Source organism: Capricornis sumatraensis, chromosome 3 (genome assembly GCF_032405125.1).
Source record: "Capricornis sumatraensis isolate serow.1 chromosome 3, serow.2, whole genome shotgun sequence".
Classification (NCBI taxonomy): Eukaryota; Metazoa; Chordata; class Mammalia; order Artiodactyla; family Bovidae; genus Capricornis; species Capricornis sumatraensis.
In genome coordinates this window covers 78970513-79258870 of record NC_091071.1, presented here as the reverse complement: position 1 = coordinate 79258870, position 288358 = coordinate 78970513, and the positions used below count along the sequence as shown (strand labels likewise).

At 36.9% G+C, this 288358-nt stretch overlaps 1 protein-coding gene and 1 pseudogene across 3 annotated transcripts; one reads left to right on the top strand and one right to left on the bottom strand.

Moving 5' to 3' along the window:
- Window positions 1-47302: 47302 nt before the first annotated feature.
- Window positions 47303-287647, top strand: SLC4A10 (solute carrier family 4 member 10). Of its 3 annotated transcripts, XM_068969332.1 has the most exons (26): window positions 47303-47383; window positions 76721-76802; window positions 110760-110906; window positions 125635-125773; window positions 137907-138067; window positions 148653-148841; window positions 158078-158169; window positions 159133-159222; window positions 167277-167434; window positions 171464-171551; window positions 174845-174991; window positions 182400-182500; window positions 185746-185920; window positions 186477-186610; window positions 187014-187259; window positions 241011-241116; window positions 248126-248287; window positions 249770-249883; window positions 250884-251045; window positions 261271-261522; window positions 262427-262495; window positions 268518-268691; window positions 269406-269528; window positions 279218-279285; window positions 281853-281969; window positions 287581-287647. In XM_068969332.1, exons 1-26 carry the CDS (start codon window positions 47303-47305, stop codon window positions 287645-287647), a joined length of 3444 nt encoding a protein of 1147 aa, XP_068825433.1. The 3 variants fall into 3 exon arrangements, with proteins under 3 accessions (XP_068825433.1, XP_068825434.1, XP_068825435.1); XM_068969333.1 differs by lacking the exon at window positions 159133-159222; XM_068969334.1 differs by lacking the exon at window positions 47303-47383 and having other exon boundaries at window positions 76727-76802; window positions 158081-158169.
- On the bottom strand, window positions 206538-207003 carry LOC138076982 (ribulose-phosphate 3-epimerase pseudogene; annotated as a pseudogene).
- Window positions 287648-288358: the final 711 nt, after the last annotated feature.

Here is a 288358-nt window from a genome sequence, read left to right as displayed (position 1 = left end):
TGAGGTAGCTAGATAAAAAGTAGGAAGAGCCCACAGACCATCTTTTCATACAGTTTATGTGTTGATATGTCATGACCATTCGTATATATTCTCTTTGTTTGTTCAAAATTAAGTCTTTCTTTGGAGAACTCTGTATATATATAACCCTTAAAATGCTATCATTCGATAGGAAATTATTTTATTAAAGTGACACTGTGATTTTTTTGTCCTTATATATAAATAAACACACAGACTTTCAGATATTTTAAATTTCAGTGTAAGAAAAAAAACAAAATAGTAAAACAAGGACAGGCATCATATACTTGTGTTATTGGCAGAACCAAGTTGAGATAAAAAGCTGTGTTAGTCAAAAAGTAATTGCTAACAATGAAATATTTTTGAGAATATAAAAATTAACAGATAGTTTTGTCATGACAAATATTGAACCAAAGAAAATTTTAGAAGCTTGAAATGATACTCTCTTTGTTAGAATGCCAGTTCCTTGGGTATGTGTTTCCTTTTGTCACCTGGGGCAATTTTTCCAACACGTAACACATGTGATGTTTTTCCTGCATTTGGAATAATCAGCTTTTCCCTGTGCTCATTAAGGGGGAAAAAACTGCAGCCAAGGTATTAACACAAAGCAAGGTATTAACAGTGCCCAATCTCTACCAAATACCAAGTTCCTTTGTCTATTACCTAATTAACATACTTTAATGAGTTCACCAAGTTTAATGAATACTTCATGTAAAACTCAGCTCTTTCTACCTCCTAGATTAATCTGACACCTGATGTAACAGATCTGGCTAGATATTATGAATAATTCATGAGCAAGTATTTCTCAAATAACAAATAATAAAGAATATGAAACATTTAATATGGAAGGAGTTCTTAAAGATTTGCTATATACTTACTTGAATATACTATAATTCTTTCCAGCATCTATTGAAATTCATGTTCTAGTTAATAATAGCTTGAAAGAAACAGTGTAATTTATGTAAATATATTTCTGTTCATGCTAATGATTTTTAAAATGCAATGAACCATTTAATAGTAAAACTCACTGCTTATAAGTTATAGTCTATAAATAGACTTGGTTACTTTGACACTGTTGGGTTGGTTTGCAAAGTCTTTAGTTTTATGAAGTGAATAATAAACATACCTTTTATTAAAAATAGGCTTTTTGAACTATTGAAACTGGAAAGAGTATTTATCATAATTTTTATTGATTTGTATTGACATATAGTTTATGGGTTCATATGTATGTGCAACATTTCATTTACCTTATTTGGGGATATAATAGGCCTGAAAATTTTAAGCACCCTGTCCCAAGGTAGCATGTGGATGGTAGGATCTGTTTTCCTCCCATTTTTCCAACCTACTGAAAAAAAGAGGGGTGAAATATATGGATAAGTTATCTAATTTTACAATTTTTGAAAATATTAAGAATATTAGCAAGTGTTATTATTGTGTTCCAGGTTCTGTTTAAGAAGCTGGTGAAACAGTGATGAAAATTAATACTTCTCCCCTCAGGGAGCTTGTATTCTAATGGGAAAGACAAGTTAGCAAATAATTGCAGTACCCACTATGTAATATATTATGTACAGACACTTAGCCATTTATAACTCAGCAGTAAAAAGAAATGTCTAATTTGACATTGCACAAAGTCAGAACAGAAGAAATTGTGACATCACTATTTCCTATTTCAGCGTATGTTAAATATAATCTATGCAAAGTCGCTTTAGTCATGTCGGGCTCTTTGCGACCCCATGGGCAGTAGGCCACCACGCTTCTCTGTCCATGAGATTCTCCAGGCAAAAATACTGGAGTGAATTGCCATTCCCTTCTCCAGGGGATCTTTCTAAAAGGGATCAAACCTGTGTCTCTTACTTACATCTTCTGCAATGGCAGGTGGGTTCTTTATCACTGAAGTGAAGTGAAGTCGCTCACTCGTATCCGACTCTTTGCGACCCGATGGACTGTAGCCTGCCAGGCTCCTCTGTCCATGGGATTTTCCAGGCAAGAAAGCTGGAGTGGGTTGCCATTTCCTTCTCCAGGGAATCTTCCCGACCCAGGGATTGAACCCGGGTCTCCTGCATTGCAGGCAGATGCTTTAACCTCTGAGCCGCCACTAGTGCCACTAATATAATCTATAACCATAAGCTAATATGGAGTTTTTAACATATCAAAATCTAACTATTACAATAACCTGATGTCAGTTACTTTGAGAAAAAAATACATTCAAATAATACTGCCTTGATTCAAACTATGTTTGCTGTTCTTTTTCTTTTTGACTTGTTTTCAGAGCCTAGAGCAAATTGCTTTGACTTAGAGTAGCAGATTTTCATGCTTTGAGGGTAGATTTGGTTTTCCAAAAGATCCAGAAATTATCCAGAACAAAAGATATCAAATCCAATAGTTAAATAAGAGTGCAAAGTTATTTTTGTTGTTTAAAAATTATAATAAAATAACAGATACAGCAATCAAACAAGAGTGTGACTATGAGGCAACGAGTTTCATTTTCTTCTGTAATTGTACACTGACTGTAAAGTAAAGGCAGTTTCAAAAAAGTGAAAGTGAAGTCTCTGTCGTGTCCGACTCTTTGCGACCCGTGGACTGTAGCCCACCAAGCTCCTCCGTCCATGGGATTCTCCAGGCAAGAATACTGGAGTGGATTGGGTGTTATCAAAACATGCTACATTGGAGCAGCAATGCTAATATATGTTGCTTCAGTAACAGCAACTTTATAGTTGTAGTGTGTATGTATTATTTGAGTAATAAATGACTTATTGTTCAGTTCAGTTCGGTTCAGTCGCTCAGTCCTGTCCGACTCTTTGCAACCCCATGAATCGCAGCAAGCCAGGCCTCCCTGTTCATCACCAACTCCCAGAGTTCACTCAGACTCATGTCCATCGAGTCCGTGATGCCATCCAGCCATCTCATCCTCTGTCGTCCCCTGCTCCTCTTGCCCCCAATCCCTCCCAGCATCAAAGTCTTTTCCAATGAGTCAACTCTTCGCATGATGTGGCCAAAGTACTGGAGTTTCAGCTCTAGCATCATTCCTTCCAAAGAAATTCCAGGGTTGATCTCCTTCAGGATGGACTGGTTGGATCTCCTTGCAGTCCAAGGGACTCTCAAGAGTCTTCTCCAACACCACAGTTCAAAAGCATCAATTCTTCGGCACTCAGCCTTCTTCACAGTCCAACTCTCACATCCATACATGACTACTGGAAAAACCATAGCCTTGACTAGATGGACCTTAGTCGGCAAAGTAATGTCTCTGCTTTCGAATATACTATCTAGGTTGGTCATAACTTTTCTTCCAAGGAGTAAGCGTCTTTTAATTTCATGGCAGCAATCACCATCTGCAGTGATTTTGGAGCCCCCCAAAATAAAGTCTGACACTGTTTCCACTGTTTCCCCATCTATTTCCCATGAAGTGATGGGACCGGATGCCGTGATCTTAGTTTTCTGAATGTTGAGCTTTAAGCCAACTTTTTCTATTATTATTTGAGTAATAAATGACTTATTGGGTGCAGATGGTAAAGAATCTTCCTGCAATGCAGGAGACCCGGGTTTGATCCCTGGGTTGGGAAGATCCCCTGGAGAAGGGCATAGCAACCCACTCCAGTATTCTTGCCTGGAGAATTCCATGGACAGAGGAGTCTGGTGGGCTACAATCCATGGGGTCACAAAGAGTTGGACATGACTAAGTGACTAACACACTAAATGACATTGCATACTTTTAAATATTCTACTAGAATAAGGAATATCAGATTTTCATAAGCCCTTTTCTAGGGATTCCCTGATAGCTCAGTTAGTAAAGAATCCTCCTGCTATGCAGGAGACCCTGCTTCCATTCCTGGGTTAGGAGGATCTGCTGGAGAAGGGATAGGCTACCTACTCCAGTATTCTTGGGCTTCCCTTGTGCCTCAGCTGGTAAAGAATCCATCTGCAATATGGGAGTCCTGGGTTCAATCCCTGGGTTGGGAAGATCCCCTGGAGAAGGGAAAGGCAATCCATTCCAGTATTCTTGCCTAGAGAATTCCATGGACTATATAGTCCATGGGGTCACTAAGAGTTGGACGTGACTAAATGACTTTCACTTCACTCACTTCTAGTCTATGTACTTAGAGGTTTTGATTGAAGAGGAAAGCAGCTGGGGTTGAAGAAGAGGAGAAGAAACTTGATATGCCGCCAAGGAATGGGTGAAGGTGTCAAGAAAATCTGGCCTAGATGGGAGAGAATTCAGAGAAGATATGGTAATTGTTTGAAATTATCTGAAGGGCTTTCATGTAGAAGAATTAGGATTATTCTGTGTGTTCTAGAGAACAAAGCTAGGGCCAGTGAACATGTGATACAGAGATACAGTTATCTTCATTGGAAAAGGCCCCTTCAGAAGCAGTAAGCTCCTCCTCACTAGAGGTATTCAGGTAGAGAACACGTGATCAGTTGATTATATTGAGGGGGAATTGAAATATTAGATGATAGTGTTTTGTCAACCTGTGATTCTGTCTGTGACAGCTGAAGATTTTCTTTTCCAAAATAGACTTCACTGGTGCAGGGAATCCAAAACATTCTTTACATACATTTCAATTCTCATATCTTGGAATATAGTCAGGTTATAATATAGTCTCTTGGAATGCATTACTTGGTTTTATTTTTTTTATCCCCGGAGAATATGGATATGCATAATCTTCCCCCTTTTAGAGGAGTCTTTTATAGAAGATTTCTAACATTAATTTATCCTTATTCTTGGTTCTCTGTCTTAAATTTGTGCACAGAAATAAGGCTGCATTTTCACCTTTCAATTTGTTTCACTTTGAATGTTCTTCAAGATGCCATATTTCATTAAATTAAAGCATTGTGTCATGCTATCAAGTTCTAGTTTCTCATGATTTATGCTAGGAATTTTGTGTGGAAGTTTTCCTCCCTTTTGAGTGAATCAGTTTGTTTCTGTTTCATGCTGAAGTTTGCTTTCTGTCAGTATTTGTGATAAACTAGCGTCTGAATGGATCTAACAGAAGCAGAAGATATTAAGAAGAGGTGACAAGAATATACAGAAGAACTGTACAAACAAGATCTTCACGACCCAGATAATCAAGATGGTGTGATCACTCACCTAGAGCCAGACATCCTGGAATGTGAAGTCAGGTGGGCCTTAGGAAGCATCACTATGAACAAAGCTAGTGGTGATGGAATTCCAGTTGAGCTGTTTCAAATCCTAAAAGATGATGCTGTGAAAGTGCTTCACTCAGTATGCCAGCAAATTTGGAAAACTCAGCAGTGGCCACAGGACTGGAAAAGGTCAGTTTTCATTTGGTGATGGACAGGGAGGCCTGGCGTGCTGCAGTCCATGGGGTCACAAAGTCGGACACGACCGAGAAGCTAAACTGAACTGAGCATCTGAATATAATTTGAAATGCTAGATACAAGCTATATGACTATAAAACAGTTCCCACTATAGCAGATGAAACAGTTGTTTTTGGCCCACTGCTACTGCTGCTAAGTCACTTCAGTCGTGTCCGACTCTTTGCGACCCCCTAGACGGCAGCCCACCAGGCTCCCCCGTCCCTGGGATTCTCCAAGCAAGAACACTGGAGTGGGCTGCCATTTCCTTCTCCAGTGTATGAAAGTGAAAAGTGAAAGTGAAGTCGCTCAGTCGTGCCCGACTCTTGGCGACCCCATGGACTGCAGCCTACCAGGCTCCTCCGTCCATGGGATTTTTCCAGGCAAGAGTACTGGAGTGGGGTGCCATTGCCTTCTCCTTTTGGCCCACTACTATGACTTTTCCCCCCATTTTTTTTGTGGAGAAGCAAGGCAATTCAGTGTCTTTGTTACCAAATTGGGATTGTGGGACTGGGTAGGATTTGTGGCCCTTGTAGACAAACATTTCCTATCCAGAAACACTGAAAGATATCTCTAAGTAAAAAGGCACTTGATTTGTTTCCCTTATTTGAGATTATATATTTTAAAAAATACAGATTAGTGGTTTTTGGACTTCCCCTTTTCACATCTAAGCAGATTAATTTGGCAGTTAAATGTGCCATGGTTACTTTTGGTGCAATTAATTTGCTACACAGGTACTGTTATACACAATGCTAATACGAAGGCTTCCCTGGTGGCTTATTGGTAAGGAATCTGCCTTCCAATGCAGGAGACACAGGTTTGATCGATCTCTGGGTTCGGAAATCGCCTGGAGAGGAAAATGGCAACCCACTCTAGCATTCTTTCCTGGGTAATCCCATGGGCAGAGGAGGCTGGCGGGCTATAGTTCATGGGGTCACAAAAGAGTCGTGCATGACTTAATGACTAAACAACAGGTACACAACAATAATGTGAATAACACATTTGGATTTAGGGCTCATTTTATATGATAGGTACCTTTTATAGTATTAAATTGGTAATATCACGTGATATATAAATGTAAAGCCCAGTTGATACTTTAAAATGTGATTAACCCTCACTATTCATCCAGAGTAGGCAGAGGAAAGTATGTTACTCTTTATTTTTATTTTAAGGATGAGGCAACAGACGCTCATTGTTGCTGTCATTCTGTAAAATAGTATCGTGAGTCATAATTTGATTTCCCATCCAGGTCTTCAACTGGGTGACTCAGTGAAACTGACTAGACACATTCTGAAGCTGTGGTTTGATACATTCTCCAAAGGCTGAGGAAAACGACCTCCTTTTCAGGGTTATAAGTGCAGGGCCTGGAGTCAAATGGTCTGTGTTACAATTCTGGTTGCACTGCTTACTGTTTGTATGCATTTTGTTGTCATTTTGATCCTCAGTTCTTGTATCCATGAATTTGTTATAATAATTGTACCTACTTTTTTGAGTTGTGGTAAGGATTACATGAATTGTTACATATAAAACGTTTATAACTATGCCTGGCACAGAGTGATAAATATTATTATTTCAGACTCTAGGGTTACAGTATCTGTCTTTCTGAAAACAACCTTTTAAGTTGCTGTTTCCAGTTTTCCCTTCCTCCCTTTTTTCTTTCACAGGCGCTTATTGAGCATTTCCTTTGCTGTAGGCATTGTATATGAAGGGGAGAGTATTTCCTTTCCCCTGCCTGTTTAGAGTGAACAATCTGCTGGTCTAGAAGGCCTCTTGTTTTGAATTGTTCTGCTGTCCAGAGTGAAGGAGGCAAGGGTACTAGACTCTGATCCCCTCATTTCTTCTTGTCTTTCAAATTTTGAGTCCTTTCTGCTCTTGGCTAAATTTTATCCTACATCCGCCTAATTTACTCCCCTGTTAACTTTGCTTTCAGATCATAATCAGGTCAGAAAATTAACTCTGTCTGCAAGTTTTTTTTTTTTTTTTTAAGTCTGGCCCAACCTAATTTTCTTAGTTTTTCAAAAATTATGATTATTTCTCTTGAGCATGTTTATCTCTACACCTTTGCTTACATAGTTAATTCTTCTTGAATATAGTGTTTCCTGTGGTCAGGTAATTACATTCCAGATCCCAGATCAAACCTCATTCTTCAATAAAGCCTTCTTAGATCACTCTAAGTGCAATTTATCTCCCTTCTTTGAGAGCCTGTTGCTGAACATTCTTTGAATGTGGGAGCCATTTTAATATTTCTTTGTATCCTTCCTTCTGACATTTGGTGCTGAACAGGTAAAATAATAATACTCTTCAGTAAATATCAGTTGATTTCGTTTATTGACACATGAGGCAGTTTCTTTATATTACACATCATAGTGTTAAATATAATGTAAATTCCATGTCTGAATATAATTGAACTATGTTAAATCTTTTTCATAGCAATTCAGAGTTTAGGGAATTTTTAGCTTTTATATTATAATCATAATGCTAGGTATTGTGGGGGTATGTAGAAGGTTAATATGATCTTTGATCTCAAGGTACTTACAACTCAGAAAGGGAGGGAAAGCATAAATCAAGGCTGAAAGGAAAAGATTCTTAAGAACTGGTATTGCTGGTGTGGGGAAAAGACTATTTAATTTTGATTAGGAGGATGTTTTATTAAGAAAGTTGAGCTGAGCTTTAACTCCCAAAAGGAATTTGTTAGAAGGAGAATGGGGATGTTGGCAAACTGTCATGATAGGAAGGTAGGTTCTTGATGGGATGTGCTGAGGTGAGGCTGGTGATGTAGTTGGGAATCAGTTCATTAAAGATTTGATGGCTTTTGAGAAGTGAAATAACATGGACCAAACTGGTTAAGCATGACAGCCCTGCTGGACTCTTTATTTAATGATAAATAAGATTTGAATGGTTTGAAAAGGGAATTTCAATTTTATTGTAAGAAATTTTTCTGCTTTATGCATTTTTAGAAACTTGAAAAATATCTAAGGAGCGTCTTTCAAAATTTAATGTTGTGAAAAAAGCCCAGCATTTCTAATGAGAAATTAAGTAACAAATATCTCCCTCCCCTCTCTGTTTTGAATTAGAGGCAGCAGTCTTTCTGATTAACTGAGTTGTTCCTTTGCCTTATTGATCTTCTGTATTGTCTTTTACTTTGAGGGGTGTTAGAAATATGAAAACATTTTATGTCGTACTACTTACTTAACTTTTTGTGTATCGAGTTTTGTTCTTTCACGATAAACAAGCAGTTCACAATTTAGCAGAATTAATTGTGGCATTAACAACTGAGGTCATCAGGCTTTAACCTACGATACAAATTATGATCTAATTCTTAATCATTATTAAATTCCAGTGCTAAATGATACCAAAGTGACTGTCTAATTTTATACTTGTTTAGGTATAAAGAATGCTATGAAGGATTTTTTTGACTTTTTTCACTTAGCTGTAATTATTATGGTTATTTTAGAAATTTCTGTTCAGAGATACAAGGTAAAAGAAAAACATCTTGGAATGGTGCAGCTCTAGAAATAAGGACAGTTATTTTAGGTCATCAAAAAAAAAAAAAAAAAAAAACTCAAACCACTCTGGAGTTTCCTGAGACTCAGACCAATGCTTATATTGTCTGGGTATGTTAATATACTGTTATCTCATTGGGAAACTGCCTCAGGCAGGGAGCTGAGAAATGGATTGTACAATAACTGATACACTAAACTATAGAGCTAACACTCTTGAAGCGGTGGAATAACTAAGAATGGAATTAGCAACATTGAATTAGCTACAGCATTCCTGGATGGATGTTGAAAATGTCCGAGTTTATATTTGGCCTCTTTCCCTAATTCACTGTGTGACCCGGAGATTTCAGTTTCCTCACTTTAGAACATAGCATTCATTGCCTGGATTTCACTTGGTAATGGTTTTGTCTTGAGGGTTAGTTTCATCAGATCAAGGTGTTCTTTGAAATATTTGATAGAAATAACAGTGAAATAATAATTACTGTTTCCAATGATGGTAGTTAAAAAAAAAGAGAAATTAGCATTAATTCTGAGTAAATTGCTGGGGTTGGAAATGGGGAGGGGATGGATAACCATTTTATCAAAACTGTCTAAAAGATGCAATCTGGTAAGATTTTCCCTGAGAGCAATGAGTATGGTTTACTTTGGCAAACAAACAAGTAAACACAGCCTCTACTTCTATATTTCATTAAAATGCCACATAATATTTTTTTAAAGTTGCCTTGAAATTGGGTATATTAGATAACAGTGCATTTTTTTCTTAAATGAAGACTGCTGCTGCTGCTGCTCCTGCTAAGTTGCTTCAGTCGTGTCCGACTCTGTGCGACCCCATAGATGACAGCCCACCAGGCTCTGCCGTCCCTGGGATTCTCCAGGCAAGAATGCTGGAGTGGGTTGCCATTTCCTTCTCCAATGCATGAAAGTGAAATTGAAGTCGCTCAGTCATGTCTGACTCGTAGGGACTCCATGGACTGCAGCCTACCAGGCTCCTCCGTCCATGGGATTTTCCAGGCAAGAGTACTGGAGCGGGTTGCCATTGCCTTCTCCGAATGAAGACTTGAAGTTCATTATTTGAAAAAAATCTATTTCCAATCAGACATATTAAAAAAAATAGAATCTATTAATATATTTAAAAATAGATACACTTCAACAAAATGTTCGCATTTATTATCAGGTGAAATGGTTAAACATCATTTAATGGATAAATATTTATTAAATATTTTCCTAAGAAGGCAATGGGGTGTACTGAAATGATGTGGAATGTGGCATTAAGCAGGTTTGAATTTGAAATCCGGATCTAATATTTCTCTATGTGAGACTTTAGGAAGTATCTTGACCTCTATAAACCTTAGTGTTCTTTTAATTTTTTTTTAAATTAAAGGATACTTAATTTACAATGTTGTGTTAATTTCTGCTGTACAGCAAAGAGATTTAATTATATATGTATACATTCTTTTTAAAATATACTTTTTCATTATGGTTTATCACAGGATACTGAATATAGTTCCTGGTGCTATACAGTAGGATCTTGTTGTTTATCCATTCCATATATAGGAATTTTTATCTTCTAACCCCAAATTCCCACCCCATCCCTCCCCCATCATCCTCCCCTCTTGGCAACCATGATTCCTGTTCTATTTGTGAATCTGTTTCTGTTTTGTAGATAAGTTCATTTGTGTCTTATTTTAGATTCCACATATAAGTGATATCTATTGTATTTCTTTTTCTTCTTCACTTAGTATGATAATCTCTAGGTCCACCCATGCTGTTGTAAGTGGCATTATTTCATTCTTTTCTACGGCTGAGTAGCATTCCATTGTATATATGTAACCACATCTGTTGATGGGCATTTAGGCTACTGCTGTGTCTTGACCGTGGTATAAACAGTGCCGCAGCACACATTGTAGTGCGTCTTTTCGACTTATGGTTTTGTTTGGATATATGCCCAGGAGGGAGATTGCTGGATCATAAGGCAATTCTATTTTCAGTTTCTTGAGGAACATCCATGCTGTTTTCCATAGTGGCTGCACCAACTTGCATTCTCACCGACAGTGTAGGAGGGTTCCATATAAACATGATAATATCAGGTATTTGTTTTTCTCTTTCTGGCTTACTTCACTCTGTATAACTCTAGGCTCTAGGTTCATCCACCTCGCTAGAACTGACTCAACTTCACCCTTTTCTATAGTTGAGTAACATCCCATTGCATATATGTGCCAAATCTTCTTTATCCATTCCTCTGTGGATGGACCTCTAGGCTGCTTCCGCATACTGGCTGTTGTAAATAGTGCTGCAGTGAACACTAGGGTTCGTGTGTCTTCTAGAATTGTAATTTTCTCAGGGTATATGCCCAGTAGTGGAATTACTGGATCATACGGTAGATTTATTTCTAGTTACTTTTGTTTTTTTAAGGAATCTCCATAATGTTCTCCATAATGGAGAACACCAACGTGTAGGAGGGTTCCCTTTTCTTCACAAAATTTGCTAGAATTTTGTTGAGGATTTTTGCATCTATGTTCATCAGTGCTATTAGCCTGTAATTTTCTTATCTGGTAGTATCTTCATCTTATTTTGGTATTGGGGTGATGGTTCCATTGATTCTGAAGCCTATTTTTGTGCCAGCATCATGCTGTTTTGATTATTGCAGCTTTGTAGTATTGTGTGCAGTCTGGGAAGGTTATGCCTCCTGCTTTTGAACCTTAGTATTCTTAACTGTAAAATGGAATAAAATTCTTCCTTCACAAAATTGTGAAAGTTAGGAATAGCACATTTAAAGTACCTAGTACCTGGTAGGTACTAAGTGAGTGATGTATTATAGCAGATATTTAATAGATAGTAACTATAAATATTTCTTCTATAAATATGTAAATAGTTTTGTTGAGCGTGTGCTTGACACAAACTACTGTATTATCTCCTAGGGATATATCAGTGAATAGGATAGAAATGACTCTTGCTATTAACAGGTCTGCATTCTACTGAGACAGACATAAAGAGCTAAGGTTTTTTGTTAAGCTAACTCAAACATTAAAAAAGAAACCAAACATCTTCATTTACAAGCATCTATCTTTCAAGCATAACATTTCTCAAAATGTGCAAGCATCTAGTACCTGTTTCTCCTTTCAGATTATAGCAGCTTAATGGGACTTTTGATAAAAAGTTCTTAACACTGCAGACCTATCCCATTTCAATAATCTTAAGAAAATAGAATCTATTTCAAGATTAGAATTGTGAAGTTGCAATCGAACCAGCTCACTGTAGGTGTAATTAACTTTGTGTGACAGTGTCCTGTAAGGCCAGAGCCTGTATTATGTGATGAGGGATAACTTCCACTTGGCCACTGACTTAATTGTGCCCTTGAGGCCTTCTTTAAACCTCATGAGTTTCCTCTCATGCTATTTTTGTATTTGATTGCCCTTACCGTATACTAAAGACGACCTTAATCATGGTGAATATCTTTCTGACAGAGAGAGGATAGACCTGAAGCCTTCCTGCACAGTGTCTGTCCAGCTTAGAGGGCTCAGAATATCAGTTGCTCTGTTAGCTTTTTTCAAATAATAATCTTTTCAAAACTAAAAAAAGGCTTTGTTGCATTTTTTTATTTTGAAAGATAGTTATATGATTAAAAAAATTAAGGTGTAAAAGTAAAGAAAGCATAATATATGCTACACTTGTTAGCTATGTATGTGACTTTAGGCAAGGCTTTTCACTTTTTTGGCTTTCCCTTCATCTATCCGATACAAGGATTCTAATATTTTCTAAGTACTTTTCTAACTCCCTAAGAATTCTATACTTTTGTAGTTCTTGGACTCTTTTTCTTATATATTATTTTACATTTCTACATTTTGTCTGTTTAAATATAAAATAGTTATATTTTGCTCCAATTCACTTTTACCAAAAAAAAAAAAAAAAACCCGTGAGAAATGTGTAAAGCATAAGCTCTTAATTTAGCATTTTTATTTCAAAATAAATACCGTATATCTTGGCTTTGCTTTTCTATGCCTATTTTTAAAATTCGCTGTCACAAGTGTTTGAATCCCTCAATGAAATAATGTATCTTTTCTTTGGATTTTTATTCAAAATTAGATTACCATTTTTGAATTAAGCAGGCTGGGAAAGCACCATTTATACTAAACCTCTAGAGTAGAACCTGAGGGCCAGAGGGCATGGACACGTTTCAAGGTTCCATGAATCACTTGACATTGTAGGCACAACACTTTGTGGATGTGTCTTAAGTGTATATGATAAGAGAGCTGTTGTCAGATTACAAAAAGCTGTTGTCAGGTTATGTTGCTGTTCAGTCACTCAGTTGTCTCTGACTCTTTGTGACCGTATGGACTGTAGCCTGCCAGGTGCCTCTACCCATGGGATTTTCCAGGCAAAAATACTGGAGTGAATGCCCATATCCTCCTCCAGGGGATCTTCCTGACCCAGGGATCAAACCAGCGTTTCCTGTGTCTCCTGCATTGCAGGCATATTCTTTACCTGCTGAGCCATCAGAGAGGCCCCCAAAGAGGTCATAATCCCCCCACATTTAAGAGCTACTTACTGCTTCAGGTAGATTAGCAAAAAGGTGTTATTTTGAAAGAGGGAGGCCTTTTTTCTCTTCACCAATCTCATTTTCTTCTTTTCTCTCTTTTGCTGTGTATTTTAAAATGTTGACTTTAGACAGATTCATTTTTCTCATAACCTGAATTCCTCCAGCTGAATTTCTTTGAGGACCAAGTTTGGATGCTTAATTTAGATAATGAATCTGGGGGAGTTAGGAAGTGATTGAGTATGAAATGGGAATACAGCATTGCATTCAAGCTCTGGATACCTCCAAAGAGATGAAGAAAGTGCATTACCTACATGAAAAGTAGTTCATTTCTGCTGTTTATAGAGAGGAAATATTATACATATGAAGCTAGATGATCATATTTTCCCTCAAAATGCAAGTTTGTTTTTATTAATGCCAAAATGAGGGATGATATAAATATTTAAAATTTGTATTGAATTATAATATGCACATGATAAAATGCATATATATATCTTAATTGTGCAGCAAGTGGATGTTTGCATATGCATACACCTGTGTAACTACCATTCTAGTGAATAGATACAATTTTTTTCATCACCTAAGAATCATCTCTCTTGCCCCCTTTCAATTTTCTCTCTTATACAGAAGTAACCATTTTTCCAGTGTCTATCACCATAGATTAATTTTTCCTTTTCTTGAGCTTCCTATACATGGAAATCATACGGTATGAATTCTTTTTCCTTATAGCACTTTAAAAAAGATTTGTTTGCTTATTTACGGCTTTGCTGGGTCTTCGTTACTGCATGTGGGCCTTCATTTGTGGCAAGTAGGGGCTGCTCTCTAGTTGTGGTATGTGGACTTCTCATTGCAGTGGCTTCTCTTGTTGTGGAGCACGGACTCTAGGCACTCAGGCTTCAGTAGCTGTGGCTCTTGGCTCTAGAGCCACAACTCAATAGCTCACGGCTCAATAGTTGTGGCCCACAGGCTTTGTTGTCCCCTGGCATGTAGGCTCTTCCCGGGCCAGGGATGGGACATGTGTCCCTTGTGTTGGCAGGCAGATTCTTTACCACTGAGCCACTAGGGAAGCCTCCTGAATTCTACTTTTGATTATCATTATATCTATGAGATCCATCCATGAGCTTTCATATGGTAATATTTCACTCTTCTGTCTGTACAGTATTCTATTACATTAATATACACACTATTTTTTACCCATTTTACTTTTGATCAATATTGGATTATTTCAATTTTTAGCTATCATGAATAAAATTGACAAGAACATTCTTGCATATTTCTTTTGTAAAAAATATTTATTTATTTATTTGGCTACTCTGGGGCTTGTTGGTGGGATATTTAGTTGTGGCATGTGGGATGTAGTTCCCTGATCAGGGATTGAACCTGGGCCCCCTGTATTGGGAGCTTGGAACCTTAGCCACTGGACCACCAGGGCAGTCCCCATATTTCTTTTTTATAGACATATAAACTTCTTCCTCCTGGACATATAACTAGGGCAAAAATTATCGGGTCATAGTGCTTTAGTACCTGTTGCCCAGCAGTTTTCCAAAGTGGTTTTCACATTTCCACCAGTTACATATGAGAATTCTATTTGTTCCACATACTTGCTAATCCTTGGTATTGGTAGCCATATTTTAGCCATTCTGGTGATTGTTTGGGTGACATAGATAGTTTGTTCATGCACGGGGAGGAATTTAAGACTTGTGTATCTTTAATTTGTTTTTCTGTTCAACAAATATCAATATTTATTTCAAGCTTCTTGTGTTCAAGGTGCTCAAACGTATTTAGACCAAACTCATAAAGTCACATTTTGGTTAATGGAGCATAAAATAATTTATTAATTAGACATTTACTCATGGCATCTGGTCCCATCACTTCATTGGAAATAGATGGGGGAAGAGTGGAAACAGTGTCAGACTTTATATTTTGGGGCTCCAAAATCATTGCAGATGGTGATTGCAGCCATGAAATTAAAAGACACTTACTCCTTGGAAGGAAAGTTGTGACCAACCTAGACAGCATATTCAAAAGCAGAGATATTACTTTGCCAACAAAGGTCCATCTAGTCAAGGCTATGGTTTTTCCAGTAGTCATGCATGGATATGAGAGTTGGACTGTGAAGAAAGCTGAGCGCCGAAGAATTGATGCTTCTGAACTGTGGTATTGAAGACTCTTGCGAGTCCCTTGGACTGCAAGGAGATTCAACCAGTCCATTCTAAAGGAGATCAGTCCTGGATGTTCTTTGGAAGGAATGATGCTAAAGCTGAAGCTCCAGTACTTTGGCCACCTCATGCGAAGAGCTGACTCACTGGAAAAGACTTTGATGCTGGGAGGGATTGGGGGCAGGAGGAGAAGGGGACGACAGAGGATGAGATGGCTGGATGGCATCACCGACTTGATGGACGTGAGTTTGAGTGAACTCCGGGAGTTGGTGATGGACAGGGAGGCCTGGCGTGCTGCGATTCATGGGGTCACAAAGAGTTGGACACGACTGAGTGACTGAACGGAACTAAACTGAATACTTGTTAAGTACTTAGTGTGTTTAGTGGTGAGAAGGATACAAAAAATAAAAGTAGAATCATAGTGCTTGCTCTTAATGATTGTACAGTCTGTGTAGGGAGATAAAAACAGTACATACAAAATGCAAAGTCCAAAATGACATGATGGGATGTAAACGCTGAGTTGTATGTGATAGACTGAGTAGTATGGAAAAAAGGAATTGACATTGGTGTTTTTTAAGATAAACTTTACAAGCACTTTTCTTCCTCAGTTTCCCATATTGAATCAATTACTAAATGCTATCAATTCTGCTTTCTGAATATCTGAAATTTCTTTGCTTCTTTTACTGTAACTTCAGGTCAACATTTTTGACTTGCTGGTTTGTGTGTCTTATATTGAAATTGCCTTGGGAGTGGTATTTCTCCCTTCATTTCAAGTCCCTTTTGTCTATTTTCCCATTAGAATGTTCTCTTTAAAAGCTAGGTCTCATCATTTGTAGTCACTCTCCTACTTAATATTCTTCAATTGTTTCCTATTATTTTGGGGGCAAAATCAAACTCTTTACCAAATTACTTAAAATTTTTATCGTATTCTAGCTCTGGACAATATTTCTTGCCTCATATGTTGCTACCTCTCACAGGTATACAAATAATTTTCTGTATACCCTGAATTACTTCCATGTTTTGGAATCTGCTATCATATTTCATACTTTTGCATATGATAGTTTCCTTTGTGTTTCTATTCCTTTAAAACTTGAATGAAAGTTTACTTCTAGGAAACCAGTTTTGATTGACCATATCTGGTTTAAATGTTCCTTCTCTGTGATCCATGTATTCAGAACTCCATGTATTCTGCTCACAGAGTATTGTAATTGTTGGTTCATTTATTCATTTTCTCTAGTTGACTGTGACCTTCTTGAGGGCAAGGCTGCTGTAATTTATAATTAATAGGCAGTCAATAAATATGTAGACTGGCTTGAATTTTAATCACTTACTATATAGAATTTTTAGAAATGAACAGGATGGGGTAAAGTATTTTTGAGAAGTGGAACATATACGAAAAGAATGAAGGTGGGAATTAACATTATGTGTATGGACAACAGGAGAATTAAATGGAGAGGTGTCTGGAAGAGTGGCCTCTACTGGACTGAATGTATAGTTTATGTTGAGGAACAGAGGAATAGAGACTGAAGAGGTGGGATGAAGTCAGATTATGGAGGCCTGTAAGAGTTTTATTAAGATGTTTAGGCTTGATACGGATAGCAAGAGGAAGTCATCAGAGGTCTTTGAATAGGGGAATAAAGTAATGAAAGAAAGTTTTAAGGAATATTATTTTAATAGAAATCTGCAGAATGAGTATTAGAGGAGATATTAGAGCCAACGAGATCAAATATAAGTTTTTCAAGGTAATCAAGATGAGATGATGAGAATGTAGTAACAATAATGACCCTGTGGATACAGAGGAAGAGATAGATCAAGTAATATTTTAAAGAACATATTGATATGACCAAACAATAGACTGGGACATAAATTCATTTCTCTTCAACTCTTTTCTGTTCAGTAAGAAACTGGGGATATTGGCTTACTCAGTTTTACATGAATATCAAATTGTACACCTTTCTTTCCTTCATCTTGGATGAAGTTGATACCCCTTACTTAAGATCCTTATTATCATTTACTGTCCACCCAATCCATTTATAACACTCATAGGGAACATAATGAACTGACAATCTTCCTTTCCCTGCAGTTTGCTGTGAACATCATGCTCATGACTCACATACTTCCTCACTGTCAGCACTTCAAGTCAACCATGCAGTGTTGAAGACTTAATCATCGTGTGGCAGGAATCCACCTTGAATCAGAGGCTCATAGAAGTTTGAAAACAGAAAGAATTTTCTACTATATATATATATATATATATATATATATAGTATATAACTATACAGTTAATATTCATTTTTGAGGTGAGAATCTGAGGCTAGAAATATTCCCTGATTTATCTAGTGTAATACAGCTAGTTACTTCTTATTCTTCTGAATTTTAGTCCAATAAGCTTTTAATTATATCATAATGTATTTTCTAACCCTAATATTCTTTATTCCAAAACATGATTAGATCTTTCTTCAACCAAAATTTTAAAAGATTTACTCCTTTATTCCTGTACTAACTGAACAAGCTCCTAATCTTTACCAGGGTCCGTGTCTTCAGGAGCTACTTACCAATTACACACCTTCTATTAATACCTCCCTACACATGACTGCCTGTTTGGTCTATAGGACATATATAGCTGTTATAATACACTCCTTACTAATGTACTAAGCTTTCCTCGTATTTTAAATCTTTTAACATGATTCAGTTCAGTTCAGTTCAGTTGCTCAGTCGTGTCCGACTCTTTGCGACCCCATTGACTGCAGCATGCCAGGCTCCTCTGTCCTTGGGGGATTCTCCAGGCAAGATACTAGAGTGGCTTGCTGTGCCCTCCTCCAGGGGATCTTCCCAACCCAGGGATTGAATCCAGGTCTCCCACATCATTGCAGGTGGATTTTTTACCAAGTGAGCCACCAGGGAAGCCCTGTGTTAGTTGCTCAGCTGTGTCCAACTCTTTGCGAACCTATGGACTATAGCCTACCATGCTCTTCTGTCCATGGGATTCTCCAGCCAAGAGCCATCCCTTCTCCAGAGGACCTTCCCCACCAGGGATTGAACCTGGATCTTCCACATTGCCACCCACCTGGAAACTGTTTCTTGATCTTAGTATGTCACTTTATCTTTACTTTGTCCATTTTCCTAAAGTGTGTTTAAAAAGCTAGTCCCACCAAATACTTTGTGGAAAACAGAATTCCAAATCAAATATATTTGGAAAATACTCATTTTATATTTCTTTCTTAAATTCAGTGAACTCGATAGCAAAGATTCTAAGAAATCTAATAGTAAAAACAATTTCATAATTTCATATAATCCATTGTTTTTCAAGTTTACTTGTTTGTGGAATTATTTTTGTTCTAACATTAATTAATAGCCATTAATACTAATGCACTTTAAAAGGAGTAAATACAGATGATGTTTTTAGACTTCTATACTTGTAAGAATGGTAAGTGCTACAGGGAAAAGAAAGCTGTCCAGATTAAACTCGAATGGGAAGATAGATGAATTCAGTTTATAGTTTCTAAGATTGAGAAGTTAATGTGTATTTGAAAGTTTACAGGATTTAAGTATGGTGAGATGCTGTTTTGTTTATCTAATTCTGCACAACAAACAACCCCCAAATTTAAATACCAGTCATTTTATTTGCTCATGATTCTGCAGTCTGGACTGGGCACATATTGATGCCTGTTTGGCTGTTCTTGAGAGTTCTCATCTAGGGTTGGCTAGGAGCTGGGCTTGGCTAAGACTTGGGGTGGCTGGGTTTTTTGCCTCACTCCATATAGTCGTGGAACCTCTCCTAATTGTATCTCCTGTAGGGTAGACAGACTTTTTACATGGCAGCTCATGGTTTTCAACAATGCAAAAGTGGAAGCTGCCAGGCTTTCTGCAGACATTGACTCAGAATTGGCACAACATAAATTTATTCTGCATTTTTCTGTTTAAAGCAAGTCACAGGCCTAGCTCAGCTTCAAGTTGAGATGACTACATAAGGATGTAAATACAGAGTAGCATCGTTGACGGGGCCACCAAACAACAGATTACTACTGATACCATGCAGCAAAGGGAATAGAAAGTGGGTCCATTTGAGAAAAAGTTTTAAATTTCCTGTATAGTTGAGTTTTCCCACACTAGAACTTTGAGTCAAGGGTTGTATTTGGTTTTCTATTACATTCCTGGGCTTCCTAGGTGGTGCTTCCCTGATAGGGCTTCCCTGATAGCTCAGTTGATAAAGAATCCGCCTGCAGAGCAGGAGACACCGGTTCGATTTGTGGGTTGGGAAGATTCACTGGCGAAGGGATAGGCTACCCACTACAATATTCTTGGGCTTCCCTTGTGGCTCATCTGGTAAAGAATCTGAATGCAACGTGGGAGACCTGGGTTTGATCCTTGGGTTGGGAAGAACCCCTGGAGTAGGAAATGGCAACCTACTCCAGTATTCTTGCTTAGAGAATCCCACGGACAGAGGAACCTGACAGGCTACAGGTCACAGGATCACAAAAAGAGTTGTAGATGACTGAAGTGATTTAGCACACATTATATTCCTAGCTATTTGCACAGTGCTAAGTACTTAGGAGGAATTCAATAAACTTTTGTTTAATAAATGAATATATCTAAAGAGAAGAGCAGAGGGTTAAGTACTGAAAACATAGAAAATGATTCACAGATTGGGATGTGTAGAAGACAGAGAATTAGCCAAAGGGACAATTTCAATGGAAAGGATGGTGGATGATAGTATTCACTGTAAAAGTCAAGGAGAATTAAGGTAGAGAAAAGCCTTTAAGATTTTATTAGCATTCCTTAAAGGAGCAAGTATCATTCCTATTCTGTTTTACTTTATTGGTTGGTTGAAGAGATTTCTCAAATTTGTAAATCTCTAATCTAACTAAATTTCTTGCCTTTGGCACTTTAAAGTGTAATGACCGCAGTGAATTCATATTATGATAATTAGACTTAAAAGGGAATAATGCTTTTTAAGTAACTGAAACATTTTTTTGTAAAATGTTATAATTTTTTAAAATCTTTAATAATATGTATAAAAACTCATAGGATCAGGAAATACAATAAACTCTAGAGTCACAATCAGCAGTGGAAATCATATCTAGGTTTTTTAAAATTGTGATAAAATTTACCATTTTAACCCTTTTGAATGTACAGTTCAGAGGCATTAAACACATTCACATTGTTGTGTAATCATTATCACTGTCTATCTCCAGAACTTTTTCATCACCTAATTCTGAAATTCTGTAGCCATTAAACATGAACTCCCCATTTTCCCCTCTGCTCCTTATGCTGCTAAGTCACTTCAGTTGTGTCAGACTCTGTGCGACCCTGTAGACGGCAGCCCACCAGGCTCTCCCATCTCTGGGATTCTCCAAGCAAGAACACTGGAGTGGGTTGCCATTTCCTTCTCCAGTGCATGAAAGAGAAGTGAAAGTGAAGTCACTCAGTCATGTCCGACTCTTAGCGACCTCATGGACTGCAGCCTACCAGGCTCCTCCGTCCATGGGATTTTCCAGGCAAGAGTACTGGAGTGGGGTGCCATTGCCTTCTCCCTGCTCCTTATAATTCCTGGTAATACTACTTTACTTTCTTTCTCTATAAATGTAATTACTCTACATTCCTATATAAGTGGAATCATACAACAATTTTCCCTTTGCATTTGGCTATTTGACTTAGCATGATGTTTTCAAGCATGATTCAGAATTCCATTCCTTTATAATGCTGAATGATATTCCATTGCATGTATACACCACAGTATGTTTATCCATTATCCATTCACCTGTCAATAGATTGTTTCTACCTTTTACTTTTTGTCACTTTTTTCTTTTTTTTTTTTTTGCATGAGAATCGTAATTTTGTATTTTTCTTAGCTTGAAGTCTATTTGAATTCTCCATATTTCCTTTCCTAGTTCTGCTTATTCAGGAAATTTTCTGGAAAGATGCTCTTGAGAGAACAGTGAAAGACATATTACAGCTATAGATAGAAAGCAGGGCCATGCTTTTCTCATGGTTGGAGAAGGGCTTGAATAAGATGGTGATGTTTGTGTGGAAATAGAGTTTTTATAAAAATAAAGGGACATAATTTTGCCACTTAGGTAGCTGTGTGATCTTGGATAACATACCAGATCTATCTGAACTTTGGTTTCTTCAACTGTAAAATGTAGAAATAATATCTATCTCACAGGTTTGTTGCAGGAATTAAATGAAAGTACTTAGCTCATTAGAGGTTAATAAATTGAATGAAGTTTCTGCATGTTTTCCCTCGGCATCATGGATTTTGGATTTCACCAATATTAGATCAAATTCCTGGGATGATATAACTTAAAATGTGAATTTGTTGCATAATCTTTCAGGGGCTAGAGAAAGTGTAGTGAAAAATGGGTAATCATCTTCTTCCAGAGCTATTGATGCTGAAGTCCAAAAAGAGACCAGCTAAGAAGTCACATGGTTCACATATTAAGACGCTGTGGGAGGAGAAGATAAGCAACAGGTTCACATATGGACCCCATAGAGAAGCATAAGGCAGACAGCCTGGTTGCAGGTACTGAGTTGCAACTGAGCAGCTTTATCACCTGGGAAACTCAATTTTGCTAGACTCAGGGTGATTCCCAGCAGAAATTTATTTATTCAGGTGTGGTTAATGATTCTTTTACGCAACACTAGGTAGATCAGTTAAAAACTGATAATAGCTACCACTTATTGAATGTTTACTATGTTCCAGACCTTGTGTTAAGTGCATTACCTGTGTCATCTCATATAATCCTCACAGTCATTCTGTGATGTATGTACCATCATGAATCCCATCTTACAGATGAAGAACTTGAGGTTTAAGTAATTTGTCTAAAAAGAGGCAAAGTTGAAATTTGAGCTCAAGCACTTTGTCTTAACTGAGCTTTTAACTACTACACAAAAATGATTTTTCCCCTTTTTATATCCTGATAACTATCATCCAAAGTTATTTGACTTAATACCAATTACATTTGCCCAGAATTTATCTCAAAGATTCTCAGTTACTAAGTTATAAAAGGAATAATTATTGAGGTTAAAATGAGAAAAGAATCAGTATTTTGCTTAATGTTAATTTTTAACTCTCTACATTTCTACAGAGAGAAGTACTATACATCAAAATAATTCAGGTGCAAAGATGTTGCATTTAAGCTTGAAGAGGATGCTATGAAATCACTGAATATTGTCTTTTTTCAAGTAATATTTATATTCTTAAATTTCCTTCTCTGGAACTTAAACCAGAGAAAAGGAATGTTCTTTCATTACATTCATCTGATAAATATTTATTAAACATCTCCTGGAGATTATGTATTCTCCATATTTTTTTAATTATAAAGGTTTCAATTTACAATATTAAGAAAGGAGTCTTGACTTCATGGAGGTGATAGTCTGGTGGTGGGGATGGACAGACAAGTACTATAATGAAGGATGAGGTCCTGGGGGCAGAAGAGTTAGCCCTCAACATGGAGGTGGAGAAAAAAGATAGAGGAAAGATAATCCAGTTGAAGCTGAGTTGCCTGAAAGATAAGGAGAAACAATTGAAAAGAAACAATAAAACTAAAAACCAAGTGACAAACTTGGAAAAAGATGTACAGTATATGTGATACAAAATATGTGATATTTTTAGTATGTATACCATTTTTATAAACAATATAAAAATCAGACTTCTTAGACTAGGTTTGGAGAGAGGAAAGTAACAAAGCACATTGTTAATATCTTTGTGGAAGAATAAAAAGAACAAGCAATTCTCAAAAGAATTACAAATAACCCTAAAATAATAGAAATGACAAAAATGATATCTATTTTTCAAATATCAACTTATTAAAAATGAAAAGCTTGATAATAACCAGTGTTGATGAGGCAAGGGTAAGAGAAAGGGGCACTATCATTCTCTTATAGACACAGATCAAATAGTCTCATGTTTCTTAGAGGATCCTTTGCCAACATGTACTGGGAGCATTCATTTCTTCTGTAAGAAAATTTACTACCAGTACTTCATTTGAAGGGAATACGTAATCAGAAGTCTGAGCAAAATTGTATGGAAGTTATATTGCAGCATCATTTACATCGGTAAAATGATGGAAATCATGTTGGTTGATTGATGAGGTTTGTGTTTGTGACAGATTGGTATCCTGCCATTAGCAATGGGTTGTAGAAGACTTTTTGTGTGAGTGTAAGACTTTTCAAGAAAGTAACAAAAAACATCCATAATGAATTCCTAAGTTAAAAATGGTGTGTGTGTGTATACATTCCTAATATATACACATATATACACATACCTATATTCCACATATATACACATATATATGTATGTGTGTGTGTATATACATTCCTAATATATACTTTTTTCAGAATATGTATATATATATATTCTTTTCTCAGAATACATATATATACTCAAACACATATACGTACTCTGATTCTGTGGGTGCCTTTAAATATTGGAGGGACATACATCAAAATGTTTGCAGTGGTTCTCTCATTGTGTTAAAACTGCAGGTTAATTTTTCTTCTCTGTGCTCTGTTTTCCATAATAAACAGGTATATTTTAGCAATTAAGAAAAAATAAATGGACATAGTTTAAAATAATATCTTGGATTTATAAGTTAAAATGATCATATAAGTTAATTTAGTGTCAGTTCAGTTATGAAATTAAGTGAATAATAATAATTTAAAAGTTTAATATAGCCTTTCCTAACTTCACTGATTTTTTTCTCCCTAATCTATACTTTTTTCCAAACAAAATGTCTTATAGACATTTATTAAGCAATGACTTCATGTTAAGAGACATGGTCAACTATGATCATCTTTTTCTCAATACAGTTGTTCTTTATTGCTCATTAAAAAATAACAGTATAATTGTAGTTTATTCAGTTATCAAAGTGAAAGGTCTTAATTATAGTAAGAAAACCACTTATAAACAAAGTTTTTTTTAAATTTTGTTTTTAAAGTAAACACTAAACAGTATTATCAAGGATAAGCTCTCCATTCTAAAAATTATGTCTAAAAATAGGATAGAAAAGCCATCTGCTTTAGAAGGCTTAGGTGTTAATCCTTACTGAGGCAGAATCACTTGACTTAATGACCTCTTGCTATTGCTTATAATTTTTAATTTTATAGTCTTTAAGAAAGAATATTTTCTCCATTTTTGTATTTAGAATAATGAAAAGTATATCCTAGAATAATGATTATAAAGTTACTGACTCAAATAGAGCCTCTAAATGTATCTTCTGTGTAGCATCTGAAATGCATTAGTACTCACTGAGATTGGACAGTTAAGATGACAACTATTACCTTGTTTTACCCGTTAGTTCTATAAAATTATTAGGTAAAAACTTTTACCATCAAAACTATGGTTTGAAAATTATTCTTTGAAACTATTGCTTTCATGTTAAGGGATGATGTTTTCATTGGGTAGGAACTGACTAAAGTATCTCTTTTGGCATTTTTATCTCCTTTCTTTAGTCTTCCACTCACAACTAAGTGATAACATATATTCACAATTTGTTGATGTAATTTAGTGGTTGCTTTCACTATTCAGGAAGGAATAAACAGAAAATTACGAAAGCAAGCAGAGTGCTATCAGACATTATTGATTTTCTAGTACTTAAGATTTAGAGATCATTGTCTTTTAAAAGCAAGATCTTTACAGATGTTATAATGAATTTTTAATTTATGCTTCTGGGCACCAAAGCTTTTTGCTATTTAAATCAACACTTTAGTGGGCAAATCAACTCTGCAGTAAGAATGGCAGGCTCTTGGCAAAACTGTGAAGTAAAACAAACACATTTCTGGACCTTTCACCTTTTCTTTTGGGACATTTCTATTCAGATTCTTTATCTAGATTCTACTTGGCATGCTCTGCCCTGAGTACCCCCATTTTCCCAGACTACTTAAAACTTTCTCAATTTCAAAGAAAGTAGTGGATTCATGACACATACTTCATCTTCAAAATGAATTAAAAGTTCCATTTAAGTATCATAATTTCTTAATCCAGTAAAATATGGAATGACAGCTGGTGCTGAGAATTTCAGGCACTGTTCGGATTTTTCCTGTGTCTTAAATCCCACTGTGTGAGCCTGCCCAGTCCATCTTGGTCTGTTTCCAAATCTACTCATACAGAACCTTGCTTACTTGGTTTCCTTTTATACTATGGCAGGTGCTGTTTGTGTAATAAAAAGATCTGGAGTCAACAACATAGAATCAATTTTCTTAAACTGGAATTTTAAAGAGGTGAGGGTCCCATTAATATAGATATTAATAGATATTAATTTTATTTCTGTGTGAATATACACTATATATACATGTGTGTGCTTAGAGTCTGTATAAAATATCTTTCACATTGTGTTTTATTGTCTGCAATCAGATATTATACAGAGAGATGAGAATATAAACTTTTATTGTACATCAAGAGAATAAAAAGCACATTTATGCAAATTTAGCCCAATAGTTTATTCCCTTAAAAAGAGAAAGTTTAGAATTTAATTTTAGAAACTAGAGACTGTATTCCTACAGATATATAATTAATATTTTCATCAATAAAATATTACTGAGCACTTATTATCCACTCCATTCTGTGATTTTAAATAATTGTAAAATGTTTCATGCCATAACTAAGTTTATAATCTAATTGAAGTATCAGATAGCCTTTTATTCTTTGGTTCAGCAGATATTTATTGAATGTTTATATAGGTACAGATAAACCTATTTGCAAAGCAGAAATAGAGACACAGATATAGAAAATAAACATATGCATACCAATGAGGGAAAGAAGAGATGGGATGAATGGGAGATTGAGGTTGATATACACACACTCGGAGAAGGCAACGGCAACCCACTCCAGTACTCTTGCCTGAAAAATCCCATGGATGGAGGAGCCTGGTAGGCTGCAGTCCATGGGCTCGCTAAGAGTCGGGCACAACTGAGTGACTTCACTTTCACTTTTCACTTTCATGCATTGGAGAAGGAAATGTCAACCCACTCCAGTGTTCTTGCCTGGAGAATCCCAGGGACAGAGGAGCCTGGTGGGCTGCCGTCTATTGGGTCGCACAGAGTCGGACACGACTGAGCGACTTAGCAGCAGCAGCAGCAGCAGCAGCAGCATATACACACTACTATGTATAAAATAGATAACAAGAACCTACTGTATAGCACAGGAACTCTGCTCTGCTCTGTGGTGACCTAAATGGGAAGGAATTCCAAAAGACAGGGAATATGTATGTGTGTATAGCTGATTCACTCTGCTATACAGAAGAAACTGTCACAACACTGTAAAGTACTATATGCCAATAAAAATTCTTAATAAAGAGTCTTAACAGGTAAGGATGGACTGTTCAAAATATTATTTTTATTTAGACCTTGTTGCAGCTGTGCCTTTTCTCTGACGTGTTCAGCTACACCATCGAACAGTTACATATGAACTGCCTAAAGAGTTTTAACCATATTTGAAGTCATTTATTACAACATCTTCTTTCTCACCTACCAAAGAGCCAGCCTTCTGCTGCAGTGTACAGAGCATGGTCTGAAACACACTGTGCATCCTTGGGTTCCATATGCATCAAGACATAGGCAGTTAAAAGACTCCCATTCTTTTGCAAGTGCCTTGTAACAAATTTTATTTGTTAGAAGAATCTTTGAATTTTATCAATAAAAAAACTGAATAAAATTTTTAAGATAAAAAAATCCTTTATCTGAGGAGTTTACAGGCTAAGGAGGAGATAAAACACACACATGAATATTATGAAACAAGCCTGTGAATGGTAAACTACATTAAATAGACTTTCAAATTAAATGTTATGTATTTGGGAGCTCATGTGCATAAAAAGAAAGATGTCAATGGAGTGTAATATAGGCTAAATGCCAAGTAAGTGAGGTTCATAACACAGAGCTTTAAGGAAAGAGGAAAGAATAGTCACTTAGATATGGGTAATCGAAGAAAATTCCACTTATGAGGTAAGACTTAAATTCTCCTTAAAAAAGCAAAAAATACTAAGTAGAGCCTGTTGGTAGAACACTCTAGAATAAGTACTTAAAAACATATTGTTCCACTCACTGAAATTTGCCTTTTCATAAATCAGCATTTTTCAAAGATTTTTAAAAGATTTTTGTTGATACATAGAAATATAAAATCAAATTATTCAAATAAAATGTGTAAGAATAGTGAAATATTATACATTTTCCTATGGGATGCAATTTTATTTATTTTTATTTTTTAATATAAATTTATTTATTTTAATTGGAGGCTAATTACTTTACAATATTGTATTGGTTTTGCCATACATCAACATGAATCCGCCACGGGTGTACACGTGTTCCCCATCCTGAACCCCCCTCCCAACTCCCTCCCCATCCCATCCCTCTGGGTCATCCCAGTGTACCAGCCCCAAGCATCCTGTATCATGCATGGAACCTGGACTGGCAATTCATTTCATATATGATATTATACATGTTTCAATGCCATTCTCCCAAATCATCCCACCCTCTTCCTCTCCCACAGAGTCCAAAAGACTGTTCTATACATCTTGTCTCTTTTGCTGTCTCGCATACAGGGTCATCATTACCATCTTTCTAAATTCTGTATATATGCATTAGTATACTGTATTGGTGTTTTTCTTTCTGGCTTACCTCATTCTGTATAATAGGCTCCAGTTTCATCCACCTCATTAGAACTGATTCAAATGTATTCTTTTTAATGGCTGAGTAATAATCCATTGTGTATATGTACCACAGCTTTCTTATCCATTCATCTGCTGATGGACATCTAGGTTGCTTCTATGTCCTGGCTACTATAAACAGTTCTGCGATGAACATTGGGGTACATGTGTCTCTTTCAATTCTGGTTTCCTCGGTGTGTATGCCCAAGAGTGGGATTGCTGGGTCATATGGCAGTTCTATTTCCAGTTTTTTAAGGCATCTCCACACTGTTCTCCATAGTGGCTGTGCTAGTTTGCATTCCCACCAACAGTGTAAGAGGGTTCCCTTTTCTTCACACCCTCTCCAGCATTTATTGCTTGTAGAGTTTTGGATAGTAGCCATTCTGACTGGTGTGAAACGGTACCACATTGTGGTCTTGATTTGCATTTCTCTGATAATGAGTGATGTTGAACATCTTTTCATGTGTTTGTTAGCCATCTGTATGTCTTCTTTGGAGAAATGTCTGTTTAGTTCTTTGGCCCATGTTTTGATTGGGTCGTTTATTTTTCTGGAATTGAGCTGCAGGAGTTGCTTGTATCTTTTTGAGATTAGTTGTTTGTCAGTTGCTTCATTTCCTATTATTTTCTCCCATTCTGAAGGCTGTCTTTTCACCTTGCTTAGAGTTTCCTTTGTTATGCAGAAGCTTTTAATTTTAATTAGGTCCCATTTGTTTATTTTTGCTTTTATTTCCAATATCATGGGAGGTGGGTCATAGAGGATCCTGCTGTGATTTATGTCGGAGAGTGTTTTGCCTATGTTCTCCTCTAGGAGTTTTATAGTTTCTGGTCTTACGTTTAGATTTTTAATCCATTTTGAGTTTATTTTTGTGAATGGTGTTAGAAAGTGTTCAAGTTTCATTCTTTTACAAGTGGTTGACCAGTTTTCCCAGCATCATTTGTTAAAGAGATTGTCTTTTTCTCCATTGTATATTCTTGCCTCCTTTGTCAAAGATAAGGTGTCCATAGGTGCATGGATTTATCTCTGGGCTTTCTATTTTGTTCCATTGATCTATATTTCTGTCTTTGTGCCAGTACCATACTGTCTTAATGACTGTGGCTTTGTAGTAGAGCCTGAAGTCAGGCAAGTTGATGCCTCCAGTTCCATTCTTCTTTCTCAAGATTGCTGTGGCTATTTAAGGTTGTTTTGTATTTCCATACAAATTGTGAAATTATTTGTTCCAGCTCTGTGAAAAATACCATTGGTAGCTTGATAGGGATTGCATTGAATCTATAGGTTGCCTTGGGTAGTATACTCATTTTCACTATATTGATTCTTCTGATCGATGAACACGGTATATTTCTCCATCTATTAGTGTCCTCTTTGATTTCTTTCATCAGTGTTTTATAGTTTTCTATATATAGGTCTTTAGTTTCTTTAGGTAGATATATTCCTCAGTATTTTATTGTTTTTGTTGCAATGGTGAATGGAATTGTTTCCTTAATTTCTCTTTCTATTTTCTTATTATTAGTGTATAGGAATGCAAGGGATTTCTGTGTATTGATTTTATATCCTGCAACTTTACTATATTCATTGATTAGCTCTAGTAATTTTCTGGTGGAGTCTTTAGGGTTTTCCATGTAGAGGATCATGTCATCTGCAAACAGTGAGAGTTTTACTTCTTATTTTCCAATTTGGATTCCTTTTATTTCTTTCTCTGCTCTTATTGCTGTGGCCAGAACTTCCAAAACTGTGTTGAATAGTAGTTGTGAAAGTGGGCATTCTTGTCTTGTTCCTGACTTTAGGGGAAATGCTTTCAATTTTTCACCATTGAGAATAATGTTTCTTTGGGTTTGTCATATATAGCTTTCATTATGTTGAAGTATGTTCCTTCTATTCCTGCTTTCTGGAGAGTTTTTTTTTTATTATAAATGGATGTTAAATTTTGTCAAAGGCCTTCTCTGCATCTATTGAGATAATCATATGGCTTTTATTTTTCAATTTGTTAATGTGGTGTATTACATTGATTGATTCTCGAATAGTGAAGAATCCTTGCATCCCTGGGATAAAGCCCACTTGATCATGGTGTATGATCTTTTTAATGTGTTGTTGGATTCTGATTGCTAGAATTTTGCTAAGGATTTTTGCATCTATGTTCATCAGTGATATTGGCCTGTAGTTTTCTTTTTTTGTGGCATCTTTGTCAGGTTTTGGTATTAGGGTGATGGTGACCTCATAGAATGAGTTTGGAAGTTTACTTTTCTCAGCAATTTTCTGGAAGAGTTTGAGTAGGATAGGTGTTAGCTCTTTAAATTTTTGGTAGAATTCAGCTGTGAAGCCGTCTGGACCTGGGCTTTTGTTTGCTGGAAGATTTCTGATTACAGTTTCAATTTCCATGCTTGTGATGGGTCTGTTAAGATTTTCTATTTCTTCCTGGTTCAGTTATGGAAAGTTGTGCTTTTTTAAGAATTTGTCCATTTCTTCCACGTTGTCCATTTTATTGGCATATAATTGCTGATAGTAGTCTTTTATGATCCTTTGTATTTCTGTGTTGTCTGTTGTGATCTCTCCATTTTCATTTCTAATTTTATTGATTTGATTTTTCTCCCTTTGTTTCTTGATTAGTCTGGCTAATGGTTTGTCAATTTTATTTATCCTCTCAAAGAACCAGCTTTTGGCTTTGTTGATTTTTGCTATGGTCTCTTTTGCTTCTTTTGCATTTATTTCTGCCCTAATTTTTAAGATTTCTTTCCTTCTACTAACCCTGAGGTTCTTCATTTCTTCCTTTTCTAGTTGCTTTAGGTGTAGAGTTAGGTTATTTATTTGACTTTTTTCTTGTTTCTTGAGGTATCCCTGTATTGCTATGAACCTTCCCCTTAGCACTCCTTTTACATTGTGGGATGCAATTTTAAATGTTGAACATCTTTGACCCATTTCATTGTGGGAAAATATTCCTTGTCTGCATTATGGTAGAATTTTCTTTCAGCATGTTGCACCCAAATTATTTAAATACAAGGTAATAAGTACCTTATGAGAGTTAAACCTTAGAGCCAACATATAATACATAGAGATATGAAATACTGATTTAAAGGGACCAAATGACTCTCAAATCTAAGAAAGTTTATTCAACTATTAACATTGGTAAAGACTATCCAGTCAGAAGGAGGAATAGTCAGCAGCTAAACATGGACAACAGAAGGGGACTAGGGCAAATTCTGATAGTACCCATAAAATCCAGTGTAGGGAACTGTGTCCTTGACCTGTCAAACACCTCAAATGACTGATGGATATAGATGGGATGTCTTGAAACAATCAAACATTGTACTTTATAACGTAATCATCTAGGGTTCATGCTATCCTCACTAAAACAGGACTTCCCTGGTGGCTCAGATGATAAAGAATCTACCTGCAGTGCAGGAGACCCTGGTTTGATCCCTGGGTTGGGAAGATTCCCTGGAGAAGGGAATGGCTACCCACTCCAGTATTCTTACCTGGAGAATTCCATGGACAGAGGAGCCTGGCGGGCTATAGTCCACAGGGTCCCAAAGAGTCAGACATGATTGAGCAATAGTACTTTCATTTGGGCTTCCTTTGTGGCTCAGCTGGTAAAGAATCCGCCAGCAATGTGGGAGACCTGGGTTTGATCCCTGGGTTGGGAAAGTCCCTGGAGAAGAGAAAGGCTACCCACTCCAGTATTCTGGACTAGAGAATTCCACGGACTATATAGGTCGTGGGGTCACAGAGTCAGACATGACCAAGCAACTTTCACTCACTCACTCACTAAAATACTTTCTAATTACAATTTTTCTTTCTATGGTGATGTATTGGAGAGAGTTACTCCAGAGTCATATACTTTTAAACTAATAAATCTTGGTAAACAAACAGAATTGTATTCCATAGGGTGGAAGTGCCAGTACTATGCTCTTTTGATTACTGTAGCTTTATAGTATAAAGTCAGGGAATGTGATTCCTCCAGCTCTGTTAGTCTTTCTCAAGATTGTTTTGGCTATTTGGGTCTTTTGTTTGGCTATTTGGGTCTTTTGTGTTTCCATACAAACATTAAGATTATTTTTTCTCATTCTGTGAAAAATACCTTGAATATTTTGTTAGGGAATGCCTTGAATCTGTAAACTGCCTTGGGTATGACCATTTTAATAATATTAATTCTTCCTATCTAAGAATATGGTATATCTTTCCATGTGTTATTTCTTTTTCAATTTCTTTCATTAGTGTCTTTTAGTTTTTTGAATACAAGTCTTTTACTCCTTATGTAGGTTTATTCCTGGTTATCTTATTCTTTTTGATACAATGGTAAATGGAGTTGTTTCCTTAACTTCTCTTTCGAATAGTTCATTGTTAGTGTATTGAAATGCAACAGATTTTGGTATATTAATTCTGTATCCTTCAACTTTACTGAATTAATTGATGAGCTGTAGAGCTTCTTAATGGACTAATTCTTGCATTCTACAACTATAGAACTAAAGAGAATAAAAATTCAACAGAACAAACATTTTGTGACATTTACTGACATTTATCATACTTACCTTATTGAATCTTCTTTGAAACTGCTCCTCTATTTGCCATTAGAGTATCAGTTTTGAAACAACTATCCCAGAAAGGAAGATATGGATTTCATTCTTTCACTAATTCCATTGATATTTTCAAGTACATTTTAAGTTCAGGAAACTATATTAAGCGCAATATAAAAATGATAAAATATAGATTTTTATCTTAAAGAACTTAATAATTAAGAGAGATTAGATAAGGGCATGTATAACTCTGAAAGAAAGCACAAATATTTCAGAGAAGTCAGAAAGGATGATTGAGGATTTGTTAAAGAGCTGTGAGAGAGCTAGGTAAGACTGAAAGTTTGTGGTAAGAGGAATCATGGAAGATGTGTTTTATTAAATTTTGATGAATTTATATGTGTGTGTGGAGAAACAAGCTAAATTCAGTGTCTAATAAATTTAGACCTATGGAGATGAGGGGAAGAAGGCATGCATTCTAACAATAACAATAATACTTCTAAAGCATTTATTATGTTCTAGGTAGTTACTGTGTGCATTAAGCATTTTATATTTTTCTATCATCTAATCCTCCAGGAACACTATATAGATAGGTGCTGTTATTTTCTCCACTTTACTAATAGGGAACCTGAGGCCTGTGGAAGTTTTATAACTTTTAAAATGGTCTTCAGTAATAAATAGCAGCACCAGGATCTGAACCAAGATCAAAATGTAATAGCATGAACAAAGCTAGAGGCCTCAAGCACAGTATGATTACTGGGAATGGTGAGCTATTGAGTTTAGGTGCAATATCAGACAACTTAAGGAGGATCCTGTTAATAACATTGGAAAGTTATTTCAGGGTCAGACCATGGAGGTCGTCAAGTGCTAAACTAGAATATTTGTAGAGGGTTCTTGACTAGGTAATGACACAATAGTTTGAGATAGGTTGTAAATAACAAAGATAAAAAATGGTTGCTGGATTTGGTGACTCAGTTCAATTCAGTTGGGTAAGGAAATAGAGAATGTGTATAAGGCTACATGCACAAAGGTGTTATTATACTATTATTTATAATATTGAAAAATGGAAAAAAAATAAATGTCTAAGAATAGGGGATTGAATGAAGTGTGGTACATCTATTTGATAGAGTAACATTCAGTTCAGTTCAGTCGCTCAGTCGTGTCCGACTCTTTGCGATCGTATGAATCGCAGCACGCCATGCCTCCTTGTCCATCACCAACTCCCGGAGTTCACTCAGATTCACGTCCATCGAGTCAGTGATGCCATCCAGCCATCTCATCCTGGGTCGTCCCCTTCTCCTCCTGCCCCCAATCCCTCCCAGCATCAGAGTCTTTTCCAATGAGTCAACTCTTCACATGAGGTGGCCAAAGTACTGGAGCTTCAGCTTTAGCATCATTCCTTCCAAAGAAATCCCAGGGCTGATCTCCTTCAGAATGGACTGGTTGGATCTCCTTGCAGTCCAAGGGACTCTCAAGAGTCTTCTCCAACACCACAGTTCAAAAGCATCAATTCTTCGGCACTCAGCCTTCTTCACAGTCCAACTCTCACATCCATACATGACCACTGGAAAAACCATAGCCTTGATCAGATGGACCTTAGTTGGCAAAGTAATGTCTGCTTTTGAATATGCTATCTAGGTTGGTCATAACTTTTCTTCCAAGGAGTAAGCGTCTTTTAATTTCATGGCTGCAGTCACCATTTGCAGTGATTTTGGAGCCCCCCAAAATAAATTCTGACACTGTTTCCACTGTTTCCCCATCCATTTCCCATGAAGTGATGGGACCGGATGCCATGATCTTCGTTTTATGAATGTTGAGCTTTAAGCCAACTTTTTCACTCTCCTCTTTCACTTTCATCAAGAGGCTTTTTAGTTCCTCTTCACTTTCTGCCATAAGGGAGGTGTCATCTGCATATCTGAGGTTATTGATAATTCTCCTGGCAATCTTGATTCCAGCTTGTGTTTCTTCCAGCCCAGCATTTCTCATGATGTACTCTGCATAGAAGTTAAAGAAGCAGGGTGACAATATACAGCCTTGACACACTCCTTTCCTATTTGGAACCAGTCTGTTGTTCCATGTCCAGTTCTAACTGCTGCTTCCTGACCTGCATACAGAGTTCTCAAGAGGCAGGTCAGGTGGTCTGGTATTCCCGTCTCTTTCAGAATTTTCCACAGTTGATTGTGATCCACACAGTCAAAGGCTTTGGCATAGTCAATAAAGCAGAAATAGATGTTTTTCTGGAACTCTCTTGCTTTGTCCATGATCCAGCAGATGTTGGCAATTTGATCTCTGGTTCCTCTGCCTTTTCTAAAACCAGCTTGAACATCAGGAAGTTCACGGTTCACATATTGTTGAAGCCTGGCTTGGAGAATTTTGAGCATTACTTTACTAGCATGTGAGATGAGTGCAATTGTGCGGTAGTTTGAACATTCTTTGGCATTGCCTTTCTTTGGGGTTAGAATGAAAACTGACCTTTTCCAGTCCTGTGGCCACTGCTGAGTTTTCCAAATTTGCTGTCATATTGAGTGCAGCACTTTCACAGCATCATCTTTCAGGATTTGAAATAGCTCAACTGGAATTCCATCACCTCCACTAGCTTTGTTCGTAGTGATGCTTTCTAAGGCCCAGTTGACTTCACATTCAGGATGTCTGGCTCTAGATGAGAGATCACACCATCATGATTATCTGGGTCATGAAGATCTTTTTTGTATAGTTCTTCTGTGTATTCTTGCCACCTCTTCTTAAAATCTTCTGCTTCTGTTAGGTCCATACCATTTCTGTCCTTTATCGAGCCCATCTTTGCATGAAGTGTTCCCTTGGTATCTCTAATTTTCTTGAAGAGATCTCTAGTCTTTCCCATTCTATTGTTTTCCTCTATTTCTTTGCATTGATCACTGAAGAAGACTTTCTTATCTCTTCTTGCTATTCTTCAGAACTCTGCATTCAGATGCTTATATCTTTCCTTTTCTCCTTTGCTTTTCGCCTCTCTTCTTTTCACATTAGGGGCCATCTTTTAAAATTTAAAACTTTATCTGTTTTTCCAGTGTATATTTTCCATAGCTGAGATCGTTCAGTTCAGTTCAGTTCAGTCTCTCAGTCGTGTCTGACTCTGTGATCCTTTGGAATGCAGCACACCAGGCTTCCCTGTCCATCGCCAACTCCTGGAGCTTGCTCAAACTCATGTCCATTGAGTTGGTGATGCCATCCAACCATCCCATCCTCTCTTGTCCCCTTCTCCTCCTGTGTTCAATCTTTCCCAGCATAAGGGTCTTTTCCACTGAGCCAATTCCTCGCATCAGGTGTCCAAAGTATTGGAGCTTCAGAATCAGTCCTTCCAAAGAATATTCAGGATTGATTTCCTTTAGGATTGACTGGTTTCATCTTGCGGTCCAGGGGACTCTCAAGAGTCTTCTCCAGCACCATAGTTTGAAAGCATCAATTCTTTGGCATTCAGCTTTCTTTATGGTCCAACTCTCACATGCATACATAACTACTGGAAAAACCACAGTTTTGACTATATGGACCTTTGTCAGCAAAGTAATGTCTCTGCTTTTTAATATGCTGTCTAGGTTGGTCATAACTTTACTTCCAAGGAGCAAGCGTCTTTTAATTTCATGGCTGCAGTCACCATCTGCAGTGATTTTGTAGTCGAAGAAAATAAAGTTGTCACATTTTCCACTGTTTCCCCATCTATTTGCCATGAAGTGATGGGACCAGATGCCATGATCTTAATTTTCTGAATGTTGAGTTTTAAGCCAACTTTTCCACTCTCCTCTTCCATCTTCTTCAAGAGGCAGTTTAGTTCTTTGCTTTCTGCCATAAGGGTGCTATCATCTGCATATTGAGGTTGTTGATATTTCTCCTGGCAATCTTGATTCCAGTTTGTGCTTCATCCAGGCTGGCATTTCCCATGATGTACTCTACATGTAAATTAAATAAGCAGGGTGATAATATACAGCCTTCATGTACTCCTTTCCTGATTTGAAACCAGTCTGTTGTTCCATGTCCAGTTCTATTTCTTCTTGACCTGCCTACAGGTTTATCAGGAAGCAGGTAAGGTGGTCTGGTTATTCCCATCTCTTTAAGAATTTTCCACAGTTTGTTGTGACCCACACAGTCAAAGGCTTTAGTGTAGTCAGTGAAGCAGAAACAGATGTTTTTCTGGACTTCTTTTGCTTTTTCTATGATCCAACAGATGTTGGCAATTTGATCTCTGGTTCCTCTGCCTTTTCTAAAACCAGCTTGAACATCTGGAAGTTATGGTTCACGTACTGCTGAAGCCTAACTTGGAGATGTGTTACTTTGCTAGCATGTGAGATGAGTGCAGTTGTGCAGTCATTTGAACATTCTTTGGCATTACCTTTCTTTGGGGTTAGAATGAAAACTGACCTTTTCCAGTCCTGTGGCCACTGCTGAGTTTTCCAAATTAGCTGGCGTATTGAGTGAAGCACTTTCACAAAATCAATTTTCAGTATTTGAAATAGCTCAACTGGAATTCCATCACCTCCACTAGCTTTGTTCATAATGGGGCTTCCTAAGGCCCACTTGACTTCACATTCCAGGATGTCTGACTCTAGGTGAGTGATCCCACCATCGTGGTTGTCTTGGTCATTAAGATATTTTTTGTATAGTTCTTCCATTTATTCTTGCCATCTTTTCTTAATATCTTCTGCTTCTGTTAGGTCCATACCATTTCTGTCCTTTATTATGCCCATCTTTACATGAATGTTGCCTTGGCATCTCTACTTTTCTTGAAGATACCTCTAGTCTTTCCCGTTCTGTTGTTTTTCTCTATTTCTTTGCATTGATTTGAGATTGTACTACATAAATATATTGGGATTTTGTTTTTCATTCAATATTCTATTACAGTACACGTTTTCCTTGTCATTAACATCTTTATTGGTTACCAGTGCGTTCCATTTTGTTGTCTCATAATTTAGTTAACCTTTCTCTTATTATTTCTATTTTTTCTCTTCTTATAATGTAGCACCAAACATCTTTGTACAGAAACCTTCATCTGCCAATTTTTTTGTAAATTCTCCAAATAAAATACTAGGAAGAACTCAATGTTTTTAAGAATTGTAATATATTTTGCCAAATTACTTTGAAAAGTGAACTAATTTATACTTCAAAAAGCAAATAAGTAAAAACCAGTATTACATAAAACAAAATAGATTACTTAGGTTTTCAGAGATATTTTCTGGAATAAGCTGTTTTGGGGGGAAGAGGGTCAGCTTCGAGCAACAGGAGCAGCCCCAGCATGCCACCCAGCCACACCTTGGGTGGCTCCAGAGTCTCATACATTTGCTTCATGCTAAATATTTTATTGTAGAGGATGCTACCCTCCCATTAGTAGTTGTCACCCACCATGGCTTGTGGGGTCAGTAGCCTGGTTGTATCTGAAGTGAGTTTTTTAGATTATATAAGTTTCTTGGGTATAACATTATAATTTGGCATCTGTGGACAAAGTGATCACCACCACAAATACAGTTGCCATCCATCACCATGCACCTCCTTCATCTATTTTGCCCACCCTCCAAGCCCTTTCCCCCAGTAACGACTGATCTGTTCTCTGTATCTGTGAGGTTGTTTTTTATTTTATTTTGCCTGTTTTGTCCTTTTAGATTTCACATATGGGTGAAATCATATAATGTTAGCATAATACCCCTTAGGTCCATCCATGTTGTCACAGATTATAGGATTTCATCCTTTTTATGGTTGAGTAGTATTCCATTGTGTATATGTACCACCTCTTCATTGACAATTCACCCACTGATGGACACTTATGTTGCTTCGAGATCTTGGCTATTGTAAATAATGCTGCAATGAACGCAGGAGTTTCAAATTAGCATTTTCATGTTTTTCACTTAAATACTCAGAAGTGTAATAGCTGAGTCATGTAATTGCTCTATTCTTGATTTTTTTTTTTTTTTTTAAGGAATCTCCATGCTTTTTCCATTCTGGCTATACCAATTTGCAGTCCCACTAACAGTTTAGAATTTCCATTTCTTTACATTCTTCCTAACATTTTTCACATCTTGTCTTTTTGATGATAGCCATTCTAACACATGTGAGGTAATAGCTCATTGTTGTTTTTGTATTTTCCTAATAATGACATGATATTGGACATAGTTTCATGTGCTTGTTGGCCAGCTGTATGTCTTTTTTGGAAAGAATGTCTGCTCAGCTACTGGGTCCATTTTCAAATCAGGTTGTTTGTTGTTGTTGTTGTTGTTGAGTTGTATGAGTTGTTTATATATTTTTGGGTATTAACTTCTTATCAGATATATGATTTGCAAATATCTTCCCTCATTCAGTATGTTGCCTTTCATTGTGATGATGGTTTCCTTCATTGTGCAGAAGATTTTCAGTTTGATGTAGTCCCATTTGTTTGGGGCTTCCCAGGTGGCGCTAGTGGTAAAGAACCCATCTGCCAATGCCAGTAGATGCCAGATAACGGTTTGATCCCTGGGTCAGGAAGGTCCCATGGAGGAAGGCATGGCAAGCCACTCCAGTGTTATTCCCTGAAGAATCCCATGGATGGTGAAGGCAGGTTATGATCCATAGCGTCTCAAAGAGTCGGACACAACTGAAGTAACTTAGCATGCACAATCCCAGTTGTTTATGTTTGCTTTTAATCCCTTGCATTTGGAGTCAAATCCTCAAAACCATTGCTAAGACTTCTGTGCATTAGGTTACAGCTTGTGTTTTCCTTAAGGAATTTTATGGTTTTAGTTCTTACATTCAAACATTTAATTCATTTTGAGTTAATTTTTGTGTATGCTGTCAGATAGTGGCCTAGCTTCACTCTTTTGAACTGAACTTAACTGATCCAGTTTTCCCAATACCATTTATTAAAGGGTCTATTGTTTCTCTATTGTATGTTTTTTTGCTTCTTTATCATAAATTCATTGTACGTATACATGTGAGATTTCTATTCTGTTCCATTAATCTGTGTTTCTTTTTTTGTGCCAGTACTCATAGTGTTTTGAACACCATAAGATTCGTAGTATAGTTTGAAATCAGGGGGCATGATACCTCCAACTTTTTTCTTTCTCAAGGTTGTTTTAGCTATTTGAGATATTTTGTGGTTCCACACCTACTTTATTTTTTAAAAGTTATTATTTTAAATATTTATTTATTTGGCCATGCCATGCAGCATGCAGGATCTTAGTTCCCTGACCAGGAGTGGAACCCATGACTCCTGGAGTGGAAGCACAGTCTTAACCACTGGACCGCTAAGGAAGTCTCTTCATACACATCTTAGAATTATTTTTCTAGTTTTGTGAAACAGACCATTGGATTTTTGATAGGAATTGCATTGGACCTGTAGATATCTTTGGGTAGTGTGGGGTAGTATGGATCTTTAAACAATGTTAATTCCTGCATTTCATGAACACGGGATATATTTCTATTTATTTGTGTATTTTTCATTTTTTTCATCAGTCTTATAGTTATTGGTGTACAGCTCTTTCACCTTCTTGAAATATTCCTGGATATTTTATTTTTTTGATACTAATGGTGATGCAGATATAGAGAACAGACTTGTGGACACAGTGGGGAAAGAAGAGAGTGGGATGAGTTGAGAGAGTAGCATTGAAACATATACATCTCAATATGTAAAACAGATAGCCAGTGGGAATTTGCTGTAGGACACAGGGAGCTCAAACCTGGTACTGTGTGGCAACCAAGAGGGGTGGTTGATTCACGTTGATGCATTGCAGAAACCAGCACAATTTTGTAAAGCAATTATCCTCCAATTAAAAAGAAAATTTAAAAAAGAGAATGTCACATCAATTTGTCTTTCTGATAGTTCACTATGAGTAAATAGAAATGCCAAAGATTTCTGTATCTTGATGTATCCTCTGGCTTTACTGAATTTATTTATTATTTCTAACAGATTTTGGAGGGTTCCATCTTTAGGGTTTTCTATATATAATACCATGTCAGTTGCAAATAGTGACTGTTTTACTTCTTTCTTTCCAGTTTGGTTGCCCACTACTTCTTTTTCTTGCTGAATCGCTATGGCTAGGAATTCCAATTCTTTGTTGAAGAGAAGTGGCAAGAGTTGTTTCCTGATCTTAGAGGAAAAGATTTCAAATTTTCACCACTGAGAATAACATTAACTGTTCGTTTGTCATATATGTTTTTATTTTTATTATGTTGAGGTACATTCCCTCTATGGGCTTCCCAGGTGGTTCAGTGGTAAAGAATCTGCCTGCTAATGCAGGACACATGGGAGATGTGGGTTTAATCCCTAGGTCAAGAAGATCCCCTGGAAAAGGAGATGGCAACCAACTCCAGTTTTCTTGCCTGGAAAATTCTATGGACAGAGAAGCCTAGTGGGCTACAGTCTATGGGGTCGCAGAGAGTCAGAGATGACTTTTCTGCATTTGAAGTGACTATATGATTTTTATCCTCAATTTTGTTAATATGATGTATCACATTGATTTGTAGGTGTCTGAGCTCCCCTTGTGCCCCTGGAATAAATTTGACTTGGTCATCATGGTGTATGATTCTTTTAAAGTATGGTTTTATTTGGCCTACTAGTATTTTGTTTAGGGTTTTTGCATCTGTGTTCATCAAGAATACTGGACTTTAGTCCCCCCCCTTTTTTTTTTGGTGTTCTTATCTGGTTTTGGTTTCAGGGTAATGCTGGTTTCACAAAATGTGTCTGTAAAGTTTCTCTCCAGTGTTTTAGAAGAGCTTGGGAAAGATAGGTATTAAATCTTCGAATGTTTTGTAGAATTTCAGTGAACCCATCTGTCCTGGATTTCTGTTTTAGGGAGATTTTTGAGTACCATTTTAATCTTCTTATTAGTGATCAGTCTATTCAGACTTCTGTTTCTTGATGATTCAGCCTTGGAAGATTGTATGTTTCTAGAAATTTATTCATTTCTTCTAAGGCATCCAATTCATTGGTGTATAATTTTCCATAGAAGTTTCTCATGATTCTTTGTATTTCTATAGCGTCAGTTATAACTTCTCTTATTTTATTTCTGATTTTACTTATGAGAATCCTCTACTTTTTTCTTAGTTAGCTAAAGGTTTGTTGATTTTGTTTATATTTTCAAATAAACAGTAGTTAGGTTCATTTATTCTTTAAAAAAATGTAACTAAAGTTGATGTATAATATTATGCTAGTTTCTGATGTACAATTCCACATTCTTTTTTCTTTGATCTTTTCCATTTTTTTAGTCTCCATTTCACTCATTTACCCTCTGGTCTTTGTGTATGTGCCTTTTAAAAAATGATTTCTTTATTTACATTATTTAATTTTTTATACAACTTTAAATACACAGAAGAACTGTACAAAAAAGATCTTCACGACCCGGATAATCACAATGTTGTGATCACTCATCTAGAGCCAGACATCCTGCAATGTGAAGTCAAGTGGGCCTTAGAAAGCATCACTAAGAACAAAGCTAGTGGAGGTGATGGAATTCCAGTAGAGCTATTTCAAATCCTGAAAGATGATGCTGTGAAAGTGCTGCACTCAATATGCCAGCAAATTTGGAAAACTCAGCAGTGGCCACAGGACTGGAAAAGGTCCGTTTTCATTCCAATCCCAAAGAAAGGCAATGCCAAAGAATATTCAAACTACCGCACAATTGCACTCATCTCACATGCTAGTAAAGTAATGCTCAATATTCTCCAAGCCAGGCTTCAACAATATGTGAACCGTGAACTTCCTGATGTTCAAGCTGGTTTTAGAAAAGGCAGAGGAACTAGAGATCAAATTGCCAACATCTGCTGGATCATGGACAAAGCAAGAGAGTTCCAGAAAAACATCTATTTCTGCTTTATTGACTATGCCAAAGCCTTTGACTGTGTGGATCACAATCAACTGTGGAAAATTCTGAAAGAGATGGGAATACCAGACCACCTGACCTGCCTCTTGAGAACTCTGTATGCAGGTCAGGAAGCAATAGTTAGAACTGGACATGGAACAACAGACTGGTTCCAAATAGGAAAAGGAGTGCATCAAGGCTGTATATTGTCACCCTGCTTCTTTAACTTCTATGCAGAGTACATCATGAGAAATGCTGGGCTGGAAGAAACACAAGCTGGAATCAAGATTGCCAGGAGAATTATCAATAACCTCAGATATGCAGATGACACCACCCTTATGGCAGAAAGTGAAGAGGAACTAAAAAGCCTCTTGATGAAAGTGAAAGAGGAGAGTGAAAAAGTTGGCTTAAAGCTCAACATTCATAAAACGAAGATCATGGCATCCGGTCCCATCACTTCATGGGAAATGGATGGGGAAACAGTAGAAACAGTGTCAGACTTTATTTTGGGGGGCTCCAAAATCACTGCAAATGGTGACTGCAGCCATGAAATTAAAAGCCGCTTACTCCTTGGAAGAAAAGTTATGAGCAACCTAGATAGCATATTCAAAAGCAGAGACATTACTTTGCCGGCTAAGGTCCTTCTAGTCAAGGCTATGGTTTTTCCAGTGGTCATGTATGGATGTGAGAGTTGGACTGTGAAGAAGGCTGAGAGCTGAAGAATTGATGCTTTTGAACTGTGGTGTTGGAGAAGACTCTTGAGAGTCCCTTGGACTGCAAGGAGATCCAACCAGTCCATTCTAAAGGAGATCAGTCCTGGGTGTTCTTTGGAAGGAATGATGCTAAAGCTGAAGCTCCAGTACTTTGGCCACCTCATGCGAAGAGTTGACTCATTGGAAAAGACTCTGATGCTGGGAGGGATTGAGGGCAGAAGGAGAAGGGGACGACCCAGGATGAGATGGCTGGATGGCATCACTGACTCGATGGATGTGAGTCTGAGTGAACTCCAGGAGTTGGTGATGGACAGGGAAACCTGACGTGCTGTGATTCATGGGGTCGCAAAGAGTCGGACACGACTGAGCGACTGAACTGACCTGAATTGAAAGATTACTTTCCATTTACCAAATATTGGCTATGTTCCCTGTGTTGTACAATACATCCTTGAGCCTGTCTTGCACTCAGTAGTTTTATCTCCCTCTCTTCCGCTGCTCCATTGCCCCTGCCTCTGGTAATGACTAGTTTGTTCTCTGTATCTGTGAGTCTGCTTCTTTATTGTTAAAGTTTGTATGGAAACACAGAAGACCTTGGATAGCCAAAACAATCTTGAGCAAAAAAGAACACAGCTGGAGGAATCATGATCCCTGACTTCAGACTACTACAAAGCTATAGTAATCAAAACAATATGATTCTGGCATAAACCAGATACATAGATCAATGAAACAGGATAGAGAGCCTGGAAACAAACCCATGCACTTATGGTCATTTAATCTACAACAAAGGAGGCAGTAGTATACAATGGAGAAAAGACAGTCTCTTCAATATATGTTGCTAGGAAAGCTGATCAGATACAAGTAAAAGAAGGAAATTAGAACATTCTCTAACACCATATATAAAAGTAAACATGAAATGGATTAAAGACCAAAATCTAAGACTGGATATTAAAAAACTCCTGGAGGAAAACATAGGCAGAACACAGCATAAGTCACAGCAATAATTTTTGGATCTACCTCCTAAAGTAAAAGAAATAAAAGCAAAACTAAACAGCTGGGGCCTAAATAAAAGCTGTGAAAAGCTTTTATTTAGGAAACCATGAAAAAATGAAAATGCAACCTGCTGCTGGTGAATGGATAAATAAGATGTTGTATATACACACAATGGAATACTACTCAGCCATATAAAAAATAATTAAATTTTGCCATTTGTAGCAACATGGATGGACTTGGAGGGCATTATGCTAAGTGAAAAAAGTCAGACAAAAAAGACAAACAAACACTGTATGACATCACTTATATGTAGAATCTAAAAAATACAACAGAGTGGTGACTATAACAAAAAAAGCATACTTTGGCCTGATCATCAGTGTTGTGACAAAACATATGAAAGAAAAGTACAATTTTCAGTTTATTTTTTGTTTATTCATTTATAATAATTTTGCTCAAATTTAAGCACATTTTGAGAAGTCACAGAATGGATGTCAGATGAGCTTTCCTTCTCAACACTTTCTGGCTATTTTATAAAAACTAAACACATACATGTGAAATAAATTAATGACAGTACATTGGAGCATGTGATGAAAGTATATGAACTGTCAAAATGAAATCTATAATAATTTAGGAGGTTATGAATAAACCTTGACACTTCTCTCTACCTCATTTCTCACATTTAGTCTCCCATCACATCTTTCTAACTAAAAAGTGTATCTGTAATCTTATCAATTTCTCTCCATCCCTACTGCCACCACTTTGGTTCAGGCCATCATTATCCCCTGCCCCAAATTATATATCTTGTCTTTTTCCAGTTTTATTTTACTCAATTGATTCTCTCCCATAGCCAGAATAATATTAAACTGCAAAAATGATTGTGTTTAAGGATTCTCATTCCCCTGAAGTTTAAGTCCGTCCTCTTTAAATGGTTTCTGAAGAGTCCTGTGATTAGACCTTGGTTTATCTTTTAGCCTTATCTCTTCTCTCTGTCCTACTAATGGTTCATGGTCTCACCATGCTGTATTCAGCATCCCTCAGATATCATCTACTCAAGATCTTCTCAGCTTTAACAGTAATTCCTTAGGAAGACCTTTTCTGATCCTTAGGTTAGGGATCTGTCCTACTAATCAGTCTCATATCCCTTGATCTTCTGTCATGGTATACTTGTTTAATTATCTGCTTTTGTGATGGCATATCTTATATTGTCATGAATTCTGTAGCACAGCATCTGACACAAAGAAGATGTTTATTATTTTCCACATGAAGAAATAAATATAGAAAGGGAGATAGATGTTAAGATATCTCTTAAAGAAAACTTACCTATTTTGATTACAATAAGAGAGTAAATACTGTATGTATAAATCATAATACATATGATTTTCCATTCAGGTATGTCGTTGGGTACATACAGCCAAAACTACCAAACGTTTTATCTGAACATGTGCAGTGAGAGGCAGTAATTTCTCTAAGGGCATAATGTGGATCAGACTATTAAAACTAATTTCTTTCTTTTTACAAATAAAAGTTAGATCTATTTAAGGTATAATCATTTACCTTAGATTTATTGAGATATAATTGACATATAACATTGTATAAGTTTAATTTGATATACTTACATATTGCAAAAATTACCACCATATGTAACTTTCAAGTATATAATACAATATGATTAACTGTAATCACTATCCTATGCATTTGATCCCTAGAACTTATTCATCTCATTAATTGGAAGTTTGGACTTTTGACCAACATCTCCCCTGTGCCTCTACCCATCAGCCTTTTAAAGAAGCCCAATTTCTAAGACTCATTAGTCTCCATGATAGTACAAATTATGCTCAGATGTTCATCAGATGCTGTGAATGGGAGAAGGGAAGTTATACTGGTTTGTAATTAGTTTACACTTAAAAAACAGTTTCTGTATAGTTCTTTTAGCTATCATTAAATTTCATTTAGTTTATATCACATGTATACACATAAAGCATTCATAGGTATATAAGGAAAGTGTCCATTAATTCAGGCTATATACTCTTTTAGGGCAATATGTTATATTTGGTGTCCTAATTTTGCATTCAATTAAATATAAGTTTAGTCTTTGTTTTATTTCTAAAACATTATTTTTTATCACATGGTAAAGAGAAAGTATTTCAATTTATAATCTTGGAGGATATCAGTTTTCTATCATCAGACTATTTTATTAATCTGAAAATTCCTTAATTCTACTCTGTTGTGGTAAAAGAGAGCATTATAAGAATCTCAATGAACACAAATAAGATGCATGAAAAATCACAATAAAAATGCCGATAACATACGTTTAATTTCCTAGATTTAGATTTAACCATGCAGTTTTGGAATTTGATAATAGCATTTTGTGTTTTGCATATTAAGTTCTATAGGAGATTTTGTGCCTTTTATTAATAGTATAAAAATTATTTTGATTTGAAGTGTGTTGGTCTGAAAGATATGAAATATGAAAAATAGTTCCTGAGAATTAAAAAGTGAATATGCACTTACTTATTCTTAGCTATCTTCTATTATACACAATTATCAAAGATTGCCAGAAGAAAAATTCATCATTTTTAGGGACTTCTAATTTTAATGGGTTTGGATAAGTGATGATGCACATGGTTTGGAAGAAAGAGTCCTTTAAGAGAGAGTACAATGTTGCTTCTTAAATCTTTAAAGCTTAGTCATACATGGAGAAAATGCACAATAATTAAGAACTAATGTTTTAACATGGCAACAGATGCATTGGACAGGTAATTAAATAGAACGTTGGTTATTTGTAAAGAAATGACAAAAAATTCAAACTTTCCCAGGCATGTGAAATCTTTATAGTATCAGAAGTGGGAAACCTGAAAGACGTGACTCATTCTCTGTTTGGATGATGCAGAATTGCTCTAAGCAGTAAGCTTACTGTTTTCAGACAGCATTAGCAGCTTCAGCACATACAACTGTGTCATCCTCCCTAATACGCAGTGTTTATAACTGCAAAGGGGAGATGATAAACAGCATATGAGATCTGATATTTTCATGATGACTTAAACAGATACTGATGGACAGATCTGCTGTTTGATGTTTTCTTCACTAGCCCTGAAGATGCTGAGACATAGAGGTGGCTGTGATTATCTTTTGTAAGACAGGAAATGCAATCTTTAGGGATGTCTGGAAATAGAAAGGTCATGCAGTCTGGAACCTGTGAGTCTTTTCAATCTCTAAGTCATCAGGTATGACCTCATGAATTATAATGATGCTGTTAGACCGTAGAGTTATTGCTTTTTCTAGCTCATTTAGAATAATCAATGTAATTGTTTATTATTAGATTCTCCCTAGGATATTTGAACAAGTAATATTTATAGTAATAGATGCCAGATAAACAATATGAATTTTAGAAATATGTGTGTGTTTAAGTTTGTGTTTACTTTAGCTTTTTATGGGGATGTGGGAAGTAAAGAAAGAGATCCTTTGTATGTAATTAAGGGCAAGGTTTTGGGCTCTACAGATTTTTCCAGATTAAACCTGAATACAGTCAAATTGCAGCTTTTATTTTGAATGATAAAAATAGCATAAATCTTTCATACTGATAAGTATACACCATAGCTAGCTGCTTATATATAGTGACATATTAAATTTTTTTATCTGGTATTTCTTAAGCAGAGAAATAGGTGTTACTGCCACTGTACTGTGCAACCACACAGCAACCCAACTGTGATGAGGAGAATTATGTTTATCAGCATCTGAGCTATTTTCTTGAAATTATCTTTCAGTATCTAAATTGTTTTACAAGGCATAGCTTTTTAATTATTTTTCAGATCTATTGACATAATGATGCTTTGGTTCTCTTAATGCAGAGATCTGCTAAGGCACTGCTTATAGATTAAAGCAGATAATAAATCTGTTTTATTCTTTTTTTTTTTTTTTTACAAAGAAATCCGGTGCCGTATAAGCTTGTTTAAGATTTTTGACCCAGAGATATTCTACTTTTGATTGCTTTCATTTTCAAAATGAAAGACTGAATTAGATTAAACATGTTAACTACAAAGAATAGAAAATCATCACATCAAAGAATGTGGATTTATATATCCATTTTATTCTGAAACTCTGCTATTTATTTTAAACCATTTTCACCTATCATGTTATAATGCATTTAACTTTGGTTTTTTATAGCATATCCTCAGGGTTACATGCTTGGATAAGAAGCCTTGACTCTGTTTGACATTCAAGTTTTGAAGGAATTTTTTTTTTTTTGTATTACACATACTTCTGCCTCAGGATTAGGGGACCTGGCAGATACTTGCCAAGGCATCCCATATTAAATGAACAAAAACAGAGAAAATGTTGCAGCATTTCTCAGAAGATAGTTTTGTCTTCATGATTCCATAGCTTGATTAGGATTTAATGCCCCATCAAGGTAAAATGTTGTATTAAATATGAATATACTTATCAAAGACTAAAAGTGATTTGATTCAGTTAAGGGGTCAGTTTCTCCTTTTTAATTAAAAGCACACTAAAATTTATACCTACTGATATTGACTGTTATTTTTTATATGTTATTCAGACTACTTAGCCTGCTTAGATTCTTATTAGCAGGGAAGTTTGCCATATTCTTAAGCTTGATTAGTTTTGGAATGATTTGAATATACCTTTTAGTTGCTACAAAACCTGTTTAATCTGTTAGAATTTATTTCCAGTATTTGCATGTATTAGTCACTATGAGTACATTCTGTTTCTTGGCATTGCTTTGGGATTCCTCTAAGTATTGGTTTCACAACATTCTGCTAGATTTTTCACTGTGTTTGTGACCTTTCAAAAGAACCAAACCATAAAGATTTTTAGTTACTTTCTTCAGTGACACTTAAATGAAGATATCTTAATAATTCTATAAGGTGAAAAAATTACAGTCAGTCTCATTTCTTTTACAAGGTGGAGAAAAGTGTTTCTCTGTTGGTATGTCAGAATATATAACATTAAAAAGTAAATATTGGTTAGAATGTCAGAGACATTTAATATAATGTCAATCTTTTTCCTGTGCAGCAAGATGATCTTGGCCTTTTGAATGGTGAAATTGATTGTAAATCGGCTCAGTAACAATTGGTCATCTTCTTTTTGTAATGGTTGCCTTTATTGGTACCATTTTATACATGCATTTCATTATACATTGTAAAGATTTCTAAAGGTAAGCTGTCTATAAACAACTATTTGGGTAATTGTTCAATTCAGTGAGCATTATGTGAAAGCTGATCATTTGTACAACATTGTATTTGGTGTTGAGAGGAATACAGAAAAGAAAGAGTTGTTTCCTGCTTCCAAGATTATGAGAAAATGTACATAATGAATTATGCTCACATTTTGAATTGACTTTTCAAAAGTGGTATTCTACTATCAGTTCTAATTTATTAATTGGTGAACCTTAGGATGAGTTACATATAATTCTTTTTTCCTCATGTAAATCTCTTGATGTTAGAGACATTAAAGATTGGATCAAACTATAAAATCAAGCATTATATAATTTTGATAACTGCATTAACTTCTTTTATGATACATAAAATTATTTTTATTAGGGCATTATAAACTGTTAATAAAATTCAGTTCAGTTCAGTTCAGTCACTCAGTCGTGTCCGACTCTTTGCGACCCCATGAATCGCAGCACGCCAGGCCTCTCTGTCCATCATCAACTCCCGGAGTTCGCCCAAAGTCATGTGCATCGAGTCAGTGATGCCATCCAGCCATCTCATCCTCTGTCATCTCCTTCTCCTCCTGCCCCCAATCCCTCCCAGCATCAGGGTCTTTTCCAATGAGTCAACCCTTCGCATGAGGTGGCCAAAGTATTGGAGTTTCAGCCTTGTATGTTTTATAAGCCATAGTTTTCAATTTGAGAGCAAAAATAATGGCAGCATGCAGAAGCAGGGGCCCCAACAATCATTTCAAAACAGGGATGTGACCAATTTTCTATAATTCCGCTTTGGGGATGGTTTAGTCACTTAAGTTGTGTCTGACTCTTGCGACCCCATGTACTGTAGCCTGACAGGCTCTTCTGTCCATGGGGATTCTCTAGGCAAGAATACTGGAGTTGGTTGCCATTTCCTTCTCCAGGGGATCTTCCTGACCCAGGAATTGAACTCAGGTCTCCTGCATTGCAGGCAGATTCTTTACCAACTGAGGTATATAGGTTATTATGGAAGGGGATTTTGATTTCATAGGGATTAAGTTTTGGAAGTAAGGAGTAGCAAGTTTTGGACTGTTTGATGCTAGGTAACCCACTCTTGCCTCGAAAATCCCATGGATGGAGGAGCCTGGTAGGCTGCAGTCCATGGGGTCCCTGAGTCAGACACGATTGAGCAACTTCACTTTCACTTTTCACTTTCTGGCATTGGAGAAGGAAATGGCAACCCACTCCAGTGTTCTTGCCTGGAGAATCCCAGGGACGGGGGAGCCTCGTGGGCTGCCATCTATGGGGTCGCACAGAGTCGGACACGACCGAAGCGACTTAGCAGCAGCGGCAGCAGGTCAGGGTCATTTAGGGAGTCTGTTGAATAAATTGGGGAGGATAGGATTTATCTTAGGCTCTGCCAACAAAGGTCTGTCTAGTCAAGGCTATGGTTTTTCCAGTGATCATGTATGGATGTGAGAGTTGAGCTATAAAGAAAGCTGAGTGCCAAAGGATTGATGCTTTTGAACTATGGTGTTGGAGAAGACTCTTGAGAGTCCCTTGGACTGCAAGGATATCCAACCAGTCCATCCTAAAGGAGATCAGCCCTGGGTGTTCTTTGGAAGGACTGATGCTAAAGCTGAAACTCCAATATTTTGGCCACCTGATGTGAAGAGTTGACTCACTGGAAAAGACTCTGATGCTGGGAAGGATTGGGGGCAGGAGGAGAAGGGGACGACAGAGGATGAGATGGTTGGAAGACATCACTGACTCGATGAACAAGAGTTTGAGTGATCTCTGGCAGTTGGTGATGGTTAGGGAGGCCTGGCGTGCTGCAATCATGGGGTTGCAAGGAGTCAGACATGACTGAGTGACTGAACTGAACTGACTGAGGAAGGGCACTGGTAGGAACTAGTAGGGAAGTAGACCTTAACCATCTCGCTGTTGGACATACATGCACAACTCTGTTCTCTTTCATACCAGTGTGCTGGCTGAAAGCAGCATGGAGGTGGGTTGTTGTTCAGTTGCTCAGTCGTGTCTGACTCTTTGCATCCCCATGGGCTGCAGCATGCCAGGCTTCCCTGTCCTTCACCATCTCCTGGAGCTTGCTCATGTCCATCAGGTTGGTGATGCCATCCAACCATCTCATCCTCTGTCGTCCCCTTCTCCTCCTGCCCTCAATCTTTCCCAGCATCAGGGTCTTTTCCAATGAGTCAGTTCTCATCAGGTGGCCAAAGTATTGGAGTTTTAGCATCAGTCTTTCCAATGAATATTCAGGACTGATCTCTTTTAGGATGGACTGGTTGGATCTCCTTGCCATCCAAGGGACTCTCAAGAGTCTTCTCCAACACCACAGTTCAAACGTATCAGTTCTTCGGTGCTCAGTCTTCTTTATGGTCTAGATCTCACATCTATGCATGACTATTGGAAAAACCATACCTTTGACTATACGGACCTTTGTTGGCAAAGTAACGTCTCTGCTTTTTAATATGCTCTCTAGGCTTGTTTTAGCTTTTCTTCCAGGGAGCAGGCATCTTTTAATTTCATGGCTACAGTCACCATCTGCAGTGATTTTGGGGCTCAAGAAAATAAAATATCTCACTGATTCCATTGTTTCCCCATCTATTTGCCATGAAGGGAGGTGGGTAGAGAAGATCCAAAAACCTTATTTCTCTGGAATCCCAGGCTGTTGCATGCTGCCCAGTAATGCTTATTTTCTTGAATTAAAGCAATAGAAAATTATTTACAAGTTCTCCTGGTTTGTATGGTATGGTAGTTAAGCATCCAGACTGCCATCCATGATCACTAGATTCAAGTCTTAGCTATACCACTTACCAGCTGTATGATTGTGGGCAAGTTACTTAACCTTTCTGGCTTTCTGTTTCCTCAGTGTGATACAGACGTAGTAATGGTTTCTGTGTCAAAGAATTGTGAAGGTCAAATGAGTTAAGGCATGTAAAGCACCTTAAGAGTTCTGAAATATACTAAGCACACTACTGCCAATGTTACTTAGTGGCAGACATTGTTATATACATTCTTAGAGCTTGGATGAGCTATTGGTAATGGTCATTGTGAGTTTAATTTTGACTTCTCACCCTCATTCTTCTTATCAAGTAAGAAATTCAGCTAAAAACACTTCATAACAGTAGATTACTGAGTCTTTGGGAAAGCTTAACAGCAATATCAGGTCTTTTTTAAAGTACTAGTTAGAGATTAAAATTAAGGAGTAAAAATCAAGGTTTAAATAATAGAGAAGTTATAGAGCTTAGGTTTAATGACCTGAGTTATTTTTTAAATTGTAAAAAATATCCTTGATGAAGACTCTTCACTCAAATTTATACACAGCTTGTTTTAGTAATTTTATTTGTTAATGAAAATTTATATTCTAGATGAAAGACTAAATTGAAATATAAATACAATACTATATATGAATACAGCAGTTCAAGTTCCTGTTTGATAGAGTATAATATTTTGAATTACTGATGCTTATTTAATGTAAAGACATCAATGTGCTTAAAAATTGTCAAACTCCTAAGTACAAATGTGTAATTTGGTGCTTAGATGAAACCTAAATCTAAATCTTAAGTAATCTTGTGTTACATTTTGTGACATTTTTGCATTTTACTTCTGTTCTCTTGAGCAATTTTCTTAGTGTGCAGCTATTTCCCTCGAATTGGCACAAGGTCGATCAAATTGCCGATCAAATTTCAGCACAATGCAATTTGTTAAAGCAAACAATAAGCCAAACATGCAAAACCCTGTAGTATTGCAGTAAGCGCAGTACAGGGCAAGGATATAAAGACCAGTAGGTCCTTGCCTTCAGGAAATCATAGATAGTGAATTGTAAACACTAAGTACAAATGACTATAACAGAATGTGAAAAGTAGTGAGTGCCGTAGAGGCTCAAAAATGAGATGAAAGAGGCATAAATCATTCTGCTGAGTTCAGCTGGCAGAATATTTCAAGCTAAGTGAGGAGAGAGAAAGAAAAGCTAGATGAGAAGTTGGGGAAGTATGTCAAGGGGCATATGAGGTAGACCTTGAAGACTGGCCAAGACAGGAAAAAGGCCATTTTGGGTAGAGGAAATGACATGAGCAAAAGTTGGGAGACAGAAAGCAAATAATATGTTTGAGTAGTATGCAATGGTTCATTTTGGTCTATATAGCCCAGTCGGGTAACTCAGATTATCAAAGGAAAGATTTGTTGGGACCAGATAATGTAGAATCTTGAATGTTATATTATGAATTTCTAAACTGAAAACATTTGTGTGCTGAACGAATTATTTTGGGGAGAAAATAAAATAAAAGATAAAAAAACACCACTATATTTTGCAGTCATATTCAGAGCTCTAACCCTCCTGAGACTTTGAAAATGAAAATTAAATTCCTGAGTAGATTTAGTAGTTAGTAGACAAGGTAGGGGGTAGAAGCAAAATGAAGGATTTTAATCAAATTCTCTATCAGAGTTGCACGTGAGAGCATTTCTCGGTCTGTCCACAACCACTCAGGAGTCCTAGATTTCAGACCCTAAGAGACCTCCTGCTTGTCCCTGATGTAAACTCCATTTTATTGTTAAGTAATCAGCTTTAGCTTTGGCTTTATTTTAGACATTTCCTAGACCAAGGACAATCTAGAAGGATCATTTTAATACAATGAATATGCATGTCACTATGGTGACTATTTGGCTAATAAAGACTTTGTCTTAGGAAAAATTGGAAGGAGAAATTGCTACTGATAATCATGGAAGTTACAGGGATATTTAAGCTCTGCTTATTGCTAATATAGCAATGATAAAGTAAGTGTCATTGCTAATACATTTAATATCATCTATAAATTTTCTATTCCATACACCAGAACTTATTTAGTATTGTGTGAGGTTAGTAGCAGATCTCCCTTAGGTGTGACATCTGAGATGTGACTTTTGTTATCAGGAGAATAACATTTGTGCATGGGAATTGAAAAAATTGGAATTGAATACTCTTATTTAGTACATCATCCATATAAACGATGTCAGAAGTAAACATGGAATTCCACAGTGTAAGTAAAAATGAAACCAGACACTGTTGCTTTTCTGGCCCTTTATTTAGAGCAATAGCAGACCCATGTAATTGAGAATACTCAGTTTCTTTCTGTAGAATACTGCATTATTTGAAAAACCTAATTTTCTAGACGTTTCTATGAAGTTGTTCTTATTAATCCTGTGACTTCATGTTGCCTTGGGAAATAGCTATACATATGGTAGTGGTATTGGCCCAGCAAATTTTCAATACTTATTTTAGAACCATAGGTCCATTTGTGGGAGAAACTTTGGAGAATATTGGATTTTAGGTTTTTTAAAAAAACTTTTAAACATTCAAACACTTTTTACCTTGCTTGCATGCTCAGTCATTCAGTTGTGTGCAACTCTGCGACTCCATGGACTATATAGCCTGCCAAGCTCCTCTGTCCATGGGATTTTCCAGGCAAGAATACTGGAGTGGTTTGCCATTTCCTCCTCCAGAGGATCTTCTTGATCCAGGGATCAAACTCATGTCTCCTGCATCTCCTGCATTGGCAGGTGGATTCTTTACCATTGAACCGCCGGAAAGCCCTCCTTAAAAAACAGATAAAAGACATTGACTGAAATGATCCTTTCCTTATCCCAAGTCTTTTAGAAAATGATAATACAGGAATATAAATAAGTTAAAAAGACAATTGAATAATCTTTGATTAAATTTCTCTTTATAAAAGGCAACAGAACTTGGTTCATGAAATATTGCAATGCAAAATATGCTGCATATAAATATATATTATCTATTTCTCGCCAATCCTTTTTTTTGGTCAAAATTTTATTCAAACTCGTAATAATTTGTTGAGTCTATTGTATAGTGTGGAGGGAGGCAGTGTAGCACAGTAGTTAAGAGCCAGAGCTATGGAGCTGGATCTGTTTGTTTAGATCTTATATTCTCCATTTACAGACATAGTTTACTTTAGTAAGGTTATCTAATCTCTCTCTTCCTCAGTACTGTCATCCGTAAAATGAGGATACTAATGTGCTAATCTCTAGGCTTGTAATGAAAATCAATCAAATTAATGAATTAGTATAAGTAAATTACTTGAAACAGTGCCTAGCTTAATAAATATTGCTTATTAAAATTAGTCCCCACTGAACTAGGTAAAGTTGAGGAGAAAGCTACAAAAGATAAACAAGATATAAAATAAATCATCACCTGAAGGAATTTGGGTGTGTGTGTGCTCAGTTGTGTCCAACTGTTTGCAACCTCAGGGACTGTAGCCCGCCAGGCTCCTCTGTCCATGGAATTTTCCAGGCAAGAATACTGGAGCGGGTTGCCATTCCCTCCTCCAGGATCTTCCTGATCCAGCGAGTGAACCCCTATCTCTTGCGTCTCCTGCATTGGCAGGCAGAGTCTTTACCACTAGATTCACCTGGGAAGGAATTTACATTTTTGTACGTGTAAAGTATCATATATAATGTTATATATATAATATGCATACATAAATACACATATTTAGTATATATGTATGTATAGTGTTAGTTGCTCAGTCATGTCCGACCTTTGCGACCCCATGAACTGTAGCCTGCCAGACTCCCCTGTCCATGGAATTCTCCAGGAAAGAATACTGGAGTGGGTTGCCATTCCCTTCTCCAGGGATCTTCCCAACTCGCGGATTGAACCTGGGTCTCCTGCATTGCAAGCAGATGCTTTTACCATCTGAGCCACCCAATAACACCCATATATACATACATACACACATATTATATATAATAGCTTGTCTAAGATCAAAATTGCCTACAAAAGATAGGATGATGTGGGGTTCAAACCAGGAGGTCTAACTGAGCTCTTGTTCTTAACTACTGTGTTATATATATGGCTTAGAGCTATATACATTCAAATTATATTTTAAATAGCCATGTACAAGTTCATATGTTGTAAATGCCAAATTGAGACGAGAGACATCAAGGTAAACTGAAAGTGCTGTGGAAGACTTCATGGAAGAAGGGTGATAAGTTTCATATGACCCACTCTTTGATCTCTTTTTTACTGCAAATAACGTGTGTAAAGTCTTTAGCACAGTTTCTACCATAGGTACTCAATAAATTATAGTTATTATTATCATAATCTTTCTGATAATTTCTTCTAGATCTCCCCTAATTGGACAATGTGTGTTTGAAATCCTTAATTCTAATCTGTACTCATGACTTAAATTACCCACCAGTGATTCTTAATTGTCATTATGCATCAAAATAAAATGTCTAGCTTTTAAAAAATATTGATACTCTAGGCTTATTTCAGAAGTATTAAATAATATGGATTTATAACCCATGTTTTTATATTTGCAATAAACTTTCCAAGTGAATCTGATGGGCAGCCAAAATTGAGAACTGCTGCTTTACATGGTGATGAATTGCAATTCTGTACCTTAAATTTGCACCTTAACCTCTGTCTAGTGTTCCAGACATAGCATCTCTGCTCATTTATCTTATCAATATCTCAAACTTGGTATATCCTAAGCAAAACTTACTATTTAATCTTCAAGACCTCTTTGTTTTTCCTAGCATAATGACCTAATAATAATTCTCAACTTTTTAATCCCAACCATAGGTCCAATTACTCACCAAGTAATGTAGAGGGTTTCTCCTAAGGAGTCTAAAATTTACCTTTTCTTTCCATTCCCCATTGTCTTGACCTCAGTGGAAATTCACATTCATTTCTCACCTGGACTGTTGTAGTCATTTCTTAATTGATATTTCTTTTTCATCCCATTGCTCATCTCCAAAGCAGCCTACTCACCAATCAGCTGCCAGAGTATTCTAAGATGGAAACCAGAAACAGATATTTCCCTACTTAAATTCATTCTAAGGCTCCCCATTACTTTCATAATTTTTGGAGTTTAGATAAGTGAGAACATGCAATACTTATCTTGCCCTCTGTGACTTATTTCACTTCGCATAGTGCCCTCAAGCTTTATCCATTTCACTGCAAATGGCAAGCTTGCCTTCTTTCTCATGGCTAAATGATATTCCGTTGCATTTACTCCATTCATTCATTTATTGATATACACTTAGATTGTTCCCATATTTTGGATATTGTCAATAGTGTGGCAGTGAACAAGGAAGTGCAGATACCTCTTTGAGACAGTTATTTCATTACCTTCAAATACATACCCAGAAGTGGTACTGCTAGATCATATGGTAGTTCTATTTTTAATTTTTCGAGGAATGAGGAAGTGACATTTAAACTTAGCCATTTTTAGTTAAACTCACTTTAAATTCTACAAGTTAGAGACAGGCTCTCTCAAACATTTTAAAATGCTGTTCTCTTTGCCTATAATGTCTTTAGTCCCTCATTGCACTTGTTTTTACCTGGTTAATTATTTCTTATGTCTCAAGATTTATTTATATTAAGCACTGCCTCCTTTTGAAACATTCCTTCATCTCTTCAGAGTGAATTAGATGTTTTTTACGTGGGTTCTTATGGATTGTTTAGCTATTTACCTTAAATGAAGCCCAATACATGGTGTATTGAAGCCGTTGATTTTCCTGTCTTGACTGTGAGCTGTTTCAAAAGCCAGATGTGTTTTACTTTTTCACACCAGCACTAATGTTGTTCCTGGCACACCATAACTACTTAATAAATTTTTGTTGAATATCCAAATGGGTAATTAGTATGAAATGTTTGTGTAAACATATAGTCTAGGTCACTTTGGACACCATTAGGAATTTATATTCACTGAGGTGTGTAAGTCTTTCCCATTTTCTGTTTCCTATCTCTGCATTGATCACTGAGGAAGGCTTTCTTATCTCTCCTTGCTGTTCTTTGTAACTCTGCATTCAAATGGGTATATCTTTCCTTTTCTCCTTTGTGTTTCGCTTCTCTTCTTTTCTCAGCTATTTGTAAGGCCTCCTCAGACAGCCATTTCTCCTTTTTGCATTTCTTTTTCTTGGGGATGGTCTTGATACTGCCTCCTATACAATGTCACGAACCTCCACCCATAGTTCTTGAGGCACTCTATCAGATCTAATCCCTTGAATCTATTTGTCACTTCCCTTGTATAATCATAAGGGATTTGATTTAGGTCATACCTGAATGGTCTGGTGGTTTTCCCTACTTTCTTCAATTTAAGTCTGAATTTGGCAATAAGGAGTTCATGATCTGAGCCACAGTCAGCTCCCAGTCTTGTTTTTTGCTGACTGTATAAAGCTTCTCCATCTTTGGCTGCAAATAATATAATCAGTCTGACTTTGGTATTGACCATCTGGTGATGTCCATGTGTAGAGTCTTCTCTTGTGTTGTTGGAAGAGGGTGTTTGCTATGACCAGTGCGTTCTCTTGGCAAAACTCTATTGGCCTTTGCCCTGCTGCATTCTGTACTCCAAGACCAAATTTGCCTGTTACTTCTGGTGTTTCTTGACTTCCTACTTTTGCATTCCAGTCCCCTCTAATGAAGAGGACACCTTTTTTGGTGTTAGTTCTAGATAGTGTTATAGGTCTTCATAGAACGTTCAACTTCAGCTTCTTCAGCATTACTGGTCGGGGCATAGATTTGGATTACTGTTATATTGAATGGCTTGCTTTGGAAATGAACAGAGATCACTCTCTCATTTTTGAGGTTGCATGCATGTACTGCATTTTGGACTCTTTTGTTGACTATGATGGCTACTCCATTTCTTCTAAGGGATTCTTTACCACAGTAGTAGGCATAATGGTCATCTGCGTTAAATTCACCCATTTAAGTCAATTTTAGTTCGCTAATTCCTAAAATGTTGATTTTCACTCTTGCCATCTCCTGTTTGACCACTTCCAATTTGCCTTGATTCCTGGACCTAACATTCCAGGTTCCTATGTAATATTGCTCTTTACAGCATCGAACCTTGCTTCTATCACCAGTCACATCCACAAATGGGTGTTGTTTTCACTTTGGCTCCATCTCTTCTTTCTGGAGTTATTTCTCCACTGATCTCCAGTAGCATATTGGGCACCTACCGACCTGGTGAGTTCATTTTTCAGTGTCCTATCTTTTTGTCTTTTCATACTGTTCATGGGGTTCTCAAGGCAAGAATACTGAAGTGGTTTGCCATTCCCTTCTCCAGTGGACCACGTTTTGTTAGAACTCTCCATCATGACCTGTCAATCTTGGGTGGCCCTACACACAATGGATCATAGTTTCACTGAGTTAGACAAGGCTGTGATCAGATTGGTTAGATTTCGATGATTGTGGTTTTCAGTCTGTCTGCCCTTGGATGGAGAAGGATAAGAGGCTTATGGAAGCTTCCTTATGGGAGAGACTGACTGAGGGGGAAACTGGATCTTGTTCTGATGAGCGGGGCCATGCTCAGTTCAGTTCAGTTCAGTTCAGTCACTCAGTCATGTTCGACTCTTTGTGACCCCATGTACTACAGTACCCCAGGCCTCCCTATCCATCACCAACTCCCGCAGTTTACTCAAACTCATGTCCATTGAGTCGGTGATGCCATCCAACCATCTCATCCTCTGTTGTCCCCTTCTCTTCCTGCCTTCAATCTTTCCCAGCATCAGGGTTTTTTCAAATGTCAGTCCTTCCCATCAGGTGGCCGAAGTATTGGAGTTACAGCTTCAACATCAGTCCTTCCAATGAATATTCAGGACTGATTTCCTTTAGGATGGACTGGTTGGATTTCTTTGCAGTCCAAGGGACTCTCAAGAGTCTTCTCCAATACCACAGTTCAAAAGCATCAATTCTTTGGTGCTCAGCTTTCTTTATAGTCCAACCCTCACATCCATACATGACTACTGGAAAAACCATAGCCTTGACTAGACGGACCTTTGTTGGCAAAGTAATGTCTCTGCTTTTGAATATGCTATCTAGGTTGGTCATAACTTTTCTTCAAAGTGTAAGCATCTTTTAATTTCATGGCTGCAGTCACCATTTGCAGTGATTTTGGAATCCCCCAAAATAAAGTCTGACACTGTTTCTGCTGTTTCCTTATCTATTTCCCATGAAGTGATGGGACCAGATGCCATGATCTTAGTTTTCTCAATTTACTGGGCCATACTCAGTAAATCTTTAATCCAATTTTCTGTTGATGGGCGGGGCTGTGTTCCCTCCCTTTTATGTGACCTGAAGCCAAATTATGGTGGAGGTAATGAAGATAATGGCACCTCCTTCAAAAGGTCCCATGCATGCACTGCTACACTCAGTGCCCCCAACCCTGCAGCAGGCCAGCCCTGACCCTTGCCTCCACCAGAGACTCCCGGACCCTCATGGGCTAGTCTGGGTCAGTCTCTTGTGGGGTCACAGCTCCTTTCTCATGGGTCCTGGTGCACACAATGTTTTGTTTGTGCTCCCCACGAGTTTGTTTCCCCAGTCCTGTGTAAGTTCTCACAGCTCTGAGTGAGTGAGTGAGTGAGTGAGTGAGTGAGTGAAGTCGTGCAGTCATGTCCAACTCTTTGCAACCCCATGGACTGTAGCCTACCAGGCTCCTCGGTCCATGGAATTCTCTAGGCAAGAACACTGAACTGGGTTGCCATTTCCTTCTCCAGGGGATATTCCTGACCGAGGGATCGAACCCAGGTCTCCTGCACTGTAGGCAGATGCTTTACCATCTGAGCTACCAGGGAAGCTCACAGCTCTATGGTGGGATTAATGGCAACCTCCTTCAAGAGGGCTTATACCATATCCAGATTTATTGCACCCAGAGCTGCTGCCCCTGCAGCAGTCCACTGCTGACCCATACCTCCTCAGGAAACACTCAAACACTGTTCTGTCTCAGTCTCTGTGGGGTCTCTGGGTCCTGGTGTATACAAGGTATGTTTGAGCCCTCTGAGCGTCTCTTGGGGGTATGGGGTTTGATTCTAAATGTCATTTCACCTCTCCTACCATCTTGCTGGGGCTTCAAAGACTAGAGATCTCTTCAAAAAAATTAGAGATACCAAGAGAATATTTTTCATGCAAAGATGGGCTCAATAAAGAACAGAAATGATACAGACCTAACAGAAGCAGAAAATATTAATAAGAGGTGGCAAGAATACACAGAAGAACTATACAAAAAAGATCTTCACTACCCAGATAATCATGGTGGTGTGATTACTCACCTAGAGCCACAGATCCTGGAATGTGAAGTCAAGTGGGCCTTAGGAAGCATCACTATGAACAAAGCTAGTGGAGGTGATGGAATTCCAGTTGAGCTATTTCAAATCCTGAAAGATGATGCTGTGAAAGTGCTTCAATCAATATGCTAGCAAATTTGGAAAACTGAGCAGTGGCCCCAGGACTGAAAAAGGTCAGTTTTCATTCCAATCACAAAGAAAGGCAATGCCAAAGAATGCTCAGACTACCACACAAATGTGCTCGTCTTACATGCTAGCAAAATAATCCTCAAAATTCTCCAAACCAGGCTTCAACAATATGTGAACCGTGAACTTCCAGATGTTCAAGCTGGATTTAGAAAAGGTAGAGGAACCAGAGATCAAATTGCTAACATCCGCTGGATCATGGAAAAAGCAAGAGAGTTCCAGAAAAACATCTACTTTTGCTTTATTGACTATGCAAAAGCCTTTGACTGTGTGGATCACAACAAACTGGAAAATTCTTCAAGAGATGGGAATACCAGACCACCTGACCTGCATCCTGTGAAATCTGTATGCAGGTCAAGAAGCAGCAGTTAGATGGAGATGGAACAATGGACTGGTTCCAAATCGGGAAAGGAGTACATCAAGGCTGTATATTGTCACCCTGCTTATATGCAGAGTACATCATGAGAAATGCTGGGCTGGATGAGCACAAGTTGGAATCAAGATTGAAGGAATAAACATCAATAACCTCAGATACGCAGATGACACCACCCTTATGGCAGAAAGCGAAGAACTAAACAGTCTCTTGATGAAGATGAAAAAAGAGAGTGAAAAAGTTGGCTTAAAACTCAGCATTCAGAAAACTACGATCATGGCATCTGGTCTCATCACTTTGTGGCAAATAGATGGGGAAACAGTGACAGACTCTATTTTGGAGGGGGGGGCTCCAAAATCACTGCAAATGGTGACTGAAGCCATAAAATTAAAAGATGCTTGCTCCTTGGAAGAAAATTTATGAACAACCTAGACAGCATATTAAAAAGCCAGCGAATGTCTGTTTAGTCAAGACTATGGTTTTTCCAGTAGTCATGTATGAATGTGAGAGTTGGACTATAAAGAAAGGTGAGTGCGGAAGTATTAACTCAATGGGCATGAGTTTGATTAAACTGGGCGAGTTGGTAATGAACAGGGAGGTCTGTCGTACAGTAATCCATGGGGGTCGCAAATAGTTGGACATAACTGAGTGACTGAACTGAACTGAGCTGAACTGATTCCCACTGCTTGTATGATAACTGGCATATGTTAAATTATTAGTAAATATTAACTTAATAGGTGGATTATGTGATGTAAGTTTAAGAATAGTGAGTATAAATTTATTGAGGGGTTTTTGTGCTGTGAATTAGAGATTAGAAAATTTGATAATAGTTACAATGAACTATAATAGTAGCTTAATAAACATTAATAATAGAATAATTTTTAGAAGATAATATTACCCTGGTAAATATTTTCTGAAAGGATAGCAAAGATAAAGGAAAATCAGGAGACTTTTTGTAAAACTACGAAGTAGAATACCCACAGCTAGTTTTCCTTTCTCCCAAAATCCCATGAAGAAAAGAAGTAATGGTATTTTTAACCTTTTTTCTAGGCTAAAACTATATTAAGGTGTGGAGAATGGGAGAGGAAAAAGAAAACAGTGGCATATTTTGTCAGTCGAAAAACAGGAGGAAAATGCCAAATGATGTGGCTAACAGAGAAAACAGAATTGTTAACTGGCAGTGGCAAAAGCTGAGAAACAGCCCAGTATCTATTGAAATATCCTGAACAGGACCAGATACCTCTGAAAGAGAATCAAGCTGCTAGTGTAGTGCATTGAAATTCAGTTATATTTCTGGATCATCTTCCTCCTTCACTTCAATCAACCGGCAAATATTCCAATGCCACTCCATCAATCAACTGAAGTTTTATTCTATGGAGGGGGTAAAATAGAATCTCTTTGGACTGAAAAGCCCAGGAACAGATCAATTCGTAAAACACATATTAAAAACAACTTCAGTAAGAATACTGTGATCCCAACTCTCCTCCATTTTGCTCCTAGAAAGTTGACAGCCAGGCCTTCATCTGCCAGGCAGGATAATAAACGATACAAGTGGACTCAACAAGCTCAGGACGAATGTCCCAGACATATTGACATCAGGTTCCCCCAAGAAACAACCAAAGCAAATCACTGTACAATATGCTCAAAGCTGACAAGTCCTATCCAAATACACAGGGCTTCCAAATTCACTTTTCTATTTCATCCTTGTACGTATGAGCAAAGAAAGCAAGACCTCTGAGGAGAACTTCTAACATAAAAGATAGAGACCAGTGAATTTTTTTTTAATTTGATATGAAAAACAAAGGTAACTAAAGAAAAAGTAAACAAGTAGAACTACATCAAATTAAAAAGCTGTAAAGGAAGCTATCAACAAAAAAATCAGGCAACCTACTGAATGCAAATCATATATCTGATAAGGGATAAATATGTAGAGAACTCACACAACTCAGTAGCAAAAAGGATTGGATTAAAAAGTGGGCAGAGCACTGGAATAGACATTTTTTTTTTCCACAGAAAATGTGTGGACACCCAACAGGTACATAAAAAGTTGCTCACTAATTATCAGGGAAATGCAAATGAAAACCAGGTAAGATATCACTTCATACCTGTTAAAATGGCTGTTATCAAAAAGCCAACAAATGGCAAGTGTTGGAGAGGATGTGGAGAAAGGGAATCCCTATGTACTGTTGGTGGAAATGTAAATTGGGGAAACCACTATGGAGACTCTTCAAAATTAGAACTACCAAATGTCCCAGCAATTCCACATCTGGGTATTTATCCAAAGAAAATGAAAGCACTAACTCAAAAGATATATATGTATGTCCTAACATTCCTGAAAGTAATGTTTATCTTATTTTAATTTTTTTTCTTTATATCCTTCATTTTCTTGGCTCAGGGTTCTTTCTTGCATCTCAGACATTCTTTCTGGGGCAGTTTTATTTCCTCCTGATGTATGTACTTAAGTTCCTTTAGAAAGGGTGCCTTAGTGATAAATTCTCTTAATTTCTATCTGTCTAAAGTATGTTTCTTGAATGTTAGCTTAACTAAATATTTACTTCTAGAGTAATGATTTTTTTCTTAGTATCCTGAATATATTATTTTACTGTCTTCTGGCTTCTATTTTTATTAGTTTGTTATTCCTTTGTAGGTAATCTTTTTTTTTCCTTGCTACTTTACAAATGTGTCATTCTGCAGTTCCACGTGATATGTGTATGTGTGAATTGTCTTTTAATTATTCTGTTTGTAATTCATTGTGATTCCTGAATCTGAGGATTCATGTCTTCTATCAATTTTGGAAGATTTTGACCTATTTTCAAACAGTTGGAGGAGGAAATGGCAACCCGCTCCAGTATTCTTGCCTGGAGAATCCCATGGATGGAGGAGCCTGGTGGGCTACAGTCCACAGGGTTGCAAAGAGTCGGACATGACCGAGCAACTTCACTTTCAGTTTACAAACAGTACTTCATTTTCTCTATTCTCATTTTCTAGAACTCCAAGTGTATGTTAGACTTTATCATATTATCCCTCATTTAAAAAATATCTACTTCTTATTTTTCACAATGTTTTTCTGTGATACATTCTGTATAATTTTTTCAGATATTTCCCCCAATTTCTTAATTGTCTCTCCAGCCCACTGTTTTACCCATTCATGGAATTTTAAATTTCAAGAATATTATATATGTGTGTGTGTGTGTATATATATATATAAAAGACCTACAAGACAGATGGAGGCTTGTAAGGCATTTTATATGCAAGTAATAAACTGTGGAAAATTCTGAAAGAGATAGGAATACCAGACCACTTGACCTGCCTCTTGAGAAACCTATATGCAGGTCAGGAAGCAGCAGTTAGAACTGGACATGGAACAACAGACTGGTTCCAAATAGGAAAAGGAGTGTGTCAAGGCTGTATATTGTCACCCTGCTTATTTAACTTCTATGCAGAGTACATCATGAGAAACGCTGGGCTGGAAGAAGCACAAGCTGGAATCAAGATTGCTGGGAGAAATATCAATAACCTCAGATATGCAGATGACACCACCCTTATGGCAGAAAGTGAAGAGGAACTAAAAAGCCTCTTGATGAAAGTGAAAGAGGAGAGTGAAAAAGTTGGCTTAAAGCTCAACATTCAGAAAACGAAGATCATGGCATCCGGTCCCATCACTTCATGGGAAATAGATGGGGAAACAGTGTCAAAATTTATTTTTCTGGGCTCCAAAATCACTGCAGATGGTGATTTCAGCCATGAAATTAAAAGATGCTTACTCCTTGGAAGAAAAGTTATGACCAACCTAGATAGCATACTGAAAAGCAGAGATATTACTTTGCCGACTAAGGTCCGTCTAGTCAAGGCTATGGTTTTTCCAGCAGTCTTGTATGGATGTGAGAGTTGGACTGTGAAGAAAGCTGAGCGCCGAAGAATTGATGCTTTTGAGCTGTGGTGTTGGAGAAGACTCTTGAGAGTCCCTTGGACTGCAACGAGATCCAACCAGTCCATTCTGAAGGAGAACAGCCCTGGGATTTCTTTGGAAGGAATGATGCTAAAGCTGAAACTCCAGTACTTTGGCCACCTCATGTGAAGAGTTGACTCATTGGAAAGGACTCTGATGCTGGATGGGACTGGGGGCAAGAGGAGAAGGCGACGACAGAGGATGAGATGGCTGGATGGCATCACCGACTCGATTGATGGACGTGAGTTTGAGTGAACTCCGGGAGTTGGTGAGGGACGGGGAGGCCTGGTGTGCTGCGATTCATGGAGTCGCAAAGAGGCGGACACGACTGAGCGACTGAACTGAACTGAACTTAATAAGAAGAGAGTAAAGACAGCATGAAGCAGCAGCAGGAAATTTAGCAGCAGTTAGCATCGTTTTTCTGGGTACAAAGTTGGGTTAATCTGGAGAAATGAGGATGTAAGAGGACTCAGTGACAAGGCAGGTGTTGAGAATTCAAAACAAGCAAACAAATCTGGAGGATCACATGGGCAAACAAGACAGAATTATAAAGAATGATTGCCCATTAGAATATTTTTGACTAATTGAAATTGTTCTTAATGTCTCATACACTTTTTATCCTTAAACCATCAGATGTAAGGCCCCCTAGGAGGCCTAACAGGAGAGATAGTATTCTTTGAATCACAGTGATGGTAATAAATACAATATTATAGGTTGTGATGAAGGTAATCCTGAGCCAGAGATAGCTTAGCTTTGCAAGATTTTCATCACTAAGCTTCTCAACATTTTAACCTTTCAGTATTTCGAGCCTGACTCTGGACTACTTCATTTCCCTGTCATAACTCTACAGTCTCTAATAGGTCTTTAAAATTTGCATGGGTGAAGTTTTCCAAGTAAAAGAGAGAAAAATCTTAAATTTCTACATGATGATTGATTAGTTTATGCCTTCTTATCCCTATTCCTATGACAGAGGGTTTTACTCTCCAATACTTAGTCTCAGTTCTATTTTTTCTTGTATGTGTAAAGATGAAATAACACATTTACTTTGCATAAGCAAATGAAACCTAATTGCCACCTCCCCAATTAGACACTTTAGAAGTGGACTTATTGCCTTTTTATTAAAAAACACTGAGAGGAGAAAGATTTCTTGTGCTACTTTAGAATAAATAAATATATTTCATATAATTCAGGTGGTACAGTGTATAAATTAGATGGATTGAATTTATATTACCATGAAATGGTATAGTCTATATTTTAAAGTAGATACAAGATTTAAATACCTAATTTCAAAATAATATGCTAGTAAAAATATATGGTTTCATTTATTTTATTGAAATATAATATACTAAGTGAAACTCAAGCTTGGTATATGCTTAGATTTCAGTTCAGCTAGTATTTATTGAACTCTTATGAAATGTTAATCTCTGAGCTAATGCTTTCTCATATATTGCACTGTGTAATACAGCATAATATAATTAGAGGTTAAACAATTAACCTTTTTCAATTTGTATAATGCTTTAGCTCACATGGAAAAATGAAAAAAAAAAAAAAAAAAAAGGATCTCTCCAGAGTAAATATGGACACATATGGTGAATAGTAACATTGAATTCAGCGTTAATTTTCACTTTTTATATCTTCACAATTTAAAATAAAAAGTAATGAGATGGATAAGAAAAGCAAGAAATTAAAATTCTGCAGGTTTTCATTGAAACAGTAGCAACCATTATTAAAGCAAAGTATGATAATAATATAGTATGTGACACATTAAAGTTATAGAAAACATGTTTTAACATTTGTGAAGTGAAATGAGCTCTCAGGTCATGTTTATAAAATACATGTGTCTGTATGTTTCTGCTACTGCTGCTGCTGCTAAGTTGCTTCAGTCGTGTCCGACTCTGTGCGACGCCATAGATGGCAGCTCATCAGGCTCCACCGTCCCTGGGATTCTCCAGGCAAGAACACTGGAGCGGGTTGCCATTCTAATTCTTAAATCAATACTGGAAAATGTTTCGTTAATATTAACCAAGATATTAATCCATAGGTTGAAAGAAACCCTGTAAACTAAATTAAAAGATAATTTCTGTGTAGAGCCTCATGGCTAGAAATATGTACACATATTACTTCTTTGCAAGTGTTTAATACTTATATTTGATTAGTTACTCTTTTTATTCCCTTTTGCACATCCAGAAGTTCATTCTATCACTTATTTTTGATTTATTTAATAAATTAAGCATTCCTGAGTTATTTATGCTACTGACAGTTCTTTGATGATTCAGTCTCCTCCCTACTATTTTTTCCTGTAATCTTCATTAGATTAGGTTAATTGTTTAAAAGTATTTTTGTTAATCATAACATTTTTTGAATTGTATGCTATTGTTACAGATTGTTTGTATACAAAAAGATTGTATATTTGTAAAAATACAGATGTGATTATTTATTTAGGTGATATGTGTTTTTTATTCAAATATAGTTGCTTTACAATGTCATATTAGTTTCAGGTGTACAGAATAGTGATTCAATATTGTTACAGATTATACTTCTTTTAAAGTTATTACAAAATAGTGGCTACATTGTCCTGTGCTGTATAATATATCTTTGTTGCTTATCGATTTTATACATAGTTCAGTTCAGTTCAGTCACTCAGTCATGTCCGACTCTTTGTGACCCCATGAACCGCAGCAGGCCAGGCCTCGCTATCCATCACCAACTCCTGGAGTCCACCAAAACCCATGTCTATCGAGTCAGTGATGCCATCCAACCGGCTCATCCCCTGTCATCCCCTTCTCCTCCTGCCCTCAATCTTTCCCAGCATCAGGGTCTTTTCCAATGAGTCAGCTTTTTGCATCAGGTGGCCAAAGAATTGGAGTTTCAGCTTCAACATCAGTCCTCCCAATGAACACCCAGGACTGATCTCCTTTAGGATGGACTGGTTGGATCTCGTTGCAGTCCAAGGGACTCTCAAGAGTCTTCTCCAACACCACAGTTCAAAAGCATCAATTCTTCAGTGCTCAGCTTTCTTCATAGTCCAATTGTCGCATCCATACATAACCACTGGAAAAACCATAGCCTTGGCTAGACAGACCTTTGTTGGCAAAGTAATGTTTCTGCTTTTTAATATGCTGTCTAGGTTGGTCATAACTTTCCTTCCAAGGAGTAAGCATCTTTTAATATCATGGCTGCAATCACTATCTGCAGTGATTTTGGAGCCCAGAAAAATAAAGTCTGACACTGTTTCCACTGTTTCCCCATCTATTTCCCATGAAGTGATGGGACTGGATTCCATGATCTTAGTTTTTTGAATGTTGAGCTTTAAGCCAACTTTTTCACTCTCCTCTCACTTTCATCGAGAGGGTCTTTAGTTCTTCTTCACTTTCTTCCATAAAGGTGGTGTTATCTACATATCTGAGGTTATTGATATTTCTCCCAGCAATCTTGATTCAAGCTTGTGATTCCTCCAGCCCAGTGTTTCTCATGGTGTACTCTGCATATAATTTAAATAAATGGGGTGACGATATACAGCCTTGACGTACTCCTTTTCCTATTTGGAACCAGTCTGTTGTTCCGTGTTCAGTTCTAACTGTTGCTTCCTGACCTGCATACAGGTTTCTCAAGAGGCGGGTCCGATAGTCTGATAGTCCCATCTCTTTAAGAATTTTCCACAGTTTATTGTGATCCACACAGTAGTTTGCATCTTATTAATTCCATACCCCTATCTTGCCTCTCCTCCTTCCTTCTCCCAATGGTAACCATTACTTTGTTTTCTGTGTGTGTGAGTCTGTTTCTGTTTTGTACTATTTGTTCATTTGCTTTATTTTCTAGATTCCACATATAAGTGAAACGTAGTATTTGTACTTCTCTGATTTATTTCACTAAGTGTAGTATACTCTAGGTCTATGCGTGCTGTTACAACTGGCAGAATTTCATTTTTTTAATGGCTGAATAATATTTCATTGTATATACATACCCCATGATCTTTATCCATTCATCTGTTGATGGACACTTGAGTTGCTTCCATATCTTAGCTAGTGTAAATAATGCTGGTAAAGCAAACTTGAGAAAAAAGAATAAAACTGGAAATGTGCATCTTGACTTCAGGCTATGCCACAAAACTTCAGAAATAAAAGCAGCATGGTACTGACACAAAAACAAACACGAAGATCAATGGAACAGAATAGAAAGCTCAGAAATAAAGCCATTGACTGATCAATTATTAATAGACTATGACAAAGGAGGCAAAAAACAATTGGAGAAAAGACAATCTCTTCAATAGGAAATGCTGGGAACCCTGGACAGGTTCATATAAAAGAATGAGATTAGAACATTCCCACACAGCATATAGAAAAACAAACTTAAAATAGATAAGACCTAAATCTAGGATTTGAAACCATAAAACTCCTAGAAGAGAACATAGGCAGAACACTCTATAACATAAATGGTAGCAATATATATATATTTTTGGATCTGTCTCCAAAGACAAGAGGAAATAAAAGCAAAAATAAACAAATATACCTAGTTGAACATTAGACAGTGTTTCTGCCAGATATTTTATAGTCAAAGTTCTCTAGGTAGGTAGCCATTTTGATTATATGTTCATCTCTACAAAACTTCATGTCATAGTATTTAATCATTAAAACAAATGTGAAATGTGAATCAGAGTCATAGCAAGAGAGATTGTCACTCAAAAAGTGTGAGAAAAAAATTTAATGGATGGACTGATTTGGATGAAATATATATACTACTATATATAAAATAGATAATTATTAAAGACCTACTGTATAGCACAGGGAACTCTACTCAGTTCTCTGTAATGACCTATATGGGAAAAGCACTGGTCTTGGCAAACACCCTCTTCCAACAACACAAGAGAAGACTCTACACATGGACATCACCAGATGGTCGACACCGAAATCAGATTGATTATATTCTTTGCAGCCAAAGATGGAGAAAAAACAAGACTGGGATCTGACTGTGGCTCAGATCATGAACTGCTTGTTGCCAAATTCAGACTGAAATTGAAGAAAGTGGAGAAAACCACTAGACCATTCAGGTATGACCTAAATCAAATCCCTTCTGATTATACAGTGGAAGTGAGAAATAGATTTAGGGACTAGATCTGATAGATAGAGTGCCTGATGAACTATGAACAGAGGTTCGTGACATTGTACAGGAGACAGGGATCAAGACCATCCCCAAGGAAAAGAAATCCAAAAAAGCAAAATGGCTGTCTGAGGAGGCCTTACAAATAGCTGTGAAAAGAGAAGTGAAAAGCAAAGGAGAAAAGGAAAGATATAAGCATCTGAATGCAGAGTTCCAAAGAACAGCAAGAAGAGATAAGAAAGCCTTCCTCAATGCTCCATGCAAAGAAATAGAGGAAAACAACAGAATGGGAAAGACTAGAGATCTCTTCAAAAAAATTAGAGTTACCGAGGGAACATTTTATGCAAAGACGGGTTCAATAAAGGACAGAAATGGTATGGACCTAACAGAAGCAGAAGATATTAAGAAGAGGTGGCAAGAATACCCAGAAGAACTGTACAAAAAAGATCTTCATGACCCAGATAACCACAGTGGTGTGATCACTCACCTAGAGCCAGACATCTTGGAATGTGAAGTCAAGTGGGCCTTAGGAAGCATCACTATGAACAAAGCTAGTGGAGGTGATGGAATTCCAGTTGAGCTATTTCAAATCCTGAAAGATGATGCTGTGAAAGTGCTGCACTCAATATGCCAGCACATTTGGAAAACGCAGCAGTGGCCACAGGACTGAAAAAGGTCAGTTTTCATTCCAATCCCCAAAACAGGCAATGCCAAAGAATGCTCGAACTACCACACAATTGCACTCATCTCACACGCTAGTAAAGTGATGCTTAAAATTCTCTAAGCCAGGCTTCAGCAATACGTGAATCGTGGACTTCCAGATATTCAAGCTGGTTTTAGAAAAGGCAGAGGAACCAGAGATCAAATTACCAACATCCATTGGATCATCGAAAAAGCAAGAGAGCTCCAGAAAATCATCTATTTCTGCTTTATTGACTATGCCAAAGCCTTTGACTGTGTGGATCACAATAAACTGTGGAAAATTCTGAAACAGATGGGAATACCAGAGCGCCTGACCTGCCTCTTGAGAAATCTGTATGCAGGTCAGGAAGCAACAGTTAGAACTGAACATGGAACAACAGACTGGTTCCAAATAGGAAAAGGAGTGTGTCAAGGCTGTATATTGTCACCCTGCATATTTATCTTATATGCAGAGTACATCATGAGAAATGGTGGGCTGGATGAAATACAAGCTGGAATCAAGATTGCCGGGAGAAATATCAATAACCTCAGATATGCAGATGACACTACCTTTATGGCAGAAAGTGAGGAAGAACTAAAGAGCCTCTTGATGAAAGTGAAAGAGGAGAGTGAAAAAGTTGGCTTAAAGCTCAACATTCAGAAAACTAAGATCATGGCATCTCGTGCCATCACTTCATGGGAAATAGATGGGGAAACAGTGGAAACAGTGTCAGACTTTATTTTTCTGGGCTCCAAAATCACTGCAGATGGTGATTGCAGCCATGAAATTAAAAGATGCTTGCTCCTTGAAAGGAAAATTATGACCAACCTAGACAGCATATTAAAAAGCAGAGACATTACTTTGTCAACAAAGGTCCATCTAGTCAGACCTATAGTTTTTCCAGTGGTCAGGTATGGATGTGAGAGTTGGACTATAAAGAAAGCTGAGTGTGGTGTTGGAGAAGATTCTTGAGAGTCTCTTGGACTGCAAGGAGATCCAACCAGTCCATCCTAAGGTAGACCAGTCCTGGGTGTTCATTGGAAGGACTGATGTTGAAGCTGAAACTCCAATCCTTTGGCCACCTGATTCGAAGAGCTGATTCATTGGAAAAGACCCTGATGCTGGGAAAGATTGAGGGCAGGAGGAGAAGGGGACGATAGAGGATGAGATTGTTGGATGGCATCACCGACTAAATGGACATGGGTTTGGGTGGACTCCGGGAGGTGGTGATGGACAGGGAGGCCTGGCCTGCTGCGGTTCATGGGGTCACAAAGAGTCAGAGATGGATGAATGACTGAACTGAACTGATATAGGAAAAGAATCTAAAGAGACTGCATATATGTATAACTGATTCACTTTGCTGTATGCCCTAAACTAATACAGCATTGTAAACCAACTATACTCCAATAAAATTTTTTTTTAAAGTGTAGGCCGGATAAAGGGTAATCCTTAATCAAATTCTAGAAATGTGTAACATCTGAAACTGTTACTACTCCTAGGCATAAAGGAGCAATAAGTAGTTAATGCAAACCAGTGAGATCTATAGCTGTATAAGTCACATGACAAGAGCTTTTTTCTTTGATAAAGGATCACAGTCTTTGCCAAACTACGGTCCAACAGGGGCTATGTTTCTCTGATCCCACTCTATAGTGCTCTGTCATTATAGGAAGCTAAAAGTCAAAGGATCCTAGTAATGCAGTCTGTAAGGAAACAGAGCATGGTAAGATTGGAAAGTGGATCTGTAAGGTTTAGTGGAGAATACATAGGTCACCATAATATCCAAATGTCTGATATTTTTTTAAAAGGCAGAAAAAGTGGTTACTTTTTTAAAAATATGGTAAATAGTTATAAGGAAGAAAAAGTTCTGAACTGAAAATGAACTGCTTTCTCCTCTATTAATCCATTTTCAAGTGAGATGAGAATTATTAGAAGGACATGAAAAAGTTTCAATTTTCCTGCCCAGAAGATTGCTGTTAGATTTTGGCTTGTAAAGCCAGAAAGGTTTATTTCACTGATGACTGTGCTCAAGAGCCATGGTAAATCAGAAAAAGGTGTTTTTGGCATACTCTTAAAGCTGATGATATTTATAAACAATTTTAGAAGAAATTTCTGTGTGAATGAGTTAGTCTGTCCCAGGGTCATAGTCTATACCAATGGTTTTCAAATTGCAGGTCACAAGCCATTTTTCAGTCCTTACATAAATGTAATGGGTAGTGACTAGGACTTCTGAATGAAGTAGTATACCCTTGAACAGAAAATATCAGAGTGCATTGTTTGTAGTAAGAATAAATGCTAGTTTGTGAAACTTTTGATTACATGTATCTGAATATGTGACTGTGTTGGGATATGTATTTTTCGCTATGGACCATGTTCCCCCGCCCAATTAAAACTCTGTTTGCTGGACTCAACCATCTTAAAACTGTTTACCCAACAGTATAGCAAAGGTGAATTGTATTGAAAGGCAGTGTAATATATTTATGTGTTGTCTCTCTAACATAGTGCTAAAATTTGCTCCTAGATGAGTAAATATTCATACATATGGAAATTAGGGCACACTAATATATATCTGATTTTCACCAGTTCTAAAGATAATGACAGTTGAAGATGAAGTAAAATTTTTGCTTATTGCTCTGTTTGATTACCACATAGACTGGACCCAGTGCCATATGTTGCTCTGCATTTCCCTATATCACACCTCATGTTTGCCTGCTCCTGGTCATATGGGGGAAGGGCACTACTATGCTAAAAGTCTTGAATAATATCAAAGCAATCTTCTGAGCTATAGCCAAAGTTGAGGAATTTCAGTATATATATTAGCATTAATCTATATCTTCAGAATTTGGGGTTGCAAATATGGAGCAACTAGGGAGTATTTAAAGAGGATAATGTGAAACTACAAAATGAGTCACTTACATTGAGTTATATTCATATTCTAGCTTCTAGTTCTTTCTCTTTTAAAGAAAAATTAAAATTAGGTCACTTCTGTTAGTAACCTGCATAGTATTTAATCAATCAGCTATTTCCTATTTAGATTCCACTTCTACTTCTGATGCAGAATTTTATTTTATCTCAATATCTTAACATTAGCTATTCAAGAAAATTAACTTTTGTATACAGAGAGTATACATGCTTTATATAAATAATGGGAAAAAGCATTCTGTTTAAGTTGAAAATTGCTTCAGGTCTTTGAAATCAAAATCAAATGTTTATGTATGGGGAAAAAGATCTTTATATATTCTATATAAAGCTTTCCATTTTGCAGTTGTTTTCAGAGCCTGCCATTTTGAGTTATAGTGGAACAGTGCTCTTTCTGACCTTTGAACAAGTATGCATGACTTAGCTTTTGGCGTTCTTCCTAACAATACCCCAGAGGGCAGAGTTGTATTCCAATGTGACATGTATTTGAAAATGTCTTGCACAGAGGATAAATTTCATTTGTAAATGTATCAAGAGCAGATTCAAAATAGGCTGAAGCTTGCATTTATTTGGTTCAAGAAAATGATATGTCTCGACTTTGGCTATTGCTATTATTGCTTAAACCAACAGATTTTCTTAAACCTTGCCAAACAGAAGAGCAATGGGTTCTGAAATCTATCTTCATTTTAATTCTTTTTCTCATTATATTGTAAGTTTCTTTAATTCTAATTTCAAAGACTTTACCCTGCCTTGTGTCAGCACAAGTTGTCAGAAAGACAACAGGGTATAAAGCGTGTCCTTCTGCTACATATTTTGCTGCATTTGAAGCATATGAGAGCTGATCTTTTTGGATTGAAATATGTCTATAATCTGGGTTTCCCTGGTGGTTCAGATGGTAAAGAATCTTGCAGGAGACCTGGGTTCAGTTCCTGGTTCAGGAAGATCCCCTGGAGAAGGGAATGGCAACCCACCAGTATTCTTGCCTGGAGAATCCTATGGACAGAGGAGCCTGGTGGGCTATAGTCCAAGGGGTTGCAGAGTCAGACATGACTGACTGACTAACACTTTCACTTTTCCCATGTCTGTAATCCTACAACTGAAAGTACTGATTTGCTGAACGTGGAGGACAAATCTTTATTAAGATTATGATCAGGAATTAAAAGACTTTCAAAGAAGAAACAAAAATATTTTACTTTTCTAATAGTTATAAACTTGAATAAGCTTAGACATAGATCTTGAAACATTCATTCAAATTTATTCTACCTTTCATTTCTCCTTTTGTGCCCAGTGTTCACTTTTAAGGCAGTTTTTACATAGATGTTCACCACCAGATACAAGTTGTAAATAATCTGTATTTCTCCTCATTCAGTATTTTGTATTTTGTATTTTGTCCATCCTACATGGTCAAACTGGAATATACTCACACCTCCCCCATTATTTTACTGAATACCTAATCACTGAGTCTGCTGGTTTGAGTATGTGTACAGTGTTCAAAATACAGAACCTATGTCCAGTTCTTCTAAATAGGTAAGAAAATTTAGAGAAACTGAATGAAGGTTTAATGCATATGATTGTAATTTAGTTTAGTTTGAATAAAATGCATTATACTGAAGTAAAGTCACTAGAGTTGTAGTTTATGTAGTAATTACTACTAATTGCTTTCAAGAGGTTAGTTCTCCTCAGCCATGTTTATAATGGCAATGGAATTATTTGTCCCTGCCATAGCATTAGTGGTGTTAATATTAATGATTTTCATATTTCTTTTGTACAGTTCAAAATGTCATCTTGTTAACAAGAATTCTTTATCAGAGATAAAAATGCATGTTACTAAATTGACAGGATAACTATTTTCTATTTTTCATCTCACTAACAAATGATGCCAACTAGAAGGTTTGACTGCCCTCAGTTTCATGGAAAATCAAGCGACATTCCTTCTCTGAATGTGTGGTCAAATTAGTCTTTTCTTTTGTAAACTAACACTTGATAATCAAACAGAATAGTCATATGCAAGTAGGTTTATGTTAATGAATTAGACCTCTAAATTATCAGGTGACATTGAAATTTATTTTCTGAAATTAAGAGAATATATAGTGCTATCATTTAGTCTTCTTTCTCTCTCTTCCAGAGAAATGATGAAGAAGCAGTTGTGGATAGAGGTGGAACTCGTTCTATTCTCAAAACACACTTTGAGAAAGAAGATTTAGAAGGTAAGACTTTTGGGGGGAAGGGGATACTTGTTGGTATTTCAAAGAAATGTGAAGTTTTCGTAATGTGGAGAACGGCAAAAGTTGAACTCAGAGTAGTGGTGGTGGTGGAACATGGATATGACGGTTTTGGTGTAGTCTGGAGAGCCAATAGGCAGTCCTGCAAACAATGAGAGCATTAATTCATTCAACAGACCTTTATTGAACCTCTCCTGTATTCCTATACTATATTGTGTGCCAGTCTTTCAGTAACCCTTGCTTCAAGGAGTTAAAATTAATTGGGAAATGAAAAGAAAAAAATTATGACAGACTAGCCACTCCAGTGTTCTTGCCTGGAGAATCCCAGGGATGGGGGAGCCTGGTGGGCTGCCATCTATGGGCTTGCATAGAGTCGGACACAACTGAAGCGACTTAGCAGCAGCATCTTGGGTGGGGCTGCGTGACAGAGGAGGACAGGAGAAGCATCTCACTGTGTTGTCAGAGTAGACTGTCACTGGGAGATAAGGACAATTGGTGTTCTAGTTTTATTGTGATATCTGTGAGAGAGGGCTCAAGGTGTCATTTGTGTGACCAGATAATTCAACAGGGAGATTCTGAACCAGAATATCCTGGGTTTAAATATCAGCTCTGTTCCTTATATGCTACAGAACCTTTAGCTAGTTAATTAGTTAGCTTCTCTGTGGCTTCTCTAGTGGCTCAGATGGTAAAGCATCTACCCGCAATGCAGGAAACTCAAGTTCAATCTCTGAATCAGGAAGAGCCCCTGGAGAAGGAAAGGGCAACCCACTCCAGGACCTAGCCTAGAAAATTCAGTGGAGGGAGGAGACTGGCAAAGAGTCGGACATGACTGAGAGACTTCACTTTCACTTTCTCAGTTTTTTTCTCTGTTGTTAAAATAAAGATAACAATAGAATGTGTTTCCTAAAGTTCTTGTGAGGAAAAAGGGAAAAATACTTAGAATAGTACCTGGTGCAAGAGTTACATAAGTGTTGGCAATTTTTCAGTTCAGTTCAGTCACTCAGTCATGTCTGACTCTTTGCGATCCCATGGACTGCAGCACTCCAGGCTTCCCTGTCCATCACAAACTCCCAGAGCTTACTCAAACTCATATCCATTGAGTTGGTGATGCCATCCAGCCATCTCATTCTCTGTCGTCCTCTTCTCCTCCTGCCTTCAATTTTTCCCAGCATCAGGGTTTTCTCCAATGAGTCAGCTCTTTGCATCAGGTGGCCAAAGGACTGGAGTTTCAGATTCAGCATCAGTCCTTCCAGTGAAAATTCAGGGTTGATTTCCTTTAGGATGGACTGGTTGAATCTCCTTGCCATCCAAGGGACTTTCCAGTCTTTTCCAACACTACAGTTCAAAAGCATCAATTCTTTGTGCTCAGCTTTCTTTATAGTCCAATTCTCACATCCATACATGACTACTGGAAAAACCATAGCATTGACTAGACGGACCTTTGTTGGCAAAGTAACATCTCTGCTTTTGAGTATGCTATCTAGGTTGGTCATAACTTTCCTTCCAAGGAACAAACATCTTTTAATCTCATGGCTGCAATCACCATCTGCAGTGATTTTGGAGCCCCCCCCAAATAGTCTGTCACCGTTTCCACTGTTTCCCATCTATTTGCCATGAAGTGATGGGACCAGATGCCATGATCTTCGTTTTCTGAATGTTGAGCTTTAAGCCAACTTTTTCACTCTCCTCTTTCACTTTCAACAAGAGGCTTTTTAGTTCTTCTTCACTTTCTGCCATAAGGGTGGTGTCATCTGCATATCTGAGCTTATTGATATTTCTCCCAGCAATCTTGATTCCAGCTTGTGCTTCTTCCAGCCCAGCGTTTCTCATGATGTACTCTGCATAGAAGTTAAATAAGCAGGGTGACAATATACAGCCTTGACGTACTCCTTTTCCTATTTGGAACCAGACTGTTGTTCCATGTCCAGTTCTAACTGTTGCTTCCTGAACTGCATACAGGTTTCTCAAGAGGCAGATCAGGTGCTCTGGTATTCCCATCTCTTGAAGAATTTTCTGCAGTTTATTGTGATCCACACAGTCAAAGGCTTTGGCATAGTCAATAAAGCAGAAATAGATGTTTTTCTGGAACTCTCTCGCTTTTTCGATGATCCAGCAGATGTTGGCAATTTGATCTCTGGTTCCTCTGCCTTTTCTAAAACCAGCTTGAATATCTGTAAGTTCACGGTTTATGTACTTTGAAGCCTGGCTTGGAGAATTTTGAGCAGTACTTTACTAGTGTGTGAGATGAGTGCAACTGTGTGATTGTTTGAGCATTGTTTGGCAATTATTCAGTTCAGTTCAGTTCAGTTCAGTCACTCAGTTGTGTCCGACTCTTTGTGACCCCATGAATCGCAGCATGCCAGGCCTCCCTGTCCATCACCATCTCCCGGAGTTCACCCAGACTCACGCCCATCGAGTCCTTGATGCCATCCAGCCATCTCATCCTGGGTCGTCCCCTTCTCCTCCTGCCTCCAATCTCTCCCAGCATCAGAGTCTTTTCCAATGAGTCAACTCTTCGCATGAGGTGTCCAAAGTACTGGAGCTTCAGCTTTAGCATCATTCCTTCCAAAGAAAGCCCAGGGTTGACCTCATTCAGAATGGACTGGTTGGATCTCCTTGCAGTCCAAGAGACTCTCAAGAGTCTTCTCCAACACCACAGTTCAAACGCATCAATTCTATGGCACTCAGCCTTCTTCACAGTCCAACTCTCACATCCATACATGGCCACAGGAAAAACCATAGCCTTGACTAGGCAGACCTTAGTTGGCAAAGTAATGTTTCTGCTTTTGAATATGCTATCTAGGTTGCTCATAACTTTTCTTCCAAGGAGTAAGCGTCTTTTAATTTCATGGCTGCAATCACCATCTGCAGTGATTTTGGAGCCCCAAAAAATGAAGTCTGACACTGTTTCTACTGATTCCCCATCTCTTTCCCATGAAGTGATGGGACCGGATGCCATGATCTTTGTTTTCTGAATGTTGAGCTTTAAGCCAACTTTTTCACTCTCCTCTTTCACTTTCATCAAGAGGCTTTTTAGTTCTTCTTCACTTTCTGCCATAAGGGTGGTGTCATCTGCATATCTAAGGTTATTGATATTTCTCCCGGCAATCTTGATTCCAGCTTGTGCTTCTTCCAGTCCAGCGTTTCTCATGATGTACTCTGCATAGAAGTTAAATAAGCAGGGTGACAATATACAGTCTTGACACACTCCTTTTTCTATTTGGAACCAGTCTGTTGTTCCGTGTTCAGTTCTAACTGTTGCTTCCTGACCTGCATACAGATTTCTCAAGAGGCAGGTTAGGTGGTCTGGTATTCCCATCTCTTTCAGAATTTTCCACAGTTTATTGTGATCCACACAGTCAAAGGCTTTGGCATAGTCAATAATACCACAATTTATGTGTACACACCGTTAGTTGATTTTTTTTATATTAAGAACATTCAGTTAGAAAATTAGGGAAGAAAATAGGTTACTACAGTGCAATTTCTACAGACTTTCAAATACAGCTGTACTTCCAAAATCTTGGAATTAATAGCACTCAAAATTCCTTGGCCTTCTGTTTATCAAGCAGCAGGGTGTTTAGCAAACAGAGGGCTAGACGGAAACTCAAGAGACCTATATTTTAGCTTTGACCTTGTACTAAAGTGTATAGTTTTAGGCTGAGCCATTAAACCTACCAAACAATGAAGGGGGTGAAACAGACAATGATTATTACTAGTGGGATACAAGGTATATGATATTTTTCATCTCTTTGTTAAAAAGTGATACCCAAATCATCTGAAGTAAAATGAATTGGAGATAGCTCTTAATAATCTACTGCAGTCTAAAGTGTTTATTCCCCTTAAGAATTGTAATGTAGCCACTTAAATTACAATTAAATTCATTATTCTTGGGTCTTAACTTTAGCTACAACAATTAAATAAGACAAGAGGTAATATACTATCTAGAGACAACTTTCAAACTATACCTACTCTATGCCTGACATTTTGCTTGATTCACAGAAAACCCTCGAGGTCTAGAAAGTTTATACTTAATGGGTGGGCTCAGTAATTTGGATGCTATCCATATTTATTATATAAGTTGAAATGAGCAGAAACTTGAAAAATCTAACCCAGTAATGAGTAATATAAAGGTAATTTTTCTTTAGATTTGAAATGCTATTGCTTTTTTCTCAGCAGTGTATTTACTGTCCTGCTTAAGTTGTACCATGACTTAAACTATGCTTATAGTCACTAAACTCACATAAGAAAACCTAACAAAACAAGAATTTAGTGTAAGAATATACTCCATTCCAGGGAAAAATCATCTTGCGTTTAAAGATTATGGTTGATAATCCACATACAGATAAATGGAAGTTAACAGTTAGTAATTTATAAATGGGGCTTCCCTGGTAGCTCAGAAGGTAAAGCATCTGCCTGCAATGCAGGAGACCTGGGTTCGATCCCTGGGTCAGGAAGGATTCCCTGGAGAAGGAAATTTATTAATAGCTAAAGTAAAATGGTGAAGGGTCCCTTTGAATGGAAAATACATAATGCTAAAATAAGATTTACTAAGGTCATTTTAGTTATTGTGTTAACATATATTACATACATTTCCTTTTACTGGGAATGATTAGGAAATGCACATAATAGTGCACAATGCTTTAAAAGAGATTTCTGCTTGAAAAACCACAATTGGATTAAATCATATTTGTTTCATTTGCTGATGTCTATAGTGGGAATTTTAATACCAGAAGTGAATAATTGTGACCAAGTCACTGGTGATTGAAAATAACACCACAGAATGCAAACTTAATATTATATTACAGAATTTTAAAAAATGAAGAAAACCTTATTTATGTTGGTTTTATAAGTATTTGTTTTGCTCCCAGATCATAGTGAGTAGATAAATATTCCAGCATTTGAGGATGCTGTAGAGGATTCTGTTGTGATGCATGCAAAGAATAAACAAATCTGTTAGTGATTCCCAAGTTGATTACCCTGCATCAGAAAATAATGCAGGAGCAATGGTTCAGAAAAAATCATGGTTCAGAAAAAATCAACTGGCAGCATAATATATTGTAACATGGGTAAGGCAAGAGCACCAGACGGAAAGGTGGCATTACTGAGGATAATGGAGGGAGTATGGTAGTTTCTCCTTTTGTGTAATTAAAAGGAAAAGACGAGAGTGACAATTTCTAAGAGCTTCTTTAGTAACATAGATAAAATATACCAACAGATACTTACTTGAAATGAAATAGAAGTTCTTTGTGGTAAAAAAGCCTAACATAAAATTTATCATCATAACCAGTTCTAAGTGTACAGTTCAGTGTTGTTAAACCTATTCACAATGTTGTATAAGCCATCTCCAGAACTTTTTCATCCTCAAAACGGAAATTCTGTAAAACAACAGCTCCCCATTTCTTTCTCCCCTGGCAACCACCATTTTACCTTCTGTTTCTATGAATTTGGCTACCATTATACACCTCATGTAAGTGAGCTCATGCAGTATTTGTCTTTTTTGACTGATTTATTTCACTTAGCATAATGTCTTGAAGGCTTATCTATGTTGTAGCATGTGTTAGACTTACTTTCCTTCTGAAGACTGAGTAATATCCACTGTATGTATATACTACATTCTATTTATCCACTCATCTATTATGAACATAATTGCTTTCATCTCTTTGCTGTTGTGAGCAGTGCTGTTATGAGCATGAATATGCAGATATTTCTTTGGGACCCTGCTTTCAATTCTTTTGAGTATATACCCCTACGTGGACTTGCTGGATTCTAGGGTCAATCCTAAAGGAGTATCCATTGGAAAAATATCCATTGGAATATCCTGAATATTTAATCCTGAATATCCATTGGAAAATCTATGATACTTTGGCTACCTGATGCAAAGAGCTGACTCGTTGGAAAAGATCTTGATGCTGTGAAAGATTGAAGGCTAAAGGAGAAGTGGGTGGCAGAGAATGAGATGGTTAGATGGTATCACCAACTCAGTGGACACGAATCTGAGCAAACTCTGGAGAGAGTGGAGGACAGAGAAGCCTCCACTATGTACTGTGGTCCATGGGGCTGCAAAGAGTCGTATACAATTTAGAGACTGAACAACAACAAGGGTCATTCCGTTTTTAATTTTTAGAGGAATTGTCATTTTGTTTTTCATAGCTCATGCACAATTTTACATTCCCACCAAACTGCATTAGGGTTCCATTTTTTTAAAACCTCCTCACTAATACAGTTTTCCAAGTTTTCTTGATAGTAGCCATCCTAATGGATGTGAGGTGATTTCTCATTGTGGTTTTCATTTGCATTTTCCTAATGATCGGTGGTATTAAACATCTTCTCATATGCTTGTTGGCCATTTGTGTGTCATCTTTGGAGAAGTGTCTATTCAAGTCTTTTGTGCATTGTTTGAGTTTTTAATGTTGTTGTTGATACATGATTTGTAAATATTTTCTCTTGTTCAGTAGATTGCCCCTTCTCTCTGTTGACTGTGTCCTTTGGTACACATAAAATTTTAATGTTTTGATGTAGTCCAGTTTGTCTAGTTTTGCTTTTGTTGCCTATGTTTTTGGTGTTATTTTCAAGAAATACTTGCCAAATCCAATGTCATAAAGCTTTTTCCTATGTTTACTTCTAATTTATAGTTTTGGGTCTTACCTTTAGTTCTTTGATTCATTTTGAGTTAGTTTCTGTATATGGCATAGAATGCTTGCCCTTTTATCTTTCATGTTCCTTTGTTGCCTAACTTTATACTTGTTACAGCTTGCATTCTTCCTCACAGGTTAAACTTTACCCCAAATCATTGATATATATAAATAAATTCTTTAGTGAGTGAGATACAATTTGTTTTCTGTGTTTTTAGCACATATTTCTAAAATAATACCTGCTATTTTCTACAGCTTGAGAACATATAGGAGGCAGTAAAACCTTAAGAATATTATTAGCAACTTTGTGTTCAAAACATTTTAGTTGTTCCATACCAAATTGGGGGCTTCCCAGGTGGCTCAGTGGTAAAGAATCCACCTGCAGTGCAGGAGACCTAGGTTTGATACCTGGGTTGGGAAGATCACCTGGGGGAGGGCATGGAAACCCACTCCAGTATTCTTGCCTGGAAAATCCCCATGGACAGGGGAGCCTGGTGGGCCACAGTCCACAGGGTTGCAAAGAGTCATTCACGACTGAGCAACTAAGCACACGAATTGGGAACTTCCCAGGTGGCTCAGTGATAAAGAATCCACCTGCAATGCTGGAGATGCAGATTAGATCCTGGGTTGGGAAGAGCCCCTGGAGAGGGAAAAGGCAACCCACTTCAGTATTCTTGCCTAAACAGAAATCCCATGGACAGAGAAGCCTGGCGGACTACAGTCTGTGGAGTTGCAAAGAGTCAGACACGACTTCGTGACTAAACAACAACAATACCAAATTGGTGCCTTCTCATCTTCTCCACCAGAGAAGGCAATGGCACCCCACTCCAGTACTCCTGCCTGGAGAATTCCATGGATGGAGGAGCCTGGTGGGCTACAGTCCATGGGGTCACTAAGAGTCAGACACGACTGAGCGACTTAACTTTGACTTTTCACTTTAACGCATTGGAGAAGGAAATGGCAACCCACTCCAGTGTTCTTGCCTGGAGAAACCCAGGGATCAGGGAGCCTGGTGGGCTGCCGTCTATGGGGTTGCACAGAGCTGGACACAACAGAAGTGACTTAGCAGCAGCAGCAGCATCTTCTCCACAAAGAATAGAATGTTCATTCTGCCCACCCGTTAGTGTTACTTGATCCCTCCTGGCAGAATAATTATCTTCCTCCTTCAGATAACTCTTTCTGAATTTACATAATTTCATATATTATTATTACGTATATATTTCTTATCATTCTTATTTGATTGCAAGCTTGTTCAGGAACAAATCTTTGTCTTACCTGTTATTTGCATTATATCATGGTATCTATCCAGCACTTTTTCTTATACTCGATAGATACTAAAAAATGTGTTGCATTGAATCTCATTTATATGTAATTCAATAATATGTCACTAAACATGTAAGAAGTTAAGTTTATGTAATATAATTAGATGCATAATCAACACTCATCAAATATTTAATTACCTTTCAAACATTTAACGTGTAAATACAGGAGGTTCTGATTATGCACTGTACTAAGATAAATAAAACTAGTTACATCTTAATTGGATGTGCAGGAATTCATAAATTTTAGTTTAATGGAAAAGTTAAGCTAATATTTAAATCTTGGCCTACAAATTAAATTAAAAAGACATTTTGTTTATTTTATGTTGCTTTTAGCAGAGAGAAAAATACTTTTAAGTCATGGATTTAATAGAGAAAATTATACCTATATCTTGATATTCTTTTGCTCACTTTATTTTAGACAAAAAATTAGGTTTACTAGTTTATTTCTTTTAGGACCATTCGATATATTGTGGACCCAAAGTCCAGAGAAAATATAAGTAAAATACATAGTGCAAAGCTGTCATGCAACATAATTTTATCAGTGATAATACCTTCCCACTTTCTTCATTTCACCTAATGCATTCCTGTGCTCTTAAGATAACTAAAATGCTTTTCTGACCATAATTATTGTAATGTCAAAAGTATTTTTCACTAAAAAACAGAAGATAAGTTCTGATTCTATGATAATGATACGATATTTTTCAACCAAAGTAAAAAATAACTTAAAAAATAAAGAAAAATCCAAAATTTAGGCTTACATATTTTTCTTTCTGATTTTTTAATCTCCCAAAATTGCCGTCAGAAGGCAAAAATGAATTCTGGTGAGAGAAACAAAAGTTGGCTTCAGAGAGATTGAGATGGGCTTAGAAGGATGAATGAGAGTTCTGAGGACAAAGAAGGAAGGATTGATCATATTCTGGGAATGGCAAATATGGTGTGGCTAACACACTGGAATTGTGTACGTGGAGGTAAGGAGTGACTGGAAATGAAGTTTAAATATTTGCATAAGGTAAGTCAAATAATGAAGAATGAATTAAAATTTTAGTTACTCAGTGTGATAAGTGCTATTATCATCTCAATTTTATGGATAAAGAAACCAAAGCCCAAAAGATTGGGCTGCCCAAGTCCTGACTAGCAAGTGTAAGAGCAGGGATTCAGACACTCAGGGGTCTGGGCTTTTAACACCTAGATGTAAACATAATGTGGAGACTTGTTTTTTAGGTGACTGAATGGGGCAAGATGTGTATTAACTGGAAGACTGGGGCATATTTACTCAATCATAACTATTTTTAAAAAGTTGAGATTATCCAATGAAGCAATAAAGAATTTGTTAGTACCTGTATTGCAATAGCTTTCCAAATAATTTTGCCAAAATTTGAAAAATTTAAAACTAGTAAATTCCCATTAGACTGATTCATTTCCACAAAAGGAAGAGCTCTGTCCCATTGGAGACAATTTTTAATGTAACCTCATGTTCTCTTATTTTAAATTCTTGTCTCTGCTGTACCACAGAATGAATAATCTTATTGTTTCGTTATTTCAAATGTCTTTTATTTGAAAAAGAAAGAACCATTTTTCCTGCTATTTTTGTTTGCTAGCTTTTGTGCAATTTAATATTGTGATACAGGTTCAAAGTCACTTGATGGAGAAATTCTAACTGGTATTTGGTCCATTAGTAATAATTAATGGAGTTAATTAACTACATAGGATCCATTTAAAATTGTACATTCTGCCTGCCAAACACTTTAGATATTTGAGGATGGAAATTGGGCAGATAGTCTAATAGTTAAGATACCAGAAAAAAAAAAAGATAGCCAGTAGTAAATTTTATTTCCTAATTGACTATCTTGGCCACCTATGTGCATTTCACAATGAATTGTTTTATTTTTCTCCTGGATATCCTAAAAATAAAAACTAAATAAGACAATATTTATTTTTAAACAGTCTAATAGTGGAATTACTTTGATTCCTAAAATTAACTCCCAGGTGAGCTATACATCATGTTCCATGTTTCTTCATACTAATTGTTCCACATGAATTTTGTGTGACCCACATCTTTATTTTGATATATAAATTTATTTGTGATATTTTTTCTATTTGCAGTGGTAGCTTGATAGTTATTTATAGTCTATTTTTAGAGTATATTGTAAATTTTAAAGATCTATTTTTCTAAATTTGGTCATGGCTTATTAGATCATTCACAAATAGTTATATCATTTGCAAGTATGTCCTTGCATGAGGATAGTAATAGTAACAAATATTATAATGTGTATATGTGACTAAGAAATCCAGCAAACTTATGGTTTCATAATTTAGGAGTCCTTGTTGTATTTTTTCCATCCCTAGTTTACGATGTCAGTTTTTAGGGAGCTGATTTTAGAATAAGAGCATATATTCTTAATCTCCCTCATTATTCCTTATAAATCTGTCTCTGTTTACTACCTGTTCTCTACTTATCAAAGGCACAGTACAGACTTGAAGTATTTTCTATGTATTGTGACCTAAGACATATCCTTTGTGAATAAGGAGAACTGTATGTTTGTGTGTGTATATGTAAAATTTTCAGTCATTTGCTATTTTAGTGATATAATAGATGAAAAGAAATCCATTTTCATTACCTTAAATATAATCCTATAAATATTAAAATAGGGTATTTTGCAGCAACGAATTTATTGCTTTAATCCTTCTATATTTTTCTTCAGAAATATTTAATACTTTGAAGACAAACCACAAATGACTAAAGCTTCTTAATAGTTTATATTAACACTATACTTCTGAGTTTTCCAGACATCTGAGACTTAAATGAGTTGATTATTTAGTTATACGGTTTCATAATGTGGGAGTAGTATTCTGAAAGTGACATTGTGAAGGAATCAATTTAGTCTACTTGATTAAATTCTTCAATCTCTATTTCCACTAGCTTCCCTCTAGAGCTATCCTACTTTAAAACCCACTGGCTGCATGTGATTGGAACCTCCACAGGTTATCCCCTCACAATTGAAGCACAGGTGGGCTACCAATCAATTTGGACTTCCCTTGTGAAGTCATCATCATTCACCAATATTAATTGCGTGCTAATGGTATACAAGCAGTGAGCAAAACTTCTGCTTTATGCTCTTTATTTTCAAAGGTGGTTTACATACTGGTGCTATCAAAAGGGCACTTGACTTCTAAACTTCCTTGGGAAAAATTACAGTGGCCACCTTGCACATAAATGTTTACATTTAAAATATAAACTGCAATAAATATTGATGAGAGTAAGTGTTAAATAGTAATTGAAAGAGGTGATGTTCTTAAATTTCTGGATTTTTTTGTTGTTCAGTTGCTAAGTTGTGTACGACTCTTTATGACCTCATGGGGTCTTTATGACCCCAGCACTCCAGAATTCCCTGTGCTTCACTGTCTTCTGGGGTTTGTTCAGATTTATGTCCACTGGGTCTGTGATGCTATGTAACCATCTCATCCTCTTACTGCCCTCCTCTCCTTTTGCCCTCAATCTTTCTCAGCATCAGGGTCTTTTCCAATGAGCCGGCTATTTGCTTCAGGTGGCCAAAGAACTGGAGCTTCAGCTTCAGCATCAGTCCTTCCAATGAATATTCAGGGTTGGTTTCCTTTAGAATTGACTGGTTTGATCTTCTTGCAGTCCAAGGGACTCTCAAGAGTCTTCTCCAGCACCACAGTTTGAAAGCATCAGTTCTTCAGCATTCAGCTTTCTTTAGTCCAGCTCTCACATAGGTACAAGACTACTGGAAAAACCATACCTTTGACTATACGGACCTTTGTCAGCAAAGTGATGTCTTTGATTTTTAATATGCTGTCTAGGTTTATCTTAGCTTTCCTTCAAAGGAGCAAACATCTTTTAATTTCATGGCTGCAGTCACTATCTGCAGTGATTTAGGAGCCCAAGAAAATAAAATCGGTCATTGCTTCCACTTTTTCTTCATCCATTTGCCATGAAGCAATGGGACCTGATGCCATGATCTTCAATTTTTGAATGTTGAATTTTAAGCCAGTTTTTTCACTCTCCTCTTTCACTCTCATCAAGAGGCTCTTTAGTTCCTTTTTACTTTCTGCCATTAGAGGGGTATTATCTGCATACCCGAGGTTGTCGATATTCTCCCAGCAATCTTGAGTCCAGCTTGTGAACCATTGGAGCCCAGCAATGGATCCAGCCTGTCATTTTGCATGATGTACTCTGCATGTAACTTAAATAGAGTGACAATATACAACCTTGTTGTATTCCTTTCCCAAGTAACTTTAGTCATGTCCAACTCTTTGTGACCCTATGAACTTAAGCCTGCCAGGCTCCTTTGTCCATGGGATTCTCCAGGCAAGAGTACTGGAGTGGGTTGCCATGCCCTCTTCCAGGGGCTCTTCTGACTCAGTTTGAACCCGTATCTCTTATGTCTCCTGGATTGGCAGGTGGGTTCTTTACTGCTAGCACCACCTGGAAACCCCTTCCTGTATTATACACATCTATACTTTTATCACACATTTTATACTTTTATTTTATACCTTATTTTCTTGGGCTCCAAAATAACTGCAGATGGTGACTGCAGCCATGAAATTAAAAGATGCTTGCTCCTTGGAAGAACAGCTATGACACATTGAAACATGTATATTATCATATATGAAACAGATCGCCAGTTCAGGTTTGATGCATGAGACAGGGTGCTCAGCGCTGGTACACTGGAATGACTCTGAGGGATGGGTTGGGGAGGGAGGTGAGAGGGGGGTTCAGGATGGGGAAACACCTGTATACCCATGGCTGATTCATGTCAATGTATGACAAAAACCACTACAATATTGTAAAGTAATTAGCCTCCAATTAAAATAAACTAATTTTTAAAAAAGAAAGCTATGACAAACCTAGACAGCATATTAAAAAGCTGAAACCTTACTTTGCCAACAAAGGCCCATCTAGTCAAAGCTATGGTTTTTGCAGTAGTCATGTATAGATGCTAGAGTTGGTCTATGAAGAAAGCTGAATGTCAAAGAATTGATGCTTTTGAACTGCGGTGTTGGAGAAGACTCTTGAGAGTCCCTTGAACTGCAAAGAGATCCAACCAGTCCATCCTAAAGGAAATCAGTCCTGAATATTCATTGGAAGGACTGATGCTGAAGCTGAAACTCCAATACTTTGGCCACCTGATGTGAAGAATTGACTCATTGGAAAAGACCCTGATGCTGGGAAAGATTGAAGGCAGGAGGAGAAGAGGATAACAGAGGATGAGATGGTTGGATGGCATCACCTACTCGGTGGACATGAGTTTGAGCATGCTCTGGGAGCTGGTGATGGACAGGGAAGCCTGGAGTGTTGCAGTCCATGGGGTTGCAAAGAAACAGACATGACTGAGGGACTGAACTGAACTGATACTTTATCAGTGCTATTAATAGTATCACTGGAACCTTAATAGAATTAATTCCATTTTGTATACCAGTATTCTGAGGTTGCTTTTTGGAACGCTCTTTTATATTTTCTTCTGGTGACAATACCCCATTCTATCTTTCCTCTTTCCTAACCTACCTGCTGCTGCTGCTGCTGCTGCTAAGTTCTTTCAGTTGTGTCCAACTCTGTGCAACCCGATAGATGGCAGCCCACCAGGCTCCGCCGTCCCTGGGATTCTCCAGGCAAGAATGCTGGAGTGGGTTGTCATTTCCTTCTCCAATGCATTAAAGTGAAAAGTCCAAGTGAAGTCGCTCAGTCGTGTCCGACTCTTAGTGACCCCATGGACTGCAGCCTACCAGGCTCCTCCATCCATGGGATTCTGGAGTGGGTTGCCATTGCCTTCTTCACCTAACCTACCTAGTCATTCCTATTACTTTTAGTTTGTCAGGACTGCTGAAAGCATAATGAAAATGACTAATTGTTTCTTTCTTTCTCTATCATCTCTACCCCTCTATCATCTCTATCCCTCTATCATCTCTATCCCAACTGAGATCTTCAGTTGGGAAGATAATACACAAAATCAAAACAATTGAAAGTATGATTAAAAGAAAATAAAGATTTGATTTTCTGCTGATAAATTTAGCTTTTATCTTGTCTCTGCAGCAGGAATTTTATGAATATCCTTTTTATTGAAGTTAAGTTGATTTACAATATTGTATTTACTTCAGATGATAGCATAGTCAATATTTTTATAGATTATACTCCATTTAACATTATTACAAAATGGATGCTATAATTTCCTGTGCTGTACAATGTAGCCTTGTTTTTTATCTACTCTATACATAGCGGTTTGTATCTCTTAATCCTCTACCCCTCGCTTGCTGCTTCCCCTTCCCTCTCCCTGATGGTGACAACTACTTTATCCTCTGTATCTGTGAATCTGTTCGGTTTTGTTATATACATTCATCTTACTTTTTAGATTCCACATATAAATGCTAACAGAGTATTGTCTTTCTCTGACTTCTTTCACTAAGCATAATGCTTTCTAGGTTCATGAATCCGCGTTGCTATAAATGGCAAAACTTCATTCCTTTTTAAGGCTGAGTAATATTTCATTATGTATTATACATTGTATATTATATATAATGACTTTAAGATTATACACAATGTCCTAAACTATTAATATTCCTTTTGACTTTTCAAAGCTGCTTCTAAATTACCTTTGGAGCATTTGTGAATAACATATTAGTCTTATTACCAAAGGATTTATAATACCTAGCTAAATTATTTAGAATTATACCTGTTTTTTCCTTTGCATAACTCAATTTTTTCTTATAATAGTAAATTGCTATTATTTAATAGGGTGACAATATAGTGGGAAAGTATTTTTTGATAGTCTAATGCAAATGATAGTAGTACTGGTCATGAACATGGAAGTCATGTTTAGTAAGTTGAAATAGCGATCGCTTCTCTCATGCTACTCACTTTGATTTTCTCTTGAAGTTTATTAATATGCATTCTATCTATTAAAAAGGTGCTCTTGATTGCCAGCTACAGTGGTCCCCTGTTGTCAGTCCCTTTGAATTCTCAGATGCTTGTAAACCTTTTGACTATACCTTTGCTTTTAGATCTTCCTTCTCTTTTCTCATCTCCCTTCCTGTGGCTTCTCAGAGCAGTCTTCCTTAGTGTTTTTTGTTGTATCCACTGGCCGCTCTTAGTCTACTTGACATTTCTATGTTTATTCCCAAAATTAAAATAGTTTTTATTGTTTTAAAAGTTATTAAAACAATATTTTAAAACAAAAAATGGCTTGAGTTAGAAAAATCCAAGAAATATAAAAAAGTATAAAGGAGGCAAACAAAACAAAACAACAGCCCCCAAAACTCACCACTTAGAAGCAAAAATTATTACTTTTGAACAGAATTAATATTATAAACAGAATACACTTTAATTATGTACATAAACAGATAAGGGTTTAGTTCAGTTCAGTCGCTCAGTTGTGCCTGACTCTTTGCTACCCCATGTCCCAAAACCCATGTCCATCAAGTTGGTGATGCCATCCAACCATCTCATGCTCTGTCGTCCCCTTTTCCTCCTGCCCTCAATCTTTCCCAGCATCAGGGTCTTTTCCAATGAGTCAGCTCTTTGCATCAGGTGGCCAAAGGATTGGAGTTTCAGCTTCAACATCAGTCCTTCCAGTGAACACCCAGGACTGATTTCCTTTAGGATGGACTGATTGGATCTCCTTGCCATCCAAGGGACTCTCAAGAGTCTTCTCCAACACCATAGTTCAAAAGCATCAATTCTTTGGCACTCAGCTTTCTTCACAGTCCAGCTCTCACATCCATACGTGACTACTGGAAAAACCATAGCCTTGACTAGATGGACCTTTGTTGACAAAGTAATGTCTCTGCTTTTTAATGTGCTGTCTAGATTGGCCGTAACTTTCCTTCCGAGGAGTAAGCATCTTTTAATTTCAGTGATTTTGGAGCCCAGAAAAATAAGGTCTACCACTGTTTCCACTGTTTCCCCATCTATTTGCCATGAAGTGATGGGACCGGATGCCATGATCTTAGTTTTCTGAATGTTGAGCTTTAAACCAACTTTTTCACTCTCCTCTTTCACTTTCATCAAGAGGCTCTTTAGATAGCTAAATTACATGTAAGTGAATTATAGTATAATTCACAATCTTTTAAACTACTCTCTTCATTAAAAAAATCAGCATCATTCCATGTTAATATTGATATTGTCCATATTAATTGTACTTTGTATTTCATTGCATGATTTTATCATGCTTTATTTAACCAATCCCTTATCAATGGACGTTTTATTTCTCATTTATCTCTTTTAAACAAAGTTCCAATGAATTATTATTATATATATATTTTTTGTGCACTTGGGTTTCCTGATGTAATTCTCAGAAGGATCACTGACTCAAAAGGTTATAGAGTTTAAAATTTTTGATCTATGTTTTACCCTCCCACTGACATAATGTGAGAGGTTCCATCCATTTCATCAAAGTTTTGTCTATTCTCATCTGTCTTTCAAATGTTGGTTACTCTCTATATATCTGTCCTTGATTTTTTTCTTCTTATTCTTTGTTCTATCTGGGTATGATTCACTTCTGGGAATGTTATTCACTTCTTGGAATGTAATTTCCACCTATAAGAGCTACAGGAGTCTGTATGGATGCATCCAAAGCATTCCATGTGCATCATACAGACCTTCATACAGTGAACATGCCTAAAGTAGGCACTGAAAAAGGTGAACATTACCAGAGTAGCGGTCATCTTATACAAACATTAGTCGAGGGAAATGCTAAGGGAATACTTAGATCATAACTGCTAAATAACTGAGTATTTGAAAGACTGTTACATGAACGATGAACTGTATCATTTTTTTATGTTACATGGAAATAGTAGAGTTTTGCATGACGAAAGAAACAAGTTTTTAAAATTTCCCTATTGGATACAATTACTTAGAAATGTTTAGTTTTAGCAGTGTTGGGTTAAATTCTTCAACTTCTGTTTATTTCACATTTATTTCTATTTATTCCTCTCATGAAAATGAGAGAATCAGTCAGGTGCTCTCTAAAGAATTTTGCAGCTCTAAATTCTATGATCTTTAATTTCTAGAGTATGCTTTAAAATTTAAATTTCTTGTTAACTTTGCTTGATATTTGAATACTTTGAAGTTTTCAGTTCTCTTACTGACAAGAAAAGTTCATTGGTTTTGAATTTGAAAAGGACTGCTTGCTCTGTATAAGTGAGTGAAAGTGAAAGTCACTCAGTCATGTCCGACTTTTTGCGACACCATAGACTGTACAGTCCATAGAAGTCTCCAGGCCAGAATACTGGAGTGGGTAGCCTTTCCCTTCTCCAGGGCATCTTCCCAATCCAGGGATCAAACCCAAGTTTCCCTCATTGCAGGCAGATTCTTTACCAGCTGAGCCACAAGGGAAGCCCAGGAATACTGGAGTGCGTAGCTTATCCCTTCTCCAGCAGCTTTTCCCGACCCAGGATTCAAACTGGTGTCACCTGCATTGCAGGCAGATTCTTTACCAACTAAGCTATCAGGGAAGCCCTCTGTGTAAGTGAAGGGTTTAAAAAATGTCCTATTAATGATTCATGCTTCTTGAAAACATGAAAAATTATCCTTTACCTTTCTTGGGGAAGAAAGAAATTTGAAGTAGAAAAGATGTGCCAACATATCATCAAATATACATTTTTTATGGAAAGGGTATATCTGGCTTTGTTATTTTGAGATGTAAAATTAGGTCATATTTGGTTAGCATTGACAGAGGTACATCCTGTCTGGATATTCCAAAAGTATGGCATTTCTCCTCGGGTTCTCCTCCCAAGTTCCGTAGGGTTACTTAAACTAAATGGTTTAATCAGTCCTTAATATCTCTAACCAGTTGCCACCTTCAGTGAGAATTAATGGGACTTCAGATTCACTAATTTATTCTTTCCTCCAGTTCTACTTAATGCCTATTATTAACTGCTGGCTCAGTGGTAAAGAATCTGCCTGCCAACACAGGAGACGCAGGTTTGATCCCTCGGTCAGGAAGATCCTCTGGAGAAGGAAACAGCAACCCATTCTAGTATTCTTGCCTGGGAAATCCCACGGACAGAAGAGTCTGGTGGGCTACATTCCAGGCAGTTGCAAAGGAGTTAGACCTGACTTGGGAACTAAACAGCAACAACAAAGATACTACTCTAGGTACAAGTAATATAGCAGTGAAAAAAGAGATAAAATATGGACCTTATAAACTAGATATCTCCCTCATGGTTGATCTCAACAACTGTTTAACTCTAGAAAACTTAACATATTAGTCTCAGTATCTTCTACCACCAAGTAGAAATCTCTTGGCATCCAGGGAGTTGGGTGATGCAAGCTGCACTGGAGTTTGTGACTACTCACTATTATTTGGAGCAAGGCCCTGTCCACCAAGGTTTTTGATCCTTCCTGGTTTATCTGTACAGGTTAATCCAGTCAGCTACACAGCTTCCTTCTCTACATATATGCATACCAAAATCAGCCTTGAGACTTGAGTGTATACTTCAAGTTTTCCTCGCATAGAATAGGCTCTCTAGTACCTAAGTGACTGTCAGAAAGGTGTTTAGCGTCATTCACATGATGGACGTCAAACCATCAATACACACACACACTCGCACACACACACACACACACACACACACACACACACAGAGTAATCTGGTGGCTGCAGATGAGTCTGGAAAAGGGTCCAAACTCTCTTCCCATCTGTGGAGTTTCCTTTCAACAGAGAATGGAAGTGGGAAGCCTAATGCATTCCTGCTTGTCTTCATTTAGGGTACCATACGCCTTCAGAAATTATTTAATGACTTTACATCTCAAAGCAAAAGGATTTGGGTGCAGCTTCCCTTCTTCCTAAAATGCTCTCATGATCCTATATAAATGAGAGGATGAAAACAGATGCCCCCTAAAGTCACTTTTCACCATCATCTTGGCTCTATGGTTTTGTATTGCCCCAATAATTTTTTTATTCTCTTGACTTAGAATTGGGTACTTGTGCTCCACATAATTACAAAACCGCACAAGTGAACCTTTCTAGAAAATGAAGTCAACCTTATTAAGGTAAACTGATCAGGTCACATCTGGGTATAGAGAGTTGTCAACAAATTAAAAAAGGAAGTTCCATCTTTATGTTCCACTAGGTATCAGGCAGCGGTGTTCTGATAGCCCTCCTTCCTCCTCTTCTCTTGGTTGCCTCCATAGCCTCAGTTTATAGCATTTTCCATTTTTCATGGCTGCTTTCACATCATTGAAATGTTTTCACTGAATACAGAGTTAGGAAGAGACATGCCCAACTAGTTCTGGCAAATTGACATAAGCCCCAGTTTCAACACACCATTGCTGTCAGGTCATATGTGGTAAAGTCATGGGCTTCATCTAAAATATCCCATAAATTTTTTTTAAAATAAGAAGTTTGGTTTCTATATGTAGTATGCTGCTGCTGCTAAGTCACTTCAGTCGTGTCTGACTCTGTGCGACCCCATAGACGGCAGCCTACCAGGCTCCCCCATTCCTGGGATTCTTCAGGTAAGAACACTGGAATAGGTTTCCATTTCCTTCTCTAATGCATGAAAGTGAAAAGTGAAAGTGAAGTCGCTCAGTCATGTCCGACTCTTCGCGACCCCATGGAGTGCAGCCTCTGCCCATGGGATTTTCCAGGCAAGAGTACTGGAGTGGGGTGCCATTGCCTTCTCCGATATGTAGTGTATGTATATGTTTATTCATGAGCAATGAATAAAGCATTTAATGAATAAAGTGTTCATTAAGCAATGGATATTTAAAGAAATAAAAATTCTGTTTACTTCCTGATAAAAACAAGTTACATATGTCTCTGGACCCTCTCTGTGCTTGTGCCTCCCTTCACAAGACATGCTATGTATGTTTCACTTAGCAATACACATCCTATTTTCCTCAAAGTTCTCTCTCCTCTGAGCTAGTTTTTAAAATTTCTAGCCTACTTCAGCAAAAAACTCTTTAAAAATGAGTTTTAATTTGTTGTCATTTATTTATTCAGCACTTACTGAGCTTTTAATATGCCAGGTACTAGGAATGAGAACATGATTGTACAGACCTTATTACTGCCTCTAGAGCCTATCATAGGCATTATGTACCTGATTATACAATTAGTTATTTAACTGAATTTTTGAAAAATGTTATAAGGAAATATAAGGTGCTCATAGAATATATGGGCTTCCCCAGTGTCTCTGTGGTAAAGAGTACACCTGCAATGCAGGGGAGGCAGGGGATGCGAATTAGGTCCCTGGGTTGGAAAGATCCCCTAGAGGAGGGCATGGAAACCAACTCCAGTATTCTTGCCAGGAAAATCCCATGGACAGAGGAGCCTGGCGGGCTACAGTCCATGGGATCTCAAAGAGTCAGACACAACTGAAGTGACAGCACCCACACAGGCATGCATGCATAGAATGTGTACTGGTGATGGTATGTGATAAAATTAGACAGATTTGATACATATGATTACATGGTGGCATAAGAGGAAAAAACCCACAAACTTTCTTGTGGAAAGCAGAAGGGAAAAAAGCAAAAGCTTTCTCTAAGTCTTTTTTGTATCACATATGCCAGTGTCCCAAAAGTCAAAATAAGGTACATGGCCAAGCCAGGATTCAAGGATTAGAAGAACAGATTCTACTATTTGATGGGAGAATCTCCTAAAATACTGTGGCCATTAAAAAAAAAATCTGCAACACTATTTCCTATTTGTAAACTTCTGTGTAGAAATGTTAAAAGTGTTTTCCTCTTTGCTTTCAGATATTTTAATTTTTTCTTTCCTTCAGTTTCACAGTTTGAGTTCCATCACCTGTCTTCATGGAAATCTTTTTTTCTTCAAAAAGTCTTCAGTTTTTCCAGGCAACCCTTCTGTCTTTAATTACCACAATTCTCAGAATGAGCCACTTTCTACATATGTACATGTCTTTCAGATTAATACAAGACAAGTCTAAATCTGGAAAATTTTACAGTTTTACTTTTTTGCTCAGTTCAGTTCAGCTCAGTCGCTCACTCGTGTCTAACTCTTTGTGACCCCATGAATTGCAGCACGCCAGGCCTCCCTGTCCATCACCAATTCCCGGAGTTCACCCAAACTCATGTCCGTCGAGTCGGTGATACCATCCAGCCATCTCATCCTCGGTCATCCCCTTCTCCTCCTCCCCCAATCCCTCCCAGCATCAGAGTCTTTTCCAATGAGTCAACTCTTTGCATGAGGTGGCCAAAGTACTGGAGTTTCAGCTTTAGCATCATTCCTTCCAAAGAAATCCCAGGGCTGATCTCCTTCAGAATGGACTGGTTGGATCTCGTTGCAGTCCAAGGGACTCTCAAGAGTCTTCTCCAACACCACAGTTCAAAAGCATCAATTCTTTGGCACTCAGCTTTCTTCACAGTCCAACTCTCACATCCATACATGACTACTGGAAAAACCAAAGCCTTGACTAAACGGACCTTTGTTGGCAAAGTAATATCTCTGCTTTTCAATATGCTCTCTAGTTTGGTCATAACTTTTCTTCCAAGGAGTAAGCGTCTTTTAAAATCATGGCTGCAATCACCATCTGCAGTGATTTTAGAGCCCAGAAAAATAAATTCTGACACTGTTTCCACTGTTTCCCCATCTATATTCCATGAAGTGATGGGACTGGATGCCATGATCTTCGTTTTCTGAATGTTGAGCTTTAAGCCAACTTTTTCACTCTTCTCTTTCACTTTCATCAAGAGGCTCTTTAGTTCTTCACGTTCTGCCATAAGGGTGGTGTCATCTGCATATCTGAGGTTATTGATATTTCTCCCGGCAATCTTGATTCCAGCTTGTGCTTCTTCCAGCCCAGCATTTCTCATGATGTACTCTGCATATAAGTTAAATAAGCATGGTGACAATATACAGCCTTGACATACTCCTTTTCCTATTTGAAACCAGTCTGTGTTCCATGTCCAGTTCTAACTGTTGCTTCCTGACCTGCATACAGGTTTCTCAAGAGGCAGGTCGGGTGGTGTGGTATTCCCATCTCTTTCAGAATTTTCCACAGTTGATTGTGATCCACACAGTCAAAGGCTTTGGCATAGTCAATAAAGCAGAAATAGATGTTTTTCTGGAACTCTCTCTCTCTTTCCATAATCCAGTGGATGTTGGCAATTTGATCTCTGGTTCCTCTGCCTTTTCTAAAACCAGCTTGAACATCAGGAAGTTCGCGGTTCACATATTGCTGAAGCCTGACTTGGAGAATTTTGAGGATTACTTTCCTAGTGTGTGAGATGAGTGCAATTGTGCAGTAGTTTGAGCATTCTTTGGCATTGCCTTGCTTGGGGACTGGAATGAAAACGGACCTTTTCCAGTCCTGTGGCCACTGCTGAGTTTTCCAAATTTGCTGGCATATTGAGTGCAGCACTTTCACAGCATCACCTTTCAGGATTTGAAATAGCTCTACTGGAATTCCATCACCTCCACTAGCTTTGTTCGTAGTGATGCTTTCTAAGGCCCACTTGACTTCACATTCCAGGATGTCTGGCTCTAGATGAGTGATCACTCCATCGTGATTATCTGGGTCATGAAGATCTTTTTTGTACAGTTCTTCTGTGTATTCTTGCCATCTCTTCTTAATATCTTCTGCTTCTGTCAGGTCCATACCATTTCTGTCCTTTATTGAGCCCATCTTTGCATGAAATGTTCCCTTGGTATCTCTAATTTTCTTGAAGAGATGCCTAGTCTTTCCCATTCTGTTGTTTTCCTCTATTTCTTTGCATTGATCGCTGAGGAAGGCTTTCCTAACTCTCCTTCCTATTCTTTGGAACTCTGCATTCAGATGCTTATATCTTTCTTTCTTTCCTTTGCTTTTCGCTTCTCTTCTTTTCACAGCTATTTGTAAGGCCTCCTCAGACAGCCAGTTTGCTTTTTTGCATTTCTTTTCCATGGGGATGGTCTTGATCCCTATCTCCTGTGCAATGTCATGAACCTCCGTCCATAGTTCATCAGGCACTCTATCAGATCTAGTCCCTTAAATCTATTTCTCACTTCCACTGTATAATCATAAGGGGTTTTATTTAGATCATACCTGAATGGTCTAGTGGTTTTCCCCACTTTCTTCCATTTAAGTTTGAATTTGGCAATAAGGAGTTCATGATCTGAGCCATAGTCAGCCTATCTTGTTTTTGCTGACTCTGTAGAGTTTCTCCATCTTCAGCTACAAAGAATATAATCAATCTGATTTCAGTGTTGACCATCTGGTGATGTCCATGTGTAGAGTCTTCTCTTGTCTTGTTGGAAGAGGGTGTTTGCTATGAACAGTGTGTTCTCTTGGCAAAACTCTATTAGCCTTTGCCCACTTCATTCCGTGTTCCAAGGCCAAATTTGCCTGTTACTCCAGGTGTTTCTTGTCTTCCTACTTTTGCATTCCGGTCTCCTATAATGAAAAGGACATCTTTTTTGGGTGTTAGTTTTAAAAGGTCTTGTAGGTCTTCATAGAACCGTTCAGCTTCTTCAGCATTACTGGTTGGGGCATAGACTTGGATTACTGTGACAGCTCATATCCTACCAATTTCCCTGAAGCAAAGTGTCAAGGCTAATATTTAGTTAAAATGAGGTTAGGAGATCAGGAGCACAATCTTGTCTTTTGCATTCATTTTTTAAAGTATCCCAGAACATATGTTGATCTCTTTTCCTTGTAAAATAAAATAGCAAAACATGAATATTTGAAGATAATAGTAAAATTGCAAGCTTTTGTAATTACAAAAATGCATGCTTTATCTCACCTTACTTTTCTCCTGCTGTAACATGCACCTCACATTATTCCCCAAAAGTGTTCTTCTATGTTTGTGTGATTTATGTTGTTTTTCTGGATTTCCCACTCCTCCATTTCCCATTCTCTAGTTTAATACTCAAGTCCTTCTCCATGAAACTTTCCTTGATTGCTCAGGTTACCTTTGATTTCACTTTGCTATGAACTCCTACAGCATTTAATGCGTGATACAACACAAGAATATTAGCTTTAATACAGATTTTTTTTCTACTTTTTATTTGTTTGATTGCTTGCTATTTTCTTTTCTGGCATTTGATTTTTGAGCAATTGGATGACTATCTTTTTCTTTAAGTGCAGGGATCATATCCTATAAGCGTTTCTTATTATTCCTGTTTCTTCACTGATTTTGACTAGATTCCCTTTGAGCACCCTAAACATCCAACATCAAGCTCTCTTACAATCTATCAAAATGGGAAATTCTCTTTTTTTTTCCTTAGAAAATACATGTTATGAATCCTAATAGTGAGGCTTATTATCCTCCAAGATAAAAGCTAACATTGATATCTCAAGGTACAAAGTAATGTAGTTGTTATGTTTTGCTCAAGATAGTGTTATAAACGTATAAGAGATAGTATATTTTAAAATATCCCATAGTATCTTCTAAACTAGTAAACCTCAAACTGTGATTTCTTTGATGAACAACTTTAGCACATTCAAGATTTTTATTTTCTGTATAGCATAGTCACAGTCACGTGGTCTTTGGTTTTGTAATCATTACATATATGGTCTTAGTGTCAGGTGACTGTGACTAACATTGGTGTGGCTTATTAATTCTTTCAGCAAAATAGCACAAGAAACAACAGTGCAGTAGTGGTAAGTAGCCTAATAGTATCTCTTTGCAATGTACACATATACACACTCACTTAACACCCTCTTGGTTTCTTTTCTTGCTCTCTATAGCTCTAATCTCAGAAGAGAATTTCTGTTGGACTTACAGCTCTTTGATGTGCTATGATAAATGATGCCTTGTTGTGTTTTCTGATTCTTTTAGAGTATCCATGGAATTAAAGATCACATGCTTATTCAGCTTAACGTACTTGACCTTTCCCCATGATTGACACATCTAAATAAATGGTTGTAGCAACTCAGTAATTATGCACCAGCTGTGTTATATTCGTTTCACAGAAAAAACACACAGTTCTCTTCAAGAGTAGATAGCTTGACCCCTTTCCTGCCAGCTAAATAAAGCAGAGTAGTTAATTAGTATTATTATGAATCATAGTAGGATTCCTTTCCATCCCCAAATGCATCTCTTTTCTGAAAGCATTTTGTAAACACTCAGTATACTATGACCACGGACGCATAAAGTGTTGTTTCAGTACTGGTATTTTTTACATAATGAAAATATTTACAATAATTCTGGACCTGCTCAATATTCCACACAATATAAGGGTCAGAAATCCAGGATTCGTTAACAAGATTTGTGTTCAGAAAGCAGTATTACCTTTAATGAACCCTTTGTTTTTCTAATGGGGAAACTATTTTCCCTCAACTGACATACAAGTAAATTTCAAATAAATTCTTGTGTTCAGTGCTTATTTCTTTTAATAGCAGTGTTGCATTCTCACTTCTTTAAAATATATTCATATCTAAATTTTTATTGGGTTTTTTAACATTATGTAAAATTAATTCTTATTGACCATTTTGATGAATTTAAGAAATGCTCATTGGAAACAATTCCTTTTTAAAATAAAATTCTGGACTTTATCATAAAATAAAAATTGTTCTGTATCTAATCTTGAAAAATAATTCCAGTTATGTTTAATAAGTCATTTCAGAACCATGTCATTTATCACTAAGTTTCTTGAATTCTTTATCTTCTTAAGTGGTGTCTATTAAATTTTGAATATAATATTGTAGGAAATTTTTATGATAACATTAACCTGGAAATGTTACTTGTATATGTTTTTCTACAGAGTGTAAGGTGTTTCTCTAATTTCTTAGGCCAGGCTTTATATAGTTAGGATTAGAAAAGTTGGCAATATATCGAAAACCTGGAAGACAATGAAATAAGACAGAAAATTTGTCTTCCTCTTTCTTTAAGCCATTGAGAGTGAGTAGCATGAAGCGGGAAGGGAACTAACCCGTGTCTACCATGTGATACAACATGTTCAGTATTTTATACCAGTTATATTATCTCACATAATCTTTGTATAAAATCTCCTAAATCTATTGGTAAATTTTTAATGCATATAATATTTATTTCTTCCTAAAATCAAGCACAACATTTCTGTATCAAAGGAGGACTATTATTATTTATCAGCAGTAACCACATTTGTTCTTCACACCCCATTCTTCCCTTTCAGCATAATGAGATGAGAACCAGATGGTAATATGCATAGAAGGGGAGCCCCAAAATTATGAGTCTGGAAATTTATATAGGAACTACTATACAACAGTCTTTTTCCACCTTGAGAGGCAGATACATCTTTTCTACCTTATGTAAAAAAATCTCAGGGAAGATAAGGGTAAGATCCCCAGTTTAAACCCTTTGGAATACAAACCAGTAGCTCTTGGACTTTTATTATCTTTTGAAATGTAAACATATAAACCTGGGAGATAAGTGTCTATATCTCTTTGAAGGTCTCTATTTTTTAGGCAATTTCAAAATTTACCCTTTAACCTAGGTTTCACTTTATTTGGTATATAAGTCTCTAACCATACAGATAATATTTTCTCTATTTCATAGCCATGAACTATGGCAATTTCAGTATATCTGCACTGAAATACGTGGCCATTAACTTTGTTTCTATTCTTAAGTTTTTTAGTGTGTTTAGTAGCATAATGCATCATTTTGTCTGTTATCTATGCATTTTACTAAAAATGAAAAGATTTATATGTGCAATAAAAAATTTTTAAGCATTAGAAACTATTGAGCACCATTCTAGATACTTGGGATACATCAGTGAACAAATTAGAGATCCCTGCTCTTCTGAAATTTAAAAACTTTCAGAAGAAACTAGAAATTCAACACTAAACATTTATTATGCTTATGTAAATAACTTAGTATAGAAAGTTCCTGGGTGGTAGTGAGAATGCCAAGGAAGCCAGTGTGGCTGGAGTGGAGTGATGAGGGAATCAGCAGAGGAGGCGATGGAAGAGCTGGCAGGAATGGGGAAATCTCAGGGGATGTGCGGATCTCAGAGGGTCTCATAGAGCGTTAGAGAAACCTTGGCCTTTTCTCTGAGGGAAACAGGTTAGCAGAAGATTTAGCTGAGGAATGGCATAACTAACCTGCCTTTTAAGAGGGCTACATTAGCTGCTGCATTTAGAAGAGACTGTAGGGGTTAAAGGTAGACCCAAGAAGACCTGTCTGGAGGCTAATGCAGTAATTCTGGTTGGGTGTCATGTGGCCTGACCAGAGCAGTGAAATGAAATAATAAGCAGACAAATTTTGGATATATTTTGAAAGTTGTCCCAACAGATTTTCCAGTGGATTTGGTTGTAAGCTTAAGAAGAGAGGTAAAAAATGATTCCAAGGTTTTTGTCCTGAGCAACTTGACAAATGTTTTATCATCGACTGAGATAGACAAGATTCTGGGGGAACAGTTTGTTTGGGGAGTTAGGTTGGGATAGATTAGGAGTTTAGTCATGAACATGTTGATCTTGAGATGTCTTTTAGACATGCAGTGGAGGTATCAGGTAAGCAGTTGGATATGCTAGTTTGGAGTTTGGGAAAGAAGTTTGAGCTGGAGATAGAAAATTGGGAGCTGCTCACATAAGGTTGTATTAGCGGCAGATTGAGACTTTGTGTGTCCTGAAGCTTAAGCAATTTTGAGGATTCTCTAAGAGAAAGAATTCAAAATTTGAATTTAAATTACATACAAAGGTGAATATTTATAATGAGAAAAATCAAAACACTTATTTGGAAACTGATAAGTAGCGCAAAATCATAACATTTGGAGAAATGGCATAATATTTTTAATAACTGCCTGACATACCTCTGCTCAATGGACATGAGTTTGAGCAAACTCTGAGATAGAGTGATAGGAAAGCCTGGTGTGTTGTAGTTCATGGTGTTGCAAAGAGTCAGACATGGCTTAGTGACTGAACAATGGCAACAACGTATATCTGTAATACTTTTCTTCCAATATTCTTGAACTTTAATGTCAAATATTTTAAAACATTATTTTCTGTAGAGAATATGGAAAGTTAAATCAGTCTTTATCATGATTAATTAAAATTTAATTTTTACTAGTGATAGTCTAGAAAGATTTCTTTCATCTTTACAACTTATTTACAATTTTACGAAAATTTTCAGGGTTGTCTTAAAGTTTAAAACTTCTATGAAGCTTCTTGCATATATAACCTGAAATATTTGGAAGAATTTTCCAAAGACTAACTCTGACTCTATGCAGTTGAGACCATGCTTCTTTTCTATTGACCACATGCTTCCAATACTAGGCAGATTATGATACCTCTGCATATTATGACACCATTTCAGCCCCGAACATTTGTGTCACAATGTAGTACAATGAGTACTAAGCCACTGGAAACTATTCCTACTTTAGGATAGTTGGGATAGCTAACTAATAATTTACTCATATCTGGAAGTGATTGTGAATCACATAAATATGTTCATTTAAACCCAACCTAAATATATCTCCAACTCCATTTCCTCTTGTTATTGTTGTTTAGTTGCTAAGCCATGTCCAGCTCTTTTTGTAGTCCCATGGACGGTAGCCTGCCAGGCTCCTCTGTCTGTGGGATTTTCCAAGCAAGAATACTGGAGTGGGTTGCCATATCCTTCTTCTGGGCATCTTCCCTACTAGGGATTGAACCTGTGCCTTCTGCATTGGCATATGGATTCTTTACCACTGAGCCACCAGGGAAGCCCCTATTTCCTTTTAGTTTCCCCAAAATGTTTCCAGATACACAATGCCACCCCCCATTGTGAAGGTATTTTATATTTACAAATTTTCCTAAAATATATGACCGTGAGAACACAATTTGTTTTTAAATTAAAAGACTTCACTTTTCAGAGCAGTTTTAGGTCTGGGGAGGTTATACAGAAAATACAGAGTTCCCATCTGCTCTTTCTCTCCCCTGCACACAGTTTTCCTATTATTAACATTTTGCATTAGTGCAGTACATTTGTTACAAATGATAAACCAATATCAATAGATTATTATTAACTAAACCCCATAGTTGACATTTGGATTTACTCTTTGTTTTGTATATTTCTGTGGGTTTGAGGCAGTGTACAATATTACATATACATCATTACAGTATCATCCAGGATAGTATCACTTCTGTAAAAATGCCTGATACTCCACCTCTTCATCCCTAATCCCGCTCCCTGAACCCCTGGAATCTCTGACATTTTTAACTGTCTCTGTGGTTTTACCATTTCCAGAATGTCATATACAGGTTAACATCTTAGAGTATGTTGCTTTTTCACTGACGTCTTTCACTCAGCAATATGAATTTAAGTTTCCTCTGTGTCTTTGTTGTTGCTGATACTCCATTGCATGGATGTACCACAGTTTGTTTATTCACTCACCTAGTAAAGGACGGAGAAGGCAATGGCACCCGACTCCAGTACTCTTGCCTGGAAAATCCCATGGACAGAAGAGCCTGGTAGGCTGCAGTCCATAGGGTCGCTAGGAGTCGGACACAACTGAGCGACTTCACTTTCACTTTTCTCTTTCATGCACTGGAGAAGGAAATGGCAACCCACTCCAGTGTTCTTGCCTGTAGAATCCCAGGAACGGGGGAGGCTGGTGGGCTGCCGTCTATGGGGTCGCACAGAGTCAGACATGACTGAAGCAACTTAGCAGCAGCAGCAGCAGCAGTAAAGGACATCTTGGTTGTTTCCCGGTTTTTGATGATTATAAAAAAACCTGCTATAACAATTTGTGTGCACGCTTTTGCATGGGCATTAGTTTTCAACTCATAGTGTCAAATGGCTAGTGAGTAAATTAGCACTTAGATTAGGATCTAGACACAGACTTTACGCCTTTCACAAAAATTAACCCAAAATGGATCTTTTACCTAAATGTAAAACAAAATTATACAACTTCTAGAAGATAACAGAGGAGAAAATCCAGGCGACCTTGAGCTTGGAGGTGACTTCTTATATGCAACAACAAAAAGCACAATCCATGAAAAAATCTTGATAAATTAGACTTCTTTACAATGATAGTTTCTACTCTGTGAAAGACATTGTTACAGGATTGAAAAGACAAGCTGCAGACAGGAGAATCCACTTGCAGAAGGGAACTGATAAAGGACTGTGGCCCCAAGTATGCAAAAAACTCTTAAAATTCAACAATAAGAAAATAATCCAGTTACAAAATAGGGAAGGATCTGAAGAGAAATCTCAGCAGAGAAGATATATAGATGGTAAATACACATATAAAAAGAGGCTCAACATCATATGTCATTAGGGAATTGCAAGCTAAAGCAATTAGATACCATTACACATCTATCAGAATGGCTAAAATCCAGAACGTTGACATCAGCAAATGTTGGCGAGGATGTGGTGCAACAGGATCTCTCATCCTTTGCTCACTGGAAGGAAAAATGGTACAGCTACTTTGGAAGATAGTCTGGTAGTTTCTAATGAAGGTAAGCCTACGTTTACCATATAACCCATCAATTAAACTAATAGTGAAAAAATGAAATGAGTCTTTTCTTTTTAACCAACCCTGTAGGATTCTGTGTCAGGAAATTCCTTCAGAGTGTTCTTTCTTTTCTGAACTAAAATGTTAGGTCAGCTCTGTGTCTTGGCATCCTCTTCTTATCTGAATATATTTGGATATAGTTTCAGATTGTTTATTTCAGCCTTGACTTGGCGACTTCTTAGGATGTTACTTCTGGCAATTGCCCATGATATTCACATTCTACCAACAAAGGCAATATTCATTACCCTCAACCACGCCTCTGGACTGGCCGGTCAGATCCACGATTCTCCTTATCTTTGTCTTTCTGGTAATCAGTTCAGTTCAGTTCAGTTTCTCAGTTGTGTCCAACTCTTTGCGACCCCATGGACTGTCTGGTAATGGCTTTCTTGATTAACAATTGTTAGAAACCTTTTCAACCTTTAAGGCTTAGCTCTAGGAAATAGTCACTGTCTAAACTTACACAACTTTTATTCATTTCCCTATCCACTGAAACTGCTCTCAAGAAAGTTAAAGATAAACATTAATTCCCAAATGTAATAGCTAATTTTTAGTCAATTTTCTTTGACTCCTTTATAGCATATAAGCTGGTAACTCTCACCTTCTTAAAACTCTTTTTCTTTGGTTTCTTTTAAAATTTTTAAAATTGTGAGCTGAAGCATACATATGGAAAAGTGCACAAAGTTTAACAAATATTTTTAAAGCAAAAACTTGTATCATGAAACAGAACATTTTTAGCACCCAGAAGTTTTTCCTGTGGTAAGAAGCAAGCAAGTTTAATCTCCCATGTTTAATTTAATTGGAAATTCACTCTTCATTTTTTTAAATTGTTTCTTAAGTCTTTGATTTTTTTTCTGTAACTCTTTAGTGTTAGTTTTATGCAAGTCTCAATCTTTGTTGCTTTATACCCTCTCCATGATTACTAGCCTTCAACTTACTAGCATAGAGGATTACAATGTAGTGATGGCCAAGTAATTCAAAATTATTAATGTTAAATACCAATGTTTGTGACTTATTTTAAATATTTAACTTTGTGGTATGTCCTGTTATCTTGTAAGGTAAGTTCTCCTTCCTAGAGCTTCCTCAAAAGGTTTCTGTTATTTTCGTTTTAATTAATTCATTAAAATTTTATTTTTATATGTTTTAAAGCTACAGTCCATTTACAGTTATTACAAAATATTGGCTATATTCCCCGTGTTGTCCGATATATCTCTTAGCCTGTCTTATGTCCAGTAGTTTGTACCTTCCACTCCCTCTCTTCTATGTTCCCCGCACCATTGGTGACTGCTAGTTTGTTCTCTAATCTGTGAATCTGCTTCTTTTATCATTGTATTCACTAGTTTATTGTATGTTAGTTTCCACATATAAGAGATATCCTACAGTATTTGTCTTTCTCTGTCTGACTTATTTCACTTAGCACAACGCCTTCCAGATCCATCCATGTTGTTGCAAATGGCAAAATTTCATTCTTTTTTTAATGGCTAAGTAGTATTTCATTGTGTGTGTATATATATATACACACATACAGGGCTTTCCTGATGGCTCAGTGATAAGAAATTAACCTGTAATATAGGAGATGCATGAGAGGAGTCTTTGATCCCTTAGTCGGGAAGATCCCCTGGAAGAGGGCATGGAAACCCACTCCAGTATTCTTGGTTGGAGAATCCCATGGACAGAGGAGCCTAGCAGGCTACAGTCCATAGGGTTAGAAAGAATTAGATATGACTGAAGTGACTGAACACACACACACAGATATATATCACAACTTTATCCATTCATCTGCTGATGGATACAGGTTGCTTTCATATCTTGGCAATTGTAAATAATGCTGGTTATTTTTATTAAAAGTTTTTTGTGTATATTTTAGATTGTTCCAGTTCTGTTAAAATAATGATGTTGGTAATTTTCAGTTTTTTCAGTATATAGATCAAATCATGTTTTTTTGAGGGGGTGGGTTCACATCTTCTAATTGTTTCTAATATATACATTCAGAGCAATATACCACACTTGTGAATGTTAGTTTTTCTATAAACTGGAGAAGGCTGAAGCCAGCTGATTTGTAAGAATTAAATAATGTCTTATGTATATTTGCATCCCTGATACCCATCTCAATACCATTCAATAACTTGTTCCTTTCAGTAAACATTTGCCAGGCATCTGTTATATGCTAGGCACTGTGTCAGGTGACAAAGATACAAAATAACTGACACATGGACCTTCCCCAGAGAAGATTCATAAGAAAACTACTTATAAGTAAACAACTACATTCAAGTGCTTTGACTTATATGATTAAGCACCAGAAGATGCTAAGGGGAAAAACGGTCATATATATTTAGACTGAGGGAGTATGAAAAGTCTCATACATGGCATAATCCTTGAACTAAGACTTGGGAGATGAGTTAGGTATTCATCAGGAAAGACAAAGATATTTCATACAATTTGGAGAACAGTACCAACATTAAGTGAAAGAGAGACTTGAGAACACCTGGCAATTTAGGAATGAAAGGATACATGCTGCCTTATCCTGTGTGTGGCAGAGTGGAAGCCTAGAGAAATAGGCAGATGTCCGCTATTGTCTGGCTTTATAGATTCTAAAAGCTTTATCCTTTAGGCAACAGAAAGCAATCAATGAGTCTAAAACAGGGGAGTAATGTAGTCAGATTTGCATTTTGGGAAAAAATGGCATCAGTATTCAGAATGGGACAAGATTGGAATTAGAGAAGAACATGCTAGGGAGAATGCTCTAATAGTCCTGGTGAGAGATGAGGGTCCAAATTAAGACAGTGACACCAGTGATATTGAGGAGAGAATGAATTAATGAGATGTATAGAGGACCTGGTTACAAACTGGATGTGCTTTGAGATGACTAGACAGATCTTGCATTTACTGAGATAGATGTTGGATAGATGATACTTGGGGGGCAAAGTAAAGGATGAGTTCCATGGAATTTAACATGCTTATGGAAGGATATCTAATAGATGGTTATGTAAGTCTACAGTGTAAGAGAGAATTGGTGTCAAATCCTGGGGATCCCAATCTTGAATGAATAAATAGAAACAGAGCCAGAAAAGGAAACTAATTTGAGGAAAAAAAGAAAAATAAAGGAGTAGGATGACCTAGAGAAAGTTAAATCATAGAGAAGAGAATGGTCAATAGTATCAAGTGCCACAGATAGAAACAGTAGAGCCTAAAAATTCCACAGGATTTGACATTACTAGGATCTTGGTGAAATCTGTTTTAATTAGAGATAATGATCGTTTCACACACTTAACTGTGAAGGGAAGTGAACTGGTAAAATAACTGGTTAGTTAAGTGCAGGGAGAAAATAGAACAAAAAATTTTTAATGAAAAAAATATAAATTATGGGGAATAGCCACAGGGGATTATTGTGATAGTTAATAAAATAATGGTGGTTATAAAATACTGTATAACCAAATACTTAGTATTGTAGATGTTTGATGCACCAAAGTACACTGCTAAGCTGCAAGCTTATCACATCATAAATACTCAAGAACCATTTGATGGATTGAATTGTATTGGGTTTCCAATAACAAGTAAATAATCATCTTCTGTGCCTTGGAATAATTCAAAGTTTAATTTGTATATTTACTTCTGATAAAGGTCATCGGACACTATTTATTGGAGTTCATGTGCCCCTGGGAGGAAGAAAAAGCCATCGACGTCACAGGCATCGTGGTCATAAACACAGAAAGAGAGACAGAGAGAGAGATTCAGGACTAGAGGATGGAAGGGAGTCACCTTCCTTTGGTAAGAATCTTCCTCTTTGTTTTGATTAAATTTATCATTGTAATATTATACTTGTTTAGACAATCCATAATTAGCAGTAATGCTTCATACTCATAAAATTGTTTATACCTTTATAAAAGACGTTGGGCAGATTGGGGAAAAGTGGGAGAGAGAATGTTTAATCTTTTTCACTTGTGCATCTGTTTTGTAAAGGTGAGAATTAGCTTAGATTTGTGATTGAGGAAATACACTTAAGTAGTAGAATTTATTGTATTAATTCTTGATAATTTATACAAATAATAGTGCTTGCTCTAAGTAGTTTGAAAATCCAGACAGAAATGTCTTTATCAAGTTCCCATTTAAACTACTGCTGATGCTCTCCAAATTTCACTCTTAAGATGTGAAATTTCTACTATTTTAAATGTTATTCTTTTGAAAGTGTACAGTTGACCTTTGAACAATACAGATTTGAAGTTGCAGTGTCTACTTGTACATGAATTCTTTTTTTCAGTAGTAAATACCACACCACTACATTGTTCGTGGTTGGTTGAATCCATGGATATGGAATCAGATATGAGTGACCATAAATTATATATGAATTTTCAACTGGGAGGAAGGTCAGTTCCCCTAATTCTCACATAGTTCATGGGTCAACTGTATACAGAATATCAAAGCACAGTGATATGGAAGTTACTAACAATTCCTGAGTGCTATGAGAGTCTGTGTATATGACATAATTAAGAACCTGACTTTCAGTTGTCTGACCGTCCCACTTCCTATGACCTCCTTCACTGTGCCTTGTTCACTTACTACCTGTAGTCATGCCTCCTCTGAAGTCACTAAGGCATTCATTTTGCTCTCTGACCACAGCTTTTCTCATTTGCTTTTTCAACTACTTGGCCTCTCTCCTTTTTTTCTATCCATATTACGTTTATTTCCTTATCCTACTCTGATTTCATGGCCAATTTTAGTAGTGCTTTTGCTAATATTCTAAATTACCTTAGCTTCCCTGTTTTAGTTTTATCCATACCTTCACCTCTACCTTAAAAACCATATTTATGTTGGGGCTCCTCCATGTGCCTACTTCCCCTGGTAGGCATGCTCAGCAAGATATAGTCATTCAACAGGCAGATTGTAGCAATTTATATTCATTACTCAAGTGGGAATTCCCCAGTGGTCCAGTGGTTAGAACTCAGCACTTTCACTGTCAAGCTGGGTTTGATTCATGGTCAGCACAGGTGTGCCCCCCCCCAAAAAAAATTGTTAGTTATGTCAACTTTCAACACTTTCTCCCAATTCTATTGCATTTTTTCAATTTTTGTAATAATTATTTTTCAATCTCCTTCATCCTTCTCTAACATCTCTTTTGTCACAGTCACTTAGCAGCCACTTTCTACTTCAAAAGGAAAATATGTCACCAGAAAAAATTCATTCACCTTCCCTCTCATATAGACATAAACATATACCTATATCTGCAACTATGTTTTTCCACTTTAAAAATAACGAAGTTTTCTTTTCAATTATGTTTATTTCCTATTCCCTCCCACCTGGAAATTTATACATTTTATAATCTAGTTGATTTCTTCTTCTCAACTGGATTATTCTTGTCATCTGTCCTTCCAACTGCCTCAAACCCATGTTCCCCCATCAGATTGTATTCAAATTTGAGAGTAAGTTAGCATATGAAGTTTGGGGTACAGTTTTACTTTTAATACTCTATAGGCATTGCTTCAGAGAAAGCAATGGCACCCCACTCCAGTACTCTTGCCTGGAAATTCCCATGGACGGAGGAGCCTGGTAGGCTGCAGTCCATGGGGTCGCTAAGAGTCAGATACGACTGAGTGACTTCCCTTTCACTTTTCTCTTTCATGCACTGGAGAAGGAAATGGCAACCCACTCCAGTGTTCTTGCCTGGAGAATCCCAGGGATGGCAGAGCCCAATGGGCTGCCATCTGTGGGGTCACACAGAGTCGGACACAACTGAAGCAACTTAGCACCAGGCATTGCTTTATTCAATACCTGGTTTTGCTAAGTGTTGCAGAGAAGTTTTTGGTCTCTATATTTTTTCATTTTTAAAATCTATTTCTTTTAATCTTGAATGCTTATAGACAGTTTTGGGTTTTGTTTTTTTTTTTGCATTCTCTTATTTAAGAAAACTTGCTAAGATAGGCCTAATGGTGAATATATTAAAAAGCCTTTACAGTCTGCACACACTGATGTATTCCATTTAGAGAACATTTTCATGTCTTTTCTGATTTTGTTCCACTTGCTTTGGTCTCTTGTTTGTGAATTATTAATACATCTGCATCTCGGATTTATGATATCTGCTCTTTGTCCTTTTTTTGTAGCTTGAAGTTAGTTTCTCATTATTCATTTGATTATCTGCAGTATCAGTTCTGCATTTTACTACTTCTATTAGGGGTTTTGATTTTGTTGTTGTATTTTTAGTTTTCTTGAGTTAATTTCTTATCTCATCTGATTTTTCTTTACATTTCCTCATGTCCTTTCCTAGATTTTGGTTTTCCTGCTTGATGAGCTTCCCTGGTGGCTCAGATAGTAAAGAATCTGCTTGGAATGCAGGAAACCCAGGTTTGATCCTTGAATTGGGAAGATCCCCCTGGATAAGGGAATGGCAACCCACTGCAGTATTCTTTTTTTTTTTTTAATTATTTATTTTAGTTTTGGCTGCACTGAGTGAGTGAGGGCTACTCTTTGTTGTGGCTCACAGGCTTAATTGCTCTGCAGCATGTGGATTCTTCCTGGACCGGGGATCTAACCCGTGTCCCAGCAGGGTTGGCAGGCATATTCTTAACCACTGGACCATCAGGGAAGTCCCCACTCCAGTATTCTTGCCTGGAGAATCCCATGGACAGAGGAGCCTGACAGGCTACAGTCCATGGGATCACAAAACGTGAAACACCACTGAACGACTAACACTCTTCTTGCTTGAGAGCCTGTGTTTTTAGTCCTTTTATGGTCTCCATTATTTCTGGACTTTTTCTTTTGATTCTGAAGCAGATAATTTTCAGAGGTATGATCTTCTTTGGGGTCATCAAGATTATTTTGACTTTCCATTGATTTGTAGTATTTTTACAGGCTCCCAGATTTTTTTTCTTTTTACTCGGCAAAGATATCCATACTATATATGTCCAGCTTTATCCTAAGAGTGATTACGGAGACAGTGCCCTCAGTGTGCTGTTTGTCTCCATTGCTGTGTATAGTTATGGGCGTTAAAATTCCCCAGATATATTGTACTTATTCAGAGGTAGATTGATTGATAGTGGGGAGTATAAAGAAAAATACTCTGAGTCTCCTACACTAGCATGTTGGAAGGATGGTCATCTCTGAATCAGTGGGCAGAGTGGAGGTACGAAAGTGTCTCCCACATTTTTAGGGTTTTTTGTTTCATGAAGTGGGGTCTGGGAGTATGACAAAGACAAAGCTGGGTAGATTTCTCTTTCTCCAGCTCCATCTGTGTAGTTAGGAGAGGCTCCCTTGTAAACTCTAAGAATGGAATATCTGTTGGGATTAGCTTTCATGGTTACTTTGAGTTTTCGTTCTCTTCTAATATTGGAGAAAATATATTCACATTGTCTTAGAAGTGATTAGTAAACAAACAAAAATAAGCTTGTTTCCTGTAGTTGGATACATTATGTCAGTTTTTCTAGAACAGTGGCTCTCACCTTTAAAACCCAAGAATTTTAAAAACATTTTGATGGCCAAACCCCATACTGATCAGAATCTCTGTGGGTGGGGCATAGGTATTTTTAAAAGTACCTCAGGTGATTCAAAGCCAAGATTGAGATCCACTGTTCTAGATGCTTTGCTATTCAAAGTGTGGTTCACGAGCCAGCAGTATTAACATCACATTTGAGCTTAGAAATACAGAATCTGATACCCATTCCTAGACCTAGTGACTAGGAATCCATACATTAACAACAACCTTAGGTAATTTATATGCCAATTAAAATTAGACAGACTCTAGAATATTGCTTGTCAAATCTTGTTACATGTTAGAGTCACATGAAGAGCTCTTAAAAAATATTGATGCTCAAAGACTTTTATTTACTTCATTTTGGGTGTTTCTCTAGGCACTTGTATTTTTAAAAAAGTACCCAAGTGACTTAATATCCAGCAAGAGTCAAGAGTCATTGATCTTAAGAGAGTCCTGCCTCTTTATTTGGTGAAACTTGGCAATAAGTCAGGTGAGCCAGAGTCTCTCTGTTGTGTCAGCCACTGTTTTGGGATACCACCTATTCCTTCCTCCCCCAACCATCTGAGTATCTTTTTGATATTGAGACCTAAGATGCGTTTTATCAGGGACAAATGTTTGGCACTCTGGTGATCTCTAAGCAGTAGAACTTCCTGGATTTCACATTTTCTTCAGTTTCTTCAGGACTAATAATCTGCTTTTATTCCTATTCCACAGTCAGTTTAAATGCCTTGATAATTTAGTACTCAGCTACATGCTAAGACTGAAACCATGTTATGAACACCATTCGCTTGACTTGGGCTTTGATATTCAGCTTAGTGTGAATATACGTGATTACTATTCTGAAGGCTTCAAAGAAAATTTCTGACTACTTAAGAAATATTTATTTTACTTGGAAAGATTTCCAAGAAAATCTTTTGAATACATGCCTACAAGTGCTTTAAAATGATTAAAAGTTCAGCTTCCAAAGAGGTATGGGTTAGAGGAGAGTGTGAGGAAGAATCAGGTTCCTCTGGTGGGCTTCCCGAGGTTTTATATTGTAAATTGGAGTGTGTGTCTATGGAGACATGGAATAATTTGGACTCATATTTTTGGAGCAAGGATCAATTTAACAAAAAGATTTAGTGTAAATGTTTGAATTTTGGCACTCCTAAAAATTTTGTTTCTCCAGTGTCTGAGAAACATCCGGAATCCCATTTTATTATATGACCCTGTCACATAAAGCGATGCTGTTAGGAACCTGTTTGTGTTAGTGCTGCATCCAGGGATAACTGAGCAGGCCTTACTGAAGCCAAAGAGCCTGCTCAAGTCACAGGCCTGGGATAGCTGGGTCTAGTCCACCAGGGCCCATAGCTGTAATGTGATTTCTAGTTAAGTCCAAAGACAGATCCAGCTTTTGGGCTGTGCAGTAATGGTGATGGTGATACTTTGAATATACAGAAAACTTTTTTTTTCCATTTTTTCTTCTTTTTTATATTCTACTTTTATCTTAATTTTACAAATGCTTGTGTTGAGGGCTGACTTTCAGTAGATCACAGTGAGTGAGCTGCTCTGCTATGAACAAAACCCCGACCCAGAAGCAGGTCATCTATGAATGGTTTAGCACCAGGTTGCCCATGAACATGGGGTGCCTGACGGGCGAGGGGGCGATCACCTTTCTGGCCATGCCCTACAGAAAACTTTTGATTCTTGAAGTTAAATTCAACCTACTTTTGTTACTGCTCTTAAACACAATTGTTTGTATAAGAATGTGATGATTGATTAATTTTTCTTCAAACTGTAATCAATTTCCTGCTGACAGAAAACTGCTAAAACTTTCCATCTTGTTCTTTTTAATGTCATCTTTCATTCACCTAATATAATTTAAAATTGTATTTTCAACTGGTAGCATGGGTGAGTTGTTTAAAAATAAGTTTGAAGCATAAGCTTGAAGTCAGTGAAAATATAAAAGATACTGAGGGAAATTCAGAACACTTTAATGTTAATTTGCTCCTCAGCCTCCCAACAAAGAATATAACAGGAATATGTACATTATAATTAGTTAGTGTATAAGCACTAGAAATGAATACTAAAGATATACACTTTATTAAATGCTTATTTAAAATATGGTACTCAAAGGTACTGTGTGAATTAACACAACCCTGGAATTAGGCTTGGGATTTTTCTTTTCTTAGATGTTAAACTGTATACATGCTTTAGGAAAAATGAAGAAAATACAGAAAATATCTAAGTTCAAATCTGTTTATTGATGGCAATGGCTTTCTGTTCCTATTTAACTCGCAGCTGGCTGATAGATGAGAATATCAATTAGTTTTTTTTTAAAATATTTTTAATAAAGTATAACAGAAATATTTATAAATGTTAACACAGAAGTGCAAATGTACAACTCAGTGGTTTATCACAGAGAAACATCTGTGTAACCGTTAATTTGGCTAGTGCTCCAGAAACCCACTTTGTCCTCACTCCCAGTTACTACTCTCTCCCTTCTCCCCAAAAGGATCTCTAGTCTATCTTCTTACATTGATTGGGTGTCCTGCCTATTTTTTAATTTTTTATAAATTAAGTCATACAGGAGGTATATGTGTCTTGATCAGTTGCTCAACATTGTGTTAGTGGGATTCAAAATGTTTTTGACTGTAGCTTTGGTTTATTTGGGCTTCCCTGGTGGCTCAGAGGTTAAAGCATCTGCCTGGAATGTGGGAGACCTGGGTTTGATCCCTGGGTCGAGAAGATCCCCTGGAGAAGGAAATGGCAACCCACTCCAGTACTCTTTCCTGGAGAATCCCATGGAGGGAGGAGCCTGGTAGGCTACAGTTCTTGGGGTCAGGAAGAGTTGGACACAACTGAGCGACTTCACTTTCACTTTCACTTTGGTTTATTCATTTTTATTATGGCATAGTGTTCATTCATTTGTAAATACCATGCATTCTACTATTTATGGACATTTAGATCATGTAATTTTTGAAGATACTATGAAGAATGGTGCTGTGAACATATGTCTCTTGGCTCTTGGTGCATATATGCATTTCTCATACCTAAGAATGAAATTATTTATTACTGAGTCATAGGATATGTGTATTTCAATTTTAGGAGATGATATCAGTTTCCAAAGTAGGGTGCATGTCTATACTTTCACCAGTAAAGTGGGAGAGCGTTTGATGTTTACATTCTAATGAATACCTGACAGTTTCATTCTGTTAACATTAACCATCTGATCAGGAGCATAATGGTATGTCATTGTCTTAATTTGCATTTCTTGATTACCAGTGAGGTTATGTAACTTAGCATTTGCCTTTTGGCCATTTGGATAGTCTCTTCTATGAAGTGCCTATTCAAATATTATGCTTGTTTTTTTTTTAATTGCTTGTTTTTTCTTTTTGATTTGTGGAAGTTCTTTACATATTATGGATATAAGTCTTTTGTTTTCATATTTCAATTATCTTCCCACACTTGTGGCTTATACTTTCATTCTTTTAATGATACTGTCTTATGTATCTACATATTCCAGAAGAGGCTACTAAGAGGCTGAGACCCTTATTTACTAGTGTAGTTTTCTATATTTTGTAATTTATTTCCATTATAATTTTTCTAAATACAGAAACAAATTCTTATCTTAATCTATTAGAGCCTTAGCTACAGTTTGTATTACAGTGATCTATGGACAGAGGAGCCTGGCGGGCTATATAGTCCCTGAAGTTGCAAAGAGTCGGGCATGACTGAGCATGCAGGTCAGGATGTTTTCAGTGGCTATCTTAAAAATAAATAAAATCGCTATCAACATAAGAAAAATATTTATGCTTAAAATTTTTTTTCTGATATTGATATTACTATAATTTACATGATTTATGTCATATAATTTTAAGTTGAATAGACATTTAAAAGGTCATTGGATAACACATTTTGAACATTTGCTGTGTTGAAACATAATCTGAATCTCTTTTTAAGACATTATGGTGATAGGATGATCATAAAAAGATTTTTGTGAGCATAACCTAATATCAGAAAAATCATTTCTACTTTGAAGAATGAAAAGCCAGATACAAGAAGTTCTATTTATTTAAAACCCAAATAAAATATCTTTTGTCTAAGAATAAATTATCCTACTTTTAAAATTATTTCCTATGCTATTATCATTGTGTCTTTGAGAAGGCTTTTATATATATGATACCCTACCTCAGACTTTCAAAACCTCTTTATTCATAACTGTGAGGTTCTTATTTCTTCATATTATTTCATGGCTATGTTGCGATGAGTGATCCTCATGCTTTATTAGGGGAAACACTAAGGAGTCTTAAACATAAGGTTCCTGCACATAGTAGAGTTAGGGAGATTGGGTACATGGTAAATATTATAGATCCCCGTATTACTGATGCAGAATAAACTGAAATAAGTCACTGAAAACAGTGATGAGAGAAATTGTTTCAAAAGCATGAGAAACATAATGCCAGTGTTGAGGCATGGCTGCTCTGGAATGTGATAAGTGAGTTAGTAGTTAAAATAGGCTGTTGTGAGATATAAAACTGCTATGTCTTGTCACATGGGTAGGTCTAATAGAAAAATATAATTGATTTCTTAGTGTAACTATAAAATTGCAATTTTTTCTCTTTTTTTGTAGCTATTTGAAACTCTGATTTAAGGGTGGTTTGTTTTTTTTTTTTGGTCCAGAGCAACCAGTCATAAAGGTAACAGGCTGTCTTGACTCTAATATTGGGTTTAGTATTTATTATTATCACCCAGATATTATGCTTTTAGGAAAAATATAATATTAGCATCTTATCTCAGATAAACTAAATCATAAATGTATTTGCTACACTGTAATTTCCTTAAGGACATTCATGGGAATTCAGCAGCCTCATTTCAAAATCAGCATTCATATTACATCTAGGAAATTGGCATCTTCTTTTGAATTAGTTAAGCTGGAGACTTTTCTATTGACTTACTTCTTATTCATTTTGCTGTAAAATTTAGTTATCAAATTTCTTAAAATATTTGGTAATAAAACCAAATCTTACATATTAGCATTCTAAAAGAGAAATGTTTTGCCAATGCCTGAAGCAAATAAACTATGTAAATGTAGCTTCTTTTTCCTTTTTCTTATAATTTCTTGAATATATATCATTATATGTATGATACAGTGGTGCATATTGGTGGGAACAATTAAACAATTTGAAAACTGAGGAGCCCTACATTTTAAACCTTTATTTTTTAGAACAGTTTTAGGTTTATGTCAAAATTCACAGGAAGGTAGAAAGAATTCTCATATACTCATTGCTCCCATTCCCTGTGTCCCCTACTATTAATATTGCTCACCAGAATGGTACATTTTTACCAAGGATGAACCTGTGTGGACACATCATACGCATGTCCAAAGCCATAGTTTACCTTAGGGCTCACTTTGGTGTTGTGTATCTATGGGATTGAGCAAATGTATAATGGCATATGTCTGTCATTTTAATATCATACAGAATGCTTTAATGCCCTAAAAATCCTCTATATTCAGTCCTTTCATCCCACTCCCACTTCCAACAACCACTGACCTTTTTACTCTCACTGTGGTTTTCCAGAATGTCACATAGTTGAAATCATACAGAATGTAGCCTTTTCGGATTAGGTTCTTTCACCAATTAATACACGTGTAAGATTCCTCCATGTCTTTTCATAGCTTAGTATCTCATTTAACTTTAGCATTGAATTATATTTTGTTGTCTGGATGAGTCATAACATATTTATCCATTCACCTACTGAAGGACGTCTTGCTTTCTTTCAAGTTTTGGCAGTTATGAATAAAGCTGCTATAAACATCCATGTATAGAGTTTCTTTGGTAGGCATAAGTTTCAACTCCTTTGGGTAAATACCAAGTAGAGCAATTACTGGATCATGTACTAAAAGTATGGTTAGTTTTATAAGAAGCTAAGTCATCTTCCAAAGCGGCCGTAAGGTTTTACATTTCCAGCAGCAGTGAATGAGAGTTTCTATTGCTTCACATCCTTGCCGGGATTTGGTGTGGTTAGAATTCTGGATTGGGGGCATTTTAATATGTGTGTAATGTTATCTCGTTGTTATAAATTTCCCTGATAACATATAATGTGGAGCATCTTTTCATATATTTACTTCCCATCTGTATATCTTCTTTGGTGAGTTACCCATTTAAATTGTTGACCTGTTTTTTAAAAAGAAGTTGTTGGTTTTATTCAGTTCAGTCATGTCCAACTCTTTGCGACCCTATGAACTGCAGCATGTCAGGCCTCCCGGTCTATCACTGACTCCTGAAGTTTACTCAAACTCATGTCCATTGAATTGGTGATGCCATCCAACCATCTTATCCTCTGTCGTCCCCTTCTGCTCCTGCCTTCAATCTTTCCCAGCATCAGGATCTTTTCCAAGGAGTCAGTTCTTCGCATCAGGTGGCCAGAATATTGGAGTTTCAGCTTAAGCATCAGTCCTTCCGATGAATATTCAGGACTGATTTCCTTTAGGATGGACTGGTTGGATCTCCTTGCAGCCAAGGGACTCTCATATTGGTCTTATTAATGTTGAGTATTAAGATGTCTTTGTGTATTTTGGATACTAGTCCTTTATCAGACGTGCCTTTTTCAAGTCTGTAGTTGTCTTCCAATTTTTTTGACATTGTCTTTCATTCATGGATAGTTATCTTTGGTGCTGTATCTAAAAAGGCACCACCATACTCAGGGTCATCTAGGTTTTCTCCTATGTTATCTTCTGAGGGTTTTATGTGTTGTGTTTTACATGTAGATCTATGATCCATTTTGGGACTTCCAGGTGGTGCAGTGGTAAAGAATCCATCTGCCAATGCAGGAGGCTCAAGAGATGTGGGTTTGATCTTTGGGTGGGGAAGATCCCCTGGAGGAGGAAATGGCGACCCACTCCACTCTCACCTGGAAAATCCCATGCACAGAGGAGCCTGGTGGGCTACAGTCCCTGGGGTTGCAAAAGAGTCAGACATGACTGAGTGCACGTGTGTGCACGTGAGTGCACACACACACAAGACAATCCGTTTTGAGTTTATTTTGGAAAAGTGTTGTAAAGTCTGTGTATAGGTCTGTGTTTTTGCATGTGGATGTCCATTTGTTGAAGAAACTCTACTACCCTGGCTCCTTTGTCAAAAATCAGATGACTGTATTTACAGAATTCTATAGTTGGACTCTTTATTCTGTTCCATTGGTCTATTTGTCTGTTCTGCCATTATCACACTGTCCTGATTGTTGTAGCTCTATAGTAAGTCTTGAAGTTGTGGAATGTCAGTCTTCTAACTTTGTTCTGCTGCTGCTGCTAAGTCGCTTCAGTCGTGTCCAACTCTGTGCGACCCCATAGACTCCCACCAGACTCCCCCAGGCAAGAACACTGGAGTGGGTTGCCATTTCCTTCTCCAGTGTATGAAAATGAAAAGTGAAAGTAAAGTCGCTCAGTCGTATCCACTCCTTCAATATTTTGTTGGCTATTCTGGGTCTTCTGCCTTTACCTTTCCATATAAGCTTTAGAATCAGTTTGTTGGTGTCCATAAAATAACTTGACGGGATTTTGATTGGGATTGCATTAAATCTACAGATCAAGTTGGGAAGAACTGTCATCCTGTTAATATTGAGTCTTCTTATCCGTGACATAGATGTTCTAGCTCTTCCATTATGTTCATTGCATTTTCAGACTGAGTGATGTGTGTCCTTTTGAGTAGGTTATTGCTCAGACATAAAGAGATATTATATGAAAATGCCTGATCCATAGAAGATATTGATACTTTTAAAAATCAATTTTGGCTTTTCCCCTTGTCTTATAGTCTCACCATAGCCAACCACTTTATAATTAGCATGTGAGTAACTAAGTCAGTTTGAGTAACATAACTAGTAATGAAAAGATTAAAGTTTGCAAAGGAACTTGCTTATTTCCAATTATGATTCTATTAGTGGTTTTCTTCCCATAGTATAACTTTGTAAATTTGATTTTAAGTAATCATTTGTTGAAAATATGGTCTATATTCCAATAGATGTAGTTTATTTGTGATTGTAAAAGTAACATATGGTCTTTGGAATTCCAGTGCTATTGAATATTAAGCTATTAAAATTCTATTGCTCTTAGTTCTCATCAATGATTCTACAGCATCTGACATTATTGACTTGTTCTTTTCTACCTTGACCCTGTTATACTACTCTTTTCATCGAATGTAAGTTTTATAAGGGCAGAGGGTTTTTTTTTTCTTTCTGTTTATGTCTGTCTAATTCACCTGACAAATGGAGGGTGTTCATTATATATTTGTTCAGTGTACCAATCCTTTTACATATCTGTCTAATCCTTTTCTGATTTTTTAACTCCTCTTCCTCATCCTAAATATTAAGTCATATAATTCCCTTGATACTGAGCCTTCTCTTGTCTTTCATTTTTGAGTCCTCATTCGTTGTAATCATATTACTTCTCTAGTTAAGTGCAACCTGTGTCTTTACCTCTGACTTTGTCCTCTTTACTGAATCAAATATCCAGCAGTCCTGTGACCATCTTTATGTGTTTGAACTATAATCACCTCAAAGTCAGCATATCTAAAAGATGTCTCCTGTGCTCTCAGCCTACAATACTGGCTCCTCATTCTGACAACCCTTTTTTCCCAAGTTTTGTTGAAAAATAACTGACATACCTCATGGTATAAGTACATGATGGTTTGCTTTACATATGTTGTGAAATGACTGCCATGATAGGTTTAGTTAACATTCATCACAGATGAGAACTCATAGAATTTACTCAACAACTTACTTACATATCATAAAGCTGTATTAAGTATATTCATCATCTTGTCTATTACATCCCTAGTACTTAAAATTGGAAGTTTATACCTTTTGACCATTTTTATCCACTTTCTCCTCTTTCCACTCCATACTGCTGGTAAGCACAAGTCTGAAATCTTTTTCCATGAGTTTAGCTCAGATGGTAAAGAATCTGCCTGCAACACAGGAGATATGAGTTCAATCTCTGGGTCAGGAAGATCCCTTGGAGAAGGGAATGGCTATCTACACCAGTATTCTTGCCTGGAGAATTCCATGGACAGAGCAGCCTGGTGGGCTCTAGTCCATGGGGTCACAAAGACTGAGCAGCTAATGCTTTGGTTTTACTGTTTTGTCTTTTTATAGATTCCACATATAAGTAAGATCATATATTAATAGTATTTGTGTTTCTCTGTCTGACATTTCACTTAGCATCTTCAAGGCTCATCCATGTTATAAACCTCTTTCAATTAATGGCACTGGTATTTTCTCATTCTCCCTGCTTCAAATTCTAAACCTCTCTATTTTCACAGGGCTATATTTTCATTGTATCCATCCCCACTACCACTAGCATCAGCATCAGTCATCATTAATAATATTTGTATGATGCTTGATAATTTTTAGAGTATTTTTTGCATGCATTATTCTTCTTTAGGAACTTGATCCTGTCTTCTAGGAAACTAATTCTGGCAGCTGGAAATATTTTCTATTTAAAGTATTTAATTTGTTATTGAACAGTAAATTTTAAATTGCAATTAAGGAAAGTATAACAAGGAGAAATATAGAGTGCTGTGAATTAAGATAACAGGTGCCTGACTTAATTGTTGCATATGAGTGCTCGTGTGTGTGTTTCATGAGTCTGATTAGGTAGGCTTGCCAAAGTATATTATAGTGAAGTAGATGATGAAAGATACAGGAGAGCTAGAGGAGACAGTGTGTGCAGTGGCCCTGAAATGGGAAGGAACATGGTATTTTTAAAAATCTGAAAGAAAACTAAGGTACCCAGAGTGGAATTACAAGGCAGAAGGTAAGGCTATTAAGGTAGGCAGAAGCTAGGGCCCCACTGCAAACATTTATTGATACAAAAAGTATGAGACTATATAATATTTTATATTATATGTATCTTTTTCACTTTTGACTTCTAAAATCCTCCCAGTTGTGACTTAATTATAACATAATCCTTTAAGTTACTTATTAATTGGTTTATTTTCACAAAATATTTAATATTATAGATTTAAGTGGTCACTGTGGTTTGTTACTGATTTATTCATTTTCTTGTGTTTTAAAAAATAGTTGAAAATACCAGATATTTTATTGTAATAGCATTGAATTTATAACATGGTTTTCCACTATTGGGCTTTTCCATTAATATAAATATATTCATTTATTTAGGTCTACTTTTATATCATTCAGTAAAGTTTTATAATTTTCACTAATGTATTGATTGAACATATATTTACCAGGTAACCCAACAATTCTACTCCTAGGTATTTACCCCAGAGAATAAAAATTTACACTCACACAAAAATTTAGAATATTTATAGCAGTTCTATTCATAATTGAAAAAACTGTAAATTTAATATCCTTCAACAAATGAATAGATAAGCAAAACAAGGTACATTCATATAATGGACTATTACTTAGCAATAAAACGAATGAATTACTGATATATTCCGTGACACAGATAAATTTCAAAACCTTAAAGGCATATTGGTAAGTGAATAACAGTCTCTAAAAGCTATACACCATATGTTTCCACTTGTATGGCATTCTGTAAAAGGCAAAACTATAGCAGTAGGGACCAGATTAATGGTTGCAAGGGGTGAAGGGAAGGATAAGGGTGTAATTGTCAAGAAGCCTCGCAAAGGAGTTCTTTTTGGTGAGTTATATTCAGCACAGTTTTAATATAAGTGAATTTTATCATAGTCTGCTCTTCTGAATATGACCATAAAGTGTAGCAATGTGATGAGAGAAACAGTGCATGTGTTTATGAGAGATGTGGAAATATCTTCCATGATGCTTAAGTAATCCAAAATAATCATCACGTTTGATTTTATCTTTGATAATATAGTACATTATATACTTACATTTTATGTGTTTACGATCCCATATTTTACTGGACTTAATGTAATACTGAGTTCATCTTAATTTCTCAAGTCTATTCTGGGTGAGTGCTGCGGTCGGGGAGATGCGAGTGGTGTGAAGATGGTAACTGGGACATTCACAGCTCCAGGTCTTGTTGATGCGTGTTCTTGTCTCTGGCATCCATAGACACCCCGTCACAGCGAGTACAGTTTATTCTTGGGACTGAGGATGATGATGAGGAGCACATTCCTCATGACCTCTTCACAGAACTCGATGAGATTTGCTGGCGTGAAGGTGAGGATGCTGAGTGGCGAGAAACAGCCAGGTGAGGAATTTTTGGTTGAAGGGGGAAGTGATACTAAGGAATTTTAATACTATTAGAAAAAAGAGATTTCTGTTGCCACAACTTTGCAAACATCCATCAGTGCTGCTGATTTCTGATATTGCTCATCTGGCCTGGGCATAGCCTATAATGGCATATGGGTCAGAATGAAATCCGAATGCTGTAATTATAGTAAACAGTGATGCAGAATCAGCAGCAGCTGCAGTCTTAAAGACAAACAGTAGCATAATTTGTGTGTCATCAGGGAAACAATAGCTATCTAACAGTAATTTATTTGTGTCTTTTCAATTATTAACTTGTCCTCCAACTGGTAATATTATGTGGGACTTTTTAAAAAAAGGACAAAAATTTTAAGAGATTTTAGGTGGAGTCCTGGATTTATGTACTATTTGTTGAGGGTAAAAATATTTGTAATGTGTTTCTATGAAATGTATACATTTAAACATAGTGGTTTTTAAAAAATAATTCTTAAAGGATTACTTTTTCTGTCACTTACAATGAATATTTCTATATTGCCATTTGATGACTTGTGATAAAAGAGCAATAAATTTGCATTTATTTACTTATAAATACAATAAATTTATTTGCAAAATAAATAAATTTGCATTTATTTTTTCATTCTTCTTTTCTAACATTTATGTTCTATTGTGTGCTAAATGCAATAGGACAGCAACAACAACAAAAATCTTAGCGAATACCCTGGCTGTTCAGTGGTTAGGACTTCATGCTTTCACTGCAGAGGGCCCGAGTTCAGTCCCTGGTTGGGGAACAAAGATCATACAAGCTGCTCTGTGCAGCCAAACAAGGAAAACAAACAACTTAGATCTTTCTTTTAAGAACCTCACCTCTAATGCGGGATTTAGATAAGTAAACAAAGTAGTGAATACTGTATAATGAATGCTGTGATCCAGCTGTGCACAAGGAACTGCAGGCATACATAGGGTTAACAATAAAATGGGAAAGACTAGAGAGCACTCCAAGAAAGGTAGAGACACCAAGGAAACATCTCATACAAAGATGGGAAAAATAAAGGACAGATGGTATGGGCCTAAGGGAAGCAGAAGATATAAAGAGGTGGCAAAAATACACAGAAGAACTATACAAAAAAGATCTTCATGACCCAGATAACCACGATGGTGTGATCAGTCACCTAGAGCCAGACATCCTGGAATGCAAAGTCAAGTGAGCCTTAAAGGAAACATCATTACGAACAAGCTAGTGGAGGTGATGGAATTCCAGTTGAGCTATTTCAAATCTTAAAAGATGATGCTGTGAAAGTGCTGCACTCAATATGGCAGCAAATCTGGAAAACTCAGCAGTGGCCCCAACACTGGAAAAGGTCAGTTTTCATTCCAGTCCCAAAGAAAGGCAATACCAAAGAATGTTCAAGTTCAGTTCAGTTCAGTCGCTCAGTCATGTCTGACTCTTTGTGACCCCATGAATTGCAGCACACTACCAAAAATCATCAAACTTGTAAAAATTTTAGCTAACTTTATAGGTGCAAAATCAATTTCATTGTTTTAATCTTTGTTGTATTTTTAATTATTAGTGAGATTGAACATCTTTTCATATGTTTTTATGTTTTTCCAGAGAACTAGCTGTTTATTTCCTTTACTGGTTTTATTTCAAGTCATTCATTTTTGTTATTTGTGTTTTTTAATGCCTTAAAACTAGGGTATGTTATTCTGTGTGAATTACCCTTTTTAATGAAAAAATATATATAAATTAAATTCTTTCTAATGCTATTATAATATTTTAAATATAGAACTAAATTTGAAACAGTTTTTATTAATATATGACCTGGAAAATTTTAAGATTAAGAACCATCTGCCTAATTTTTTTCTTCCAACTGCATCAAAACCTAAGTACTATTTTCAAAGACATAATATGTGTGCTCATCTTTTTTGATGACAGAAAAACAATATATGATAGTATTCTCCACCAACTAGTTTTATAAATTTTGCTCTTTTATGATGAAAAGTTGTTGATAAGGAATTTAAAGTACAAACCTCCCTGTTTAAGGCTAGAATCATCCATCCTCAACTAGTTCTAAGAAACAAGCGTTCCTGGCTGACTTAAACGAAGAAGATTGATGGTTATGATGACTGTATAGCTCTGATTACAGTTTCTTTAATCAATTGCTGAGAATTACTTCTTGGCAGCATCTTTAAAAAAATGTATTTCTTCTTTCTCATCCCTCAGAATAGAGCAGAGAATTAAGATAGGAATATGTGTTCTGACATAAAAATCTAGAGTTTTTTTACCTTCTAGATCAAATGGTGATCTATTCCTTTTAAACACTAACTTCTTGTAACTTTCCCACTCTCTTCAAGCTAAGAGATAGCAGAGTAATACCAGAATCTAGCTCTCTGCCTATCACAGTTGAGCAGGTAAGGTTTTATCATGCTCTAATGGATTAACTTGAATAACATTTTATTCTAAGTCACCAAAAATGTTGCTACTTATTTATAAAGAATGTAAGAGATGATCTAGTTAATTATTAGTATGCTCTAGTATTATTAGGTAGGACCTGTGTTCTTAGCCCTGCTTCTGGTGCATATATTTGAGGTTCAAATAAACATCTGATAAGCAGTCAAAATAGTAACAGACATTGAAGAGAAGAGTAGTAAATTTTGGCTGAAGCACAGTACTTCAGGAAAGAACAGAACATATTTATTGAGGACTTAGAAATGAAGTAGGTTTTAAAGTGGTGAAAGTAATTTTGTTCTGGATAACCTAGTTCATCTAAAAAGACTAATTTTAGTTACTTCATGACTCCATCTGATTTTTCAAATGCAGTTTAATTCTAATAGATTATTAGCCTAACCATTTGAACTATTTCTTTCTTTTGATTAGTATTCCAAGGGTAATTAAAATTTTTCACCCTAATAGTAGAAATTAAAAAGGATATTTTATCAGCACATTGCACCTGCCATATATCACACCTAGAATTTTCATGCCCACTGTTGTTGCCAATTAAAGCTTAGGTAAAGTTTTAGATTTTGAAGCTAAGTTTTGAATCATAATTATTTAATAAATGTTTGTGAAAACCAGCTGTTCACTTTTAAAGACCCCAAAAGAAGCCATATGACTGGGCTCATGAAATCAGCACAATTACAATGTCCTACTTATAAATAACATGTAATGTTATTAATAGAAAAGTACGCAAAGGTACCACAGCTGTGCAATGGTGGAAACAACATGTTTGACTCACTGTGGTTGCCCTTTAAAAATGTTTCCCACAAATGAGCTTAGCAGAGGCAAACCAAGGGATTTGATGATACATAGATAGTAATGTGGAAAAGGATGATTAAATCAAACCAGTTTTATTCATGATGTGGAGGTATTCAATATTTAAAATTGGTAGAGGTTCAAGTCATCAAGATTTTTCAGTGGAGTGTAAGGTATGAAAATAATATGGTTAAGAACAGCTAATGTCAATAAACTCTAAGTTTGGATATATTTTATTTTCCCTTTCCCCTTGAAATAGGCACTTTATGATCACATATGTTATTCTCCAGCCCCTATCCTAACCATGTTCCCTTTTAACCCTCAATATCCTTAACTCTACCCCATAAAAAGATGTTTTCTCTTGAAAATTCATGACATTCCCCAAGGCTATGATTTTAGAGGATACAGGAACTCCCTATTTGGATAGAATCAGAGAATAAAATTATTAGAAAAGTTAAACTGAATTAGTGAGAATAAAATAAACAGAAAGAGTTAAATTCCATAGAAAAAGTCCATTTCTAATTTACAGAAGAATTTTATTTTGTAGATTTCTTATATGTGTATTGTAGAGGAGATTATCATCAACTTAATCCTCAAAGAATTCAGGAAACACCTATTTTATGTTGCTGTTGCTTAGTAGAAAGAGATTCCAATGTGTTAATTATGGATGAAAACAGACCCAGAGTTACTGACGGAAATGAAAATAAACTCGAAGAGTTTAAATCCACCCTTCCCCCATAGAAAATATCATGCAATTGGCCTACAATTTCAGTTTTTCTTATTGTCTTTCACATCTCATTCATGCTCATGAGACTCCTGTTTGTTTTGGTTTGCTAGTCAAACAAGTGTCAGCTGAGTTTATTGGAATAAACTGGAATAAATTACAGCAGTTTAGGTCATTAACTGCAGTCAGGCATTTTGCAACTGACAGTATATTCAGTGACTACAGATCTTGAAACAGGATTTGGTGTGTTCTCAGGCCTGCTAATTTCTATCTTTAGAGTATGAAATGGAATGAAAAACAGAAAAGAGAGATATACGTATATATCTTTAAAATATATTCATTTAAATATCTTTCAAAGCTTTTGGCATCATTCTGGAGTTGGCATAAAGCACTGAATCTTGAAGTGTTTAGTAACTTGATATTTGTAACTTGTGGGTTCCTTTTTATGGGAAGCATCTGATGTTTCCTCCTGAAATACTCATAATGGTTATATCAAACCATCCATGCATATAACTTATATTTGGTCATCCAAACTGCATGAAACTCCCAAGAGTCTCCATTCTTTTCTGAAAGACCAAACTCTAAATTTGAAGGACATTATTCTAAAGGAAGTAGTTTTGTTTTTAAAATGTCTTTTCAGAGACATGTAGATCAATGGAACAGAATAGAGAATTAAGATAGACTAACTCAAGTTCTACGGTGTTGGAGAAGACTCTTGAGAATCCCTTGGACTGCAAGGAGATCCAACCAGTCCATCCTAAAGGAAATCAGTCCTGAATATTCATTGGAAGGATTGATGTTGAAACTCAAACTGCAATACTTTGGCCACCTGATGCAAAGAGTTGACTCATTTGAAAAGAAAGATTGAAGGTGGGAGGAGAAGGGGACGAGAGTGGATGAGATGGTTGGATGGCATCACCGATTCAATGGACATGAGTTTGAGTGAACTCCGGGAGTTGGTGATGCCTGGGAGGCCAGGTGTGCTGCAATTCATGGGGTCGCAAAGAGTCGCACACGACTGAGCGAGTGAACTGAATCCAAGTTCAACTAAGCGATTTTTGACAAAGGTGAAGGAAGAATTGTCTTTTCAAAAAATGGTACTAGCACAATTAGAGTTCTATAAGTAAAAAAAAAAATTAATTTCAATATAAACTTAACAGTGTACACAATGTTAATTCAAAATAAATTGTAAATCTCAATGTAAAACATAAAGCTGTACAAACGTTAGAGAAATGTAGGAGAAGATCTTCAGGACCAAGGGCTAGAAGATGAGTTTTTAGACATGATATTGAAAGCACAATCTTTTAACTAAAAGAAAATATTTTTAAATTTGACTTCATTGGAATTAAAAACTTTTTGCTGTGTAAAAAACAACCTGTTAGAGGATGAAGACAAACTACTGACAGAGAGAAAATATTTGCAAACCACATATTTGACTAAAATATTATGTCCAGAATATGTAAAGAGCTACAAAGTTCAACAGTATAAAAACAAATCAATTAGGAAAATGTGCAAAAACAAGCAAACAAACAAAAAACCTTTCAGAGAAGAGATAACACGTCGCAAATAGAGATGTAAACAGTGTTCAAAATCATAAGTCATTAGAGAAATGTAAATTAAAACCACTGTGAGATACCACTGCACACCTAAGAGAATAACTAAGATTAAAAAATAGTCATAATAGCAAATGCTGGTGAGGATTCAAGAGACTGGATCTCTCCGCTATTACTGGCACAAATGTAAAATGGTAGCACTACTCTAGAAAACAGTTTGACAGTTTCTTATAAAACTAAGCATGTATTAGTAAATAGGACTCAGCAATCATAGTCTTGGGCATTTACCCTAGAGAGATGAAAACACATTCACACAAAAACCTCTACATGAATGTTCATGGCAGCTTCATTTGTGATAGCAAAAACCTATAAACAACTCATTCTTCATTGGGTGAGTGGTTAAATAAACTGATACATCCATACAGTGGAAATCTTCTCACCAATAAAAAGGAACAATCTACTGATATATACAACAGCTTCGACAGATCTCAAAGACATTGTGCTTTAGTGAAAGATGTCTATCTCCAAAAGTTGCAAACTGTATGATTACGCACTTTGCCAACAAAGGTCTGTCTAGTCAAGGCTATGGTTTTTCCACTGGTCACGTATGGATGTGAGACTTGGACTGTGACGAAAGCTGAGCGCCGAAGAATTGATGCTTTTGAGCTGTGGTGTTGGAGAAAACTCTTGAGAGTCCCTTGGACTGCAGGGAGGTCCAACCAGTCCATCCTAAAGGAGATCAGTCCTGGGTGTTCATTGGAAGGACTGATGCTGAAGCTGAAACCCCAGTACTTTGGCCACCTCATGCGAAGAGTTGACTCATTGGAAAAGACCCTGATGCTGGGAGGGAGGGATTGTGGGCAGGAGGAGAAGGGGGTGACAGAGGATGAGATGGCTGGATGGTATCACCGACTCGATGGACGTGAGTTTGAGTGAACTCCAGGAGTTGGTGATGGACAGGGAGGCTTGGCGTGCTGCGATTCATGGGGTTGCAAAGAGTCAGACATGACTGAGCGACTGAACTGAACTGAAGTGGACTGAATGTCCTCAAAATGACAAAACTATAGTGATGAAGAAAAGATTAATGATTACTAGGGGACAGAAACAGGGTGAAGACTAAGAATATAAGGGAAGCTCATTTGTGATGATGGAACAGTTACATATTTTGATTATGGGGGCAGTTACTGAATCTTTTGTTGTTCGGTTGCTAAGCTGTAGTTGATGAGCTGTATTAATGACTGTCACATGGTCTCTGATGCATAATGACCCCGAAAGGGGTAAAAATTGTGTAGGCAAAAATACATATATATGTTGTATATAGATGTATATATAAAATTGCTATAATATTGCCACCATTTGAAGAGATGCTGTCAGCCTTTTGTGCTCAAGTGTAAGTTTTTTCAACCTTCAAACATTCTATAAACTCATGATAGGCGTAGGCATACTCCCCTCTCTAAACTTGTGGCAGACATAGCCATTTTTCCCTATTAATTTCCTTTTTACTTCCTGACATTTTGGTCCTTGAACACTAAGAACAGATCCAGAGTTTCTTTATCTTTCTTGGAACTCTACACATTAATCTTTCTGACTAGCCCTTTTGGTTAGCTTTTTTAGCTGGCCAATATACTGATTCTTTACTAGACAACATACTTGTCCTCTGTTGGAGTTGGAGTGTTTGAATGTATAATTTTTTAATGTAAAACAGTAATAAAATATCATATAGAGAGGAAATTTAAGTGATATTGCATGGCAAGAGGAAGTTAGGGCAAAAGTGACAAGGAGAGGGAAAAAAATGAGGAAGATGGTATGGAGTGAAGGAAGGAGAGGCATTTAGGTGAGGGTTTGTTAGAAATGGTGGAATTAAATTGGTTATCTGCTGAGATTTTAAAGGAAGTACTTAAAAGAATAAGATATTTAGTATTTCTGCCAAGCAGTAAAGTCATCAGTTTCTCTTTATTCCTTCCATTTATCTTAGTTAGAAAAAAATCTCAGATATTACTGTTCATTTCACTCTGAGAAGGCAATGGTTTCCCATTTGGCACTGTATATCAAGAGTCTTCTATTCTTAGCCCTGGCAGGAACACTTAGGTAATGCAATCTGAGCTCAGTTCTCATAGATTTAGTCCCTAGAAGTGACTGCAATCACAAGATTTTATTCAAGCAGGCCTAAAAGTATTTTTCCTGCAGAATAATCCCCAAATATACTAGTTTCTCTAAAAATCGAAGGGCAAAATTTTCAAAAGATTCATATATTGTTTTTAGACCTTCCACTAAATAAAAATGACTACTCTTTCATTTCCTTTTGCATTTTATTATCATTCCATGAAGTATATTCTCTTTATTAGTTCTATTACAGTTTCCCTGTGACCACTGAATAAACATTTGTTGTTGTTTACTTGCTAAGTACTGTCTGACTCTTGCCACCCCATGGACTGTAGCCCACCAGGCTCCTCTGTCTGTGATATTTCCCAGGCAAGTATACTGCAGTGGATTGCCATTTTATTCTGGAGATCTTCCCAATTCAGGGATCAAACCCACATCTTCTGTACTAGCAGGCAGATTCTCTACCACTGAGCCACCAGGGAAGACCGATTAAACACTTATATTAATATAATTCTCAGTTCAGTTCAATTCAGTCACTCAGTCGTGTCCGGCTCTTTGCGACCACATGAACCGAGCACGCCAGGCCTCCCTGCCCATCACCAACTCACGGAGTTCATCCAAACTCATGTCCATTGAGTTGCAGAGCCATGCAACAACCTCATCCTCTGTCGTTCCCTTCTCCTCCTGCCCTCAATCTTTCCCAACATCAGGGTCTTTTCCAATGAGTCAGCTTTTCACAACAGGTGGCCAAAGTATTGGAGTTTCAGCTTCAACATCAGACCTTACAATGAACACCCATGACTGATCTCCTTTAGGATGGACTGGTTGGATCTCCTTGCAGTCCAAGGGACTCTCAAGAGTCTTCTCCAACATCACAGTTCAAAAGCGTAATTCTTTGGCACTCAGCTTTCTTTGTAGTCCAACTCTCACATCCATATGACTACTGAAAAAACCATGGACTAGATGGACCTTTGTTGGCAAAGTAATGTCTCTGCTTTTTAATATGCTGTCTAGGTTGGTCATAACTTTCATTCTAAGGAGTAAGCGTCTTTTAATTTCATGGCTGCAGTCACCATCTGCAGTGATTTTGGAGCCCAAAAAAATAAAGTCTGACACTGTTTCCACTGTTTCTCATCTATTTGCCATGAAGTGATGGGACCAGATGCCATGATCTTCGTTTTCTGAATGTTGAGCTTTAAGCCAACTTTTTCACTCTCCTCTTTCACTTTCCTCAATAGGCTCTTTAGTTCTTCTTAACTTTTTGCCATAAGGGTGGTATCATCTGCATATCTGAGGTTATTGATATATCTCCCAGAAATCTTGATTTCAGCTTGTGCTTCATCCAGCCCAGCATTTCCCATGATGTATTCTGCATATAATTTTAATAAGCAGGGTGACAATATACAGCCTTGATGTACTCCTTTTCCTATTTAGAACCAGTCTGTTGTTCCATGTCCAGTTCTAACTGTTGCTTCCTGACCTGCATATAGGTTTCTCAAGAGGCAGGTCAGGTGGTCTGGTATTCCCATCTCTTTCAGAGTTTTCCACAGTTTATTGTGATCCACACAGTCAAAGGCTTTGGCATAGTCAATAAAGCAGAAATAGATGTATTTCTGGAACTCTCTTGCTTTTTTGATGAACCAGCAGATGTTTGCAATTTGATCTCTGGTTCCTCTGCCTTTTCTAAAACCAGCTTGAATATCTGGAAGTTCACGGTTTCACGTATTGCTGAGCCTGGCTTGGAGAATTTTTAGCATTACTTTCCTAGCGTGTGAGATGAGTGCAATTGTGCGGTAGTTTGAACATTCTTATGGACTTCCCTGGTGGCTCAGATGGTAAAGCATCTGTCTACAATGCGGGAGACCTGGGTTCCATCCCTGGATCAGGAAGATCCACTGGAGAAGGAAATGGCAATCCACTCCAGTACTATTGCCTGGAAAATCCCATGGGCAGAGGAGCCTGGTAGGCTACAGTCCACGGGGTCGCAAAGAGTCCGACACAACTGAGCGACTTCACTTTCCTTTCACTTTGAATATTCTTTGGCATTGCTTTTCTTTGGGATTGAAATGAAAACTGACCTTTTCCAGTCCTGTGGCCACTGCTGACTTTTCCAAATTTGCTGACATACTGAGTGAAGCACTTTCACAGCATCATCTTTCAGGATTTGAAATAGCTCAACTGGAATTCCATCAGCTCCACTAGCTTTGTTTATAGTGATGCTTCCTAAGGCCCACTTAACTTCACATTCCAGGATGTCTGGCTCTAAGTGAGTGATCACACCATCGTGATTATCTTGGTCATGAAGATCTTTTTTGTACAGTTCTTCTGTGTATTCTTGCCACCTCTTCTTAATATCTTCTGCTTCTGTCAGGTCCATACCATTTCTGTCCTTTATTGAGCCCATCTTTGCATGAAGTGTTCCCTTGGTATCTCTAATTTTCTTGAAGAGATTCTAGTCTTTCCCATTCTGTTGTTTTCCTCTATTTCTTTGAATTGATCACTGAGAAAGGCTTTCTTATCTCTCCTTGCTATTCTTTGGAGCTCTGCATTCAATTGGTGTATCTTTCCTTTTCTCCATTGCTTTTTGCTTCTCTTCTTTTCACAGCTATTTATAAGGCCTCCTCAGACAGCCATTTTGCTTTTTTGCATTTCTTTTTCCTAGGGATGGTCTTGATCCCTGTCTCGATGGTGACTCGTGATAGAAGTCACCAGTACAATGTCACGAACCTTTGTCCATAGTTCATCAGGCACTCTGTCTATCAGATCTAGTCCCTTAAATCTATTTGTTACTTCCACTGTATAATCATAAGGGATTTGATTTAGGTCATACCTGAATGGTTTAGTGGTTTTCCCCATTTTTTTCAATTTGAGTCTGAATTTGGCAATAAGGCGTTCATGATCTGAGCCACAGTCAGCTCCTAGTCTTGTTTTTGTTGACTGTATAGAGCTTCTCTATCTTTGGCTGCAAAGAATATAATCTATCTGATATCGGTGTCAACCATCTGGTGATGTCCATGTGTAGAGTCTTCTCTTGTGTTGTTTTTATAGGGTGTTTGCTATGACCAGGATATTCTCTTAGCAAAACACTATTAGCCTTTGCCTTCTTCATTCTGTATTCCAATGCCAAATTTGCCTGTTACTCCAGGTGTTTCCTGACTTCCCTCTTTTTCATTCCAGTCCTCTATAATGAAAACCACATCTTTTTTGGATATTAGTTCTAAAAGGTCTTGTAGATCTTCACAGAACCATTCAACTTTAGCTTCTTCAGTGTTACTGGTCAAGGCATAGACTTGGATTACCGTGATGTTGAATGGTTTTCTTTGGAAACGAAGAGAGATCATTCTGTCGTTTTTGAGATTGCATCCAAGTACTGCATTTTGGACTCTTTTGTTGACTATGATAGCTGCTCCATTTCTTCTAAGGGATTCCTGCCCACAGTTCAGTTCAGTTCTGTTCAGTCACTCAGTTGTGTCTGACTCTTTGCGACCCCATGAATCGCAGCACACCAGGCTTCCGTATCCATCACCAACTCCCGGAGTTTACCCAAACTCATGTCTTAGTAGATAAAATAGTCATCTGAGTTAAAGTCACCCATTCCAGTCCATTTTAGTTCACTGATTCCTAGAATGTCAATGTTCACTCTTGCCATCTCCTGTTTAACCACTTCCAGTTTGCCTTGATTCATTGACCTAACATTCCAAGTTCCTATGCAATATTGCTCTTTACTTCATCGGACCTTGCTTCTATCACCAGTCACATCCACAACCGGATGTTGTTTTTGCTTTGGCTCTATCCCTTCATTCTTTCTGAAGTTACTTCTCCACTGATCTCCAGTATCATATTGGGCACCTACCGACCTGGGGAGTTCATCTTTCAGTGTCCTATCTTTTTGCCTTTTCATACTGTTCATGGGGTTCTCAAGGCAAGAATATTGAAGTGATTTGCCATTCCCTTCTCTAGTGGACTGCATTCTGTCAGGCCCATATGGCACGGACTAGCTTCATGAGTTAGACAAGGCTGTGGTCCGTGTGATCAGATTGGCTAGTTGTCTGTGATTGTGGTTTTGGTCTATCTGCCCTCTGACGCCCTATCTCAGTGCCTACCTGCTTACTTGGGTTTCTCTTACCTTGGACGTGGGGTATCCCTTCACGACTGCTCCAGCAAAGTGCAGCCGCTGCTCCTGACCTTGGACGTGGGGTATGTCCTCACGCCGCTTCCCATTCCTGCACCGCCCAACAGCTGCTAGCCACTCCTGTGCCAAAAAATTAATAAAAATAACAAAGTTTTTCTTTGTTTTCAATATATCTTTCAGTGACAGATACAATGTTAAATGTAATTGAAATGAAGTAAACCAGAGGTCTTGGGGTGGCTTTTACTTCTAAAACTCTTGAAACCAGGAAATAATGTCAATATCTTTATGTGTCTACCTTTTATTATTGAGATAAAGATTCATTTATCTACAGTGTAACTCTCAATGTGCTGATAATATTATTTATTTGTATAGGTGGTTGAAATTTGAAGAAGATGTGGAAGATGGAGGGGAAAGGTGGAGCAAGCCTTATGTGGCTACTCTTTCACTGCACAGCTTATTTGAGTTAAGAAGTTGTATTCTGAATGGAACTGTGTTGCTGGACATGCATGCCAATACTTTAGAAGAAATTGCAGGTATATCTTTTATTCTTAGTCTATTTCATCCTTATGGTGCAGCTGAATTTTTTTACTCTTTTTTTCCTTATAATTCTATATATGTATAATTTTTAGGAAATTAATTCTCATGATCAATGTATGAGACCTTAAAAATAACTTTGTTTTACCACCTCATTTAAGATAAAAGAAGTTAAATCTCAAAGATATATGGCCTAACTTTCAGTGGCAAGTAGAACAAGAACCTATATATCTTGGCTCCTATCTAGACTATACTGTTTTTGGTTTTCAACATAGTATGTAATTAGGCAGCCATGAGAAAATAGAAAAATCCATAAAACTAGAGATTGATTATTTTCATTATTCAGATACATGAAATAACCAAATGAAAAAATTTCAATAAATAGGAAAAATATTAGCTTAGAATAGAACAGAAAAGTATGGCAATTTATTTTAAATTATTTATTGATTTATGAGTGTGCTGGGTCTTTGTTTCTGTGCACCGGCTCTCTCTGCTTGTGGTGCACAGGCTTCTTATTCTGGCTTCTCTTGCTCTGGAGAACCAAGCTCTAAGTGCACAGGCTTCAGTAGTTTCAGCACATGGGCTCACTGATTGTGACTCACCAGCTCTGGAGCACAGGCTCAGTAGTTGTGGTATACCGACTTAGTTGCCCCAAGCGTATGGGATTTTTCCAGACCAGGGATGGAACCGGTGTCTCCTACATTGGCAGGAGATTCTTAGCCATTGGACCACTAGGGATGCCCTCGGCCATTTTTTTAAATTTATTTTTTATTGAAGGATAATTGCTTTACAGAATTTTGTTTTTTCTGTCAAACCTCAAGATGAATCAACCATCAGTTCAGTTCAGTTCAGTTGAGTCGCTCAGTTGTGTCCAACTCTTGCGACCCCATGAATCGCAGCACACCAGGCCTCCCTGTCCATCACCAACTCCCAGAGTTCACTCAAACTCATGCCCATCAAGTTGGTGGTGCCATCGAGCCATCTCATCCTCTGTCGTCCCCTTCTCCTCCTGCCCCCAATCCCTCCCAGTGCCAGGGTCTTTTCCAATGAGTCAACTCTTCGCATGTGGTGGCCAAAGTACTGGAGTTTCAGCTTTAGCATCATTCCTTCCAATGAACACCCAGGACTGATCTCCTTTAGAATGGACTGATTGGACCTCCTTGCAGTCCAAGGGACTCTCAAGAGTCTTCTCCAACACCACAGTTCAAAAGCATCAATTCTTCAGTGCTCAGCTTTCTTCACAGTCCAACTTTCACATCCATACATGACCACTGGAGAAACCATAGCCTTGACTACGCGGACTTTTGTTGGCAAAGTAATATCTCTGCTTTTGAATATGCTATCTAGGTTGGTCATAACCTTCCTTCCAAGGAGTAAGCGTCTTTTAATTTCATGGCTGCGATCACCATCTGCAGTGATTTTGGAGCCCAAAAAAATAAAGTCTGACACTGTTTCCACTGTTTCCACTGTTTCCCCATCTATTTGCCATGAAGTGATGGGACCAGATGCCATGATCTTCGTTTTCTGAATGTGGAGCTTTAGGCCAACTTTTTCACTCTCCTCTTTCACTTTCATCAAGAGGCTTTCTAGTTCTTCTTTACTTTCTGCCATAAATGTGGTGTCATCTGCCTATCTGAAGTTACTGATATTTCTCCCAGCAATCTTGATTCCAGCTTGTGCTTCTTCCAGGCCAGCGTTTCTCATGATGTACTCTGCATATAAGTTAAATAAGCAGGGTGACAATATACAGCCTTGACATACTCCTGTTCCTATTTGAACCCAGTCTGTTGTTCCATGTTCACTTCTAACTGTTGCTTCCTGACCTGCATATAGATTTCTAAAGAGGCAGGTTAGGTGGTCTGGTATTCCCATCTCTTTCAGAATTTTCCACAGTTGATTGTGATCCACACAGTCAAAGGCTTTGGCATAGTCAATAAAGCAGAAATAGATGTATTTCTGGAACTCTCTTGCTTTTTCGATGAACCAGCAGATGTTTGCAATTTGATCTCTGGTTCCTCTGCCTTTTCTAAAACCAGCTTGAACATCAGGAAGTTCACAGTTCACATATTGCTGAAGCCTGGCTTGGAGAATTTTGAGCATTACTTTCCTAGCATATGAGATGAGTGCAATTGTGCAGTAGTTTGAGCATTCTTTGGCATTGCATTTCTTTGGGATTGGAATGAAAACTGACCTTTTCCAGTCCTGTGGCCACTGCTGAGTTTTCCAAATTTGCTGGCATATTGCGTGCAGCACTTTCACAGCATCATCTTTCAGGATTTGAAATAGCTCAACGGAATTCCATCATCTCCATTAGAATCAGCCATAAGTATATATATATCCCCTCTGTTTTGAACCTCCCTCCCATCTCCCTCCTCATCCTACCCGTCTAGATTGATACAGAGCCCCTGTTTGAGTTTCCTGAGCCATACAGCAAATTCCTGTTGGCTATCTATTTTACACATGGTAATGTAAACTTTCGTTTTACTCTTTCTATGCAGCTCATTCTCTCCTCCCTTCACCCCATGTCCATAAGTCTATTCTCTATGTCTGTTTATCCATTGCTGCCCTGTAAATAAATTCTTCAGAACCATTTTGCTAGATTCCATATATGTGCTATAGAATATGATATTTTCCTTTTCTGACTCACTTCATTTGGTATAATAGGTTCTAGGTTCATCTGCCTCATCAGAACTGACTAAAATGCATTCCTTTTTATGGCTGAGTAATATTCCATTGTGTATATGTACCACAACTTCTTTATCCATTCATCTGTTGATGGGCATCTAGGTTGCCTCCATGTTCTAGCTATTGTAAATAGTGCTGCAGTGAACATTGGGATACATATGTATTTTTCAATGCTGGTTTCTTCAGGGTATATGCGTAGGAGTGGGGTTGCTGGGTCCTATGGTGGTTTTATTCCTAGTTTTTTTAAGGAATCTCCGTACCGTCTTCCATAGTGGTTGTATCAATTTACATTCCCACCAACAGTGTAAGAGCATTCCCTTTTCTCCACACCCTCTCCAGCATTTATTGTTTGTAGACTTTTTGATGGTGGCCATTGTGACTGGTGTGAGGTGATATCTCATTGTGGTTTTAATTTGCATTTCTCTTAATAATGAGCGATGTTGAGCATCTTTTCATGTATTTGTTAGCCATCTGTATGTCTTCTTTGGAGAAATGTCTGTTGAAGTATTTTTCCCACTTTTTGATTGGGTTGTTTGTTTTCCTAGTATTGAGTTGTATGAGCTGCTTATATATTTTGGAAATTAATCCTTTGTCAGTTGTTTCATTTGCTATTTCTCTCATTCCGAGGTTTGTCTTTTCACCTTGCTTATAGTTTCCTTTGCTGTGCAAAATCTTTTATGTTTAATCAGGTCCCAATTATTTACTTTTGTTTTTATATTCTACTTATTTTAAATTGAATTAAAAGTCTTGAATTCCAGAGGAAGCCAAGTGATATAGCTGAGATTAGTTTATAACTGAAAACTGTGACTTGCCTCTGGGACGGATGATTTGTACTAGAAGCCTATTGTCACACAAGCAGTTATATTTAGGAAGTTTCTTACTGTTACTCTGGAAATAAAAGAAAAGAACTCCTGTATCTTTTGATCTGGAAGCAAACACATTTTAGTAAAAACAAAATAATATGAAAGAAACCCCTACAGAAATGAGTTTTGAAAGGGTGTAAATAAAATGGTTAATGAAGGTTTTTTCAAAATAGAAACAAAGCTAGGACTCAAGCAGTTTTAAAACGATTTCTGGTTTGGAAAAAAATAAAAGCAGTTCCATGTGGAATTTATTTGTAGAATAGAAAGACTTCAGAGAGATTTCAATGTCTTAATTATATTGTAGGGATGGGGAAAAAACCCAAAACACTGTTTTCTGATCACATGAGAAAATATTGTATTAGAAAAATAATGTATGTAATTTAATCTTCAAATAGCCTCATAAAGTGTCACTCCCATATTCAATAAGAAAATAGAAATTCTGAAACTTTCACAGTGCAAGTTCCATTTAAGGTCCTCTGACTTTAACCTCCATGTTCTTTCTTTGGCATTACAACGACTGTCTGAAGAAAGAGATGGCTTGAAATGGATGTCGTTAATTCCTCTAAAATTATTTATTTGGTCGTTGGTGCTAGTAGGTATACATACATTGCAATATGTGGGGAAAAAAGTAAGCATGGAGAGATATTTTGTTTGTTAAATCACAAACAAAACACACACACACAGGGAAGATAAGCTTCCTTCCCCTCAGTCATACAACACTTAGAAGGAAGTTACATTTTAAAATACAGAACTAGAGCCTAAATGACTGTATAAAATATACACAGCATACTTTTTGGAAAAACACAGGGTACAGTAACAGGTCACATTAACCAAGACTTACTGTGGGGTTGCAAAGAGTTGGACGACTTAGCAAATGTAACAACAATGTGGAAATTAGCAAACTTCCTGAGAATGTTGGTATAGTAGCCCTCCAACTCCATCTCCTAGCTTTACATTATGGAGTATTGCTGATACCAATAAAAATTTTATTTTTTAATTAAAACTGAAATGGTAAGGCTTTCCCTAGCACTTCGCCATTTAGGAAGCTCTTTTTAGTAATTCTACAGCTATCTTTTTGATTCTCAGAACAGACTTGGAACCAAGTACTATTATTATTATCCTTCATAAATGAAGAGACTCAGAAGGTTAAAGGTCTTGTGAAAATAAGGAGTTTATTTCTGCTACTTAGTCAGTGATGGTATTACCTTTGAAAATGGATTAATTCAAATGAGTTTTATATTGGCTCTTTTTAATGAAGCTGTCAAATTCCTCAGCATGACAAAATTAGCCTCAGAAAGTAGTCCTCATAGTTTTACCAGGCTTTAAATTTCTTAAAACATGTAATTTCGAATGGCTTCTGTAGGAATTTATTTCCACCGGAGAATAGTCTGTTATAGTTTGACTAAAACACTTGTCATCTTAGCTTGGTTTTGTTGTCTAAATTTATGTTTCATTTCCCTAAACCTGCCCTCTTCCCCAGGCTCAGCTCTGTAGAATATGTAAAGGTCGTTAGCTGTGATGAATCTGGTCTTTTAAAGCAGATTACATTTTCTAAGTCTGTTCTTAAAAATGAAAGTAGTTCAATGGAAGTCTCTGTACCCCAAATATTAATAGCTTTTTAGTATTCTTTATTCTCTTCTAATTAGTCTGTATCTTTCTGGCTCTAAAGTAGACTAACTTTTTTAATGTCTCATTTTCAATGTACAACAGTCTGTAAATTGCCATTCGGAAAAGGTCAGTAGTTTAGAGCTAATACCATGTAGAAAAATATGATTACAAATACTTGTGTAGATGATTGTTACTTTAGGTTCCTTTTCAGTCATTAATGAGAAGAGATTCTCTCTCTTTGAGTAATTTTAATTTGGCTTATTTAATCCAAATGTATTTATGTCTGTCCTCAATAAAATCTGATTAAAACATTTTCTCCTGATAGCTTGTAATTATTTTCTTGTTGTTTATTTACTGCTATTTTTACTTTGTGACAATTTAGCTGTATTATTGAGTATGTAGTAAGTATGTTTTACATTTTGAAGACTTCTAACTTTGTATTTCACATTTGTTACTATATTTTATTATCAAAGACACCTTGTGAGGTAGAGAGGAAACTATTTCCTCCATTTTATAAACAGATTAATAGTGGTATATTACAGGTAACACCTGCAGGAAATGGGAAATAGCTTCTTCTAATTAACCTATAATCATAAATTTTGTTTTATTCTATTTCATGATAATTTTGGACTGTAGTGATTGTGATTAACTTTGAGATTTGGAAGGTTTTCTTCACCTCTTATTTATTATATTTTTCTGTACATTAGGCAGTTACTAACATATTAGTCATTAGTTTTTGTCTTGTGAGAGCTAGATATAATTGTTTATCTTTAAGAGTTCTAAGCCCTAGTACTTTGTAAATGAACAGACTCTACAGCTTAATGTTTTCTAGACATTTCCTAGTAGAGGAATATGGCTCAGATATTGTTTTAGAATGGTCAAGGATTTTTATATCAGTATTCTGATATGTTTTTAATTGACTCTTAAATAATTCCTTAAAGAGATTTTTGTAGACTTAGTAGGAGAAAATCCCATTTGTATCTGGCAGATCTGTCAAGAATTTCTGGTGTAATTAAAGTAGGATTTTCTTCTGGATAAAGTTAATTTAAAAATGTCTATTTCCCAATGTTTTAAGGAACTGAGAATAAATTTAATCTTATTCCTTCAAAATATTACTTAACCTTTTCAAATCCAAGATTCTACAGATATATTTTCTTATCATAATTTATTTTGATATAGAGATTAATTATATTAAAAATGCTGCTCAATTATATTCATATAAATTATAGGTAATCTATGTTAATCTCTTTTAAATTCAGCACTATAAAGATTGATAATGGAAATATTACCTCTGTGGTATTTATATTTTAACCTAATTCTTTCAATGAAGGTAAGATATTAAAACCAAACCAAGTTAGTATCATGGACAGATTAGCAATCATAGATCTCAGTTCGTTAAAACAGCTTTTGTTGTTTAAAATCTTTCATCCAAGGAAAATCCACAGTTTGCTCCACTGAATATACTCTGCAGATTTGGGAGTATGAGAATAGCCATATATATGTTTTGAATGCCTATACTTTTACCATTCTTGATGAGGAAATTAAGTAATTTTATAGTAGTTTATATCCCGTGAAGAAGGGCATGGCAACCCATTCCAGTACTCTTGCCTGGAGAATCCCAAGGACAGAGGATCCTGGCAGGCTACAGTCCATGGGATTGCAGAGTCAGACACAACAGAATCGACTTAGCACCAGCACCATGGTAGTTTCCATTTTTATTACACATACTGCTGTTGGTACTGTCAACCGAACTATACAATTTAGAAGCCTCTATCCTCCACTTCTCCTCCAGGATCTTTTAAGTTAAGACAACAGATTATTAAGACAAAACAATTATATGATCATCTTTAAAGAGGCAGAGATTTATATAGAGTCTGTAGAATCTCATGGTCTCTAGAGGCTTTCATTCAATAGTCAAAATGGACTAATCATGGTGACATTGTTGCCTTATTAGGACGAGAAGTATTTTTTCACTTCCTGAGGCCTTTTTACACAAATGCTGTTTTTCTGGAGCCCGTTTAGTGCTAGAAGATTGACCGATTTATCCTTTTTCTTCCTGCTCCTTCTGTTACCATCAGATCCTGGCATTGTACTCTGGCAGGCTAGACTGTGATATTTAGGCATCAGAGCCTGTGGAGATGGTCGGTCTTGACTCTGGGCTGAAAGCCATTATGACCCATTATCCTTTCCTATTCTTCAAGGTTAATACTAATGTATATTATAGTGGTGACGAGAACAATGTAAGTGATTAGTGAATCACACTCCCTTTAGTACTTAAATTCCACCTTTAGTATGAGTTATATTTTTAAGCAAGTAGATTAACTTTTATAGTTCATTAAGGCATTTCTAGATGCAGTTACTTCCGAGGAGTTTACTGTGTATTTATTTCTGTGTGACTAATGAGCAGATGAGGTGTTGTTTTTTTTTTTTTACTATTTATTTTCTCTTATACAACTGTTTTATATGAAGGCCTTATCTCTGAAAAACTTTTAAGCCAGGGACTTATTGTTTTTCATGGTGCTCAAGCCTGGAAAGCTGTGCTTTGGTAATAATGAAAAATTATAAGCATGTACATGTTTTATTATATGATTAATTTTTATTCTGATTAGAATATTAAACATGGGATACATATCATGACTTATAGATAAAACTGCTGTGTGATGGTATCTGAATAACCTACTTTACAACTCCTATTATGAAGTATATAATGCATATTTGGAGAAGATTACCTGGAGAAGGAAATGTCAACCCACTCCACTATTCTTGCCTGGAAAATGGACAGAGGATCCTGGCAGGTTACAATCCATGGTGTTGCAAGAGTTGGACATGACTTGGCGACTAAAACAACAACAATGATGCATGTTTTATATATGTTTTTCACTCTTGGCAGGCTTGCAGTGTGAAGTCATATATGTTGACAATTTACCATTTCCTTTATTTCAAATTAATCCAAGTGTATTATAACTACTAGTCTCCAAAAAATTGAGATATAAGTTTAAATATATCATCCTACATTTTCAGAAGAGGCTTTGAAGGTAATTATAGAGGATTTTATGGCTTATTCCCAGACATGCATTCTACCTCTTTCCACTGTAAACAGCCAAGTGATAGAGCAAAGGCTGGCAAATTATGCTGTCTGTGAAAATATGGCCACTGCCTGATCTTGTTAGGCATGTGTGCTAACAAAGAATATTACAGTTTATATTATTAAAAGCAATAAAAAGAAAATCAATATTTTGAAATGTGAAAATTTTGTGACATCCAAATTTAGTGTCCATAAAAATGTTTTATTGAAGCACAGTTATGGTAATTTGTACATGTTGTCTGTGGCTACTTTCATACTATGTAAATGGAGTTGAATAGTTGTGACAGAGATTGTATGGCTTGCAAAGGCTAAATATTTATTATCTGACCCAGTACATTGGGCTTCCCTGGTGGCTCAGAGGTTAAAGCGTCTGCCTTCAATGCGGGAGACCTGGGTTTGATCCCTGGGTCGGGAAGATCCCCTGGAGAAGGAAATGGCAATCCACTCCAGTATTCTTGGCTGGAGAATCCCATGACAGAGAAGCCTAGTAGGTTACAGTCCACGGGGTCGCAAAGAGTGAGACACGACTGAGCGACTTCACTTCACCTCACCTTACCTCTGAATTAGGGAAATGACTCCAGAGTAATGGGAAGTTGTTGATTAGCCTAAAGCAAGTGGGGATCCCATCTTCTTAGTCAGTGATTGGCTCAGCAAAGATAGACAGGACTATGTCAGTCAAGCTTAGAATTGTCTCTAGGAAGGGGGAAAAGGAATTCTCTTTTAAGAGAAAGTCACAAACAAGCAAAGAAACTCTGATATGAAAGAATATGTGTATTTCTTTGTTGCTGCTGGCAGCCACCTTATGATAATGAGAAAAACAGCCTGAGGCTGAACCTCACCCCTCCTCACCATGAGGAGGGGGAATCTGATAGAATCACTGAAAAAATGAAATGAATCCAACTTAACTTTGATTTTTCTGCTATGTGAGCCAATGAAATTTATTGTTTTAGATAGTTTGATTTGGATTTTCTGTTACTGATAAATCCAGCTTTGCCTCTGCTTGATATACTACTGTAAAATATAGATAAATGAATTGAAACTATCCAAAAATTTAAACCACAAACCCATAACCTACTTAAAGGAAATTGCAAAGAAAATCTTGTACCTGGAAATTACTGATGACCTCCATATTCCAATCATGCCTTATGCCTTGGCAACAGTGCTGGTATGAGATAGCTATTATCTCTGTCTTAGAAATAAGGACACTGCAATTATTCAACATCACAAGGCCACACAGCTGGAACGTGAGACAGGACCCAAGTCTATTTCCCCAGTCATTTGCCTTTCACATGGAAGGAAGACATTGTTTGGAAGGAGGATTCTGCTAGTTTTCAAATCTTCAGTATAATCAATGGGGCAGTAGAAGGCAATTCATTGTAATCTGCTTTATATAAGAAAATCAAACAGTTAATATTTGGTCATAGGAAAGCAGATTAAGTACACTGATGTTTAGTGAGGTGAACTTTGTATTACCAAGAAACCTAGAAATGCCTTTACTCATCTACTTATTTTATAGGTATTTCTGACACTTAGATATGATAAATATCAATCTGCCTAACTGTAGCCTTCTGAAAATCTCATCTTTTATTCTTTATTTTATGGATATAGAATGTTTTTTTTTCTTAAATATAAACACAGTATCAAGGAAGAGTTGAGAGGATTGATTTTATATTAATGTGAAAGAGTTGTTTACTTGACTTCCCAGGTGACTCAGTGGTAAAGAATCCACCTGCCAATCAGGGTTCGATCCCTGGGTCGGGAAGATCCCCTGGAGGAGGAAATGGCAACCGTCTCCAGTATTCTCACCTGGAAAATCCCATGGACAGAGGAGGCTGGCTGTCAATAGTCCATGGGGTTGCAAAGAGTCAGACATGACTAGCACACACACACAGATAGTTGCCTAAGCCACCTTGCATCAGACTTTTACAGGTGGACTTTTGTTCATTTAAAGAAAAAACATGGAAGTTATTCTCTACTAGAAAAGGAGAGGAAGATCATATTAAAATATAAGTATGAGGCTATTTTCCAATTTTAGACATCTATTTGTATTTATATTACCCCTACTACTATTCCCTCTCATCAGTGTAAATAAAGGAGACAATAAAACATTTTGTTCTCAATACAGCTGTTCATATTTGAAAAATAAAACTCCATATGGTACATGTTTTAAAATGTTTGATTTATAATGAAAAAATTCCCATGTCTTTCTTGTGTAACACTTCTACAAAGACAAACTTCTGTTTCTAAGATTACCTAGGGTATGCATATTTGGACTCAGTGGTTCACTAATGTCACTTCACAGGAAAGCTGTGCTTACATCTTCTTTCTGCCTTCACTCTACAGATATGGTCCTTGATCAACAAGTGAGCTCAGGTCAGCTCAATGAGGATGTACGCCACAGGGTCCACGAGGCTCTGATGAAACAGCATCACCACCAGAATCAGAAGAAGCTCACCAATCGGATTCCCATTGTTCGTTCCTTTGCTGATATTGGCAAGAAACAATCAGAACCAAATTCCATGGATAAAAATGGTAAATGTTTCTTTATTGTACTCATTGTTTATTATAGTTATCTGAAATATCAAAGTCCTTTAAAATATATCTTACTTGAAAATGATCTATTGAAATTCAAATAGTAGAAATTTTGACAAAGAATTTAAGTTTCCTGTAAGGCTCATGAAAGAATGCAAGGGAAACTTTTTTCTAATAGGAGGTTATAGACGCCAATGTAGCAAACATAAACTGTCAGTTGCATCCCAAATAAGATCGTAGTCTTTGTGTCATAGCTTAATGAGTATCTCATAGCTTAACAGTGCTTTGACTTAATGTCTTTTAGTTAACAAGAATAATCATCAACATTTAGTGATGGTGAGAGAAAAATATTGGCTTCATGTTGTTCATGGTCAACGAATCCCTTTTGAGATCACAATTGAAAAGAGCAGCTAGTACCTTGCTTGTGTCTCTACATATATTAAGCCTGATTTCTAGCTCACAGGCTCGTTGCTTTTTGCAGTACTGTTTCATTAGTGTCCAGCCACCACACTTACCATCTTGGCACACCAACATACATGATGCCCACCATTGTTATCTAGTACTCATTCATGACTTACTTCTTAGCAATCATGAAGCCAAAACAATGTTTCTGACTGTTTATGCTTTCTGTGTATTTTGTTCCCTCCTGGTAGCCATTTGACCCTTCATCTTTTACACTAAAGAAGTTGCTTAGAGATCTCTCACTCATCCTTTCCATCAGTCCTGTGAAGGAAAATGGAAGTTATCACGCAGAATTAGACTTCTACTAGCTAGAAAAGTTCCCAGTTTTAAAAAATACAAATTAGTGAAAAATAATTTCAGATGTTTTACTAGAGAGACTGATTTCCACAAATGGACTGAAGCATGTATATTGACAGCATAGACTTTATGTAATTTCTCTCTTGTTTTCAAAAGCTTCAAAGATGCCTTAAATACAAATGCATGAAAATGAGGTTTTTCCAGATTCTACTTTATATAGGTACTTTGGTAATTTCCATATTACCAAATCAAATACAGACAGATAGAAGAAATACTTTAATAAATCAATAAAGGTGGTTAGATGTACTATTGTTTCAGAACACAGAACCAGTTCTAAATGGCAAGATAATTTTTGAAATACTCATTTGATTTTTTTAAAGAGCCTTTAATGACTGAATGTAAATCATTGTTATATTGAAAACTCTATAGCTGTGCATATATTAAGTTCAATAAAAGTGTTATGAGTGCTTTGTAGAATATACCATATTGTATTTATCAATCCCACTGGATATTTTGAGTATTTGTAGCTTGCTTTGAATTGCATCATATATTTAAAATATATTTATATTCTAAATCACAATTTGTTTTAAAATATGTTATATATGAAAATGACAAAATGAAGTTTTTATATTCTGAAACTTATTATAAATATAGTGCTTTTATTATGCTCACAATACTAGCATTTATTTGATATTTTTTTAAGAAAACAGATGAAGAAACAAAAAACAGATTGAGATATTTGCTAATTTTGACTATTGACTTATATCTAGATGATTCTAAAGACCTTATTAAAATATTATCATGATGTAAATCTCTTTGAATGCAAGCAAATTTTATAAAAGTTAACTTCTGCCTTTTTTTCATTACCTTTATTGGAAATCAGACAACAAAATATATGTCTGTAAGAATAATATGTGTTTATTCAAAGATGTAAGGACCTTGTGAGCTAGCCATAATTTGTATCTCAGGTTTTCACTAGGGATAACATTTACTATAAAATGGTTTTATTACATTATACTTTTGGAGGGAAAGGGCACTGAATTCACTGGATGAATTATTTATTGTAATATCATATAGACCTAGACACATTATCTGTTACAGCTTTAAACCTTCATTAAACATAAGAAGAGGTGATAGAATTATAGCTTTAAATAAAAAAATCCACATATAGATACAGAGTTTTTCTGAGAGCCTGCTTTTTGTCTTATTGACACAATTGCTTAGTTTTTCTCAAAACTAGAATATGAATAGTTCTGAAGTGGTTCTGTCACCATCTGTATAATCAGTCTTTATCTGGACACATAAGATCTTTTTGAGGCATATATTAAGGTAATAAAAACTTGGAAACATTTCTAATAAAATTCATACACCCAATTAAGTATTGTCATAAAGTACACTGTCAGGAGTGGTTTTCTAAGCCTAGGCTTATAACACCTCCCTGTGACTCTGTTTTGCTTCCTCACATACTTTGCATAATTATGTGTGTTAAGAATTCTGAAAATGTGAATAGAAATCACCAATTTAGAAATAAATCTCCTATCCAGAAGTGAAAGAGGATGAAAAGTGAAAGTGAAAAAGAGGGTGAAAGACCTTTATTACTAAGGTTCTCAATCTACTTATGAACTCTAAAAACTGATTAACTCTAAATAAATAAGCAAATCAAAATTCATAACTATAAATATAGATTTGACATTCTGCTTCAAAATATGTAATAGAGATTACATTTTTTTGTGCAGTATACTACAGAGAGATATAAAAGGGTTTCAGTACATCCAAAATGGTAAAAATGATATTCTCATTATTTTAAAAAAATCTCTTTACTATTTTATGCAAAAAGAAACTTTTAAAAATTAAAACTATAGGAGTTAAATAGAGTGAGGATTTCCTAGAAACTTGAAAACATCAAACCTTTTCCTTGCCAACAACAGGGATGGAAACAAGCCCCCTCTTGTTTAAAGTATTATGTAATATATAAAATATTATATAATACCTTTATAGAAGTGAAACAGTTGATACTCCCTCACCAACAAACTGATGCTTGTATAGGGAACTCTATAAAAGAGTCATATCGAATAAAGTTTCTGCTTCCTTGGTTGACCCGTTCCTTGAACATGCTACCTTGGTAGTAGTCCCAAGGGTTAAACATTTAGACATTTTCAACCTGAAGATCAAGTGGGATTCTTCCCCAAGTTGTAGATTAGACTTACAAGGTAGTGATTTTGTTGCTTTTCTCCCCATCTGCTGTATCTTGTTCATAAAGTTTTTAGTAACTTGTGATCATTTATCAATCTTATCTCCAAGTATGCTAGCTTAACATTTTCGTATAATTTTTTTCTTGGTGTACTGCGCATTCTCCTAAGGGCTAAGACACAGGATGTTATGGATTCACCATGCATTTTTAATGCCACCATGCTGTGTTTAACTTTCACTTTTCATTAAGCATCAAAACTGTGAGAATTAAATGTCTGATTCTGATGTTTCAATAAAAAGTGACAGTTCTATCTGGCAAAACAAAAACAAAAAGATAATAGAAAACTCATATCTTCTTTAACATTAGAACTCGAAAGAATATTGTGGAAAGTACTCAATAATAAAGTACTTTATATAAAGAATATTTGAATAATTTCCTGAAACTGGAAGGACTTTCCAAAATAAAACAAAGGCTTTTGTATTTAATGATTTAGAAAGCAAGATATATCAGTATTTGTAGTAATCAATACATTCAATTGTATTTTTGAGACTCTGGATTACAAATCTATTCTAAAATATTATTACCCGTGTGGTAACTTTTACATTAAAAAAAAAAACTTAGACTTAATTTCCTTAAGTGTAGGGTGTCTTCATTCCACTGTTTCCTTTACTAATAATTCTAACTCTTATTTCTTTTCCTTCACTTATCTTTTCTCTCTCCTGTTCTGAACAATTTCCAGTTGTACCTTTTATTTAGGATCTTAAAAGGAATTGCAGAGCAGAAGGTCTCTGACTTACTTTCAAAACTGTAGGTTTCTGGAGAACATTTAGATTTGGAAAGATGAAATGACTTGACTCTTTAGGCCGGCACAGATTTCACCCCTTAAAGTGATGTACACGTCTGTATTGTGAATGATTCTTTTTATGGCTTTTAAAATCAGTATTATGTCTTTATAATTGGATCTTTTACAAAAGCTGTACTTTTTCCAGATATATAATGTTTTATGTGTTTACATATTTATGTGCTTTCTTATTTTTTAAATACCGTTATCTCGTAAGAGATATCAAGAGTTTAAAAAGTATCTGTTTATAATGTTTTACCTTGATGGAAAAAAAAGCTAGAATAATAATCCTTAGAATTACTTGAGAGAAGACATTTAAAAACTCATGTAGATGATACAATTAAACATTATAATAAAAGTATTTTCCATTTCTCAAAAAAAAATCAAGATGATGTTGACACAACTCGTTTGGTCTGTTGAGAAACTGTACTGTTGCTACTTAGTTTTGGAAACTCAAGAATATGTCTTAACAGCAAAAATATTTCTAGGATGATGTGTTTAAATTTATTTCTTATGTTACATAATTATTTTCAGACATACTAATTTTTCTCCAAGTTTTTATGTGCATATTTTCATGTTTTTGAAGTATAGCTCACCTAATCAACATTTTCTAAATATTTAGCCTTTCTTTCTTCATGTTTTCTATTCCCATGGATAAATGTATTGTTACACATGTATGTAACTTTGTCATTCATTTTTACATTTCTTTATTTTGCTCTGTCTTGTGTCTGTCTCTAACAGGCTCATCTCATCTCTGTACCTCCCTCATCTCCTACCCTTTGGGTACTCTAAATGCGTTGAAGGTTTCTGAGGTAGTGTAAACCAGCTCGGTCTATAGGTTAACAGCATTGTACCTCCATGTCTTCATCCCAGTTTCCTTCTATTACATGTGATTTTCAGTGGATTAAGCAATAGAAAATACTGGTTTACTTCAGTGATATATTTTTCTCCTATTGATTTGAATTTGGCCAAATAGAAATTTAAAGGCTGCTGTTTTATATACATAATTTATTTAAAGAGGAAGAAAACTATAAGTAAGGACTTAAATGAATTAATGTAATTTTAATAATCTTTTTGAGAACTTTTTTATGGTTGTGTTTCAGTATCGAGAGGCTTTAATGATGCTGACACTACTTAAAGTAAAAAAAAAAAACAAACTAACTAACTAATTCTTTTGAGATAATCTCATGTTCCTCCCCCACAACTTTATGGTGAGGGAAATGATTCTGCTAGTCTCACAACAGACTTGGTGAAAATTTTTGTGTAACAAGCAGAGCTTCTATTTTCTAGTTAGAGGTTGCTTGAATTGCTCTCAGTTTCCTCCTGTGCTTGCCCATATCTTTTATGATTTGCCTTGAAAAAGTACATGGCATATAATAACTTTTTATTTAACTTATATATAATCCCTACGTGGATGTCCAGAGGAAAAAAATGAATTCATGACTCAAAGGAAAATTAATTCAAGCAGTTGTTTATGTGAATACTATGTAATATATACTTTGATATAGATGCATAACAAATACTGGAATTTTGGATTTAAGATGATGAACTCTTTGAATTTGAAAGGTTGGAAAAATAAAAGTACTGGTTTCTTAAGTGTTTACATTTAAATAATCATGAATGGTAGCCATTCCCTTCTCCAAGGGATCTTTCTGACCTAGGGATTGAACCCAGGCCTCCTGCATGGCAGGCACATTATTTACCATCTGAGTCACCAGGGAAACCCAATCATGAACATGTCTCAGCTAATTTTTAGCTAATTCATCAGTTTCTGAATAATTTACCCTAAATATAATAAAGTTTTAAGTTAATAAATGTCTTTTTTTGGATAATCATCTTAATCTCTAAAAGTTATTTAGATATTATAATAATAAACTGATTAAATATTGCAATGACATTTACTTATAGAATATATTAATAAGGACAGTGATCAACGGTCCAAGTGAAGGTAATACAAAGAAACAGGCAAAAACATGTATGTTCAAAAACATTGTGGCATATTGATTGGAAAAATTATAATAAAAATAGCATTCATAGAACTTCTACATGTGTATGGGAGAAGGAAATAGCAACCCACTCCTATATTCTTGCCTGGAGAATCCTGTGGACAGGGGAGCCTGGTGGGCTGCTGTCCATAGGTTTGCACAGAGTCAGACATGACTGAAGCGACTTAGCATGCATGCATGCATGCATTGGAGAAGGAGATGGCAACCCACTCCAGTATTCTTGCCTGGAGAATCCCAAGGACAGGGGAGCCTGGTGGGCTGCCCGTCTATGGAGTCGCACAGAGTCGGCCACAACTGAAGTGGCTTAGCAGCAGCAGCAGCAGCTACGTGTATATGTGAATGCTAAATCCTAACTCTATACTCTTTCATCCTGGAGTGGGGAAAATCCTAGCAAGTTCTTTGTTATCCTTTTAGGAAACATATTCACTTCTGGCTGAGTATAAAATCCCGTACCTGAAAATTGTATTCTGTGAACTAATATTGCTTTAGATATGAATGAGAAAATAAGGGATGCTCTTTCAAAACCTAAATTTACTGATTCTTCTTATATATTTGAGTTAATGAGAGTCATTTTGAAGTCTAAGCCATCACCTTCTTCTGAAAGGCAGTGATAACTGGAATAAACTAAAGAAATCAGTGTTTAGACAGAAAAAGATAGTTGATAACAGAATTATAAAAATGATTTAATTTATAAAATTTTCAGTAGTTAAATAGACTGTAGTTCATGTGCACATTTTAGACAGGTGGTAGGTAGATACAACAAATAAAATTTTAAGCTTTATTTAAAGGCTTCAATTTTTTCAAAATAACCCAAACCAAACCTTGTGTTTAATTTTTCAATAATAATATTATACCTGTGCATTTTTCTGTATCCTGTTACTTTCAGATACTGCCTTAGAGTATATACATGTAATATGTGTTGTTTCATTTTAACAAATTAACATACACATTAGAAATAAGAATTGGAGTACTCTTTAAACTTTGATGAGATTAAATGTGTTTACTAATATTTGCTAATATTTATTATCTCTGACATATGAGTGATATCAAACTTTTGAGTTGTATTCATATGTCACACACTTATAGTTCTTTTGCTTTTGTCCCCTGCATTGGCATATGCATTGTATGCACATACTTAGAATCTGGAACTAGTAGGAAAATTATCATCTAATATGTCTCCTGCTAGTTAAATACTCTCTACTGGTTATTATCCATGTCACAAAAACAGTTATAGAAAACATTTTTCAAATCCCTTCCTGATATTCAACTTTATGAGGTAATATTTTATAAAAATTTTTAGAATAAGAATAGCATAGAACAGTAAATCTCAAAATATATTAATATATATGAGGAAATACAAGTGCCAGTTTTAAACATATCTCATGAGTTAAAGGTAATTTATGAAATAGTCTGCTTTTTGAGTATATATGTGAAAACATAGGCTGTGCAATTTCCTCAAATTTTAAGTTGCAGCATATTTTCTATCCCATGAAATCTCTTTAAAGTTGATGATTTTTTATTAGGTTGACTATTTTTGTGTCTGTTCATTGAGTAAAATAATTGTTCTTCCATGTGGTTTTCTATCACATGAAATAAGAAAGCAGATATATGTTTATTTAATTTATCCATGCCTTGAATTTCACCATTCAGTTTTATGGAGCATTCAGTAAATTTAGGTTTAAATATATCTAATGTTCTAACTCATATGGAGAAATGATGTGAAACTGGTGATTGAAGACATCTGTTAGTAGCACAAATGCATTATGTAAAAGGTTTTTTTTTTTAAGTATAGTTATTATTTTGAGAATGATAAATGAAATGTCTGCTAATGAACAGTTCACAGTCATAGCTGCACACTGCAGTTAGAAATGGGAGAATGAAAATAACTGATGAAGCTTAAGTCTGTCACCTCTCTAAAATATAATTTTTGGAATTTGCTGTAATCAGAATTGGTATACATGATTTAAGGTGAATTTTCTCTTAAACTCATTTAAAAAATCTTCATCAAATGTGTTGCTTTAGTTTGTTTAATGAAATCAGTGAAATATTTATAGAAGAACCTTAAGCCCATTACTCTCTGGCAAGATAATAATTTTAAACCATAAAAATTGTACCTATTAAAAAATGACCCCTGCCTGAGAGGCTTAATGTTCAAAAAGCAAAATGATAGTAATATTTGAAAGTAAATTATTAGTGTTTTACATCACACTTGGTAATTTCTAGGTATCAATGAATAAGTGGATTTCAAGAGAGAATTTAAAGAAGTATTGTTTGTATGTGCACTAGCAGTTTAGAGAACTTCAGTTAAGTGCAGACTGCAGTGATTAGAGATGAGTCTAAAAGTAAACTTTGAATAAAGTTGGGATTTAGGGAGGTAGAGAGAAGAATTAGGCAGAGAGAAATGAGAATATTACCATCTAAGACAGTGGAGAATAAGAGCAGTATTTTGGAGTAACTGAGTAATGGTCATAAAATATGATCAAGGCTTCAAAGCTGGGTTGTTATTACTCATATCACAGTAAAAGTAACAAGTGCGGGTAGGGAGAGGTTAGGGAAAAGAGAGATACATGTGAGATTAAGCAAACATTTATTTTTATAACTGAATTCCTAAATATGAACAGATTTCAGATAATGTGACTGAAATGAATGTTTCATCTTTAGTGAATAATGAAATGTAATTATACTTCATTAACCATTGTCACATTCTTAGGTGTACTGCCCACTTAACTAATGTCATAATCTTTCTTTTAATGGGAAAAAGACTACAAAGTAATTAAGTTGCTAGTTAGTATTAATGGAAAACAAATACAATTCAAATTTATTGATCTTTTGCAGACTAATATCAATATATTTACACAATTGAATAGTGAGAAGCATAATATATACACAGTATTTGTAATATATGAGGTGAAGTTATTTCTAACTGAATCTCTCATATAGAAATTTCCAAAAGCTGTTGTCAAAGAACTTTCTCTCTTTGGTTTGTTTTTCAGATGCAGTAGAAAACTAAATATGCTATGTACTTTTCAGATAAATGTTTGCTCTTTAAAAAAATTATCTATAAAATTATTCAGTCTGAGTTTAGATCATAAGAGATGTATATATATCATTAGTTTTGGATAAAATTTAAAAATCACTGATGTTTCAAGACTGTAATTAGATTAAAATCATTTTGTAGTTGTTCTTTCTTCTTACAGAGTAACTGTTTAGTTTTAATCTGAGAATGAATTTTCATTTCCTTGACTGAATTCTCCCATTTCTATCTAACTGATAAATAAGAATATTTGTATTTCTTGATATCTATTTATATTGACCCTTCATGCTTACCTCATAAATTCATTTAAAAAGCCTATGTTAGTTTAGTTTAATTCATATTGCATGCAGTATGTCTAGAATTATGTAAGTAATTATTTGTATTTTGTAATAACAATCTCTTTAGCAGGCCAGGTTGTTTCTCCTCAGTCTGCACCAGCCTGTGTTGAGAATAAAAATGATGTGAGCAGGGAAAACAGCACAGTTGACTTTAGCAAGGTAAGGTTTTCTCCCTCTCATTTAAGTAATCTGTTAAGTTATTACTAGATATTACCACCCATTTTAAGAGGTGTTGACACAATTTTTTGCATGCATATATGTTTTGTTTCTTAGCCAAAGCTTGATATTGTTATAATGTTAGCGTTTAAGTTCACATGTAATGTTTTGCCTATTCGTAAAATCAAATGTGTAGATTTTACACATAGTCTTCAGGTTTCAGCCACTTGGTATGATGCATCTCTTCCAGTAAAAAAGGATAACTGAACTTCACAGGGAATTTAACAGAAGTTTACTGTTTAAAACTTTCACTGGTTTCATTTTTCAAAATCATTTCCCCCTCTATTTGTGGAAAAGTAAATTGTATAACTTAAAGCTTCATTGTTGTGGTTAACAGAAAGGCATTAGTGTTAAGAAACACTAGAACATATTAAGACTGACAGAATTTTGAATAAAAACATAATAAAGACTGACTCTCTTGAGGGATCCATCTAACTGGAGACAATTCAAATGAAAAATCATTTATTTGAATGTATTCTGTGAAAATAATGTGATTTTGCTCAGGAAATTCCTGATATCCTATATGTGCTATTGTAGGCTGTGGCAAACTAAACAATCATGGAAGAATTTTAATATTGACCAGGGGGAGTCAACAGTTTGCTTTATTGAAGTGGCTGAAACAGCGGTACCTCAGAGTAATTTTTTTTTTCCCCCATAAAGTCCTTAGCACTGGCAATGTTTCTAACAGTGGGAGGAGATGGGAATGGGAGGCAGTGGATAGGAGGTTGCCTGCATCAAGCTTCTGAAAAGAGTAATAGCGACCAGCCCCTTGTTGCTGTTTCAGAACCCCTCTGCCAAGGCCCAGATTGTCTGGATCTAGTCACGTGCATGCTCGCCCTCTGGTGCCTGGCAGAGTCCCTGTGGGAGCATGGTGTACCAGCTTAAGTCTGTTACTTATGCGTGCAGGGGCTGGGAGGCCAACAAAAGGGGCATACTAGCCCATGTGGGATGAAACAAAGACATGAGAAAGGACCTCCACACCAGCAAGACAGAGAGGTGAGGGCATCCTTGGGCTCTGTTTCGACAGTGGTGCGAAGCTCATCTCACTGTATGGAGGCATGTGATTCAATATTAAGCCAGTTCAAGTGTATTCCATTTCTGCTCCAAAAAATATCTTTTTTAAAGCGTTACATCTTCATTCATCTGCAAGTTGGAATAAAATTGTCGCAAATTGCCATACATTTAATTTCTTGATGTTCTTCATTTGAAATAATATCTTAAAAGCAATGACATAAAAAGTTGCTTACTTATTTGTGCAAGCATTAACAGTATAACAAGGGCACAGTGAACATTCTCAAAAACAGTGAAATAAGTCACATATTTTCAAATAAATTACCTTTTCCCTTTTCTTAAGGGATATAACCCATTGACACTGAATTTTATATCTCTATATCATTTTGCTTTTAGTTGTCTAACCTATTTTTGCAGCCTTCAAAAATGCTTCAACACATTTGAAAGAAAATGAATATAGCCAATGGGAGACAGTAGTCTTATCTTCAGGTTCCCTAGAACAATTTGAACTATAAAAGAGTGAAAAATAGATTTTCTTTTCTTTAATCCTTTACTTTCTTATTACATTTCAAATCACTGGACCACTCCAGTTTTTAATGGGAAAGTTAAATTTCTAGAGCTCTCTCTGCAGTGCCAACCATCTGTATTTCTTGGTGTCTTGCCCATAGCATGGCACATTGAAAAGAACATGTTTTTTGAGAACAAGTATGGGATCTTAACTCTACAATTTACAAGATACCTGATACTGGAGAAGATCTCTGAACTTCACCTTTGTCACTTGTAAAATAAGAATAATACCTGTTTATAATTTTTTGTGAAGATTAAATGAGAAAATAGAGAGAGACTGTCAGGGTGCTAGGTTTATAGTGTTCCTACTGTCTAACTCTTTGCGACCCCCATGAACTGTAGCCCACCAGGCTCCTCTGTCCTCTACTATCTCCTGGAGTTTGCTCAGATTCATGTCTGTTGAGTCAGTGATACTATCTAACCATCTAATTCTCTGCCAACCCTTTGGGTGTTCAATAAAATGTGGCTGCTACTATTATTGTTGTGTTGTTGTTGATATTAGTGGAAACAGTAGTGCCAAAAGTAAACACTAGAGCAAAATTTAATATGATTTAGTCTCTACTGGATCTTTAGTGTCTTGAACAGTGTCTTGGATGTATGTGTACAATGAATCCTGTGAGGTTCAAGACAATTTAAACCTTAGGCTCTGTTTTTTTTTTTTTTCCAGCAAAGTAATACTTCTTACCTTATATTGTGGAAAGGTAGAGAAGTAGGATTTGGCAAGAACAAAAGTGGTACATCATTATGGAAAGAGACTTTAGTGCCAGATTTTGCAGATATATGAATTAAGGATTTTTAACCTAGGGATTTCAGATTGGTAGTAAATTTATCAAAGTGAATCAGTTAGTTTACATATTACCTTAAGTATTTTAAGTTTAATATGTAGATTCCAAACCCCGGTAGAATTTTGAAATATGAAGGTGAAAAAAAGTCTTTTTTCATTTCATGTTACTTGATCCTATGTTCTATCTACATTCAAACCATGTATCTTTTAACCCTTCCAGTGGTTAGGCCCATCAAACTTACTCATTTAGGAGTGTTTTTGAATATAATCTGAACTGTCCGTTTCTTTTTTTTTGATTCCTATAATGCTTTTAAAAAAGCAGATATGTTGTGTTTTTAAACTGACATAGAGACTATTTTATTATTTGACTATATATATATGACTATATGACTATTTTATTATTTCCCAAATGTTGATCAGTTCATTTCAGTTGCTCAGTTGTGTCTCTTTTCAACTCCATGGACTGCAGCACAACAACCTTCCCTGTCCATCACCAGCTCCAAAATCTTGCTCAAACTCATCTCCCTTGAGTTGGTGATGCCATCCTACCATCTCATCCTCTTGTCGTCCCCTTCTCCTCCTGCCTTCAGTCTTTCCCAGCATCAGGGTCTTTTCCAAGGAGTCAGCTCTTTGCATCAGGTGGCCAAAGTATTGGAGCTTCAACTTCAGCATCAGTCCTTCCAATGAATATTCAAGACTGATTTCCTTTAGGATGGACTGGTTGGATCTCCTTGCAGTCCAAGGGACTCTCAAGAGCCTTCTGCAGCACCACAGTTCAAAAGCATCAATTCTTCAGTGCTCAGCTTTCTTTATGGTCCAACTCTCACATCTATACATGACTACTGGAGAAACCATAGCTCTGACTAGATGGACCTTTGTTGGCAAAGTAATGTTTCTACTTTTTAATATGCTGTCTAGGTTGGTCATAGCTTTTCTTCCAAGGAACAAATATCTTTTAATTTCATGGACTGCAGTCACCATCTGCAGTGATTTTGGAGCCCCTAAAAATAGAGTCTCTCACTGTTTCCATTGTTTCCCCACCTATTTGTCATGAAGGGATGAGACCAGATGCCATGATCTTAGTTTTCTGAATGTTGAGTTTTAAGCCAACTTTTTCACTCTCCACTTTCACTTTCATCAGGGCTCTTTAGTTCTTCGCATTCTGCCATAAGGGTGTGTTCATCTGCTTATCTGAGGTTATTGGTATTTTTCCCGCAATCTTGATTTCAGCTTATGCTTCATCCAGCCCGACATTTCACATGATATACTCTGCGTATAAGTTAAATAAACAGGGTGACAGTATACAACCTTGACATACTTCTTTCCCAATTTGGAACCAGTCTGTTGTTCCATGTCCAGTTCTAACTGTTGCTTCTTGACCTGCATACAGATTTCTCAGGAAGCAGGTAAGGTGTTCTGGTATTCCAATCTCTTAAAGAATTATCCACAGTTTGCTGTGATCCACACAGTCAAAGGCTTTGGCATAGTCAATAAAGCCAAAGTGGATGTTTTTATGGCACTCTCTCGCTTTTTTGATGATCCAATAGATGTTGGCAATTTGATCTCTGGTTCCTCTGCCTTTTCTAAACCCAGATTGAACATCTAGAAGTTCACAGTTCATGTACTGTTGAAGCCTGGCTTGGAGAATTTTAAGTATTACTTTGCTAGCGTGTGAGATGAGTGCAATTGTGCAGTAGTTTGAGCATTCTTTGGCATTGCCTTTCTTTGGGATTGGAATGAAAACTGACCTTTTCCAGTCCTGTGACCACTGCTGAGTTTTTTGAATTTGCTGGCATATTGAGTGAAGTACTTTCACAGCATCAGTTTTCAGGATTTGAAATAGTTCAACTGGAATTCCATCACCTCCACTAGCTTTGTTCATAGTGATGCTTCCTAAGGCCCACTTGACTTCTCATTCCAGGATATCTGGCTCAAGGTGAGTGATCACATCATCATGGTTATCTGGGTCATGAAAATCTTTTTTTGTATAGTTCTTCTGTGTATTCTTGTCACCTCTTCTTAATATCTTCTGCTTCTGTTAGGTCCATACCATTTCCGTCCTTTATTGAACCCATCTTCGCATGAAATGTTCCCTTGGTATCTCTAATTTTCTTGAAGAGATCTCCAGTCTTTCCCATTTTATTGTTTTCCTCTATTTCTTTACATTGATCACTGAGGAAGGCTTTCTTATCTCTCCTTGCTGTTCTTTGGAACTCTGCATTCAAATGGGTATATCTTTCCTTTTCTCCTTTGCCTTTCTCTTCTCTTCCTTTCTCAGCTATTTCTAAGGCCTCCTCAGACAAGCATTTTGCCTTTCTGCATTTCTTTTTCTTGTGGATGGCCTTGATCACTACCTCCTATACAATGTCACGAACCTCTGTCCATAGTTATTCAGGCTCTGTTGTCTATCAGATATAATTCCTTGAATGTATTTGTCACTTCCACTGTGTAATCATAAAGGATTTGATTTAGGTCATCCCTGAATGGTCTAGTGGTTTTCCCTGCTTTCTTCAGTTTAAGTCTGAATTTGTTAATAGGTAGTTCATGATCTGACTGTGGCTCATATCAAATGTTGAGGGCTTCTTTTAATTTCAAGTGACTTAAAGGAACTGCCACATTATTTTCTATGTAGAAGGAACTCACTTCATCATCAGTCTTTAACGTAAGAAATATGAAGAGTTGTTGCATTATAAAATCCTAGAATTCTAGGAAGCCTTAAAAATCTCATTGAGAAGGGGAGAAAACTGAATCCCAGATTAAGAGAGCTAATAGAGATCACTCGCTGGTTATTGTTACAAGACCATGTCTCCCCAGGGAATTTCTGTTCATTTTCCTGTACATTCTACAATGGACTTGAGACTTAAACTTTCTCCCTAAAGACTCATGTGTATTTCCTTCACATCTTAGTGTGTAGCTTGTCCGGAAACTTCTGGTTCCACCATTATCTTCAGTCTAACCTTGTTCCCCAGAGATATAACTGTTTCTCATTCACAACTTAAGTGCCAAATAACCAGAATAAAGCATGTTTTCCTTCCTAGCATAAAGGTCTGGAGACCCCAGATGCATAAGCCCAGATCCATAAGAGTATATAGCTTGGTTTCTTCAAGATTCTCTTCAGAGGACTAGAAAATTCCAGGATTTCTTTATTCCATATTTGCCACTTCATGAGAAGAGTTGACTCATTGAGAAAGACTCTGATGCTGGGAGGGATTGGGGGCAGGAAGAGAAGGGGACGGCAGAGGATGAGATGGGTGGATGGCATCACTGACTCGATGGACGTGAGTCTGAGTGAATTCCAGGAGCTGGTGATGGACAGGGAGGCCTGGCGTGCTGCAATTCATGGGGTTGCAAAGAGTCGGACACGACTGAGCGACTGAACTGAACTGAACTGAACCAAGGACTGTCTTAGGGATGTAGGTCAACCTAATTCCTCAGAGCTATTTTTGATATTTGTAGTTTTATAAAAAGTCAAACTGTGTTCCTTAAATGTGACCTTTTGTTGTATTTAAAGTTAGATTGCCAAATAAGGTTCTTTATGAATTGTACGTTAACATAAAAATAAAAATATAGGGCTATCCCAAGAATAATGTATAATTGTATAATGTAATAAAATAAGTAGATAATATATATCCATTACCCCCAAATATATGATTAGTCCAAGAATAATAAGTACTATAATGTAGAGCGGGCTTCCCTAATAGGTCAGTTGGTAAAGAATCCACCTGCAATGCAGGAGATACCAGTTTGATTCCAAAGTTGGGAAGACTCGCTGGAGAAGGAATAGTCTACCCCCTCCAGTATTCTTGGGCTTCCCTTGTGGCTGGCTGGTAGAGAATCTGCAATGCATGAGACCTGGGTTTGATCCCTGGGTTGGGAAGATCCCCTGGGGAAAGGAAAAGCTACCCACTCCAGTATTCTGGCCTGGAGAATAGTATTATACTATATATATTAGTATATAGTATAGTATTATACTATATATAGCATACAGTATTACAATAATATAATGGGTCTTTTGATATATGTTATTTAACTATAATTTGTTACATTTTAAGTCAGAATAAATTTCTTAATCCTGAAATTAAATTCTAAATATTTTAGTGGATTTTCTAAGTAACAGGTATCAATCAGAGATATATCAAGTATTATATAATGCAAAAAAAAAAATTAAGGACCATGTATTTTCTTTCATAAAACTAAGCTACTTTAGCATACTAGGTTGGAGAAGGCAATGGCACCCCACTTCAGTACCCTAGCCTGGAAAATCCCATGGACGGAGGAGCCTGGTAGGCTGTAGTCCATGGGGTCACTAAGAGTTGGACACGACTGAGCGACTTCCCTTTCACTTTTAACTTTTCATGCATTGGAAAAGGAAATGGCAACCCACCCCAGTGTTCTTGCCTGGAGAGTCCCAGGGACAGAGGAGCCTGGTGGGCTGCCGCCTATGGGGTCACACAGAGTCGGACACGACTGAAGCGATTTAGCAGCAGCAGCAGCAGCATACTAGGTGGGCTTCCCAGGTGGCACTAGTGGTAAAGAACCCACCTGTAATACAGGAGACACAAGAGATGCACGTTGGATCCCTGGGTTGGGAAGATCCCCTGGAGGAGGGGGTGTCAACCCACTCCACTATTCTTGCCTGGAGAATCCCATGGGTGGAGGAGCCTAGCGGGCTTCAAGCCATAGGGTCACACAGAGTCAGACATGACTGAAGCAACTTAGCACACATGCACACAGCATACTAGGTAGTCCTTGATTTAATTAAAGTAAATCTTAAAGCAGTCATGTGTGTAGTTGTCTCGTGCCTGAGGCACAGACATCAATAGTTAAGGTTATGGTATATGTCAGGAAATATTGAATAAAGGAATTTACACAGTCTTCCAGGTTGAACTCAAACTTCTCACTAGAGTTATGACAGATATTACCAATATGACTCATATTTGCTTACCAGTTGTAGATTTTCTTAAAAAGCTATTTTCTCTTTGTTCCAGTGTATTAATATCATATTCCTATTGGGGGAAAAAGCTTAATAGTTTATTTTACTTTTTTAGGCTCTGAAAGACTTGTGAAGATTTAATATGTTTTTCTCACAGAGCTAATAGTGTATAGGTATTACAAGTTTACAAATTTATATTTGGAAATATATTTATAGGTTAAAATTTTTGAAGTTTATAATATTCATCAAATTTTATAGGCAGTTTTGCTTTGTTAAATCATTTTCTTTTTCTTTAAAATAGAACATTACTTCTATTTGATATTTTAGTGGCATACTAGATTATTTTTATATTTAATCCTTATGATAAAATAAATATTTCATATAATAGGTTTTATGTTTTGAGGCACCTTTATCTCACAGAAAATTAAGTAGTTATAAACCTTCTATACAAGTGTGCTGAGGTCTTGATTTCAGAAAGCAGCAAATTTAATATAGTCACTATAGTCTGGCTATGGACTTCCTAAGTTATTCCTCCTAAAAGTTTTAATTTTTTTTTCATTTTAAACTGCTTGAAAAAAATTCTAAAATCATTAAACGGAGGGAGTATCTGGCCCCCAAAAGTCTTGTTGACCTCAAGTATTTGTCAGAGGTCTTTTCTCTCTCCGTCTCTCTCTTCTTTCTCCTCTTATTTTCCCTCTCTTCGTTTCTGCTTCCTCCTCATCTTCTCATCTCCCTCCCTCTCCTTCTTTCTCCTTCTCTTTCTGTTCCTTCTCTCTGCCTCACTCTCTCCTATTCCCACTTTGGTCTTTAGTCTCCATTTCATTAGGAGCATAGAAAGAATTATTACAGCAATCATTATTACCTACCAATAGGTTTCCATTGAAAGCAACTCAATGAATTAGAAATAAGAAATAGGCTTTGTAAAAGTGACTTTAAAAATCACTACTTCATTTTCACTGAGGCTCTCTATATGAGAATTGATAGTTATTCTTTGAATATTTTACATTCATTTTCAGATTTCACCCTTTAAGCATTTGTTTTTATTAATGATGGATTTGTTTTGTGTGCATTCATTTCAGTCATAGACATCTCATATCAGAAATTCAACTGTGGCTCTTCACCAACTCCAAATGTTAATGTTTTTATTCTTGTTTCCTCTACTCTACCATATCTAAATACGCTGATGAAAAATTAGATTTGAAAATTAATCAGGACAAGTATAAAATGTGAAGGATATAGAACAATTAAGATAAAGTTGAATACTAAAGTCATAATTTATATTATAAGGAAAATTTTGATTATGTTTCTTTTGAAATAGGCATATTTTACATATTAATTGAAATGTGTTATGTACAAAATTAAGATAATGTAGTATACAAATATTTAAATATATTGGCAAATACTAATTAAATTATGATTAGACTATATGCATTTAATTATTGAACACATAATCTTTTCACCCTGAAAATTTCAAGATTACTGATGCTGAAAAGCATCTTTGAAAAGTATTGAGCAGAAAACTAGAGTATTCAGTGTATTATTAACAAATTCCAAAAAATACAGAAGTAAAAGAAAAAAAGTATTTTTAAAGGGCAAGAAAGATGTTTATTTTAAATTTGATTTAAATAATACTTATATAAGCTATATTTGTTTAAACTATATTTAATGATGGGTTACCATGTGTGAAGTACTCTGCTAGGAATGATTTAACAAATCTTTCCAGTTTTGATGTATTTTACTTTGTGATGCTCCCAGGTCGATCTGCATTTTATGAAGAAGATTCCTCCAGGTGCTGAAGCTTCAAACATCTTAGTTGGGGAATTAGAGTTTCTGGATCGAACTGTAGTTGCGTTTGTCAGGTTGTCCCCAGCTGTGCTGCTTCAAGGATTAGCTGAGGTCCCCATCCCAACCAGGTAAAAGTATAAGAGCATCTTTTGCACTTTCTTAAGCCATTTTTTTGTGTGTGTGGGGGAAAGGTATAAATATAATTTCCTCTGAGAGTTTTTTTCTTGAAACTAAAGTATAATCCACAAAACTGTTGTTTCTTCTTTATGGAGGAGGGCAAAAAGTGCTTTAAAAATTGTTCTGTTCTTTGTTTCTTCTTCTCAAATTTCTATGTTTTCTTTTAGGCACGCTCCTTATCTCTGAATACCCTGGTCTATATCATCATGAAGTGAAGTGAAAGTCTCTCACTCATGTGCAACTCTTTGCGACCCCATGGACTGTACCGTCCATGGAATTCTCCAGGCCAGAATACTGGAGTGGGTAGCCTTTCCCTTCTCCAGGGGATCTTCACAACGCAGGGATGGATCGAACCGAGGTTTCCCGCCGCATTGCAGGCGAATTCTTTACCAGCTGAGCCACAAGGGAAGCCCAAGAATACTGTAGTGGGTAGCCTTTCCCTTCTCCAGGGGATCTTCCCGACCCAAGAATTGGACTGGTGTCTCCCGCATTGCGGGAGGATTCTTTTTATCAACTGAGCTATCAGGGAATCTCTCAAAAGATGTATAATCATTCTCTAAGCCAGAATAATGGAACTCCTTTTTTAGACTTTTGGTGAAAAGTGATAAAGTATAGGCTTTTTTCAAAGATTGCGTTAGACTATGGGCTAACCAGGGCACCCAGGTGCCGCTAGTGGTAAAGAAAGTGAAAGTATTTGTCGCTCTATCCTGTGGAATTCTTTGCGACCCCATGGATTGGAGCCCCCTAGGCTCCTCTGTCCATGGAATTCTCGAGGCAAGAATACTGGAGTGGGTAGCCATTCCCTTCTCCAAGGGATCTTCCCCATCCAGGGATGGAACCTGGGTCTCTTGCATTGCAGGCATTCTTTACCATCTGAGCCAGTTGTAAAGAACCTGCCTGCCAATGCAGGAGACAAAGAGAGGCGGCTTCCATCCCTGAATCAGGAAGATTCTCTAGAAAAGGGAATGACTACCTACTCCAGTATTCTTGCCTAGAGAATCCCATAGACAGAGGACCTTGGCAGGCTACAGTCCATAGGGTCGTAAAGAGTTGAACATGACTGAAGCAACTTTGTAGGCATGCATGCATGGGCTAAAGAGGATCTTGCATATGAGTGTGATCATATTTGAAAAGATCAAAGTTTTCAAGGCTCGGTTTATACTTAAGTGCCATCATTAGGATACTACCTGCTGTGTCTTAATACTATATGTTTCAATCTTAGTCATAGTATAGTTCCCATACATAGATTCTTAAGAATCATTGGTAGTTACTGTGGTTGAATCTGAATCAAAAGGACAAATTTAACTTGATTACCTGAACTTGTTTTTCATTTAGGTGCACATAAAAACTAGCAACTTTGCCATAATACAAACTGAATTTTGTTATTTATTATTTATCTCCATGTTATAGAGATGAGACTGTCCATGGGCAAATTCATGAAGAAAAATGAATTTTGGCCACAACACATTACATTCCTAGCAATTCTTCAAGGGCACCTTGTTTTCGTCCCTTCTCCCTCCATCAAACGTGATTCCTGTGTATAGACAGGCTTTTACTCTGATCCTGTTCCGCAGCAAAACTTATCTATGTGTGGCCCTGCTTCCGTCATGACTGGTGCCCTTTGTGTGATGCCATAATCGTCTCTTGGGCTTCCCTGGTGGCTCAGTCAGTATAGAATCCACCTGCAATGCAGGAGACCTGGATTCATTCCCTGGGTTAGGAAGATCCCCTGGAGGACGGCATGGCAACACACTCCAGTATTCTTGCCTGGAGAATCCCCAAGGACAGAGGGCCCTGGTGGGCTGCAGTCCATGGGGTCACAGGAGTCAGACATGACAGAGCAACTAAGCACAGCACAGCATATAACTGCCTCAGATGCTGTTAATTGTCTCCTCTTCCAAACATTGTAGGTCTTAGTCAAGTTAAGCTGATGATAATTTCAGGTGCTGTGGTAACTGGCTTGGTAGCATGTTTCTTCTATAAACCTTTCAGCCTTAACTCAAAACAGCCAATTACATCACTCTGTGTTTTGATTGTGGATATGATATTCCAAAAATATAGAATAGTTTAGTCAGAAGAGGCCTTATTTCATTAGAGCTCAGCTGACTGGAAAGGAATTCAGTGTTTGAGAACCTCCGCCTGAACCTGTGTATGAACAGATTTGAGTCAGGAAACTAGCTACCAATTCAAGTTATAGAGAAAAGTGTGTCTGTTCATCTGGAGGGCTACCAAGACTTCTGATGCATACCAAGTTTTATTAAAAAGGAGAAGGTGAACTGAACACATTAAGGTGGTGTCTGACATATGATTAAGGCTACATTTTTCCATGTACACCCTGTAATCTATTCAGAGTTTCTGGGAATTTGGGATTCAGATTTAACATGTGAAATTTACTAACCATAGCGGTATTATTTTAGTAGATTAAAATTTCTTTGTGTCTTCCAAGCAGTGCATTCTTGTTCCATCAGCTAAGAAGGTGTCCGATGAACTCTGAGTAAATGATGGTTATTTATGACAATGATAGCTCTTGTATTTCAAAGGAAAGGAAAAAAAAATTCCCAGGAGTAGCAAAAAGCCATAATGGGGTTATATACCCTCACTTTGAAAACTGTCAAGGTTTAAGTGACCTCATTTCATACTGACATAACAAAGTGTGTCTAGAGAACAGTGGAGGAAAAATTAGGGGCACGGTATAAGGAGAGATTTAAAAGGCTAGACTGTTTAGTTAGGAAAGGTGAAAAATGGAAGAAGATTAATTAGACAAATAGAATAAAGAAAGCCATTCAAGGTTCCTAATTATCCTTTCTTAGGAGGACAAAAGGGCACACTGTGTATATAACAGTAACACATAGTAAAAATACCAGAAAATAATTTTAGGATTTATAAATAGTCCATGGAATAGAAATGTGAAAATAGTAAGATGTACATAGGTTAGGAAATTTCTTAAAAGTACTATAGTTGGTAAAGCATCTGCCACCACACTAAATTATTCCTGTTTTAAATGTATAGTGGCCATTTCTGTATAGTAGAATTGGATTCAGTTACAACTGACAGAAAAAAAATTGTCAGATCCTCTATGACTGTAATATATACATCATGTAAAAACATGTACAATCTCTAAAGTTTATAACTGAATGAAAGGTATAATTGTGATATCTATTTCAGTATACCTTATAAAGTCATTAGTCTTCATACATAAAAGCAGAAACCATTTAACAAGTGAATGCTGTAGTTATATAATGAAATACAGGGCATCTTAAAATTCTCATAATTTCCTTGTAGAATTGACCTATTCAGAGACCGGACAGTAATTGGTCCTCCAAAGTTAAAACACGTGTTGATTTCTTCAAAATTTCCAGTTGTGATGATGAATTTGCTAAACTTTCAACCTTATATAGATGGAATATCACAGTGCAGCTGCTATTATTATTACTCCAGCATTGGAATTAATGGATTTTTTAAATTCTAATTTTTGATTCCTGGCAATCATTTTTTCTATTTAATGTAAATTTTCCACGCACCCACTTTTTTTTTTTTACCATATGTTCTTTCTTTGCTTATGCTACTGTATTACTATTCCCCTCTTCTACCTAATTCTACAGCTTACATATGTGATAGTGAATTCTCTATCTTACAATTCAAAAAGATTTAATCAGATTCTATTTTTCTTAACTTTCTCCTCTAAGAATTATAGAATCCTTAAAATTCACAGTAACTGCTTAAGCATTATAGGTAACTAAATGAAAGAAACAGCAAAATACCCCAGATTCCAATTGCTCAAGGATCTTAAGCATGAGTCTTTTTGAAACATAAAATATTTCAAAATATTATATGTTAATAACCTGTGGAAAAATACAGAAATCCTATATTTACATCGAAATCCTATCTTCACTAATTCCTTTGAGATGAGTGATGCTGTACTACTAAGATTATGTTTTATTTCTACCTTGAAACACATGTTTTTTTCTTCTTCGTTATAGGTTTTTGTTTATTCTTCTGGGACCCCTGGGAAAGGGTCAACAGTACCATGAGATTGGCAGGTCGATTGCAACCCTAATGACAGATGAGGTATTTATTCAAGTTCATTGGGAACATTTCCCCCTACTAGGTACACCTAACTTTTGGAGTTCTGTATTCATGACAATTTACTGGGAATCAGATTTCTCTGTATTAAATCCCCTTTAAATACTTGTACTATAAAATTTCCCTTGGAAAAATTTGTTCAAAAGGGGTAATAAATTCACACACATGAACATTTTAAAACCCTATATTTTAAAGAAAATCTGTTGTTTAGTGAATTTTTAGAGTGTATTTATTAATATTCCCTTAATAGCATTTGTGTTGCCAAAGTAAGCACCATTGTTAATATCATTGAGGGTCTTGTTTGGGGCAAAATGGTTTTAAGGTCTCAAAAAATAAAAGAGGCAGTTTATCTGGATAGTATACATGACACCAAAAGCCGTAAGACATCTATCAACTCTCTTTGTAATTGCCTAAATGTAGATGTTTTTACCCTTGGAGCCTTTTAACCATTAGAGGAGCTGAAGATAGATTTCAAGGAGGCCTGTGATCTCTGACTCAACACACAATTTTTTCTGTGTACAAAAATTGTATGTAGTTTTTTGAACTGGAAAAAACCTTCATCAGCTTCTCAATGAAATATGTCTGAAAAATGTAAGGTCATAAAAATAAACATAAAATATCATATCATATAACTGGTTTCTTGAATTCTACAATGCCTTGCAAAAATCTATTTTTATTGTAAAAGAAGAGCAGATGAAAAATCACAGAAGTGACATAAATTCAAAATTCAGTAGTAAATACCAGATGAGATTATACATTTCTGAAATCTCATCTAAATAATTTAATAATTTATTGAAATATTTCAAATATCTATGAAAAGAACTAATTAGTATTGTGTATAACTTTTCCTAGGTTTATGAAATCTGAAAATTTGAACTTATGTTTGGAGTTCAATATAAATTCTTCTATTATATCTGTTCAAATTATGTTTATTGATTTTATATGAGTTAGTTATTGATGTTTACACATAGGAAACCAAAAGTTAGAACAAAACCAATTTTTTCATCTGTTTTAGAAAGAACCAACTTAAAGAGAGTATTAGTTTCCTATATATACATGTATAGGGCACGACTTAACAACTGCTGCTGCTACTAAGTCGCTTCAGTCGTGTCCGACTCTGTGCGACCCCATAGACGGCAGCCCACCAGGTTCCCCTGGGATTCTCCAGGCAAGAACACTGGAGTGGGTTGCCATTTCCTTCTCCAATGCATGCATGCATGCTAAGTCACTTCAGTCGTGTATTAGTTTCCTATATATACATGTGTCCATGTATAGGACACAACTTAACAACTAAGCAACAACAAATGAGCCCTTGACGGCTCAAACATGAATCCTTTAGACTTGAAAGTTAGCTTGGAGCAATTTGTAACTCTATGAGGAGCGAAATAGAGAAGAGGAAACTCAACCAGAAAGTTACTGCAAAAGATGAGAGTTGTTAATTATAATAGGATATGTTAATTATGAAGTACATTCATTGAATATTAAAAGAAAATTTAAATACTTTTAAAAGAGAATGAAAGGTTTTTATTGTTCAAAGCTCAGGTGGAGAAATTGTTCTGCCATCTAACTGCTTTGAAATACATTGAACAATTATATTCAAGAATAAGATTCAATATGTTGATTCATACAATTTAAGACAATGATGAATTGAATTTCATTATTAAGCTCTAAATTCCATGTGAGCAGTTACCATTAATATTCATTTTTGTTCCTTGATTTTGTCAGGTGCTCAAATAATTATTTGTTGACTAAGCTGTTCTTTTCCTCTCTGTACTGGGGACTTCTTGTAGGCAGACTGTCTTTTCCTTTTGTATCTTCATATTTAGCATGGTGTCTGACCTTCAGTCAGGGTTCATTACATTTTTTTTAAATGAATTAATGACTGAATGTTCTAGTCATCCTAGCAACACCTTATCTTGAATTAAGCTAGCCTCTTTTCTCCTTTCCTGTTGAGCATGACTGGAGATAAATCATATGATTTTGTTTATTGGCACTATTACCAATTTATTAATCCCTTTATAGTCTTAAAGATTATTAAGCACTCCAAAGAGCTTTTGTTTATATTGATAGTATGCTGATATTTATGAGAACTTAAAAATGAGAATTTAAAAAAATATGTTTGTGAATTTATTTTAAAATAATAAAATAATTGTATATTAACATAAATAACTTTTATAAGAACAAAAGCAAAAAAAAAAAGAAAAAAGAAACTTCTTTTTCTTGTTCTGGACTTTTGTGTCAACAGTTTTCTCTCTCTGCCACTTAGCTAAATCAACACTGACTCCTTTGGTTCATTTAGCAAACAGGCCTAACATATAGTAGCTACTTAGAAAATACATATGAAATAAAAGGCCAGGATTTTCCCATCCTTAAAATTTCTTACTCCTTAACATAGCATGTCCCACTGAAATGTTGATTGAACCTGAATCTTAAGAGTTTTGAAAGAGTAATCTCTACTTGGTCCTGAATATCATAATTTCATTTATCTCAATGTATTACAGTGTAATTTTTGTCACGACCACTCTACTGAAATTGTTTTCTGTAAGGTCATCATTTACAAAATATGCTATCTTATATTCAGTACTCAGGTCTGAACACGTAGTTTTCTTTTCTCCTTGAAGAACAGCAAAAATTAGTTATGTGCTTGTTTTGACACTACATTAAATCTTTGAGATTTGTATTACTGTTTACTCTGAGGTCATAAATATATCCTTCTACATTATGTCCAATTAATTTAATAGTTTAACACTCATATTTAAGTTTTTAATACCTAGAATTGCTTTTTAAGTGGGATATGGATAAAGATCCTGTTTTACTTTTATATAGATAATAACTTGGCTTAGTACTGTTTATTGATTAGTCTATCATTTATTCAATAGCATTATTTTATGCCATGGTATAAATATTATTATAAACTTTTATCTCTTATTTTAAAGCAAGGGTTTGTTTCAGAAAGTTTGATTTACATATATATAAACAATGTCAAACCTGAATCATTAATTCTAGTTTAATGAGCTTCCTTCTATTCTCCTTTTCCTTCCTTTTCTCTTTCCACCAGAAATTTCAACATTCATCTAGCATTCTAAGAAAAGATAAACGTCTGTGCAATCATAGAATAAAAGAGGTTATAATATTTTACACTAAAACTTCTTTAGTTAAGAGTTTCATATTCAAATTGTTATAGTCACATGTGTGCTAACTGGGAAATGAAAACACAAAATACATTAAGATTTTAGGTGCATTTTTTAAATCTATGAATGGTTGTTTTCTCTCTATAGGTGTTTCATGATGTTGCTTACAAAGCAAAAGATCGTAATGACTTGGTGTCAGGAATTGACGAATTTCTGGATCAGGTGACTGTCCTTCCTCCTGGAGAGTGGGACCCAAGCATTCGAATAGAGCCTCCCAAAAATGTTCCTTCCCAGGTATGTATATATGAAAATACTCTTAGGACTACCATCATTTTTTTGCCTTTTAAATATATGTACTAAGATAGTATAGCCGAAGATTCAAATGATTTAAATTATAACTTCTGCGATGTGATTATAATAAGAAATATTTATCTGGTCTCTGTCCCTATTTCTGGCACAGAGCTCTTAAAATGCTTGGAATTTTCTAAGTGATGAAAGCAACAAAGATGTCTTTGTTATGTTAATGAGGTTACTTTAGAAACTCTTAAGAACAAGGGCTGATTGCCAGGTGGAGCCTTACCAAGAGATTAGAGTTTGGAACTTTCAGTTGCACCCTCCTGCCTCCAGGGAGGGGAGAGGGGAGCCTTGTAATGAAGCCTCCATAAACCCCCAAAGGGGCCGGGTTCGGAGAGTTTTCAGGTCGGTGAACACGTGGAGATTGGAAAGAGTGGTGTGCCTAGAGAGGGTATGGAAGTTTCTCTCCCTTTCCCCATGCCTTGTCCTATGCATCTCTTCAATATGGCTGTTCCTGAGTAGTATCCTTTAGTAATAAAACTGGTGATCAAGTAAATAAAATGTTTCTCTAGGGACTTCTCTGGTGGCTCAGACGGTAAAACATCTGCCTACAGTGAGGGAGACCTGGGTTCGATTCCTGGGTCAGGAAGATCCTCTGGAGAAGGAAATGGCAACCTGCTACAGTACTCTTGCATGGAAAATCCCATGGATGGAGGAGCATAATAGGCTACAGTCCATGGGGTCGCAAAGAGTCGAACATGACTGAGCGACTTCACTTCACTATGAGCCATTCTAGAGTGGAAGTGAGAAATAGATTTAAGGGCCTAGATCTGATAGATAGAGTGCCTGATGAACTATGGAATGAGGTTTGTGACATTGTACAGGAGACAGGGATCAAGACCATCCCCATGGAAAAGAAATGCCAAAATGCAAAATGGCTGTCTGGGGAAGCCTTACAAATAGCTGTGAAAAGAAGAGAGGAGAAAAGCAAAGGAGAAAAGGAAAGATATAAGCATCTGAGTGCAGAGTTCCAAAGAATAGCAAGAAGAGATAAGAAAGCCTTCTTCAGCGATCTATGCAAAGAAATAGAGGGAAACAACAGAATGGGAAAAACTAGAGATCTCTTTAAGAAAATTAGAGATACCAAGGGAACATTTCATGCAAAGATGGGCTCGATAAAGGACAGAAATGGTCTGGACCTAACAAAAGCAGAAGATATTAAGAAGAGATGGCAAGAATACACAGAAGAACCATACAAAAAGGATCTTCACGACCCGGATAATCATGATGGTGTGATCACTCATCTAGAGCCAGACATCCTGGAATGTGAGTCAAGTGGGCCTTAGAAAGCATCACTACGAACAAAGCTAGTGGAGGTGATGGAATTCCAGTTGAGCTATTTCAAATCCTGAAAGATGATGCTGTGAAAGTGCTGCACTCAATATGCCAGCAAATTTGGAAAACTCAGCAGTGGCCACAGGACTGGAAAAGGTCAGTTTTCATTCCAATTCCAAAGAAAGGCAATGCCAAAGAATGCTCAAACTACTGCACAATTGCACTCATCTCACACGCTAGTAAAGTAATGCTCAAAATTCTCCAAGCCAGGCTTCAACAATACGTGAACTGTGAACTTCCTGATGTTCAAGCTGGTTTTAGAAGAGGCAGAGGAACCAGAGATCAAATTGCCAACATCCACTGGATCATGGACAAAGCAAGAGAGTTCCAGAAAAACATCTATTTCTGCTTTATTGACTATGCCAAAGCCTTTGACTGTGTGAATCACAATAAACTGTGGAAAATTCTGAAAGAGATGAGAATACCAGACCACCTAACCTGCCTCTTGAGAAATCTGTATGCAGGTCAGGAAGCAACAGTTAGAACTGGACATGGAACAACAGACTGGTTCCAAAAAGGAAAAGGAGTACGTCAAGGCTGTATATTGTCACCCTGCTTATTTAACTTATAAGGTTACTTATAAGTTAAGTAACGTGTACATCATGAGAAACGCTAGACTGGAAGAAGCACAGTTGGAATCAAGATTGCCAGGATAAATATCAATAACCTCAGATATGAAGATGACACCACCCTTATGGCAGAAAGTGAAGAGGAGCTAAAAAGCCTCTTGATGAAACTGAAAGAGGAGAGCGAAAAAGTTGGCTTAAAGCTCAACATTCAGAAAATGAAGTTCATGGCACCTGGTCCCATCACTTCATAAGAAATAGATGGGGAAACAGTGGAAACAGCGTCAGATTTTATTTTTCTGGCCTCCAAAATCACTGCAGATGGTGACTGCAGCCATGAAATTAAAAGACGCTTACTCCTTGGAAGAAAAGTTATGAGCAACCTAGATAGTATATTCAAAAGCAGAGACATTACTTTGCCGGCTAAGGTCTGTCTAGTCAAGGCTATGGTTTTTCCAGTAGTCATGTATGGATGTGAGAGTTGGACTGTGAAGAAAGTTGAGCACTGAAAAATTGATGCTTTTGAACTGTGGTGTTGGAGAAGACTCTTGAGAGTCCCTTGGACTGCAAGGAGATCCAACCAGTCCATTCTGAAGGAGATCAACCCTGGGATTTCTTTGGAAGGAATGATGCTAAAGCTGAAACTCCAGTACTTTGGCCGCCTCATGCGAAGAGTTGGCTCATTGGAAAAGACTCTGATGCTGGGAGGGACTGAGGGCAGGAGAAGAAGGGGACGACCGAGGATGAGATGGCTGGATGGCATCACAGACTCAATGGACGTGAGTCTGAGTCAACTCCAGGAGATGGTGATGGACAAGGAGGCCTGGCGTGCTGTGATTCATGGGGTCACAAAGAGTCGGACACGACTGAGCCACTGGACTGAACTGATACAGCCTCACACTAACAGTATTAATAAAGAAAGTATAATGCTTCTTAAAGTAGTAAGAAAGAATGTCTTTAATTGATATTATTTGGAAAATTCAGTAACAATATTAATATGCTGAATGTGAGAGTTTGAAGGACACTTGTTAACACCAATTTGTTTTTCAAACATTAAGACTAAAGTCAAGCATTTTTCGAAACACCTTGCCTTTGAGAAATGATGATTCTGAGACAAGTGGAGACATGGGAGCTAAAATTAATTTTATGAGACTTTAAGACCAGGATTAATTGTTGGATGTTGGGAGTCTGGGTATTGAGAAGCAGTAGGCTCAGTATGCCAATGCAAGAGTGAAGTGAAGTGAAGTGAAAGTCACTCAGTTGTGTCCAACTCTTTGTGACCCCATGGACTACATAGTCCATGGAATTCTCCAGGACAGAATACCGGAGTGGATAGCCTTTCCCTTCTCCAGGGAATCTTCCCAACACAGGGATCAAACCCAGGTTTCCTGCATTGCAAGCAGATTCTCTACCAACTGAGCTATGAGGGAAGCTTCCAGTACAAGAGACTCAGGTTCAATCCCTGGGGTCAGGAAGGTTTGCTGGAGAAAGAAATGGTAACTTACTCTAGTATTCTTGTCTAGGAAATCCCATGCACAGAGGAACCTGGCATGATATGGTCCGTGGGATCTCAAAAGAGTCAGACATGACTTATAGACTAAACAGTGACAACAGTAGAAAGAACACTGAACTAACAATCAAGGCACCTGGGTTCTGATATTATCTCTTTTTATTACCTTAAAACATATGCTGTAACCTCTCTGTACTGATGTTATATAACAGTGTGTCCAATAGAACTTTCTGCAATGATAGAAATGTTCTATATCTATGTTATCTATTAAGTCAGGCCATTATTGAGCACTAGAAATGTGCTTATGCAAGTGAGGAGCTGATTTTTTAATTTTAATTAATTTAAATTTAAATAGCCACCTGTAGTTAGTGGCTATCATGTTAGACAACACAATTTTATATAATGAGTTTGAATTAGATATGCTCTGTGTTTCTTTACAACATTAGTATTTTTAAAATGTATGTTGGAATTGAATAATAGATTCTATGAACCTATGTTTTCTTTTATGATGTGGAACAAAATGAATCAAAATAAATTAAGTACTGAATTCATATTCATTCAAATATTTTCCTCTCTGGGATAATCTCCATGGTTTTTATTCTTCCAGAAGTATGTAAATCACAGAATTTTTAAAAAATATTTCTTACTTTCAGTTAAGAGAATAATAACCAGTCACCTCAAGGGATACCCCTGAAAATACTCATTAGAACTTTATGTCAGTCATTATAATCTCTCCCTTATGTATACCCTCAACTTCCTTGCTTTTCTCTCATGCCACTTACCTGCTTAGATCCCCCAGACCACATTTATCTACCTGCCAGCATCTGCACCTGCACTCTCTGCCTGCTCCTATATTACTATTGATGGATTATCCAACGTTAGTTTTCTACCTGTGCAGTAGATCCCATCTCTTTATACCTACTCAAAGAGATTACCCCACCAAGTCCCTGTTTATCCCCTATGTCATCAGTTCTTTCGCTCCAAGCCACCATCATTTTTCTCCTGGATTACTGAAATAGCCCCCTAACCGGTCTCCTTGCTTCTACTCTTATTTCCTAGAATCTGTTCTCGAAACAGCAGCCAGAGTGTTAGATCACGCTCTCCTTTCCTTAAAATCCTGCAAAAGCTCCTCATTTCACTGAGAATAAAAGCCAAATACTTAAACTGATCTACTAAACCCCCACAGTCTGGCTTCCTTTTGCTTCTAAGTCATCTCCCATCTCTTTCTTTCTTGCTCACTCCTCTCCTTGGCCTCCTGCCTCCTCATTCTTCAATCTCTGCAGCACACTCCTGCCTTAAGACTGTCCCACTCACTGTCTGTTCTTTGCCTGGATGTTCTCCCAGTTATTTTATGGCTAATTCTCTTGACTCCCTCAAGTTTTTCTCAAATGACTCTCTCAGCCTGCCTGACCACTCTCTTTATCATTGCCATTTCTTCCTCCCCACACCTCGCAGATACCTTTAGTATGCTCTAAATTTTTGCTTTTCCATCATTTTTATTTCTTTATTTTTTATTATTATAAATCCTGCATAGAAAAAATAAGTTTAACATCATAACTGTCCTTAGAATCTGGCATGTACATAATGCTACATAAATATGGACATCTTGGGGATCTTATTAAATATATCAAACCTCTCTCAACCCCCAAAAGGAAGAAACAGATCTGTTCAGTGTTTTCTTCCAGTAATTCGGATTGAAGATATCAGAAGAAACTCAGAAATAAATTTTATTTATTTATTTTAACTTTTATTGAAATATAGCTGATTTACAATGTGTTTGTTTCAGGTGTATGACAGTGATTCAGTTTTATACATATACATACACATATACATATATATGTGTGTGTATATATATTATTTTAAAATTATTTTCCATTATAGGCTGTTATAGATATTGAGTATAGTTCCCTGTGCTGTGCTGTGGGCCCTTCAGTCAAGTCTGAACAACAAAAAACGTTTCCTGTGTTTCCCTCAGAATATTCACCAGTACACAATTATTTTTTCTAAACCCTTTCTCCCTACTGTAAGAAGGCACTCCTTGAGGAAATAGGTACTTTAATGAATATCTTTCATGGTTTATCATTTGCCTTATCAGTGTATAAGGCAAATAGCTTTTCCTGTAGTAAAACAATGACTTAATTTATGCAGTAAGGGATAATTCCCCAGAAAGAACAAATAATACCCACTTGCCTTCTTAGACTTGCTAAGAAATGTTTTCCCAGGTGATTATTGGTTATGAGGGTATTAAGGGCCACTGTTAAAGCCTTTTACTAAGATATGATATTTATTTACCTGTAAAGGCAGTTCCTTCATCTGTTGACAGACATATTATTGTCTTTTATCTTTGAACTTAAGTTCATTGTATCTATTTATATACCTGGAAAATTATAAAATATCAGTCAATGGACTTTCTTATATTTTTCGCATTTCAAAATATATTTTTTGTCATATTTTAAATATGTACCATTTTATCTAAGTGTCCCATTGTAATAAGATCATGTGATAATTCCCACTTGTTCAGTTTACACTAAGCATGAAGAACATATTTATATGTTTGCACTATTTTGGAATGGCAGTTAAGTAAAAAATTTAATTTCACCATTAATTTTTTTTTCCCTTTGAAGCATTTTTGAACACATCAATATGCTCTAAGATCACCAGTAGGAAGGATTTTCTGATTTTTTAAACTCTCTATCACTGACAAAAGTGGGTGGAGTAGATCTGAAGAGAAACAGCACTTACATAACCTCAGTATTTTGTTGTTGGCTCTATTAAAAGCTTCCTTTGGCAGTAGTCTTTCTGACTGCTTTGTATCAGAAAGAAGCTTGGGCAGGAAGATATGAGCCAGAATCAGAGAGGGAAACATACTTTAAAAATAGCTCATGATAACAGTTAGTGTTCATTGAACAGCTGAACTAGACGAGGTTTAAACCACCACTAACACCTCCTTACCTCAACCTGTCCTAATCCCAATCTCCTCTCACCCCTTCTTGTTTTAGTTTTTTTCGGATCTCTATCTCAGAGTAGTAGTGAGAGTATTAGTTGCTCAGTCATGTCTGATTCTTTGCAACCCCACAGATTGTAGCCTGCCAGGCTTCTCTGTCCAAGGGATTCTCCAAGCAAGAATACTGGAGTGGGTAGCTATTCCCTTTTTTAGGGGATCTTCTGGACCCAAGGATTGAACCCAGGTCTCCTGCATTGCAGGCAAGTTCTTTACCCTCTCTGGGTAGGGAAGATCCCCTGGAGAAGGGAATGGCTACCCACTCCAGTTTTCTTGCCTGGAGAATTCCATGGACAGAGTAGCCTGGTGGGCTACAGTAGCCCATGGGATCACTCAGAGTCAGACATGACTGAGCGACTAACACTGTTAGCTATATCATCTCTATCTCTCCCTGACATTATAGGATTATTTTGTCTCCACTAACAGAATGCTTTTTCTTGCTCACTTTTGCATCTATAGCATTGCTTAAAAATGAATGGCACACACTAGGCACTCAATAAATATTCTTTGAAAGAAAGAATAAGTATCCCTCACATCATTTCATTCTCTCAATGGAAAGTGAAAGTGAAGTCTCTGTCATGTCCGACTCTTTGCACTCTCCTTGGACTGTAGCCTACCAGGCTCCTCCATCCATGGGATTTTCCAGGCAAGAGTATTGGAGCGGGTTGCCATTTCCTTCTCCAGGGGATCTTCCCTAACCAAGGATCGAATCCATGTCTCCCGCATTGGAGGCAGATGCTTTGCTGTCAGAGTTATCACCAGTAAAAGGAGGTGAGAACTGAGGCTTTAGGTGGCTAAATAACTTTCTAGAGGTTGTATAGCAAATAAGTACAGAGCCTGGATTCTTAACTGCTCTGTATATTGCCTCAAGGAAAATAAATTGTTTTTATTGTTTACAACTAGCACCTGAAATTAAAAACAAAAATCTTCCCACAGGAGAAGAGGAAGATTCCTGCTGTACCAAATGGAACAGCAGCTCATGGGGAAGCTGAGCCCCATGGAGGACATAGTGGACCAGAACTCCAGCGAACCGGAAGGTTAGTGAAAAGCCCTTGTATGGGACTTCAAAGACCAAATGGTATATCACTTTTGTGTTGGGAATTATTGTTTTGAGGACTAATTTGTTTTTATACTTTGAATACCTACTCTTTGGGGGTAAATATGCTAATAAATTTGATACCTCATCATTAATGATTGTCATTATTATTAAACCAAAACAGTGAATACACTATTCCATTATATACATAGTCTTTCACATTGCTGTGCATAAAACACATTCACAGATTCTTAGAATGAATAAGAAAACTGTCAGTTGCCCCTTCCAAAAGAGCCTGTTGAAAACTTCAAGTTCAAAATGGAAATGAAAATAAATACCGAGAACTGTCTTATAGACCCTGTCTCATTACATGCAAGTAGGATGTATATAGTAATATTTTTTATTTTTATGATAGTAATCTGAAAAGCTATATGATTTATTTTTCTAATCACACATCTTTGAAGAGATGAAAGCTTCAATTTATTTCTTAAAATGATTCTTTATGGTTTTTTTGACAGCTTGTCTCTCTCCAAGAAATGTGTGAGCAGAAAATCAGAAACCTTTGGGTGGGTCTCTCTTCAGGGAATATGTGCACACAGCCTCCATTATAATTGAAGGGAATTGCAAAAACTTGCAGGCTTGGTGCTCCCCTCTCCTCAGGGCCATCTCTTATTCTGCTTTCACTGTGTCCTCTAAACTGACTTTCCAGTTCCCGACAACTCTGTGCATTTTAATTCTCCTCTGTTCTTTCCCTTTTTCTATGTTTGTCTCTAGAGGAAATGTCTTTCTCGGTCTGGTACCTAATTTGAGATGATTCAGACAATTTTTTCCCTTTCCCTTTACTGGAAACATTGTAACTCCTTCTGTTTACTTCCAAATTTTCTAATGCTGTCTTTTTATTTTTGGTGTTTTTTTTTTTCCCCTCTCTCTCAGGTGTAACGTGCCACATAGCTTAGATTTTTTTTTTCAAAGTTCACTTTTCCTTACTGCTTCCTAAATCCTCCCAGGTCACCAATATCCGGTATCTTCGCTCCTCCAGAGTTCTTCCACAGATTCTGTTACTGACAGGACTTCAAGTATCCATTACTCATCTGCTCTCCTGGAGTTGCTGGTGCACACCTGGGCTGCTCTTGTACTGTTCTCTGCAGTGACCTCCCACTTCCGGATTTAGATTTTTGCTGCTAAAAGCACGTTTATTACACTGTAATATAACAGCTATTTAGACTAATGTATGGCCTAATAAGTAGTTAATTAGAAAACAGTAGTCTAATAGAAAGTGCTATCAAGCCTATAAATATTAACTACGAAGTGATCATTCATAACCACCTCACATTCTTTTGGGGATTAGGTGGGATGTAAAAAATAAGTACATGAATAAATAGACTAGTAGATTAAATCTGTTTTGAATTATGACTTTGAGAAGTTAACACATCATTCAGAAATGATCCCCCAAATAAAAGTTTTGCATGTTTTACTAAACACAAGTAGGAGAAGCTAAACTAAGATGATCTTTGTGTATGTGTGTGAATTTTCATAGGTTCTTTGCAAACTTCTCTGAATATTAAATGTCCTTTCTTTTTTCAATTGAAATTTCATCCTTTTCAACCTCTCCTGCTCCACATCCCTTTGGTGGACGTGGAAAACGTAATGATTCAATCACTCAAATAATAATAAGATAGTTATTAATATGTTACTATTGTGTCTATATCAGGGCAATTAAAAATAATAGAATTTTCAGTTATTCTGAAGAGGTACATTTTTCAAGGCAGATAGGAATTTGCTTCTCAAGAGAACAATCATTTTTGAAGTGATTCTTAGATTGCCACATTATATTCCTATTTAGAAAATAAAGAACAAACCTTTCATATTTTTCCATAACCCTGGTGTATTTAGCATACTTGCAGTATGTTGAACATAACAGTTTTTTTAACCTCCAAGTAGAAACTTAATCATAGCCTTATTCATTTTAATATGACATCTCTATTCCAAAGAACACAAAGAGCTTTTAGTAGTCAAATGTTAAATCTGCATATTGTTAGTAAATGTTCAAAGAATGAGAATACCTGTTTAATGCTCTCATTACTAATAGATTAAAAAATTTCATCCTCAGATTTTAGACATTTCACAATTTAATGCTTCTCCCACTCCCCTCCTCCTACCAAAACATCATCCTTTACATGTTTCTAATGTGTTTTTTTGATATTTTTAGAATACACTCATTTACCCCAAGTAAGGTCATTATTCGGAGAAGGCGATGGCACCCCACTCCAGTACTCTTGCCTGGCAAATCCCATGGATGGAGAAGCCTAGTGGGCTGCAGTCCATGGGGTCGCGAAGAGTTGAACACAGCTGAGCAACTTCCCTTTCACTTTTCAGTTTCATGCATTGGAGAAGGAAATGGCAACCCACTCCAGTGTTCTTGCCTGGAGAATCCCAGGGACGGCGGAGCCTGGTGGGCTGCTGTCTATGGGGTCACACAGAGTCAGACACGACTGAAGTGACTTAGCAGTAGCAACAGCAGAAGGTCATTATTGTCTTGTTAATTATAGATGTTTGAATATGTTTAGCAACAGTGGATCAAAAGTACATTTATCTAGGTTGCTTATTATAAGGCCCCTGTGTTAGTTTTCCAAAAATGAAAACAATAATGAAACTTACCTCTGTCTACTAAGTATTATTGTCATCCATAAGGCCATTTAAGTGCCTGTATGAAATATTTTTTGGCAAGCGATTTTTTTGACAAAGAGAGTGGATAGCTGGAGCCATGGTTATATACCACCTTTTCTCTCTAGGTTGATGTTCACTATTAGGCTGTATAAAAATCAGTTTACCTTCCCTCCTTCACTTTCTGCTATGCTAAATGGAATGTAAACAATTCCAATATTGCCAATGACTGAGGATAAGAGGCCTGATTTTAGGACTAGGTTTTTTGTAAAATGGAACAGAGATTAGAGTAATCCTTAAATCTCACTGTTTGAATTTTGATTGTTGAACAGCTGAGAACCTAGTTTGAGAGAACCTAGGGTTTTTGAGGGTGTTGACATGATTTTTCACTAGGAATTGAAGTGCCTTAGTGATACAAAGCTATTCCTGTAGATCATGGTGTAAAACCTAGCAGGTTAATACAGGTCTCATCTCTGCTGATGGAAAACCTATACTGTGACCTCGCAACAAAGCAAATGAGTATTTTGACTTATGTGTTTTTTATCTTTGTATGTCACTATTGTGTTTTCCCCCCTGTCTTAGGATTTTTGGGGGACTTATTTTAGATATCAAAAGAAAAGCTCCATACTTCTGGAGTGACTTCACAGATGCTTTCAGCCTGCAGTGTTTAGCATCTTTTCTGTTTCTCTACTGCGCATGTATGTCTCCCGTCATCACATTTGGAGGACTGTTGGGAGAAGCAACTGAGGGTCGAATAGTATGTATTATTCTTTTCTCTGAACTTGAATTTGAATCAGCATTTAAGATTCGTAGTTAGATGAGTGTGCGTTTCATTTTGAATTCCTTTATGAGGAGAGATTTGATGTATGGTCTAGCAGATAAACTTCATATGAACTTCTTGACTAGTGGAACTGGTAATCTCAGAACAGATAATTCTTACGTTGCACAAGGTTCTGATCTCATCCCTGGCCCCCAGTCTTAGGCTAGCTTTAGATTGGTTCTTACCTCTTAAGAGGTTCATTTCCCACTTATATAGGCCATGCTTCTGCCAGACGTTTGTTGTGAATACATGTAAACTTTTAGTAAGTGAAAGAAAGGTAAGATAAAGAAGAGGGAGATAATGTATCCTTGTCTACTACCATTCCATATTTTGACGGCCTGCCCCTTTTTTAATTCTCCCCCCCCACCTCCTGCCCAAGGTTGCTGGTAGGTGCTTCATAGAATAGACCCCATGTATTTTATATATATTTTCCCCCAGTTATAATGGTGGCCTGTACAGCTTAGATAATGGAATCATTTATATCTCCACACAGAGTGCAATCGAGTCTCTCTTTGGAGCATCCATGACTGGAATAGCCTATTCTCTCTTTGGTGGACAGCCTCTTACCATTCTAGGCAGTACAGGACCAGTTTTGGTGTTTGAAAAGATTTTGTTTAAATTTTGCAAGTAAGTATTATATACTTTTCGCCCTTAGTCCCTGTCTGTCCCTCTACTGTGTTTCTGCTTCTCTCAACATCACATTTGGAAGTCTGCTGGCAGAGGTGGAAGTTGCTGATTTGATTCAGTTTGCCATTTTTGTCTCTCCATGGAAATAAAGAAACAGTAAAATATTTATGTATTTTTATGTAATATTTATAAAAAATTATCTTCAGTTCTAAGCACTGAGAAACCTCTGTGAGTTTTGTACCCTTCGGTGTTCCCTGTGGACAAAGTTTTGAGTTTAGATACTCATGGGATGTGAAGCTTATTTACTTTCGGTTCCTGAATTAAACTTATTTCCATCTACTAAAAATGGTGACAAGCTTGAAGTTCAATGACCTTCTTTCCCCTATTCTTTCCCTCCTCCTAGAGAATATGGGCTGTCATACCTATCATTAAGAGCTAGTATTGGACTTTGGACTGCAACCCTGTGTATCATACTTGTGGCCACTGATGCAAGCTCCCTTGTCTGCTATATCACCCGGTTTACTGAAGAAGCTTTTGCTTCTCTTATTTGCATCATTTTCATTTATGAGGCCCTAGAGAAGTTGTTTGAACTCAGCGAAGCATATCCAATCAACATGCATAATGATTTGGAACTGCTGACACAGTACTCGTAAGTACCATTTCCCCTGTTGGCTGTGGGGCTTTTTCTTTATACAAATATTGCTATTGTTACAAGAAACATGAGAAACTTAGTCAGCAGATCGACTTCCTTGAATTGATTCGTGACCTAAATCTTGGTCTCTCAGTGCTGTACAGGATTTCATCTAATCAGCTACTCATCTGATACATGAGTTTTCTTTATAACATCTATTCCAAGAATATCTTTTTGAAGTTCTATTTGTCCAGCATTCTCTGTTAAGCGGATAATGAACCATGATCAATTTTGCTATACAGAGATTGCTTTATTATAAAGTATTTTTGATTTTGGTCTTTCTTAGGACCTTTTCCATTTAATATAATCTGAATAATTGTAGTAGTAAAAAGCTAAGATTCCAGATTTAAAGCAGTGAGGTAAAAGATACTCATTGGGTCTAAATTGCGTTAGCTTGGTGTTTGAAAATATGATAAACTCTTAAATAAAATAGCACTGAATTGAAATGTAATTTTGCTCTTGGAACCTATGACATTTATGATGAAAGTACCCTAATATGGTTGCTGAGGGTGATGTTACAATTTAGGATTAAAGATGGAATTTCTCTAAGGCCATATTTACAGAGTATATGTGAACACTATATTACTCTTCTTTGATTTAATTTTAGGATTTTTTTGTTGTTATTATATATACATTTTAAACAGCAAATATTTAAAGCAATACATTCTTTACCAGGCAGTTTTAATCTCTATATCAGCTACAAATACTTTTCTTATAAACTGCTCAGATATGCCCTCAAAATCTTCCTTTGAAGATTTTTCATCTTTGTTTACTGTTAGAAGTTGGTATTGTTAATATTAAGCCAAAATAGTGCAATGTTATAATCTTGTTAAGAATGATGTAATGATACAGAGTTGAAAACAAGATGAATTAGTATTTTGATGTTTTCTTGGTCATTGCAGATATCTTTAACAGTGCATCTCTGTTTTAGGACCAAAAAAAAAAAAATCAGTGGAATATAAAATAACTTCCCCAATAAAAGTAAATGGTGAGGATGTTGTGAATAGGATTCAAAAGTAGATGAAGGAGGTGTCAGGGACATTCAGAAAACAGGCAGATGGGGAGAGCAGTTTGATCACAATGAGAGATAACATTGATACATGCCTTTTCATTTATGTTTCATTGAAAAGAGAGCAGTGTCACCTAATTTGGGTATCTTTGCTGAATATAAAATTATCTCTGCTTGGGACTTCAAACCTACTACATGCCCTAAGCTAGGTAAATCATGAATAATAGTCTGTTTTCAGTGAGCTTCCAGATTAGTAGGAAATATAAACCAACAGACAACCAAATAAGTATTGTGTTAAAGGATTTGTTCAGAATGCTATGGTACCATGTCAGAACACCTAACCCAGATCTCAGATTCAGAGAAGACTTCCTGGAGGAAGTGACAGAAAACCAAAAAATCAGTAGGAATTAGGAAAGTACTGGGGAGTAGAGCTGGAGAGTCGTTTAGGTGGAGGGAAGGACACAAGCTTGGATTTAGAAATTTATTAATGCTTTGAAATATTTGTCCAAAGTTATATAGATAGCGGTAAAAAAAGAAATTAGATTCAGGTTTTATGATTCTGATGTAGTTTTCCGCAAATTAGTGAAGCTCTCCAAAATAAACAATATGGAACAAATAAACAGATAAAATCAGAGCTATTCTGTTTGAAGTAGTGGGAAGGCACCAGTTGTCCACACTTTCATTCATTCCCGGGGTTCTCAGTGGCAGCTTCTAAGGTATTTTAGATCAAGGAACACAATTTAAAATCCCCTGGTCTAGAAAGGAAGAAAAACAGAGAAGCAAGGACTGAACTGTGAATAATGGTCACAGCTTGAGGGAAAAAGAATGAAAAAATGCAACCAAGAGATAAAAAACAAGAGAGTCATCAGAAAGGCAGAGAAACATGAATAATTTCAGACTATCGAAGGCAAGGGTCAAGACTATATCAAGAAATTTTTAGAGAAGACAGTGGTCTAGAGATCAAACAGAATAAGGAAAAGAGATCATTGTCAGTTTTAAGGAAAGGTATTGGGTGAGGAGGGGAGCAGGGCTAGAAGCCTGTTGGCAAAAAATTCAGAAGGGAGGAGGTGGTAAAGAAATGGAAAAAGCATTGCATAGGCCATTTTGGTGTCAAAAAATGAAAAAAGTGCCTCCGGAAAAGGCAAGGAGATCATGAGAATGGTAACTTGTGATAGAAAAAGAGCTACATGTGTTTGAAAATGAGAACAGAGAGATGAAGGAAAGAGAAAGGTTAAAGATCATGTAGAGAGCGTAGATAAACATGGATTGAAGGCTCCCAGCAGTCAAAACGTGATGAGAGCAAGTCGAATTGTGGGTTAAGACAAATGATCAGAGGATGTTTTGAGCATGAAAAATAGCTGTATTTGTCCATGATTCCTTCCTATCATGGCAGTCAAGAGAAGAGTGGCACAGGTCCTCTCCTTTTCCATCTCCATGTTTTAAAGAAAGATCCCCACAAGTTTAAGTTATGGTTTGTCACAGTGTGCTTGTCTGAAAGCTAACAGTTTGAAGATTGAGCAAGAATGGTGTGCTAATCACTGTGTTCCGTTGCCCAACTGTCCTCCCCAACCCAAGTTAAGAGGTAGAAGTGATGGAAAGACTGGTTCATCCTGATAGTGAGGTTTTAGTGGTGCTTGACCCTGAAACGGGTGAAAGAAAAACATGTAGAATGAAAGTCTCCCTGAGAACTGTGGTGCTGACCACATACCCTTACTGCGTTGTCTTCAGCTTTCGTACCATGATTCCCTAATTTCTGGAACCACTCACACTGTATACATGAATCTGCTTAGGTACTGCCATTACTTACTCTTTGGAGTAGTAAAACAAATCTCTTTTGCTATGCATATAATGCTTGTGTTTATCATTGTACTTTTAGTCATGTGCATTACATGAAAGTTATTGCTAACTATAGTGACTACTCTAATGTATTATATAAGCTCACACTTCTGCACAAGACATTTGCTATTTCATGAACTCCACATGACACTTCTGGTGGCTGTCTTGTTCTTGTCACTGTGACCTTTCCACACTAATCAATCTTTAAGCATCATTATCTTTCATTTTCTCCTTTGATTTTCACAGCTATTTGTACAGCCTCCTCAGACAGCCATTTTGCTTTTTTGCATTTCTTTTTCTTGGGGATGGTCTTGATCCTTGTCTCCTGTACAATGTCACAAACCTCCGTCCATGGTTCATCAGGCACTCTGTCTATCAGATCTAGTTCTTCAGAGTTATTTCTCACTTCTACTACATAATCATAAGGGATTTCATTTAGGTCATACCTGAATGGTCTAGTGGTTTTCCCTACTTCCTTCAATTTAAGTCTGAATTTGACAATAAGGAGTTCATGATCTGAGCCACTGTCAACTCCTGGTCTTGTTTTTGCTGACTGTATAGAGCTTCTCCACCTTTGGCTGCAAAGAATATAATCAGTTTGATTTCGGTGTTGGCCATCTGGTGATGTCCATATGTAGAGTCTTCTCTTGTGTAGCAAGAATAGCAAGGAGAGATAAGAAAGCCTTCCTCAGTGATCAGTACAAAGAAATAGAGGAAAACAATAGAATGGGAAAGACTAGAGATCTTTTCAAGAAAATTAGAGATACCAAGGGAATATTTCATGCAAAGATGGACTCAATAAAGGACAGAAATGGTATGGACCTAACAGAAGCAGAAGATATTAAGAAGAGGTGGCAAGAATACACAGAAGAACTGAACAAAAAAGATCTTCATGACCCAGATAACCACGATGGGGTGATCATTCACCTAGAGCCAGACATCCTGGAATATGAAGTCAAGTGGGCCTTAGAAAGCATCACTACGAACAAAGCTAGTGGAGGTGATAGAATTCCAGTTGAGCTATTTCAAATCCTGAAAGATGATGCTGTGAAAGTGCTGCACTCAATATGCCAGCAAATTTGGAAAACTCAGCAGTGGCCGCATGACTGGAAAACGTCAGTTTTCATTCCAATCCCAAAGAAAGGCAATGCCAAAGAACGCTCAAACTACTGCACAATTGCACTCATCTCACATGCTAGCAAAGTAATGCTTAAAATTCTCCAAGCCAGGCTTCAGCAATACGTGAACTGTGAACTTCCTGATGTTCAAGCTGGTTTTAGAAGAGGCAGAGGAACCAGAGATCAAATTGCCAACATCTGTTGGATCATTGAAAAAGTAAGAGAGCTCCAGAAAAACATCTATTTCTGCTTTATTGACTATGCTAAAGCCTTTGACTGTGTGAATCACCACAACTGTGGAAAATTCTTCAAAAGATGGGAATACCAGACCACCTGACCTGCCTCTTGAGAAACCTGTATGCAGGTCAGGAAGCAACAGTTAGAACTGGACATGGAACAACAGACTGGTTCCAAATAGGAAAAGGAGTACCTCAAGGCTGTATATTGTCACCCTGCTTATTTAACTTATTTGTAGAGTGCATCATGAAACACGCTAGACTGGATGAAGCACAAGTTAGAATCAAGATTGCCGGGAGAAATATCAATAACCTCAGATATGCAGATGACACCACCCTTATGGCAGAAAGTGAAGAAGAACTAAATAGCCTTGATGAAAGTGAAAGAGGAGAGTGAAAAATTTGGCTTAAAACTCTGCATTGAGGAAACTAAGATCATGGCATCTGGTCCCATCACTTCATGGCAAATAGATGGGGAAACAGTGGAAACAGTGTCAGACTTTATTTTTGGGGGCTCCAAAATCACTGCAGATGGTGACTGCAGCCATGAAATTAAAAGACGCTTGCTCCTTGGAAGAAAAGTTATGACCAACCTAAACAGCATGTTAAAAAGCAGAGACATTACTTTGCCAACAAAGGTCCATGTAGTCAAAGCTATGATTTTTCCAGTAGTCATGTATGGATGTGAGAGTTGGACCATAAAGAAAGCTGAGTGCTGAAGAATTGATGCGTTTGAACTGTGGTGTTGGAGAAGACTTGAGAGTCCCTTGGACTGCAAGGATCTCCAACCAGTCCATCCTAAAGGAAATCAGTCCTGAATATTCATTGGAAGGACTGATGCTAAAGCTGAAACCACAATCCTTTGGGCGCCTGAGGTGAAGAACTGACTCATTTGAAAAGAGTCTGATCCTGAGAAAGATTGAAAGTGGGAGGAGAAGGGGACAACAGTTATGAGGTGGTTGGATGGCATCACCTACTCAATAGACATGAGTTTGAGCAAGCTCCGGGAGTTGGTGATGGACAGGGAAGCCTCGCGTGCTGCAGTCCATGGGGTCACAAAGAGTCAGACATGACTGAGTGATTGAAGTGTTATACTCATGCTCACCTAAGGTTTTGTACTGATGTTACTGGCCTCATGCTTTCACAGTTTTTATGAGAAAAATTATTAGAAAGTGTCGTAGCTAGGATGCAGAATATCTGAGATTGCAGTCTTTGTAAGCTTGATATGCTTGTGCTGCCACATATTTTGTTAAAGTGTGAGATATTGAAAAAGAGGTTTTATATTTAGCACCTACATTTCAGATATTCTTTACACTTGGGCTTCCTATATTCAGATATCTTTAAATTCATAGTTATACCAATCAAATAACAAAATGTCTTTAATTTTTTACAAAGAGTTTCTTAGCTCCTCTGTCATCCTAACCTTATAATGTGTTAATATATAACCCTATCTTTGAAGCAATAAGCTTTCCTCTTTTGCCAAGAACAACTGTCAAGATAATTTAGTTTCAAGAATATACCACTTACCTGAGATGATCAAGATGAATATTTTGTTATCAATAAGTAATAATTTTGTGGAAATAACTTTCTCTAGGTGGTTGTGATTTTAACAAATGGCCAAATAGAATAAATCATTCTGCTTATGTAAGATGAAATATTTCTTCAAAATAGTAGTAAACTAAAGTGCTCAAGATAGCTAGCTAAAGAAAGACTAGAGATGTATTCATCTTTGCAGTTGGTTGGGTCAACAAAGAAGAGGATCTGTTACTCTAGTATCCAATATATTAGCAGACTGTGTTTTATGTGTTCGTGTGATGCCTGTGTAACTCCAAAAGATTAACCTCCCTAATTTAGGTCCATGACTAGTTAGCACATCTTTGTACCCATCGTGTTTAGCACATATAGCACTTAGCACATATAGAATGAACATGTTTGTTTACATTTGTTGTTGTTGTTGTTATTAATGTGCCCATAGGCTTCACAGATTAGTCAGTGTTTATTAGATTATCTCCTCTTTATCCTCATTTATTTTCACTCTCATAGTATTGAAGCAATTCTAAATTCTTTCTATTAAAAAATAACGAAGCAATAGCACACCCCTTTCTCCCCCTCTTCTTAATAATAGAAGTTGATAATAATGCATTTAAAATTTTTGAAAATGTATCTTATAACCAATATACACATTTAGCATAGAATTTAGAGGGTTTTTCTCCCTTAAAAAAGCTGATATTAAGAAACTGAATTATATGACATTTCAGAATCAAATAAACATGATAGCAGATACTCAATAAATGAATCAGTCAGTTCAGTTCAGTAACTCAGTCATGTCTGACTCTTTGTGACCCCATGAACTGCAGCACGCCAGGCCTCCCTGTCCATCACCAACTCCGAAGTTTATTCAAACTCATGTCCATTGAGTCGGTGATGCCACCCTACCATCTCATCCTCTGTCGTCCCCGTCTCCTCCCCCCTTCAGTCTTTCCCAGCATCAGGGTTTTTTCCCAATAAGTCAGTTCTTCACATCAGGTGGCCAAAGTATTGGAGTTTCAGCTTCAACTTCAGTCCTTTCAATGAACACCGAGAACTGATCTCCTTTAGGATGGACTGGTTGGATTTCCTTGCAGTCCAAGGGACTCTAAAGAGTCTACTCCAACACCACAGTTCAAGAGCATCAATTCTTTGGTGCTCAGCTTTCTTTATAGTCCAACTCTCACATCCATACATGACCACTGGAAAAACCATAGCCTTGACTAGATGGACCTTTGTTGACAAAGTAATGTTTCTGCTTTTTAATATGCTGTCTAAGTTGGTCATAACTTTCTTTACAAGGAGTAAGCATCTTTTAATGTATATTCAACAGCTAAACTTCTGGTAGCCCATCTAATTCCTGATTCTTAATCTAAACACTTGCTGTCCTTGGTTTCCCATCTTACTTTTGAACAAAATTCTTATCTTGATGATAAGTATACGTGTAATATTTACTTGTCTTATCCTCACGGTTCCCAATGGATTATGAGTCTTTTGTGTATGAGACTGTCCTTTTAACTTTGCCTCCAGAAAGCCAGGGAGGTTGGTAGAAATCAGTAAGACTTTCTCAAATGTTTTTCAACAATGTTACTTCTCAGATTCACCTTTAGCTATTATTTTTCTTCTCTGTAACTACAGATAAACAGAGCTTAAAAAAATTATTCTTATACTTTCTTATCAAGTAGCTATGAAAGGGCAGAAATTTAAATGAGCATCCCGTATTAGAGTGAGAGCACTAAGCAGGAATTGATGGTTTCTTCTTTAAGATGCATTGAATGGCCAAAAGTCATGTGACTACATATCAAATACAGAGTATTTCACTTTGTGGAAATGTGATGACCATTATCAGAGTTCACAGGCTTTGAAGTACTGACCCCATTTCTCTTCCTGAATTGACCTACATTTAAGGGTATAATCTGAAATATTTAAAATGTGGAATGTTACGATGCTTTTTAAAAAAATTTTACTGGCATATAGTTAAGTTACAATGTTGTGTTAGTTTCAAGTATACAGCAAAGTGAATCTGTTATACATATACATATATCCACGTTTTTAGATTCTTTTCCCATATAGGCTGTTACAGAATATTGAGTATAGAGTTCCCTGTGCTGTACAGTAGGTTCTTATTGATTATCTATTTTATATATAGTACTGTGTGTATATGTGTGTCAATCCTAATCTTCCAATTTATCCCCCCCATCCACTTACACTCTGGGAACCATAAGTTTGTTTTCTACATCTGTAACTCTATTCCTGTTTTGTAAATAAGTTCAGTATAGCCTTTTCTAAAGATTCCACATGTAAGTGATATCATACTATATTTGTCTTTCTCTGTGTGACTTACTTCATTCAGTATGACAGTAACTAGGTCCATCCATGTTGCTGCAAATGGCATTATTTCCTTCCTTCCTATGCCTGAGTAATATTCCATTGTATATATGTACCACGTCTTTATCCATTCCTTTGTTGATGGACTTTTAGGTTGCTTCCATATCCTGGATATATATAATGATGTATTAATTTATGTTAAAACACAGCCCAGACCCTGAGGTGGCATGTGTATGTATGTGTCAGATTAAGTTACAACCATGTGTAGGTAATATTTTGACCAGGAGTTTAAACTCCAGAGGTGGTTAGCTAATATTAAAACTGAAAGTCTAAATTCCAGGAAAGGTTACTATAAACCCACCTGGTGTCCACATCTCAATCAGCACTAAGACTTTGCTGAATGACTGAAATGGATGTTCACTGGTGAGAGTACTAGCTTGTTAATCAGTGTACTGAACTATACTGGTAACATTAAAGGTAATCACTTTAAATTAAACAAAAATGAAAACACAGCTTATAAAAAAGTTGTGGGATGCCATAAAAGCAGTGCTTACAAGGAAATTTTGAACAGAGGAGCCTGTTAGGCTACGGTCCATGGGGTCGCAAAGAGTTGGACACGACTGAGCGACTTCACTTTCGCTTTCACTTTCACAAGGAAATTTATAGCAATAAATTCATTTTTTTAGAAAAGAATATCTAAAATAAATGATCAATGAGCTTCAACATTAGGAAACTAGAAAATAAAAGGAAAATTAATCATAAAGTAAGCAAAAGAAAAGAAATGATTTATAAAAAAGAAATCAATGAACTCAAAAACGGAATCAATAGAGAAAATTAATTATCTAAAATATGTTTTTGAGAAGATCAATAAAATTATAGCCTCTAGCCATACTAATTAAGAGAAAAAAAGAAAGGATACAAATTGCTAATATCAGAAATGAAAGAGGGAACATCACTAAAGGTCCCATGGATAATGAAATAGTACCATAAACAACTGTATGCCCCCAAAGTTGCTACTGTAGATGAAATGGACCACTTCTTGAAAGACACAATATGCCAAAATTCACACAAGAATAAATAGATAATAGATAAAATCTGAATAGGCCTATATCTATTAAAGAAATTGGGTCAATAATTGGATCCCTTCCAGAAAAGAGAGCACCAGACCCAGATGAGTTCATTGTTGAGTTACTTTCAGAGTACAGAAGCAGAGAAAATACTCCCTAACTTGTTCTATAAGGCTAGTCTTAGACTAATACCAAAACCAGACGAGTACATTATTTTTTAAAAAAGAAATTATAGAAAAAAAATTGAAGGCCAATATCTCTCATGAGCATAGATACAAACAATTCTTAACAAAATTTTAGCAAATCAAATCCAATGATGTATTTAAAAAATATACATGACAACCAAGTAGAATTTATCTCAAATGTGCAAGCCTGGTTCAATATCTAAAATCAAATAAGTAAGGCATCCCATAAACAGACTATGGATGAAAAAAATCACATGATCATACCAATAAATAGAGTAAAAGCATTTGACAGAATCCAACACCCATTCTCAGTAAACTGGTAATAGAGGTGAACTTCCTCAAAATGTTAAAGAATATCTATGGAAAACACATTAGTGTCATGTTTAATGGTGAGAAACTAGAAGTTTTCCCATTAAGATCAGAATCGAGTCAAGGATATTGAGTTGTATGAGCTGTTTATATAGTTTGGATATTAACCCTTTATGAGTCATATAATTTGCAAATATCTTTCCCAGTCAGTAGGTTGCCTTTTTGTTTTGTAGGTTAATTTGGTTTTATAGCCCATGAACATTTTTCTATGAGGTATTAAAATAAAAATAATAGTAAGGGTTCATTTTTATTATAATTCTTTAAAGGCAATAACTGTCATATATTACTATATATTCCCCATACTACTTAGCATAACACTGTACAGAATAATTTTAAACTGTTAAATCATTGAATCAACAAACAAGACTACAAGCTATGTGCCAGACACTTGGGTGTAAAAGTAGCAACATAGGTGAGTCTCTGCTGCAGTGTAGCATATTATCTACTGAAAGACATAAACATTAAATATCATATAAATAATTACTAATTATACTTGGCATAAGTGCTATCACATAAAGGTACAAAATGCCATGAGAAATACTTCCAAAGTTATTTGTATTTGGGGGCCAAGGAGAAACTAGCTATATGAATGGAGACAAAATTCAGATGAGAAAAAGTTTAAGAAGAATTTCATGGAGAAAGTATGTTTTTAGTTTTAGCTAGTAGTGATGGTGTTTTGCAGAGTTATTTTACATATTTTGAAAAGCTGTTTCCTGCATAATATGATATAGCTATAAGTTTAAATAATTTATTAAAGAGAGAAATATTAAGTACTTACAGAATCTCTTCTAAGAATAAAATCTGAAACATGGAAATAGATGTACTCAAAAGAGACTATTATTTACATAGTTATCTTAATGGAAAACAGATTAAAAATGTAGTAATAGAAGATTGAGTGAACTATATCACACCCATTAAAAATTGTGGTTATGAAGAGTAATGAGCAAATATTAATAGAAAGTACTTACGTTATAGTTCTATATCAAATAGATTAGAAACATATCCTCAAATATGTTGAAAATATAAATAAGAATTACTTAAGAAATATACCAAAAAATTAGTTACTGATGGGTTCTGAGAGATTTCTTTTTCATTTTTATTTTATAACTATTCTATAATGTGGCTTTAGTTCTTTTGAAATTCATAATACTTTTTGAAAAAGAAAAATGAATAGGCATACAAACAGATTTGACTTCTATAGATACATCATAATTCTCTGATTTTTGTATTAATACCTAACTTGTCATACAGCACTCTTAAGATGATTTAATAAATAAATAGACTTTTAAAAAAAAAGAACCACAAACATTACTGTTCAGTGCACATAGGATGGTACTAATAATTTACAAAGGCAAAGCAGAGCATCTGCAGCTCAGGGACTAAAATTGGTAATAGTGTTGAAGGGAATTGTTTTCTAGAAGGCAACTGTAGGCCCTTCTCGTGTAAGGAAGACTGATCACCTTCATTAGCCTTGTAACAAAAGCAGAGATTTCTGGATGAAGGCATTTAATTATAATGTTTATCTAATCATTCCATAGCCGTTTATATATATATATATATATATATATATATATATATATATATAGTTACAGTGGTTTAGAGCACATACTTTTCTTTGGGTAGTAAAGGATAGTAGGGGTTGTGTTTGGTGAATAATATGTTTTAAGCCGAACAGTCCAACACCAATGACGGCATTTTAGAAAAATGTAGGAAAAGTGCCAGTACTGCCCATTCTTTTGCCTTTGGATTGTTGAACTTTCTAATCTACGAGCTGTCAGTAGCTCAATTGTAATAACCACCACAACAATGATGACATCTAACACCTAATTAGTATTTCCTTATGCCAGACCCTGTTGTAGATGCTTTTACCTATATTAGCTCATTTTACTCTCATAATAACCCTATGAAGTAGATTGATATCACTATTCCGACTTTAAGAAAACTAAAACATAGAGAGGTTAAGTAATTTGTCTAAGGTCACGCAGTTAAGTGCTTGGATTTGAATGATATAGGAACTCTGGCTGAAGAATCCAAAGTCCAGTGTTGTCATAGACACCAGGCTATCTTATGTACCTAAAGAATTTTTTTTGCATTAACATTTCCATCTTAAGGACAGAGGCACTAAATTTTATTTTAGTACTTAATAATATTTATTAACAGAAGGTCTATTCTAAACTCATATTCTGTTTCCTCATATTGCTTTCTCTAGTTCTTTTTTCTTTCCTTTTCTGTAGGTGTGGATAAAAAAATTATTTGGACTAAGTTCATCAATATAGGTGAAAAAAAAGAAAGTGGGATTTTTTCCCCTCATTTTATATTATTTATTTAGAATATCTGCTCAGTTCAGTTCAGTCGCTCAGTCGTGTCTGACTCTTTGCAACCCCATGAATCGCAGCACACCAGGCCTCCCTGTCCATCACCAACTCCCGGAGTTCACTCAGACTCACGTCCATCGAGTCCGTGATGCCATCCAGCCATCTCATCCTCTGTCATCGCCTTCTCCTCCTGCCCACAATCCCTCCCAGTGCTAGGGTCTTTTCCAATGAGTCAACTCTTCGCATGAGGTGGCCAAAGTACTGGAGCTTCAGTTTTAGCATCATTCCTTCCAAAGAAATCCCAGGGCTGATCTCCTTCAGAATGGACTGGTTGGATCTCCTTGCAGTCCAAGGGACTCCCAAGAGTCTTCTCCAACACCACAGTTCAAAAGCATCAATTCTTCAGTGCTCAGCCTTCTTCACAGTCCAACTCTCACATCCATACACGACCGCGGGAAAAACCATAGCCTTGACTAGACGGATCTTAGTTGGCAAAGTAATGTCTCTGCTTTTGAATATACTATCTAGGTTGGTCATAACTTTTCTTCCAAGGAGTAAGCGTCTTTTAATTTCATGGCTGCAGTCACCATCTGCAGTGATTTTGGAGTTGTCCTCACTAACACAGCACACTGAAAAACAGGAGACCCAAGCAAAGTGAATGGAGAAGTGATACCAGCCTGGTGGCCAGATTTACCTGAGGCTGTGAGGAAATAGGAATCTGGAAGTTGGACAAGGGAGATGATAGTGGTGTAGTTGTCATGATATGAAGGCTGGGCTGCATGGTGTTCGGCGGGGGATAACTTAAAGAAGCTGCTGCGGTTCAGTCACTCAGTCGTGTCCAGCTCTTCTCGACTCTATGGCTACAGCCCACTAGGCTCCTCTGTCCATAGAATTCTCCAGGCAAGAATACAGGAGTTGGTGGCTATACCCTTCTCCAAGGGATCTTCCTGACCCAGGGAGGGAGCCAACCTGGGTTTCCTACATGCAGGCGGATTCTTTACAGTCTGAGCTTCCAGGGAAGCCTATATATACATATACCTATGCAGATATTTAAAATAATTATTTTGATCTCTGCAGCAGTTTAAATACTTTCTGTGAGCCGAAGAATTGATGCTTTTGAACTGTGGTGTTGGAGAAGACTCTTGAGAGTCCCTTGGACTGCAAGGAGATGCAACCAGTCCATCTTAAAGGAGATCAGTCCTGGGTGTCCATTGGAAGGACTGATGTTGAAGCTGAAACTCCAATACTTTGGCCACCTCATGCGAAGAGTTGACTCATTGGAAAAGACTCTGATGCTGGGAAAGATTGAGGGCAGGAGAAGGGGATGACAGAGGATGAGATGGTTGGATGGCATCACCGACTCAATGGACATGGGTTTGGGTGGACTCCGGGAGTTAGTGATGGACAGGGAGGCCTGGTGTGCTGCTGATGGGGTCACAAAGAGTTAGACATGACTGAGCGACTGAACTGAAGTGAACTGGTTCTAATAAGATGTCTTTAGGGAGCATACTCCAGTTTCAAAACCCAGGCACATGTTCACATGGCTCTGAGTTCGAGATCCCTGACCAAAGGATTGGACACCATCTGTCAGGAGGACCTTGAAGTTTTTTAGTTGGCAGGTCGAGTGGCTTTCCAAGGTGCTTGCTGCTTCCTCACTCGTGCAAACTTAGTTAGCTGGTATTCCCCATTGGGAAGTGAAGGTAGGTAGAATTTTGTCCTTCCCCTCACTGCCTTCGGTACACTTTATTCTCAAAACCATCCCCAGAGATTTAAAAGTATCAGGAATATAAAAAATATCTCTTCTTCACAAAGTTGGAGGCCCCAGAACTGACCCTGAAAAGATTTATTTTTACCTTTATTCAAGAAATGAGAATTTAGGCAGAAAAATATAGTAGATACCTGTTGTTAACATTTTGGGGGGCAATATTTGTTACATTAAAAGAGTGTAAGAATAAGGTGGTTAATACATATTTGTTTTCTAATTATAATTTGGAACATAGTTATAAATACTATGGTTTATGGATTAGAATGTACCCTGTTATCTCCTAATCTACTCTGGAATAATAAAATATATATCACTGGGGACAATATCCATAGTTCTAGAATATTCCTAGCCGTTTGGTTCTGTTACAGAATAAAGTTAAACTGGAAAAAAGACAATGTTAAGTAAAAAAGCTTCCTTTGCCCACCTCACCTTACATGGCTCCATTTTGGGGGGTATATACCATAATGACTAAATGATATATATTATATTGTGAAATGATCATCACAGTAAATTTAATAATAACATCCATCACCACACATAGTGAATATTTCTTTTGTGAAAGAAATTTTAAGATCTCTCCCCTTCAGTTCAGTTCAGTTCAGTCGCTCAGTCGTGTCTGACTCTTTGCAACCCCATGAATCGCAGCACGCCAGGCCTCCCTGTCCATCACCATCCCCCAGAGTTCACTCAGACTCACATCCATCGAGTCAGTGATGCCATCCAGCCATCTTATCCTCTGTCGTCCCCTTCTCTTCCTGCCCCCAATCCCTCCCAGCATCAGAGTCTTTTCCAATGAGTCAACTCTTTGCATGAGATGGCCAAAGTACTGGAGTTGCAGTTTTAGCATTATTCCTTCCCAGGGCTGATCTCCTTCAGAATGGACTGGTTGGATCTCCTTGCAGTCCAAGGGACTCTCAAGTCTTCTCCAACACCACAGTTCAAAAGCATCAATTCTTCGGCACTCAACCTTCTTCACAGTCCAACCCTCAGATCCATACATGACCACTGGAAAAACCATAGCCTTGACTAGACAGACCTTAGTCGGCAAAGTAATGTCTCTACTTTTGAATATGCTATCTAGGTTGGTCATAACTTTTCTTCCAAGGAGTAAGCGTCTTTTAATTTCATGGCTGCAGTCACCATCTGCAGTGATTTTGGAGCCCAGAAAAAATAAAGTCTGACGCTGTTTCCACTGTTTCCCCATCTATTTCCCACGAAGTGATGGGACCAGATGCCATGATCTTCGTTTTCTGAATGTTGAGCTTTAAGCCAACTTTTTCACTCTCCTCTTTCACTTTCATCAAGATGTTTTTTAGTTCCTCTTCACTTTCTGCCATAAGGGTGGTGTCATCTGCATATCTGAGGTTATTGATAATTCTCCCGGCAATCTTGACTCCAGCTTGTGTTTCTTCCAGTCCAGCTTTTCTCATGATGTACTTTTCAGAGAAGTTAAATAAGCAGGGTGACAATATACAGCCTTGAGGTACTCCTTTTCCTATTTGGAACCAGTCTGTCCCCTTTGAACTTTCAAATATGCAATACAGCATTGTTAACAATATCCCCATGCTGTATATTACATTCCCAGAATTCATCTTCTAACTAGAAGTTTGTACCTTTTGATCATCTTCACCATTTCACCTTTATTCGTGATGAATATTTGACTAGTTATAGAGTTCTGGGTTGCCAAGGGTTTTCTTTTAACCCATTAATTACCTTATTCCATTGATTTCAAGTTTGCTGCTGCTGCTGCTGCTAAATTGCTTCAGTCGTGGCCGACTCTGTGCGACCCCATGGAAGGCAGCCCACTAGGCTCCCCCGTCCCTGAGATTTCAAGTTTAGGTCAGTTCTATTTTTAATTTTTTGAGGAATCTCTATATTGTTTTCCATAGTGACTGTACCAGTTTACATTCTTGTCAACAGAGCATGAGGATTCCCTTTCTCTTCATTCTCGCTGATGCTTGTTATTTGTTGTGATTTTGAGAAGAGTCATTCTGACAAATGTGAGGTGATATCTCACTTGGTTTTCATTTACTTTCCTCTGATGATTGGTGATATTGAGCATCTTTTCATTTGCCTATTGGTCATCACTATATCTTCTTTGGAAAAATGTCTCTTCATATTCTTTGCCCATTTTTCACTTGGGTTGTTTGTTTATTTGATGTTGAGTTGTATGAGTTCTTTGTATATTTTGGATATTAACCCCTTATTGGATATATCATTTGTAAATACATATTTCCATTCAGTAAGTGGACTTTTCACTTAACTGACAGTTCATTTGCTGTGCACAGTTGTTGTTTTTTGTTTTTTTTTTTTTAGTTTGATATAGTCCCATTTGTTTATTTGATGACCGTTATCTAAGAAGATGCCACCTATGTTTTCTTCTAGAATGTTTATTCTTTAAAGTTTTACATGTCTTTAATCCATTTTGAGTTTACTTTTTTATGTAGTGTTAGAAAATAGTCCAGTTTGATTCTTTTGTATGTAGCTGTTTAGTTTTCTCAGCACCAGTACTGAAGAGGCTACCTGTCCTTTTGTATATTCTTGCCTTTTTCATCATAGATTAATGCCCATATGAGTTCATTTTTTGGCTCTCTACTTTCTTCTATTGATCTGTGTTTCTGTTTTTGATACCATTTTAATTACTGTACCATTGTAGTATAGTTTGAAATCAGGGGGTGTGAACCTCCAATTTTGTTCTTTCTTAAAACTGTTTTAGCTGTTCAGGGTCTTTTTGTTTCCATACAAATTTTAGAATTATTTTTTCTAGTTCTGTGAAAAATGGCATTGGTATTTTGATAGAGATTGCATTAAATCTGTAGATTACCTGAGGTAGTTTAATCATTTTAACAATATTAGTTTATCCAGTCCCTGAACATGGTATGTATGTTCATCTTTTTTTGTATTGAGCTTGGTTTCTTTATTCGGTGTCTTAATTGTTTTTTTCTGAGTGCAGGTCTTTTACTTCCTTAGTTAGATTTATTCCCAGGTATTTTCTTTTTTTTTTGATGCAATTGTAAATGAGATTATTTTTTAAATTTTCTCTTTCTGATGGTTCTCATTGTTAGTATACAGAAATGTAACAGATTTCCATATATTAATTTTATATCCTGCAATTTGATCAATTCATTGATTAGTTCTAGTTTGTGTGTGTGGTGTCTGTAGAGTTTTCTATGTATGATATCATGTCCTCTGCAAACAGTGACAGTTTAATTACTACCTTTCCAGTTTGGATTCCTTTTATTTCATTTTCTGTCTGGTTGCTGTGGCTAAGACTTCAGATACTACCTTGAATGTAAGTGGCAAGAGTGGGCATTCTTGTCTTATTGCTGATCTTGGAAGAAATGCTTTCAATTTTTTTGCCATTAAGTATGACATTAGCTGTGGGCTTGTCACATGGTCTTTATTTTGTTGGGATGTGTTGCCTATGGGTTCCATTTTTAAAAGAGTACAGACCAGAAATCCTATGCCCTACTAGAGCCTTTCCATGGTACCAGACTGCTGGTGAGCTTTAGTTTCTTATTTTTAAATGGGGACAAAAGTACCTGTCCTAGCAGTCATAAGAATGACTTATAAATTTAATTCAATTATACCAAAGTACTTTATAACTCATGATATAAACTTATAAAATGATAGCTACTTTGTATTAAGCATCTGCTAAATTCTTAGGAATAGTACTGGAAGTTTTACTTGTATTATGGTACTTCTTTTAAGGCTCAACATGGTCCTGAACAACTGTTAAAATACATTTAATATATACTAGTTAATAAAAGCTCAAAGAGGTTGTGTAATTTTCAGAGGTCAAATAGACCAAAAGGGCAGAGTCAAGATTTAGTTCAATATTACTTCCAAATAGAGATGTTACTTTTCTTTGTACTCAGAACTAAGGCAACAGGATTATTTAATATTTTATGGTAGGTGGCATTAAGAAGGTGGCAAAAGTCACTGAATAATCTGCTCCTTCAGCAAAGCTAGCAAAGAAAACATACAGATAAAGTTGTGCTTATATTTTAGAGCAGATCACCTGAAAACCCCTGGGCTTCACACATTTTTAAAATAGTTTTTGTGCATTTGACTCCACAGTAAGAAGGGAAAGAATAGATGTTTTAGATGCAAAAGGAATATGGCATGCCATCCCTGCCAGATTCAAGCTTATAGTTTTTATTAATTTTATTTTGCTCATTTTATCAAATCACAAGTGATGAAACAGGAGAAACATAAGGACTTCATTGCTTTTGGCCAACAGATGGGAAACAACAGAAAATTCTTTCCATAAATGCAGAAAAATAATTTTCTTCCTAATAGCTAATATGCCTTCTTTAGGCATTAAGATATGTTTCTGTTTATAATCTTAAGACAGCTATATTTTTACTCTTTATTGAAATGAAGCCTCCCAGGAAAAACGGTATTTCAGTGAGTCTGAGTGAACTCCGAGAGTTGGTGATGGACAGGGAGGCCTGGCGTGCTGCAATTCATGGGGTTGCAAAGAGTCGGACACGACTGAGCGACTGAACTGAACTGAATCTTTATTTTTTTAAATTAATTTTTATTGGTGTATGGTTGATTTACAATGTTGTGTTAATTTCTGCTGTATAGCAAAGTGAATCAGTTATACAAATGCGTATGTCCATTCTTTTCTAGATTCTTTTCCAATGTAGATCATTACAGAGTATTGAGTAGAGTTCCCAGGGCTACACCGTAGTACTTACTAAGTTATCTATTTTATGTATAGTAGTGGGTATGTCAACCCTAATCTCCTAATTTATCACTCTTCTCTTCCCCTTTGGTAACCATAAGTTTCTTTTCTTCATCTGTGACTCTATTTCTGTTTTGTAAATAAGTTCATTAACATTTTTTTAAGACTCCACGTATAAGTGATATCATGATATTTGTCTTTCTCTGTCTGACTTACTTTACTCAGTATAACAATCTCTAAGTCTATCCATGTTGCTGCAGATGGCATCATTTCATTCTTTTTAATGATTGAGTAATATTCCATTGTATGTATGTATTACATCTTGATCCATTCCTCTGTTTATGGAATGCTTCCATGTCTTGGCTATATTTTCTCCAGATACATGCTCAGAAGTGGAATTACTGAATCACATTGAGTACTCTAATCTTTAAATTTGGTTAGAAATGGTTGGATTGCTTCACTGATTCAATGGACATGAATTTGAGCAAACTCCAGGAGATAGTGGAGGACAGAGGAGCCTGGTATGCCACAGTCCATGGAGTTGCGAAGAGTAGGACATGACTTAGTGACTGAACAACAACAATCTTTAAATTCCATCATGGAAAATGTAGGTGTGCAGTCCAGTTTCTAATCTCTTAGAACATTTTTCATGGTAGGTTTTAATCATTGGAGTGAATAATTCCCTAGGAAAGCAGTACAGCTTCATGCAATATGACTTGGTAGTCAACATTCTCATTTTCCAATAAAAGCGAAATTTCATGAACAGAAACATTGGACTCCTTGAAACTTCACCTGTGAAGAGAATTTTTCTGAGCAGCATCTTGAGAAAGTAGATCTTAATAGCTTTATCACGAATATGGGGTCTTCATTCCTTATAATATCACTGACAGACACAATCATGTTAGGCACTGTGTTTGCATAGTTATGGAGAGTATCGTGATCTGTTTTACCATTAACCTGTCTGCCAAAAGACAGGAACTGTGTTCTCAACCAACAAACTTTGGTATCATATCTTCAGTAAACTTCTACCCTCAAAATCCAGGTTCAACTGACATATCCAAGACCATGTCTATCTGATTAGCCCATGGTACCAAATACTCAACTATAGTTCCTAGTTTGATGGCAAGTCCAACCTTTATCTCATTGCCCCAAATGTCTTTAAGGAAAGCCCCTGGGTTCTTGTATATATGGATTGACTCCTATTATAGCCATTGGCTTTACCTACTCTTCCGGCCTAGAAACCATCCTGTGCATGTCAAAGAAAGGATCCCGTCCTCACTGCTTTTGGAGACTCTACCATAGGGTGGCCAAAAGTAATGTGAACAAAATACCCATCTGTTGTATCCAGGTACAGATAATCAGCCTCAGAGGCCAGCCTTTAGAGATTTTCAGCCCCTGAATTGGCCAGGTTGCTGTTGAAGATGGATGGGTCAATCTCATAGCTAGGCATCATGATCCTGGTTCCCAGGAGCCAGCTTACATGAGTCTTCCAGTAAGATAAAGGCTTTATCCTGATTTCTTCTTCTTTTAAAATGTACTAATTAATACTTTAATCTTTGAACAATGACTAGTAAATACTTTAATTTTTGAACAAGGACTAAATTTTCATTTGAAATAATGATTAATTTTCCCCAGTGTAAAGTAAAGGGCATGAGTTATAGCTTTAAAGAATTTATTTTACAAACAGTTAGGTCCTAAATATATTTGCCTATTATTCAAATGAGTCAGAACTAGTAGTTTGCTTGTTTTTTGTTGCTTTAGTGGGGTAAGTTAACAGAAGAGTTTACTAATTTAGTGATTTTTGTAAAATATGCACATAAATAACCTGAAATATCCATGGATGAGCTGTTTGTTAGTATCTTGCTGTTGTTGTTCAATCACTAAGTCATGTCCAATGCTTTGCAACCCTATGAACTACAACACACCAAGCTTCCCTGTCCTCTTATTTAGTAATATAAATGGGATCAAATTGCTAGCTAATAAATGTTTTTGTTCCCAATTTTCTTTCAAATAAAATTCTGTTTTATATATATAAATATATATACATGCATGTATATTTATGTTAGATGTATGTTTAATGCATACATTTACTATAATGCTAGTTCTTTCTTACTGTATTCTCCTATAAGATAAGATATTTGGCATATTTTCTTTATTTTGCATTTTAGTTTTCTTTTGTCATCAATAAACTTATCAAGTTTTCTGAATATAAAAGCATTTTCCCAGATTTTCCCATTAAGTTCGTATGGTATTAGGCCCTTTTTTTTTTTTTTTTTGAGGCAAAGTAACTGTTTGCAGGTCAGGAAGCAACAGTTAGAACTAGACATGGAACAACAGACTGGTTCCAAGTAGGAAAAGGAGTACGTCAAGGCTGTATATTGTCATCCTGCTTATTTAACTTATGTGCAGAGTACAACATGAGAAATGCTGGGCTGGAAGAAGCACAAGCTGGAATCAATATTGCTGGTAGAAATATCAATAACCTCAGATATGAAGATGACACCACCCTTATGGCAGAAAGTGAAGAGTAGTTAAAAAGCCTCTTGATGAAAGTGAAAGAGGAGAGTGAAAAAGTTGGCTTAAAGCTCAACATTCAGAAAACGAAGATCATGGCATCTGGTCCCATCACTTCATGGGAAATAGATGGGGAAACAGTAGAAACAATGTCAGACTTTATTTTTGGGGGCTCCAAAATCACTGCAGATGGTGACTGCAGCCATGAAATTAAAAGACGCTTACTCCTTGGAAGAAAAGTTATGACCAGCCTAGATAGCATATTGAAAAGCAGAGACATTACTTTGCCGACTAAGGTCCGTCTAGTCAAGGCTATGGTTTTTCCAGTGGTTATGTATGGATGTGAGAGTTGGACTGTGAAGAAAGCTGAGCGCCGATGAATTGATGCTTTTGAACTGTGGTGTTGGAGTAGACTCTTGAGAGTCTCTTGGACTGCAAGGAGATCCAACCAGTCCATTCTAAAGGAGATCAGCCCTGGGTGTTCTTTGGAAGGAATGATGCTAAAGCTGAAACTCCAGCACTTTGGCCACCTCATGCAAAGAGTTGACTCATTGGAAAAGACTCTGATGCTGGGAGGGATTGGGGGCAGGAGGAGAAGGGGACGACAGAGGATGAGATAGCTGGATGGCTTCACCAACTCGATGGGTGTGAGTTTGAGTGAACTCCGGGAGATGGTGATGGACAGGGAGGCCTGGCGTGCTGCGATTCACGGGATCGCAAAGAGTCGGACACGACTGAGCGACTGAATTGAACTGAACAAAGATTCATTTGGAGGAATTTCCAATCATAGAAGTACACTACCCCTTACTAGTGAACTGCCTTAAAGACAGATGTTGGCAAGTTCATATATGTATGAGCAGGACAGCAGCAAAACATTTGTATAGCTGCAAGTCTTGCTTTTTCACCTAATCTAATCCTAGCACAAGTATAAAGTTGGAACAAGGGATTTAAGACAAGACATTTGTAGACACCATGGATAATTTTTGGAAGCTACCATAAGTGTAATCTCTAAGCCTCCATTTAGAGGAGGATTCACGATCAGTGTGGATAATTTTTTTTTTCTTTTACTTCTTTTTTTTTTTTTTTTAGGGCTTCCCTGATGGCTCAGCAGGTAAAGAATCTGCCTGAAATCCAAGAGATAAAAGAGACATGGGTTTGATCCCTGGGTTGGGAAGATCCCCTGGAGAAGGAAATGGCAACCCACTCCAATATTTTCGCCTGAAAAATCCCATGGACAGACTAGCCTGGTGGGCTACATTCCAATGGGACAAAGAGTCAAACACAACTAAATACACATTAAAAAAAAAAAAAAAACATGTAGTCATATTACTTCACACTATAGACATGCTACTTGGAGCTCTTTTGTTAAAGTTTTTTGTTCCCAGGGCAGTGTCTGGGTATCTTCATTAAGAGTGGAAAGGTTTTTCATATTAGAATTTGTCCTTGGATCTCAACCTGGGACCCAGAAATCATGTCTTGGGTAACATGGGTTAGGCATCTGTAGTAGCTCACCTGATCTGACTCCTAATCATGCCAGATGAAGGACCTTTCCTACCACAATTCCCTGCTATGTCCACTGACTCTTCTTGCAAGACCTCTCAGTGACCTGAGTACTTTCCTTTAATGTCATTTTTTGAGAGCTTGAGCTACAATTAATCTATATATGCCTAGATCTGATCTTTTCAACTAATGATTCTAAGTACTGTAAATGAGGGCTGCATAACCAACATACATTACAAAAACCACAGTAACAATAGGATAAAAAAACCTTTCACAGAATCCTTCAAAGGCTTCCTACGGTTCTCATTTTAGCATTCAGAGTGCTTACTAGGACCTTCAATGCTCAAGTCATACAGTCTGGGCCCTGCTTATGCCACAGTCCCACCCCTCATCTCTTCCTGACTACCCTTCTCTTTCAGCTATGCTAACCTTCCTGTGCATGTCTGCTCCCGACTCAGGCTTTCTCCCTGCTTTTTGCTGTCTCTAGTCCACCACCCCCAACCCCCCACCCCCACCACTGTGTCCACACCATTTCTTACTAAATTTTGTTAATATTTTAGACCTCAACTTAAACCTTATTTTCTTAAAGTTTTCTTTGAGTATCCAGACTCAAAGTGTGGCTCTCCTTTTATTTACCTTTTTAGCAACCTAGACCTCTTCATAGTACATTTCGCAAATGTCTTTATATAATTGTGTTGTATTTCTCGTCTACATTAAAAAAAAAAAAAACACTAGGATCATGTCTCTTATTTAATACTACACTTAGCATGGTGTCTTAGCATGGGGCTTCCCTGTGGTTCAGCTGATAAAGAATCCACCTGCAATGTGGGAGACGTGGGTTCAATCCCTGAATTGGGAAGATCCCCTGGAGTAGGGACCAGCTACCCACTCCAGTATTCTGGCCTGGAAAATTCCCTGGACTATATATAGCTCATGGGGCCACAAAGAGTTGGACACGACTGAGCAACTTTCACTTAGCATGGTGTCTTGCATGATACTCATTACCTTTTATTGAATCAATTAAGCATTGTGACTAATGCCTCATGACTGTACTTTCTATGAATCCTTTTTTCCGTTATCACACATATGGAACAAAACATACTGTAACCTCGGTTCCCCTGAAAGCATAGCCTAAGTCAGAGGCTTCCTTGAAGGTTAGTTGATCTTAAGGAGCAGGGGTGAAGAACATTAAGAGTGTGATTGCTATAGACTGACCTAACTCCCAGTGACTGTGTTTGGAGACAATGTCTGGGAAACTAATCAAGATTAAATAAGGTAATAAGTGAAAGTGAAGTTGCTCAGTTGTGTCCGACTCTTTGCGACCCCGTGGACTATAGCCTATAAGGTTCCTCAGTCCATGGGATTTTCCAGGCAAGAGTGCTGGAGTGGATTGCTATTTCCTTCTCCAGGGGATCTTCCCGACCCAGGAATCGAACTCAGGTATTCCACATTGCGGGCAGACGCTTTACCGTCTGAGCCACCAGGGAAGCATGGGGCCCAAATCTGATCAGTTGTGTGCTTGTAAGGAGGGGGGAAGTGCTCTTATCTCTCTCTGCCATGTAAGGACACAGGGAGAAAATGGTCTTCTGCAAGCCAGAAGAGTGTCTTCAGAAGAACTCAACCATGCTGGCACCCTGGTCTTGGACTTGCAGCCTCCAGGTCTGTGAGAAAATATATTTATATTGTTTAAACCACTCAGTATATGGTATTTTGTTATGGCAGCCTGAGTAGGCTAATACAGTGACATTGAGAAAGAGATAAAGCCGGTAAGAAATTGTGTTACTGCATTGGTTAAAGTATAGGTGAGTGATGCTTGATTTGAAGAGTTATGAAATTCAGCTCAAAATTGTTTTCCCTGGGGGTGAAAAGGGGAAGCATATATCTATCAGCCTTTGTAGCCCATTGGTTAAGGATGGCAGAGGTATAGGAGCAGGAAGTAAGATATGTGATGCAACTTGAGAAAAGGCATCAAAGCATCGCACTTGAAAGTGAGCTGTTGAAATCCATAAAGACTGGATCACTGCAGCAGAGGCTAGAAGAAGAGGTGTGGCTGATAGGATTCGAAGTGGTATACAAATTATCTGATACATAGACCACCACAAAAGTGTCCTGTATTCAATATCCACAAGTAATTTATGTTTTTAGTATTTCTACAAAGCTTATTCTACATGGAAAAATAAGTGAGGCAGTTTTTATAAACTAAAACTGATAAAAAGTTTGATTGCAAGTAAATGCTAACTCTGACATTAATGTAGTGATTCTTACAAATAAAGTCTTGAAACATAATTTCTCAAAGTGTCAAAAGAAATGTTAATGACAATTTAAGCATTGTTTATCTCAGAATCTGAACAAATGGATATGTTACTGACCAGAAAGCAAATTTAACATGTTTCTTTATCACAGAAGCAGTAAGCTTTGAATGACAGTGAAAATGGCATTGAGAAATAACCTGTTTTAAGAGCTACCAGGGACAGATACTGCTAAAGATAATAATTTTTTAACATTAGTTGATTTTCAAAATAATTATAAGTTGAAAACAATCCAGATAGCTTTGAGAAGATAATTCTGATCAATCTGAGTATGATTTAAGAGAAATACTGGAATAGTTCCCCCATGATTGCAAAACTTTTGAATATTTTAAAGAGAGAAAAAAAGATAAAACTAAATACAAGAGGGACCTCAAGATAATTTGTACTCATTGAAATAAGAAAGTAAATATAGAGCTTCCACAAGGGGAAACAATTATTTTTTCAGATACATTTTATTGTTATCAAAATAATCCATATATACCCTGAAAAATGCAAATAGTAAAGAAAGATTATAATCAAAGCACCAGCTCACTGAAAGACAACACTTTTAACCTAGATTTGTGTTTATTTTTGGTGTTACCTAAATTTCTCTAGGAGAAGGCAATGGCACCTCACTCCAGTACTCTTGCCTGGGAAATCCCATGGATGGAGGAGCCTGGTGGGCTTCAGTCCATGGGGTCGCTACAAGTCAGACATGACTGAGCGACTTCACTTTCACTTTTCACTTTGATGCATTGGAGGAGGAAATGGCAACCCACTCCAGTATTCTTGCCTGGAGAATCCCAGGGACAGGGGAGCCTGGTGGGCTACCATCTATGGGGTCGCACAGGGTCGGACACGACTGAAGCGACTTAGCAGCAGCAGTAGCAAATTTCTCTAAATAATATGCTTATATTACTATTTCTTTGCTTACCAATATTAAATGTGACTAACTTACTTTTGCTGTTATGCATATGGATTTAATTCCCTTTCTACTCCCACTTCCAGCCTTGTTGCTCTGTCTCTGTTTCCAAAATAATTCTATCATATCTTAAGTTCCATCATTCCTGTAACCTTGGTAACTATAAATAAACAAGTAACCACAAGTAACATAGACTTCTGTTTCTGTCTCCAAAGGTTGTAGATAATTCTCTTTACTTTCTACTTTGTATTGACTTAAACAGACTGCAAGTTATTTCTCTAGCAAAAATGGGTTTATTCAGGATCAGCAAAGAATTTCAGTTTGGGATCTGAAACCATGGCAAGCCATGTACAGGACCCATGAAAAAAATGGAGAGAATTCTTTTATAGAGTGGAAAGGAAATTGGGAAAGCCATAGTAACCCAAATAGTCCATGACTTTCCATTGGCCGAGTTCTGAAGTCTCTCATTGGATGAATTCTTGCCTGGAAAAAAAACAAACCTTGTCTTCTCCCTGTTGGGTTCTGCTGTTGTGATAAGACATGAGAGCTTCACTTTCTGGTCTCCTGACCCTATTTTGTTGAGGTTTCTGTTTATCGGTTTTTTACATTTTCTCCTTCTGATCAACATCTTCCTCTCAAAATACTACTGGTCAAGAGTGAGGTTTTCTGCACTGTTTGATATAAAACACAGCAAGATCCTCTATGACCCACCATCAAGAGTAATGGAAATAAAAGCAAAAAATAAACAAGTGGGATCTAATTAAACTTAATTAACAGAAAATAATCGATAGAAAATTAAAGATTTACTGAGCATGGCCCCACCCATCAGAACAAGACCCAGTCTCCCCCAGCTTAGTCTCTCCCATCAGGAAGCTTCCATAACCCTCTTATCCTTCTCCATCAGAGGGCAGACAGACTGAAAACCACAATCACAGAAAATTAACCATTCTGATCACATGGACCACAGCCTTGTCTAACTCAACGAAACTATGAGCCATGCCATGTAGGGCCAACCAAGACGGATGGGTCATGGTGGAGAGTTCTAACAAAATGTGGTCCAGTGGAGAAGGGAATGGCAAACCGCTTTAGTATTCTTGCCCTGAGAACCCCATGAACAGTATGAAAAGGCAAAAAGATAAGACATTGAAAGGTGAACTCCCCAGGTGCCCAATATGCTACTGGAGATCAGTGGAGAAATAACTCCAGAAAGAATGAAGAGATGGAGCCAAAGCAAAAACAACCCCAGTTTTGGATGTGACTGGTGATAGAAGCAAAGACCGATTTATTTTATTTATATAAATTAAATAAATTTATATTAAAAAGTAAAAGAACAATATTGCATAGGAGCCTGGAATGTTAGGTCCATGAATGAAGACAAATTGGAAGTGGTCAAACAGGAGATGGCAAGAGTGAACGTCGATATTTTAGGAATCAGCAAACTAAAATGGACTGCAATGGATGAATTTAACTCAGATGACTATTATATCTACTACTGTGGGCAAGAATCCCTTAGAAGAAATGGAGTAACCATCATAGTCAACAAAAGAGTCCGGAATGCAGTACTTGGGTGCAAACTCAAAAACAACAGAATGATCTCTGTTTGTTTCCAAGGCAAACTATTCAATATCTGAGTCTATGCCCTGACAGTGATGCTGCAGAAGCTGAAGTTGAATGGTTCTATGAAGACCTACAAGACCTTCTAGAACTAAGACCCCCGAAAGATGTCCTTTTCGTTAGAGGGGACTGGAATGCAAAAGTAGGAAGTCAAGAAACGCCTGGAGTAACAGGCAAATTTGACCTTGGAGTACAGAATGAAGCAGGGAAAAAGCTAACAGAGTTTTGCCAAGAGAACACACTGGTCATACCAAACACCTCTTCCAACAGCACAAGAAAAGACTCTATACATGGACATCACCAGATGGTCAATACCAAAGTCAGATTGATTATATTCCTTTCAGCCAAAGATGGAGAAGCTCTATACAGTCAGCAAAATCAAGATCGGGAGCTGACTGTGGCTCAGATCATGAACTCCTTATTGTGAAATTCAGACTTAAATTGAAGAAAGTAGGGAAAACAACTAGACCATTCAATAATCCAAGTCACTCAGTCGTGTCCGACTCTTTGCGACCCCATGGACTGTATAGCCCACCAATTTTCCAGGCAAGAGTACTGGAGTAGGTTGCCATTTCCTTCTCCAGGGGATCTTCCCAACCCAGGGATCGAGCCCAGGTCTCCCACACTTCAGGCAGACGCTTTACTGTCTGAGCCACCAGGGAAGCCCCATTCAGGTATAACCTGAATCAAATCCCTTATGATTATACAGGGGAAGTGACAAATAGATTCGAGGGATTAGATTTGATAGACAGAGTGCCTGAAGAACTATGGATGGAGGTTCATGACATTGTACAGGTGACAGGGATCAAGACCATCCCCAAGAAAAAGAAATGCAAAAAAGCAAAATGGCTGTCTGAGGAGGCCTTGCAAATAGCTGTGAAAAGAAGAGAAGTGAAAAGCAAAGGAGAAAAAGAAAGATATACCCATTTGAATGCAGAGTTCCAAAGAATAGCAAGGAGAGATAAGAAAGCCTTCCTCAGTGATCACTACCAAGAATAGAGGAAAACGATAGAGTGGGAAAGATTAGAGATCTCTTCAAGAAAATTAGAGATACCAAGGGAACATTTCATGCAAGGATGGGCTCAATAAAGGACAGAAATGGTATGGACCTAACAGAAGCAGAAGATATTAAGAAAAGGTGGCAAGAATACACAGAACTATACAAACTAGATCTTCACGACCCAGATAATCATGATGCTATGATCACTCACCTAGAGCCAGACATCCTGGAATGTGAAGTCAGATGGGCCTTAGGAAGCATCACTATGAACAAAGCTAATGGAGGAGATGGAATTTCAATAGTTGAGCTATTTCAAGTCCTAAAAGATGATGCTGTGAAAGTGCTGCACTCAATATGCCAGCAAATTTGGAAAACTCAGCAGTGGCCACAGGACTGGAAAAGGTCAGTTTTCATTCCAATCCCAAAGAAAGGCAATGCCAAAGAATGTTCACACTACTGTGCAATTGTACTCATCTCACATGCTAGTAAAGTAATGCTCAAAATTCTCCCAGCCAGGCTTCAGCAATATGTGAACCATGAACTTCCAGATTTTCAAGCTGGATTTAAAAAAGGCAGAGGAACCAGAGGTTGACAGGTTGACACAACATCCATTGGATCATTGACAAAGTTAGAGAGCTCCAGAAAAACATCCATTTCTGCTTTATTGACTATGCCAAAGCCTTTGACTGTGTGGATCACAACAAACTGGAAAATTCTTCAAGAGATGGGAATACTAGACCACCTGACCTGCCTCTTGAGAAATCTGTATGCAGGTCAGGAAGCAACAGTCAGAACTGGACATGGAACAACAGACTGGTTCCAAATAGGAAAAGGACTACATCAAGGCTGTATATTGTCACCCTGCTTATCTAACTTATATACAGAGTACATCATGGGAAATGCTGGGCTGGATAAAGCACAAGCTGGAATCAAGATTGCCGGGAGAAATATCAATAACCTCAGATATGCTGTTGATACCACCCTTATGGCAGAAAGTGAAGAAGAACTAAAGAGCCTCTTGATGAAAGTGAAAGAGGAGAGTGAAAAAGTTGGCTTGAAGTTCAACATTCAGAAAACTAAAATTATGGCATCTGGTCCCATCACTTCATGGCAAGTAGATGGGGAAACAATGGAAACAGTGACAGACTTTATTTTGGGGGGGGGGTCCAAAATCACTGCAGATGGTGATTGCAGCTATGAAATTAAAAGACGCTTACTCCTTGGAAGAAAAGTTATGACCAACCTAGACAGCATGTTAAAAAGCTGAGACATTACTTTGCCAACAAAGGTCCATCTAGTCAAAGCAATGGTTTTCTAGTAGTCGTATATGGGTATGACAGTTGGACCATAAAGAAAGCTGAGTGCTGAAGAATTGATACTTTTGTACTGTAGTGTTGGAGAAGACTCTTGAGAGTCCCTTGGACTACAAGGATCTCCAACCAGTCCATCCTAAAAGAAATCAGTCCTGAATATTCATTGGAAGGACTGATGCTGAAGCTGAAGCTCTGATACTTTGGCCACCTGATGCGAAGAACTGACTCATTGGAAAAGACCCTGATGCTGGGAAAGGTGGGAGGAGAGGGGACGACAGAGGATGAGATGGTTGGATGGCATTAGTGACCTAATGGACATGAGTTTGAGTAAACTGCAGGAGTCGGTGATGGATAGGGTGGCCTGGCATGCTGCAGTCTATGAGGTCGCAAAGCACTGGACACAACTGAGCGACTCAACTGAACTGAATTAAACTTAGAAAAGCTTTTGTTCAGCAAAGGAAACTATAAACAAGGTGAGAAGGCAGCCCTCAATGGACTAAAATAATAATAAATGAAACAACTGGCAAAGGATTAATCTCCAAAATATAAAAGCAGCTCATGTAGCTCAGTGCTAATAAAACAACTCAATCAAAAAGTGAGCAAAAGACCTAGACAGACATTTCTCCCAAAAGACATAGAGAAGGCAACAAACACATGAAAAGATGCTAAGCATTGCTCATTATTAGAGAAATGCAAATCAAAACTACAATGAGGTGTCAGCTCAGATCAGTCAGAATGGTCATCATCAACAAGTCTACAAACAATAAATGGTGGAGAGGGTATGGAGAAAAGGGAACCCTCTTGCACTATTGGTGGGAATGTAAAATGATACAGCCACCATGATGAACTGTATGGAGATTCCTTAAAAAATTAGAAATACAACTACCATATGACCCAGCAATCCCACTACTGAGCATATACCCTGAAAAAAACAGAATTAAAAAAGACACGTGTACCCAATATTCATTGGAGCACTATTTACAATAGCCAGGAAATGGAAGCAACCTAGATACCCATCAATAGTTGAATAGACAAAGAAGTTGTGGTACATATATACAATGGCATATTACTCAGTCACACAAAGGAATGCATTTGAGTCAATTCTAATGAGGTAGTTGAACCTAGAGCCTATTATACAGAGTGAAGTAAATAAGAAAGTGAAAAACAAATATCGTATACCAGCACATATATATGAAATCTAGAAAAATGGTACTGGCGAACCTATTTGCAGGGCAGTGGTGAAGACACAGACAGAGAAAACAGACTTATGGGCACAGTGGGGGAAGGAGAAGGTGGGACAAATTGAGAGAATAGCATGGAAACATACATTACCTTATGTAAAATAGATAGCCAGTGGAAATTCCCTGTATGATGCAGGGAGCTCAAACCCATACTCTTGACAACCTAGAGGGTGGGAAGGTGGGAAGTGGGAGGGAGGTTCAAGAGGTGTGGGACATATGTTTACATATGGTTGATTCATGTTGATATATGGCAGAAGCCAACACAATATTGTAAAGCAGTTATCCCCCAGTTAAAAGAAATACATTTGTTTAAAAAGAGGTTTTCTGGTTTCACCAGATTTTTGTCCTTCAATACAAGGAAGGACCTTACTTGAGTATAGTGTTCCAGGTTAGAAAGTGCACAAATTTGAAACCTATTTATGTCACATTTGAGTAACAAGGAGATCTAGGAAGAACTCTTAGATACTTTTTATCTAAGTCCATGTTATCAAAATCACAGACATTAAAAATCATCTGAACATATGACATCATCAAAGGTTTGGTGACAGATATCCAATGGGCCTGGTTTGTATAACCTGGAAAAGATGTCTCATCAGATGTCATCTGCTTCAATTCTGGAAAATCTTTACTTTGAAGTCAGTAGATAATATGCAATCCAGTTAGGATTTGTTGCTTTTTAGGTTTGTCATGTGAACTCAAGAGTCTATTCCCTGGAGTTTGGTAGCACAAGGGTCAGTTAGCAACACCTAATAGGAACCTTTCCAGCAAGGTTGAAGAGAGTCCTTCTGGATGTGTTTTTTCCAATGACAAAATTTCAGATTTCAAGGTCTGATGCTCAAGGTCTTTGTCTCCTGAGAATGAGCTATGAAAAGATTGCTCCACTGAAATATTTTGCATTTTTAATAGAAGTAATCAGGCCTTTGAAATATTGGAATATCTCCTTTCATTAGTTTGGAGAAGGAAATGGCAACCCACTCCAGTATCCTTGCCTAGAGAATCCCATGGACAGAGAGCCTGGCGGGCTGCTGTCCATGCAGAGTTGGACACGACTGAAGCGACTCAGCATGCATTAATGCATTGGAGAAGGAAATGGCAACCCACTCCAGTATTCTTGCCTGGAGAATCCCAGGGATGGAGGAGCATGGTGGGCTGCCATCTATGGGGTCACACAGAGTTGGACACGACTGAAGTGACTTAGCAGCAGCAGCAGCAGCCTTTCATTGGTTATGGCTTAAAAGAGGCAAGGAGCCAAGTGCATTGGGCATCCAGAAACTGCCTCAAAGAGTGAGAATTTATGAATTCTAACAGAGGTGAATCTGAGATTTAAAAAGACCAATAGCAATGCTTTTGGCCAATATATTTGGAGGAATTTTACAAAATTTGCCAACTGAGTCTTAATAATGCCATTAATGGGCTTCCCAAGTGGCACTAGTGGTGAACCTGCCTGTCATTGCAGGAGATATAAGACAGGTGAGTTCAGTTCCTGGATGGGGAAAATCCCCTGGAGGAGGGCATGGCAACCCACTCCAGTATTCCTGCCTAGAGAATCCCATGGACAGAGGAGCCTGGCAGGCTATAGTCCATAGCATTGCAAAAAGGTGGAGAAGACTGAAGCGGCTTAGCACACACACACACAATGCCATTCATGCATTCAGCTAAACCAGAGGACTGAGGTGGTATGCACAGTAAAAATGTTGTAAGACAAGCCAAACAGTTCAGACTTGCTGAAGTGCCTGACTAGTAAAATGAGATCACTATGAAGTTCAAGAGGAGTTCCCTAGATGAGGATACTCTTTTCCAAACGAACTTTAACCTCAGAAGAGACAGTGGCTTGTCTGCAAGAGAAAGCTTCAGTCCAGTGTGAAAACATACAGACCATGACTAAAACATACTTATATTCATGAGACAGAGGAAATTGTATCACTCCATTTGCCAGACCTCAAATGGTCAATTAGGTGGTTTTAAATGTCCAGGAACAGTACAAACAGGCTTCCCTGGGTTATATTTCAGACAAGCCAACAAGGAAAGTAGGCACTTCTTGTGGCATTGTTAAAATTTCCCTACCAATATTAATTCATGAAGGCTGTCATTTTTTCAGTAGACCAGAGAGTTAATGCATGTACAGTGGTGAGGAGTGGGAATTTTAGAGTCTCCAGTAGAGCCAGATTGTTATTTCGTGCAAACCAGAGCTTTCTCTTTTTATCAAACCAACAATTCTTGAATTTCTAGTCTTGCCTTTCCTTTTCAAGGTCAATTGTTGGGCTTCTGTAGCCAGTTTTTCTAAGTTGTCATTTGGAGAAATATCCCTTTGGACCATGGGAAGGTTTCTCTGCTGTTAGTTCCGTTAAGGGCAGCATTCCTTGTGAAAATGTAAGCAAGGCAATTTCCCTTAGCTTTCAGAGAGTCAAGTTTAGAATGACCCAGCATATTGATAATAATAGCTAAGGTGGCAGATGGTTCCCCTGGTGACTCAGACGGTAAAAAGTCTGCCTACAATGCAGGAGACCCGGGTTCAGTCCCTGGGTCAGGAAGATCCCCTAGAGAAGGGAATGGCTACCAACTTTAATATTCTTGCCTGGAGAATTTTATGGACAGAGGAGCCTGACAGCTATAGTCCATGAAATCACAAACAGTCAGACATGACTGAGTGACTGATACTTTCACTACTTTTCACAAAGTGGCAGATAAAAGTAATGCATCAATAATTCTTAATCATAGGGGCCATGTTAAACTGTATTTCCAGTGGAAGTAAAGAATCCATAGTGTTCCATAATATTAAAAAATCATGAGTTACTCTGAAAGCATATCTATTGTCAGTCTAAATATTGACAGTTTTGCCCTTGGTTAAAGTACAACCCTGTGTCAGAGTGTATAATTCAGCCTTTGGGACCAAAGTACTCAGAGGAAAAAACGCTCCCTCAAAAATATTAAAGGCAGTTAGTTGCAATAGCATAGCCACCACAATATATGCCATTTTTACCTTTAAAATAAGAGCCATCAGAGAACCATGAGAAGTCAGCATTACCAAAATGAATTTCCTGCAGATTATCATGAGTAGTAGGAACCATGATTCATCAGCATTAAGCAGTTGTGAGAGACTTCATCAATGATAGAGGAGAAAAGAGTATCAGGGTTAAGGTTATTACAACATAAAAGAGGAGGAGTTAACAAAAGGACTTCATAGGAGATGAGGAAGCCAGTTGAGAAATGTTGAGTGGATTGAGAATTCAGGAGCGCTTACATTGCCTGAGGTACAAAAATTGTCAAAGGGATCCCACATTTTTCTCATGGCCTTAACCAAATGGGCAGTGTTAGTAATGGCTCTAAGACAATGGGGTTTCTCCTCTTGCCACAGGATCTAATTACTTGCTAAAGTACCCAGCATGTTGATAGTGGTCCCCGTGTTTAGTTGAGTACCCTAAAGGCATTCCCTTCCTTTTCACATACACAAAGGAAATATGAGAATAGGGAGGCCCGGGCGCAAGTGGGTTTATCAAACTCTCCTTTAAGTATTAGAATATTGTATCATCTTATTCTTCCATAAAATTGAGTCAGGATGGTTATTTATCAAAAAAAATACAGAATTTTGGCCATAGGAGAGAAATAGAAATCCAATTTCAGCAATAACCAGCTAGAAAACCTTGCAGTTGGTGCTTAGTTTTGGGTTTAGGGAAACTTAGACACCATGAAGCCTATCCAGATTTAGGTGTAACCCTTGTTCTGATATTAGATGTCCCAAATATCCAACTTGGGTTTGGGAAAACTGAAGTTTTTTTCTTGGAAATCTAATGCCCCTTTAAGCTAAAAGCTTTAGCAAATGGATGCTGAGGAGGCTTGAGACAGAGAGCGAAGAAGCAAGTTATCCGTATATTACAACAAAGTAGAACCCCTGGGAACTTTATGTCAACCAGATCAGCCTTCAGAATTTGTGAGAAATAAAAAAGGACTCTCAGTAATACTCTGAGGCATTACTGTCCAGGTGAATTGTTTTTCTTTCCAAGTAAAGGCAAAAAGGTATTGGCTAGCTTCATCAACTGGAATACTATAGAATGCACCACATCACTCAACTAGAGTAAAGAATTTATTTCCAAGGGGAATGGATGTTAGAAGCATATGAGGGTTAGAAGCAACAGGGTGTCAAGGGATAATAATATTGTTTATTGCTTGGACATCCTAGACAAACCTCCATCCTTTTTACCAAAAGGAATTACTGTTATAATTTTCTGTAAAACTTGTCTTTTCTTTTGCCCCAACTTTTTCTTTTTGGTAAATAAATAAAGCTTGGTTCTTACTTAAGGAATAAACTCTCTCAACACCCACTGTGCCCCACCCCACAAAAATTAGGAGTATCATAGGAACTAACTGACAAGGACAAGGGATAATGCAGTCTTGAGCCTTGTAAGCTTTTATTCTTGTTGTTCAGTCACCCAGTCGTGTCCTACTCTTTGCAACCCCATAGACTGCAATATACCAGGCTTCCCTGTCCTTCGTTACCTCCCTGAGTTTGCTCAAGCTCATGTCCATTGAGTTGATGCCATCCAAACATCTCATCCTCTGTCGGCTCCTTCTTCTCCCGCCTTTCTCAACATCAGGGTTTTTTCCATTGAGTCAGTTCTTCTCGTTAGGTAGACAAAGCATTGGAGCTTCAGCTTCAGCATCAGTCCTTCCAATGAATATTCAGGACTGATTTCCTTTAGGGTTGACTTGTTTGATCTCCTTGCTGTCCAAGGGACTTTCAAGAGTCTTCTCCAGCACCGAAGTTCAAAAGCATCAATTCTTTGGCACTCAAATTTCTTTATGGGCTTTATAACTTGAAGGATTTCCCTAATTATAGGCTATTGACTAATTCCAGGAAGAACTTGTGAAGGATGTATTTGAATCTTGATGGGAGTTGTGCTATGAATTTTGCCAATATTAGTTGGAGATTTTCTCCACGAGAAGGATGGTAGCTGATTCGAGAGGGAAAAAGGATCAGTGTTTCCTGAATTCAGCTGTAGCACCATCAGAGAGAGAACAAGTAAAAAATTCCAAAGAGCCATTTAAATCATCTTCTTGGCTTCCTACGACTACTATGAAGTTCTAGAATTATTTACTCCTTTTGGGAGAAAGAAATTCTGGCATGATAGTTCTATAAGAAGTCTCAGCCTAGCAAATGCTTTGCTTAGAGGTGGAAGAACTAAGAAGAAAGGGTGTGTATCTCTCAAAGAGCTTAAACAAAAGGAAATAGCATCAGAGACAGGAACCTCTTGAGGTTCACTAGAATTAGTACACCAAGGCAGAGGCTGCTTTGTTGTAGTTGGATTGAGGACCCAGAGTGTGGTTCTCTTGTCATTTAGGACTGGGAGAGTGTCATCCTCAGTCTGAAGAAAGGTTTCTTTAAATCTGTTAGGAAGAAGATTGGGGAGAGCCCCTGTAGTCCCTCAGAGTTACATCATTGAGAATTGAGTGGACATTGGAAAGGCTGGTTAGAGGGCTGAAGGTAAATTTGTAACAATCTCCTTTCCAATATTCCCTTTGTAATACTATCAGAAACTAGGAGGGTTTTGGTTTCATTAAGGGGATTTAATTTGCTGGAGTTGAAGATTAAGAATTTTAGCAGTCTTCTTTTTAGGTTACTCATCTAGACCATGAAAGAGCTGGTTTGCCAGATTAAATCTAGAGTAAACACAGTTTCCTATTCCATCCTGTTCCTTCATACTAGAAGGGAAAGATCCAGGGTCATCCCACTAATAAATACAGAGTTAAAAGCTACCTTGGTGAAGTGAACATCTGAAGGAAGACCAGAATTTTCTTTAAAAATAATCTGAAATTGATTGTAATAGTAATGAACAGAGTTATTAGGATTTTGTGTATAGGACCGAATTTCGTTTCAGTTAATAAGCTTTGGAAAAGCCCTAGGAACTGCCATATGAAGACACCTAGTAATTGCCTGAGCCTGATCATATAATTAGCTTTTCAGGTGGCACTCGTGGTAAATAACTTGCCTGTCAGTGCAGGAGACATAAGAGATGCGGGTTCAATCCCTAGGTTGTTAGGGTTGTGTGACTAAATGAAATAGTGCATATGATGCACTTAACACAGTACTGGGCCTATAAAAATAATGTCAGCTTTTACTATCACTCAACCCCAAGCTCTATAAGACAAGGACTGTATCTATCTTTATTATCACTGTATCATTTAAGGCCTTAGGAGGAAATTGAGGTTCAACTATCTCAGGCAAAGAGTTAACAAGAAAATAGTTAATCATGTACTTAAAAGTCCAACACCATCACTTTTCAAATGATGGGCATGAAATTTAGAAAATCCATGTTTCAAGCCCAGGGGCTTCCGAGATGGCACTAGTGGTTAAGAATCCACCTGCCAATGTAGGAGACATAAGAGATGGGACTTTGATCCCTAGATTGGGAAAGATAGCCTGGAGGAGACCTTGGCAATCCACTCCAGTATTCTTGCCTCAAGAATCCCATGGACAGAGGAGACTAGCAGGCTACAGTCCATAGGGTCACACAAAGTCAGGCACGACTGAAGCAACTTAGCTCAGTCATATAATGTTAGTGGGCTGCTCTCTGTTTGTAATTCTAGAGACCTTTCAGGATTTTCCCAGTTGGCATTTTTCATCTAATGCTGAGTCTGGTCATCATGACAAGTATATGAACTAGTTGATATTAGTCAGAGAAACTTAGTTGATAAATTTGACTGAGTATTAAATCCCTGAGCAAATCTGTGAGAATCTTAATTTATTTTGGGGAAAATCTTTGGCTATGGCTGGCAGTTCTGCTTTAATCCAAGGAGTAGAAGAAATTAAGCATTTAGCTTCTGGATCCTTAGAAGGTTTAATTTTAACGGACAAGTTCAGAGGAAAGGGAGAGTGTGTTGTTTCAGAGAAAAAGGAAACTTCATTGAGAGAATTAATATGGAGGAACTAAGTGTATATAGATTGTGTGTTAGTCACTCAGTCATGTCCAACTCTTTGCAACTCCATGGCCTGTAGCCCACCAGGCTCTTATACTTATGGAATTCTCCAGGCAAGAATACTGGAGTGAGTTCCCGTTCCCTTCCTCAGGGGGATCATTCCCACCCAGGGATGGAATCCAGGTCTCCTGCATTGCTGGCAGATTCTTTCCATCTGAGCCACCAAATAGAGGAGCTGTATATAGCACAGCAGGAAAGGAGGAAGATAGCACAAGAGGTGAGGCTTGAGATGAGAAGCCAAGGAAGATCATGAGGCTCAGGAAGCCATTTTATCTTTGTTTGTTTGCCTCAGTAAATCTTCAAATCTTATTATGTGGTGTGGTAAATTTAAGCTCCTGATAACGTTTGGAAGACACAAATGACTGATTGAAATATGAATTCCATTCAGTTTTGGAAATTTAGAGCTGTGGTTGTCCAATTCAGCCTTAAGAAAAGTTAAGGGGACTTCAAAAATTTCTCATAATGGCCATAGATACTATACATTGTCTTTGATTGGGTCAATACATTTAGTTAAAAATGTGCCTGAAGAACAATCATGGTTTTCAAATAAAAATTGGCTGGAGTCCCTGTAAGAGGAGTACCCTCAAAATATTTAGATAACTGGGATCCCAAATCTTGGAGGGTTTTCTCTAGAGTAAGAGAATAATTTTCAAGCAGCTCAAACAACTCAAATAGCTCAGATAGCATAAACAGTGCAAATAGCCTGCAGGCCTAATACCAGCCAGTTGTAAGGGAACAGTCTGGTCCCAGAGGAGCCAGGCCAAAAGCTGCTCTGCACAGTTCCAATCTAACAGCCCCTATTCAAAATGGAATGGGGCCAAAGGCTGAATCGGCACAACTCCAGTGAAACATCCCATGTTCCAAAAGGAATGGGCCGAAAGCTAGCCAGTTCCAGCTGGAACAGTCTGATTTCAAAAATCAGACCAAAGTGCCAAATGAATACTCACATACAGAACAAGGCCTTAACCAGAATGGAAGAAACCTTAAAATAGATACTGAGTAAAACCTGGAGAGCTTCAAAATGCAAAGTAGATGGAAGCTCAGATCCAGGAGAAAGACCCACCCTCAAACAACAGGGTTGGTGAGAAAAGCAGTGAGAAGCAATAGGCTCGATGTTGGTACCACACCTGTTGGCTCACCAGCTTCAGAGCTCTTGGGGGCTTTCTGGGGATCCTCTTTAAGGGCCATTAAATTGTTGACCTACAACAAATAGACTACCAGTTATTTCTCTAGCAAAATTAAAAAAAAAAAATTTATTCGGGACCTGCAAAGAATTTCAATTTGGGATCTGCAACCATAGCAACATGTAAGTAAGCTCCCTGCAAGAATGGAAAGGAGAACTCTTCTAAAGGGGGAAATTAAGTTAGGAGGGCCATAGTGACCAAACAGTCCATGGCATTTCATTGGCTGAATTGGATGAGCTGTTGCCAGAGAAGAAGAGGGAATGTTTCTTCTTATTATTCAGGTCTGCTTTTATCTCAAGATGTGAGGCTCCCCTATCTGGTCTCCCAAGGCTATTTAATTGAGGTTGCTGTTTATTAATTTTTTACACTTGTAAGAAGAGATAAATAAATCTATCTTTCCTTGCAATTCTCTGTTCCTCCTCCGATCTCCCTACCTCTTATTCTATTGTGGTGGTCTTTTATTCTGTAACCAAAGTTAAGTGTTAAGTAATTTGCCTAATCTCACATGCTAGCAAATAAAAGGTCAAAATTCTTCAAGTGAGGCTTCAACAGTAACTGAACCGAGAACTTCCAGATGTTCAAGCTGGATTTAGAAAAGGCAGAGGAACTAGAGATCAAATTGCCAACATCCATTGGATCATTGAAAAAGCAAGATTGTTCCAGAAAAACATCTATTCTGCTTTATTGACTATGCCAAAGCCTTTGACTGTATGGATCAAAACAAACTGTGGAAAATTCTTAAAGAAATGGGAGTACCAGACCACCTTACCTGCCTCCTGAGAAATCTGTATGCAGGTCATGAAGCACCAATCAGAACTGGACATGGAACAACGGACTGGTTCCAAATTGCAAAAGAAGTATGTCAAGGCTGTATATTGTCACCCTGCTTATTTAACTTAAATGCAGAGTACATCATGAGAAATGCCAGGCTGGATGAAGCACAAACTGAAATCAATATTGCCTGGAGAAATATCAATAATCTCAGATATGAAGTTGACACCACCCTTATGGCAGAAAGCAAAGGAACTGAAGAACCTCTTGATGAAAGTGAAAGAGGAGAGTGAAAAAGCTGGCTTAAAACTCAGCATTCAAAAAACGAAGATCATGGCATTGAGTCCCATCACTTCATGGCAAATAGATGGGGAAACAATGGAAACAATGAGAGACTGTATTTCCTTGGGCTCCAAAATCACTGCAGATGGTGACTGCAGCCATGAAATTAAAAGACATTTGTTCCTTGGGAAAAAAAGCTATGACAAACTTAGATAGCGTATTAAAAAGCGGAGACATTACTTAACAACAAAGGTCCGTCTTGTCAAAGCTATGGTTTTTCCAGTAGTCATGTATGGATGTGAGAGTTGGACCATAAAGAAAGCTGAGCACTAAAGAATTGATGCTTTTGAACTTGGTGTTGGAGAAGGCTCTTGAGAGTCCCTTGGACAGCCAGGAGATCCAACCAGTCCATCCTAAAGAAAATCAGTCCTGAATATTCATTGGAAGGACTATACTGAAGTTGAAGCTCCAGTACTTTGGCCACCTGATCAAAGAGCTGACTCCTTATAAAAGACCCTGATGCTGGGAAAGATTGAAGGCAGGAGCAGAAGGGGACAACAGAGGATGAGATGGTAGGATGGCATCACCGACTCAATGGACATGAGTTTGAGTGAGCTCTGGGATTTGGTGATGGACAGGGAAGCCTGGCGTGCTGCAGTCCATGGGGCCACAAAGAGTTGGAGACAATTGAGCAACTAAACTGCACTAAATTTGTGTAAAGATCAGTTCTAAAATGTTTTTTTAAACCCACATTTTAAAAACCTTTACATAGTTATATTGATATGAGTATTTCTCCCTCTAGCCAAGTAGTGTGCCTAGGTTACATTTTCTTCTCTATGGCTCTAGCACTGTGACTCCTTTGGCATTCAGAAAACAATGTTCTTTCAGAATGGTATCATAAGGAATTCTAAGGACCCTCACACTGGTGAAACAACTGTACTGGTAAAAAAAAATCATTTTGGGAAGCAATAATAGCAGTTGTTTTAAGGGCATAAACCACTTTTATGGGAAATCTAAAAAAAAAAAAAAAAAAAGAACATTTCCAAAGCAGAAACTGGCTCACAGACTTTGAAAACAAACTTAGGGATACCAATGAGGAAAGTTGAGAGAGATAAATTAGGAGTTTGGAATCAACTCATACAGACTACTGTGTATAACATAATCAACAAAAACCTACTGTATAACATAGTGAACTGTACTCAGTACAGTATTCTATAACAACCCTTATGGGAAAAGAATCTGAAAGGAAATGGGTATATGTATATGTATAAGTGAATCACTTTGCTGTACACCTAAAACTAACACAACACTGTAAATCAACTCTACTCTCATATAAAATAAAATTTTTACTAAATTTTAAAAGTATTGGAAGTTTTGTTAAGAAGCAATTAAGAGAAGGTAGGTAGCTTTATGAGAGACAGACTAAACAACAGGGCAGTTGCTATACCAGAGAGAACCAGGGAAAGAGACAGCTGAGGAAAGTCCTCTTGGGGTCAGAAAACCTCAAACAGTAACCTCAGTTACAAAGAAGCTAGAGTTTAATTGCATCATGAAACCAGAGTGTTTTATGCCCTAGGTTTCTTAGCCTCCAATTAAAATAAATAAATCAATTTTTTAAAAATCTTGATTAAAAAAACAATAAACAATAGAGTAATCACCTGGCAGTTAATGGAGCCTAATAACTGACTGTATGTGGTAACCCCTTCAGCAAGTCCTAAGAAAATACCTGAAAATATGTATAGTGAAGAATAAAAACCCAACAATGTTCATAACATCATGATAAAATGAATTTTCCTTTGAACATTTCATGAGCTGCTCAAAATCATTATATATACTTCAGTTTTCTTCCTGCTTGGAACATGTTTTTCTTGTAAAGCTTCCCCCCAGCCCCCACCTTGTATTGCTAACTGTCCTTTCTCCAGCCTTCCATGCTTGAATGTCCTCAAGCTTTCTCAAGAATTCAATAATTCTACCCTGTTAATTGCTTATTAAAAGTATAAGTATATATTACAACAGATGTGGCACAGCAGATCTCTAGAACTTTTTCATGGTGCGTAGCTAAAGTTCTATACCTTTTGAAGCAACTCCTTATTTCTCTCTTCCCATCTTTGGAAAACACAATTCTACTTTCTATAAGTTTTACTACTTTAAATACCTCATGTAAGTGGAATTATGTAGTATTTGCCCTTCTGTGGCTGGCTATTTCACTTTGCACAATATCCTCAATGTTCATCCCATGTTGCTGCATATGAGAGAATTTCCTTCTTTTTTTTTTAAATGGCTGAATAATATTCTATTGTATATATAATTACACTTTAAACAAAGTTCAGTTGTTGATGGATATTTAGATTGTTTCCACTTCTTGGCTATTTTGAACAATGCTGTAATGAATATGGGAATACACTACGTCTTCAAGATCCGAGTCTCTTTGCATCCAAAAATGAGATTTCTGGATCCTGTAACTCTCTTTTTATTTTTTGGAGGAAACTATATAGTATTTTTCATGATGGCTGCACCATTAAACATATGCTTTATTGCTGTTGAGTTGTAGTTACTCCTTATACATTTTGGATATTAATATCTTACCAGATTTAGTTTGCAGGTATTTCCTCACTCTGCTTATTGTTTCCTGGCCATGTAAAAGCTTTTTAGTTTAATGTAGTCCGATTGTCTTTTTTTTTTTGCTTATATTACCTGTGTTTTGGTGTCATATCCAAGAAATCATTGTTAAGGCCAATGTAATAAAGCATTCCCCCCTGTTTTCTTCTAGAAAATTTTTAGTTTCAGGTCTAATGTTTAAGTCTTATATTCATTTTGAATTGATTTCTGTGTATGATAAAAGGTCCAGTTTTATTCTTTTGCCTGTGGATATCCAGTTTTCCCAGCATTATTTGTTGAAGAGACTTCAACATTTCCACATTGTGTAGTTTTGCCTTTCTTGTCGAAGATTTTTGACTGCATAGGTGAAGGTTTATTTCTGGGCTCTCTGTTCTGTTCTATTGGTCTATGTACCTGTCTTTGTTCCAGTACCATACTGTGGTGTTTTGTTTTTTTAATTACTCTAGCTTTGCTATATATTTTGAAATTAGGAAGTGTGAGACTTCCAACTTCGTTCTTTTTGCTCAAGATTGTTTTGACTGTTCAGAATCTTTCATGGTTTTATATGAATTTTAGGATTAATTTTTCTATTTCTATAAAAAATGTCATTGATATTTTGGTAGTGATTGCACTGAATTTGTAGATCCCCTTGAGTAATGTGAGTATTTTTAACAATGTTGAATCTTGCAGTTCATGAACACATTTCTTTCTTTTCAGTTTTCTTTAATTTCTTTCAGCAGTGCTTTGTAGTTTTAAGTGTACAAGTCTTTCACATTTTTGGTTAAATTTATTTCTAAGTATTTTATTCTTATTGATGCTATTGTAAATGGGTTTGTTTTCTTAATTTCCTTTTTAGATTATTCATTGCTAGTTTATAGAAACTCTACTGAGTTTTTTAATGTTTTAATGTTGATTTTGATCCTGCAACTTTGCTGAATTCATTTATTCTTACAGTGTGTGTGTGTGTGTGTATGTGTGTGTGTGGGTGATCTTTAGACTTTTCTTTATATTAGATTATATAATCTGCAAGTAGAGATAATTTTCCCTTCTTCCTTTCCAATTTGGATGCTTTTTTTTTCCCTTAACTGAATTGCTTTAACTAGGACCTTCAGTACTGTTTTGAATTGAAATGGCAGGAATGGGCATCTTTGGTTTGTTCTTTATCTTAGAGAAAAACCTTCTGGTTTTTCCCTATTGTTTATTATGTTAGTTGTGGGCTTGTCATACTGGATTTTATTATGTTGAGATAATGTCCTTCTACTCCTAGTTTGATGAGTACTTTTATCATGAAAGGATGTTGAATTTATCAGATGCTTTTTTGTGCATCTATTGAGTTGATCATATGATTTTATCCTTTGTTCCATTAATGTGGTGTAATACAATGATTGATATTTGTTTGTTGAACCATTCTTGTGTTCCAGGGATAAATCCCACTTGGTTATGGTGTATGATCCTTTTAATGTGTTGTTGAATTTAGTTTGCTAATATTTTGTTGAAGATTTTTGCACCTATATTCATTAAGGACATTGTTTTTTAGTTTTCTTTTGATGTCTTTTTCTTTGGTATCAGGGTAATTCTGGCTTCATAAAATGAGTTTGGAAGTGTTCCCTCCTCTTCAGTTTCTGGAAGAGCTTGAGGATTGGCACCAGTTCTTTAAATGTATGGTAGAATTCGCCAGTGAAACCATCTGGTCACGGGCTTTTCTTTGTTGGGAGGTTTTTGATTACCCATTCAGTCTCCTTGCTAGTTATAGGTCTGTTCAGAATTTCTATTTCTTCATAATTGAGTCTTGGTAGATTGCATGTTTCTAGGAATTTATCCATTTCTTCCAGGCTATCCAAATTGTTGGTTTGGAATTTCTCATAGTAATCTCTTATAATCTTTTTAATTTCTGTGGCATTAGTTGTAATATCTCCTCTCTAATAATTTTGAGTCTTCTTAATTATTTTCTTCATCTAGCTAAAAGTCTGTCAATTTTGTTGATTTTTTTGAAAAAAAAAGAAAAAACACAATGCATTTTCATTAATCTCTCCTATTGTTTTTCTATTTTTTATTTCATTTATTTTTGTTCTGATGATTATTATTTCCTTCCTTTTGCTTGGGGATTCATTTGTTTTTATTTTTTTAGTCTCCTGTGTTTTAAAGTTAGGTTGTTTATTTGTGAATTTTCATCTTTTTAATATAGGCAATTATTGCTATAAACTTCCCTTTTTGTGCTGCTTTTGCTGCATCCTATAAGTTTTAGTATTTTTTTGTTTTCATTTGTCAAGATACTTTCTAATTTCTCTTTTGATATCTTCTTTGGCTTACTGGTTGTTCAAGAATGCATTGCTTAATTTCCATATATTTTTGAATTTTTTAGTTTCCTTCTGTTTTTGATTTCTAGTTTCATTGCACTGTGCTTTGAAAGTACACTTACTTTGATTTCAGTCTTCTCAAATTTGTTAAGTCTAGGTTGTGACCTAAAATGTGATCTCTTATGGAGAATGGTTTGTGTGTGCTTGAAAAGACTGTATATTCTGCTGCTGTTGGGTGAAATGCCCTGTATATGATATTCGGTTCATTTGGTCTATAGTATTTTACAAATCCTCTGTTTCCTTCAGTTCAGTTCAGTCGCTCAGTCGTGTACGACTCTTTGTGACCCCATGAGTCGCAGCACGCCAGGCCTCCCTGTCCATCACTGTCTCCTGGAGTTCACTCAGATTCATGTCCATCGAGTCCGTGATGCCATCCAGTCATCTCATCCTCTGTCATCCCATTCTCCTCCTGCCCCCAATCCCTCCCAGCATCAGAGTCTTCCAGTGAGTCAACTCTTCTCATGAGGTAGCCAAAGTTTCAGCTTTAGCATCATTCCTTCCAAAGAAATCCCAGGGCTGATCTCCTTCAGAATGGACTGGTTGGATCTTCTTGCAGTCCAAAGGACTCTCAAGAGTCTTCTCTTAACACCACAGTTCAAAAGCATCAATTCTTCAGCGCTCAGCCTTCTTCACAGTCCAACTCTCACATCCATACATGACTACTGGAAAAACCATAGCCTTGATGTGTTATTGATGTCAAAACATTACACCCTTCTAAATTATGTATCCATTAACATATTTTTATAGTAATAGTTTTTAAAAATACTTTTGTCCTTCAACCCCTATACCAGAATTAATTAGACAGACCTTAGTCAGCAAAGTAATGTCTCTGCTTTTGAATATGCTATCTAGGTTGGTCATAACTTTTCTTCCAAGGAGTAAGCGTCTTTTAATTTCACGGCTGCAATCACCATCTGCAGTGATTTTGGAGCCCAAAAAAATAAAGTCTCACACTGTTTCCACTGTTTCCCACCCATTTCCGTGAAGTGATGGGACCTGATGCCATGATCTTTGTTTTCTGAATGTTGAGCTTTAAGCCAACCTTTTCACTCTCATCTTTCACTTTCATCAAGAGGCTTTTTAGTTCCTCTTCACTTTCTGCCATAAGGGTGGTGTCATCTTCATATCTGAGGTTATTGATATTTCTCCCGGCAATCTTGATTCCAGCTTGTGTTTCTTCCAGTCCAGCGTTTCTCATGATGTACTCTGCATAGAAGTTAAATAAGCAGGGTGACAATATACAGCCTTGAAGCACTCCTTTTCCTATTTGGAACCAGTCTGTTGTTCCATGTCCAGTTCTAACTGTTGCTTCCTGACCTGCATACAGGTTTCTCAAGAGACAGTTCAGGTTGTCTGGTATTCCCATCTCTCTCAGAATTTTCCACAGTTTATTGTGATCCACACAGTCAAAGGCTTTGGCATAGTCAATAAAGCAGAAATAGATGTTTTTCTGGAACTCTCTTGCTTTTTCCATAATCCAGCAGATGTGGGCAATTTGATCTCTGGTTCCTCTGCCTTTTCTAAAACCAGCTTGAACATCTGGAAGTTCGCAGTTCCTTATTCATCTTCTATCTGGATTCTATCCATTATTTAAAGTGAGGTATTGAAATCTCCTAATATTATTGTGTAATTATCTATCTTTCCCTTCAATTCTGTCAGTGTTTCCTTCCTATATTTTGGTGCTCTGCTATTAGGTATATATATCTTTTTAATTGTTGTATCTACCCAATTAATTGACTCTTTTATTATTTATCATGTCCTTCTTTGTCTCTTTTGACAGTTTTTGACTTAAAGTCTATTTTGTCTAATATGATTATTGCCCACCCTGGCCCCTGGTCTCTTTCAGTTACTATTTGCATATTTTTTTCTATACTTTAACTTTCACTCTATGTGTGTTCCTAAATCAAAAATCTTTTCTAGATAGCATATAGTTGGATTTTTTCTAATCCATTTAACCACTCTATATCTTCTGATTAGGGAGTAAAATCCATTTACATTTAAGTAGTTATTGATAGAGAACAACTTACTATTGCCATGTTGTTAGTTGTTTCTGTCTTATATTTATCCTTCACCCCCTTTCCTCTCATTTTTCCTTCCTTTGTGTTTTGTTGATTTCTTTTGGTAGTGATATGTTTTGATCCCTTTTAATTTTCTTATGTGGATGTTCTACACAAAATGGTACTTTCTTGATGGTTACCATGGGGTTTACGTAAAGCATCGTATATTTACAACCATCTATTTTAAGCTGATAAAACTTAACTTTATTGCATACAAATGCTGTTCACATTGACTCCCTCTTCCTTATACTTTCTGTGTTATTGATGTCAAAACATTATATCCTTCTAAATTATGCATCCATTAACATTTTTATAGTAATAGTTTTTAAAAATACTTGTGTCCTTCAACCCCTATACCAGAATTAAAAGTGATTCATGTACCAGTATTACAGTATTTTTGTATTTGTATATTTACGGAGGAGCCTGGTAAGCTGCTGTCCATGGGGTTGCTAAGAGTCAGACACGACTGAGTGACTTCACTTTCGCTTTTCACTTTCATGCATTGAAGAAGGAAATGGCAACCCACTCCAGTGTTTTTGCCTGGAGAATCCCAGGGGCGGGGGAGTCTGGTGGGCTACCGTCTCTGTGGTTGCAGAGTCGGACACGACTGAAGTGACTTAGCGGTAGCAGCAGTAGCAGCAGCAGCAAGCTTTATACTTTCATATGCTTTTGTGTTGTTCAGCATCCTTTTGTTTGAGCTTGATGGAATCCCTTTAGCATTTCTTGTAGGCAGTTATAGTGATGATGAACTCCCTCAGCGTTTGTTTTTTTTCCTTTGAACATGGGAAGGTTTTCTTTTTCCTTCATTTTTCAAGTACCACTTTTTTTTCTTTTTTTTGGCCACATATAGTGTTCTTGGTTGGCAGTTTTTCCCTTTTAGCACCTTGAATATATCATCCCACTGCCTTCTGGCCTGTAGAGTTCCTGCTGAAAAATTCACTGATGGTATTATGGGGCTTCTCTTGCACATGGTGATTCACTTTTCTCTTGTTGCTGTTAGAATTTTCTCTGTATTTCTCTTTTGACAGTTTGATTATAATGTCTCTTAGTGTGGATTTGTTTGGATTTACTATGGTTGGAATCCACTGGATTTCTTAAATATGGATATAATTTCCTTCCTTAGTTTTGGGAAGTTTCAGGGCACTATTTCTTTAAATAAGTTTTCTATCACTTATACTCTTTGTTCTTCCAGGGTCCCATGATGCATATATTGATTTGCTTATGATATCCCATGTGTTCCTCAGACTTTATTCACTCTGTTTCATTCTTTTTTCTGATCTAGTCTTCTGACTGGATAATTTCAAGTGACTTGTCCTCAAGTTCACTGATTTTTTCTTCAGCTTAATTGAACCTAGTGTTAAATCCTCCTACTGAATTTTTTTACTTCAATTATTGTATTCTTTCACTCCAAATTCTCTGTTTTGTTCTTTTTAATATTTTACTTTTTGCTGATGTTTTCACTTTGTTTATGTGTCATCTTGATCTCATAGTGTATCATTATAATGGTTATTTTAATTCTCTGTCAGGTAATTTATATGCCTCCATTTCTTTAAGATAAATTTGATTTATTTTATTCTTTTGTACAGAGAGGCAATGGCAACCCACTCCAGTACTCTTGCCTGGAAAATCACATGGACTGAGGAGCCTGGTGGTCTGCAGTCCATGGGGTCGCTAAGAGTCAGACACGACTGAGCGACTTCACTTTCACTTTTCACTTTCATGCATTGGAGAAGGAAGTGGCAACCCACTCCAGTTTTCTTGCCTGGAGAATCCCAGGGATGGGGGAGCCTGGTGGGCCGCCGTCTATGGGGTTGCACAGAGCTGGACACGACTGAAGCGACTTAGCAGCAGCAGCAGCAGCAGCATTCTTTTGTATGGGCCATGTTTCCCTGTTTCTTCATGTATCCCATAACTTTGTTTTCGGATTGGCACACTTGAAACAAAAGCCACATCTCATAGCCTTTATAGACTGGCCTTTTCTTAGAGGGAAGGGAATGCAAATTCTTTGAGCCTGTGTGTGCAATTTCTCAATTAGGTAGAGCTGGCTGATTTCTTTTTCCAGGGACTCATAATTTTTTGCTCTACCTGGGGTCACTCTGTCGTACTGCAAGTTCTCTGGTTTTACGATGTGTGTTGGTGTTGAGTTGTGTCTAGTTCTTCATGACCCCATGGACTGTAGCCTGTCAGGCTCTCTGTCCATGGAATTTCCCAGGCAAGAATACTGTAGTGGAGTGCCATTTTCTGTTCCAGGGGATCTTCTTGACTCAGGGATTGAACCTGCATCTCCTGCAGGTCCTGCATTGGCAGGCAGATTCTTCACCACTGCACCGCCTAGGAAGTCCTGGTTTTTCAGTAGCAAGCTGCTATGATGTCCCATGTTCTCAGAGACCTCCAGATGTCTGCTGTATGCTGACTCCTCATCAGCAGCCTGAATTAGGTGAGACAGATACCAGCCCCTTCTGCATTCTTCTAAAGAGCTTGAACATCAGACATATGCTCCTTTCAGTCCTTCCAGAGGGAGAAGCCTCAGATTGTTCTACCCCTAACTGCATTGAGCCATCCTAGTCCCTGAATGCCAATTTACCCATTCTTCTTTGTTCTCAGTGGCACTAAGGCATCCAGACTACAATGGTTCTGTCAGTACTCTGAATTAGACAAGACAGTTACCAGTTCCTCAGTAGCCCTCTGAAAAGCTGGAATGTCAGATACTGCGTCTACTTTTTTCTTCACCCCCAGGGTAAAAAGTGTGAGCCAGGTTATTCTCTACCATTGCTGAGCTGTGCCAGCTTAGAAAAGGGGCTGAGGCAATTGAAGTGAAATTGCTCTTCTTATCCATTTGAATGTGGCTTTTCACAGCTTTGCATTCTGGTATGGCAACATCTTGACTAGAGTCTAGAATTCTCATTGCAGTATTTGGAACGTATTTTGTTAAATTGCAGTTTCTGTGGGGGAGAGAGTGGAACTTTGCATTCATCCATCTTGTGATTCACTCCCTCTGTGATTTACTCTTGGGCTCTGCTACATTTGCCATTCTGAGAGTCCTTTCACTGCTTTCTTAGGTTGGAAGCCCTCTTTCCTTCATCCTATATCTTCTTTGTTTCCTTACAAGTTATGCTTTCTAATTAATGACACATGCACAAAAAAGCTGGAATCTGCAAAGAATAAACATTTTTTTTCATTCTTCCTTACATTTGATTTGATGATTTCATTCCACAAAGACCTCTAGGTCCAAAGTAATTTTGCCTTACAGTGTTGATGGTATTGCTTAGAGAAAAGACTGAGGCTATTCTTGGAGTGGTATGTACGTAAGTCTGTAGCAGTTGGGGATGGATTTCTGGTATCAACTATTGTATAGTCAAACTTTAAACTAGTTCTCATGTTTTTGGCTTCCTCTTTTTACTCTGTTTCTTTTTTGAGTATAAACTCTTCTCTTAGTCAAGACCCTCCTTGATATTTTACTCATCAGGACAGCTCCCTCTTTTACTGCAGTTGGAAGAATATATATATATATACATACACATATATATATCCTATATAAATTTATAAATTTTATTTTTATATATAATTACATATATCTGTTTATATATAAATATATACATATATTTATGAGTGTGTGAGTGAGTAAGAGAGCACTACCTAGGTTTAAATTCTGGCTCTGCAGTTTCTAGCTGTGTAAACTTGGCCATGTCACTTGTGTCTCGATATATTCGTGTGACAACCTAGTTTAGGGATTAAATTAAAAGGTACTGTTATTATTGCTCTTCTGTTCTGCTTTTTCAAAAATCCTATTTTCATATGACTTTCATATTCTGTTTGTTTACATATCTCTCTTTTTGATGTATCTCCTCGTGTCTCTTTTTATATTATTCCTTAGCTTAGTGAATTCTAGGTCATAACAAAATAAACATGTGTATTCAGTCCTCTTTTTTAAGCTAGAAGCCAAATCTGATTTTTAATTTTAGAAAATAATCAGTGATTTAATGGTTTTAATGTAATTTTAATAATTTAAGCTATTTTTAAAATGAAATTATTCTCTCTAGTCATATATTATCTTTACTATATTTGCCTAGTGATCTAATAATGACCCAGAGTCAAAATTGAATGGGAATTTTCTTTCTTTTGATAGATTCTTAGTAATAGTAGTGAAACTATTTTAATGCTGGTCAGAATTTAATTCTCTTTAAAGAATTGGAAACAAAAAAGAATATCAGCATGTTAGAGAAAAGGCTATTGTTCTTTTTTGTATTACAGCAATTGAAAGTTAACAGTTTTATTACATCTTATGAAAAACCAAAAAATGAACCAGAAAATAATGATGATAATCATGATGATGATAGGAGCAACAATTATAAAATGCATAAACATATACATGCCATTTAGTATATATCATGTTACATATTCTTCATAATAGCTCTACTAGGTAGGCATTTCAGTCCTCATTTTACTTTATGAGGAAACCAAGGTTTAGAGTGCTTAAATAACTTGCCCATGCCACACAGCCAGTAAAGCACAGAGCTTTCTGATGCAAAGGCCTGTGTTCTGTGATTATGTACAACTAATCCAGGACTTTGGTATGGAGCAGAGGCAATGGAAGCCCACTCCAGTACTCTTGCCTGGAAAATCCCATGGACAGAGGAACCTGGTAGGCTGCACTCCATGGGGTCACTGAGAGTCGGACACGATTGAAGGACTTCACTTTCACTTTTCACTTTCATGCATTGGAGAAGGAAATGACAACCCACTCCAGTGTTCTTGCCTGGAGAATCCCAGGGACGGGAGAGCCTGGTGGGCTGCTGTCTATGGGGTTGCACAGAGTCGGACACGACTGAAGTGACTTAGCAGCAGCAGCAATCCGGGACTTGGGAACCTATAGATTTGAACAAATTGCATTAATGAATGACTATTACTGCCTTTCAAAGACCTTTGTTTCCCTTTTGCTATGTCTCCTCCTTCTGATACCACAGTGGTCACTGCAGCTACTCATAGTGGCTAATACTTCCTTCTCTCATTCCCTTAAAATCCTCATTAACAACTTTCTCATTGGACTCCTCTGTGTTTTTAGTGCCCCAGTCCCAAGTGAGCCCAGGTGGGAATACTCTAACCATCCTTAGTGAGAAAAGGTGCAGGCCTGTCTGTATTGCTCAAGTCAAGTAGAATTTCTTATAATAATAGACACTGAGTATGCTTTGAAAAATGAATGAGTGGTGATAAAAAAGAACAGACTAAAATTCCTGATGTAGAAAGAGAGACTGTAGCTTAGGCAAAGGAATTTATCAAGTAGAAACTGTAATATGTTTTCCTATAGAAATAATAGTAGTTGAGTTCTACAGTTCAATTGATATCACTAAAATAGCAGTCCAACCTATTTTTAAGTTTTGTAGTATATGTGGGTTAACCTGGGAGCCCAAATACGATTTTTATAAAATGCTTCTAGAAGAAAATGCTCTCTGAAGGGCAAATAATAGACAACGAATTTTTTAAACAAAACATTTGTAAATTGAAGTTAACATCTAAGACCATTAACTTGTTGATAATCTTTGCTTGTGTCTTCTCATTTACTTACAAAGTTATAAAGAATGTGATATCAAAAGCTGTTTTTTATTACATAGTAGTAAGAAATGCCCAAATCTTTCCCATTCTTTCTGCTGTTACCCTCAGCATTCGTCATGTTACCTTGTATGTAGCTGTTGTTCAGTCACAGTTGTGTCCTACTCTTTGCAACCCCTACTCTTTGTGTGGACTGCAGCAGGCCTGGTTTCCTTGTCCTCCACTATCTCTTAGAGTCTGCCCAAACTCACGCCCATTGAGTCGGTGGTGCCATCCAACCATCTCATCCTCTGTTGTCCTCTTCTCCTCTTGCCCTCAATCTTTACCAGTATCAGCGTCTTTTCTAATGAGTCGGCTCTTTGCATCAGGTGCTCAAAGTATTGGAGCTTCAGCTTCAGCATTAGTCCTTCTAATGAGTATGGGGATGACAGAGAATTGATTTTCTTTTCTTACTGGTTTGCTCTTACCCTCAGCATTTATCTTGTTACCTTGCATATATAGTAGCTATTCAAAAAGTTTTTGCATATTGATTGAGTTTTAATAAGACTATCACTCATCACAAAGAAAAGTATATCCTGAGATACACAGGGTTCTTACTTCAACTTAGCTTTAATTTAAAATTACATAGCATAATTCTAAGTGATCTTTAGAATATGAAATATATATATAAACATATATATGTTTTTACAATATTAATAAAAATACATAAATTATAAAAATACATTTGGATGTTTATCATTTTTTCCCACTTGACTTGTAATTTAGGGGTAAATGGTTGTTGTAAGATTTAGAAGGCATCTTGATTTAAAAGGCCCCCAAAGCCTTGTGTTCTAACCTATACTTTAAAAAATTTCCTCTGACTGGAACAGAGAGGGAATGACCTCTCATTCCAGGAAACATTAAAAATGCTCTAATGTCCTAGTAGTATATCTATTGTATGTCTGAAAATAGTGTGTTTTGGAGTATTTAGGAAGACCGAACTACTTATCTCTCAGATGGAGGAAGGCTGTGATTGGGGAAGAAGGACGACTTACAGATCTATTTTAAGTCTGGTCACAAAAAGATACTTATTTCATAAAAGACACTGTTTTGTCTTTGCAGATGTAACTGTGTGGAGCCACATAATCCTAGTAATAATACATTGAAAGAATGGAGGGAGTCCAATATTTCTGCCTCCGACATAATTTGGGAGAACCTAACTGTTTCGGTAAGTGAAACATGTCTTGAATCTTATTACTATAAGGTCTTTTTTGACATTTTGAATGTTAAAATTATTGCCACTAAGGCAAATTATTTTAAATAAATACTATTACAAAAGTGATAGTTTTATTTCATCCATTCAAATATGCATAAGTTAACTGGGGGTTTTCCTTCATTATTAAGCTTTTCCAATAGTTAGCAGTCCTGAATTACTCTAAAAGCACACATATATGGCATAATGTGACTAGATTAATTGAAAGCACATTAAATAAGAGTAATGTTGACCTAAATTAAACCATATGACAGAACTAAGTCAGCCTTCTGTGTAAAGAATGCTTTTACTTCACTCCGTAATCCTGCTCCAGCTGTTCAGAATATGTTGAGGGGGAGGGGATGTTTGTTAATATTTTGGTATAAATATTGAACTTTTGGGGAAAACCAAAGTCAGTTTTCTTAAAATTTTGGCATCTCCCTCAGAAAGAGTTTTCGTACTTCCATTTTCTCCTTATCTTCCTTCCATTTAAGAAAGAGAATGACACATATTTTTCATCTATCAAAGTTAAATCTTGTACCTTTAAAAACATTTGTCTTTTCTTTTTTTAATGATGTCTTTTTTCCCCCCTCATAGTTGAATATCTCTGTTTTTCTTAATCTCTTGTAATATTTGTGCATCCCTATTTTCATCTATATTTACATCCTTTACTTCGGGTCAGTCAAATCTCATAATTGAAAAAATACAAATATTCTGCTTTTAATAAGGATTAAAATCTGAGTCATTCTAGTTTCTTTTCTATTCTTCTCAGTTACAAACATTACAGTCCAAAGCTTCTGCCAATTTACCTACCTGTATAAGCTCAAATCCCATTATAACCATCAGCATAAAACTGTATGAATTCTAGTTCATTTCATGAGAAACACATTTTAGTAAGTGAGCCAGTTAGTGATACACACAAACCTTTTTTGTTGTACGATTATAAAACTCTAAACACAGTTCTTACAAAAGTACTTGACCTGTTGCCTATTTTTCTCACTTTTCCTCATTAAGTATTTTTTTCAGAATCAAAATTTTTAAAATTCCACCTTTGACCTATATTTTACTACCTTTCTTCTTACCCTAGTCATTTGCTCTAAAATGTCTTCACTTTCATTTTTTTTCTGTTATAGTTAACATTTATTCTGTTGTATTTTTCCTTAGAAAAAAGATTACCGAACTTCTGAGAGCTCATTTAAGTTGTCCAGTAAAAGAAATGATGAGCTGAACAAGAATGCTACAGTTGTTCAGAATTTAGACATGGTTGATTCATTCAGCAATGCATCTTCCATTTATATTCCCCTTTTATAAACTATAAGGATATTATATTTTAAGAGTTCCTTGCTTTTGTCCCTCATCTTGGTGTCCCCTACAATACACTTACCCAATAATTTCATCTCTAAATTATTTAATATGATAATTTACTCTGTGTTTTATAGTCTTGAATAATTTCATATTAAAACGTGTCCAACTCTTTGCAACCCCATGGACTGTAGCCCACCAGGCTCCTCCCTCCATGGGATTCTCCAGGCAAGAGTACTGGAATGGGTTGCCATTTCTTTCTCCAGGGGATCTTCCCGACCCAGGGATCAAACCCGAGTCTCCTGGATTCCAGGCAGATACTTTAACCTCTGAGCCACCAGGGAAGTCCAATATTTATTCCATATAGTAGCAAATCCTGAATCATACATTTCTAAGAGACTCATAGCACAATTGATCTACTTAGGCATGAGTTAATTTTAAATATTAGAAGTTTTAGGGTCAAGCAGAGTACAGTGAAAAATACTTTGCAATCAATCAAACAAAGCAAATCTAATCCTGAGGTGCCTTTTTTTTTTTTTTTCTTTGTAAAGTTCTGCACTAGGTGTTAACAGTCTGGCAGAAATTTTAATATTATTTTTCATTAGGTAAAAGCACTGTTTATAATAAATAATTGCTAATCTTGACCAGAAATAGCACTTATCACCAAAGGGTATTCTACATAATGAAAAAAACTTACAATTTTAAGTCATTGAGTGCCATAACGATTTGTCTTAATTGTTATTCTATTTTTTTCTGAGCATAACCATCAGGATCATCAAAAGCATTTTATTAATTTTATTAACAGTGCTAATGGCTGTTATAACTAGTTTTGTAAAAATGGTCATGTAATATTTACTCTGTGTATTAGTCACTTGATAACTTTTAATTGAATTGTTACATAGCTCATCAACTTTAATTTTTACTTTGCTAACTCAGCAATGGCAAGAACTTCAGCTTTCTTTGATTCTCCCAAATAACTGTATGCATAGTAAGTGTTCAATAAACATTTAATGATTATTTTGAAAAGCAGTCTCAAATCGCAGATTTACTATTTAATGTAAATGTCTTGGTTTATTTTGTTTTCTAGCTTTATTGAGGTATAATTGACAAATAAAAATTATATATTTAAGGTATAAAATATATTTTGATGAATATATACAAGGTGAATGGTTACCACAATCAAGCTAATTCACACACATACCACCTCACATAAGGAACCTTTTTACTTGGTGAAAACAATTAAGATCTACTGTCCCAGCAAATTTCAATTATTTAATGAGATATTATTAACCATCGTCACTGTGTTATACACTAGCACTTCATAGTTTATCGATCCTGGATAACTGAAACTTTGTTCCCTTCAACCAATATTTCCCCATTTTTCCTCTCTCCCTAGTCATTGGTAACTATCATTCTGCTCTCTGCTTCTGTGTTTGACTTTTAGCTTCCACATAGAAGATAAATCATACAGTATTTGTCTTTCTGTGTCTGGCTTGTTTCGATTAGCATGTCTTAAACAGATTCATTCATGTTGCTGCAGTGACATTGCCTTCCTTTTTAAGGGTAAATGATATTCTATTGTATGTTTATACTACAGTTTCTTAATCCATTCATCCATTGACAGACATCTAGGTTATTTCCATATCTTGACTATTGTGAATAATGCTTAATTCAAGTGTTTTATAGCAAGCTAGAGTACTTAGGTTTCTATGTTTATATATATATTTTAGCAGTATATCAAAATCTGTCATTATAAGGAATTCCTAGACAAGGTTTAAAATATTCACAGGCAATTAACTAGCAATTGGTTAAGAATTGTTTCAATGCCAGAATTACATATTTAGCTTATACATAAATAAGGGGCAGGACACTAATGCCAACTCTAATTTCTTACTTTATCAAACTTAATTTTTACCAACTTATAAAATTGTTGAAGCTTAAAACGTGTTGAAGAATAATTAGTAGAAATGAGTTTGTCAACAAGCGTTTTTTTCATTTTCGTAAGTGAAACCATATGTGAGACTCAAAATAAGAGACCAGGATTTAGATGTAGTTTTCTCTTCCAAATCTCAGGACTTCGTGTGTGTGTGTGTGTGTTTTAAGGGTACAGTTGGTATAAACCAGAAAATAAATGTAGAATATAGTAGCTCACAATTTTTCCTTTTTAAATAACATACTGCCCCCCTAAAAGAAAGAAAAATATACTTTTCAAATTTGCTTTGAATTAAAGTGACTAGGCAGGCTAATGGCAATGTATTATAGCTTATAAGACACTTAAATAATTCTTTAAATGGTTTCTATATTACTAAGAATTGAGAACAAGACTCAACCAAGTCCAAGACTTGGAAGACTTTTATATCTGCACAAAAAATTGAAGATGATCACACATATATAGGTAATGTGTTTACAAAGGAACTTTTAGCTCCTCTTTGTATTTATCCACTCTTTTCTTTATTTACTTTTAATTGGAGGATAATTGCCTTACAGTGTTGTGTTAGTTTCTGCCATACAACAGCATGAATCAGCCATAAGTATACACATACCTGCTCTGTCTTGAACTTCTCCCCCAGCATCCCACCTTTCTAGGTCATCACAGCACCAGGTTGAGCTCCCTGTGTTATACAGCAACTTCCCACTAGCTATTTTGCACGTGGCAATGTATCTATTTCAGCGGTGCTTTCAATTCATCCCATCCTCTCCTTCACCCATTCACAAGTCCAGTCTCTATGTCTGGGCCTCTATTCTTGCCCTGCAGATACGTTCATCAGTATCATTTTTCTAGCTTCCATATATATATATATATTCCATTACTTTGCTTAGTAATTGCTTTACTTGTTCAAGGGGCAAGAGAAGGGACTAAAAATTTCAAGGATTTGTTTTTGCTTCTTTATCCATTTTAACAGAGTTTCGAGAGAAGGAAAAACTAAAGCTATAATTAAGGCTTGGGGATTTTTTTTTTTCCAATTAGCAAAGTTTCTGTGCTCTGTATTAACTTAAAGTGGTTAATTGGAATTCAACTTTAGCTAGCAAAAAAAAGTAGCATTTGCAGTTAGATTAGAAAAAGGAACAGAATTGTTTTAGATAATTATAAAGTATACAAACAATATTTCTCAAAAATCTCAGCCTTACAGGTAACTGTCCCAAGTGATTTTACTAGTTTGTTTTTGGATAACAAGGTAAAGGTCTGTGATTTAGTCTAGAATCTTTCAAAGGTATGTGTTTCCTGCTGTACTCCAGGGCTTGAGGCTTTGTTCGTTGGACAGTCTCTGCTGGTGATCAATCTGGCAGTCCATATTTTCTCCTAATATCTTTCTGTACCGTGGCACAATTCAATTCCTAATTCAGGTTCAGAATATCTCAGGTACTAGCAAGGTCACTGGATCCCATTCTTTTCTGTTTTGAAATAAAAAATTAAAATTTAATGTTCTAATCTTTAAAATGAAATGGCACAATCCAATCTAATATGAGCTTTTTAAAAAAGTCTTAATTTCAAAATAATATTGTTTAAAATGCTGTTTTTTTCCTCCAAGAAAAAAAAATTTTTTGACTTTGCTGCCACCTCATGGCTAAGACAGCAATTAGAAATGCTTCTTCAGGGGCTTATAAAATATATACCAGGAGAAAAAAAAAAAAGAGAAAGATCATGAAGTTATTTGTTGTTGTTATGTAGTCGCTCAGTCGTGCCTGACTCTTTGTGACTCCATAGAGTATAGTTTGCCAGGCTCCTTTGTCCATGGAATTCTCCAGGCAAGAATCCTGGAGTGGTTTGCCGCTTCCTTCTCCAGGGTATCTGCCCTACCCAGGGATGGAACCCGGGTCTTCTGCATTGGCAGGTGGGTTCTTTACCCCTGAGCCACCTGGGAAGCTCCTGAAAAAGTCATAGTAAATATGAACTTTGCCCTGCTCCTATAGTACTTTTTCTCTTTTGTTCTATAATTTAAGTTTGAGCCCCATCTTTGACTTCTAGTTTCACTTCAGTAATAATATATCGTATTTTTTTGTTGTTGCTTTTCTCACCTTTCTTGGGAGCTTTAGGACTAGATAATTCTGAGAATCACTGTTCTCCTTTAATATGCAATAATATTCCCACCAGCTCTGCTGCTGCCCAGCAGTGGTGAGGCTATAGCAAATTACTTACCTTCTTTATACCATAGTTTCCTCAGATACAACATGGAAATCATAGCAACTACATATTTTATAGGGTTGATGTGATACTTAATTAAGTTGATGATTGGTGAATCAATCAGTTTTATAGATTTAATTTTTAAAAGTCAAAAATTTTAGGAAATGGTTCTGTCACGCGAGTGTGTGTTCCTCGGTTCTATGTCTCGTCACAACAAAGATTTGGAGTGACGGACATTAAAGCCCTCGGCGCGTCACAGCTCTTGGGTCTTGGACAAACCGTGTTATAGCTCTCAGGCAAATCAGTGTTACAGCTCTATTTTATTTAGAAGATAGCCTCAAAGCATGAAGGCATGCCAACCCAAACACTCGAAGAGAAGAGAGTGGAGGAGCAGGCGGGGGAGGGAGAGAGAGAGAGTGAGAGAGGCAGAAAGAGAGAAAGAGCGCGTGCACACAGGAGAGAAAGAGGGAGAGAAAAGCGCTTTGGCTCCTCCTTTTATATGTTTTTTCCTCCACATGGGCCTGCCCTATGCAAATTGGGCTTAGCCAGGAGTGCTGATTGTTCTACCTGAAGTCTTCACTCTGGTCCTTGGACCTTCCTTTGACCTGCCTTGTCTTTTCAGTTCAGTTCAGTCGCTCAGTCGTGTCCGACTCTTTGCGACCCCATGAATCGCAGCACGCCAGGCCTCCCTGTCCATCACCAGCTCCCGGAGTTCACTCAGACTCATGTCCATCGAGTCGGTGGTGCCATCCAGCCATCTCATCCTCAGTCGTCCCCTTCTCTTCCTGCCCCCAATCCCTCCCAGCATCAGAGTCTTTTCCAATGAGTCAACTCTTCGCATGAGGTGGCCAAAGTACTGGAGTTTCAGCTTCAGCATCATTCCTTCCAAAGAAATCCCAGGGCTGATCTCCTTCAGAATGGACTGGTTGGATCTCCTTGCAGTCCAAGGGACTCTCAAGAGTCTTTTCCAACACCACAGTTCAAAAGCATCAATTCTTCAGTGCTCAGCCTTCTTCACAGTCCAACTCTCACATCCATACATGACCACAGGAAAAACCATAGCTTTGACTAGATGGACCTTAGTCAGCAAAGTAATGTCTCTGCTTTTGAATATGCTATCTAGGTTGGTCATAACTTTTCTTCCAAGGAGTAAGCGTCTTTTAATTTCATGGCTGCAGTCACCATCTGCAGTGATTTTGGAGCCCAAAAAATGAAGTCTGACACTGTGTCCACTGTTTCCCCATCTACTTCCCATGAAGTGATGAGACCAGATGCCATGATCTTCGTTTTCTGAATGTTGAGCTTTAAGCCAGCTTTTTCACTCTCCTCTTTCACTTTCATCAAGAGGCTTTTTAGCTCCTCTTCACTTTCTGCCATTTTGGACTCCTTTTCCCTATTCTCCCTATCTGACAGTTCTTACTGCTCACTACCTATCCAAACATGAGCCTTAATGATAAACCTTGGCAACTCAACTACAAGTGATCCTAAGACATTAGTTTTCTGAAAGAACTGTGTCCACCTTTTTTTCTTAATAGCTCCGTTTGTTTTACTCTCTGGCAGGAATGCAAGTCCCTGCACGGGGAGTATGTTGGACGAGCCTGCGGCCACGAGCACCCCTATGTCCCAGACGTTCTGTTTTGGTCAGTGATCCTCTTCTTTTCCACAGTTACTCTGTCAGCCACACTGAAGCAGTTCAAGACTAGCCGCTATTTTCCAACCAAGGTACTTAGACTACAGGTTTTCTGATCAAAATGTCTACCAGCGTAAAGCGTGGTACGGTGATATGTGTATTTTGGGACAAAAGAGAGAGCAATTACTGTCATTAAAGGGGCCACTAAAAGGCTTTTGTGTGACTGAGCTGCCATATTTGGAGCGAGGTGTGGTGAGGTGGGGAAGAGGAATCATTCTGTGAGACTGGAGCTGGGAGTGCAGATTGCCTCCAGGCTTATCTTCTAACTTCAAATCCTAGAGATAAACTCCCACTTTCCGACTTTCATTTTTGGAACTCAAAAGCACACGCTGCATTACTGATTGTCACTTTCTTGCCCAGTGAACAGTGGGAACTATTCCAGCCTGACAGACACCTCATAGGAGCCACTGTTACATTTTGTAATTGGGAAAGCCCCTGCAAGACTCATTGGAACACTATCCCCTTTTTCATTTTTAAAGTGTCAGTCCCTCCCCCTAACCCACCACGTTTGCATCTGCATATTTGGAAAAGAAAGTAAACAGAGAAACAGCTTAGTTCAATATTTAACACTGCAAAGTAACACCTATAAGGCCTGACTCAGCCAAAAAAGTACTACGGAAGGAAGGGAAGGAGAAAGAAGAAAAGAAAGAAGAGAAACAAGAAAACAAGCTTTTGAGAGATGAGCTAAAAATTGTGATGAAAATTCTACTCTGGGAAAATGTTTTAAGAACTGTTTGAGAGAAGCTTTTTTTTTTGTTACCTCTTCCTTCCCTAGGTTGGAAGATTCATTTCTTTCCTCCAAAAGCTTAATTTGATTAATATAGAATTGATTTTTTTTATTAAACTCCTGAATTTTGTATGTGTTTGTGTGTGTGACATAAAGGCATCCTAATAAAAGCCAGATCTTACTGAACATTGTTTAAGGATTTTGCTCAAAGAAGACTTTATAAATGAGAAATGGAATAACTTTTAAATTTACTTACTCTGTTGTGCACATTACCTGCTGCTATACTTATATCTCAGATAAACTATTATGATACTTCAATAAAAACAGATTTTATTTTATAGTGTTTGGGGTTTATCATATTCAAATGTTACCTGTGTGAGACAGAGTATTAAAATTTAGCCAAATTCTCTCCATGCAGTGTTATTCTGTATTTTGAATATTCACACACTGGAATTCATAATAAATTTAGATTTTTATCATCATCACTAGTGTGCATGTACCATGCATGATTCCCATAATAAACTTAGATTTTAAATAAATACTGAAAACAGCACAATCAGCATTGTAGCTATTCCATAATGCCTCATTTTGAAAAGGTTGAGTGTATATTTATCTTAATGACAGAGGTACATAAATATAAACATGACAGAATTAACAGTAATATTATAGTATGTATACAATGTAATAATATGATATCATGTCATAAAGTGTGATTCTAGATTATATTCCTGAGTATTCCTCACTATTTATAGTTCCTTCAAGTGACCAGTGTTTTAATTATCTTTAGGTTCGATCCATAGTGAGCGACTTTGCTGTCTTTCTTACGATCCTATGTATGGTTTTAATTGACTATGCCATTGGGATCCCGTCTCCAAAACTACAAGTACCAAGTGTTTTCAAGGTGAAGTTATCATAACATTTACTATTTCTCCATCTCTGTAGGTCTAATTTTTATTCAGATGATGGCTATAAACCTACCACTTGGGATTTTCATGAAAATATAAAGAATATTGATTAATATAACAGAAAATAAAATGCCCACAGCCCAACTACAATTTTGGTCTAATATTAAAAAATAAATAGTAATCACAGAAATAGAGACCTGGAAGCCACTTGAAAAAGTTTCCTGTTAATTCTTCCAGTAGGAAAGTCTATATTCCTAAAAGATAAGGACACATTTTGAAAATAAGGGAAATGCATTTTCTTTTTGCAGAATTGCACAATGGATAGGGATTGGAAAACAAATAAAATTAGGTCTGGAATAGAGTTTGAACCACGTTACAGCTATGACCTTGGGCCAGTTACTTAATCTCTTTGAACCTGTTTTCTCACCTATCAAACAGAGCTGGGGACTTCCTCAAAGAATTGTCAAAATGAATTCATTTGGGACTCATCTCAGGCACCAGCCATGTTTAGAACCCTTCCCTGAGTGTCTTTTGGCTGTTTTTACTTAGTGGCCTGGATACACATCTGAAATGAGTTATACACAGTTGTCAATGTGATATTTGTAAAAGTGAATGAATTTGCCAATCTAATAGCACATATGATAATGGTAATATGATTTTATTTAATGTTGATTAAGAACACAGATTTTTGAGCCAGTCTATCAGAGTTGAAATATTGTCTTCACCACTCACAAGCTTTGGGACCTTGAGAAATTTATTCTCTATGCCTGTTTCCTTGTCTGTGACTTCTTTAGACTGTTGTGAAGGAAAAAGTGAGTTGAAATATTTAAAACACTTAGAATGGTGCCTGGTACCATGTTTTGTGAATATTGTTATTAAGTATAATTCACTTGGCATATCAGTTTATAATTAGGGCTTTCCTGGTATTATAAGACTTCATTTGATTAGATATTTATTAATCCAGTTAATAACTATGCATTCTTTAATTTTTCACAGCCCACAAGAGATGATCGTGGCTGGTTTGTTACCCCTTTAGGTCCAAATCCATGGTGGACAGTAATAGCTGCTATTATTCCAGCTTTACTTTGTACTATTCTAATTTTTATGGACCAACAGATTACAGCTGTCATTATCAACAGAAAAGAACATAAGCTAAAGGTATATTTTAGCATCTATTTTAATGTAAATCATTATGATTTAACAGATCAATTGATGTTTTTTATGTTTATTATGCTTTGTATTCTATATTATACTTTGTATTCTATAGTCATTTGCAGAGTGAAATATTAAAATTTTCAGATTTATCATTTTATTTTCTATATTCACGGTACTTTGTCTTACAATAAGCTTAAACTGATTATTAATTAATTCATTTATGGCACTTGGCTGAGCTCTAAATTCTAAAACCCTACCTCTAGGACTTAAAATTTAAAAATGTTGCCAAAGTTCTAGTGTTCTTTACCATGTTTAACACATTTTAATGAAGTGGTCTATTTTGGTGAAGTGTAGTTTTACCAATTTGTCTTACATCTGAGATTCTTCTATTTCTATATTTAACTCTAAGTATGTCTATTAGATTGCATTTATTTTGGAACAAATTACATCTTCAAATAATTCTCATTTTTCTTTAGTTATTTCTCCATCTATAATGTCTATGACATCAAAACCAAGTTATAAATGTTATAGTTTTTAAGTGACATCTTTGTTTAGTTTTACTGCAGATTTCAGTGATTTTCTTTTACAAAGAGAATAAATATAAATATATTTTATTTATTATATTCTGACCCTGCCATTTTGCAACTGTGAATAAAGTTGTTCATTGGTATGAGATATATAATGGGAGCACTGTCATTTATAGGAATATATTAAGTTAAATTGAATCAACAAAATCACTGAATGGTTAAAAGTACTCTGAATCAAACCTTATAAAAATTAGAACACTCACAATGTTGTTTTTTCTGGTATCATGGGATAATGGTGAGCTATCATCATATATTCTTTAAATTCTAGGAAAAATTTTGTCAGAGCAACAAATTATACTTTATAGAATTTTAAAGTATGTACCTCAGGAAGATTTTAAAAACCTGATTGAACTATTTGATAGGAAGGAGAAGGAAATGGCAATCCACTCCGGTACTATTGCCTGGAAAATCCCGTGGACAGAGGAGCCTGGTAGGCTCCAGTCTACGGGGTCACAAAGAGTCGGACACAACTGAGCGACTTCACTAGTAATGACATAGTAAAACTTGATGACTTCACAAAAGTTAACAAAGGACTGAATGAACCAGAGAATATTCTTATAACTTTTATGGTTTCTATCTGAAAAATTACAGGTTTGAATCTTGTGTTTTCCAGGAGTAGAGAAAACCTTCCTCTCAAACTAATTATGAAAATAATTTGGTAAAATTATACGTTATAAACAAAACAATTATATTTTCTCTCTTTCTGACTTCTCCAGAAATTTGAAACTCTTAGGTTTCCAGTATGGAGAAGGCAATGGCACCCCACTCCAGTACTCTTGCCTGGAAAATCTCATGGGCTGAGGAGCCTGGTAGGCTGCAGTCCATGGGGTCGCTAAGAGTCGGACACGACTGAGTGACTTCACTTTCACTTTTCACTTTCATGCATTGGAGAAGGAAATGGCAACCCACTCCAGTGTTCTTGCCTAGAGAATCCCAGGGACGGGGGAGCCTGGTGGGCTGCCCATCTACAGGGTCGCACAGAGTCGGACACGACTGAAGCGACTTAGCAGCAGCAGTAATGACATAAATATAAGAAACCAGTTATTTGCAATAAATCCTACTGAAAAGGAATGTTGTCTATTATATTGGGGAGAATGTGTATCTGTTTTAAAATAAAGAGCATTTTTTTATTCTGTTTTAAGAAAGTAACAAGAGTGCTCAAAACCTTTTTAAAAAAATGAGTTCATATTAACTTCTTGTTTTTGTCAAAGAAAAATTTTAATCATTAAAGATATATTCTACAAAAATATCACAAGAAGTCTTAGGAACTAGACCAATGATGTGCTGGTACATGTTTAACAACCAGTTCTCTGTGTGTAAAAAAAAGTACCCTGATTTATAATGTTTGCCGATTTTCATGATGTGAATACTCCCATCATGGCCCATTTCAAGCTACCAAAGTGACATCAATTGGCAGGAAGAAAATTGAAAATTAAACAATTGGCTCTTATAAGTCTATATAGCTGGCTCCAAAATACTGCTGAACTACATTATTCAATATTAGAAACTTTGAATCATTTACAGCTCTCAAAATAAGAAATTCAGATTTCCAAGTTAGTAGTCAACTTATTTAATATCAATCATTCAAAAATATTTGATATTAAAGTATCAGCCTTCTGCAAAAGCAAATACTGCCACAACCTAATTATTAAAGTTACAGAGTTAAATAATCTATAAAGCTGGTGTTAAGAACTTTATGTTGAACATTTTTAGTCTGCTATTCTCTAAGAAGTAGGAAAACATTTTTCCTAGATACCAGTTTATTTTTTAAAACTGAAAACATCTCCATTTTTCTCATCTCTATTCTTATTGTATACTGAAATATGTATTTTCATACTGCATATGTTGCTTTTTTTTTTGCATAAGAGCATTATCATGGTAATCTTCCCATGTCAACAGTATAGACTGCATTATCCTTTTAATGGAAGTTTATATATTTCCTTGTATGACACGTGTTTTTAAATGAACTAAAAGACTCTTGTTTTAGAAAGAAGACTATATAATCATTGTTTCCCTTTCAGAAGAAGTTGTTTTTTTGTTTGTTTGTTTTTGCTTTTATAATTAGGCAGAAATATTACTAATTTCACTGAAAAATTCTCTTTGTATATTTGTGTTCCAAATATTAGTGGAATTATATTAAAACAGAATGTAGAAGTAAGTGAAGAATTGCCAAGGGTGATGTTACCTCTTTGGCTGTCCTGTATGCTTGCCCTTTCCAAATCTCTCTACCTTATAATCACATAATGCTTGCTCTTTGTTCTTCCTGAGTCCGTGGTAGGCCCTTGACATTCACAGACTTTCCAAAGCTCCCGACCAATAAATGTACTATGTTATTCCACCTTTATATATCATGTAGAATAGCTAAAATATAGTAAAGCATTCTTTAAGTTGTCCTTTCAATTACTTCTTTTCTAGAATTAAATGCTTTTGTCAAATTAAAGCATTTAATATTTTTGTCACTAAAATGAAGTTGAGACTATATTATTAAACTATATTATATTATTTGTACATTACTTTTTATTGTACAAATTGCTGTATAGTCGAAAGATGCCTATTTTACCCCTTAATAGCCTGGATTTAATAGACAGAGCAAATCTGGTTTAATCATAAAGCCAGATAAGGCTTTGCTATATTGTCACAAGAAGAAGAGTTGGTCTTTTCTTGGCCACTATGAGTCTGAACACCCTCAATTTCCTTTGGATACAGATATTTTCAAAGTAAGTTCTGTCCAGTGAAGACATATTTTATCTACACTGAATACTTTTTTTTTTTTTTTTGCCTCTAACCTGTGTTCTGTAAGCTTCAGTATCATGTGGCGTGCTGCTACTGATTTTCCTGTTAACAGCAAAAAAATCACTTTCTCAGAATGTTCTTTGCTCAGAGTAACGGTCTGTTCCATAACTGCTCTCCCCACCTGTTGCTTCCCTGAAATGTCTGCACAGCCTCTGGCTTTTACTTGAACCACATTGTCACAAAAAGACACCTGTTTCTTGATTATATCCCCAGACCACAAGTTAACCACATCATCAACTTTTGCTGATTCTCTTCTCTTATTTAGAAACCTGTTTTTGTCTTGATTGGAGCATTCCCTGAGATAGTTAGATGAATGACGATTTCTAGATGCTGTATCAAGCATCTGGTAGAGGTCATGTTATATATTTAAGTCGACATCACATGGCCAAGTCACCTAGAAATTTCATCATTTCATTCTTTATCTCTTCCAAACTTATGTTTTAGATCTTTTCACTTTTTCTTCCCTTCCATTACCAAAACCAGTTGCTGAGGTTTTCTCCCAGAGGAATTTTTTTATTTTAGAGGATTTTTCTCCTACTACTAAATTTTTTTTTTTTTTTTTTTGTCATTTTGTGTTACTACATATGCAATAAGTCTGTGTTGAGCTGAAGAGTCTAGTGCCAACTCACAGGGTAAGTGACTGACTCCTCCCTCAGAATGAAGAATTTCAAGACCCGCAAAACTTTAATTCACAACACCTCATGATCTTTAGGTCACTCAAAAGCATCAGAAGTTGCAAATGTAAAAACTCGAGAATGCAAATTACCATTCATATTATATGTAGATGTAAATCCATACTCTCTCTAGCATTTCTCATTTGTTTGTTTCTACCCTAGAGAAGTAGAATAAACATTGGTTAACTGACTCCCTTTGAAAATCATGAAAATTTTCCACTTTTAAAAGAAATATATTCTTTAAAAGTGGGAAGCTACTGTCTTTCAGAAGAGAAAGTTTCTGTTAGGATATAACTGTGGGCTTTTCTTCATGTTTCTGCAGACAGCTCAGGCTTCTTTTGACATCATTTTTTAATAAACAGCAATACAATCCCAGATCACTGGAGTAAATGAATACATTTGCCACATTCATTTGGCACCACATTCTCTTGATGATCATGGCATTTGATATGTTCTTTTTTGCCCTCTTTGTCAGCCTGGTTCTTCATGTCAATCTATAGTCTCTTATGTGGTTAACTTGACAGATGCAGGAAATTGCTGCCAAGCTTGGAATGAATTTTTTCAGCAGTGGCATCTGGGCATCAGATGGTCCTCTTGGCTGGCCTCTTGTCTTGCTGCATGTTGGTTTCAGTGGGGTCTGGTGTAGCATCACCTGTTGCTAGCTCCCTTTTCCTCCCATATGTCCATTTCCCGTGTTTCGTGGATGAATGTGAGAATAGAAGCACTGATTCTGTCTTTATTTCAGAAAAAAAATCTACAGAAATATGTTAGAAGGTACAGAGTTCTCTCTCTGACAAAGGGACACTTCCTTTTGGCTGGCATGCCTATCAGCTAATAATTTGGTTGCAGAGACCATGGTTTTGAAGACGTTTTAAATGGAAGGCAAGACGAAGGATGATGATTAATTAGTGGAAGTGCCAGAACTGCTTTATTTCCTTTGACTCACATTAAATTAAGCTGCTCCCATTGTTGTACAACATAATCAGGGGGAAATTGTATTTTTGATTTTATTATCTGCTTGGACTTTACAAAGCTAGCTTTCTAAATTTAAAAAGGAAATTATTCTCTTGGAAAGTGTTATTTTGTCTGCTTACTGCAGTCTAGCATCCCACAGTTTACATTTGTATCATTTTTTTTTTTAACAGCAAGCAAGTGATTTTATTTTTTAAAAACTTATAATTTTGTTCTGGGGTATAGCCAACTAACAATGTTGTGATAGTTTCAGGTAAACAACGAAGGGATTCAGCCCTACATTCTCCTCCAAACTCCCCTCCCATCCAGGCTACCACGTCATATTTTTGAAACACTAAGACAAGAACTATAGGAAATGGTTGTCATGAAGAAGGCCTTCCTTCTATTCTTATGCCATAGGGAGCATATACTGTGGGAAAGACCGGGGTGTCCTGAAAGCATAAGCCTGACTCTCAAGTCCCCATGTCCTCTACCCTCCTCTCATGTCTCTCTCTCAGCTGCTAGCACCTCTTCCATTCTCTCGTAGCAATACCACAGATTTGCAAAACAGCCCAGGGGCACCATTTACATTGTACTGCCTCAGTGTCAAGGGCTCGAAGGTCAGATCCTCTGCTGTCCTGTGTTCTTCACACTGCACAGTTCCTAGGATAAGACTTGTCTAACTGCTTAAGACTCTGTCCTTCTTCTTCGGGACTAGAAATCTTTATTTAATTAATTTATTTATTATTTTGGACTGCGCTGGGTCTTCGTTGCTATCCAGGCTTTTCTCTCGTTGTGATGAGTGGGGGATACTCTAGTTGCAATGCGCAGGCTGCTCACTGTGGTGGCCTCTCTTGTTGTGGAGCACAGGTTCTAGAGCACCGGGACTCAGTAGTTGCGACTCGCAGGCTCTAGAGAACAGGCTCAGTAGTTGTGGCATGTGGGCTTACTTGTCCCTCAGCGTGTGGGATCTCCCTTGACCAGGGATAGAACCCATGTCTCCTGCGTTGGCAGGAGGATTCTTTTCCACTGAGTCATAGGAAGCCCAATGGGACTAAAATTTGAGTTCTATCCTATGCATCTACATCTTCCAAGATGTTCTGCAAAAGGATTAGGGGACCATAGTCTGGCTCTGGTGAAGCTTCTTATACTTTCTTGGTCATGCTGACACAAAGGTGTTTCTCTTCCCACCTTCCAGCTCTCTCCAGAACACCTCTCCGGAGTTATTAGCAGAAATCCTCTCCAGATTTATTAGCCGAAAAATTGTCTAGGGTCATATTCACAGGTGAAATTGAGTTTAGGCATTTGGGTGAACCTGGAGCATTACCGCAGCTAAGCTGACCCAAGGAAGAGTGCCACTGAATTGGTGACAGTGCAGGAGGAAAAAAGGTTCTTGTGTGGATATGTCTCATTTTCTTTTCTCTGTCATCTCCTGCACGTTTATGATTTGGCACGGGTAAGCAGAAAGGGAAGGAAGTACAACTGATTTTAAGGGTGTTTTTCTTAATAAAACAATGAAATAAAATAGCAGAAAGAAAACACTACCATCACAAATACACATCAAGTACTCAGTATGTTTTACCTTCAAGGCTATATTGGCTTTCAGATAAACTAGAAACTGCTTGCAGCTTGGTAAAACTGCCTCTAAAAAAAGTAAAAATTACTCCTCTAGAATAATTAGTAATTTCTGCTCACATTCATAATAATAAATTTAAGTTATATTTATTTTAAAATTACACCTAAATTTGATTTTAAAAATGTTTCAGTTATGCATATTTCCTTTTAAAATTGTCAGTCTGTGACTTTTTGATTGCTTATTGTATGTTAATGATTGCACTAAAAATTGGGATATACTGAGAAATTATGTGATAAGTTTACCTGCCCTTAAGAAACATATACATATTTTTATTAAGGAGCCTTGAAACAAGTAAGTACAAAAGAAGAAAGTTTTTGTTCAATTGTGAAAACATGATAGTCCCTAACATTTACTTGGTGCTTACTAATATATCAGACATCGTTCTAAATGATGTGAAAATCATTTGTAAATTATTTAATTATCAGAACAACTCAGCACTATGTCTCTTGTCATCATCATCACCATTTTCAGATAGGGAAACAGAGACACAAAAGTTTAGATGATTCATCCAAGATCATTGCTTAAGCCAGCATTTGATTCCTGGCTGGATCATGGAAAAAGCAAGAGAGTTCTAGAAATACATCTATTTCTGCTTTATTGACCATGCCAAAGCCTTTGACTGTGTGGATCACAATAAACTGTGGAAAATTCTGAAAGAGATGGGAATACCAGACCACCTAATCTGCCTCTTGAGAAACCTATATGCAGGTCAGGAAGCAACAGTTAAAACTGGACATGGAACAACAGACTGGTTCCAGATAGGAAAAGGAGTACATCAAGGCTGTATATTGTCACCCTGCTTATTTAACTTATATGCAGAGTACATCATGAGAAACACTGGACTGGAAGAAGCACGAGCTGGAATCAAGATTGCCGGGAGAAATATCAATAACCTCAGATAAGCAGATGACACCACCCTTATGGCAGAAAGTGAAGAGGAACTCAAAAGCCTCTTGCTGAAAGTGAAAGAGGAGAGTGAAAAAGTTGGCTTAAAGCTCAACATTCAGAAAACGAAGATCATGGCATCTGGTCCCATCACTTCATGGGAAATAGATGGGGAAACAGTGGAAACAGTGTCAGACTTTATTTTGGGGGACTCCAAAATCACTGCAGATGGTGATTGCAGCCATGCAATTAAAAGACGCTTACTCCTTGGAAGGAAAGTTATGACCAACCTAGATAGGATATTCAAAAGCAGAGACATTACTTTGCCAACAAAGGTCTGTCTCAGTTCAGTTCAGTTCATTTCAGTCGCTCAGTCGTGTCTGTCTCTGTGATCCCATGAACTGCAGCATGCCAGGCCTCCCTGTCCATCACCAACTCCCAGAGTTCACTCAAACTCACATCCATCAAGTCGGTGATGCCATCCAGCCATCTCATCCTCTGTCGTCCCCTTTTCCTCCTTCCCCCAATCCCTCCCTGCATCAGAGTCTTTTCCAACGAGTCAACTCTTCGCATGAGGTGGCCAAAGTACTGGAGTTTTAGCTTCAACATCAATCCTTCCAAAGAACACCCAGGACTGATCTCCTTTAGAATGGACTGGTTGGATCTCCTTGCAGAGAAGACTCTCAAGAGTTCAAAAGCATCAATTCTTTGGCACTCAGCTTTCTTCACAGTCCAACTCTCACATCCATACATGACCACTGGAAAAACCATAGCCTTGACTAGATGGACCTTTGTTGGCAAAGTAATGTCTCTGCTTTTGAATATCCTATCTAGGTTGGTCATAACTTTTCTTCCAAGGAGTAAGCGTCTTCTAATTTCATGGCTGCAGTCACCATCTGCACTGATTTTGGAGTCCCCCAAAATAAAGTCTGACACTGTTTCCACTGTTTCCCCATCTATTTCCCATGAAGTGATGGGACCAGATTCCATGATCTTCGTTTTCTGAATGTTGAGCTTTAAGCCAATCTTTTTCATTCTCCACTTTCACTTTCATCAAGAGGCTTTTGAGTTCCTCTTCACTTTCTGCCATAAGGGTGGTGTCATCTGCTTATCTGAGGTTATTGATATTTCTCCCGGCAGTCTTGATTCCAGCTTGTGCTTCTTCCAGCCTGTCTAGTCAATGGTTTTTCCTGTGGTCATGTATGGATGTGAGAGTTGGACTGTGAAGAAAGCTGAGCACCAAAGAATTGATGGTTTTAAACTGTGGTGTTGGAGAAGACTCTTGAGACTCCCTTGGACTGCAAGGAGATCCAACCAGTCTATTCTAAAGGTGATCAGTCCTGGGTGTTCTTTGGAAGGACTGATGTTGAAGCTGAAACTCCAATACTTGGGCCACGTCACACGAAGAGTTGACTCATTGGAAAAGACTCTGATGCAGGGAGGGATTGGGGGAAGGAGGAAAAGGGGACGACAGAGGTTGAGATGGCTGGATGACATCACCGACTCGATGGACATGAGTTTGGGTGAGCTCTGGGAGTTGGTGATGGACAGGGAGGCCTGGCATGCTGCAATTCATAGAGTCACAAAGAGTCAGACATGACTGAGCGACTGAACTGAACTGAACTGAACCTGTCTCCAGAACTTAGACTCTTAACCATCTTATTATATTGCCTCTCATGAAGTAGTCATTAAAAGTTGGAATAGAAAATAGCATTTGCTAACTCTTAGGCTTTACACTGTCAATTTCCTATGGGTGATGGTGACAGCACTGTCCCCCATCTTGTTTGTGTCCTCTAAGGACTCTTAGCCAATCAGTTTCCTCAAGGGAAGAGTCTTCAGTTCTCCACACCTCCGCATGTCCCATGCATCCATGTTTCCTTATTTACATTTCCTATCTCATTCAAGAGAGCACTCAAGTTTGCAGCATCTTGAAGCCAGTGATGGAATCATATAGGGGATAGAAAGCACAAAACTATCATTTTAAGGAGAGGCCAAATTTTTCTAGTGCTGCAAGAGATGAGAACAAGATAGTTCTATGCTAGGATAAAAATGAGTATGTAAAAGGAAGTTTAGCTTCTATGATATTATTTTTCACAATAAAAGTCAACCATTGAGAAAAAAGAGGGTAAATGGAAAGGACTTAACAAGAGTTTATCCTTTCAGAGTTCTTAGCAAGAGGGCTTCCTGGATATTGTCAGGAAGTGGTGTCTAGTCACAACCAGGCCATTCTTAGCTCTACTGGGGACACAGTTGTTACTTTGTTTTCTCAGCCTAATGCCTGATATATAATTGATGCTCAATAATTTTTTGTATAAATTAATGATGAAAGACATGAATTACAAATTAACCTGCCCATTTAAGGAACCAAAATAAAGGGACTGTATTTGATAATGACTTTACCTATTCAGTAAAAATAGAATGGAAACTAGTGTACTAGTAAGCCAGAATTATATCTATTAAAATATGTAGAAGTCACTATAATCATAATTGCAGTAGGAACATCTGTAGCTTTTCTTTAAGTGGACTGTATATTTTGAGACTATTCTCTTTTTATCTTTAATTTATTTTGCATTTCAGAATCAGTTATGTAAGATTCAAAATAGTACCTTTTTTCTCTTCTTTACTGTTCTGTGGTAGTGGTGTCATTGGTATTTATGCTAAATTCAGGTAGAATAAGAATCCTGTTTTCTTTCTCTTAACAGAAAGGTTGTGGGTACCATCTGGATCTGTTAATGGTGGCTGTCATGCTGGGTGTGTGCTCCATCATGGGCCTGCCATGGTTTGTGGCTGCCACTGTCCTTTCTATCACTCATGTCAACAGCCTGAAACTGGAATCTGAATGTTCAGCTCCAGGAGAACAACCCAAATTTCTTGGCATTCGGGAGCAAAGAGTTACGGGGCTTATGATTTTCATTCTCATGGGCTCATCAGTCTTTATGACTAGTATTCTAAAGGTAATGGAATCTCCCTTTGTGAATTTGAGAGAAGGTAGAATATATATATTATTGTTTAAGAAATTTCATTTGAGTCTAAGCCATCAATTTGTAAATATTGTATGGCATGTGATGAAAGTGATGAATTTTTTTTACCATGTTTATATAGCTTCTTACCAAGGGAAATTATGTGCTATATTTTAGAATCCTTAAGTATGTAGAAAATTTAATCTGGCAAAGTAAATTTGATGTATAAATTATTATTGTAATTTTGAAATGGTAATCAAGTTCTGGGAAACAGTCACTCATCTCTGACTAACTTGTGACCTGAGTTTACTGTATGCCTGCACAATAGAAAGCTTCTAATTTCTTGTCAGTGGACAGATATGTTTGAGATTAATATTACTTCATAAAGGGAGAGGCATAGAGATAAGCAGCGCCATGATCATGGCCACGTATACAGTTTCGTATTTTAAATGTTCCATAAAATTACGACATGGACATCGTTATTGGATATACTTTTTTTTATGTTTAAAATAATTGAATTCATTTTAAATATTTTAATTCATTTTAAATACTTGAATTCATTTAAATTTCCCTAGTGTAGCATAATAATATACTTGATATTTATTGTTTATTATACATCATGTGATTTTATTGATTTTGACCTATTAAATATGTCTAATAGACTTATTATTGTCCCTTTTTAGATATTGGGAAACTAAGGCACAGAAAGCTTAGGTAACTTACCTGAGGCTATGCAGCTAAAAAGTGCTAGAGCTGGGATTTGAACCTGTGTCTTCTGACCCTGCCCCATACTTCTAAAATATTTACCTTTCTGTGTTTTTCTTTGGAAGTACAAAATGTCTCAACCACATTATATTTGAAAATAACCTCTGCCTTTTTTCTAATTGTTCTTTTACAGTTCATTCCTATGCCAGTGCTATATGGAGTGTTTCTTTATATGGGTGCTTCATCACTAAAAGGAATTCAGGTAAATTACTTTATAATAATATAATAAGTAAAGTATATACAGTAAAGCTGTGATGACATATCTTACGGTCTGTTGATGCAAAGTCACTTGAGAGCTAAGAAAATGTCGTTATCTGAGGAGTAGCTTTCAGTCTACCGTTAAATTTCTTAAAAATTTCTTAAAAATGGTTCATAATCTGAGGGTAATTCTGTTTACTATGAGTATTTTGAAACTGTGGGGCTTCCCTGGTAGCTCACACAGTATAGAATCTGCCTGCAGTGTGGGAGACCCAGGTTCAATCCCTGGGTTGGGAAGATCCCCTGGAGACAGGAATGGCTACCCACTCCAGTATTCTGGCCTGGAGAGTCCCATGGACGGAGGAGCCTGGCAGGCTACAGTCTATGGGGTTGCAAACAACTGGACATCTGAGTGACTAACACACATACATTTTAAAACTGTAAAAAGTTTATTCTTTATAATCCTTTTAGAAAAGGATATCAGTATATTTAAAACTATATAAAATATTAAAATGTTTTTAATCTTTGATACTGTGATGATATATGTGGATCAATGAAAATAGTAAAAAAAAAAATACACAAAGATGTTCCTTGTAACACATATTATCAAAATATTGGAAACAATACAATTACTCAACAACAGTAAAATTAAGCAATCTATGGTTAATATAAATTTGATAAATTAATTTGAAATTTATAAATACGATGACCACGAAAATAACACAGTAAAAATGCTTATGACAAAGTGAAATGTGAGGTGAAAAAGTGGGAAAACAAGTTGTAACTACCACAGGTTTAAGAAACTGTGAGTGTGGGTAGATTAAAAAGGAAGGTGGAGAAAGAAAAACAATTTGTTAAGGTAATAAGATTCTGGGTGATTTTTGCCTTTTATGTTTGCTTTTCTGTTATTATTGCAATTGTCTTTATAGGATTATTTTTATAAATTAATAAGGAAAACCTTATAGATTGTTTAATTATTGGTTAAATAAATATAGTTTTCACATTAATTTCCCATTGTTACCTAAAAATTTCTATAAACTTATTGGCTTAAAACAGTAAACATTTATTATCTCACAGTTTCCATGGGTCATAAACTTGGAAATATAATAGCTGGGTGATTTTGGCTCAAGATGCCTTATGTGGCCGCTAACAAGATGTGGACAAGAACTGCAGTCATCTGAAGGCTTGGATAGGACTAGAAGGTGTTTATCCAAGATGGCTTATCCCAACGCTGTGGGCAAGAGATGGTAGTGCCTCTCTGCCTATTGATAAGCGGCCTCTCCATCAGACACTTAGGTGTCATCACAACAGAGTGTCATCACACATCACACCCAACGTCCATCCGAATGAGAAATAGGAGGCAGAGTGAGGCTGAGGTCACTGTGCCTACTGACAGTCTACAAGGTCGCACATAGTCACTTCCACTTTTCTTATATTTGTTAGAAGCCAGTCATCGTGGCCAGTTTGCACACACGAGGAGGGAAATTTAGACTCCATCGCTTGAAGAGAATAATATCAAAGAATTTGTGGACACATTTAAAAAATACCGCAAGAGGAACTTCCCTAGTGGTACAGTGGATGAGAATCTGCCTGCCAGTGCAGGGGACACTGGTTTGACCCCTGGTTCGGGAAGATTTGACATACCATGGAGCCACTGAGCCCGTGCGCCACAGCTATTGAGCAGCACTCTAGGGCCCCAGGTCACAATTACTGAGCCCGTGTGCCCTAGAGCCCATGCTCTGCGATGAAGGGTAGCCCCAACTTGCAGCTGGAGGAAACCCGCATGCAGCAGTGAAGACTCAGAGCAGCCCCAAAATTAAATGAATAAAATTTTAAAACATTTTTTTAAGTGCCACAAGATTATTTTAATTTTTTACTGAGGCCGTTGGCAAATTATTCCTGCTTATGTTATTATAGTGGGGTGAATAGTACCCCTTCCCTGCACATCCACCTGGAATCTCAGAATGTGACCTTATTCGGAAATAAAGTCTTTGCAGATAAAATCAGTTATGGATTTCAAGAGGAGCTCACCCTGAATTTAGGATGAACCCTAAATCCAATGACTGGAGTCCTGATAAGAAGATGAGAGGGCACAGAGAGACACAGGGAAGAAAGCCACATAAAGGTCGAGGCAGAGATTGGAATTTTGTCACCACAAGTCAAGGTATATCAGGAACCAGCAGAAGCTGGAAGAGGCAAGAAAATTTTCTTCCCTTCAGCCTTCAGACAGAGCAAGGCCGCACCAAAACCTCGAGTTTGAAATTCTGACCTCTACACCTATGAGAAAATAAATTTCTATTGTTTAAGCCACCAAGTTGTAATCTGTTACAGCAGCACTAGGAAACTAACACAGATTTCTATTTAAAATTTCCTTTGAATAATCTTGTTTTATGACAAGACTGTTGTCATAAATTTTCTTGAAAAAGAGACTAGTTTGAGGATTATTTATTGTATAATTTATTTTTGTTGGCTAAAAGAAAATATAAATTGCCACTTTTTCTATGACAAGATAGACTCATTACTGTTCAGTGACCTATAAAGGAACAGTCATCTGACTAAATGTTATTAATTCGTCAAATTAACACTTTTTAAGTGGAGCACAGGGTGTTAGATGGTGAACTGGCGCTTTAACAACAGACCACAAGAGAAACAGAAATAGAAGAGTTTATCACTCATAGGTCTTCACAGGAAGGACCTGGCCTTGAGGGGCCACGCGGGGAGGCCAAGACGAAATGGAGAGAAAGAGAGAGAGACAGGACCTAGGGCAGATGCCTTTATTAGGGTCAGTGGGTGGAGCACTTTGGGGTTGCTTGGCTAAGGCTGAAACTGGGCTTTTCAGATCGGAAGAGCAGGGTTTGGTGAGCTTTACAGAGGTCTTATCTAAGCGGTGCATAAGGAGGAGAAGGCACGGGAGGTTGTTGATCACAAGGCCCATTGGGGAAATTATACTAGGAACTTGTATTTACTTGTGACTCTGCAGGTAGCTATCTAAGGTATGCACTTGCATGAGGGGCTAGGGTAATTTAAGGTCGCTGCAGCCTGCTTGATCGGACAAAATGGGTGATGAGGCAGCAGGATCGTGGAAGATCTTGTCTAAACTCTCAATGCTGAGGGACAGGCAGTACAGGAACTCTTTTCCTGAGAAAATAATAAATCAGCTTCTGACCTTGGGAGAAGGAAAACCTCTTAGGCCCGAGGATGCTATTGGATGTCAGAACCAAGACATAACTTTAACATGATATTACTGTAAGATCACTAATCACCCAAAGTCGATAGGATGTGTTCATCCTGATACTGGATAAAAGTAACTTGGGAGGAGATGTGTTGAATCTTAAGAAATAAAGTACAATCCTCAGGGTTATAACTGAATGTTTCACTGTTATAACACTTGAGAAGTGTTATGCATTTAATTTTACTCTAACTGCATTTAATTTGTTCATTTATAACTTTATATATGAAAAATAAATTTTAAAAGAATTGGTCTGGTAAGACAGATAGGGAAGAGTGCTGAAGAGGTTTTGTTTGTTTTGCTGGGTTTTTTTTTTGCCTTTGGCAAAAGTTCTATGAGTACTAATTTCATCTGTAAGTGAAAAGTATTTATTATTAGGCCTCAGGCTCACATAAATACAGCAGCATAATTTTAAGAAATGAAGTAAAATCATTTTGATAGCTTCAACAGATTTTCTCCCCTAATTCCACTCACATGATTTTATTATACCCATGAACTTTGGAACTAAACAAGAATGTCAAATTTTGGAATTATTTGGGGCTGTGAATCTTTCAGATGAAAGTTGAGGAAAATATTATCAAAGACCCACAAGAAAAGTATAATGAGTTCTAAATAGCACAAATGAAACATCAAATAGGGTCTCACACTAAGAAACAGAGTTAGTGAAAATTTTAGTGAGCCCTGAACTCAGGGAGCTGAAATTCCTATTTGGAATATTGTGGCTACCTGGATGGAGAAATGGGATGCTGATATTAGGATAAGATCAAAGGTACATGCAAAACTCAGAATACATTTATCATGACTATCATTAGGTACTTGAGTAGTAATAATTAAAAATGTGCAGAATATCAGCAGTTCAAGAAACATGTTAATTCGTTATCCCGTTTGTTCGAAGAATCTTGTACATTACCTGTTTGGCAATATTAAGAAATTTATCTAGGTTTCTTATTGTGCAACATGACAGGAAAAACAGAACATAGTGTTCTTATGAACGCTGTTTCTGTACTCAGATATATAACTACATTTATATTCATTCCAGCACTTTAAGGATCCAAAGTAAAGCAAATGTGCCATTTAAGCAATAACAATGGAATCACCCACACACTGAAGTACAGTTATGCAATAACATAACTTCACACATGGAGAAATGGTAGCTGGGGAAAAAATTAGTTCTATAGAAATTGAAACATTCATTTATAGCCCTGAGGATTTAACTTTATTTTTTTCCCTATTCCTGTCTCCATCATGCACTGAGTTTTATTTATTTAATGACATGTAATTTTAAGAGATATTTAGGAGTTAGAGATAAAAAGACCCAGTGAAATATTTATGGACAATATAGAGAAGAACAGACCAGGAACTAATTCAGCACTTAGTACTCTGCATAGGTTTTCAACAAATTTTTTGGAAGGTATAAATGAATATAACTAAATAAATGGACACTGGATGGACTCAACTATGTGTGATTCTGGTTTAGATGCCCCAGGGAAGGTCATGCTGTGCCATGAGACAGGTAAAAACAGAAGGAAAGTGTTGAACTGGGGATATGAGAAGGTGTCATCATGTAAAACATGATGTATGACACTACACTGACACTTATTTGACTCTATGGGCATTTTTGTTCCTTGGCGTATTTGAGTAATTTTGGAAAGTTTGATGAAGATTGCTTACAATATTCTCATATAAATTAGCTAAGGACTAAATCTAATGTTACTCTTGAAACACATAGGAGATATTCCATGGTATGAAATAGAACTGACAGTGATTGAAACTGTCATTTTCTAAATCATCACTTCTTGTTGGAAACATTGAAAACTGTAAAATTTGGCCTGAGAAAAATTAAACAAAATGATCTGCATAAAACAAAGCTAACATGCAGTACATTTTGTTAAGTAAAATATGATTGAAGATTTCAGATTCTTGTGGACATTTAATCTATAAAATTTGAATTGAGAAAATTAACTTTGATGGATAAAAATATCAAGGCTATTAAAATAATATCTAGTCCAAAAATAAAGTACTGTCTTTATGATAAAGTTTAAACAGAAATAACCTTGACCCAGATGAAAATAATGTTAATAAGATACAATTGGAAATATTATATAAATGAGGAAACTGATCAATAAATTAAACTGTTAAAATGTGCTCTTTATTAATTATTAATACTTTATTAATAATAATTCATTTAGGTTAAAACTTTATGGCCAAGGTATTTGTATTTTTAGAAACAGCACCAAAACCTTTTATGGGGATGAAAGTGACAAGGTCAAAAAAGCAGAGTCAAAATAAGGAGGTACATCCTAAACAGCAGCTGCATGTGAGGTTAGAGCTCAAGACAGAAAGAGCTGCAGTAGAGACTGAGGCCTGAGAATCTAGCAAGTATGTGAACGTTGAAACAGTGGGTATGGATGAAATATTCAGTAAAGAAGGATGCAGGGAACCCCAGTACTTAAAGGACAAATAAAGGAAGAAATTGACATGTGATGATGAAGACGAGGGTGATGATTATGTTTTGTCTCAAGGCTATACTCTCTGAGGGAGCAATGTTTAGCATTGGCATCAGTGTTATTAAACTCTTCCAAATTATAACCTGTATCCACATTGGAGAAAATATGGGATATTATAAAACTGAAGTTGTGGTATTTCAGAAAGCACACTTAACAATCCCATAGTCCTGATGCCCAGATGTCAATGTAAGTGTGATCTAGGTGTACCATATATTGGACTATATTATACATTTACTTGTCCTACTTTTATTGTTGTCTGTAGAAAGCAATTTAGTCTGTTTATCTTTTAGTTCTTTGATAGAATAAAGCTCTTCTGGATGCCTGCAAAACATCAACCAGATTTTATATATCTAAGGCATGTGCCACTTCGAAAAGTCCATCTCTTCACAGTTATTCAGATGAGTTGCCTCGGCCTTTTGTGGATAATAAAAGTTTCACGAGCTGCTATTGTCTTTCCCATGATGGTATGACACTTCTAAGTCAGCTCTTTTTCTCCCTCTGATTTTCTGCTCTCACTAAAAATCCATGAACAAATTAGAACAATAGAATAATTTTGAACAGTTATTGGAAACCTTGGTATAAACTTTAGCCACTAAAACTAGTAATTAAAATTGGGTTTTAGATTATATATGAATTTCAGTGATTCATACTAGTTTTATCTCTATCATTCTGAACATTAGTTTCAATTAATTAAAGTTGGGTGGAAAATGTAAAGTTTCACAATTTAACTTTAAAGATATACTAGCAAATCTGAAAAGTTAAGGAAACTTTAAAAATTAAATTTTATTAAATATTTTAGATGAGTTTCAAATATTTCAAAGCTAAAGTATTAGAATTTGAATGACTATGAATGATTAAAATATTATCAGCATAGTTATAAAGGTTTAATATTCTTAAAGTGTTTTTAAGGAAATGGTCAAAAATATAGTTTTTTTCATTGCTTCTTTAAATGCCTCCTATAATGGGTAAAATCATAGCCATTATTCTGGAGATGTGGTAAGAAAAGAAATTGAAGGAAGCAAAAGTTAGACAATATCTATTATACACACATATATCAAAATTTCACTTTAATATCAGACCTAATTGTAGTTGACTTGTTTCTACCAAAAAACAAAACAAATCTAAATCTCCCATTTATATTTTTTCCTTGTTTTAAAATCTTTTATTATTTCCTTCAGGTGTTAGCTCTGGTATTTGTAAGAAAATTGATGGACTTTTTGTTTACCAAACGGGAACTCAGCTGGTTGGATGATTTAATGCCTGAGAGTAAGAAAAAGAAACTAGAAGATGCTGAAAAAGAAGTAAGTCAGAGCAAAATCAATATCTTATAAAGAAAAAGCAACACGTGCACAAAATTATTGTGTTTATCTTTAGTGATTACTAAGAAGCACAGGTGGACTACTATGAAAGATGAGTGTATCAAATCATAAAGCTGAAACTTGAACAGAGAGAGCATGTATCTTATATGAGCAAACTCTAGTGAAATATGCAAATACTTTGTACTTCATTATCCTTCGAATTATAAGGTTTATTTTTCTGATTTCTCCCCTTAGGATGGCAGAAACTTGCTGATCCTTAACTGTTTCCAAATTGTGATCAAACAGTGATTGCTTTTTGGTTGAATATGTGAGAAGGAAAAAAAGAGACATTGTTACTGTTGATATTTTCCTAGGGAACAAAGTTTTAATCAAAAGATTCTAATTCTAGTTAAAGATAAAATTAGTTATTCTTGAAATATATGGAAATGTTTAATAGGAAAGCATGTTGCTCTGATTTGCTTTCATCACTTCGAGGCCTTTTGGTTAGATCAAGTGTGATTTTCTTTCAAAGTGCTTTCAGTTCAGTTCAATCACTCAGTTGTGTCTGACTCTTTGCAACCCCATGAACCGCAGCACGCCAGGCCTCCCTGTCCATCACCAACTCCCGGAGTTCACCCAAACTCATATCCATTGAGTCGGTGATGCCATCCAACCATCTCATCCTCTGTCATCGCCTTCTCCTCCTGCCCTCAATCTTTCAAAGTGCTTTAGGACTGAGTAAATATTGTTTGAGAAACTTTGGGGATTTTATTACTTTCACAAACTACTGATTTATCCTATTCTGTTTTACATGTTAAAACAATTTAAGTTTTATGACATTTAAAATTCATGTATAAATCTGGATCTATTTTGAAGGCTAGTAGTCATTATATTTTTAAAGTATTGCAAAGAGTATAAATGAAAAGTAAATGACCAGTGCATCATTTAGCAGAATGACTGAGTCCATAAGTTGTAAATCAGAAGAACAAAATTTCTGTGTAACTGGAAATGAATTTGAAAGAAAATACTTAGTGAGACTTGTGCATTATTCCCTCCATTTTTTCTTCTACAAAGCATTCAGTAAATGTATTTAGTTTCCTCTCTGTGGTATATTTTCTCAAGCCATGGGCATATTCCTCGTTCTTCTGGGGAGTTTGTTTGCAAACATTTCAATGGTCTTAAGTTTTACTTAACCATTAGATGAGTCCAGATTAGGCCATGAAGTCTAATGGGATTTCTGCTCAGATGTTTCTACAAACATCTCTACATAATATGTGACTGTCTGGCATGTCTTCACGTTTCCATGGTGAAAAGATTGTCCTATATGTTGTAGAAGGCATACTTTGAATTATACTTCTAGCCATACTAAGGGAATGGCAGATCACTCCAGTATTCTTGCCTCAAGAACCTCATGAACTGTATGAAAATTAATACTGATATAATGTTGAAAATGTCAATATAAAGTTATCAAGCTTCTTTATTTTTCTAGGGTTGATATACTCATATTTAAGTGTGAGAAATGTTTTTTTAAATAGTGCTTTAACTGTTTTTCTGTTTTTTCTAAGCTTTAACTACTTTTCTAAGTTTATACTCTCATTTAAGTGTGAGAGATATTTTAATAGTGCTTTAACTAGGATATTTGGATAATCTGTATATGATTTTAGGGCTTTATTAAAGGTTTGCAGTCCTTCTCAGGTACTATTCAAGAAAAATGCAACAGAATTTGGTATAAAATAAATGTAAATAAAGTGAACATGAGTATAGAAATATTAAAGGCTTAAACTATTCATACTTGACATAATTAAAATTTATTTCGATTGAAAATAATTTCTAAGAAGTTTCAAATTCTAAGGAAGACAACTTTGAATACAAAACTCATTGACCACAAGGTTTTCCTTAGATTCCCTGATAATGAGAATGTTAAGTATTCTGATGCAGTAACTTGTAAATGTAATTTTGCCTTATTTTCCTGCTTTGATTTCCTGTCAAATGTCTTTACTATTTCTGTAGGAATCAGCTAGCAACAGCCCCAGGCATACAATCATATCTTCTACAGCATTCATATTATGCCATATCCGTACCATGGAGTATTCTTGCCCTTCTACTTTGTAAAAAGAAAAATACCATGTATATATCATTGTTATCATCTTTCAGTCACTAAGCCCTGTCCTACTCTTTGCAGCCCCATGGACTGCAGCATTCCAGGCTCCTCTGTTCTCCACTATCTCCTGAAGTTTGCTCAGATTTGTGTTCATCAAGTTTATGATGCTATCTAACCATCTCATTCTCTGCCACCCCATTCTCCTTTTGTCTTCAGTACTTGCCAGCATTAGACTCTTTTCCAGTGAGTTGGCTCTTCGCATCAGATGACCAAAATATTGGAGTTTCAGCTTCAGCATCAGTCCTTCCAATGAATATTCAGGGTTGATTTCCTTTAGGATTGACTGGCTTGATCCATATGAATAGTATATACAATATATTATGCTTAATATTTCTTCCCTTTTTTCATTCAAAGAAAGTTTCATATTCTTCCTTTATATGTCTGTGAAATAGGAGAAAGCAAATTTGACAGTAATCATAAATGTATTAGAATATGCTATTTCCACTGCTGAGAACCATTCACATAGCTGCATATGTATGGTACTCATATGTATGTGTGCCATATGTCCATTTTGGAATTTAGTAACTTCAGATAGGCAGAGATGCTATGGAATGAGCTTCTAATCTTTTTACATTATAGACTCATTATATACCAATGGTTATTGACTGTTTTATGATGTAGATAAAGAATTTAGAAGTAATATTACTAAATCTTCTAAGTATTTTCTAAAAGGATTAAAAAAGAGGTAAAGGATTTATTGAGGAAAAGTTACAGCTGTATCCTTCAGTTCAGAGTATGAGAAAAACTAAAGGAAAATGCCTTACAATACATTAATCAGGTAGGTTTACAGACCTTTAAATTCTCCATTAGATTAATATGATGTATTTTAATGTGATCCTCAGTACTTATAAAAAAACAAGTAAACCAATAATATAGTCATGAAATAATCCATAGTAGGACATTAAAATATAGTTCTGACCAGTGCAACGAAAGATAATTCTACATTTGACAACTGGAGAGAGAAAGTATAATTTAAATATATTAACTTTCTAAGCTGGAATTAGTATTAAAAGAATATGATCAGTATAGAGAGTAGGAAGATTTAAGAAAGATTATACTGAAACTCAGAGAGGGCAATGGCAACGCACTCCGGTACTCTTGCCTGGAAAATCCCATGGACTGAGGAGCCTGGTGGGTTGCAGTCCATGGGGTCGCTGGGAGTTGGACATGGCTGAGTGACTTCACTTTCACTTTTCACTTTCATGCATTGGAGAAGGAAATGGGAACCCACTGCAGTGTTCTTGCCTGGAGAATCCCAGGGACAGCAGAGCCTGGTGGGCTGCCATCTATGGGATCTCACAGAGTTGGACACGACTGAAGCAACTTAGCAGCAGCAGCTTACTGAAACTAAAATTCTGGTTGATTTTCTACTTGGTAACCCAGATTTTGATATTTCATTTGCTTGAGGCTTATGGACTCCACTGAAGAGTATGATCTTACTGTAGCATCTTATACCAAGGCCCAGTCTTCCAGGAAAAGACTGGAGAAGACATTTACATGAATGTGGTAAATGAACAAGTTCTACCCAAAATGTTGCGTTTCTGCAATTACTTAGATTAATTGAGTAACTCTGATTGTGATCCGGAAAGACGGTAAAGAGCAGAAATGTCTCAGTTCACTGAGATTTGAATTTTAAGTAGACTCACCTCTTGTCCTTTTGATGATAGTTACAAGCTTGTACCTTTATCTTTCGGGGCTTTACTATCAGTAGCCCACTTCTGGTCTTATGGCATTGAGAAAACATTAGTTTGACCTTAAAATTCAATAATGAGTTAAGCAGAATAAATAGCTACACAGGCCAGTCCAAGGTCGCAGAGCTTCTGTTCCAAATTTTCATGTACTTCATGCATATGCATATGCATATGGTTCAGTTTTTAGAAAGAAAGGATTATAATCAGGATAGAAATGAATATTGGAACCCTGACATTTTGCACATTGCTCTGTGTAAAGGGAAGACTGCAGAATCAAATTCTGGATGTCCAAATGTGCTCAGAGTACCAACACACTTTACTTCCTACTTCAGTATTCTCTAGGACATTGTACACATTTGACAAAAGGGCTGCTGATAAAGCAGAAAGCCCCCCAGAATGTTTGCTCCTTGGCGAGGGAGGAGGAGGAGGTTAATGTTAGATAAATCCTAGAAATTCACCTCTGCTCAGTGATCATGATATTGACATCTCTTGGTTTGTGGGAGGTTCACTCCAACATATATGCTATGGTGAAGAAAAGGAGGAGTGCAAGTGGGACTTACGATCTGTCTGAAACAGGCTCGTGAGCAAGGCCAAGATTATACATATTAGAGAGCATATCTTATGCTAAGAAAGATCAGCATCAGTTGTGGATTTAGGAAGCGTGGCCTAATTATTGTACAGGCAAATCTTACTTCTAGTTGAATCGCAGAGCAAGGCAAGCCTATTATTCTTCCTCAAGCAGTGGTTTTCAAAGTGTGGTCCTAGGATCTCTGTGGTATCAGCCAACACCTGTCAACTTGTCATAAATCTGAATTCTTGGACCCTACTCCAGAGCTACTGAATCAAAACTCTGGATATGGGCCCAGAAATCTGTGTTAACAAGACCTCCAGGTGATTCTCATGAGTTCTGAAATTTGAGGTATGACCTTTCCTAAACCCCCAAGCTCTGTATCACCAGAATATATTCCTCTAAATCCAGAGTTACTCTGTCAGAATTTTTTAATTTTATAATAATTTTGATAAGTCAATTAGAGAAACTGAATCAAATATGCTGATGAAAAACGTATGTTGCATCCATCTGTTTATATGAATTCTATATGGACTACTCCTCCCCCCCATTTTTTTCTTTTCAGTTTTCATCGTTCAAGTGAGTAGTTGTATGTATTGGCTCTTCTGCATATTGGAAGTCTTAAGGAATATCTCTTATAATATTTTATGGCTTACAAATAATTATAGGGGTGTGCATGTATGTTTGTATGTTTGTATGTGATGTTTGTAGCATTATCTATCCTATTAGTAATTGAGGAAGGAGATGCTCAGGCACTTCATGCATTCTGTTGCATTTCATGTTCTCTTGCATGAAATTGAAGGGGTTGAACTTGATTTCTGAATTCCCTTCCATTTTTTAATATCTAAGAATTCTAAAATTGCTGAATGTTTTCTCTAATACTCTGGACACCTTTGTGAACATTGGCTCTGTGCTGCTGCTGTTTGTACTTTGAGCTGTTTTAGGACTCCTCCATAGATACAGATTTTACATGAAAAATGGATACAGTAGCATGCTATCTGTTTCACTAAAGGTAGAGCACTTATTAGATATCATAATATATGAATTGTATTTTTTACACTATCACAAACCATAATTCAGATTCATGATCTAACTCTATATGTAAACCCTTCATCAAAACACACCACAATTTACCTCTGATTTTGTTTTCCTTTTCTACTTAGCACAGGCGTTTCGCCCCAGCCAGGCTAGCTGTTTGTTATTGTGAAAACATGTCTTATTTATTCCTACCGTTTATTACCTTGTTTCTTCCTACTTAAATTTCTTCTTTTCTATTACCAAACTGATCAAATGAGACTGGCCCAGATACCACTGCCTCTTGTTGTATTCTTCTTACAGTGATCCTTCTTGTCCTCTAAGAGTAAGGTTTATGACTCTCTTTTCATTGTATGCCCAGTACCTAGCATACAACCTGTCATGAGAAATGTATTTGCTTATTGGATTCATGAATAGCTCCTGGATTATTCTTTTTATTCACTGTGTGCTTAGCACATGATACATACCCAGTAAATGTTTGAGTGCTGTTGAAGAGATTCATTTTTAAGCCTCTATATTTCTGCTTTTTACTGGGTATAGAATCAACTATCCTTCACTTGTTTAGTATCAGAACAATGCTTTGGCTATCTGAATAAAAAGTTGGTGTTCAAATCAGACTATGAACATTCCCGTAGTCAAATTGGCAAAACCTCGTCAAGTGCTCTTTGGTAAACTTTGATCATCATCCTTGTAGAACTCAGCAGATTTTTGATGGACACTGTGTAAATGAAATGCTGAATGGAACTCATTTTAGGATATTTAAGACTAACAAAGTTAAGGATACCCAGTAAGCTTTTTGCTTTCTCTCTCTTTCCTTGTATGATGGAGATAAAAGATGTTGTGATTGTCGTGACGGCTAGTGCCTGATTTGACTGCTCCTCCCCAGAAAGTCTCGATTTTTGGCTTCCTCACAGAGCTGCCTGGGATGCAGCCGGCCCTCTATCCCCAAGCTCTGGGGCCCACCCAGCTTCCTTCTGGCACTGAAGGCAGCGGCTGCTCCGCCACCCTTCTCTTCAGATAAGCATGGCTTGGAAATGCTATCTTTAGAGGTGATGAGTTTTTGTTTGGATAGAATTATGACTAGTATAAAGCCCACACATGCTAACAAGCCACAGAGTGCAAAATAATTATTGAAAGTAATTTGAGAGAAAAGTGGAAAATCATCTGAGGAAAAAAACAAAATTGTTCCCAAAGCTTTGATCCAGTTTTTTCTTTTAGATTGAATCTTGAGCCTTAGTTTTCTGCTGCCAGGTAATCCAGGCATTGATGGCACCGTTGTTGTCTTCAGTTCCTTTATTTTTTCCCCAGTTTTTACTCTTTATTATACCTTTCTACCTGGCTTATTTACATTTTATTATGAGTTGGTCAGAAAAGATACTACATACCAATCTTACCTTTCAGTAGACAACCAAGAAAAGAATTACATATTGTTTGTATTTGGTTTTACTTAAATAACATTGGGGATTGGTGATTGTTTTCTCTTTATGTCCCTCCATGTGCCTCATCAGGGCTTCCCTGATAGCTCAGTCAGTAAAGAATCCGCCTGCAATCCAGGAGACCCCAGTTCAATTCCTGGGTCAGGAAGATCCTCTGGAGAAGGGATAGGCTACCCACTCCAGTGTTCTTGGGCTTCTCTTATGGCTCAGCTGGTAAAGAATCTGCCTGCAATGTGGGAAACTTGGGTTTGATCCCTGGGTTGGGAAGATCCCCTGGAGAAGGGAAAGGCTACCCACTCCAGTATTCTGGCCTGGAGAATTCCGTGGACTATATAGTCCATGGGGTCACAAAGAGTTGGATACGACTGAGCAAATTTCACTTTCACATGTGCATTAAGATAACCTTTTCTATAGAAAAAGTAACCTTTTCTTCCTTAAAGGATAAATGTGTTCTACCCATGGCCTCAATGGTGTGCATATAAATTAATATGGTCCATGTATCATTGCCATATATAGAAACTAATCCATTTGCAAGGCATGCATCATTTTAGACTATGGATTAGCTCTGCACAAGTGCTTAAATATATAATTTCAAACCAATGATACTGTCTACTCACTTTGAATTAGTTCTGATGGTACCTTCACATAACATGGGGAACACTCATAATACATAAGAAATAATATATATCTTAGAGGTCTTCAAAGAAAAATTTTCCTTGAAATGTAACAGAGAAAGAGAATAGAATAAATTCCCATAATGCAAAGGGATAACAGCTACATGTCAATAGTATCACAGAGTACAGATATAACACTGGGTTGGTTGGGAGGGCAGCTTCTAAGCAGAGAAATAACAGATCCCATACAGTCCTCTGACCTCTCCTTTATTACATAGCATAGGTTGGGCAGAGGTATTCTAAGGCCTAAGGCCTCAGCAGAGGCTGAGGGCTCAGCAGAGGGGAGCCTGCCTGGTCACAGGTTAGATCTGTACAGACAGCATTTCAAGAGTGAAAACAAGACCTGCCCCCACATTGCCTCATAAATTCATAGGCTAGCTGAAGAGGAGGTAGAAAACACCATTTCCTTTAAGTAACAAGAAATATGGTTGTGGTTCTTCAGATTAGGCAGCATGCAAGTTGAGGACCCTAGGAACAGACTTGTATGCCAGAAAAAATGACATCAACCAAAGCTGATTTAGACCAGCCAAGCTTCTGCTAAGCTACTGAAAGAGGGAAAGCAATGACCCTCCAGGGCCTTCCTTTTTCTCTCTCTTCAGTTCCCAATTTGGTCAGGAAAGTGACCTAGCTCTTCATCTCTCTACAACTTAAAATTTCATTTCTGGAGTTAGGGCCAATAATTCTAACAGTTTTAAATGGCCCCAAATAGTTCTCTAAACTTGAACATTCCTAATTGACCCATTTGAAAATAAATGCATGAAATAGGAGCTATAATCTGTAGCTACTACATTTAATTTTTGGTACATGGAAAAAGGCTAATGATAACATTATTGCAAATTAAACTAGGGTGTTTCAGTGCTACATAAGTTTATCTTCATCCCAAAGATATACTTTTAAAACATTTGTTGTTCAGTTGCTAAGTTATGTCTGAGTCTTTGTGACGCCATGAACTTCAGCACATCAGGCTTCCCTGTCCCTCACTATCTTTTGGAGTTTGCCCAAACTCATGTTCATTGAGTCTGTGATGCCATCCAACCATCTCATCCTCTGCTGCCTTCTTCTCCTCTTACGTTCAATCTTTCCCAGCATCAGGGTCTTTTCTAATGAGTCAGCTCTTCTCATCAGGAAGCCAAGGTATCAGAGCTTCAGCTTAAGCATCAGTCCTTCCAATGAATATTCAGGGTTGATTTCCTATAGGATTAACTGATTTGGTCTCCTTGCTGTCCAAGGGACTCTCAAGAGTTTTTTCCAACACCACAGTTTGAAAGCATCAATTCTTTGGCACTCGGCCTTCTTTATGGTCCAACTCTCACATCCATACATGACTACTAGAAAAACTATAACTTTGACTATATGGACTTTATATATGAAGAAATGAATATATGAAGCATTTCTACCCTTTGGAGAAGGGTGGAATATTGCACTAAAGAAGAAATCTGAGGCCTAAAACAAAAGCGTATAATGAGTCTTAAGTGGAAAGGACTCCTGTGTTCTGGTCCATACAGGGGCTTCTACTTCTCCATATCATCTACTGTCTGTTACCAAGTCTCTAGAGCAATGGTCCTCAGACCAGTGTGGTCTTCTGACCAGCATAATCAGCATCACCCAAGACATGTACTTAGGCCCTACTCCAAATCTACTGAATCAGACTCTGGAGGTACAGCCCAGTAATCTATATGTTTAATAAACCTTCCAGGTGATTCTGGTGTAAACGAAAGTTTGAGAACCACTGCTCTATTAAATACATCTCTTGTTGCTTTCTAATGGAGCATTCTGGGACTGTAATTTCAACTTTACAATAATGAAAATGATTACCAATACATTTGTCCTTGTAAAATTTAGATTTTTGTTTTAATCTGCTTGGAAATTAACCATATTTTATATTGAATGACATGAAGGAGATTGTTGTTAGCATTTAAATTTCTTTGTGGTATGAGACTCTCATTAATTACCTGTTCTTGGTAGCTGATACTTTATTGAAAGGACCTGTGCTAGCATTAATAAATGCAAACAAAGTGGAAGGTTCTGAGGTTAATGAGATAGTGAAATATTAATTTCTGTTTCTTCTTTAATGTAAAATGGAGGCTCATCAGATTCACATTGTATATTTTACATTTGTCTTTCCAGGAAGAACAAAGTATGCTAGCTATGGAAGAGGAGGGCACAGTACAGCTCCCACTGGAAGGGCACTATAGGTAAGATATAAATGTGAAAACACACCAACTGGAGTAATGTAATATGTTGTTATATACGCTACTTGAGAATTTCATGTGTGTGGATTCCTACTGAGGTTTGTTGAAATTGTGTTAGAGTGGAAAGAACTAAAACTGGGTGTTCGATTATCCTGCCCCAGTTCTGCCACTAGAAGCCGTGTGACTCTGGCTAAGTAGCTTAGAATGAAGTGAGGTGGGAAACTGTTCTCTTAGGTCTCGTATTTTATAATGAGCATGAAAGTTCTTGCGTATTCTCTTAAAGTAGCACCTGAAGACAGATCAGTCAGTATTCAGTTCTGGGATAAATGAGTTAGGTATTCACTAAAGCCATCACATGTAAATGTTTGAACTCTGGGAAAAACATAGGATTTACCCCTACTGAAAGACACTTCCAAAGAGATAATCTATTTCCTGAATTGAAGGATTCAGTTATACTGGTAATTTTAGGAAATATTTATGTAACTCTCCAAAATATGCTAATCTTCTTCATGTGCAGAGACATAGCAAAAAAAGCAAACTTCTCTAAGTTATAATAAAAAATGTTTGAAAGTATTTGGCAAAAAATTATATATATGATCCCAAAGTGCTTAAGGATAATTTAGGGCCATGCCAAGAAAAAAAGCATAGAAGGCTTTTGACTAAGGAGGGAATCTTTCATAGCTTTAAAAAAATAGGAGTGGATCTTCAGGGTCTGACTGTCAGATCATATTTCCTAGATATAAAAAATACAATTATCATCTACCACTTAAGAGTGAGCACAAGTACAGAAGATGTTTTTCCCTTTCTCTCTCTTTCTTTTTTTAAAATAATATTTAAGTTTTAAAATCCTGTTGATTGTTTAGTTGAATCAGCATATTCTCAAGTGTATTCTATAGAAATCTGCCTAGTTTCCTGTGGTACCCCTCTTAAAAGGATTTTGTGGTTTAATAAGTCTGAAAAATGTTCTATACCACATTCCAGTTTAGAGTTTCACAATGCACATTGGCGTGTTAAAGAATCTAACCTATACTGGCATTTTTTTTTTAAAAAGTTTAATTTTGTTGTAGCCAGCATTTTTAAAACTCTTTTGCTCACAAGACTCTTTCTCACATAATATTATGAAAAACTTGTATTCTCCATGACTCTTTTGGAAGCTAGTTGATCTCATTCTTTGTTACCAAGGGCTGAATTAATGAGACATATTAAGGAAGACAGATTAGGATGTCCAGATTAGGAAGGAAGGAGTCTGTGAGAACTGTTTTGCTCCAGACTCTCAGTGTTCCTCTTAAAAATTTAATTTGTTGCCCTCTTGTGAATGTTCACAATGAGGGGTATGAGAGGTCAGTTTAGGATTTCTGTAGAACATGACTTTTTCCATAGCAGAGTATCATTTTTACCTGTGGTAGAAAAGAGTACTGATTTCTCACACAATGACACTTTATTTGGCTTGGCCTGTGTTTTATCTCTGTTGATATTTGGTTGCCTTTCTGGCCCTGGGAATGTTTTAGAGAGTTCTAAATGGACTTATAATTGGTGCAGTTTTAAAATGTAAATAAAAAAATGCATTCAGCATAATTACAGGTCCTAATATTACAGACTCCCCCAGCCACTGAATAAAATATTTGTTGAGTGGATATCAAACGTCAGACTTTGTCTAGGTCATGGCAAAACAGCAGAGGACCAATGTTCAAGAATCCTTGTTCTCATGAAGCTTGCATTCAAGTAGAATAGAGGTGGGGGAGACAGAAAATACATAAATGAACAAGGAATATAATATATATTTCAAATGGTGAAAAATGAAACAAAAACACAAAGCAGAAAGAGGGATGAAGTTGCTACGGGGAGATGGAAACAGAAATTTTAAATAAAGCAGTCAACAAAGGCCTATTGGAGCAGGTGACATTTAAACTAAGAATGGAAAGGGTTATTTATATTTAGTTGGCAAAAATGTTTGCTTGGGTTTTTCCTTAAGTTATGGAAAAACCCTTACACACTTTCAGCCAAACCCATACCATGTAAAGGAACATTATAGGCAGAGGAAGAGAAGTGCAAGACCATGAGGGAGCACCAAGCCTGTGGGGTCCCAGGAGTCAGGAGGCCATTGCACTGTAGCTGGAGAGGAAAGAGCAGGGGAGTAATAGCAGAAGGTGAAGCTGCGGGGGGAGCAAGCAAGGGGCAGAGCCTCAGCCCCGTCCACTGGGCTTTTACTTTGAGTGGCTGGGAGCCAGTGTGGAGTCTGAGCAGAGGGGCGAAGTGCTATACTGGGCTATGGATACAGGGACAAGAGGCCCAGCAGTGGCCATGCAGAACCTAAACTCCGCTGTTGGGAAAGAACTAGGAAACCTGTACCCCAAACCAGTTTCTGTATAACTGGAATCTTTCATTTAGATTTTAATTTTTCATAGTTGTGAAATTGTTTGGAGAGAACAATTATTAATAATACTTAATTTTTAATTATCAAAAATTCTGCACAGAGGCATAATACTGTCCTATATTTAGTATCTATGGATAGATAACTGCAGTTTCTTATTTAATGTTTATTATCTCATTTTGGGTAAACTCCTATCTAGAGATGATCCATCTGTGATCAATATTTCTGATGAAATGTCAAAGACTGCCTTGTGGAGGAACCTTCTGATTACTGCCGATAACTCAAAAGATAAGGAGTCAAGCTTTCCTTCTAAAAGGTTTGAATTCTAAAATAATGTGAATTTGTACTGAACCCAGTCATTTAATGACATGACTCCATGAGCAAAAGAATAGTATTGGTTTCCATTTAACTTAGTTCTAAAATATTTCAGAAAATTAAAAAGTGGTTAGAAATCACAAAGATCCCATTTGTTGGTATGTTTTCAATATCCCCCTTTCAAATTAAAAGCTCACTCCAAAACTATGACAGTGGGGAGAAGTGGGGCTATAAATGAGTTTCAATGCAGGACATTTTTGGACATTCATTTTGGCCTACTCTTTGACAGTAGGATTTTAGTGTATTCCTTCATCATCCACTTCTTAGGACCCCCTTAGATGTCTGACCATATTTTGCATTCTCCTGTTGTTCTTTTTAAAACCCATATGGCACCTGCAATGGTAATTTTGTATTTAGTTTATTTCCAGTCCCTTATTCCAGCCCTGAAAAATCTTCCCTAACCTTTTTACCCCAAAACTTCCAGCTCCAGAAAGTTTTATGCATTTTTCTTCTCTGTATGCAAACATTACATACAACTCCTATAGCTGTGGATGACAGTTTTAAATGCATGAGGTGGAAAGAATGTGTTCTTAAATACCAAGAGTCATCACAGGATTTCCAAAATGCATTTTCCAGAATTTATAAGTAAGAGTTCAAACCATCTTGTCTTCTTAGATGTTGATCTGAAGAAAAATCTCTGTGTTATGCTAATATTTCTTATTAAGAGAGACTGAGGGATTTGGAACAGTGTTTAATTATTAATTTCCTTTATTTTTATGACCTTAAATTAACTTTTTCTACTTAATTTTTTATATTACATTTTTGTCATAAGCTCCCCTTCCTAATCACTCTAGAAGCTGATTTCCCAAAGGTAAGACCCTTTCCCTCAAACCTATTCCTTGGTTGCATTTCCTTTTGTTAAGTGGTGTCTTCTAGAAACCTGGTCAGCCTATGTTCTTTGTGTGAGTTTTGGGGAGGCAAAAGGCATGGAGAGTCTTGGGCTTAGGTCCAGTATCAGACTGTTTACAGTGTTCCTATAACTGCTCAGCTCCTTAAGAGAGTTTGCAACTTAAGTACTTTTTTCCCCCACATGACTTATACAAATGCATTGTATATAAATCAATAAGTCTAATAGAGCTGTATTTTGTAATACATCAGATTTCTGTATTGGAAAAAGAAAATGTATCCCTTGAATTAAGAAATTGTAAAGCTGAGAGCTTCCATTTAACATGCCTCCAAAACTGCAAGCTTTATCTTCATGAGAATTATTTGGAAGCATGGGTTAGAAGAAGAAGCAACATTAAACTTAGAGACTGTCTCCTGTTGCTGGTTTTTTGTCACCCCAAAATGGCATGCTGCTTCAGTGTCATATCTATGTCAAACAGCAGTGGATGTGCAGAGAGCCTAGGGGTCTTCACCCCGTAAAGCTAGGGATTACTTCCAGTTATCTCTCTCTCTCTCCCTCTTTCTCCCCATCTCCCTCTTTCCCTCCTCAGATAGCTCCAACACTTGTTCCAAAAGTTACTTGAAAGTCTCTTTCAAAGACTTCTGGTCGATATTTTCTCTTTTAACAGGGCTTTAAAATCTTCATGTATTTCTTTGCTTGGCTCAAGTGGAAGTAATATTTTATTCTAAGCCATGCTTGATCTTCCTTTCCTAAAGATCCCTGCTGCAGTCTTATAGAGTCATCCTCGCAGTAACTCTGTTTTGTTAGAAGTCTTGGAAGAAAATCAGAGTCATGAGAAGGGTAGTTCCTCAAAAATATTGAAATATATGCTTGGGGACCCTTTCTCATTAAAAATATGGCATTTTTCTGATTTTTAAAAATGTGAACCCCAAGTTTATGAGCTCAAAATAAAATTCCAGGCATGAGAATATGTGGGAAATTTGAGGCAATCAAATTTAGAGATTGCTTTTCTTCCGGCAATATAGATGAAAACGCTTTCCCTATTTTCCTTTGGTTCAAGCAGCAGTTTTATGTCATGATATTTTAGGTACTCCTTAAAGTAAGTGTCATGTGATGCTTTTCACCAGAAAAATTCAATTGTTTAAAATATCTATGTCAGATTACTTCTCACAGTAGATTAATTCTAGTGAACAATGTACCGTGCTTAAAAGCAGATCCAATTTTAAATAGATCATCCTTTATATTTTCATATAACCACTTTTTTTTTCTTATTCTTTGAACATATGTTCCCACTAGCATAAGATTCAAACTATTGTGGAATGAAAGTTTGCCCAGTTTTCTTTACCTTTAAATGTGATAAAAATCTGTAGCTTTCCATGTGATAAAATGTCTATTGGTTAGTGATTAATGTCTTCGTAACGGTGGAAACTGGCAGAAAGAGTGTGGCTTCTGGAAATCCTAAAACCACCAATACTAGTAACAGCAACACTCCCAAAGCCACTGCTCTCTCGGTATGTGTTGAAGGCGCTGCAGTCTGATGACTAGGAACTGTAGGAATGCTATACCTGCTAGAGTTTCCACTGGCAAGAAAAGCCCTGAAGACCAGCCTCCCAGGGTCTGACTCTCGAGACCTAAGCTGGCTTCCCAGTGTCTCTGATTCCCTAGCCCTAGTTGTTTCCCTCCTGTGCCCACTATAGGCCCTACTGCCTATCAGAGACGCCCAGATACCTTCTTCTGAGTGGCAGAATGTAGCAGTTATATTTTCTCCATTATTTCATTTACTTTACTTGTCTAAAAAAATTCATCCAGTTTAACTGAAAGAAGGATCCAAGAGCTGACTGTGGGCTCTACCACATCTGTGGGGTGTCTAATCTGATCCTAGCTCAACAGCGCTATGCAAACCTGTGACAAGCTCCTCCACAGCTTTTTTAAATGAACCGGTGAAGACCGGTCCCATAAAAAACCGCATTGACTGCGAGTAGGTGGGCAACTGCTCTGAAAAACTGACACCCAAGAGCAGCATTTCTTGGGCAGGCACCTGGCAGCACTAGGTTTTGTTTTGGTGGCAGAGGTGGGGTCTAGGGACTCTCTCCCCACTTTGCTCTGTCCCTCCACCCCACCTCCCTCTGTGTTGGGTGTTTCTTAATGCTGTTTTGCTAGGCCTCAGCCCTCTCATGACTGCTTGGTAAATGTTGTGTATATCAGCTATTATGGTGTCATTGACAAATAACAGTTTCATAGCTTGCTTGGCAGCATGAAGGTAGTGGGTCATGTTTTGCCCTCTCTTGAAATATGACTTCCTTATGTTTTGTCTCATCCATCTTGTGTCCCCTGGTCCTTATAGAGTACCTGGTATATAATAGATATGCAATCTGTGTTTATTGTGGTAGCATGTAATAGATATGATATAAATTTAATACATACATCTAATGTATTTGTTACAATGGGAGTTTAGAATTGGTTGGCATCCTGAAAATGATGTAGCAAGGAATCGAGTAATAGCCATGCACTAAGAAGATTCAAGTCAATAATATTTTTCATGAAAGTCTTGAGCGAGTTTTAAAATTTTTACTTCACTGATGAAATCTGACCTGATACCAAAACTACTGGTTTTAAAGAGCAGGGTGGGCAGGGAAGGGGGAAGCCCAATCATTTAATTGGTTATTGTTTTGTCACAAACAACCAGTATGACCAAAGCAGGACATCAGAAGGAAGCATGTCTGTGAATTAAACTGACATTCTGAATGGCTTTTTTTCTTTTTTTTTTGTGGCTAATGGGGCTGTGGGAGTTTGCTCATTTATCAAAAGGTTATGGAACATAGTGCACATGGGAATTGTGCAAGTGTAGAGACCAGTGTGTCTCCGTCTCCACAGTCTCCCATAGATAGAATGTGCTTTTCTATCTTTCAAAAGATAGAGTTCACTGGAATTGAGACGATTAGCCTCAGGATTCTGATATTCAAGCTGCAAGAAAATGAGAGGCCATTTAGTCCAAAACTAATTGACAGATGAGGAAACCAAGTCCCAGATAAATTAAATACCTAGTCCAAGGTCACATAGCTCCTTCTTCGCTTCCGGAACTGAATGTCGTCATCTGACTCTAAGCCCAGGGCTTCCTCCACTGCTCTATGCTGCCCCTTTTCATTGGCTTTGTTTTCCAGAAGAGATTGGGAGTCAGGTAGTAGTGCCCAGGGAAAAGTTAATTTGGAAAGTAGGGTAGCAGACACTTGTCATCTGAAAGGAACTTAAAGTAGAAGAAAGTGAGTCATGCAGAGAGAGGAGTTAAAAATACAGAGTTAAGCCTCTCAACACATCATGTGCACACTGTCATCTTTTCTCATGGAAGGAGAAAAGAAAAGAGAAAAAGTTGCTTTGCTCTGACCTGTAAGGAGTGTGTGCTGTGAAGTGTGGCAGGCACAAACCCGGGTGCCATAGACACCCGCTCACACCAGCTCTCAGCGCTGGCAGCGTGCCACAGATGGCAGAAGCTCCAGCACTTCTTACCTGATGGCGCCGGGTGGTGGTGACAACTGAGAAGGGCTGTTTCTAGCTTGAATTGGAGGAAAAAACAATTTAAAAAACACATTCTTAAAATGTGTCTAAGTTATTGACCACTAAGAAAGCTGCACAGGAAGCCCCGTAGGAGAACGGGGGTTTTAACTGTCACTTTTTCACTTGGAGGAGAGTTATATAAAACCAAGGGTTTCCCCACCATCAACCATTTCATAGTTACACTGAGCCAAAATTAGCACTAAAAATGTATGGGTTCTTGCAGCTGAGGGACCCAAAGGCCGACTGTGGGTTGCCCTCGAGTCAGCAGCAGGAGAGGCCGGAAAGAGGCCTCAGTGTGGGGCTCGCCTGTGCTGCACATGGTTGGGAAGGAGCCGAGCTGCCCTCTGGAGCATGTGCTCTTGGTGTGAGCTTTCTGTGTGTCAGCACATTATTTGAATTTTGCATAAAAACTGTCAACTTGAGATTAGGTAAATTATGTTTTGGAAAAATATTTCTTAAAAAAACAAGCGAGTCACATTAACAGGTTGCCCATTGATAAAGTTAATTGGAGGATAGTTAAAACAGAAGCCACTTGGGAATGGGTTTGTTCCAAAAGGAGTGAGGTGAAACATGATTCCTCTAATGGACAGGAGGAGTTTGTGAGGAGATGGCATGGGTGTTTGGAGGGCAGTGTGCTGGGTGACCAGGTCCTCCAGACCAGCGGAGGCATGCCTGTTCCCCTAACACTGCAGTTCTCACGCAAGATCAGAATCCAGTCTGTTCACAAAGGACGCGGCACTTGCAGCAGGGCCCAGAAATACCTACTGCGACATCTCGTTTATGTCATTCATCGTACAGTGCTATCTTAAGACAGGGAGGGGCATGACTGGCATTTGCAACAATCATCAATGATTCATTTGGCCAAATGAGGACCATGGTATTAATCTTGCATGCTTTGGGGGCTGCTTTTAAAATGTCTGGTTTTGTTTTTTAGTTTCTGTGTTTTGAATTTTCCTTTTTCTGCAGTTCTTGGTTTCTACCTCACTGAGTGCAGAGGATTTTAATCGTTGTTATCTATTGATGCTTCACAGCATGAAAAAGCAATGCCTAAGGGCCCTTGTGGTCATTGAAATTGATGGGTTTTGTGTCTGAATGAGGTCTCCCAGGGGCCTCACTGGATTGAAGTAATACATTTCTCCTTTTTCCCCTGTAGCATTGAAAGCCGAAAAGAGAAGAAAGCTGACTCAGGGAAAGGTGTTGACAGGGAAACTTGTCTATGACTGATCTTCAGTTTATTTTTTACATATATAAGAGAAGAGTGCCACAATTATTCATAAAACCGCTTTGATCATGTATTATAAATTCTGTCTTTCATCTCAAATCCACCTTCATACTGTAAGTAGTGCAATACTTGTTTCATTACTGTGTTTAAACTTCTGAACAGTGAGACACCCTTGTGAGCATATATAAAAGCTAATGCAAGAATCTCTGTGTTCCTTGCTGTATTTTAGACATTTGTAAACACTAGATTCTCATTGTCAGTTTTACGAGAGCAATAGCTTTCTTAAAGAGATAAGTCATATTTACCTAGTTTGTATTTTCCTACTTAGGGACCTGAAGATACCTGATAATTTCATTCAGAAGAATTTTGGAAGGTAGTCTTACTTTTTATTTTTTATAGCTTAGCATTAGTGACTTATTTCAAAATACCCAAATCAAAAAGTTAGTTTGAAAGCATTTTTAATAATTGTATTTATGCATTTCCTTGATTTAATATGATATTTAATACTTAAGAATTTATACGTAACTAAAACTTAAAGTCATTTTGGAAAATATATATGGAAACCTATTCACAACTTGTTTAAAAGAATCAGATACTAATGCAAAGAACCAAGTAGTATTTGCTTAATATTCAAGTTTTGATTACATGATCAAATACTAAGCTTGTATGAAATGCTTTAGAAAAACTTTGTAGGTTTTGTGAGATTTTC

What these genes read in the sequence shown, in the direction of transcription:
- SLC4A10 (XM_068969332.1), top strand. Translation starts at nt 47,303, where the DNA reads ATGCAATCTTTAGGGATGTCTGGAAATAGAAAGGTCATGCAGTCTGGA. An exon ending in TACTTTAGAAGAAATTGCAG is followed by an intron (nt 138,068 to 148,652) that starts GTATATCTTTTA and finishes TTCACTCTACAG; the next exon opens with ATATGGTCCTTGATCAACAA. An exon ending in CAACCCTAATGACAGATGAG is followed by an intron (nt 171,552 to 174,844) that starts GTATTTATTCAA and finishes TTCTCTCTATAG; the next exon opens with GTGTTTCATGATGTTGCTTA.